This window comes from Rhinolophus sinicus, linkage group LG03, assembly GCF_036562045.2.
Source record: "Rhinolophus sinicus isolate RSC01 linkage group LG03, ASM3656204v1, whole genome shotgun sequence".
NCBI classification, from domain to species: domain Eukaryota; kingdom Metazoa; phylum Chordata; class Mammalia; order Chiroptera; family Rhinolophidae; genus Rhinolophus; species Rhinolophus sinicus.
Genome location: NC_133753.1, coordinates 30,233,480 through 30,521,837, shown reverse-complemented (window position 1 = coordinate 30,521,837; position 288,358 = coordinate 30,233,480).

Here is a 288,358-nt window from a genome sequence, read left to right as displayed (position 1 = left end):
GCAAGGAGGTGGACATCTGCAAGCTGAGGAGAGAAACCTCAGAGGAAACCAGCCCTGCTGACACCTTGGCCTTGGACTTTCAGCTGCCAGAACTACGAGAAAATAAATTTCTGTTGTTTAAGTCAACTAGTCTGTGGAATCTTATTATGGCAGCCCTAACAGACTAATGTAGACTCCATGAGATTTAGAGCAGAAGTCTCCAAAATAATATGTACTTAGATGACCCTCTGAGATGAAGGAAGAAACTACTATACCAAGTTTATTGATTTTCTTCTGATTCTATGTCAAATTTCAATTTTTTTAATATATGTTTTAAAATATACATTATAGATGAGAATCATAGGACATGTATATAATATATAACATACTGGGCTTAAAACATTTTACTGGTGGGATCAAAAAGTTTGGAGACCACTGAGCCAAGATGGTGCCTATCTGTGTATCTCTAAGTCCTAAAGACAAGAATAATTTCTTTTCTCATAATTGTAAGTGCCCTGCAAGAGTTCATCATCCGTTCCCACTCCTTCTCCAGCTTACTACTCCCTTGCCTATAGCAGGGAGATTTATGTTGTCGTCGCTGTAATTGTTATCTATGAGTGCTTGTGCGTAATGACTCATAGAAGTGTATTTTATTGAACAGACTAGAGGCAACAGAAAATCAATCCATTAAAAACCATGCTTTTCTTAAGCTTGTCAATTAATTCCCCTGCCCTCCTTTCCCTTTCTGTTCTTTAGGAGAAACCCAGCATCTTAGGATCCTGAAGTTGCCAAAACTGCTAAGCACTTATCATATTAGGGAAAGGTGTTTGGCGGATCTCTGTAATTTTTCCCTTCCAGTCTCATCTACCGTGTTTCTCCGAAAATAAGACTGGGTCTTATATTAATTTTTGCTCCAAAAGACACATTAGGGCTTATATTCAGGGGATGTCATCCTGAAAAATCATGCTAGGGCTTATTTTCCAGTTAGATCTTATTTTTGGGGAAACATGGTAGCTGCATTCAGACCCAATGCTGGTCTGGTAGGACTTTGAAGAGCCTGGCCAGACTGAGGAAGGTGGGTCTCATCAACCCCTATCTCCAACCCCAGGGATTCTGCTCATGACCCCTTGAAAACTTGTCAATAAATAGCTTAGTGTACATACCTCCAAATTTAAAAGTGTAATTGTGGATCTAAAACCCTGGAACTCAAAGGGAAAGCCAGCCAGGCCTCTTGATCCTCTTGTGCAGGGGGGTGGCAACGGCCCATCTCAGGCCTGACAGCATCTTGGCCAAGTTCACTCTTTGGTTTGTGGTTAAGCAGAAACCATTGCTCTCCATTTCAAGGGAGAAGAGGCCCCACCAGATTCCACAGTGGGCCAGTTTGGCCTGGCTCTGCTAGGCTCACACTCACTCAATGGTCTTGCAGTTGGATAGGTCTTGGAAGTGACTTCCCCTGGCAGACACCACTGAAGTGTAAGAAAGAATATTTCTGATATACATGGTGGCGCTGAATCAATTTATGACAGCAGAATGTTTGAAGTAGAAAAAGTCAATGCTTTGGTTGTGACATTAGAAATGTCTCTCAGGCTGAGTGGTTAATCTCCTTTCATTGTTTAAATGTGCCCGCAGGGCCCAAGAGAGTCACAAATCTACATGAAGGGGAGCCAGCTCTCAGAATTAGCTGGCAGATATATAGCTCTCCTGACTGCTGGCGAGGAGGCCCTGTGGCCTGACTTGAGAGTCACCATGACCCGTGTCCTAAATAAGTGCCCCTCTGACAGGAGCATAAGCGGAATTGGCCCCCAAGGGCAAGGCCTTTTGAGACTGATCAGGCCATCTCTAGTTTGGAATCTCCATGGTGATATAATGAGGCATAATATTATTTCGGGACAATGTTGGTCACACTTAGAGCCATGTAAAAAGCCTTGTAGCTTTGCTTAGACCTCACAGGGTTAGATTTGGTTCTCAGCTTTCTGGAATACATCAAATGTAATCACGCAGTGAAGTAAAGAGGTGCTCCATAGACAGACAAATCTGGTGTGGGATCCTAACTTTTCCTTTTTATGGGTGTGAGACCTTGGAAGAGCAATACAATTTTCTTGCTCTCAGGGTTCTCATCTCTAAAATGGGGATAAGACCTGCTCTATAGGTATTACTGTAGTAAAAGTTGAAGGCAACGATGTATGCCAAGCAGACAGTGCACACTCCATTGTGTTAGCTCCCTCCCTTTTCTTCTCAGCGGGCAGAGAGCTGGAACGCTTGGCCATTTATACAGTCTCTATTTGCAGTCATCAATAAGAAATGCACCTCCCATTGTGTATAGCCCACCATTACTAAGGCTTCCTTTGGCTTTTTCCTCTTAATTGTATTAATTCATTCTTTTCTTGAGCATAAAGATATTTTTTGGGTGCTATGTAGGTGCTGGGGACATAGGTTGAGCCAGTTGCCTGCCGTTGCAGAGCTCCTGGCTCATGGCCAATGTTGACAAAGCCCCACTGGCTTATCTTAGCAGGTGGCCAGGCCTCACCCAGGAAGTGATGTGAGTGAGACCTGCAAGAAATGTGCTAATATGGCCACATTGCCTCCTTCTGTTGACTCATGTTCAATGATAGCTGGAAAGGTGTACTCAAAGCTTAGCAGGTGAGCAAACCTACAGCCAGCCCTGCCTTTATTATTTCTGTTCTCTAACCAACTGAGTTGGCCAGTCACATCCTCAGCCTCAAGTCTGAAGTGAAATTTAAAACTGGGATTGAACAAAGCACAGACTTTAGCAACAGATGACACACAAATTTGGCATTGATATTTTGCACACTGCTTGACTCAGTGCTTGTGTGTGTGTGTGTGTGTGTGCGTGCGTGTGTGTGTGTGTGTGTGTGTTGCATTTTCGGCTCATCAGTCAGAAAGTTCCCAGGGTCCCTGGTAATAGACACTGAGTGATTTGGGTTTGTTCTGCATTATAATGCCTAACTTGACAAAAATGAAAGCAAACCATCTTTTATCCTCTTCCTTCTCAAAATCTAACTGGCCATCTCAGACATAAAACAGGATCAACCCTTAAGGGATCAGTGACAATCCCATGACAGAGGTGCGAGTTATACCCCAAACATGCAGCATACAATTACATAGAAGAATGCATCTCCCCTTCCCTTGAACAACACAAGACTTTTTATTTTTATCGAATATTGTTATGTAAATAAAAAACAAACAACTGAATTTCTTGAGCACACAAGAAGTAAAAGTGCCTCTATATTCTTGAATAAGTAGATGCAGGATTGTGCTCCCCCAGGAAATAAGGAAGAGGAGAAAATAAGCTCTGACAGAGAAAACAAGATGAAACTGGGATGAGAGAAAGGCATTTTGAACTGTGTCTGTTTTCTGACTTCAGCTGATGACACTTGAGTAGCTTTCCATCTTGCTCATTTTTTTATTGCCCTTGGAGAATCATCCTGGCCTGACCAGACCCACTGAATAGGAACCCAACCCAACCCAATCCAACCCAACCAACTGCAACACCAAAACTGGACAAGCCTGTGCTGTTCTCGACCAAGATCTTTCTTCTCAGATTTACCACATGCTGAAGAGTTGATGGAATCAAAAACAATAACCAAGCATATCAGAGAATACTTGGCTTTAGGTCAGTAATTACCTTTGGAGAATGAGATTTCTTATCTGCAAAATAAGGGTGATAATATCTATTTCATAGAAATGTTGTGAATATTAACAAAATAATGCATATAAAAACTTGGCACGTACTAAAGCAATGAAAGATAATGTCCCTAGTTCATGGGCTCTTGTTAGAAAATTGAAATTCTATTTCATTTATGTTCCTTTAAAAAATAATAAAGGAAGAAGAAGGTACAATCTATTTCAACGGATTAGTCTAGTCACATCACTTTGCTTTTAAATAACATTCCTCCTTCCGGTTGTTTTTTGGACCCACTGCTAATGTGCATTAGTTTCCAATTTCCTTTCAGCCACTCTCCAGAAATGCAATGTTGGTTCTTTGTCTTAGGGATATTTCATATTAAATCAAACAAACCTCCCATAGCAGCAAACAGAAAGGAGCAGCACTGGGCCTCTGAACTAATTTGCACTGGCAAAACTGATCAGGCCTTCCTCCAGTGTCTTAATTAGGAATCTTAATCCCTTTGATTTAAAACCAGAAGAAATACAGGACATGGTAGGAAACTCTGAGCATATTTATTTAATACTGACAAATAGGGTTTAGAAAGTTCACTTAATATACCGTGTCAACAGAAATACATGTCCCTTTCTTTCTAATAATTCTTCCGGGATAAAGTATGGCTCATGTCCCGATTGGAAACATCAGTTTTCTTGTTCTCTTTCATTTAGAGAGACAGTTATTCCCAATTCACTCTATGTTTCCAGAGACTTTTGACTGGTCTGCTTTAATTTCTCCTGTGACATAAGGAGAGAGTGACTCAGAGAATATATGCAATATTGTTCACTTTGAATTTTTAAAAATGTGGTGAATGGGCAGTGGTGGATGGGGGTTGAACGTGAGACTATGGAAACAGAATAACAACAATTAGGAATGTCTCTGCAGACTTGGAATAGGTCTTCTCACACTGGGAAGCATTCCCATTGGAATGCTTCTGGGATTTGGTATCAGGTGGGTTCTTCTTGAGCCCTGTTCAAGGTGGTTCATTTCTTCAGGAAACAAAAGGATGGTGTCAGGGTGCAGTGATGTGTCTCCTCCAAAGGCCTGGTGAAGTGTATGTTCAACCTGGGCAAGGGGCTCAGATCAGTAGCCGGTGAGGTCACCCATCAGTTTAGGCTTCCAGGCAGCTTGATTTTTACAGGACCATGAGCATGTGGGCATTTACTAAAACCTAGGTGAGGGTGTGAATGACTGAGGTGAACCCTAGACACTTCCAAAAGGATTAGAAAGAGATTCTATGGTTGAATGGGCCCATGCCCTGCTTAGTCTTCAGGCCATATTCTCTTATAGAAAAATGACCAGATCCTTAGAAACCCCAGTCTCTTAAGAGGCGCACCCATGATTTTGGGTGCTTCTCAGCATTGAACCCATGGTCAGTCATTCATGACATCACCCACAGGATGTCCTAGAAGAGTCTGAATGCCTTTGATCTAATGTACTCCCTGATAACACTTAAGAATCAGTGTAACTGGTATGAGCTACCTGGGCTTGTTCACATAGGGTCCAGTGGTTTTATGTTCCCTTTCATGTAAAAAGACAGTCTTTTTAGAGATAGTTGTTTATGAGTGGGAATAGAGCCAAACTTAGTCTGTGTTGTCTTGAAAGAATTAGTTTGATCATTTTCAAGAACATGGAATAAGCCTAAATAGGCAAAACATTAAAAACAGTAACCACAGGTGTTTAAAATATTCTCTTTAGTGTGTGAAATAATTAACTGATGTAGTATTTTTTTTATACTTAACAGTCACTGTCACATCTTTTATTTCATTTATTTTTACAGCACCCCTGTGAAGTTGACAAGACTTATATATTCCTATTTTACAGAAAAACAAAACAAAACTAAGAAGGAAAGCTAAGTAAACTGTCTAGCGAAATATAGAGCCAGGGTTGGAGTTCAGTGTCTCAAATATTAGGCTCTAGAAGGATTTGGAAAGAATAAATCAGCTGTTTGTGTGTGACTGGGCACTTTTAAAAGACTGACAGGTGATGTTAAGAAAAGTTAATCCTCTGAAATATCTTAAACACTAACCCCTGCAGTTTTGTTTATAACAGTAAGTTGCACTATCCTTTAGGAAAAGACCTGCTTGAGAAATAATCCACAGCCCATCTCAATTTTCGGTTAATTTTGAAACGAGTGAAATGTGAGCTAATAAGATTTGATTGTTTACTGCTTCTCGGCACATAACCAGTACCCACAATCGAAAGCCTGATATGACATGATTATCCTGTAGAATAGGTGGTTTTCTTGGTCTCCCAAAAGTGTTGCTTGGTTCTACATCAGGTGGATAAATGTAAGAAAACAAAGCGCCCCACCTAACACCTAACTTTGGTTAACATCTCCCCTCGAGAAATGGGGTGACCCAAAAGGATTTAGATGTGAGCAGGTTCATTCATTCCCCACTTTCCTCAAAGATGCTATAGATGAATCTGCTGCAGACCCCAATCATGGGAAGAGACAAGCCACATAAGCATATGAAACAATTACAGATCAGCACACCCAGACAGCTGTCAGCCGAGAAAACTCCAAGCCTGCTGGATAATTATGGCTTGAGCTATTGATTGGGACCACGGAAGAGTTTCATCCAAATGCTTTTAATTTGCCAAACAGAGGGAAGTGTGCTGCAGAGAGGTTGCTTCCAATAACGGCATTTCTCCCTCTGGTAATTAAGGGGAGAGCTTAACAAGGTGGAGGGGATTGTTTTTAAATCTTGCCAAGAAAAATCTATGGCCATTTGAAAGGTGGCTGTAGCTTGTCTTAAGGAATAGCTTAAAACAATTGGTCTGGGATACTTTGCATCCTGTGGGAGACCCTAATCTGGCCAAGGACCCTAGAATCTCACTGGTCAGAGGGTTCATGCCATGCTCCAAACCGAGGATAGTACTGAACCCTACGTATATTTTTGTAACAGAGCAAAATGTCCACCTCTCTGACTCCATCAGACAGATGATGGAGTCCATTCTGAGTCCATTTATCCATTCTGAGAGATGATGGACCTAAGGCTGAAATAACAATTGAAGGTCACGGAGGGCTGAGGTCTCTCATGCAGGGTGTCATGCAGGGTCTCAGCTCCTGCTCCCCACATAAGAATGCAGGATATGGTGAGGCCAAAAAGGAACACGCACGGAGCCATAGATAGGGGATTCATACCACTATAGTCTCGCTGGCAGCTGGGTTGGGGACACAGGAAGCAGGAGCCACACGATCCTCAACCTGCTGTCCACCTCTCTGTCAACCAACCTCACTTGCTAACTGCAATCCCCGCTTGTTAAGCCAGCCTCTATCTGCTGCTACCATAGACACAGCAATTAGTGGCCAATGGCTCACGGGTTACAGCTGACGGTCAAATAGCCACAGCTGATGGCCATCCGATCACAGTTGATGGCCATTTACTACCCACGCCAGCACCTTTCCACATGAGGCCGAGAGCCTGGAAACTGCACTCCTGGCTCTGTCCCCACAGGTCTCTCCTTGGTCTCAGGCACTTTTGGTACCCTACTGTGACCTCAGTATATCTCTTTGTCTCAACACTCTGGCCCCCAACAATGATGAGGAATGACAATATTACCTCATTGGAACTGGTGATTAAAAAAAACCATATTATTATTAACTAAAGTCCATAATCTATTCAGATTTCCTTAGCTTTTAACCTAATGTCTTTTTCCTGTTCCAGGATCTATCCAGGATACCACATTACCTTTAGCTGTTGTATCTCCCAGGCTAATCTTGGCTGTGACAGTTTCTTAGACTTTCTTCCCTTTGGATGACCTTGATAGTTTTGAGGAGTAGTGGTCAGGTACATTGTAGGATGCCCCTTTATCAGAATGTCTGATGTTTTTCTCATGATTAGACAAATAAAAGGCACAGGATAAAGTTGGCCTAATCAAGATGAGGAGGCAAAATTAATCATGTATAACAAATGTATGCAATCATTCTCCCTTCTCTAAACATTAACACACATGCACATATATACTTTGTATCTTCCCAAGTGCCTAGCACTGGTTTCCAACATAGTGATAATCTAATATTTGGATGGATGAACAGAGTGATGGCTGGATAAATATTTTCTCAACTGCCACCATCTCTACTATCCTCGTGTAACTCTATGTTAATATCATTTTAAATCTTTGTATCATGACACAATGAAATTCATGTTGACCAAATGCACCTTCATTCTTGTTTTAAGTGCCTCTCATGTAACTCTACTGGCTTAAATTGGCCACAGTTGTTGTGAGACCCCCAGGACAAGTAAGATGTTAAGATTTGCATAAACTCTTTCAAGCCCCCAAGAGAACTCCACCTATTTGTACCCACCAAGAATAGCTCTTGATCTTTAAAAACTGTCAGATAGTCTATAAGATGAGGTGCCCATCATAAAAAAATAAAAATAAATAAATAAGCTGAAGTTGTTTAACCTAGAGAAGAAAAGACTATGGATCACTTAATTACAATCTCCTAGAATTACAGAAGAATACAGAATCACACAGGTTTGGATTCTATTCCTGGCTCTGCCACAAACTAACTGTGTGACCCGGAGCAAGTTGCTTGACCTCTCTGTGCTTCCATTTCCCATCTGTAAAATAATGCATGCTGGGCAGAGCCATGGTAGGTTTACAGGTACATAATGTATGTAATGTGCTTAGCACGGTGCCTGGCATAGACTGGATGTTCAATAAAGTGTAGTTTCTACCTCCCCTCCTACATGGTTTTACATATGACAAAAATAAAACTGCTTTATATTTTTCTGAGTCTTTACACTTAGAAAGCATTTTCTCACAATTTAGGGTGATAAACCATTGTTGTCCTAGCTCTTCAAAGCCCAAATAAGAGAAAATGAATTTTAATTCAAGTAATAATGATTTTGGAGGGACACAGCACATTTTTGGCCATTGAGATAATAAAACTCAGAACAAGTAATCGGGGTGCTGTGGGCTCTGTCCTTAGGAGAACTTCAAAAGAGAAGTTTAAGGCAGCTCACGGCGCATAGCCTCGACCTCACCTCCACCCAACAGTCATCAAAATCTTGGCTGACGGGAATAAGACTGTGGAGTTCTGGGATGCACGGGAGGTGAAGAAACTGCTGGGTATCCTTGGGACACTCTATACCCATTTCCTGCCTTTGGGAGTCTCCCAAGTTCTGCCTCTGGAGCTCAGTTTCCTGGAGCTGAACAAAAAGTGTGGTGGAAGTAAATCTTAGTGTATAATCCCGTGTGCAAGAAATATCTTGTTTCTGCAGTCTTTTAAAAATCAGTTTAAATCCCACACTGATCTTCTCAGCTGGGTTTGTGAGAAACTCAATTTCAGTCATTTAGGGGCTGCTTCCCAAGTGTGGGCCAACATTCTGGGGTCTCCCCAGATGCCAAAGCATTGGAAGTCTCTTTGGTCCTGCTGAGACCTCCAGGCTATGCTGGGGTCCCTGAACTTACTAGTCATAGCACCGACCACCCTCGTTATAGGTGGCCCATCAGGTATCTGTCTCTCCTTCTAAAGAGTCAGCAGCTTGAGGGCAGGACCTGTGTCCTTTGTCACAGTATCCGTAGAACTGGTGCACTGACTGGTACGTAGCACAGGCACGGTGAATATGCGTTAAGGAAGAAACAAATGTTTCTGTTTTATCACGAAGCACATTAGATGACTTTTTTCTCCCCCATGACTTTGAGCCTGATGAGGGAAAGGACAGTACTTTTCCCTCTATTTCCTCAGTGCTGTAGGCCCTGCCAAACGTTCCTTGAGTAAATGATTGAATGGTGCTTCTTTTATTATACATTGCATTGTATTGGTTTGTCTGTCTGTGTACTTGTGCAGTCCCTGTGGGCAGAGCTTTGAATTGGTCACTGTCACAGAGGCTGTCAAATTTTTCCCACATCTGTTTCCCCTTCCTAGAGCCTCCGAGTTATAGCTGAGTACATGACTGCCCCTAACAAAGATGATGTGTTTCAGGCTTTCTTAAGGGGTCACGTGACCAAGTTGTGGCCAAAGAGATAGAAGGGGTACCAGCGCAGTGATGGGCACAGCTCAAGGAGGTGAGCTCTGTACTTCCCATTCCTTCCTCCCACTGTCTGAAGTGGGGACAAGATGGGAAGCCCTGTTAGGCCCTGGGGGTGAGTGGAACACCCTTGGGATGGTGGAGCAACAGGCGAGGACGAGGCTGGGTCCCCAGCACTGTGGGGCCTCCACACTGGCCCCAGACTGCTTCATCCTGGCAGGTGCCACTGAAAATGCCCCCTCTACCTGCCCTGGCTTTGCCAGGATGTGCCTCACAGGATACCTGAAAAGTACTGCTTGCCTAGCCTCTGAGATTCTTGCCAGCTTTCTCAGGCATGCAATGGTCTGCTGGCTCCTAGCCCCAGAAAGGGCTTCTATCTTGTTTAAGCCACTGTCCTTGGCATCTTTGTGGGAGGGGCTGAACCTTTATCCAGCTAATACCCTCATCTCGGTACCCTCACTGCCTGCAGCCCAGTGACTGGTAGGAGTAGGCCACCACCCAAGTGGGCACCCTAGCTGCACTGTCATCCATCTCCATGTTTTCATCCCACCATGTGGAATTCCCAGGGCAGGTCACGCAGAGGCCAGGAGGCAGCACTCCTTAGCAGCGCCAGCCTGAGTCAGCAGCTGTTTTCAGTTTAATGAGATGACACTAACGATTGTGCCTCCTCAGGTTGAGTGAACCTGTCCTCCCTGGACACCTATGGAAGATCTTGGCATTCGCTCCATTGCTGAGCTTGGAGGTCAAGGGAAAGACAGGAGTCTCAGAAAGATCAAGGAACATCATGGACCTACGGGACATGCGTTTGCTGTCCTAGATCTAACTCTGAACTCCAGTAAAAGGGCAGAGAACAGTACTTGGGCCTGCTTCACCCTGGTAGGTGCCACTGAAAATGCGCCATCTATCTGTCCTGGCTTTGCCGGGATGTGCCTCACAGGATACCTGAAAAGTACTGCTTGCTTAGCCTCTGTGATTCTTGCCAGCTTTCTCAGGTGTGCCATGGTCTGCTGCCCCTAGCCCTCATGCAGCCTTTGCAGCCCTGATGCATTTGGTGGCATGGACTGCGGCTCGTTCTGCACTCCTTCCTGCTTTGGGTCCCTATGGGAGGACATGGACCCTGCCCCTTGGACCCCTGCCCCATGGACTCCTGCCTATAGACCCTTCCTTCGCAACCTCTGCCCAGTGAATGTGAACCCCTGCACATCCTCAGCCATGCCACGCTAATTCAATCTATGACTCTCCCTGGAGCTCTGATTCCCTTTTCTAAACCCAGGTGTCTAAGACAGAGAAAGCACCATTATTCTAAACATTTTTGTATTGTATTTTGAGGGCATGGGTGGTAAGCATATATTTCTCACTCAGGAAGATCAGCAGGGCCTTGGGAGCTGCATTTTTTATTTTATCTAACATTTGTTGAATGGTTACTATGGGTCAGGTGCTTTGCTAAGCACTTGCATGGAAACCAGCTCAGTGAATTCTCTCAGCAGTCTCATGAGGCTGGTGCTATTATGATTCCCATTTTGCGAATGAAGAAGCCCAGGCTGGGGAGGCTCTGTAACTCACCATGGTGATTTAGCTCACAGCGCCGGAGCCAGGGTTCATGCCCAGATGCCTGCTCTTCCAGGTGCCTGCAGTGTATTCCTTGTATTCTAAAGCACATGGTCTGGGACACAAATGCAAAATATCGTCAGTGAGGGGAGAAAAGGCCAGGCGCAGATGAGCAGTATCATTGGTCAGATACACTGGACAAGAGCAGAGCCAGATTCAGAAGGTGGGTTCAGCGGTCAGGTGACCAGGCACAAGAGTACAAGGCAGGTGGGCAGAACGGTGCAGGGTGTCGGCTGAGAACAAGGCAGAAGGCCAGGAGCTCCCTGCTATTAGGTGTTGGCCACCTGGCTTGCAGGTGCTGGTAAGGCCCTGGGATAGAGAGGGGTTGGGGGTAAGTTGGGTGTTAGCACCTTTCTCTTATAATGAAAAAAGCTGCTCCGTACTGCTCTTTTCCCTGCTACCCTGTACTACAGGTTCAAGCAAGAAGCAGGAGAGGGTTCCTGGGGTGTAACTTGAGTATCAAACAGTGAGGAGGGAGGAGGCCTGAGGGTACAAGCCGTGACTTCCCTGACACAAAGCTTTTCCTCTGCAACCTTGTCTTTCTCCAGCTGCAGAGCCCTACAGCGACAATACTAATCACCAGGAACAGTCCTTGCCAACCAGACTTCCTCCCTAGCCCAGCAGACTTGAAAAATGCTTACCGGGATGAAAAACCTGAAGGACATTGGCTGCCTGACCTGACTTAGTGCTGTACCCCCTCTCTCACTCCCTTCCCTCTCCCAGAGCACACCTCCAGGCACAGAGACCTCAAAACCTTTCCTCAGTAATACAAATTCCTGAGAAAACTCCGTAAAAAGCTGATATAAAGAAAGAGTCTTAATGGCTTGGCAAAAGCAAACAGACAACCTCCATTTCCATCATCCAAATGCTGAAACAAACAAGGCCCTCAGGGGTTGCATTCACAATGAATTTGGATTCACACTGCATTTTGGAGGTGGGGGAGAGATGAGAATCAGGAGAGAGGCAGGATGGAAGCCCAGCATCCATTTTCAAGGCCTCTCTGCTCCATTCCTTTCTCCCATTGGCCCTAAGAAGCTTCAGAACCCAGGAGAGACTGCGTCAGGGTGTTTATACCAGGGGGAGTTCTCACCACCTGTGACGTCACAGACCGGACTGGCTGCTTTTACTATTCCTGTACCCAACAAGTAATATAGAAGCCGCAGATACTGCGCTACGTTTTGGGCACACAGAAATATATAAAATAAATAAAACATGTTCTCTGCCTTTGAGGAGAGTTAAGAAAACACAAGGTGCTATAGATGCACATAGTAGGGGCACCTAATACTTTTGGAGGTCAAGGAAGACTCTCTGGAGGACATGACCTTGAGGCTGAGACAGAGCAAGAATGCGAGATAGCAGTCAAGTGGCAGCATGATGAGTAGGGAAAGGATGTTCCATGCAGAGGAAAGGACATATGCAGAAGCCCAGAGGCAAGAAAGAGCCAGCCGTGTCTGGGAGACCACAGGTGGTTCAGCATGACTGGAATGGAAAATGCCAAGGGTGGTGGTGGGCACATCCAGGCCAGAAAGCAAGGTGGGCACATACGCTGGGAGCCTTATGAGCAGCTAGCGCTTGAAGAGTTTGGACGTCATGAGAGCAGGCTTTGTTCACTGCTGTATTCCCCGCAGCTAGATGGGTGACACACAGCACTGGTGATGGGCGATGCCCAGTAGGTACTTGGGATTGAATAGTGGTGAGCACTGAAAACATTTAAGCCTGTACAAGATCTGGCCAGTTCTGCATTTCAGAATCAGCACCTGGGCTGTGATGCAGAGAATGGGTTTCAGGGCAATGACGCAGAGGGTGGGAGGCAGGGAAATGACAGAGGTCCTAACCACAGATGGCAGTGGGAGTGGAGATAAGTGGATGGTAGAATCCACAGGACTTGGTGGTTGGTTGAGGGGAATGCGAAGAAAGGGCATCAGGGGTAACTTCCTCTGTGAGCACTGGGCAAGGGGCAGACAGAGGCCCCGAGGCCGGGCAGTCCCCATGCAATATCAGTGTGCTCTCAGCTCTGAGTCTGGGCTCAACTGCAATGTTCAATTCTCTCATCTGCAAAATGGAGCTACTACTACTCACCTTGCAGGGAGAGCGAGAAGAGAGGACGCAAAGTGCCTAGTGCAGTCAGTGCCTGATACATAGCAGATGCTCAGTGTAAGGCCTTCATTACTACCTGAGCTGGGCCCTGAAGGACAGATTCCCTTCCATTAGCAGGAGATGGGGTCAGGAGAGGACATTCCAGGTGGAAGGAATGGAATGAGCAAAACATGTCATTGTAGGAAAGATGAGGCAAATGTATGAGAGAGATGGAGGTTGGAGTGGCAAGTGAGATACTAAGGAGGAAGTTACATGCCCTCTGCTGTGCCCACCCGGCTGTTGCTTCCTCAGTGCACCTCCCACCAGGGCCCACCAGGGCCCTCCCGCATTTCCCCACTGCCAGCCTTTTGCTCTGTGATTCACTCTCCGCATTGCAGTGGGGGGTTGCATACAGTTTGGACTTGACTCAGCCGCCACGAGGAGCCACTAAAGGTGTTGAGCAGGTCGGCACTGTGCGTTCGTTGCGCTGCCCCGAGGGCAAGGCTGTGGAGTGAGGGTCCCGGTGCACTGTCAGCAGCCGGTCCTCCAGGGGCGCTGCACCACCAACAAGCGCAGCTAAACTCACGCGAGAGAGTTCTGTGAAGCTCCTCAGGATGTGCCCTTGATGCCCTCCCCCGGCCCTCCCGTCTGCCGCACACCACACTTGTGCCCCCACTGTGTGCGCACCAGGCTTCTCATCTTTTCCTCCAGAGTCCTCTGAATGACAGATGGTCCCTGTCTGTAGCAGAAGACAGGACCCCACACATGTAATATTTCTTAGAGGGCTAATGCTTCATTTAAAAAATTCATGTCTATTTTGCCTTCTATTTTGAAACATTTGTGCCTATTTTAATTTAAAAATGCCTTTAATCTCTTCTTAGGTAGTTTATTCTACCCACATATTTAAGCAAAATTCACATCGTTGGAAGACGCACCAGACTTATTCTGTGGCTATGAGTGTGCCTTGACCCACAAGAGTGGGTTCCTGAGCACGTGGGCATCCAGTTTGGGAAGCACTGCTTTATACTTTAGCTGTGTCCTTTTGCTCAAGTTTGTTTCTGCTTCGAGTGCCATTCTCTTCTTGAGCTGGAGAACTCCTACTGATACTTCAAGACCCAACTCAAATCTTACCTTTTAATTTTAAATCAATCAAGTTATTAATTAAATAAATAAAGAGTTCATGACAGGTTTTCCCTGCCATGCTGCCCAGCCCCACTCCTCCCAGTACAATGAACACAGCCTTCACTGTATTTCCATATACTTTGTAATACCTCCATCGTAGTGCTTATCCCATCATGTTAAAGCATAGTTTTGACACGTCTGTTTGTCTACCTTACTAGCTTTATGAAGGCAAAAGAGAAAGAGGATTTTTTTAATTATTATTATTGGGGAAAGGGGACAGGACTTTATTGGGGAACAGTGTGTACTTCCAGGCCTTTTTTCCAAGTCAAGTTGTTGTCCTTTCAGTCTTAGTTGTGGAGGGCGCAGCTCAGCTCCAGGTCCAGTTGTCGTTTTCTAGTTGCAGGGGGCGCTGTCCACCATCCCTTGTGGGACTCCAGGGATTGAACTGGCAACCTTGTGGTTGAGAGCCCACTGGCCCATGTGGAAATCGAACCGGCAGCCTTTGGAGTTAGGAGCATGGAGCTCTAACCGCCTGAACCACCGGGCCAGCCCAAGAAAGAGGATCTTAATCATGATTGTACCTTAGAGCCTATTACAGTGCCTGGCACATAGTAGGGGCTCTCGTCAACAGGGAGGGAGAAAACTGCTGAAGGTTTTTGAGTGGTGAAGTTGAATTCTGACAGTGCTCTGGGACCACTGTGGCTCTCTACTGCAGAATCACCAGGATGGCTTGAATGAGGTCCTACTGCTTTCACTCTGCAGGTGGAGTGTGTTCACCTGAAGCAGCAGGACCTTTCCTCTCCTCCTAATTAAACACGCCTTTGCTGCCAACACACACAAAGCCAGAAGCCGGGAGGAAGGAGTGTCTTTAAAATACATTAAGAACAGGGTGGATGGGTGGCTCAGTTGGTTAGAGCATGAGCTCTGGGCAACGGGGCTGCCGGTTCAATTCCCACATAGGTCAGCGAGCTGCACCCTCCACAACTAGAATGCAGTCAATGAGCTGCCGCTCAGCTCCCGGGTGGCCAGATTGGTCAGTTGGTCAGAGCACGGGCTCTCAACCACAAGGTTGCCAGTTGGATTCCTCGACTCCCCCAAGGGATGGTGGGCTGTGCCCCCTGCAACTAACAATGGCAACAGGACCTGGAGCTGAGCTGCACCCTCCACAACTAAGATTGAAAAGGACAGAAAAGGACTTGGAAAAGTCCCGGAAATACCCCAATAAAATCTTTAAAAAAAATACATTATAGACAATATATGATTGAGATGCTGTCCCCATCCCAGGGGCGGGTGGGGGCTGTCTGGAAATTTCACCAGCCTCCATATGGGGATCTTCTCACAGCCTCCAGACCTCCTCTGCCTGGAAGAAGCAGAGAGGTCAGCAGCGCCCCTCTGGAATCAACCTAGAGACCCCCACTCACGTCTGGCCTCCTTTTCCCTTGTCTCACAGGAGTTTCCCAAATCTGGGATCTCAAGGCCTCGGGAAAGCCCACTCCCAGCCTCCCCCACTGAGGAGCCCTCTTGCCAGCAGTTGCGAATAAAGGCCATTTGATTCTGCCACATCTTCAAGGTCCAGATTTTGACCTTGATGGGATTTACTGACTCAGGTTATCTAAACATGGGTTTCTAGAGATTGAGGCATGGTTTTTCTGAGAGTGACACCTCTGCTCCTGCCTCTGACTATTAATACAGTTCCAGCTCCGGTTTCTGATGGCTCCCAACCTGGGGGTGGGCGTGGCAGTCTTCTCTGTACCTTCTATTTTCCTGTCTTTGCAGCTGCAGGAGCCGAACATATTCTCTTCCTACAAGCAGGCTACTGAGACTCAGAGCACAAAGAGCTGTTTTAGCCATAGCGGTTCAAGTATAGGTATCTTTGCCCAGAAAAAAAGAAATAAATCAATGTGTGCTTAAAGAATAAAGACCAAACTATTCTGGAAAAACAAAATGTGATATTTAATGATCAAAGCTGTTTTTTAGCACAGAAGGAACTAAACTCCTTGAAGCTCTTAACTGGGCGCCTGATGGTATCATTTGCCAGGTTAAGTCCCAGGCCACAATTAATTCCTGATGATGCCTGCATGCCTCTCTTCCCCTGAGCTGCATTCTCTTCCTGTCTGACCCCAGCCACTTACCTCCGTCCTCCTCTCCATCCTCTCCTGGATGTTGCATCTGCCACTGTATTATCATTTATATATGGATAAAGTAGAGAGAATAGGAGGAAACAATAAAGCTTCATTTTTAAGACAAATACAATTTCTTGCTCAAACCATTAAAATAGGATCCTAAGCCACTTCCCTGGCTCTAACTTCATCCCTCTTCAGCCCTATACAGCTGCTGTTCCAGTTATCTGTCTAAAATGTATGTTTGACCCTGTGGGTACTGGCAGCTCTAAGTATCCTCATTGTTCCATGCAAAGTCTCCAGGATTTAAACCCGCCTCTTGCTCCTGTGACCTAATCTGCCACCAAAAAAAGTGTGACCTGGGCTTCTGCCGTGGATGCAGTTTCCTAACACGACATCAGTCTCAAAAGCTTCCCTCTGATCAGGCCTTCCAAAAGAGCGAAGATCTAAGTTGAAAAGTAAATAAAGGATAAGGGAAAAGGGAAAAATCTACCAAGAAAGGATGTGTTCTGGGGGGTAATGGAGAGAAAGAAAAGGGTTCTTTCCCTTCTTACTTCCCAAGTTGCGCCACGTTACATGACAGCAATAGCAGAAGCAGCAGAATTAGGAATTTGGTGAAATCTTCTTTTTCTTCTCCTTCTTCTCCTTCTCTCTCTCTCTCTCTCTCTCTCTGTCTCTCTCTCTCTGTCTCTCTGTCTCTCTCTCCTTAAAAATATTCTTACGGAAGTATAAAACGCATTCAGAAACAGGAATAAGTCATGAGTGTACAAGGAACGTTCATAAACTGACGAGCGCACTCATGGGAGCAGCACCCAGAGGAAGAAGCAGAACAGGACCAGAGGCTCCAGGGTCCCCTCCGTCACCACGTTGCAGCAGTGCTCACCATGGTGACTTCTAGCACTCTGGAGTCATTTTGCCCATTTCGAACTTCATATAAACGTAAGCCCCCAGCAGGTACTCTTTTGTGTCTAGCCTCTTTTGTTTCACATTATATTGATAAGATTCGACGGTGTCCTTGCAGTTTGTTCATTTTCATTGCTGTATAATATTCCATTGTGTGACTATATCATTCTTTATCTAGTCTACTGTTGATGGGCATTGGGATAATTTCCAGTTTGGGGCTGTTACAAAAACGCTCTTATGAGCATTCTAGTATGAGTCTTTTGGTGAACACATGTATGGTGGATATATATCTTGGAGTAGCATTGCTGGGTCATGGGAATTGAATATGTTCAGCTTTAGTAAGAGCTATCATATGTTTTTCCAACATATATGAATTGAACCAGTTAATAGAGTGTGAGACTTCTGGGGGCTCCACATTTTCTGGTGTGGTCAGTCTACTTCATTCTAGCCATTCTAATAGATGTATAGTGGCATCTCGGGTGGTCTTCATTAGCATTTCCCTGATATGACCCATACTGAGCACCTACTCACATGCTTATGGATCATTTAGATACTCTGTTTTGTGAAGTACCCATTTAGGTATTCTTCCTGTTTTCCTATGAGTTGTCTCTTTTTCTTATGGATTTGAAGGAGAAGTTGTGTCTTTTTGAGTGATCCCACTCTCTACTTTGTCCCTTTTCTATTCCTTTATGGTAATGCAAATTTGTAAATCTTAACTGAGTCTATAGGCTTGGCTGTGTTTCCCCAAAAATAAGACTGGGTCTTATATTAATTTTTGCTCCAAAAGACCCATTAGGGCTTATGTTCAGGGGCTGTCATCCTGAAAAATCATGCTAGGGCTTATTTTCCAGTTAGGTCTCATTTTAATCTAGTCTCTAGGCCCCTGTGCCAACCAGAATTCTTAGTAGGGCCTTCGTCTCATAGTCTTGCTCCCATCCCATCCACACCAAGGCTTACCCTGTTGAGGCAGGAGTTAGGTTGAATTTCTGCAAGTTCAGTGGTGAACGCTAATGAAGGTTTCTGTAAAAGGAACAGGGAGAGAGGTTGGAAGGATGTGAGGCAGATGAGGCCTTATTGACTCCGTTCAAGTTCACAGATGCTAAGAGCTGCACTGCCGAGCAGTCTGGCTACGGCTCTCCTTTCCCAGGAATGGACAGCAACAGTGTGTAGCAACTAATTGATATTGATGCCGCCTTGCTCCATGCCTTCCAGTAATAGCCATTACTTTGCTTTGGAAAACACAGGCTTTCCAGATGACACCTATTTGGGAACCCTGCTGATATGTCTTAACCAATGGCTTCTGTTTCTGTAGACTCCGAATGTTGCTGGGCACAGACGCATAACAGCCATAGACGTCTGCTAACTGCTGGGAAGAAAATTCTCTGCAGGATCAGTGAGGCCGTGTATTGACCTCATTTTGTTTCCTGATACTCTTCTGAAAGATACTGTGCTACAATGATCAACCAAAGTGCTCAGGAGACCTGTGTCCTGACCACCACCTGCCCAGATTGCTGTGTGACCTTAGGCCAGTTGCTTAATTTCTCTGAGCCTGTCTCACTCTGTTTATCTGTTAAATGGAAACCTTAATCCCTGCCATAGCTACTTTGTGAGATTTCTGGAAAATTAAAATAAGGTGATATATATGAAATAGCATTTTGACAAATTTAAAGTGCTCTTTAAAGGGAAAGTCCTGCTACGTGCCTGATTTTGTTCCGGGTCTCCTTTTAATCATCAGTTTCCATTTTACTTGTGATAGTTGGTTCTCAGACCTGCTAATGACCCTTGGCTTGGAATTCTTTTATGTAAAGGGTACCTCTTTGGTCCAGATAAACTCTTGTACTTTGGCATTTCACCACACAGCTACTTCCTCTGTAACCTTTTTCTTCCTTTGTTTCTTCCCAGGATCTAGCAGACCTTTTGTCACCTGGACAGGACCCGTGTGGGCAGGCTCTGAGCCACATCAAGGGATTTTAATTTCCTCATGGCTTTGTTAGCATTTCACACTGTTACAGGTCAGAACACAAGGTTATTTACTAGGAATGAGAAATGTCACTAATATGAATTATGGGAACCCCATGATTTCCCTCCAGGTATTCAGAACAACACACGCCACCCATCATCCTGGTGAGCTGAGCACAGAGCTCCCTAGGCTCCTGAGCCCAGTGTGTTTGACTAAGGTCTGAAGGCAGGGCAACCATCTCAGGCTGGGAAGTGCATGTTAGATTTGTTCCAGGAGCCTCCCGCTTCACTGGCTGCCATTCTATTGAAGAAAATTCTGGAAGGTTCAAAATCTATTTCCTAACCAATAAGGGAGGGAAGTGAAGATATTCATTCACTCATTCAAAAGTCACCCATTCATCTTTTTTACTCACTCCTTCCACGGTGAGCGCCTACCATGCAAATACTTATGGGAGTGAGGGTACCTAGTTATGTATGTATTTTATCTTTTCCTCATCTTCCTCATCTTTCTATTATCATTAATGTAGCAAAGAGAAGGGGTAAAGGAGACCATGATAAGGAGGGGCCCCATCAGTTCTAAACATTGAGGTGCCTCAGAGATCTGTCCCAGGCCCCTTTCTCTTTTCACCAAGAAGGCCCAAGCTATTCTCATGGCTCTAAATGCCTTCCATAGGCCCCAACCTGCCGCCCCCCATCTTCCATTTCCAGCCTTGACCTCTCTTCTGAGCCACAGACAAGTATGTTTACCTGCTCACTTGATGTGTCCACTTGGAATAATCAGAAGCACATCCAACTTTACATGCGAACAATGGACATATCCATCTTCCTCTCACACCTGCATCACTTCCACTTTCCCTCATCTCGGTTAAACCAGAAACCCAGGAGACAGTTGTGACATGACCTTCCCTCTTAACCCCACTCCCATCCACCACCTGCACATGCTTCTCCAAGCTGTGCAATTCTCACATGCCCTCTACCCAGAACTACTGCAGTGGCCTCCAAATGAAGTCTACCCCTCTTCTTGCCCCTATTCTCTCTGCAGGAAGAAACAGCAAGTGTGCGTGTGTTCCTGAAAATGAGAGTTGAATCGTATTCCCTCCCTGTGAGAAAACCTGCAGGGCTTCCTGCTGCACTCCGAATGAATGGCAACCCAGGACCCACACAGCAAAGCCTGCCCCACAGGGCCCCTGCCCCTCCTTTCTCATGGCTGCCTCCCTCACTGACACTCACTACACCTCAGCCCCTCTCTCAGGTGCCAGCTGGGGTCTTTACTCAGGCACTTCCTCTGCCTGGACTCTTCTCCCCTTTGTGTCTCAGACCAAACGTCACTTGCTAGATGTGCCTTGTCTTCCAGTTTATTTATCTCCTTTGTTATTCTTATCTTCATAGCCCTCCAATTTGTAATTATCTATTTGGTATAACATCTGCCTCCTGTATAAATCCTGTAAGACAGGGATCATGCCTTTTTTTTTTGGTACCATTGTGTATCCCTCTGTGCCTGGCACATACCAGGAAATAGATCAATAAATAGTTATTTAATAAATAAATGTCCAAACTACAAGTTCAGCTATTTAAATTATAAAACATACACTATCTTTGAGAACATAAAAATTGTATTTAAAAAACCACTAGTACCCTTAGACCCAGGAAAGAGTGACTTAGGGCTTGTGCTTTAGAGGCCACACTCTCACCTCCCTCTGGCTGTGTCCCTCCCTGTACAGTGAGGAGTCCACAGGACCAATGGGCTAGTCCTACCCAGAGCCCCCACCCCAGCTAGAGTGGCCAGATTTAGCAAATAAACATACATGACACACAGTTAAATTTGAATTTCAGATAAACAACCACTCATATTTTTAGTATTTGGGACATACTTACACTAAAAAATTATTCACTGCTTATCTGGAATTGAAGTTTGACCGGATGTCCTGTATTTTATTTGGCAACTCTAGCCCCAGTGTCTAGACCAGATGTATGCAAACGATGGCCTGTGGACCAAATCTACTTGGCTGCCATTTTTGTTAATAAAGCTTTATTGGAACACAGCCACACCCGTTCATTTACATATCATCTATGGCTGCTTGCAGGGTGTAATGGCAAAGTTGAATTGTGACAGAGACCATACAGCCCAGAAAGCCTAAATATATATATTATCTGACCCTTTATAGAAAAGTCAGCTGGCATCTGTTCTAGAGCATTCTGTGGGTGCTCAGGGCCTCCAATGCCTGCCCCAAATCCTGAGCCTACCTCCAGAGCATGCCAGGGTGTCTGCTATGGTCTGGTTTCTGAGGGTAGCTCAAGGCCGAGGGGACAGGGGTGTGGATGGAGTTTGGAAGCACACATGCAGGGCCCTCCCAGTGAAAGGTGGAGCTGAAGGAGGGACGCTGAATGCCAACTGTCCCTGAACAACCCTGCTTCTGCCCAGAACTCTGAGGATCTCAGAATTCTAAATTTGCCCTTGGCCTTCCATTTCGTTAGGAAGATACACTTTTCAAGACAGAAAACATTTTATTTACTTTTGTGTATTAGCTTGATTAACTTTTAAATGATTAAACCTGTGACATGAGGACCTCCCTTTGTACTCTTGACCTGGGCCACTCAAATGTTAGGTCTGTTTTAAGCAATCAAGGCAAAGAAATGTCACCAATAGTGCCCTCTTGTGGTGAGATCTACTATTACCACATCCTAGCCGTGGGAGCCCCCAAAATACCTTAGTCATCTACAGGTTCAGGAGCTTAGGAAATCTGGTGACTATAACAAGCAAAATTCAACCCGAACCATTGGGAGTTTCTAAAATGCTTTATGGTTCATTAAAGAGATATCATGATATTTAGCATAGTTTTCCTCAAAATTAGTAATTTACAGTGGCCCATAATAATATATCTGTACAATACTTTACAGTTTACAAAAGCATGTTCACACACAACTTCATAGCTGAACCTCACAACCACACTGTGGGTTCCACTGGAAATGGAGACTCTTAACGTCCATGACTTGCCCCAGCCTGTCTAGCAAGTCAAGTGTTCTTATCATCATAATAGAGCCATCTTGCTACTAACCAAAATGGGGATTAGGCAGAAAATCAATTTCCCTAACTACAAAGAGAACAGAGGGGTAACATTTCAGCAAACTGGAACCTTGACAACGACCTTCTAGGCCAAGATAAGGGAGAGGAGGTTGCTGAAAGGATATTGTAATCCTTCAATATCAGAGATTTGTGATGATTTCTTATTATTCACAACAAGAGCATTTAGCAAGAGTTGACTTTCTGACATTTCATTATTCCTCAAACAACTTTGAAAAGCCCCTTCTCTGCTCTGCAGGCAGCAGCCCACAGGAGTTGCCACAAGACCTTGGCCTTGAGTCAAGGCTCATCAGGCTTAACCTTCACTGCTGCTTCCACTCCAGCAGAGCCCAGGAGATCTGAGCTGCTTGGAAGACTTTTAATTCCAGTCTGTCAGAAATTAACATCTTGTCCAGAGATAGCTGTGAAGACAGCTTTCTCCCAACAAGCCAGCGGTGAGCTAGGGATTTCACCATCACCGGAGCTGACACACACAGTTGAATTTCACATTACAGCTGGAAATACATTGAGGGAATTCAGGGAACAAGACAAGGAGCTGGAAGCAGCATTTTTGTTAAATTATACTTTTCTTAAAGATCAATAGATGCTCCAAAGCAGTGTACTATGGGGGGGGGGGGTGGCTTTCACAGAAATAGTTTTGCTTCTCGCCTCTGGGAGAGCCAGTTTGAACCACCCAAGAGATGCTTTCTGATCTTTTTGATCGTGTGTGATGCGATTTGTGGGAAAGTAAGTTTACTTTGCCTTTCATCGTGAACTTCTGGGTTATGCACTGAGCTGGGGGACCAGGTTTATCAGATCCAGGCTTTCTTATGGAACTCCAGATTCACTTATTTATTTATGCATGCATTCAATATATGTTTATGGAGTCCCATCTATGCCTCAGACACTCTGCTTGGTAAAACATTAATAAGACTTGACCATGCCCATGTGGCATTCATAGGCTCATACTGTTGGGTACTCATGTTGCAGGGGGCCCGGGAAGGCTTTCATCTGTTTTGGTAACCGGCACTGGTCTTTCAAACTCTGACTCAAGCATCTGCCCTGGAAAGCCTTCCCTTGAGCCAGATTTTGAAGGACCAGTGCCAGCGAGTAAGACAGATGAGGGCGAAGGAAGGGAACTCAGGCTGGCTGACTCCAAGGCCTAGGCTCCAAACTGCAGGCTTCAGGTCTCCAGAGACCTGTTTTGACAGAGAATATCTCAAGAAGGAAATTTACCAAGAGATGCTCCATCCTAAGAGATGCTCCATTCCTAAGATATTCTCCATTCCAAAAGCCCCAGCAACAGTAGTAAGACTGTGGCTCACACGAATGGCGAGGGGAGGAAGGCAGGGAGGCAAAACAGAAACAGTTTGTGAAGAAAGCAACCCCCAGAGATTCGGGCTTGTCCTGCTGACCCTGGCCAGCAGGGGGCAGTGCAGGGTTCTTTGAGGAATCCTTAGACTACTCCCTTGCGGTGGGAAGGTCCCTAAAGGTAAAGTGAGCTAAGCCTCCTCCCCAGGAAGGTTACACCCCCTTGTTATCATCTTCAAAGTGCTTATTATTTTCTGAAATGCTATTGCTCATTTGTTTACATTCTCAGTAATTATATTGCCCTCTCCAGGACATAAGTAAGCTGCATGACCAAAGGCTTTCCCTGTCTTATTCTCAGCTATATCCCAAGTGACTATATTAACATCTGGCATGTGCTGATTTCCTCAATAAATATTAAAAAAACAAAAACAAAAAAACACGTTAATGAGTATGTGAATCTGTGTGGTATTGAAAAATGGTCATTGTAGGAAAATTAAGACCCATGTGCTGCTTTTTGACGCTGAAAGAGTAGGTATCTTCACATGGGTCTTTTCCATGCTTGTAAGTCGGGCAGCCAGGACGAGGGGGAACCACAGGAGAGCTTCTTCACTCGCAAAATAGACACACTTTTGTATTCTGGGCTGAGTGTTGCTGGGCCCAAGGTGAGTTGTCAACACCTGGTCAGGAGGCCAAGGTCAAGACCAGTGGGGGGGAGGGGCGGGCAAGGTCCTGAGCCCAGTCCTATGGTATAGAGGGCTTGGAAGGCACAGAGATCATGTGAGTGCGCCAGTCCAAGGAGGCTTTGCCGAGCCCAGCAGCAGGGCAGTCTGAGGTCCACACCAGAGCGAGTGATGGATGAGAAGGTGCTGAAGCCAGACTTGGACTGCAGGCAGCGCAGGGCAACTTCCTGGGGATGTGGATATCTGTACCTGAGAAACCTTTGAAGGCCACGCTCTCCCTTGCAGGCATGCCCAGGTCTGCTTCCTGTGACCAGGGACACAGGGTCAAAAGTGGCAATTTTCAAATTTTAAGTGTATTCAGCCACAAGAGATGCCAGAGTGCATTTCAGGCTCTTCCCCACCTGCTCATGTTATGTCTACCCAGGGCGACCACCATCCAGGTTTGTCCAGGAATGAGAGTGTTCCCAGGATGTGGGACTTTCAGTTTTAGAACTGGGCAAGTCCTAGGCAAACTAGGACAAGTTGGTTACCCTATACCTGCATTGCCAGTGGCAGTTTAACTTTCCCTCGTCCCCTTTGGCAATATTAATGATCTATATGTCTCCTCTAATCCTTCAGTCTCCTTTTCCTATTTTCTTACTTGCAGACCTTTGTCTCTGGTTCATGGGACCACCTGATCTCTCAGGTGTCTCAAGAGCCACTGTTTGATGCCATCTGGGGTGGGGACTGGCGAAGGAAATGCATCTGCTGGATGCTTTGTTACTTCTGAGGATCTTGCCCCTAAGTTAGTTTGGGAGTTGTCAAAACCACGGCCAACTCAGATGAGGTAAAAAAAAAGGCCATTTCATAACCCTCTTCTTATTATGATAGGTGAGGTAGGGGCAGGGAATAGAGTCTCTTAGTGTTTGTGTGGTGCTTAAGTCCAAACCATCATTCACGCATCAGGGTTTTGGAAAAGCAGGTTGTTAACTGATGCACAAGCAGGGCCAGGCAAACGGAGGCCCCACAGAGGATGCTCACGTTCTGCCAGATGTAACCGATGGGCCAGTTCCATCCATTTGCTGACTAAGCAAATTAATGAAATGACAGCAGGCATCCCTGTCTAGATAAATCTTCTCATTGAGATAAGCAGGCATTTAGAAAAGTCATTCAAGGTGCAAGTTGCCAGAGAACATTGCTACCTCTGCCCCAAATGTCACCCTGGAGGGGATGAAATCTATTTACTTTCCTGACTCTGGATGACAGAATCTCTTCCGGTAAAGCCTTTGACCTTGCCCTTCAGGAAAGGGGAATCATGCCTGTTCCCTTACTTACATTTCAGAAATATGAAGAAGGGAGGTGTATTGAGAAGATGTTGGGCAGATCCAATTGTGACTCTGAGTTTGTTTTGGCAAGTCTGGGTTGAAGGTGGCACTTCTGTGGATGAATCTGCTATGATTCCTTAATGAGAACAGAAAAGCTGCAAAATGGTATTCAGCCGTGTAGAGATGGAGGGGGGAACATTTTGAAATTCACTGTAGGTCTTCATTTAACAAATTAATTATGCTCAGAATACCCCATAGTTCTAAAAGCACCTGAATGTAACCTGTCACTTTTTTTGTATCATCTAAGCGTCCCTCCCCTTAAATTTCTGACTTAATTATGTGAATGAGGAGTTGGGGATTTTCATAAATTACAGTCTTGCTATAAATTCTAGTTGAATGCACTCCTCTGATATGTACATATATCCATTCCTAGCCCTCAAGAAACTCCCAATTTAATACCTTCTAAACCAAAGCCATCATGTTCAGTTGATCAAGTTTCTATAGGTGGAACTAATACTTTAAAACAATGTTGATCATTTTCTCTAATAACAAAAACATAGCTACATTTATGAAAAGAGGAATAATGTAGGGACATCTGCTGTTTGTGTCTGTCTTATATTTCCATAAGATTTTGGAAAGATGGTGTATCAGTCACATGGCTCTGCCTGCCCTGCCTCAGGGGTGGTCTGAATCACCCATCACCTTAGAGAGTGATTGCTCCAGGGCTGTATACCTAATCCCAGCTGAACCAATCAAGTCCAGTTATAGTGTTGGGGGCAGGCAGAGATTTCTCCCTTTTACTGGAATTACTGGGGGTTTCTTCGGGTTTTATTTTGGCCACCTAGGAACCTGAATGAAAATGAAGAAAACAAGCTAATGGAGCTAAGAGATTGTACCCAATGAATAGTGATACTCCCAAATGCATGTCTACCTGGAAATAGAGTCACTGTAGATATAAGTAGTGCAGTCACACTGGATTACAGTGGACCCCAGTGACTGGTGTCCTTACAAGAAGAAGAAAAAGAGACATAGAGACACACACACAGAAAAGGAATATGCCATGTGGTGATAGAAGCAGAGATTGAAGTGATGTGTCTACAAACCAAGGAAAGCTGAGGACGGCTGCTAACCACCAAAAGCTGGAAGAGGCAAGGAAAGATTCTCCCTTAGGGCCTCCAGAGAGAGCATGGTTCTTTGGGCACCATGATTTTGGACTTCTAGACTCCAGAACTGTGAGAATAAATTTCCAGGTGTTTTGTTTGTTTGTTTTTAATTGTAGTAAAATATACATAAAACAAAAGTTACCATTCTAAGCATTTAAAAATGGCATTAAGTACATTCACATTGTTCATTCACAAATTTCTGTTGTTTGAAGCCCCCACGTTTGTGGTACTTTACTACAGCAGCCCTAAGAAACTAATACAGAGATATATTGAGAGAAAGAGTCCTGATGATATTGTTTGAACCCCTGGATCCAGCCATACCTGAATTCCCTTGGACTTGAGGCAGTAAATGTCATTTATATGCTTTGACTATTTTTCGAATGGATTTCTGTCAGTTCAATTGAAGGATTCTTGACTAATACAGATGGGGCAGGTTGGTGGCAAATATTTTTATCATTCTATAAATGAAGGCCCTGACACTGCAAGATAAACTGCATTATTCAGAGTTATACCAGCCCTTTACTCCTCCACTTCTCTCATGATTCCAGTTCCCTCACTCTGCTAGTACCCATGTCCGGTTGGGCATTAGCAAATAATAAAATATTTTGGAATATGAGGCAACTCCAAAGACAGAAATTAAAGAACAGCTTGCAAAAATACAGCCCAATTAGAAGAAGCCTCATTAAAATGCTAGGTAGGAGGATGTAGAAGTGAAATGAGAATCGGGGAGTAAGGGAAGAGACGCGATGTCTCAGAGAACCACCCAGAAAGCCCCTCCAAGCACACAGCTGTTCCAAAGCAGCTCTAGGTCTTATTTTCAGGGGATAAAATTGATGATGCATGGCAAACAATTAAATTCTATTAAATACCAGCCAGATAATGAAAAATACTTTCAAGTCCAGGACAATCCCAAGAAGGATGTACTTATAAATGGCACTGATATTTAGCCAACCAACCATGTCTATTCCAACATATAAATTGAATGGGACTGGTTGCTTTATATTAATTAACTTCAGATTGATTGGTGATTATCCAATAGTGGGTGAGTGGTTACAATCTGCGCCATGGTTCCTCTAAGAGCCAAGTGATATTACACAGGGAATGAGCAGCTATGCTAAAAGACAGTCAAATGGAGTAAAGAAAATGTGGAGGCTTGGGGGAGGGTCATTTCTTGCAGCTATGTCGCAGCATTGGTGGCTGGATGGTGAGCGGCCAAAATAGTTTATATCCTGTCTTTGGGGACACTGTAGGCATTCAGGGCTGGGTGGGCCAGGTGAGATCAGAAATAGGGTAATGGCTTATTATTAGGCCACCACCCAGAAAAATGTCATTCAGCCTGTGAACCAAGAGAAATGAATAGTTCCAACTTTCCACATAGATTGAACAGAATGGGTCATAAATACAGCCAAGGCCATAGACTCAAGAAGGGATATGGAGGAAGGAGTATATCATCCAATACCAGACACCACAACTGAAAAGCTGAGTGACCTTGGGTAAGTCTCTTATTTTCATTATCTTCTAGCTGTAAAATGGGGACTAATACTGGGTTTTCATAAGGCTCAGATTTAATAACGTATGTGAACTGCTTTGTGAGTTCAAAGCCCTGAGCTCTGGAAGAATGTTAAGCTTGCTGTTATGGGATAAGAGGGATTGCCCTGGGCCACAGATGCAAACTGCCCCTCTAAGCCTGGCCTGCCTCCTGCAGGCATGCTGGCAGCTGCTCAGTGCCTGTAAGATGCCTCTATAGGGAAAGCCCTTGCAGCTGGGTCAACCGCAATTTGTCAGGTTTGTCAAAGCTTCTCCAGTCTTACATCTCCTGTATGATTTTGTCCCTTCTCATTACTAACTTGGCTTCACCCACAAGGTTTGTTTCTGTCCTTCCGTGGTTCCAAGTTGGGCCCTTCTGGTTTCTAGTCCACTCTACCTAGACTTTGGGTTTCTGGCTGTCTCCTTGGAATGGCTGAAGCATAGCCCTACTCAACTCTGTCCCTTGGATGACCAAATCCAATGCCCAGTCTCCCACTGAAAACCCAGAAGGGCCACAGGCCCTGTTTCTGCCAAGTCCTACCCTATGGATGGGCAGCCTGGAGCACGTGGAATCCTCATCTGGGATTCCTCCTGCTACCGGAGAAGTATCTCCACGTCCTTCTCCTGCTGAGAATCAGAAGCTCCATCTCTAACATACACGTACTCCACAAAGCATACCACACATTCCACAAAGATCCCAAAAGACACCAGAGGGCAGGCCATGGGAAGAGGTGGTGGTGGTGAAAGAGACTGCAACGTGGCGAGGGCAAAGATGGAGGCCCTCGAATCCTGGTGCACCTCCATATCTGAGTTACCTGCAGGACTGCAAATGTGGGAGGATAATCCCCATTTCCTGACCTAGTTCCTGTAACCAAGAGTATCTGTTTATGTGGCCCAGTAAAGCCTCAGAAAATGCCATCTCTCGTGCATGTCTGCGCTCCCTTTCCAAGTTCTCACCTTCCCGAATCAGGTCACGTTGCCCGTGTCCTCGCCTCCTCCCCAGTAATGGGACTCTGCTTCTCCACCCCTGGGGAAATGTGAATTTTCGTCAGACAGGAAGGCTTGAGTCGTCAACTGTGAAATTGTTCCCTAAACACCTCCAATGCCTAGTCATATGCAGTATTTAATTTACTTTTAATATTACAGATTTTTTAAAGTGCCACAAAGCTAAAGCTAAGATAAAGATGAATTTATGTCAACACTGGGTTAGAATGGATTTTGGAAAAATTACCTTGAGTTTCTGAGCAGTTCCTCTCCAGGCAGCTGCAGGCTCCCTTGTTTGATGTTGAGCAGTTTGCTATAAATTAATGCAACATCATTCTCTGCTTGTAGGTGATTCTCTAGTTATTTGATGTTTGTATTCACTTGTGGATTTTAAGATCCCTACAAGGCAGGGGTAGAGAACTCACTTTATGAATACCTGCAAGTTGGGTGCAGCTCTTCATTAATCTTAATCACACCCCACAGAGGGGGTTTTACTGTCCCCATTTTACAGATAAGTAACTGAGGCTCAAAAAGGTTAAGCAAGTTACCCCTGGTCACAGAGGGACACCTAGAGTCAATCCAGGGCTGTTTGACACTTTCCATTATTTTTCTGGTTTTCACCTTCGTGCCTAAAACATATTGTTGGTCAATAAATGTTGGTTAAATGAGTAACTGCAAGATTTACCAGTTCTGTCTAACATCCAGGGAACGCAGAGCTTTCAATCATAAGATTCTGTAGGAGAGGCAGGTTTGCCTCACCCTCCCACAGAACAGTGAAAACGAGGCTTTTAATGGGGGCCCTGGGGGGCAGCAAGATCCCAAAGCACTTCCTACCTCCTCAGAGTGGATGCTTTTCAGTTTGATTTGCCATTTTGAAATCTCTGGAGATTATGAATCCTGTGTAATATATTGGGGAATGCTCTTCTCACTGAATTAAAAAAGGAAAAAGACACACTGTGATCATGGGCCACGTTTGATAATTGAATTTGATCGTGGCCTGTTTCTCACTCTGTTCATGGGAGCTATTATTTGGAGGTAGGGTCAGAGGCTTCGTCTGAAACTTGAAGAAATTAACTAAACCCATGATGGGCAGCGGGATTGATTCAGGGCCAAGGTGAGCTCTGGACCCAGTCCAGGCTATACTCCGTGCCATGCTTTCATGCCACATATCTGTTAGACTAAAAGTATTAATACTGTGTAGTTTTAATTAATGTTTCCGTTTCTATATGTCAACAGTGAACCAAATGTTCATTTGACACTGATCCTCCCCCTAAAAGCACATATTATAGATAAAATATATGGATTAATCGGCACATCTGTATTTGTGAACCTTCATTAGCTTAGACATATATGCAGGGCAGCGTGCTAGAGTGGGAGAGTGGGAGAAAGATAGATGTATAAGATGCAGTGTGTACCCTCAAAGGCCTTAGAGTATTAGCGGGAGATAAGACACTCTGGAGTGGTCTCCACTAATAAACACCAGACTTGCAAATGTCCATGTCCACGTGCCACGCAGACACCCTCAACGTCACTAGACCCTACCGCCCACTCTTTGGAGAATATGGGAGCATGGAAGTGGAGGAAAAGGCAACTGGGGCAAACAGGAAAGGCTTAGGGAAGCTGGGACTGCCTTGGTTCCAATCTTCACAATTTCTCACCTGGGCTATGCAGCAGCCTTCTGCCTGGCCCTCTTTGGCTGCTGCATCCCCAACCCACGCCTCGGTCTGCAACCAGACTGGAATCATCTCAGCATTTCCCTGCCCAAAGCAACCCACTGTCTACAGACTTTATTCTGTAGCCTGTCTGTAATTGTCCTCTCATGTACTCACCGGCAGCTCATCTCAGCTCCCCCAGTCCCTTAGACAGTTACCCTACCACCCAGACTCTTCAGGCAGCACCTCAGGCCTCTCTGTCTGTCAGCCTCCTGCCCGGCCATCTTCCAGTCTTATCACCTGGGTGGCCCTTAACTTACTTTCCCTGTGAAGCCTTAGTATCCACCACTAGTGCAAGGATTCCCTCCCCTGTGCCATTGACTTGCCATCAGATGCTGTAATTAATCTGCTCTCTTGGACTGTAAGCTTCTTGAAGACAGGGCCTAGTCACCATTTCATTTCCAGTGTCTATTCCAGAGCCCAGCCCAGACCAAGTGTTCAAGAAGTGTTTGCTGAGTTGAACATGATGGTTTAAAAATAGCTAGCTTAGGCAACAACAGCACTTATAATGTTTTTGTTTTTTTTCCGTGAACAGAGAATACGCCAAGGAACTTTTAGAACTCACTTAAAAGTTATAAAACTGAAAAACTACATGAATAGGACGTATCACTGCTGTGAAACTTCAGAGAAAGGACAAATTATTGTGACCTAAGGTTCTCAGAAATGGCTTTGTAAAGCAACAGGACAGACTTTACTTACCATTTCCTGAGTGCCTATTGTGTATCAAGCTTTATGGCAGGTGCTTTGTTTAAAAGATGAATAAATGAGGGCTCCTGAAGAAGACTCTACAGTCTGGTGGACCAGAGAGACATCAAGGAGACAGGTGATTAAAATGCAATGTCATAAGTGCTCTCATAGTCGATATTTAAGTTTGAAGAGCTGACATAAAAGGTGGAAAAGCCATTGGGAATGAGGAGTTATAATGTACTTCCTGCTTAGGACAAATTTGATCTACTCTGGTTAACATTTTTTTCCTTGGCTGCCTTAGGATCAGTGATCATTTCAATCCCTGGATGACATTCATTAACCAGAGTGAGCACTGTTGCTTGTAACTGATATGCAGGATATTCGTCAGATCTGTGAGTGCTGAGATGAAGGAGAGTCCAACCAGCACCAGGACGGGGACACCTAGTACAGCCCAGGTCCCTGCAGGCTCCCAGGTGCAGGTGCATAAGCTCCGAGGATGCCAAGCGCTCACCAGGAGAGGACAAAACAAAAAAGAAGGTCCCTGAGTCTATGCCTCATTTGGTATTGTTTCTTCCCCAACCACTCCCTGCAACAAACTGTGCAATAAACCCACTCCCCCACCCCCGCTGTGTCAAAGGTTAAAAATAATTGCAAAAACCCCCATTACTTTTGCACCAACCTAATACTTGCAAATAAGCTTCTAGATTCAGGCTAAAGAATTCAAACTTAACCCTGTCAGTGTGAAAGTCCCAGAAGGTTTTTGAGCAGGTACCTGACATGATACAATTGGTCTTCATGAGAGAGTAATCTGCTCTTTGTGCATAGTTTGGAGACCCTAGGCACAAAGTGGTGAGAAATGACACAGAGGCAATGGCAGCGGAGGTAGAAATGGTATCCATTCTTGGTGCTTATTAAATCCTTGAACACTACCTCCTAGATTGCCTTTGGACATTAATTAGACTGGGTTCTTTTTAGGTTATATTATCTCTCCTCATATTGTAATTGCTCATTTATTTGTCTCTACCATTGGCGTGTAAGTCCCCCAGGGCCACGCACAGGTCTGTCTTGCTTATTACTGGCTCCCCAGAACCTAACACCAATACTGTGCTCAATACATATCTGTGGATGGATCACTAAATACATAGCAACAATGTTAAGAATCATGGAAAACAGCTCTTTTGGAAATCACATCTAAACTGAAAGAGGGACCTAATTTTAGAGATGCTTTCAGTCCGTCACGTCCCCATCTTCATCAATGAGCTTCAAGCTAGGCTGTCATTAAACCAAAGTAAAGGACAAGTCAGGCGAATTTGGCTTTTGCTGTTTTAATTTTCTTTTCAGTGATCTTAGCCTCTCAGTTATTTGCAGATCACAAAGTTTGACAACTTGTCTCCCTGCCTGTTTTGGATGTTAATTACATCTTTGTTTCTAATGACTTTACAATTCCCACAGGGGCATTGGCAGGGTTCTGGCAAAGGGTCCAAGGAGCAGGCTGACAATCAGTGTGATGATCATAATTTATTTCTGCTCAGACTCTCAGAAAGTTCATCAGTTTCCCGAATACACAAAATCGCCTTACTATAAAAAATGAAAGAAAAAAGAGGAAAAAGAAACCATTTGACCTACATTGGTGTCATAGCCAAGTCCTTTCAGAGATCTAAGAAGGCAACCATTTTTAAATCATACCCTGTTTCCCCGAAAATAAGACCTAGCCAGACCATCCACTCTAATGCATCTTTCAGAGCAAAGACTAATATAAGACCCGGTATTATATTATATTACATTACATTATATTATATTATATTATATTATATTATATTATATTATATTACATCATATCATAAAGACCTGGTCTTATAATAAAATAAGAGTGGGTCTTATATTAATTTTTGCTCCACAAGACACTGATTGTTAGAGCTGATTGTCTGGCTAGGTCTTATTTTTGGGGAAACATGGTAGCTTCATCAATTTATATTTTAAGACTGCACTTCAAGGCTTGCTATTCTGAGGTATGGGAAGCAAATGTCGGAGGAATCATGTACTGCCTAATAATAATGGCCAACATTTTTTGGTTCCTTACTACTTGCCTGCTGATTTGTAAGCATCAATCCATTTAATAATCAAGAGAACACTGAGAGATGGGTACTATTATTACCCCATTTTACAGTTGAGGAACGTTGAGGCTTGAAAAGGTTAAGTAATTCACCAACAGTGTCCTAGCTTATAAGAAGTGATTCTGGAATTTGAACTTAGGTAGTTGACTATACGAGTCTCCTCCCTTTCTCATATTTGGAAGTTTTCCCAGGGCTGTGTATTAATTGGTCAAAATGCACAAATTTCCCTGGCAGAGGTTCACTCATTCCTAATTAACTGCTGGAAATACCCACCCTGAGAAGTATACTCTTATTTATTACAAACATCGGCAGATAAGGGGTCTTTCACATATCTCCTCACCAGGGCTGCATGGCACCCTCTGAAATGACTCTGGTGGAAGGCAGAAGCATAATCTACTCTATAACAGTAAGTACTCCAAAGGCCCATGAGTGTAGGCTTCAATTAAACCACTGCTTACTTGGCCTGTGGGTTTCACAAACTAGAATTTTAGCTGTTAAGGCCCAGCTAGGCACTTTAATCCGCGAGGCACTCTGCTTTATGTGATGGATTTGACCAGTTGTGGCCAAAACGCGCAAAGCCTTCAGTGGCTCCATGCTGCCTATTAAAATGACCATGTTCATTGTTTTTTAAAATGTGATATAACACAAGAGATTTACATGTCTAGGTTATAAAATAATTGCAAAGCAACTATCCGCATCATTATTACCCATAATAAGCAAAATAGTATCACACCTAGTGACGATTATTAGCATCTGCTGACATCACAGAAAGAGACCATCAGGCTTTGTGACCCTCCTGATGGAAGGCCCATCCCCACCTATTGAGTATTGCCCGTAACATTGAACCCAAACCTGATGAAGCTCTAGACTGAACCACCAGTTTATATAAATTATAGGGGACAGAGGAACATTAAATATTCTAGAGAGGTAATCAGCAAAATCCAGATTAGGGAAACCGTAGGACATATAGTGTAGTTTCTTCCACAAAAACAAATTGCAAGAAAAGAAGACAGGAAGAAACTACTTAAGAGACATATCAACCTACTTTGTGTCCTGGTTTGAACAAACCAAGTATAAAAAACAAAAAAATTAGAGACAATACGTACTGATTACATATTTGATGATATAAAGAAAATTGTTTTAAGTATAATATCTATATTGTGCTTATATTAAAATAGAGTCTTTATTGAGGTACATTCCTATGAAATGATATGCTTTCTGGGATTCGAGTGGAAATGATCCAGTGGGTGTTGTAGTGGGAAGTGGGTGGGGTTTTACATGAAACCATGTATTGAGGTTCGAGGCTGGCACAGGGGAGTCCATTATCGCATTCTCTCTACTCTTGAATATATTTGAAAACATCTGTAATTTAAAAAAACGTTCTTCTTTATGGTGCAATTCAAATCAAAAGTGATCTTTTTCTCCTCAGTTAACTCACAGGCTTTTTTGTCCTTGAATCCTCCTAATTTGTGTTTCTCCAAGCCTTGCCTTCCACTCCCTCCTTCCCCAGTTTGCCGAGCTTCAGTGCCTCAGGGCAAGACTTTGTCATCTTGTCGTTACCTCTTCCCTGTGCCTAGCAAAGTGCCTGGCTGGCAGGTGTCCAATAACCATACTGAGTTCAATGGAAAGACACTCCAGAAAGCATCAAAAATATCTTTAATAAAACCCACCAGTTGCCCGCACAGCCAGCCACCCATAGAGGAGTAACTTCTGAGGCAGGATGATCTCCTTTTCATAGGTGGGGAGACTGAGGCTGGAGAGGAGAGTCTAGGCCGTGGGCTTGTTATGCTGCCGCAGTAATGTGCTTACATCCACCCCACATTGGAGCCAGCCCATACACTTGAGTCCTTTCAGGGCGGTCTCCCCTGCCGCTAACGACACAGAGCCCTCAGTGAGGTTTGCACCCACTTGTCTTCTCTGGATTTTCTCTCTGAATGCTTGAGACCAGCCAGAAAATCCAAAGTCTTTGAGTAAGATACCATATTTCCCCCCAAATAAGACCAGGTCTTTTTAATTTTTGTTCCAAAAGATGCATTAGGGCTGATTTTCAGGGGATGTCTTATTTTTTCATGTACAACAATCTACATTTATTCATTTATTCATGTACAAAAACCTATATTTATTCAAATACAGTCATGCCATCCTCTTCTGGAACATCGTCATAACTCTCCAAACCCCGAATTCCAGCCTTGAATATCTTGCGACTCCATTTCCTGTAGAGCCATTGGCCCCAATCTCTCAGGTCCAGCAATAGAGCTCTCCTTAAATGAGCACTTCTTGTCCAGTTGCCTGTTCGCAGTGCATTGGCAACACAGCTGTCAGGGATTTTATCCCATGAATTCTTCACCCAAGTCACGGCCTCTTGCAGGCTGGGCTTCACAAAGTTTCCATGCTGGTTTCTCTCCATTCTAATATAGTCATTGATTTCCATGCACAAATGGTCCTTAAATGGCTTGTTTATTGAAATATCAAGAGTCTGGAGATAAGCGGTCATTCCTGTGGAATCATTATTTGATCTATTCTTCTCTCTGCAAGGAAGTTCTTCATGTCTTTGGCGTGGTGAGTGCTGGCTGAATCCCAGCCTAGCAGACCTCTTTGGCCACCTCGCAAAACAAGTGGCAGCATTAAATCGACCCACTTACTTATAACTGCTTGTGTGCACCAGGCTCTTTTGGTTTCAAGACATAAATGCCTGAAACACGTTCAACCTTATCTTTCTTGCCCTTAGTGATGATTAGAGGTGGGGCTTTCTTGCCATCCAGATGAATTGCCAAAATACAGGTAACACGTGCTTTCGTAACAGTGGAGGGAATGTAGATTGACGAGGCACTCCTCTGATCAATTGTCATTTAAGATCCTTGGCCCATAAACACTGCAGTTTCATCCATAACAATCATGTTGGAGAGCTGGTATTTAGAAAAGTCGATGCCATCAACAGAGGACTTGAATGCAAGTGCACATTTAATATCTTCAGTATCTTCCAGCTTGAACAGTGTTGTCGATCTTAGAGACAGTTCATATCTCTGAAGGAAGACATCCAGCCAGTGTTGGGATGCTTTGAATTCTTCTGGGGATATTTCTAACTGTGGTACCATTGCAAGGGCAAATGCTTAAATGTGAGCCCTGCACACAACCAAAGCCTTTGCTCTCCTGTCAGCAATCCATTCACAGATGATGTCTTCTAGCTCAGGAAATAATGGTTGCCGACCTGACCCACACTTGCGAACCTTAGGATTTCCCTCGTCCACATGTTGACTGTGGTTATGGTAATCTGCTCTCCATTTTCAGACCATTTGGAGATCCCACTTCTTCTCTTTGCAGAAGCTGTAAGATTCTTGCCCCAGGATTCCTCCACGTTTCCTTTCTTGTACTTGATGGAATCGCTCTTTCTTTTTGCACTCATCTTGTCTGGGGGTCAAAATATTATTCCCTTTAAATCTACCATTAAATCAAGTGTTAATTGAAGACTTATGAGACAGGAGTGGCAACAAAATGATGACAGTTAAGAATGATGGCCCACACAAAAGCAACGAAAAATTGCAGGCACCAAAATTCAGAAAATGTTTCATTATTTCACAAGAGTGCATTAAGTACGTCTGTTACAGCACACGACATATTGAATTATGAAGATTCATATTAGACACAACCACGTCTGTTTGTTATCAAGTGCGCACGTTATTCATGAGTTGTGTCTGTACTCCGATTGGTCATTTGGCAATAGATCTCGAGTTTATCTGTTTACATAAGTGTTTACCTCTCATCCAAAGGCCCCGCTTGGGTGTTTACAAATACTTAATTATAATTTATATTATCATTTATTTTAAGTATTAATGTCAACTATTTATTTATATTTAATTATATATTACTATTATAATTTTATAATTTAATATGTCCGTCATGTGTTGCAATGGACGTACTAAATGCATCCGTCTGGCTGATGATCTTAACTGGGGCTTATTTTTGGAGTAGAGCTTATATTACGAGCATCCTGAAAAATCATGCTAGGGCTTATTTTCTGGTTATGTCTTATTTTCGGAGAAATACGGTAAGGATGTGTTAATGCTTAACAATAAGCATTAATGCCCCCAGGACATTAGAGATCATTGTGACCAAACAAATTGTCATAGAACAATACTGAGTGGCAATTGCTTGAGACCCTCTCTATAGCTTCCTGGGACTAGAGCAGTCCAGGGGAGGGGATGCTTCTGCAAGCATTAATGCATCCCAAGAATCCATTTACTGCCACCAACACTAGGTCATCATCATTTGTTTTTCCTTTTCATTATGAACATCACAATCATCATTGCCTACTATTTCTCAGTGTCATTATATGCCATTATATATAAATGAGTTGAGCACCATAGAATGGCATTTCCGGGGAGAAAATGATCTAGGAATCACAGTGAAACAGCAGCTAAATTAAGTTAGAAATTGGTGTTATTTAAAAGCAAACATGCAACTTGGGGGCAGGGTAATAGAAAATACACCTATATCTATTGGAGGGGCTGTTACACTTAACCTTAGATCACTGTGTTTTGAAAAGGAGGTACAGTAATTGAAAATGGTGCTGAAAAGAGACATGAACAGTAGGGGGAATGCTTTTAATCCTTGTAATCCTAAGGTAATTTCCTCTTGGAGAAAGAGGAGGCCGCATTAGGAAGGTTGGTTCCTAACCATGGCTAGGGCTTCACCATTAACTCAAAAGATTAAAGAAGGAGAAATGGGCCTCATGAAGAGAGACTTCAATTAAAAGAAAACTGCGCCCATGATCACAAGCCAGAACACACTCTCAAAAGAGGTAATTGAGTCTCCATTGGCTCATACTATCTTTGAAAATAGAATGATTCCCTGTGTCTCCTACAAGATCTAAGGATAGGTGCACTCAGGAACATTTAGCTGAGTCAGACTTCAGCTTTAACACCCTAAATGCTTTAACTACTCCTAAATGCTTCTTCCTGCGTACAGCTTACCTATCGCCCACTTTTAGCCTTCCTCCCCTCCCTCCCCCCACAGGAATGCACCTGGAGTTATTTGGCCAAGGAACAGAGCAATTCACTCACAGGGTCTGGGGTTTGTGGCAATAATCTTCCACCATTTAAGCCGTCATGGACAATTTCTCTTTGAGTGCCGCTAAACTTAGGGTTACTCAAAGCAAGTCCACTGCCTCTCTCCCCACCTAATTTTCATAAAGAATTGTGGGTTGAAAATGGCCTTATACATCTTTGAGTCTTATCCTTTTGTTTTTCAGATGAACAAACAGGCTGGAGATTGACCTGCCCAAGGCCCCAAGACTGGCAGATTCCTGCAGCTGCCTGAGCTACTCCATCTCCTGCTATTTCCGTAGCCAAGGAACGGGAGGTCAACTGTTAGGAAGAGTGGAAATCAGTTCAACCCCAACCACAGGCAAAAAATGAGGGTTTTGCCAAGCTGCAGGTTGTTTTTTAACTTTCCAAAAGTCGTTTGGGCATAAAAGGGTAAAAGAGATAGACTGACCTTGTTGGAATGAAGAACAGAGAGCTGAACTTCTGGCAAAGCCAATGAAGATGGATTAAACTGGTAGAGGAGTAGGAGTTACAGTCACCTCATGACTTTTTCATCACTGTTCATGGACGAGGACCCACCATGTACTGGGAACTGTGCTTAGTGCTGCAATAAATAAAGATAAATACAAATCTCTGACCTCAAGTACCTTACAGAGAGCAAAGACATAGAGCCCCACGATGCAAGTAGGTAGACACCTCAGGAACTAAGGCATCCAGCAGCCCCTAAGGCATTGTGCCCGGGACCACTGGCAAGTCATAGCCTGAAACCAACCACCTGGGCACAGCTCACTCCAGGATTGGGGCAGTCAGGCGCAACCATTTTGGGCCATGGATATTGTATCTTTTCTTACGATTTTATTTAGTTCTTATTCTCCTGAGAATCTCAAGACAGGAACGAACCTTAGAGACCATTGAGCTCAACTGTCCTCATTACATGGATGGCTAAACAGAAAGAGTGTAGTGGAGGTGCTGAATGAATGCCCCATGTCAGGGTGGAAGCTGGGTTGAAACACTCCCCACAGTGAGCAGCTCAGCCACCCTGAGCACGGAACATGAGCCGAGCTGCTTCTCTCCCAGTCCTTCCTGGATCAATGTCAAGAGCCAAGACCCAGTGCAAAGCTGCTTTTTAAACAGAAACCTGCTAAATGTGGACACACTGAATTATTTATATTTGGGATCATAAATAATGTAGTGAGTATTAATATCAGATTTATAAATGCATCCGTAACACTAGGGGTATTAGTCACTGTTACATGCTTCCCAGAGGGAACAGATTACCTGGCCCTAGTGTCCTTGACCAACTCCTATCCTTGGAGACGGCCCCCCTGCAGAGACCTGTGCCCTTTCCTTCTCCATTAGTCTGATGCTAAATAGCAGACGTCTGGGCTAGGAAATAGTACTACAGAGCCCCAGTGTACTTTCAACCACTAACTAACTCTTAACACCACCTGCTTTACTAAGCACTCAGCAGAGGTGTGGGATAGCGCCCCCTGGATCCTCAGGCACGCCCCTCGCCCCCCGCCCCCCCTGCCCCCCCCGCCCCCCACACACTTCTCTCTGCTTCACAGTTTTAGAGACTACCTAGATGGATTCATTTCAGGCTGACAATTTACAGTGAATGCATTCTCTCCAGTCATCTTTTGATACCTATTTTATTGCTATGTAAAGATAATCAGGGAAAGTACAGGCCATTGTTTGAAGGTCAGACATTGAATTGTATAAGGGAGTGATTTGGGGAGATGGTAGTTTCTAAAAGATTGTCCCAGGATTAACTTCCTTCTGTGGAGAAGGAACTACTGTGGAAGATCGTGGTCCAAGAGATGGCAAAAGTAATCTAGTTTCGACTTGGTCCAAGCCAGGAGAAGGGAGGTGGGGCGAAGTGTTACTAATGATCTCTAAAGTGAAAAGATATCAAGAGAAGGGGAGGAGGCTGAGAAAGAGAGGCACACTGAGGCTGAGAAAGGACCTCTGTGTCCATACACAGGTGACAAGGCCCCAGGGAAGGTCACACCAAAGAACGCTTGACTGGTAGCTCTTGCAGGCCCCTGTAGCCCAGACCAAATACAGTGCAAGGGTTTTTCTTTGACTTTTCTCTCTAGGTTTGAAGTCTGATCTTATTCCTCAGTCTTATCCTTGGGGCAAGAAGCAGCCTTGTCCTTCTCTGCTGAAAATGGAGTGAGGGATCCATTGAATTGCCCCGTGGGGCCAGTATGATCCTTAACAGTGTGGAGGAGACCGCAGCTTGTTAACTAGGGTCCTGCCCACTGCTGGCATTTGTCCCCGACTCAGAGAAGGTGAAGGGGTGAGGTCTAAACTCCTAGGGCCTGGTCATGGGAACAGGAACGCCATGCTTGTCAGAAGATCCCCTGCCAGCCACTGGAGAGGGTCCTTGGGGGTAGAAATGCCTCTCCACCCAGGCATCCTGCTAAGCAATGCCCCTGGGCCCCCACGGGGCTCAGCCAGTGAATAGGCATGAGTGTGTGGCAGCTTCTGCAGCCCCTACTTCTCCTAACAGTGGGGTGAAAACAATAACATTATGGCATTGTTGCAAAGGGGCACTGACATTTTGATGCAAATGTTCATTTCCTACAAGACTGAGAAAATGAAATGGCTCAGAAGGGAATGAGAAAGTGTCCAGGGAGTAATATCTGTTATGCTGTCGACGAGCTTCGACAATGGATAACTCTGCTGTGATTTCATCAACTGAAAACCAATTAACCCTCGTGGAGCTATTTACCACACCGAGGCAGGGTAGTGGGAAATGCCTCCACGGATCTCCTACACTCCCCTTTCACCAGCTAAGCATCAGAGCTGAGATAGTTCCAAAGTGAGAAATGTCCACTTATGTGCATTTTACAGGGCCACACAATCTGACAGGTGATGCCCCAGCAGTTGTCCAGTACTCACCAGTAGAGCCCCTCAGAAGACCAGGGTGAGTCAGAAGTCGGCCAGACTGTCTGATACCATCCGGTTTGGGTAACAGGAGTGTTTTGGACAGAGGAACCCACCTAGGATGCCTTTCTTCCAGGGAAACTGCCCCTTCCACAGCTCCTGCTGCTTAGGGGGTCTGCATTTTACCAAGTGGTGCTGTTTCCCTCCCTCTTCAGAGGAAATCAATGAGCAGTGACCCAGGCATAGCCACTCCAGGAGTCTGCTCAGACGGAGGCCCAGCAGGAAAAGATGACCAGAGCCCATCAGATTCCCTTTTGTATTACTTTAAACCTGAGGACATCAGAGCCTGGGCTGTAGGCAGGTGGAGCTGAGGTCATGACGTTGGAAAAGGCCAGGATGAGCCAATGCAGGTGTCATGCGGGGTCTCTGGTCCTGCTCCCCGCACAAGAACGCAAGACATGGCGAGGCAAAAAAGGAACACCCACGGAGCCATAGATAGGGGAATCTTATCACTATATTCTCACTGGAGGTTTGTCGCAACACAAAAGCAGGAGCCACACGATCCTCAATCTGCCATCTGCTTCTCTGCCAACCTACCAGCGCAGCCACGGCAGTTATATCAGTGGCTGATTGGCTAATTGGTTACAGCTGATGACCAACCAGTTACAGATAATGGCCATCTACTACCCAAGCCAGCACCTTTCCACGTGAGGTTGAGAACCTGGAAACTGCTCTCTGGGACTCTGCCTCCACAACAGGACAGGGTGGAGAAGGAGCAGAATCCAGGAGCACAGAGGCAGCTGAAGAGAGAGAGACTGAGAAGAGTCAGGCAACCTTGGAGGGAGGCAGAGAGAGGAAGCTTGCTTCCCTTGCATCCTGTCAGTTCTTGTAGATACACACCCAGCTTCTCTCCATGTGAACCTTTGCCATGACCACTCCCACCTGCCTTTTCTCCAGGTGATGTGACTGAACCTGTTTCTTGCAACCAAAAATACCTCCTGGAAAAATGTGGCCAGGGGAGGAAAGAGTCCTCTGTTTTTCAAACAAAGCTAGAAACCACATTCAAACATCAAGATGAGGCTGGGATTGACGAGAGCAGAGTCCCAGAACAGGCAAGAGGGTTGAGGACAGAACTTTTCAAACAATGCGTGACAATGGTCCACTTTTTCTTCCCCCCCTCCAATCCATTGCAAACTGCTTTTCCAACCTGGAAAATGCAATAAAACTGTGTGTCAATGTCAAATTGCTATAAAAACTTCAAGCTATCTAACTCAGAAATCTCACTGCAGACTGGTAACACATGCATGGACCAGGGTATCACTGTCTAAGTAAGAGATTGTCATAGTAGAGCTGAGGGGTCGAAGGCTTATGGTGATTGGCTGCCAGCTCCATGCTGGTAGTTGAATAGAGTTGGCTCAAAATGGTGGCTCTCATCTACGTATTGCCCCCTGCCCCTGCCAGAGATGTACCAGAAGAAATTGTCCTGCCACAAGGCCAGAAGCACCCCTGTCGAGAAACACTGGTTTGAAGCTTCAAGATCAGGGAGAATCCTGACCTCTGCAGGAGGCCCTTCAGCAACCCCACTGACAGATGGCCTGTTAGCCAGCCTCTCTGCCCAAAACAATGAGGATCCTGGGACCAGGAGAGGACAGACAAAAGGATGCTGGGCAGGGAGCACTGGGCTCAGAGCCAGGCGGAGCCTGACGTGCCCAGAGACACAGGGGTAACGTAACCTTTGACAAATTGCCGTGGCTTAAGAGTTGTCAGCTCAGACAGAACTGCCTACATCCGTTTAATTAGATTTTAATTTCTCGTTACACATTTGGTTTTCAAAGATTCTAAGAAGTAATTATTTTTTGTACCAGTGGACTAGGAAGAACAGACCCAACTTAGAATAAGCAGCTTACGGAGGTTTGTCTCATCCCTGTTCAAACATGAGTACCCTCCAGAAGCCGCTGGGCTGTGTCACAGTCCCACTGAGGCGGGGAGCTGGCAGAGAGATGTGGACACCTGGCAGGGAGATGGTAGGAGCAGAGGTGTGAGGGGGGAGGAATAGAGCTCTCCTGCCTATCACCTGTGAGTCTGAAGAGAATGAAAGAGGGGAAAGAAACTCCAAGTGATGCCACCTGGGCTGGTGGCGGTAGAAATATAAGCAATAGTGCTTTACTCATTATTTGGGGTTCACTAAAAACTGTTTATGCTTGGGTAAAAAGTGAAATTATCCCACCCCCACCCTGTGAATTGCCTTTTGGAAGAGTCAGTCACTTATAATGGAAGCCTTACAAAGTGTTCCACATCAGAAGACACATCCTTCAGTTACCTTCTTTTGAACCCCAAATACTGGAGAAACTGCCTCAACCAACAACATAGAGATCACCTCTGATGGACTCAGTTAAGAAAAAGAAATGAGAGGTAAACAAATTGAATGGAGTTTAAGCTCCATTAATTGCTAAGTGTGTAATCTCACAATTTTAGTGCCATTATTATTTATCAGTTTTAGCTCCATTTATTATTGCTGAGTTTGTAACCTCACAATTGCAAATGTGGCTGTCCTTGGAAATAAACTTTTTTAAGACTCACTTTAAGGGTCTATCCAGGGTCCATTTATAAGGTGTAAAATCAAGAAAATGTCCATAAGAAGAAGTAATATTTGAAATATCTAACAATTGCTCAGAATGAGATACAGATCAATCAGAATGGAGTGAGGGGTAAACCTAGCTTACTAGCTGACTTCCAGCCCTGCCGATAGCACATAGGCAGATATCCAGCTGTCCTGATAGTATGCAAATGAAGTTTCATAGCATGGGATAAAACTTTCAATGACCATGTAGTACCTGTTTTGAAAAACTGGTGTATTTTAATCCGTGAACAGCCATGCAGGTTGTGGGGGCGGAGCCCCAGAGAGTAGTTTCCAGGCTCTCGGCCTCACATAGACAGGTGCTGGCTCAGGTAGTAAATGGCCAACTGTGATTGCATGGCCATCAGCTGTGGCTAGTTGGCCGTCAGCTGTAACCAGTGAGCCATTGGCCACAATATAACTGCTGTGGCTACGGAGAGGAGGAGAGAGAGGGAAAGAATGGGGGCTAGCAAGAAGATGGCGGCTGGGCTGGCAAGCATGGATGGCGGTTTGCGGACAGTGTGTATCCAGCCTCCAGTGAGAGTATAGTGCCGCCAGAGAGAATAAAGTGGTATGACTCCCCTACCTATGGCTCTGTGGGTGTTCCTTTTTGGCCTCACCATATCCTGCGTTCTTGTATGGGGAGCGGGAGCAGAGACCCCGCAGGCTTCCCCGCACGACAAATGGCACAGCGAGCAGGGTATGGTGCCGGCCAAAGCTCTCCGAAGGACAGTGGAGCAGTTTGTGTGTATGAACACCCAGTCTCAGGAAGACCAGGAGGAGCAGCTGCCGGAGAGCTGGACCCCGTGGAGGGGGTGGGAGGACGTGGACGGTTCTCCCACCAGCACAGGAAAAGCCATGCAGCTGCTGGAGAGATGGAGCCCGTGGAGAGGTGGAAAGATGTGGACGGTTCCCCAACCAGCACAGGCCGGAGAAAGCGAAGGTCGTTGCAGCCCTGTGGGCCGGGAAGTTCCTGCTCAGGCAGCCCGGATGCAGGACTTATAGTCCCAGGAGGTAACGCTTGCTGAGTCCTCCGTGGGAGATGAGGGTGAGGTCAAGGTCATCCCTCACCCCAGGACAGCCCTGGTGAATGACTATGGACTATGGGGAATTGCCTTCCATCCCTAATTTAATGGACTGCTTGACTGTTTGTTTGGGAACTGTTGTTAGTGGAACTGGGGGATATTTGCTTTTGTCTCTTGACTGGCCGCCATTGAGAATATGTAAGCACCTTGATTGTGAGTCGCTGTTGTTCCAGCAGGGTACCCTGAGAGGCACAGAGAGAGTGGCAGTGCCCTGAGAGCCCTGGCTGAGTCCAGGAAGTCTGGCTGAGCCCTGAAGATACCCTGGCTGTGCCCAGGAAGTCGGGCTGTTCCCAGAGAGAGTGGCAGTGCCCTGAGAGCCCTGGCTGAGTCCAGGAAGTTTGGCTGAGCCCTGAAGATACCCTGGCTGTGCCCAGGAAGTGTGGCTGTTCCCAGAGAAAGTGGCAGTGCCCTGAGAAATCCTAGCTGTGCCCGGGGAAACAGATGGTACCCTAAGAAGTCCAGGAAGTCTGGCCGTGCCCAGGAGTACTGGTGGTGCCCTGAGAAACCCTGGCTGTGTCCGGGAAGACAGGTGGTACCCTAAGAAGTCCAGGAAGTCTGGCAGTGCCCAGGAGTACTGGTGGTGCCCTGAGAAACCCTGGCTGTGTCCGGGAAGACAGGTGGTACCCTAAGAAGTCCAGGAAGTCTGGCAGTGCCCAGGAGTACTGGTGGTGCCCTGAGAAACCCTGGCTGTGTCCGGGAAGACAGGTGGTACCCTAAGAAGTCCAGGAAGTCTGGCCGTGCCCAGAAGCACTGGTGGTGCCCTGAGAAACCCTGGCTGTGCCCAGAGAGCCTGGCTGTGTCCAGGATATTGCATTCACCCCAGGCTCCTCGCACAGGTCCCTCATGGAAGACGCTTGTCTGTGAGGCGAGAGCCTGTAGGGGTGGAGGGGGCGGAGCCCCAGAGAGTAGTTTCCAGGCTCTCGGCCTCACATAGACAGGTGCTGGCTCAGGTAGTAAATGGCCAACTGTGATTGCATGGCCATCAGCTGTGGCTAGTTGGTCAGCTGTAACCAGTGAGCCATTGGCCACAATATAACTGCTGTGGCTACGAGGAGAGAGAGAAGAATGGGGCTAGCAAGAAGATGGCGGCTGGGCTGGCAATGGATGGCGGTTTACGGACAGTGTGTATCCAGCCTCCAGTGAGAGTATAGTGCCGCCAGAGAGAATAAAGTGGTATGACTCCCCTACCTATGGCTCTGTGGGTGTTCCTTTTTGGCCTCACCATATCCTGCGTTCTTGTATGGGGAGCGGGAGCAGAGACCCCGCAGGCTTCCCCGCACGACACAGGTGATGTGTACCAGAAACCCGTGCAGATGTCACCAGATGTGACTTCAGGGAAGGGAAGACAAGATGTGGTGAATGCATGTGAGTTCAAATAAAGTTATTTTGTGGGATATGAGAATGAATAAAAAAACTTTTCTAAGTTAATTTGCTACTCGATGTCATGCAATGCATGATTTTAAATGTATATGTGTGACTACATTAAGTAAAATATAAGCAGATGTTTTGATCACATTATCGACATTTTTTTTTTTTTTTTTTAAGATTGGGGAAGGGGAACAGGACTTTATTGGGGAACAGTGTGTACTTCCAGGCCTTTTTTCTAAGTCAAGTTTTTGTCCTTTCAATCTTAGTTGTGAGGGCGCAGCTCAGCTCCAGGTCCAGTTGCCATTGCTAGTTGCAGGGGGCACAACCCACCATCCCTTGCGGGAGTCGAACGGGAAACCTTGTGGTTGAGAGCCTGCGCTCCAACCAACTGAGCCATCTGGGAGGCAGCTCAGCTCAAGGTGCTGTGTTCAATCTTAGTTGCAGGGGGCAGAGCCCACCATCCCTTGCGGGACTCGAGGAGTTGAACTGGCAACCTTGTGGTTGAGAGCCCACTTGCCCATGTGGGAATCGAACCGGCAGCCTTCGGAGTTAGGAGCATGGAGCTCTAACTGCCTGAGCCACAGGGCCGGCCCCTTATCGACATTTCTAAAAGCTCATATGTCCAAGTTGGCCAAAACTTGGTGGGACTCCTTTCAGTTGTCTTTTCTTATATGTTGGCACTTACGACATTTGATGACTGGATGGTGGAAAGAATGATTGCACTTGACAGGGATGCCCAAACCTCCCCAAATCCAAGGCGTTAGGATCCATTGTGGGAGCTATAAAAAAAAATGACTTTTAGATACCACTTTAGAACAAAGGAGTCAGAATTTCTGGGGTGGTGCTCAGTCTCTGGTATTTTGGAAAGCTCTTTAACCGATTCTAAAGTGCTCTAAAGGGCTCTAGAGGGTATCACAACTATACCCTTTTTTTGGAGGGCATTCAGTGAAGGCTAGTGATTAAGAGCAAGGGCTCTAGATGAGTTCATATCTTGACTCTTCCACTAACTAGCTGTATGACCTTATAAAAATTACCATATCTTTCTGTGCCTCAGGTTTCTTATATGTAAAATGAGAAAGGAAAAAAAAAAAACATCGACTCAGTGAGCAGTTGTTATGAAGATTAATAAGTTAATACATAAAAAAAGTCCTTAGAACAGTGCCTAGTACAAAATGGGAGCTCGACCCATGCTAGCTTGTATGATCCCAGGGGTGAGTGCAGCAGGCATGCCTCCTACTGCCAACCTACCCAGCCCAGCCATGGCATCTGCACACTCTGCTCTACCATGGTTCATCTTCATGCATGATACTTTTTAAGTAAAGGAGACAAGTAGGAAACTGGAGTGGGTGTGGAGTCAGAGAACTAGGTGTAGGGCTTCTGCACGATGTTACATGCCAGCACTAGTCATGCCTCCTGAGCAGGGTCTGGAAAGAGGAGGGTCAGGTGGTATCTGGGGGAAAGAGAGCCAGCTAAGGCAGCCATCTTAACCTCAAGACATGGTGGGCATGTTTCTTCAGAGCATCTAAGCCCCATATCCTTTACACATTCCTGCTATTATCAATCCTCAGATCAGGGACTGTGGCACCATTTCCATATTTAGAGAGGCCCATGCAGCAGCCCCATGCATGGGGAGTGACCCTCCAGGACTGCTTGGTGTGAAACTTGGCTCCTAGGAGGTTCCAGGGACACTGGTTTATGTGTGGGGGTGACTTCCTAGACAGAACCATGCAAGTTGAAAGGTAGGATGTGTCCTGGGGCTCAGCACAGCTCCAAAGGAGAGAACTCACTTCCTGTCCCTACAGCACAGTGAGAAGCTGGCTGGCTAGATAACGTCGTTCTTACGCGCTTAGGAACACGCATTGGGAAGCGAATCTGCTGGGGTTCAGCTCCACCACCAATTAGTTGCGATCTTGGACAAGATGCTTAACCCTCTTGTGCTGTTTCTTCATCAGTAAAAAGGATTTTCTGAGGATGAAATTAATTGACATATGTGGATCATTTAGAACAATGCCTGGCACATAGTAATACATAAACACTGGCTGTTATTTTTATAATTTTATGCTGTGAAGATGTCGGTCTTCTAAGGGACACACTTTTTTTTTTTCTAATTTCCTTTCAGATATCACTAAGTCTCAAAAGACAGGTCATTGTGACATCTCAGATCCATATGAAGTCCTTCTTCTGTGTTTTCATGAAGAGTTTTTAGGGAATATCATTGTGTCCCAGTGTGTTAGCACTCCTAGAGTTACCATTTAATAAAGTTGTAAAGGAACACACACTGTTCATTCTTGGTACATTCTTCATACATCTGAGAACTTTATCTGTCATGGTGGATAGGACATAGTCCAGCTGTGGGGACAACACAACGATTCAAATGGTACAAATACAATCAAACTCAAGAGAGGTACAAACCAAAAGTAATGGAAGACCAAAGAGGGTGGGGATCCCACCTGGTGAAAGGGCCATGTAAAGGTGGGGCTAGAGGAGTGGGAGAAAAAGCATTCTAGGCTTTTTAAGTAGAAGAAATAACATGAGGAGAAATAAAGATGGAAAACTGCCAGAAGTCATCTAATTTGATTGATGTATAAGGTACAGTAGGGAAGAGTTAGGGGATAAGGTAGATCAGGGCTTTGCCATAAAAGACCTTAGATGCAAAGGTGAGTGCTTTATATTTAAATTTGTCAGTCAGTGGGGAGCCATCAAGGGTTTGGTAAAGTGAATACCTAATCACAGCTGTGCTTGAGGAAGAGTAATTATTCTCATAAGATGACTCAGAAGGGAGAGAGATGGGAGGTATGGAGACTGAAGAGGGGGTTCCCAGAATGTTTCAGATGAGGATTAATGTGTGTTTAAAACAAGGATGATTGTGGAGGGACAAGGTAATGGCAGAATCTAGGGGACATGATGATTGATTGTTACGGGAAAAGGAACAATCAATGATAAAACCAAGGTCACCAGTCTGGGAGAATAGAAGACTGATGGAATAATTAACCAAAATTGTAAACCAAGTGGAGGAACAGTTTGGGAAGGCTGGTGAATAAGGGTTGAGGTGCTAGATAGAGATGTAAGTAATATGGAGCTGGAGAACAGGAAATTGAAGCTAAATATTTCACTAGGCCAACAGCTGTGTTATTTTCTCCTACATCTGTAGCATCTAACTCTATGCTTAACACATAGTAGGTGCTCAACAAGTGAATAATCTCAATTGGACAATGACCTCCATGAGTGTGACAGCTGAAATCTAAGGAGAAGCTTAGCACAAAAAGAGTAAAATTTGAGGGCAGAACAACAAGAAACATACATGCATATTTAGGGATGAGACATGTGAGCCTGAGAGGAGAAAAGAACAGAGCAATGAAGAAGTAACATAATGCTGAGTTGAGGAGGTCAAGACAGAGAAGAGTTTTGAGATAGAGGAGTGGTAAATAGAACAGGTTGAAAATTCAATAAGAGAACTCTAGTAGTTTCCAGGCTGCCATAACGAAGTACCACAAGCTGGGTGACTTAAAACAGAAATTGATACTCTCATAGTTCTGGAAACTAGAAGTCCAAAATCAAGGAGTTGGCAAGGCCATGCTGCCTTCAAAGCCTCTAGGAGAGGATTCTTCCTTGCCTCTTCTTCCTAGTAGCTTCTGGTGGCCCCAGGAGTTCCTTGGCTTGTTAGCAGCATAACTCCAATTTCTCCTTCTGTCATCACATGGAACGTCTTCTCCCTGTGTGTCTCTGTGTCTTCACATGCTGTTCTCTTATAAGGACACCAATCGTATTGGATTAAAGTCCCACCCTATTCCAGAATGACCTCATCCTAACTAATTGTATCTACAAATGAGGACACATTCTGAGGTTCTGGAGGTTAGGACTTCAACATGTCTTTTGGGAGGACATAATTGAACCCATAATAAGGTCTAAGCACAGACTGTTGGTGTTGGTGGTTAGGAGGTGGCTGGTAAGTCTTGTAATACTATTTCCCCTAAAAATTGGGGACAGAGACTAGATGGCATGGGGATAATGAGTAAAGGGTGAAGGGAAAACAAAAAGTGTGGCAATGAGTGGAAAGTGAGCAAAGAGGCATGAGAGGCATCTGTCCAGATGTCTTCTCTGTGTGTGACTTTTCCTTTTCTGCAGGTACAGGGGATGTTTGCGTGCTCTGCAGAAGGTTTGGTTTCATCTCCCCAACAAGCACTCCATGACTTGGTGGTCCACGTGCTGCCTGATGTGTCTTGACTTCAGAGCCTCCTTACTCAGGATTTTAGTGGCCAAAATTGGTTCCCAATTTGGTTCAAGTGACTCCTTTTCTTGTCAAAGGTATTTGTAGTTTGGGTCCCTTCATCTCTGGAGCCCTACCCTGAAATGGCAACAAGGCCATCTGTTTGATTTGGTCCTACTTTCAAGTGGAGAAAGAACTGGGTGATAAGGAGGCACTGGAGAACAGCATGGTAACAACCAGAATGTATCGCTGCATGAGTTAAACAAGTATGAGTCTGTAGATATCTTAATGAATTCAAGATCGGCAATTGAAAATTATAACCTACTCAAGACAACAAAGAGCCCATATTGATAACGCAGTCCTCCCCAAAGTTTCAGGAACTCCGTGTATCCGCTTAGCTCTCTGCATATCCACAGGCACAATCTGAACTTCACCCATGGTCCCGAGTGTGTGTGGCCGCAGCCAGACTCCTGGACTAAGTGGTCTCTTGGACTAAGGTTGCCAGGAAACTCCATAAACTGCTCATTTTAGTTCATAAATATCCAATTTTGGCTTTTTGCAATTTTTAATTTCATGCTGGGTACGTTTATTAAGAACTAGCTTATATCCATACACAAAAATGCACCTGGTATAGTGACAGACACATAACTTGGTCAGCAAATGGTTCTTACTCATATTATCAGATTGACGTGAGTTCAAGTGGGCTGGTTGGGAAATAAAATCACATAGTCAGCTCTAAGATGAACTCAGAGCCTCCTCTGACCACTAAGGTTTTCTTATAGGATTAAGCTAGATGTTCCTGGTTCTTTTATTCCTCAGAATGGATGATCTCTAGATCTCTAAGGACATGTCTTAACAATTTTCTGCTAAGCCATTGAGTTTGACATGGCTTGACCTCACTCAGGCTTTGGATCCAGCTGGGCCTTCTTACCCCAGGTACGCTTCCAATGGATTGAGGATGTTCCAAACAATGGAGATAGGGATAGGGCAGGGGTAAATGGGAAAAGGAGAGCACAGGAGTCTCCCACCTCAGCAAATGCTACTTAATGGACCAGCATCTGAGAATTGTCCCCACCCCTGTTTGTAAGCATAGCTTTCCCAAGAGAAGTTACCGATGGAGTTATCTAAGTGGGTTGGATGTTACCTAAAGACACAACTATTTTTCTAGATAGCCATTCAGTAAAGCACAGGGGAGCCCAGCCTATGAAAATACTCCCCAGTGGAACTTTTGGAAGATGCAGAGATGGCTGAACTCTCAGCCTAAGGAAAAACTGAGTTGCTACCTGGAAGACCACTCCATTTTTCTTCTTTTCCTCTCTATAGCTCCTGGGCCCTTTAATGCCTTCTGAAGCCAAATTTGTTCAGATTATGTGGGCAGCAACCAGCAAGATTTATCCCAGGGCTTGGAAGGAGGACTCCTGCATAACCCATAACACAGGCATGGCAGCCCAGGCTGCGGTGGATCTGCTCCAACCCTCTTTTCCTTCTTCTGCAAACTGGACTCATTCTGAAAGGAGCCCCCCCCCCCCGCCCCGAAACTCACAAAGGCTGCATAGTGCACAGTGCACCCAGGATCTATGGAAGAAATGATGATTCTTCAGCTCAGCTGGGAGCGTGGAGGAATTTCAACCTTATTGCAGAATTTCAGTGAGCCGGCCAGACAGCTAATCCACAGACACATGCTTATGGGTGCAAATGCCTTCTCTGCCTTCAGCTTTGTTTGGTTTGCAACTGGAATCTGTTTTTCTGTATCAGAAAGAGCAATTGAAGCAGCTTATTTTCATCTACTCTTCTGATCCAGTGGACTAGGTAACGTGGAATACAAGAATCGTGAGGTGTGGGTCCAGTTTCAATCCTTAGGGTCTGTGAGCTTCACATAGGATCTTCTTCCCCCTGCCCCTCATCAGGTCTCAACCAAACCATCTGAGGTTTTCTTTTTGCACTGTCAGGAGACCTTTGAGTTTATTTTGCCCTGCTGGTGATGAGTTTTTTGGGGGTCAGTCACGTGCTATGTATTTGTGAGCCATGAGCCATTTCTGGAAGATGGCAGTTCCTTCTTGGAGGTAGTGTGTGTGTGGTCATTGGAAAATCTCTACCTCTGGGTAACTGGGTCATATATGATGTGAGTCTATGTTGTCAGCCTAGAGTCCTAGAGCCAGCACAGCAGAGATAGGCTATTTCACATTGCCTAGCACTTTCGCAGTTACATAGAGCTAACTGGTCACTAGGCTGTAAGTGGAAGTGGTCTCTGTCACACCTGGGCCAGAACATTTAAAAGTTAATGCTTGACTCTCAGTTTTCTCTTGTGCTTGCTGCAAAGACCTTGGAAGCCTTGTTTTCTAGAAGGTACAACCACAAAATGACAGAAATTCTATCAGGATCATGGAAGAGAACTGCTCTGGAGAGCCCTAAGAACAACAGTGGACTTTGCAGAAGTGAGAAGTAAACTTTAAGTTGAAACCACCAAGATTCTCAGTTTATTTGTTACTGCAACACAGCCTAGACTATCCTGGCTCACATATACCCTAAAGGTTTAGAGTTTGCAGAACCTTAGAGATTGGTCTAAACTCACTCATTTATAGATAAGGAAACTAAAGCCCAGAAAAATGAGGTGACTTACATAAAGTCACAGAGAGAGAAAGTGACAAAGCTAAAACCAGAACTACCAATTTAGTTCCCTCCACTATTACAGGGTCTTTTGTGCTGAGTTGCATATAACCCAAATATAATATTTTCAACCTCACTTCTCAGTAAACCCCATATTCTTGATTAACTGAAAAATAGACCCTACTGGGCCAAGTATTTGTCTCTTTGTTTTTTTGATAAAATCACTTTCACCAGTGATCATAGCTATTCTGCCCTATTTCCAGAGAAAATAAGACAGTGCTACCAGATTCTATAAACAAGTAATTTCCTGGTAATGTATAGCCTGGTGGTTAAGATATCTGTTCAGCTTGCATTCTGAATATATCTCAATAGCTCTCTGTTCTTTCTAGCCAGCTATCCATTCCTGAGGGTGTGTGTGTGTGTGTGTGTGTGTGTGTGTGTGTGTGTGTGTGTGTAGTAGTAGTAGTAGTAGTATTGCTTACCTAGAGTCCTCATGTGTAGTAGCAAAAATCAAATTCTGGATGAATTCTGAGGGGGAATACCAGCTCAAGTCAGATGATCATATCCAAAGCAGGTAATAAAATCATGAGCACATAAAATAAAAATTAGAGGCAAAAAAGAGAATGCGATGGACACTGAAAACTCAGGGAGAACTAAAAAGGTTCAGAACAAGTGAGATAAATGAAGGTTTGGAGTTGTCAGGGGAGTGGGAGTTCCCAGGCTTGCTCGGTTTGAGTCTCCTGCCCTCACAAAAGGACGTTGCACCCAGGCTTTTCCATTACCTCCTGTGGGCACAAGGAGAATAGGGAGAGGTGAGGCTTAAAAGCGATCAGCAGTCCAACATTAAAATATTGGCATATTCCTTTGCCCTCATGACATATGCCTTTGCCATAACGATGCCCTCTACATTGGTATGAAATGGCAGCCTGCTTTCTGCCTTTCAAGTGTGACTCCTGTGTTTCTTTACCTGTGCCCCACTGCTCCCAACACATCTTGCCTCCTTGTGGTCTTCTCCCCAAATACAACCTGGCCTTACCCTTCCCTGCCTCCCAGCCTGGGTCCTGCCCTAACTCTCCTCCTAACGCATCACCAGCTTGGTACCCAAAGTGCTGACCTCACTTTGGAGATAAATAATTGGGAAGAACCCTTCCTGTTAATTGTAGGTGTCAGTGATTGATGAAAGTAAGAGGATTTTAGTTTTCGAGGATTCAAAAAAAAAAAATATATCGTAAATAGAAAAGTAGAAAACAAATGAGGAGTGCAGAGGGGTCTAAGAATGGAGTCTAAGAATGGAGACAGAATTAGATTGTGTCCTCTCATTCTAATTGCTCTGGGTAATTAAATGTCTGTGGTGTGCATTGGGCCATTGGAGAATTCGGCTTCCCTGGGGCCATTCTATCTGGCACCCTCACGATGATGCCTGGAAGGAGATGGCAGCGTATAAGCCAGTGGATGTTAAATTCCTTCAGACTCTTTAGGTCTCTCATCCCTATGACTCTGATTTGGCTCCTTGTCTAAAGGAAGCTGGTCTCTGGCCAGGCATTTTTGTTCCTGACAGAAACCAGCTCACAAAACTCCCCCCTACTGAGGGCTTTAATTGGCTTTCTCTTTTGTGTATATGCGTGAAGACATTCTTCTGCTTTCTTTGTAAATACTTTCCTTTACTCGAGTGTAGAGTGATGGCCTCAAGCTTTATAATGGGTTTTACATGCAGAGAAGGGAAAGAAAATAATTTTGCAAAAGTCTTTTCTCTGTTGGCTTGCCACACAAAGAAACATTCTTCTCAGCCCCAGCATCTTACCAAGCTAAAAGTAGCTGCTTCCTCACATGAACGAAACATGAGGTGAAAAGTAGAGAGCAAGAGAGACTAAAGTCATTAGGCACCTAGCGGATTTTCTCAGTTTAAGATTTTCTCTTTTTCTCATGCTTGTCTTTTTCCTGTCACCAGTTTTACTTCTGTGGGATTTACTCTTTCCTTCATGTGCCCTTCAGTTTCACTATACTTATGTCCAAAATAACTGAGGTGAGTTCTCCAGTTTTCAGATTTAATGTTTCTATTTGGATTCTGATAAATTGGTGAGAAGGGTTTAGAAAATAATTCCTTCATTGGTGTAATAACAGCATATCATGGTGCTCTTACACTCACACACACACACACACACACACACTTATTTAAAACTTGACTCTGAAAATATCTCTCTGGGCATCAGGTGATAGTCACGAGGATAGCAGGCATGGATAAGATAGGTCGTCTTAGAAGTCAGAGAGAGGATTGGTATTAAAATGGTATTAAAGATGGAGTTTTGGCCAGAGGACCTAGAAACACTTGAAGACTGCCCACCTTAATTACTTCGCCCTGCAGATGAGGTCTGCAGGAGAGACGTAAGCACAGCACAGTAGCTGACCAAGCAGATACTTCATGACAACTGGGACTGTTACTCTAGGACTTGGGAGCTGGCTTATGTCCTGGGGTACCTCATTTGTCCCCTGCTAGTGAATTAAATGACAGTATTATCCCCCATCATACCTACCAAGCACCGGAGGGCACAGAAATACTCCTTTTGCAGACCTACTGCATTTCTGCAGAGATTGGTAAAGCCACTATGAGAGGTAAACCCCCAAGAGTAGTTTAAAACTATGAACCATCTAGAGTGGTTTTTGTGTATAATGTGAAATAGGGGTCAAGATTCACTATTCTCTGTGAAAATCCAGTTGTTGCAACACCATTTATTAAAGAAGACCTTCTATTCTCATTGAAATGTTTTGACATCTTTGTTAAAAACGAATTGCCCATATAAGTATGGGTCTATTTATGGACTCCTGACTCTGTTCCATTGATGTGTTTATCTATCTTTATGCCAACACCACACTTACTTGATTATTGTAGCTGTATACTGAGTCTTGAAATCAGGGAGTGTAAAATTCTCCAACACTGTTCTTTTTTTGTAAGATTATTTTGTTATTCTAGGCCTTTGCAAGTCCATAGAAATTTTAAAATGCACATATCAATTTCTTTAAAAAAATGCCTGGAATTTTGATTGGAATTACATTAAATCTAGAGATCAATCGGGAAAATTGACTTTTTAACAATATTGCGTTTTCAAAACCATGAACATTGCATCTCTCTCTTTTTATTTCGGTCTTCTTTAATTTCTCTCAGCAATGTTTTGTGTTGTTTTATAGTTGTTTGTGGTGGGAGAGTAAGACTGATACCTGTTGCTCCATCGAGGCCAGAGCCAGAAGCAAAGCATGTATGGATTCTTTTTCTTTAGTTTTAAACTCTACTCTTGGGTTTACCTCTCATAGGGCTTTACCAATTTCTATAGAAATGCAGTTGGTCTGCAAAAGGAGTTTCATTTAGAGAAGCAGGGTTGTCAGGGGCCTTAGCAAACTTTGCTCTACTCAGAAGAAGTGTTAGATGCTATGAGTTCAACTTTAATGTGGGCCATACAGCCTTGCTATAATAAACCCCACAGTGGTCATTTCTGAATGAGAACATTCTGTCTAACCCATGAGCAATGTATTCCATTTGGACAAATATTTTGGTTGGAGTCCTGGTGTTTCCTTGCTATCTCATATTTACTGGCATTTCTCCCCTTTAATCTCCAATGTTTCCCTCTGTGTGTGATCTGCTAGAGTACCTTTTAAAATGTAAATCAGATTATGTGCCTCCCTCTCCTAAAATTCTATGGCTTCTGTTTCAGTTATCTATTGTTGTATAACAAATCATCCCCCAACTTAGTGGTTTAAAACAACTATTTATTATGTATCATAATTCTGTGGGTCAGTAACTTAGGTTGGGCTCAGCTAGGCAGTTCTTCTGTTAGAAGTGTCTGGGCTCACACATGGCTGCAATTTATCTGACACCTTCTCAGGTTTCATGAGTCTAAATTTCCCCTTATTCACACATCTGTGACTTTAGTGTTGGTTATTGGTCAGGCCTTGTTCTCCATATGGTCACTTACCATGTAGTAGTAGCCCAGCCTGGAATTTCTTACATGGTGGCAGAAGCAGCTCAAGAAGGCAAAGGCGGATGTTACAGGTCCTCTTGAGGCTGAGCCTTTGGAATTTTCACATCATTTCTGCCACATTCTGAGATCAAAGCAAGTCACAAGGCCAGCCTCGATTTCAGAGATGGGAACAAAACCTCCAACTCTTAAAGAGAGGAGCTACAAAATATTGTGCCTTTTTTTTTTTAATTTTTCACAGCTTCCTATCACATTTAGTATAAAGTTCAAATTACTGTTTATAGCTCTGCATAATCTGGGCCCTGCCTCTCTCTCTGAAAGAAACTCTTACCAATCTCGCTTTGGCTCACTACAAACAAACAGCTGCTCTCTCTTTAGGGCTTTCATAGTTGCTGTTCCTGCTGCTTGCCTAGAATGCTCTTCTCTCAGATCTTTGCTAGGCTGAATTCCATTTTGTCTTTAAGTTCAAATGTCAGCTCCTCAAAGAGGCTTTTCCTGAGCACTCTCCCAGTCACTCCTTACCACATTGTGGTTTTATCTTCATACGGCACTTAGCAACATCAGAAATTATCGTATTCATTCATTAGGTATTTTCTAACCAGAATGTAAACACCACAAGAGCATAGTCAGTGACTCTCTAATTCTCCTCTGTATCCCTAGTGCCTAGAACAGTGCCTGATATCAAGTAGATGCTGGATCATGATTTGTTGAATCCATTAACCTTGCATTCTTTGTCTTTATAGCTTTGAAAATCCATATCTCCTTAGAAGACAGGCAAGTAGGTGGGAAAAAATGAATAGCCATCCTCAAATTTGGGATTAGAAAAATAAAAACTGTAGGTTCTTTTCCTGCAATTAGCATACATTGCCACCAAGTGGCAGGAAGAGCCTTAATCATTGTGTGCAATCTATTAGGCAAGTACTTTTCCATAGATTCAAATGGTTGTATGCCCAAGTCCATACTAACAGATTTATAATCATTTATTTTTTACTTTTTAATTATTAATTATGTAGTATACTTTTAAAATTTCAACTTGACAGCAACAATAAACAGTAAAGCTGTTTGCTCTGAGAGGATAAACATTTTTCTTAGAGAAACACTTTTTTCTCTGTGTATACATTAGTTATTAATTACCGTTAAATCAAATTCTTCTCCCATAGTCATATTCTGATTAAGCCATTCTTTTTACTTTGACATGAATTCCACATTAGAGTCGTTGTTCTCAAGGCTGATGTGTGGAGCTGGATCTCCAGGCTAGATTTCTATTGCAAAGCTTTGTGGCTTCTCTCAGCTGCTCGCTCTCTTCTCATGTAAAGCCTGCTGCTGACTTAGTTCCTCCTGTGTTTCAACTCCCCTTTTCTCCACACCAGCTCTTTTGCTTCTCTTCCCGATCTCAGAATTAGGAAGCGAGAGAAAAAGCACCCATTCCTTTATCCTGAACACATGATTCTGCCCCAGATTCTTTGTACTACAAAGAAAGTAATTCCTGCTTGTCTTCAAATAAGAGTCAAACATCTCTCCCCTCATTGAGTTTTCTCATTGGGAGTTCTTTAAAGTAGTGATTATGTACAATAGACTTATCTTAGCGAAGCCATAGCAATGGTTCCACAAGGGGCAACTTATACAAACCATTTCTGTGATAAGCATTCCTCAGAAATTATTTTTCTAAAGAAAGAGATAGAGCTCTTAAACAGAAGACACAAAGCAACATTTAGACAAAGCTCCTGATTGGGCATTTAAGCTTTTCTGCACAGCTCCTCTAAAGAGGGCTAGTCCCAAAGGGTGGACCTCATGAGTCAGCAGCAGGGATCCCACTGTGAGTCATGTTAAGATCTCAGAAACCACATCCGCTCCTCTGTTCACATTCCTTCATCAGGCATGCTAGGGATGCAATGAACACTACTGAGTCCTCTACAGGAGGGATCTGGACTTGGGGCATAGCACAGCTCAACTGCTCAAGCCAACCTAAAGGATAACGTTTTTCTTCTTTCTATGGCAATGGCCCATTTATGTAGTTTCACACTGCTAACAAAATCTGATCACCCTGAGATTAAATGTCTTTTAAAATATATGTATATATATAATCCGCACTCATTAAGACAGTATTTGTGTGTGATGAATGTTCATAGAATGAATGAAAGAACACGACCATTCAGAGTTCATGATCTCTAAATGTGTAAATTTACATTAATGTCCTCTGATACTTTTGGATTGCACACCTTATTAAGTAAAAAAAAAAATAGTAAACAACCCCTTAAAATATATATGTATTTATTTATAAATTATTCAAATGTACTATTGCACCAATGTTTTATGTACATGAAAATATACAAAATATGTAAGTTAAAACAAGATAAGATAAAAAGAAACAAAAAATGCTTTTATGTAATTGTTTTATTTTTTAGTGGTAAAATTTTATTCTTACTAAAATCTGTCACATATTATTAATGTTCTTGGTGAGAACAATGCAATTGAATATGCTTCATTATGTTTTAAAATCTTGGTTTAGGACTTTGTGATATAATCATTCAACGGTTTAGTACTAAGTTTGGTTTGTTTTCTTACTTGGTTTTAATGTTGTCAGAGGGAAAGAAAGATACTTCATAGGTCCAACTGGGAAGCAAGCACCACTGGCATCTCTTACGAAATCATGGTATTGATTGTTCAATCATATTCACCAGTTATGCAAAGGTTTTTGTGGGAATTAAGCTAACATCTTTCTATGTTCTTTGATATCAACTTGATTTTCTTACAAATGAATCAGAAGGGACATTGATGGAATATAGCTATTATTTTACATTTTTATAAAATGTGTTCTAAATTGACCATGTGAATGATTTTCAATGCTAGAAAACTCAGTTTCTTAGTGTGAAGAGATGAAAGTTTTTATAGGTGGTACAATATCATTTTCAACAACAAAATCACATAATAGCAAAAAAATCTGTTTTCACAATGTTCTTTCCATAGTACGAGTTTCTTTTGAAGAGCAGTTACTTTCTCACTCATTAGTAAATTACCACTTTTACCTTAAGGAACAGATTAGGTGTGTGTATATATGTATGTATGTATTCCCTGCCAGATAGAATTCTACTAATAGCTATTTGTCATTATGTAAAAGGTCATGTATTTGAAAAATGATATTTTTACAAAAGCACAATCCCAGTATGTCCTCATGCATGACAACTCTTAAGGACTTTGCCACAAGACAGCCAGCAGACCTCTCTGCGTACAAATGATTTTCATGATCTCTCCACATGTCACTAGAAAATAATCTAAAGATGTTACTATCCTGTAAATGACCTTATTTTTATAAAATCAATACCAACCCTAAGTGTATATTTCTTCCAGGTCTCTCTTCTCAGAGTGCAGTTCGTGACCAGCAGCGTCAGCATTACCTGGGAGCTTTCAGAAATGCAGACTCAGGACAGGATAGGCTGAATCAGAATCTGCATTTTAATAAGACCCCTGGTGAGTCCTACACACATTCCTACATACATTGAATAAACAAACATTCAGGTTTGAGAGCACCACCCTCTGAAATTCTAGCTTCCACTTCTTTGCTGCAATAACTTGCTTAGGAAAAACACAGTAAACGAATTTCACACATGGGGCAACTCTGTAGCCTGACTTCCAAATCCTTTTTTGCCTCCAATTAAACCACCTGCTCCATCGTGGTAACATTCATCCAGTTTTCAAGGAGTCATTTTCTGTAGAGAACACGTCTTCTTTAGAGCCGCTTTCCTTTAGTGACTCACTAAAAGATAATTCTTTACACAGTTCATTATTGAAAAAGAACCGAGGAATGCCCTTCACTTAGACAACACTTATACTTTCACCCCAAAACATAACTAACCTCCCACTTGGTGTAATTTGTTCCTTACTCACTTCTTCTAACTTTCAACAATGTTTTCTATGTATCTGTTCATATTATTTACTAATAAAGAAATCCATTTTAGTTTCCAGCCATGTTCTTTTCCACATCTGTTCCATTCATTTTTTTTAACCACAGAAGGAAGAACACAGAAAGAGGTGTGATCTTTTGCTCCTGAAGTAAGAAACCTTAGAAGATGCTTTTTTATTGTTTGTATAGTGACATTTTAAAAAATACTCGACTGGGTATCACTTGGCCTAAGATATTGCTTGAGGCTACTGTAGAAGTTCGTGCCTGTGTTCTAAATGTTTAACTTTTGGATACTCTACTAATCATGATGTCTTCCTACTCACACTCAGCATAATGTCAGGTACAATACACACGTGGGGCAAATTAGTGATAATTTATGATAGTGGATGCAAATATGTAGTATTTTCAATAATCTTCATTTCCATCTATTTGTACTTGGCTGATTCTCATCAGAAGTGATCGGATCACTTGTTCACCACGCAGTATGGCTGACTGAGCTCATACATGGCGGTCAGCTTGGCCATTTCTGCTTTGTTTGCCTGGGGAAAATCTTTCTACTGCTATTTCTTTTCAGGAATCTTTTTTTCTGAGAGTTAGTTTAGTTAAAATTAGACACCATATTCCATCAATGTCTCTAACGGAATACCTCACACCACACTGAAGTGAATGGAGAAGGGGTGCCACGTGGAGACCCCTGATTTATGTTAGCGCAAGATCCACAGAAGATAAGCATGTCACCTGGGCCAGTTATTTACAAAGCTAAGAGCAGCCTGCTTCAGTCCTGCTTCCGAAGCAGAAGGAGAATTGTTCTGCCTGGAAATAGAGGAAGCAAAAGGGCAGGGGACGTTTGAAGCAGATTGGGAGAACGCTCATTATCACAGACTCATGTTCCTGCTCTTTGGACTTCCTTTTCTGTTTGGCCCTTGGAAACGTGACTTCACTGATCCAGAAGCTCATTTCTTGCCTTTCCAGGTATAATATGGATGTAACCCACAGCTATCTTGTCCTCCCTTTTGCAGACACATCTGTCTCCTCACACGCACTTTTAAACTCTTTCATAGTCCAATGCTTAACTCTCATAAAGAAGCTTTGGAGAGAATTTTTTTTTTCTTTTGCCCATGAGCAGCTTCTACCTACTCCGTGAGATGTTGGAGGGCTTTCCTCCTCTCTACAAAAGCCATAAAGCTGACTTTGCTGTTGTTAAGTTTTACAAGGTAATGCTGAACCTATCGTGACATGTTCACCTCCAGACTGCTCTACTCATTAACCGCAGTCAAGTGTTAACCTTTCCAGACATAAATAATGCAGTGGCACCTTGGCCCAAATGGAAGAGGATTGCCAGGGAGTGAATTGCCAGGCCTTTAATTTGTGTTTTTCCCTGGATACTTCTTTTTCTTCCTGTATTTGACAAAATGTCAAAACTGTATTTCTCTTTACCTGTGTTAAGAAATTCTTCATCCTGCCCCGAACCCTTGCTCTCTGCCATTTAACTTTGCAATGTGGGTACGACGACTTGAGATTGGGCATAGTCACGTGACATGCTTTGGCCAAAGGGACATTAGCAGGCATGACAATCAGAGGCTGCAAATGAGTGTGGCCATTGGAGCCTGTTCTCCTGTGTCTCTGCCAACACCATGAGAAGGACAAGATGAACCCAGCCCACTGGTCCCAGATGAGGTTGAGGGTCATGTGGGGCAGAGCCCAGTTACTCCAGTCGCTGGAAAAGAGGCTCATCCAGATCAGACAACAGCAGTGAAGTAAGTCCCAGACAGGGGAGTCCAGACAAGACAAATGGAGCCACTTAGCTGACCCCCCGTTGATTCCAGAAGTGGGAGCATACACACCTACTGGAGTATGCACCTGAGTTTTTGTGGTTGTTTGTTAATCAGTACTATGTCTGTCCTCCTGTCCAAGGCCAGTCCCTCCCACTGCACTCTGGACCCAGGCAAACCTTTCTTCTCAGGGACCTCTCTCTAACCCGAAACCCCCTCTGCCTCTTGTTTCATGAACATTTTCTTCGCTATTGGCTGTTTCTCATCAGCATTTGAATCTCCTCAACTCTGTCCTGTTGTTTAGTTCCCAAATAATTGCCTTCTGTCCTATCACTCTCTTCTTCCACTTATCATCTCATTTCCCCTTCCCCTTCACAGGTAGACTATTGAAAGAGAAAGTTTATCCCTACTCCCAGATTCCACTTTTCTACCTTCCATTCAACTCTGCAACCCACTTTCCCATCACACAACTGAAAGTGCTCTTACCCTGACCACCAATGATCTAATGGATACGTTCCCAACTCCTCCTTCTCTTCTTTCATGGTCCCTTTAGCATCATTCTCCCCTATGTCTCCAACTTCTCTGGTGACCCTCAGGCTGCCTCGTGGGTTTCTCATTCTCATTCCATCACTTTAACATTGGTTGGTTTCCTAGGGCTCGATTCTAAGATCTCTTCTCTTTACCCTCCACCTGGGGTAATCGCATCCAAATCTTATTGCCTCCACTACCAACAATAGGTGACTGACTCCAAAATTTCTAAGTCCTGCCAGTTCCCTGTACTGAGCTCAAGATACATATATCTAAGAGTTTATTGGATGTTCCACAGGCAAACATGAGATAGCTAATATTTAATTCACTGTCTTCCCCTTCAAACTCTTTCCCCGTGTTCATTATCTCAGTGAATGGTACTATCTCTACCACCTAGTAAAAGAAGCCAGAATCCTTGGATTTGTCCTTAGCTTCTCTCTTTCCTCCTTCCACATTCAACCCATTCTCAAGTCCTGTTAATTCTACCTTTCCAATACATCTCCAATCTGTTTACTTCCCTCTATGCCACATCAGCTACCTCAGTTCAGCCACTTTTATCCTTTGACTTGATTATTACTTTACCATGTTTCTAACTTGCCTCCTAAGCCATATCCTAGCTCCAAGCCATTTCTGATACTACTACCAGCACCATCTTTCTAAAATGGAAATTTGATCATGGCATTCCCCTGCTTAGAATATTTTAGTGGTTTCCCGTTGCCGGGAATCAAGGAAGGCTCTTTGCGATCTGTATCCCTGCTTACCTCTCCAGATTTGCCTCTTGATATTCCTACTTTGAACCACCTACAGTTTCTCAAGGACACCCTGTTTTCTCTCTGCTTGCAGCTTTCACACTTCCAGCTCCACCTGCCTGGAACAACCCACCCTGGCAGGTCAGGTGGAAAGCATTCCAGTATTCCCTACATGCATTGGCACATCATACCCTGCCTACTCTACCCCTTATCCCATCGCCTTGCACTCAATAACCTCTTTCCATGTGAGGGGTCTCAAGGCAGGGATTGTGTCTTGTTCATCACTGTATTCTCAGAACTTACTCTATTTGGGAACACAGCAGGTGCCCAAACAACATTGGTTGACTGATCAACTGAGGAAATAAATGAATAAGTTAATATGCATATGAACCACAGAATTTTTATCTGAAAGTTTCTCCATCTTGGATACCGCAGAGCAAAGACCTTTTAATTCCTCGAAGATTTCCTCCTCTCGCCTATCATCTACAAATGGGTCTTGTCCTTATTTTATTGGCACTATGTTCAGGTCCTATAAAAATGTCTTCAATTTCTTTTACTAGCTATCTCAGAGCAATAAACTTCTCAAGTTTCCCTTGTCTCTAATGACTACCAGATGGGGACATGATACGCTAATGCTCGCTTCAATAAGCTGAAGTTATTGTTAAAACAAACTGAACTACCTCCAGCTCACCTCCTATTTTAAAAGGCCCACTAAAACTGATTCTGTGAAATAGGCTTTTTAAAAAATATCCCCCTTAAGGAGAAAATATAAACAGGGGAGGGCTGTCGGCTCAGAAAACACAGGGCTATTTGGAGACACAGTTTGTTTCACTTGACCAAACAGGAGGTAATAATGCCCATCAGCTCAGTGCAGTCTGAACCTGCTTCTGTCCACTCTAATAGACTCAGAGTTCTCAAAGATTCTGAGAGAAAAAAATGACATCAGCTTCAGCTGTGAATGATTTGGGGCGTGACCCAGCTAGGACATGTGCACAATACATGTGTCTGTGCAACGGCGGTAACAGTGCCCATAAGCATTGCAACACAAAGTGTCTTGTTCATTTGTGCCGTGTTTCCTCCACATTAATAAACCAGAGTATCACAATTCTGCATTTAGAAACTTTCCTGTGACTGCACAAAAGCTGTGGATTATACCAATTTACACACACACACACACACACACACACACACACACACACACACACTTATCTAAGCCTTCTGTGCTACTGTCTAAGACTGTTAACAGTAAACAGCCCTAGACCAAGCATTTTCCTACATTCCCATGTGGGGTCATACTGGGAATTGACAGTCCTAGAATTATCATCAGAAATGTACATGAAGGCTGGAATGAAGTTTCAAAATGGGGGAAAAAGCCCAGACTCTCTAACTCATATTTAAAGACTTCTTAAAGTGTGGTCATTTGCCCAGATGGTTCTCTTGAATCACTTGTGTCCACTGCCACAATGAAATGTGTTCTCAGAGGTCTGGAAAACATAACCCGGACAGGGAACTCAGACAGACCAAGCATTACAGAGAGCTGGCAGGGCAGTGGTGACTCCCAGCAAACACAGCCCCAGGCAAGGTACCTGGAGAGAACCCAGGTGAGTTCTGACTAGTGATTTTGGACCATGAGCTGTCAATTTCTTTTGCAGGTGATGATATTTTTTTCACGTCAATTCTATTTTTTTCCCCCTTTAAACACAGAAACGAAACCATTGTGATATCAATAGGGTGATTGAAAAATTGTGGAAAAGCTTATTATGCAATAGATAGAAATATTGAAATGAATAAACATTGATTATAGTGGAGAAGTAGAAATGAGTCTTAGAGAACAGGTCCAGGCAGCTCAGCCACAGTATCCCAGCCTGGGACCTAGCAAGCACATTGCCTCCCCACCCTGGGGTACACGATCTGTTTTCATTACCTATGCCAGACCTTTTACTTTCAGTCTGAAGAAGCAGAGCTCAATGTATACAAATTTCAGGATGTTTTCTCTCCAATCATAGCAATCATAAGCATATAGGCATTAGCTTCTAATGTCTTTAAAAGGTAGTACAATCTTGTGATTACATACCCCTATCAGTTAAAAAAGTATATATTGGTTTAGTAATACACTGTAAACATGTACTACTATACTAATACAATGTGCACATGATAAAGCATATAGAAAAAATAGAAGTTAAGTTAAACATACAAACAGAGCTTCTCACATAGTATTTTCATTCCACACAGTAGGAAGTTGCTGTTCATGCCTCCGGTTCTGGGGGTGGGAGGGTGGGCCCCAGTCAAGGGGAGAGGTTGCTGCAACTACTCACATGGAGGCCTACAGAGAATAAAGTGAAGATAAAGAGAGTGAGAAGCTGCTAAGTTCTTCAGAGAGGGGATTGATAAATATGGAGACGGAGAGTTCTATTTCCAGAAATCCTAGAAACCTTTCCACTCCAAAATAAACAAATAAACAAGCAACAACTTAAAATGCTAAATAAAATGTTTTAAAAATTCAGAACCCTTGGGACAGTGGATAATAGCTAAGAATGTGAAAATAAAGTGGCTGTGGAAGACAGCAACCCTCAAGGGTGTCTCGGCTCCCATCATCTACACCAGTACCTTGGGTTTCTTGGCTATGTCAGGGCAGCTGGAGAGTTGGAATGGCAGCTACAACCTCAGTGAAAGGGCAGATGAGAACTACATTTTGCTTCACAAGAGCACAAACAAGGAAACTGGTCTGTCTCTGCCTTGGCTCTTGGAAGATGAAAAATCTCTTCCAAAGATTTGTAACCACAGGCCTGTTCCCATGTAGGTTTGGGGATTGAACTCACACTATCTATAAACACCAAAAAGTACTGAGAATTAATGAGAAATTAGTTCAAAGCAGCCCAGCGTTGAAAGTATCCCTGACATGTTCAGAAGCAAATGCAAAAATTCTCTGGAGAACATACTTCAATTCCAGTCTCCTGGGATTCCCACAAATAAAGGCCCGAGGAACAGGAGAATGTGGAGGCGAGAGAAGGTCAAACACAGATCTAAGCTCAGTTACCAAGAGACATAATACAGAAAATGGGAGGAGGCAATAGCTGAAGAATAAAGGCTAAGAATTTTCCATGTTTGGAATCTCAACAAATCTCAAGCAGTATAATAAAAAGAAATCCACACTTTGACACATTGTAGTGAAACGGCCTTCATACCAAAGTCAAAAAAAGAAGATCTTAAAAACAGCTAGAGAAGAGACGTAGATCATAGGAATGGCAATTAGAGGACATTAGCATCCTCAGCAACAAGAACAACAGAAGCCAGAAACTAGTTCCAAAAGGCTGAGAATCAGGAATAGTAAACCCTGCAAAAACATCTTTTGTGAATACAGAAAAAGAAAAAATATTTTTCAGATAAATATCAGAAGAGTTCGCCACCAACAGAAATTCCCTAAAAAAATCTCTTTGAGAGATTCCTCCTCATTCTCAAAGAACAGTTTTCAGTCACAACGCTCATCCTGAGAAGTGTCAGGGGTAATTTCTGTGGGAGAAGATGGCCCCCTCATTTCTCCTGCCCTCACACTTCCTGTCTACTGCTACCGTGTTTCCCCGAAAATAAGACCTAGTCGGACCATCAGCTCTAATGCGTCTTTTGGAGCAAAAATTAATATAAGACCCATTATTATTTTAATATAATATGAGACCAGGTATAATGTAATATAATATAATACCCGGTCTTATATAATGTAAGACCGGGTCTTATATTAATTTTTGCTCCAAAAGATGCTTTAGAGCTGATGATCTGGCTAGGTCTTATTTTTGGGGGAACACAGTACTTCCCATGTGCTCAGAACTACCTGGATGAATAGCTTTTATGGCATCGCTGAAATGACATTGAGGAGCTCCTGACAAGCTGCCTTTGACTTTCCTGAATGGACTGTCTTTACAAGATGTTAGAAATTAGATCCTGTCTAGACATCAGTGAATCCCAGATATGAGGCCCCTCCTGGGCTCCCGACAAGAAAAGCCTACTCAGTTGACACACAAAAGAAGAGACTAATGTCCTTTGTTTTCCAACCAGTCTGATATTCATTCCCATTTACAGTAGTCCAATTTGCTTTTCACCTTTTGGTATTTGGTGACACTAATAGCATTGTCAGGTAATGTAAAAACAATGGGGAAACGCCAGGAAGCACAATTACAACAAAGTGCTAATAACCATGCCCATCAGACAGGCCCTTTCACTGTGGCTCTGAGAGCAGTTCATTAAGTGAATATGCCAGCTGGAAAGGAGCAGGCCGAGCGTGTGCCAAGGTGGGACTGCCTCATCCTCGAGGCTGTGGACACAGACCCCACCCCTGCCCTCCACACAGCCCAGCTGCCTAGGTGGCTCCTGGGCCCAGAGTGCCAGCTTGTCAAGCATCTCATGAAGCCTGCACTCTAGGCTGGTCCTCAGAACCCATCTCTGGGGGAGTGGTAGTTCTGAAGGAAATCCACTCCATGATGGGAACCTTCAAGGTACTGGCAGGCTGTGGATGTAGGACTGGCTTTTCTCAAGGGCCTTGACCATCCATGAAGGCGAACACTAATCTAAGGATGGGGGAAGCATGCTGACAGAGGTTCACTTATAAGACAATAAGGCAGGGAAACCCCAAGTGCATGAGTAATTTTATGATTTCCAAATAGTATAGTCATTCCATTGTCCTTCACAGAGAATAAAAGCTCAGGCCTGATGCCTGCCTCATTTGCTTCTTAGAACAAACTTGATGAGGCAGAGAGTATCAGCATCCTTACTTTATAGATGGAAGACACTGAGGGGAGAGAGAAGTCAAAGGACCAAAGTTCTGTGGTTGGTAAGCTCAGGCAGTAGTCCTTTGTATGCAAAGACAGAGCTTTATCCATCAAAGATGGTTTTGTATCCTGATAAGTTATGCGAGTACGTAAAAAATAGTATTTGTATTTACTGAGCTCTTCCTGTGTGTTAGGAGCAGCTGTCAGGGTTTTACATGTGTTAACTTCTTTATTCTCACAGCCACCCTAGAAAATAGATACTATTTTTATTCCCATTCTACAGAACTGGAAAACTAAGACTCAAGGTTATAGAGCCGGCAAAGTGGCTGGCATCAAACCCTTCAGAACCTGGGTTCTTAATCCCTTTTATAGTACATTCTTTTATCCTCCTTTGCCCCTCTATCTCCCTCCTCCCTCCTCTAAATAAGGACCTGGTAAGTACCGAAATATTAAAGCAATATAAAGAAAATGTAAATTGTCTTTTCTTTAATCCCCAGTTTTTCTGAGGCGGGAAGGATCAACACTAAGGCATCTGTGTCCTAAACCAAGGCGCTCTTGAGGCCAACAGCGTAAGACATCGCAGGCGCTTTGTGATTGTGGATGAAAAGAAACCAGGGCTTGGCAGTGTTAGCTGGGGCTGGAACTAATGAGCCACAGCTCTGTGACCCAACCCAGGGCACAGTGTCCCAGCACTGGCATCCACAAATGTAGCTGGGTGCAGAGCCCCTGTGGGCTTCCCCAGAACCAGGTTCTGTCCTGGAAAGGCCAGCAAGGAAGGCCTGCCCATGCTCTCCACACCTCTCCAAAAAGCAGGTGTGCAAGTTGGCCAGCCAGCAGATAAGGTGACTGCCCCCCTGGTGTCACACATAAGGTTTATTCAATTGCAGAGCACCAGAGATTGTTTGTGACTGGCCGGTTCTTGGCAGCTTGCCTTTGTCATCGATGTCACAGGCTGTGTTTCACTGCCACAGCTTCATTAGGATGTGGTGACACCTTGCAATTGCCCCTTTGTTTGGGCCCATTGACTGCACCATATGTCTTAGGAGTCTCCATCAGTACATCTATTTTATATTAATTACCTCTGCTTTGGATTCTGCAAACACTGCCAGGCTAGTCATGGGTAGAAAAAGTGTCTTCAGGGACAAAGATATAAAGGAAGGGACAGGTCCAGGTCTTTTGGGGCCTGAAGTTAATATAACTTTGAGGGCTCTGTTTAAGAAAAAGAATATAATGTTATGAATATGGAATTTCTGGGCCCTTGCAAAGGCCTTGGAGGGACCTATGTGAGTGGGATGGGGTGCTGATGATTAAACTTCATTAGCTTTATGGTTGGAGTGTCTCCTGTACCAGGTGATTGACAGAGATATATGGAAGCAAGGGTGTCACAACTGTGGTTGCCATTTGAATAGACCTCTGCCATGGCTTGTTTTATTCTCTGTGAAGGACAATGAAACAGCTGTACAGATATTGGCCTTCCCCTTTAGCACTCTGCAAAGAAGAAGAAGGCAGGGGAAAGATAGAGCTGCAACTCCCAATTACTTCACAAAGGGAAAAAGTCAAGGTGTCCATGGAGTGCTCCAGCTAACAGAGCACAAGGCAAAGAGACAGAGAAAGGGGAGAAAACAGAAATGTCCGGAGAGTGACATCAGGGTTCTGCTCCTTCTAAAACTCATCAAGAAATGAAACAACACTATTTTGGAGGGAGATGGAAGGCTGACGTAATGAACTAAAGTATCTTTCACTCATCCCACTAACTCGTCTCACGGTTGTCAATAAGTGGGGTAATCTCTATGTTGGCTATTTTCTATTTGTTCTCCACCTACCTCCTTCTGCCACTGCTGGCATCCACTCCCTGCCCTTCTCTACCCTGCTTTTTTCCCAAGGCTATCCCCTAGACCTTATCACCCATTCCCTTGCCTTCTGGCCTGCAGTTTGCCTTGGCCAATCGGAAGTACCAGAAAGAGATCGGATGATGAGAGGAGAGAGGGAAACTGGGGCAAGTCTTCCCTGTTCCCTTCTTGCTTTGGTGTCACAGTTGTGGCAGGAGCTGAGCTGTCATGCCTCATGGCCACAGCTCTCCCTGGGCTCTGATTATAGGCCTAGAGGTGTCAATGGCTTCCCACTGTTAGTAGCTGCTGAGTGCCTCAACATGCAAAAGACTGTAAGGCTGTCCCACAAGACCTCTTAGGAAAGGAAGGCAAGAAGCAAGGAGGAAAGAGAAAGGGACACATAGAAACAGGGAAACAGGTATAGAGCAAGACGGAGAAAAAAGAGAAACATATTTGAGATGATTAAATGAGAGGTCTTTTCCTTTGCTAAATCCCGGCTGCCCATTCCCAGTCAGAATTTCTGAAAGATCTTTGAAACAGAACCTAACGTAAAATGATGGATATTTCAAAAGTGATTCCTGTGTGGAAACAGAGGGGAAGGAGACTACCACATGATCTTGAAAGGAGTCCCATTATTTTGAAGTTGAAGGTTATGCTAAGAGTGACCCTGTGGCAGGAACATCTCTCTGCAGTCTTTCAAAACTGATGAAGGGTAAAGAATAAAGCCAAGGGGTCCGCTTTCCTTTGGCTGCTGGGTCAGAACAATCGGGGTCAGAAGAGCGTGCTGGAGAGCTAAAATCTTGACCGCCCCAACCCTGATTAGTCACGGACCTTGAACAAATTTCTAAACTTACAGTGACTCTATTTCCTTTCCTGTAAGATGGGATTGATAATACCCCTACTACTGATCTCCCCAGAGATGCAGCACGAAGGAAAGATTTAACAAACATCACATTGAACAAAAGCAAAGCACCAGCCAGAGCTAGGTCATTTTATAAGTTGGTGATAGAAGATCTCAGAACAGAGATTAAGTGTTGAACTTATAGGTTTTCCAACATATTGGAGATTATGGCAATGACGATTCTACAAGAAACAAAATTCAGTGAGGACATCTAATAAAGAGGCTTCTTACAAAGGTGTGGACAGGGTTAAGAGAACAGCAAAGGTATGCTGAGGCGCCCGGAGACTGCTAAGAGTGGGAGGCCATCAGCGCCTCCAGGCCTGTGACCAAGGCCCCGGGAGATCTGACGCTGTGGAGAAATGGGCACTCAGGGTCAGTAGGAACGAGGAACTCAGCCTAACTTCAACAAAACCCAAGCGGGCAGAATGTGGAAGACATCACCACAAATCCCTTCTTGTTGTTTTCCCTTCAGTCCTCTTTTGGAAGTAGGTGAGGTTATCTATTAAAAATGAACAAACCTAACAGATAAACATATTTACTGACAAAACAAAACTTATAACTTTTATTCCAGAATAATTTGTCCAGGCTTCTTTAAATAACAACCTTCTAGCTTATTACAGAATATAAACTGACTTAAAGAATTTTCTTCTCTGGCTTTCTTTTTCTTTTTTTGAAACTTAAACATGCCAATGGCTAGATAAATCTATCTGAAGAGAAGCCCTAGCCCTCAGCTCTCACACTGACCAATAGCTCCTGCCTTTGGTGGCGGGTCCATCTGCCCACTGACCACGACCCACTGTCTATTTCTCACCTTAGCTCTTATTCAGCTTTTAAGAAAGGAGACCCAGTGATACAACTGGAGTTTCAAGGTTGCTGATTGAGCTAAGAGGTTGGGAAGAAGTTTGTAGCTCACCTACATGGAAACTTTCTTCTATCCACTTCATAATTTTTGCTCACTACACATGCCCTTGCTACTGTCTAGAGAAAGACTCAACAACTGCGTTTTGCCCAGGAGCTTTTATGCAGGATAAAGCCCTTCTCATAGGCCATAGGGTCCCTTTGTGCACAGAGCTTTTTCCGTAATGAAGAATTGATTCCCAAGAACAGCACCTAAAAAATAACTTGCTATTGATTGTCTTCCTACATCAGGGAAGAGCCAAGAGACATCAAAATCTAATGACCAAGAGAAGTAAAATGAGCAGATGCTCTTTGCTCTGGGTCATTACTTTCTTCCATCCCTCTTAGGGATTCTGTAAATCACCAAAAACAAGAAGAGTAAAAACAAGGCAAAGGGGAGGCAGTGACTCTAACCATAAAAGGGCTACTCAACCCAGCATACTACTGATCTGTCAGGATCTTCATAACTCCATGCCTTGAGCAGGATACCTGACCGAAAATTTTCCCCAGGCTAAAATTCTGTACCTGCTGGGAAGTCAGATGATGAGAACAAAATGGGAAAATAATTGACCCGCGGCTCTATTTGACTTACAAAATTTCAGAGATGGGCTCCCTCGGTCTAACTCAATACGAAGAATACAACTTTATTATGCAGCATCTTTCACTCTATATCCAAAAAAATGCCTTTCAGAGCAAATTTATTTGTGATTTGGACAATTTAAGAGTTCAGGCAGAGGAGACACTAAAGTCTAGTTGATGTTTGAAATGAACTAGGAGTCCAGTGAGGCATAGAAATAGTCCTCTTGAAGGGGCTCTAAGAGAATCCTGCTGCCTCAGCTTCAGCACCTCCTGCATTGGAACCCACCTTGATATTAGATTGGCTTCCCACTCTGCTATGGCTCAGCCTGTCTTCCCTCTGGATCATGCTACTCTTGTCTGAACTGCCCTCTGGTCTCCCAGTTCAGGTCATTCAGACTCCATGAAACTTTTGGATAGTTTAGGAACGGCCTTACTGATGTCTTTCTCAGGGAACAGAAAGCCAGGTCATCTGTTGCAAATGGGAGGACGCAAACTAGGCATAGCGATAGGGTAGAGCAATTGAGAATAGTGGCAAAGGTTTAAAATAGTCATTTGGGAACCAGACCAAAAAGCTACAGGTGCCAAGGGGTTGACATCTATAATACATAAGGATGGTACCATGATGGATTTTCACAGGCTGCACGAAGCATCAGGACTTGAGGAAGTGGGTGGTTGGATTCATCCAGAATTAAGATTGTCAGGTGCTGATTATCAGTGGAGGGACAGCTCAAGGGCAGAGGAGAGTATTGGGAAGAGTATTAGTGGAGTGACTGATGAAAAACATAACGGTAGAAAAGGAAGGAAAGCCAGAAACCACTGATGGACTGGGAAGCCTGGCAGAGCTAGAGAACTGCAGATCTTGAAGGATGGAAGTCTTGTGGGACTGGTTATATGTGGGAAAAATAAGGAAGTAGCCAAAAGTGGGAATTCCAAATTTAAGACTGCTTGGTTCAGCATGTGGCCGTGGCAATTGGTAGACAATGCAGAAGGGAAAGGAGGAGTTGAGGGGTCTGGGCTAGGCTGTCGGATGACCTGTCCTCGTGAACCTTGAGGTCAGTTAGCCTAATAGTAGGAAACAGATACTGCCAGAAAACATGAAGCTGGTGGACAGACGTGCTGTGATTGGAGCCCAGGCCTGGGGGCTACCATCTTTCATGTGTTTTCTGTTAATAATCACTTCCCACCCTTCCTGCTAACTACCATGCTGGAAGCAGCTCACAACAAAGAAAGCTTCATGAAGCCTCACTCAGATCTCTAATCCGAGGTGTCCGGACGACAGCCCCTTCGCTGCTCAGGAAAATCCTGGGGTGCATTTCTCTCTGAGGTTGAGAATCCTGGCTCCCAATAGACCTCTTCATTCTGGGATAAGTCCCTTAAAGTACACATCTACAGTTTACCATGGAAACAATGATGAAAAGGACAAAAATAAAAGGAAGGATGAGGGTCTTGGTTCTTTTCTCCTGGTTTAGATCTTGGCTCCTCCATAACTCTGCGTCTGAACTGGAGATGTCATAAGTGCCAGCCTCTCTGTCGTCAGTTGAACTCTTCTCTTTTGCCTCCCAGTCTTCTCTGTCTAGGCAAAAGAAGAGCTATTACTTGATGAACCAAAACTTATCTCCTTATATAACTGTTTCCCTTGTTCTTGCCTAGTCTCCAAATGTTACTTTGTGAAAATGTGCTTTTTGTATCTTTGCCACGCCATCCCCAAGAAACATGGAATCAGAAACAGCATTCAATTTAGTTTCAAGCTAGAACTTCTGGCATCCAATCATGGTGCTGGTTTTTGGTGCATATTCAAAAGTTAATACCATCATCAAAAACAAAATACAAATATTGGAACATTGTTCCTTCTAAAAATGAAAATTTCCTAAATTTCCTCTTAAAAATGAAAATTTAACTACAAAGAAATACCAAAAAGCCAGAGGAGGGAAAACTGTGATCCTCAATAAGTCACATTACTTCCCTGGGCTTTAGTTTTCTCATCTTTTGAAATATCTGAGGTTCTTCCAGCTCTAAATATCTATATGAATACACTTAAATAGCTAAATAGCTCCTATGGACCCCAAAGAAGTTGGTTCACAGAGAGTCTTGTTTAATTTGATTTTTTTCCCTTAGAGACACTGATAGAAATCCTGCACCAATGCTGTTCCTATTTGCCTCATCCTTTTTTTTTTTTTCTTTTTTTTTTTTTAAATTGCATCTCACGTCTCAGCAGAGAGCTTATCTTTACTCCATTTCCATATTAACCTCATGGTGTCTTTGTAACTCTATTCACTGTATTGAAGTTTGGAATACTGTTTTCTTGAAAGATAACACCCAAAGCCAAATTCTTATTAAAGACTGTGACTTCAGTTTGAAGAGTAGAAATAAGTTGGCAGTAAAGATAAAGCCCTCCTTTCACGTTAAGACCGAAGAATTCTGAAATCTTTAAGAAGCGCAATTCTTAACTGCATACTTCATGAACAATGCTGAAACATATACATTATACTTTACAGTAAAGAATATCACCTTTAGTGAAAGGCAGGGACAAAAATTCCACTTAATCATTGTTTATACAAGAACTTGGAGTCCTGGCATGACTTATCCCTTATCGCTTCAAACATTACGTCATTTATTCCCAGCTCAGTTCAATTCCCTTGTGTTGAATGTCTTCCTTTACTGAAATTGATCTTTGTTAATACCAGGCATAATGTGTTCTCCATCTCTTAAAGGAAACCAATGGACTCTTGCCATGACAGGAGATAACTGGAAATCTATATGCTCCGTACACCAATTCCCCATCAATACACTGAAATGTCTTTTCTTTAAAAATAACAGCCCTGCATGAATTTGATCACTTTCCTAAATTAGTGTAATTGATGCACCCTGAGGCCTTAATGATTCAGAAAGTGCATACTTAAGGGATATTTAAATAGCTATTTTGTAGGGAGTGAAAATATGGACCAATCACTGGATACACATTCCCTAAGTTTAAGTAATGCTCAGAGCTTGGCTGAGTGCTAGCCAATGTGTCAGTAAGGCTGCTCTTAAATAACACAGAGGGCAAATGGCTTCTTACATGCATGGTCTCATCCTTTTCCCAGCCTTCAGTGAAAGATGATAAAGACTGTACATTTGAGGACATGACAATTACTACAGCAGGAATTAGTAAATTAATTGTTTCTAAAACTGAGATAAACCCCAATTTTTGAGCCTACAAATTGGGATGATAATAATAATTTCTACTTCCTAGGCTTGTTTGCTGATGTTGAATCTAAATGAAGTGCCAAAGCATTCTTGGATCTGCAAAATAGCCCCGAGAGTCCCTTGCACTTCTTCCTACAGCACACCCTCACTTTCTCCAATGCAGTAGTGCTGCTTATGGAGGGTATCTTGGAAATGCTTAATAAATAAATACATAGATGAGTAAATTCCTTCACTGACAACGTGTAGGCATGCTCCAGCTGCATATCAGCTAGGAGGAACTGGCTGTACTACTTCTAGCTAAAAGGTAGCCAATACACCTCCACTCTTCATTTCTAAGCTCTTGGTAGACATGAATAATCAGTCATAGCATTCTTCCCAAATGTAGCCTTTAAAATATTTCTCAAGGAGATCCAAGATGGTGGAGTAGATAAACACTCTACCTGTTTCCTTCCATGAACACATTAAAATTACAACTAAATTATAGAACAATCAACCTGGAGAACCATGTGAAGTCTGGCTGAACAGAAGTTTTATAACTAAGGATATAAAGAAGAAGTCACATTGAGACTTGTGGAAGGGGTGGAGACGCAAAATGGGCTGGCCCCAAACCTCCAAGTGGTGGTTGAGAACCAGGAGGACTATCTTGGTCACAGAGGCTCCCTCTGGAGGAGTGAGAGACCCCAGCCCCACACCAGCCTCTCTAGCCCAGAGTACTGGTACCAGGAAGAGAAGCCCCCACAATAACTGACTGTGAAAAACAGTGCAGATCCCAAACATCAAGGTGGGACAGAAGGCTGCAGGAAACCCAGACATTCTTTTAAACAGTCCACACACAGACTCACTCACAGACACACACCTTGGGCTCTGGCAGAGGGACAGTAACTCAAGGAGTGTTGGAGGCATATGGGGGGCAGACTGAGGTGTGTGGCTTTGAAACAAGGCCTGGAGGACATTCATCATTTTCGCTGTGTGAGGTCTACCTCCTATGCAGCTGGCAGGAAGGCACCATCTTTTCCGTGGTGAGCCCTTCCCCTCACAGGCAAATCTGAATCTGATTGGTCTGGTGAGTTCCGCTTGCTCCACCCTGCTGACTCCCTAAGACCCCACCCCACTGAATTTGCCCAACATCAGAGGTACTTTCTCTGAGAATAGCCAGCCCTGCCCACATTGCACTCTTTCTTTTAAAAGCTATAAGAGTCTGCAGGACCCAGGTGGGTGGCAGCTGGCTCCTGTGTGCTCTGAGACTTTTGCTGAGTAGCTCCAGGCTCAGCACTGGCACCAAACTAGAGTCTACATTAAACTATTGACCCCAACTCTTCCCACTCTAGTGACTCCCTGAAATCCTGCCTCACCCAACTCATGTACTGCACAAAGTTTTATCAGGGGCTGAATCTTAAGGGAGCTGGCAGGTGGCAGCAGGCCTCAGGGAGTCCTGGCTTTTTGCAGAGGTACGCCAGGCCTAGTACTGGTGGCAGCCATCCTTGCTTCACAGGCAGTCCTAAGTGCCTCCAACTTCAGCACAGGCAGTGAATAACAGTGGATCACTTTGTAGGTCCTACCAGATAGTCCCTGGCTGGTCATAGGCAGTGGTTGACCTCGGCCTGTACCACAGCCCCTCACAAGAGGCTCCAGAACCAACATACTTGGAGGTTGGCTTCAGACCACAACAGAGCACCACCCAATTAGCCCCACAAGTGGCACACCCAAAGGGCAGTCTCAACAGGCACCAGAGCCCACTGGGGTGAATCCCATTCAGTGGGGTAAGGTCCCCCCCACACACACACAGTAGCCTGTAAGCTGTGGACATGGCCAAAACCCACAGCCAATCAGCCTGAGGTCAATCCCATCCACCGATGTGCCAATAGCAATCAAGGCTCAACTATGACAGAAGGGCATACACAACCCACACAAGGGACACTCCTGGATCACCTGGATCAGGAGACCAGGGAGACTGTGCCAGGGCCCCACAGGGCACCTACTACATAAGGCCACCTGGCCAAGACTGGGAGTCATAGCAGATCTACCTAATACATAGAAACAAACAAAAAGGCAGCCAAAATGAGGAAACAAAGAAATACATCCCAAATAAAAGAACAGGAGAAAACTCCAGAAACAGAACTAAACAAAATGGAGGCAAGCAACCTACCAGATACAGAGTTCAAAGCAATGGTTATAAGGATGGTCAAGAAACTTAGTGAGAACTTCAACAAAGAGATAGCAAGCATAAAAAAAGGACATAGAAACCATAAAAAAGAACCAGTAAGAAGTGAAGGATACAATAACTGAAATGAAGAATGCACTAGAAATAATCACCAACAGACTAGATTAGGCAGAGGATTGAATCAGTGATTTGGAAGATAAGGTAGCAGAAAACACCCAATCAGAACAGCAAAAAGAAAAAAGAAAAAAAAAAAAAGAAAAAGAAAAATAATGAGGATAGTTTAAGAGACTTCTGGAACAACAAGTGTAACAACATTCACACTATAGGAGTACCACAAGGAGAAGAGAGAAAGCAAGGGATTGAGAACCAATTTGAAGAAATAATGACTGAAAACTTTCCTAACCTAGTGAAGGAAATAGACATACAAGTCCAGGAAGCACAGAGTCCCAAACAAGATGAACCTAACAGGCTTACACCAAGACACATTATAATTAGAATGGTAAAAGTTAAAGACAAAGAGAGAATTCTAAAAGCACTAAGAGAAAGGCAACTAGTAACGAATAAAGGAGCTCCCATAAGACTATCAATTGGTTTCTCAACAGAAACTTTGCAGGCCAGAAGGGATTGGCACAAAATATACAATGTGACGAAAAGCGAGGACCTACAACCAAGATTACTCTACCCAGCAAAGCTATCATTTACAATCAAAGGACAGATAAAGAGCTTCCCAGAGCAGAAAAAGCTAAAGGAGTTCATTACTACCAAACCAGTATTGCAACGAATGTTAAAGGGACTTCTTTAAAATGGAAAAAAGAAAAAGAAAAAGATCAACATTATGAATAATAAAATGGCAATAGCTACATATCTATCAACAATTACTTTCAATGTAAATGGATTAAACACTCCACTCAAAAGACATATGAGGGCTGAATGAATAAGAAAACAAAACCCTTACATATGCTGTCTACAAGAGACTCACTTCAGATTGAAAGACACACACAAACTGAAAGTAAAAGAATGGAAAAAGATATTTCATGAAAATGAAACACAAACAAACAAACAAAGCTGGGGTAGCAGTACTTGTACCAGAAAAATAAACTTTAAAATAAAGGCTATAAGAAGAATCAAAGAATTCAGTAATCCCACTTCAGGGTATTTATCTGAAGAAACCCAAGTGCTACTTCGAGGGGACATGTGCATTCATACGTTCATTGCAGCATTGTTTACAATGGCCAAGAGTGGGGGCACTCTGGGTGTCTGTCGATGGAAGAATGGATAAAGAGGAGATGGAACACAATGGAATATTGCCCAGCCATGGAAGGGAATGGGTTCTAGCCACCTGCAGCAGCATGGATGGACCTGGAGAGTACTGAGCTGAGTGGAGTGTAAGTCAGAGAAAGACAAATGCAATATAATTTCACTTATATGTAGAATCTAAAGAACAAAATAAACAAACTCATAGATACAGAGAACATATTGATGGTTGCCAGATGGGAGGGGGGTTGGGAGTGAGTGAAAAGGAGGAAGGGATTAAGAAATACAAATTAGTTGTTGCAAAGTAGTTATGGGGATATAATGTATAACATAAAAAATACAGTCAATGATATTGTAAAGACTATGTATGGTGTCAGATGAGTAATAGATTTGTTGGGGTCATAAATGGAAGGGGGTTGGAAGGGTAGGGTGAAAAAGGTAAAGGTAAGAAGTACAAACTGGTAGTCACAAAATAATCATGGGGATGTAAAGTAAAGCATAGGGAATATAGTCAATAATATGGTAATAACTATGTATAGTGCCAGGTGAGTACTAGATTAGACAGGGGAATTATTTCTTAAATTATATAAATGTCTAACCACTATGCTATACACCTGAAATTAATATAAAATAATATTGAATTTTAACTGTAATTGAAAAATTTTAAAAGAGGGGAACATGTGAAGAGGAATAAGTGGTTCAAATTTCCAGGTATAAAATAAATACGTCATGGGGTTATAATGTACAGCATAGGGAATATAGTCAATAATATTGTGATGGTGTGATACAGTGTCACATGTTTGCTGGACTTATCATGGTGATCACCTCTTTAGGTATTTAAATGTTGAATAACTATGGTATACACCTGAAACTAACATTATATTGTATGTTAGCTATATTTTAATAAAAATCTTAAAGAATATATTTCTTAAGACAATACTGTCCGTGGCCACTATTGATTGTTCAGAGTTGACAATCCATTTGAAATCTCCAAGTTTAGCTAAATCATTGTCAGGGTATTAACTCTCCCCCTGAACTGATGTTTAAATCATTGATTCATCATGGTTGCCATCCTGGATGGTCAGGACTGCCCTCAGCATTAGCTGTGCGCATTGTGAGTGGAGAAAGCTGGGAAACTAAAGCCTATTTAAGTGCAGACAGGCTGTCTGCTGAAGGACCCTGCAGAGGGTCTTCTTATTTGTTTTCCTCTGCTTGGCAGTTCTTGACCCTGCCCACCGCACCTTCCTTCTCCAGCGAAGCATCTTCTACCTACAGCCTCTGGCCTTCCTGGTCTTGGTCCAGAAAACACCCACAACTTAACCAGGTTAATAAGCCCCGTTCTTATTCTTCACTTGTGTGTCTATCACCGCTTCTCTGTGTTTCTTTTTATCTCATTTGGCACTAATCCTTGTCTGAGACCTTGCTGCTTGCTGCTCAGACTCTTGCCTGAATCCTGAACCCCCTGATGTCAGCTTGTCTGCTCCCAGTCACCTCGATACTTTCCTGTAGTTCTGGTGACCCCTGGCAAGCATCAGGCATATCACGCTGGATGCCCCTGAAGGTTGTCAGCCTCTACTTGTTTGCTTTGCTTGGTGCCAGCTTCTTTAAATCCATTACTTACATTAATTTTCAAAACAAACCCAGGATGTTGATATAGCATCATTATAACCTATTTGGGGGGAAGGAGGGTCTAGAGATTTAGACATTAAACAACATGCCTGAGATCACAGAGCTGGTAGATGGCAGAGCTGGGAGTCAAGATCTGAACCCAGAATCGGGACACTGCCCATTCACCATACTGCCTCCTGAATTGATGCATACATGGGGGGCTTTTGGGGGGTTGCACAGTATGGGACAGCTACCTCTTTCCTACTCTACCCTCCTCACCACCACTAGGCCCAGCTCTGCTCATCAATATGACTCAGGTTCATATGACTCTCCTCTCATGTGAAGAGAGGGAAAAATAGCAGCCTTCTCTGGGTACCAGAAACCCAAGGCAGTGATTTGTGGCATGGGGCCTGATAATTAACTAAATAGGATCCTTTGCAATGAGACAGTCTCACTTGATTTTATTGCCACATTAAAATGTGAATCTTAAGCAAAACAAGAATATAAATCTTACTGGAGGGTGCTGAAGTTTAAAACAATATACACCCAACTCAGTTCTCAGTAGAGAGAAGTCTTTATTGAAGGCCATAGACATTTTTTTTTTGCATGCCAAGGGAGAAATATGACCATAAAACCAGCTCCGGTTTAATGATTTGGTAAATGAACGGAATGTCTGTCTGGATCCCAGCAGGATTCTTAGGGGGCAGTCATTAAGACCCCCATATCCAAGAGCAACATTCTGTAGATCAATGTTATCCCAGTGCAGCCTTTCTCCCTGGATGCATTCCTGGCATGTGGGGCAGGATATCTTCATTTTGGGGTCTGGACATTTACATCCCTGAGAATAGACCCCTACCCTTTCCCCAAAAATACTTCAGTGCATTTTCTAACGAGTCCCTAGCAGTGGTACACGCCTCCTTCCTACCACGGAGCAGCAGAACAGGATTCAGCAAGCAGGGTGAGTCTTTACTTCTTCAAGCCCCAGTTCCCTCTGTACATGGAGGAGAGTCATCTGCTTTTGACTTACCTCCAAGACATGTGATTGTTCAGAACCAGAAAGCAGTCAGGAGAGAAAGAATAGGGAGGAGGTTAAGGTTTCCAAAGGATACTTTGAGTTGACCCTTGAACAACACAGATTTGAACTGCACAGGTCCACTTACATGTGACTTTTTTCTTTCTTTTTTTAAAAATTTTTTTCAACAAATACTGTAAATAGAGTTTCTCTTCCTATGGCTTTCTTAATAATATTTTCTTTTCTCTGACTTACTTTATTGTAAGAATACAGTATACAATATCTATAACATACAAAGTATGTGCTTTCAACTATGTATGTTATCGGTAAGGCTTCCGGTCAACAGTAGGATATTAGTAGTTAGGTTTTGGGGGAGTCAAAAGCTATATGTGGATTTTCAATTGTGTGTGGTGGGGGAGGAGGGGTCAGTGTCCCTAATCTCTGGTTGTTCAAGGGTTAACTGTATTTATGAAAGGTAAAGTATTGACTCTTACACAAATTGAAATATGTCAGTATTAATGAGGAAATTAGTAAGATGTTACAACTAGTTCAAAGGAGGATTAAAAACCATATATAGATCATCAATAATGATTAAATAAATACAGATAGTTATAACACTGATCAATTTCTCCAGGGCAACAGTCAACTGCCTCACAGCTGGACACAGTTTGCATTTCTATGGGCAGGAATCACTTGCATTACTACCAGTGTCCCACGTCTTGACAGAGTTGTAAAATAGCTCTTAGATGATGAAAGACGAGTCAGAAGGGTGCGCTAGATAGGACATACAGCAGTCAGTTCTGCCTATGTCCAAAATCTTTCACAATTTTTCCTGACAAGGTGATTCGTTGTGACAGATATCCCTAAGGGGTAACTGCGTCCTGCCTCTGTTCCCAACTAAGCCCAGGGTGGAGCAACATGAACACTGGAAGGTTTGGGGACGGGGAGGAGACAGTGCATATGCCAGTCTCCTCCTAGGTGTCTCTGGAAGGAGGTAGGATGCACACACATTTTCCTATAAGACATGACATGGCAGGAAAGATGCTGAGATGGTATAGAAAGGGCTTCATAGGGTCTCTTTACACTTAGAATAAACAGACCAAACTCATCCCTGTTTCAGAGCCTTTGCACTTCTCTTTCTTCCTATTGGAAATCCATTCCTCCAGATGTTTGTTATTTGCTTACTTCTCATTCTGTTTCAACTCATTACTTTTCATTTATGTTGTTTTTGTGTCTGTGATGTGACTCCCCTCTCTAGAACATAATCTCTGAGGGCAGGGACTCTCAGACTTGGGTACTGCTATCCCCAGTGCCTAGCTTATGGTGTTGTTCCATAAATATTTTCTGGTTGCCTGGTTGCTCAGGCAGCCAAGTGGAGGCAGCCTGCTGTTTTTTTGTGTGGCTGAGAGTAGTACAGGTGTGATACTTGGATCTGGCCTCTTAACTAAGACAAGAAAATGCCCATGATGAATCTAGTCTGAATTCTAGTATGTAATTGCTAAAGACCAAAAAGGAAGGTGAGAATTTTAGGAAATGACAGCTTGGCCAGGTACCTCCATGGCCAAGCTCCTAAAATCTCAGCATTATGTTTGACTCCCAGGTATAGGGCTCATGCCAGGGAAAGTAGGGGCAGGAAATGACCCTGAAATGACTGAATTTATCCTGAATTGGTAAGATTGTATTTTCTCCTATTATGGAGAATGGGACTCAAGATAGTTAAAAAGACATTTTTAAACTTAATGTGTTTTGTACACCTGAAATTTGTGGCCTGGAATGATTTTACCTGCTACATAAACAATTCTGTAGGCTAACCCTGAGAATTTTGTCAGGTTACGAGCACTGCATATTAATGTGTATAAAAGGACGTGAGGTTCAGAAGAGGAGAAGGTTGACACTTTTGTTTTCACTAACCGCCTGGTTGTTCCCCACCATCTTGAACTGAATGTTCTATATCTTACTATGTTTATTTGCTTTGCCATTATAGTGAGGGCCATGGAAGGAAGGACATGAAGATGGGGCGAAAAGGAGTGTCTCTAATTTGCATCACTGTCACAGAAATTCTGAAGATATCCATTCATGCTTTCAACACATGTTAATTGAATGCTTGCACGTGTCAGGCAATATTCTTGGTGCTTGAGACCGCAGAGAACAAAGTAGGCAATCCGCTCTGCCCTTGAGAATCTTATATCCTAGCAGAGGAAGAGAATAATGAGTGATAAATAAATAATAAGCAAGTAAATTACATTGTCAGTTAAAAGGAGAGGAGCGCTTAGAACGAGACAAAAACAGATCAGGATAAATAGGATCAGGAGTGAGTGGTAAGGGGCAGAGCAGGTTGAGGTATTAAATAATGTGGTCTGGAGAGATCTCATTTGAGCAAAGTTGAAGGGACTGAGGAAGGTCCCTGAGCTTCAGGTTAAGGGAACAATTAGAGCAAAGGCCTTGGGTGGTGGAGTGGGACCACGGTTTGTTTAAAGACAAGGACAGGGAGGAGGCCACTGTGTCCAGAGCTGGTGAGGGAGGGGAGAGGGGCAGGAGTGGAGTTAGAGACTTAATACGGGCTGGATTGTGTAGAATTTTGTGTTTTACTCAGAATGAAATGGTCAATATGTTTGTTTCCTATGGCTGCTATAACAAATGCTCACAAACTTGGGGTCTTAAAAGAAATTTATTCTCTCACAGTTTTAGGGGTCAGAAGTCCAAAATCAGTTCTATCGGGCGGAAGTCAAGGTGTCAGCATGGCTGAGCTCCATAGAGGCTCTAGGGGAGAATGTGTTCCTTGCTTCTTTTAGCTTCTGGTGGCTGCTTCATTCCATTCTCTGCCCCTATGGCCACATTGAATTCTCCTCTTTTATTTGTTGGTCTCTCTGCCTCCCTCTTATAAGGTGATTACATTTTAGGGCCCACTGAGATAATCAAAGATAATGTCTCCATCTTAAGATCCTTAACTTAATTATATCAACAAAGGTCCCCCCTGCCTCTTTGCCATATAAAGCAACTGTCACAGGTTCCAGATATTAGGACATGGATATTCTTTGGAGGACCATTTTCAGTCAACCACAAGGACCATTGTGGGGTTTTGAGCAAACCTAATCCGATTTACCTTTTACAATGAGGAAAGGATCCCTTTTGGTAGTGGGGTGGGATGGGGGAAGTATAGAAACAGGAAGGATGTAATAGCAGGAAGGCTATTATAGTAATCCAGGTGAGATGACAGTGGCTTAGATCAGTGTGATAGCAATGTAGATGGTAAGAAATGGTAAGGTTTTGAGTATATTATGAGTAAGATTTGATACAGAGTGTGAGAGAAAGACAGAAATCAAGAGAGGTTCTAAAGTTCTGAGCCTAAGTAATTAGAAAAATGGAGTTGCCATTGACTGAGAAGATCAGAGCTGCCAGCAGAGCAGGTTCAGAGGAGAAGAGTGATGGTCCAGTTTTGGACAAGTTTGAGGAGATGTCAAATACACAGTTGCATACACTAGTCAGGAGTGCGGAAGTAAGGTCTGGGTTGGAGAGCTATAGATGGTATTTAAAGCCAAAGACATGAGGAGATCATCAAAGAAATGAAATCAGACAGATAAGAGAAGATGGGCTCCGTGGGATTCCAATACTGAAAGGTTGGGGAGAAGAGCATAAATCAGGAAAGATTGAAAAGAAGTGTTTATTGAGATAGGAGGAAAATCAGGAGAATGTGGGGGTCCTAAAAGCCAAGTGAAGAAATCAAGGACAGAAAGGGTTCAATCATGTAAAATGATGCTCATGGGTCAAGTAAAGTGAGGACTGTGGATTATCTTTGGATTTAATGTTTACAAGAAGAGTTTGATGGAGTGGGTTTAGGAGAGATGACAGGGGAGGAATTGAAGAGAGCTAGTGCATCTCTTCCAAGGAATTTTTTTGGAAAGAAATGAGACGGTAGCTGGTGAGGAAAAAAGAAATCAACTGCATGCTTGTATACACATGAGAATGACTCAGTAGAAAGGGGAAATTGATGATGTAGGAGAGAGAAAGATGGCTTGCTCGAAGGGTGTCCTTGGAAAGAAGCAGGAAGTGGATATTCATCTGAGCTAACGTACTCAGAGGCGGAGTATATGTGAGATGCTGGTAGGGGTGGTGGGAATCTGTGGAAATTCTTTTCTGATTGCTTCACTTTTCTCAGAGAATTGGAGACACAATCATCTGTTGATAGCAAGGATGGGAAAGGAGGTTTTAAGAGTTTGAGAGAGTCATCTAGAAGAATAAGGGCATGTATGGGGTTGGGGATAGTCTCACTAGTGGGTGTGCTCTATCTGGATCTCTGTTAATGCATCTGGCATCTGGAGTTACCTAATATTACACCAAATTCTCCAGCCACATCTTCATTGAGGATGATGGAACATGAGGCCTAGGAAAGGCCTGGTTTTTAGTTCATTAGACTTGGTGGGGCTGACTTTTGGAGGTCTGCATGAAGCTTCAAGGTCTGGTGGGAATTATGATGCTAGAGAGCTTGGGGCTAGAATGGTATCTGGCATCTTTAAACAAAGGACTGCTCCAATCTCAGAAGTTGTTGATGTTGTTGTTGGTGGTGGTGGTGGTGGGGGGGGATGGACAGTAAAGGAGCAGCCCTAAAAAGAAATGAGGTCACAGACTCACCAGGAGGCCAAAGAGGGTCAGCCCATGCTGTGGCCTTTTTGGGCAGATGACTTACGGTAGGTCAGGTCAGGGTGGCTGCCCAGCCTCAAATGCCCTGTGACCCAGCATTGGGGGCTTCCTTCTAAATTACCTGATGGAAAGCACCATGAACTGAAAGGGCCAAGCAAATGTCTGGGAGTCCAAAAGAGCTGTGAACATTTAGGGGCCAGGACAAATATTCAGCGCCATAGAGGGGAGCAAGAGCAGAATAATGGAACAGAGATCATGGCAATGAGTTACGTGACTCACCTGGGGAGAGGCTGTCCCACAGCTGGAGTCACCAGCCTTCTGAGCAGGAGGGAATTAGCCCAGCCCCTCTCACCCCCCCACTTCAACTTGTGACTTGTTCTTCTTCAGAGAACAGAAGCTCTGCCAAGTGGCCTGGCTGCATGCAGTTTGGCCAGGCCTCTTTGGGAGGTTATCTAACACTTCCTAGCATGAGAGGAAATGGGAGAGACTGAAGAATGTAGACTAAGCACCTCCAGCTGCTGACTTGCTGCTGACAGTGGCAGATAAGAAGGGATGAGTGGCATGTGCTGAATGAAAGCTCCAATAGTCCTTGACTCACTGCATTCAGATGGTTGGTGTTCATGGTACTTGGAATTATTTGTTCAGATCCATCAGCCCTACTTGGGAAGTCTTACTAGTGTCTGCAGACATGTGTGAAGAGCCAAGGGAGTGGCAAAGCAAACGCATCATGGCTCACACTTGCTGAGCCCACACATTGGCATCCCTGGCCCCAGGCACGTAGCCTCTGAAGGGACAGACTGTCTCCTCTTCGTAATTGTGAGAGTTCCAGGGGCCTGTGTCTCAGTGATCTAGGCAACTCTCTGAGTATTCAAAGGGCAGGTTTGCGTGCCATTCACTCCTGCGAGGAAAAGATAACTGTTTACGAGCTCCCCAAATGGAGGTTAGAGAAGAAAAACTGCCGCACTTTGAGGTAGTAGGCCCCACTGAGTAGACATACTAATGACACTGGGAGTTGTGTCCTTAGCCATGTGACCTTGGGCAGGACATGTTACCTCTCTGAGCTTCCATGTTCTCATTAGTAAAATAAGAGAACTAGATCAGATTAAAACAGTGCCTTTTCTTTTGCCTCCTTCCCTCCCTCCCCCCTCCCTTCTACCATCCCACCTTTCCTTCTTCCTTCCTTCTTCCTTCCTTCCTTCCTTCCTTCCTTCCTTCCTTCCTTCCTTCCTTCCTTCCTCTTTCTCTCTTTCTTCTTCCTTTTCTTCCTCCCTCCTCCCCTCCTTCCCTCTTTTCTTTCCTCCCTCCCTTCCTTCCTTCCCTCTCCTTCCTGCGTTCATGTGGAACAATTTTCTCAAATGAAGAAAATAATTTCACTGATCTAACACTTTTGCTTGGTTCTTGTTCTTAGCTTTTTTGGATGAAATTATCATTCACATAATAATTTATGTGTAATCTGTGATACTCCAGGGGTCAGCAACCTTTTCCTATAAAGAGCCAGATAGTAAATATTTTAGGCTTTTAGAGCCATTTGGTCAAGTGACAAAGCAGCAACAGATATTAGTTAAACCAATGGGCATGACTGTGTTCCAATAAAACTTTATTAAAAAACAAACACAAACAGGTGGCAGGCCAAATTTGTCTATGGACTATAATTTGCCCACCCTGGGACAGCTCCATCCGCAGTCTATTCCACTCTTAAACCTGTATGATGATTCCAAAGTTAAACTGGGTGAGGGAAGAATTGAGACCAAGAAACTAGATCACTTCATCTTCCTCTCACTAACTCTAACAGTATTTCTCTCACATTGCAGCCTTATAATAGAAGTTCATAAACATACATGCTCTGAAATGAATATTTATATAGAAATAAATTGCTCCACATTCATTAAAAAAGAAGAGGGAAGAGACAAAGAACACAAACTATTGTTGACTCATCTGATAAACAAATTGGTAAGCACTTACTTCTATCCCATAGGGCCAATGAGGAGTTCAGAGTTGGACCCTGGAATCTACGGGCTCTGTTATCTTTTTCTACCACAACAGAAACCCCAACAGTAACCCACAGAATGTTTCTCTCTGCTTGCATAGCACTTTTGTAGCAATAGCTTCTAAAAAGTCTCAATATCAAATGTCAAGTTGTTAATGACATAATTAATCTGCCTATGTGAGGATAGAGATTCTAATAAAACCCTCATGTGTACAATATTTTACAGTAATAACTGCCTGGGCTATTTGCCCAGTCTTCCTACTATTCCTTCCCACCTCCAGGAATCATATCCTGTATGATAGGAGCCCAAAGAGCAACCAAAGCCCCCTTATCCTGCCTCAGGACCTTTGCACACACTGTTTCCTGGGCCTAGATTTCTCTTCCTCCAGCTCTTACTCTGATTAATTCCTATTTATCTTTCAGGTTTCAATTTACATATAATTTCCTAAGAAATACCTTTCTTAGCACCTCTAATATATATTAGTCCCTACGTGGTTCTCTTTTAGTATCTTATTTCTCACCCTCATCACACTTATTGTAAATGTTGTTATATATTTATTTGCTGCCTCTTAGTTTAATGTCTGTCTTCCCAGAAGAATTTAGGGGAGAATATAGGAACCATATCTATTTTGTACAACACTCCAACATCTCACACTGTGCAGTGAATTGGCACTTAATTAATATTTGTTGAGTAAATGACCCATCAATGTTGATAAAAAAGAAAAAAAAAGATTGACAACTTTCCAGTGGGCATACTCTCCACCCTGCAACTTAGACTGAGGTTCTGTTATGGACTGAATGTTTGTGTTCCTCAAAATTCATATATTGAAATCTTACTCCCCAATGCGGTGGTATTAGGAGGTGGGGCTTTTGAGAGGTGATTAGGCCACAAGGGCGGAGCTCTCCTGAACGGGATTAGTGCCTTTATAAAGGAGATCCCAGAGAGCTCCTTGCCCCCTTCCACTTTGTGAGGACACAGCGAGCACACAGCAGTCTGCAACCTAGAGGAGACCTCTCACCCAACTAAGCTGGCACCCTGATCTCAGACTTCCAGCCTCCTGACTGGGAGAAATCATTTCTGTTGTTTGTTTAGAAGCCACCTAGTTTGTGGTATTTTGTTACAGCAGCCTGAGATGACTAAGACAGGTTTTCAGCAACCACATGCAGGCCTGCTTACAGGATGGATGTAAGTGATACACTCCGGGCTCTCACACCAGCATGAGCAAGGAGATAAAACATGTGGGAGGAGGAGGCACAACGCAGTCAACAGAGCGCAACATCCTACTCTCTCAGGGTTAAAGGAAACATTAGAACTCCAAGCCAGAGGGGACTTGTGCTGCATCTTTTAGCTCCTGGGGTTTTCCTTCTTCTCTGAGGAGAACTGCCTATTCCTTGGCACTTCCCACACTTATGGCAACCCCAGTACTGTCCCCACTCCATCCCACCCCCCAACACATCCAGTTCCTTGGTCCATGCTTGACTGTGACCTTTCCCTGAGAATGCCCAGTGGAAACTGAGAGAGAGTCTCAGTCTTTCCCACATTTGTGGATCAGAAAAGCAGAAGAGATTTGTCTATAGATTAAAAAGATTCAAAGAGATGTGAAAGGAGGGCCTGAGAGGAGAGAGGGAGAGAGGGCCCTGATGGGTTCCAGTCCTTTCCTGAAGTCCAGCTGCAAACCTGCCCTCGGGTGATTTGAGATATCCACCTTTTTGGTTAGGCAAGTTATCTGCTGAAAAATAAATTCTAGGTAAATATAATGATTTGACACAGTTCATCCTGTTTAATCCTCATAAAAATACAGCAGGGGAAGTATTAGTATCTCCATTTTATAGATGCTTTTTGGTTACATGGAAATCAGTCTTAGACTGAGTGTTAGGGAACACTTGAGTTCTAGCCTTAATTCTATCATGACTGCATCACTTTAAGCAAATTAGCTTCTTTCACCTTCAGTCTTTCTTACAAAGCAATTTTAAACTGGTGGAAGGGGTCAAGAACCTTGTTTATAATTTAGGAAATCAAAGACCATAACCTAGAAGATTTTTGAATGGGTAGGAGCTGTCAATAGCCTGGCCTCAGTCTCCTCATTTCTAAGTGCATGAACTGGATTATATAGTATCTAAGACGCTTTCTAGCTCTAACATTCAACAGATTATTTTCTGGCTTCAATTACCAAGAGGTTCACTCTCAATCATAAAAGAGCTGAAAATGGCTAATAAATTTGGTGGAACATTTGGACAAAGCAGTTATAGACCCACTTGTATCTGCAATAATTCTTTCTGGCTCTGAAAACCTTTGAAATTTTTATTTTTTATTATGACTACATGGATCATTACTTGGCAACGAAATTTCCCCTAATATTAATCTATGAACATAAAGAATTATGTGCCAGGACAAAAGGATATAAAAATAAAATCTATTAACTTATTGACAATAAAACTAGGGGCTGAATTTTCATGAAAATTAACCAACAAAAGCGGCCATCAAAGCTGGATGAGCTGAGAAAATACAAGCTTAACTGACCTACCCAAAGTAAGTGGTTTTCAAGTTAATGTTTCCCAGTTCTGGGCCTCCATGATTTTCTTGAAATCATTTAGTGGAGAGAATTGATCCCCAAATTCCCCGCCTATTGTCAGCTCACTGAAAGCTTCCACTTTGATTGCCGTCTCACCAGGCTATTTGGGCACTTGTGGTCACACTCATTAGCATTCCTTGAATGAATGAAATTCCAGAAAACAAAGATCCTGTAACCTCACTGAATTAATGGGGAAACACATAAAGAGAGCCGACTAGCATTGGATCTCAACGAGTTCCTAAACTGAAAACCAATTCACGTAGATTCTGAGGATGATGTTCTACCAAGTATAGGCACTGGCAGGCACTTCCCAAAATGGAAACAAAATTTGGAGTCAAGTTTCATTCAGAATCTACCTATGTTTCAAATATTCAAGATTGAGAGAAAAAAAAGAAAGCAGATTTATTCATAGAATAGTTCCTGGCACATGTCAGGTGGTCAGTAAATGATTTTTAAATGAATAAATTAGCTTTACCTTTTTGTACGACTGTCAAAGTTTTTAAGTGTATATACATAATATGCCTATATTTCATTACACATAAAAGGACAAAATGTTTTTTACTTTGCATTATCTGTGTTAATTCTTCACCTCATTTGGAATATTTCCTCAGCCATTCCAAAATATAGTCCTTCATGTTGCCTTTAGAGTTCCATCTTCTGACTTTTAACGATCTCATCACCTGGTGCTTGAATGACAGTGGGGAAACACGATTAACTGGGGTACATAAGAAGAGTCCTTTGCTTTTCCCCTTGCCACAAAGATATAGATAGATAAACGAACATAGAAATAGAGATATATATTTCAATTCTACTTGCTTTTGTAGACCACAGTACAAATTCTAAATTTACCTCTTTTCCTGCTCCAAGCAGCACTTGATGCGATGGCATCCTTTACCTGTAACTGTTCATCTTCATTAGATCACCAGGTTGCTGGCCTTCATTAGCCTGCCACAGCCTCTCATCTGATTTGCATTGCAGACTCCCTACATAGGTAATGATTCTAATTTTGAAAATTTTCAGAGGTTACAGCAAAGAAGCTGTGCCAGAAAGAAAGGTGGACAGAAAAGACAGGAGTGGTTCAGACTTCCCTCACCCCTGCTTCACGCTGTAACCTCTGGAGAGAGGACAGGCTGCAGGCTGCTTGCGACCATAGAGCTTGCGAGCCTGAGCCTCATTCGATGCTGGTTTTTCCTCAGTAAATGAGCACACACAGTTAATGCCACAGAAAGCTGAGGAAGCCAGAACCATAGCCTGAAATCACCGAAGGCTTTTAAAAGGCACCAGCTCCTCTTGTGTCCTTTATATCTCACACAAATGCCACAGCAACTTGCTTCCACCCTTCTCACTTCAGGACCTTTGCCCATGGTGTTCCTTAGGCCTGGAACTCCCTTCTCCCCAGCTCTTCCTTGATAAAATTCTGACTTATCTTTTAGATCTCAGATTATGTATAGTTTCCTAAGAAATACCTCCCTTGGCCCTTGGATCTAATTAGTTTCCTCTTTTATTCTCTTTTACTGTACTAGTCTCCTCCTTCATAACACTTATCATAAGTATTGTTATATACTTATTTGTTGTCTTTGGGCTATATAAAACAACAACAAAAAGAAAGACATTAAATTTATATTCACGAATAGATTCCTATGTAGTAATTACCTATAAAAAGTTATTTACTGAGTACTTAACAATGACCCAGGAACAGTGGCTAAGTATAAGACGAAATATAGTCCCTCTCCTTGAGTAACTAAATATGGATAAGAATCATTCTAGGTTCAAGTACATGGAACAGGAAATGGGTCTAGAGACAACCCTTTCTTGTGGTCAGGGTGAGTTTCTGGAGGATGTGACACTTAAAGAGAGACGTGAAGGACAAGTAGAATTAACCAGAAGATGCCTGGAATGGGGACTAGGTGATGGGGTGAGGTAAGGATGAAGAAGTGTTCCAGGCAGAGGAAGCAGCTGTTAGAAAACTTGGAGGTAAGAGAGCCCAGGCAAACTTTGAAAATAAATATAATTCAGTATGGCAGGAGCAGAGTGATTGCTGGTATGAGAAGAGAGATAAGCTGGAGTTACATCATGGATTTAGATTCTATTTCAAAAACAATGGGGAGTAACATAATCAGATTTGCATGTTAGAAATCTAGCTGCAGGGTGGAAAATGGATTAGAGAGGGCCAGTGGTAGATTACATTATCAGTCCCATCGCTCACTGCTCCCTCCATTCACACCCGCACCATGGCCTGACAGTGAGCCGAGTGTGTTTCTTCAGCTTTTTGGCTTTGGACCAGGCCATGGGACTTGTTTTGGCCTGTCACATGTGGGTAGAAGTGGCCATGAGCCATTTCTAAACCTCGGTCTTAAGAGGCCTTGGGTGTTTCCACTTGCCCTCTTGTACCTCTGCCTTTGCCATGAGAAGAACATGGCCTGGCCAGCCCACTGGGCCCAGGAGGGAGATGGAAGACAAATGGAGCAGAGCCACTCCTGCTGTTGCAGCCTGAAGCATGTCAGCCCAGCTGGCCCACAAACCAGTAAGAGACAAATAGATTTTTTTAAAGGAGATGTTGGGGGTCTTTGTATGCAGCATTACTGTGACCGTTGCTAACTAAGTGAGGACATACACTAGAAATACGTGCTGCATTAGGAGACTATTGTAGCTGTCAGGCAAAAGCTTATGATAATGAAGGTGGAGATGAAGAAAACAGAGAGATTCAAAAGATACTTAGAAAATAGAATTGCCATGACATAGTGGCTTATAGAGGAATTTGTTAAAAATGTCTCCTGAGGTTCTTCCTTGGGTAATTATCTGTTGAGAGGGGGAGCACAGCAGGAAGATAATGTGTTTAGTTATGATGAATTTGAGGCACTATGAGATGTCCAAGGGGACAGGTCCAGTAGACATGGGTCTAAAACTTGGGAGAAACCTCAATTGGACTATAAATGAGCATCTAGATGGGTCTGGATAGGGACCCTCAAAGGAGAGAGTGTAAAGCAAGAACATGGAGGGTAGAACTCTAGAGAGGGCAGCATTCAAGGACAAACTAACATGAGTCCTCTAAGAAGACCAAAGAAGAGTAGCCAAGAGTAGGAGATATGCCCAGGGAAGGTAGTGTCCTGGGAGCAAAGGAAGAGAGGGCCCTAAAAAGGAGGGTGTGGTCAGGACTTCTAGTTAAGATGGTGGAGTAGGTAAACATTGTGCTTACCTTCGCCCATGAACACATCAAAATTACAACCAAATTATAAAACAACCACCCTTGAGACCACCTGAAGACTAGCTGAACAGAACTCCTATAACTAAGGATATAAAGAAGAAGCCACATTGGGATTGGTAGGAGGGCCAGAGATGTGAAATGGGCTGGTTCCACACCCATGTGTGGCAGTTAAGAATCTGGAAGGTTATCTTGGCTGTGGAGGTCGCCCCTCAGAAGTGTGGGGGGTCTAATCCCACACCAGCGAACCCGCCTGGAGCACCAATGATAGGAAGAGGAGCCCCTACAACATCTGGCTGGGAAAATCAGTGGTGATTCTGTCTGGTTGAGATGGATGGCTGCTGGAATCCCACGAGTTCCTCTTAAAGGGCCTGATTTACTCATTGACAGAGACACTAGCTTTGAGTTACAGTCCTGGGGCAGCAGCTCAAAAAGTGTCAGAAACATACAAACAAGCAGTGACTGGCCTCAGTGTGCCCTGTACTTCTTACTAAGTGCCCCCATGCCAGGCACTAGTGGCAGCTGGCCTTAGTATGAAGCACAGCATCTCCCAGTCACCTCCAGACCTAGCACAGGCAGATATCAAGCACGGATCATTTTGCAGCTTTTACCAGGTGGCTGCCAGCTGACCTGGGCCTGCACTGGAGCCCCTCCCAAGAAGCCCCAGAATCAACATACTTGGTGGCTGTCTTCAGACCACAACAGAACACCACCCATCCACCTCCACAAATGACACACCCAAGGAGCAGACTGGGCAGGCACCAGAGCCCTGCTAAAGTGAATTCTGCTCCATAGGGTCAGCCCCTGAACAACAGCTCCTCCACTGTAGTCATGGACAGTCCTCACAACCAATCAGCCTAAGGGTCAATCCCTCCCATTGACATACAAAAATGAAAAAAATTAAAAAGAGGGTGTGGTCAATTGTGCGGAAAACTCATGAGGAAAGAGGCAAAGAATGTATAAGAAACCACAAAGAATTTACCTAATTTGCAAAGAAAGAAAGTAATTTTTGCCAAGAAATTACAGACAATCCCACAGTAGTTGAGTCAATAAATCCTTAACCGCAAGATTAGACGCTGAGATTTACTGGATATTCTGAAAGCGAGCAAGAACAAGATTCCAAGTTATGTTGAGTCATTCCTTTCCAGGTCTCTCCGGATGAGCTGTGCCTCGGAACAGAACTTTGTCTTTCCTGTAGCAGGTTACTATGTCATCCAGGTCACTCTACCCAGAGGCTTTGGCAACTCTGACAAGTCCATAAGAAGCAGTCTGTCAGGAGCCAAAGCTGGCTTCGATCCCTCTGACTCATTTACCATTGATCCAGATGAACTGTCTGAATGCCCTGGAAGCCTCGGATCGAACCAGCCTGTCTTCTGAGGGGACCCATGGTGGCTTCTGCTTTCAGCAGCACAGTAGGTTTTTTCCCCTCCCTTTCTGGTGTCTGAGTTCTGCAGATCAGCTGTGGGCTCAAATATCAATACCCCTTTCATGGCAGGCAGGAGGGGTTGCTGGAGAGGAGGTGAGAACATGAGTGTGTTGGGAAGTGAAACGCTTGCTCTGCCCGCACACAAACACACAGGGCCACTGAGCCCAGCACAGGACTTGCTGGAACTCTCAAACAATTACCACATTGATGACCTCAGTGATTGCTTAGGTTGGGGAATGCAAGACACTTGAAGTTTGTTTTCCTCTTCAATTGGAACTGACATTTCCCCACGATTGGATTACTTTGAAATCAAGGAATTGCAGCTCTGATAATTCATAAATTTATTTGTTCCACGTTGTAGCATTTATTACAAAGGCTGATCAGCCAAAGAATATAGACTTTTTGGGTTTTATTTCCTATTTTATTGTAGTCACCTTTTAAGATAGGGTGGTGTGATTAGCAGGGTGGCGGTGGCTCACAGGCAGCGGGTAAGTGTGTAACTGAGTAGAGAGAAGCATCCATTCGGTCTCATGGACTCCATGCATTCATTGCCACTTCACCCAGTCCTCTGGAGGAAGGGTCCGGAAAAAGATATTAAGTGTTCTGGGGAAGGAAGGTGTGGAAGGGGATGGATTCAGAGGCACCAGAAACCATACACAATGATTGAAACAAACCCGGAATTAGAGTGGGCAGCACTAATTCTCGCCCACCTCTGCCCTCTGCATCTTTGGGGGCAGGTGTAGCAAGGACTGTTGGTCAGAAGGAAGAGATTATAAACTCTGGAATTCTGGAGAGACATTCTGGGACTTTGGGTGGCTGAAGGTCATGAGTCCTTGTGTGTGTATGTTGGATCTGTGTGTGAGAGAAAAAGAGAGACTTATCTGTTATACAAAATTGTACCTACTAGTGGCAGACCCTGGGTAAGAGCCTGGGAACCCAACAATGAATTGCCCCTGTCCTCCAGAAGCTCTCAGCCATGTGGGGTTACTGAGCTGAGAGCCAGGTAGAGTGGGCCCAGGGTGCAACGAGTGTGCTGTGGAGAGCTTCCTGGAGGAAGTGGAGGCTTCTGCTTAGAAGGACCCTTTGACATGGAACAATTGCCTTCTAAATTAGACCCACATTATGGAGACAGGAAAGGGGGCAGGGGTGCAGGGCAGAGGCCCACTCCAAGAATGAAAACTGTGCAGTTAATGGCTTAGCAGGTAGAGAAGAAACTTTCTGGGTTGATATCTGGCTCTGTCATTTCTTAGCTCTGTGGTCTTAACTGCTGGTGTCTCCATTTCTTTGTTTGTGAAAAGGGGGCAAAAGTGATGTACCTGAGAGGACTGAATGAGAAAATCCACGTGATGTCTGAAGAGGGCACTTGTACAGCAGGAGCTCTCAGCTAGTGTAGCTCTGCTCATGCGGCAGGACCTGACTTTGTATGTGAATTTCAGAGGGGACCAGGTGGGTGGGAACCACCCATCCCTGTACCTTTGTTCCTCGGGCCCTGTTCACACAGGATAGATGGTGGGCACAATCATAATCAGCCTGAGAGTTAATGGACAACTTATTTTAAATGTGAAAAAAAGAGCAAAGGTTTTCTTCACTTATCCTATGTCTTATTTGGGGTTTAAACACCAGATGTAATGCTTAGTCGTTGCCTCGCAAAGTAAACGGCAAGAAGCACAGTCTACCTCTCCTAACTGGGAGAATGAAATCTCAAATTGGCTAAATAACTCGTCTTAAATCCCACATTGAGATTACTGAAGAGTAGGGGCCTGACCTCTGATCTTCTGAGCTAGAGGCCCAGGCCTCCTAATAAATCATATTGCTCCCTGTCACTACCGCCCAGCAGGATCTGCCCTCCACCGTGGCTGAGCTGGCTGAGAAAGGTGGGATGATTTCATCGAGGAAGCCATGCTCAGAAACAGAAAACGTCACCTCAGGTGTTTTCTTAGACATTTGGTTTTAATACAAAAGCTAGTTCTGACCTTGATGAGCAAATACTGAGCAATTGTTTCTCTCAGGTTTCTCTGACAGCAGAGAATGGAGGCTGAGAAGCAAGTCAGCTTTGAAGGGTCAGCAGAAGGGGACAAGACGCCAGGTGGTTTTTATTGGTGAGAGTAGGAACTTGACCTTGCCTTGCAAGTCTGCTCAGCTGCTCATCCAAAGGATAACTGTGGTTTACAATTACAGAAAATCAGTAGCTAGAATTATTAATAATAGCAAAAGAAGCTGTTTGCACAGCAGGTAATTTGTGGTAATGTTTTGTAATTGATAGTTCTTTTTATTATTTAAACACTAATTAATTCATGTACTAAGCAATGTATTGACTTTACTTACGGTGTTATGACAGCCCTCCTAGCTTAAAATCATTCCTTATTGTTTTCTTTAGATAATTAAAATGTACTGTTTGTTTGTTCTGTTTGTGGGTGTTCACAGGACTGCACCTTCTGAGAGAGCCTTATGGGCACTATATACAAAAGCGACCACATGTAAGCACTGGTCTTTCCAAGGGGCTAGCCTGATGTTTTTCTTATCAATAGAATTCCCAGAACATCCGTTGGTAATTTGTCCACACAGAACTCCCTGTTGTTGGCTTTCATTTAACCGATCTGTAAAATGGAAAGAGTGAAACCTGTGAATGCAGCTGCCATCCTGCCGCAGGGACCTGACAGATCTGACTTTTTGGCAGACAAGCTGCATGGTCAAGGCCCTTCATCTCTCCAGACCTCTAGGCCTGTAAAATAAGGGAGATGGACATGATCATCCTTAAAAGTTCTCAGAGCTCTAAATTTGACTGTGTTAATGGAATCAGTGAATATTCTTTATTGCAGGTGCATTGAAGGTTCTGACTGCTAAAAAGAGAAAAAACACAAAAAGATTAATGGGCCAGTGTCACTAGAGGATTCACTGTCAACAGACAAGAACTGCCTGTTCCTATTTAGTATCGCTCCATCTTCCTGAAGGCTGAGTTTTACTATTTGACTCCTTCTATCTCTTTGAACAATAAGCTGCACATAAAATCTACTGAATCTCAGCTGAGGCTCTAGGCTGCTATTTTACATGAGATATTCCAGAATATTTTTCTAAGTTTATTTACAAGATGGGAGGCTTTACATTCCATTTATTGGGCATATTAATTTTGTTTTTGTTTTTGTCTCAAGACAAGAGAAGGCATTTATAAGCATCAGCCCTTACCTCCCAAGGTCAGAGCTGAAAGCCCCATGCAAAAAAAATCAACTCCAGAATGCAAATGTTTTATTGCTACTGGCAATTTGTGGTTATGCAAGTCAGCTAGTTTTAGCAACCATGGGAGATCAAGACCATGGATTAGCATTCCTTGTAATTCCATTAACTCTGTTCTGTTCCATGGCTTCATATCACAGTCCTAGCTCCACCCGGCTACTTTGCAAATGTGTGTTATCGGTTGTAAGAAGCATTTGCTCTGAACTGAAACTTGGTGCTGGGTGTTTGTTACCCATGGATGGACCTTCTTCTCCATCTTGGACCTATCAACTCTGAGCCTTTCCTGACCCATAGCTGGAAAGGTTAAGTCTCTTGGCACAAGAAGTCTTGTCTGCTTGGTTGAATCCCGACTTTCAGAGGGTCTCCCATCATCCTATGAGCAAGTCTAATGTCAGGCCCTAAAGCTACCCCCCAAATAATTTGCCCAGCCTACAATAAGCTGTCAAAAGCCTTGCCAACTGCTCCTGAGATACAATCACACATAGCATCTCCTGAGATGTTACACAACATTTGAAAGGGGTCAAACAAGCAGACATGGTTACATTTTTAAAAAGAAAATTGATAGAAAACCAAAGGACTACCCCAAAAATTGACTTAGTGTTTTTATTCTGTTTGAATTCATTAAGAAATAATGTGGGTGAGAACAAACTTTTTTTAAAAAAGAATAATAGTGAGGAGGAAAATGCCATAGACATTAGCATATACTATTAAGTTGAAATAAATGAACAAACATTTTTGTATAAATACAAAATTAGACAGAAATATCAAGAAGAGATAACCCAGACATAGATCTTGATTTTTATAATTTGCCTATAATAAAGGAAGATCTTGATTTTTATAATTTGCCTATAATAAAGGAAGTTTAATAAATGGACTAGGGAAGTTTAGTGTTTGAGAAAAAAATAATTAACTTATTTTAAAGTTAATAATTAACTTATATTCCTCCTACAGCACTTTACAAAATAATTTTCAAATGGATGAGATGAATAAAAGAGGTATGTGTAAAATAAAATTTTAAATATAAAAAACTGTAAAAAGATTTTTATCTAACATGAAGTTGACAAAGGATTTGTTAAACATAAAAACAATGGGGTAAGTTCAAATAGTTTGACTAAATAAAATTTCAAAGATCTTTATATATATACATATATATAAAGATCAGTATTCATATTCAAAGACAAACTGAAAAAAATGGTTATCTGGGAGGGATTCTGGGAAGATAGCAGTGACAGAGTCATGATTTTAAAATCTCTGAGAATTCCCACATAAAAACGGACAGAGCATCTAAATAGCAAAAAATTTTAAATTGATGGACATGACAACAATGTTAAATGATGAGGAATCTCCATGAACCCCAAAACACAGGCAGGGCAAACCACTAATAGCTTCAAGATCTGCAGGTATCAGCCTGTGTAGCAGAGAAAGCTGGGAGGAAGGGGGATTCTGACAAAGCACACAGGCAACTTGAGAACAGTAGTTGAACCTGGAGGAGTTTTGTCCAAGCCAATATGCGGTGAGTGCAAGAGCGGCTGTGATGGGGTGTTAAGGGGCCCCAGAGTGGTCTTTACCCTGCTAAATCTTGAAAGTGACCAGTCAGGGCTGCCCTCTGGAAGAGTGCTCAGTAATTATATAGGTTGTGGTAGTTTTTGTATTGTTATTCTGTTGTGTGTATAAGATAGAATAAAGCAAATGCGTAATTTTGGAATATTCTATTGTTTTCTATATCTTTGAGAACCAGGATTTGGGGTGTGGAAAAAAGGAGATACAGATGTACTATAAATTAGGTTAAGTAATAATTGTACAGTCCCCCATTGAATTGGAAGCATCAGTATGAACTCATGAGGTGTGTGCGTATGTGTGTTTTGTGTTTCTAAAAATCTCCATAGTGAGCAAAATCATGCAATAAAAACCACTGGGCTTATGGTAAAAATGGGGGTAAGGGCACAACACTCAAAAACTTCATCAGTGACAACATTTTAAAAAAGATAGAAACTGGGGAAGAAATACACAAATACAATAAACATGGCACTTTGCCTTCAAAAAGACCTGAAGTTTGCATGTGGAAGTGGGCCTTGGAAGGGTTGTGGCTTGTTAGGTGTTGTGAAGCCGTGGAAGGAGGCTTACCTGAAATTGGGTGGAAAGGTGTAACACTTGATCTGTGGGCGCTGGCTCATAGTCTTCTGTTGGGCAGTGGCACTGAACGACAAGGTTATGAAATCTTTTATAGCCTTAAATCTTGGGTCATGTTTTTCTGCCTTTGAGATGGAGGCCCTTTGATGCATTTATAGTAGATACCTGATGCATTACAATTGAAAATGTTACCCATTGTATAGCTGCCTTCTGTATCATTGCTGGAAATTCTTTTGCTGCTTTCTCATCTGTACTTGTAACTTCACCTGACAGCTGAAAACTCTGGAAACTGTAGTGTTGTTTAAAACCACCAAACCAGCTGTTCCTAGCAGTTTAAAAGGTGCCACTTCTGCAGTATTTGGCAATTTCAGTGTAAGGTCTTTGCAGATAGATTGTGCTGTTTGATTGTGGGAAAGATTATTTCAGATTTTTTTTTTGCTGTTTTACGTATGTTTACACAGCTTGGTTGAGCTTCACCTAATGTTTCTCCTGTATAATACCACCCATAGCCAATGCAAAGGGTGTGTTAGGCTCAAATTGTTCCTTAATATACCAATTGTGTTTCAACAAATTTGCGTTTTAAAAATAAGTGTTATAGCAGAACTGGCTGTATGTAGATGTTTTTCCCTATTAACTCCTTAGCTCTGTCCACTGCAAGGACTACAAACAATGGCTAACATTGTAATAAATTAGCAATGAGCATCCCTTGCATCGCATTCCACTAAATCAGAGCTTTTTGGAGGAAGAGCCAGTTACAGGTCTGGGGCAGGAGATATACAAGATGAGCCTGGAGTATCTTATCATTCCAGACAGCAGGGAAGGAAGGTATCTAAGACGACCAGGGTCATATCAGCAGGACTCATGAGCCAATCGAAGAAGCTCCCACGGCCAAAGACAGGACAATTGGTATTTCAATAAGGATAATAAGTGTATAAATGTTTTTAAATCCATCAAACGTGTTTAAATCCAGGGGTTCCTACTGATATTTGAAAAAAAACTAATTGGTTGCTGTTGGAAGATGAAAGGCACGCATTCATTACGTTGAAATCTGATGAATAAAGACAAAGCATCAAGTATTTGTCCTCCCTTTCCTTTGTGGACTGTACCACTGGGTAACCAACTCGTAGATGAGAGGAAATATCTCTTTATGGAAGTATTCCAACTAACAAATGAAAAAGAAATGATAGAACGTTACCATTTTGCAACCCCCAGTGAATTAATGGATCCAGGCATTGAACATCAACAGCTGCTAACATCACAAAAAGGGAGACATGCAGACATTTTATGCCTCCTGGTGAAAAACACACCACCAGCCACCATCAATAATCTTGCCAAAGGGATCAAACTTAAGTCTAATCAAGCCTTTGGATCCAACTACCAATTTGCAGGAAATACAGAGCTCAGAGGAATGTATTAAGCTGTTCCTTGAATATGCAATCAGCAAAATTCAGGCTTGTGGAGAACTTTGCAGGTTAAAAGGTTCAGGTTGTTAAACAGAAAATTTGAAAAATAAAATGGAGTCTAGGTGGAATTTATAGGTTAAAAATGATTTAAAAGACATACCAAATTTTTAAAAATTGGTGAGGCTAAATTATAGTTTTAGGGATGAACCTTTAGTGATAAAGCTATAAAGAAACACAAGGAATAGTTGCTATAAGAATCAGAATTGTCAGTAATTAAGTTAAACTAGAGAAAATAACAGAAACTGTGTATGTTCCCTGGACAACTTAGTGTGTGGATTGATACTCATGCCCAGTACATGCCTTTCTGGCTGCACTTTTCCTAATCCTTTTCTCACGATTATGCAAACATTTGCGTCTCTAGCCAGATTTGTATGCCCCCCAGTAGTAGCCATGGGACCTCACTTCTCCAGGCTGACCCTTTACCATCCTCTGGTGGGCTGAGGCAGGTCTCTAGAAGGAACAGAGCCTTTACTTTATTCCCAGATCTTCTTGGTATTTGCTTTTTGCCTCCATCCATCCAGGAAAACAAAAACAAAAAACCAGTGCTGGGCCTGTCTGAGTCATTTTCCTTAACATCCTTGCAAGAGCCCAGGAGTCCTATTTGGCTGCTTCATGACAAGCCAATTAGATAAAGATTGTTAATCAGAGTAATGAAGGGAGAATGAACCTGAGGAAAGGGAAGGAGGGGAGGAATGTGGCAGAAGTCATAATGGAAGACAGAGAGCACTGCCCCTCCCTCCCTGCTCTGATGTTTTATTCAGACTATTTGCAAATGAGCCAGTGGAAACAGCATTAACAATAAATGAGATGCATTAGACTGCGGAGAGGAGGGGGAGGGAGACTGGAGTCTTGCTGTCCCTTGCCAGCCAGGCTCACAGGGCTCCCTACCTTCTCAACCAAAGTGATCCCTTCTCAGGTGGCTTCACCTGCTTGCCCACTGGTTCCCAGGCCTTCTGAAAAGGCTCATTCATATCACATTTAGCAAATAATATAAGAAATGCACAAACTTCTCTAGCACACGAGACCCAACCTAAAAGACAAAACCAATACATTAAAACCCAAGGGCTGGAAACTTTCACTTCAGTCTTAGCATTGAAGTTGTCACAACCCAAAGGATCTGTTAGGTAATTGCTTTACTTTATTAAGGTAGCTAATACTTGATTTGTGCTTTACAGTTAACCAAGCACTTTCTCATGCACTGTCAAATGTTTCTTATAATAACCCTGCAAAGTAGTGGTAATGACCGATTTTATAAATTAAAAAACTGAGCAAGTTTACTCAGGGCCTGAAAACCTCAATTTCAAGAATTGAGGTGTTTCCTGAAGCTGAAGCTGAACAATAATGAATGTCAACTACAATTTTATAGATATATACATATATATATGTATACATTATATATATATATATATATATACATATATATATATGGTTACAAGAAGCATAGTACAGCATTAGGAATAGAGGCAGTGGAAATGTAATGGCTGTGTGTTATGTCAGTGGGATAGTAGATAGGGGGAGGGAGGTTATCACTGTGTGAGGGATATAAATGATAAATATCTAACTAGTATATTGTTTTGCACACATGAAACTAATAATTTAAAAAAAGTTAAAGAAAAAAGAATTCAGGTGTTTATATATTCTTTCCCTTTGGACAATTTCCACAAGCTCAAATCCCCCTATCTGCTAATTTACCCAGACTTGTACAGTTTTTGCCTCCCGTTTAACAAATATGTACTATGAGTCTCCATGGGCCAGGCACTGAGCTCCGCGAAGAACAGGAATCCCAACGGATAGACAGTCTTACTGTTTTATTCTATAGGCTATCAAGCTGCCCATGTTCCTCTTGATATGAATTCTGATTCTACTATAATCAGCATTTCCTATTAAAAAAAATAACAATCGCTGTCATTCATTAAGCACTCACTAAGTGACAAGCACTGTGGTTACAAATGCTATTTTATTTAAAGCTTTGAGTGCACACCTAAGCCCAGAGCTCACACTTACAAACAATGTGCTATAACACAGACTTCTTTCATAAAGAGGAAAGCTTTACTTTTTCACACTGACTCCCCACCCTTTTACAGCCGCAGTGAGACCTGACTCCCAGTAGAGAGACATTTTGTACATGTCTGACCTGGCAGCATGATTCTGCCAGTAGAGCTCTTCCACTGTATTTCCTCTATACACCTATCAGCATTCTGGATAAGGGTCTTTTCAGCAAAAGGGGATAAAGGAAGGCCAGGTTTCCTTCTGAAGCTGAGACAAAAGCTGCCCCTGGCATACAGACATTGGATTCCTGCTGGCCAGGCCAAGAAAACCTTGGAAAACTTAGGTTAGAGTGATACTCCCTGGCACCCACCTCTTAGTCATCCAGAATGACCTTAGCTATCCCAGGTCATTCCCAGGAAAGGATAAAGGAAGAGGCAGACTTCCATCCGAGAGGACCAGGGCTCAAGATGGTGATGGCTTACCTGAGCCTTACTTCTGAGCATGTGGTCCTCACTTCAGGGGCATGGATACTAAACTCCCCTCCACTCCAATCAGTCTGCGCTTCAACAAGATCCCGGGTGATTGGAATACATATTAAATTATGAGTTTTTGGGGAGGGAGTACAATGTAACGCAGTGGTCCTCAAAGTGTGGTCCCCCAAGGCCAGCAGCACCCTGTCACCTGGGAACTTGTTAGATATGCAAATTCTTGGGCACCACCGTAGACCAACTGAATCAGAAATGTTGGGAACAGACCCAGCCATCTGTGTTTAAGAAGCCTTCCAAGTGACCTCGATGCATACTAAAGTTTGAGAGCTATTGGTTTAGACAGTTGTCTCTCCAAGCCCTGGCTCACTTATACCTTATGCATCACATAGGCTGCAATCTTGGAGGACACTTGGGGGAAAGGAGGGCAGGTCTTGTGAGCTGGGTTTTCCCTTTTCCATTTCATTACCTTGGGAATACTTCTGAAAACTCAAGTTTATGAACAAAACCTCTGTTGTTTGTAATTTAATCTTGTATTTGCATTGCCAATAATTGTGGGGAAAAAGAAGTTCCAGAAGACCAAGTGGCTTTTAAGTGCTTTATTGTATCTGGTCAGAATCACCTGAAAATGGAAGGCCCATGTTTCTCAGCCCAAGAATAAACAAGGGTACAGAGCCACAAGGCAGAGGGGCTTTTATAGTCACAGATGGGGGTGGAGGAGTGTGTGGGCCTGGACCCAACAACACTGGCACAAGATAGAGACAGATAGAGAGTATCTACACAGACTGAAGACGCAAGAGGATATTGAATAGCCCCTAAATCAAAGAATCACTGGCTGTCATAAAACAAAGTAGTCTAACTCCCCAACTCTGATCGGTATCACACCTACCTCTCTCCAGACCCCGGACACCATTTCTTCAGTCTGGGGAAGAGCCAACACCACTTACTGATATTAAAGGAAAGCACATGGTTGTGTCCGTTAATTCCTCCAGCAAGTTTTTTTGAGATTGTCCTATATGCCAGATACAATGCCAGGTGCACAAAGACCGACACTACTCCCGACCTCACGGAGCATGGATCCCAGTGGATGAGACGGGCATCACTCTCTCAATTACGGGTATAGTTACAGCCTATGAGCACGCAGGGAAGTAGGTAACGGGGAGACTGACCTGGTCTCAGGTCAGAAAGGCTCCTTGGGAATGGAGTTGTTTGAGTTGCGGTCTACAGGAATTAACTAGGCAAAGGTGGGTATAGATTTTGGTGAGAACACTACAAGCAAAGGAAAAGGCCATAACCCAAGATGGAGCACTGCAAGTTTAAGGATCAGAAAGAAGACCCAAGGGAGGGACCCAGACCATGGCAGAGGGAGGCATGGCATCAGATAACGCAGGAGTCATGGGCAGGGTCCAGGCCGTACACGTTTATAAAGCTCTAGGTCTTTATCCTAAAAGCAAGGGGGAGCCTTCGAAGGGTTTTAAGCAGAATAGTATCGGGGACAAATTCACATGTTGTAAAGCTCACTCTGGCTGTGCCATGGAGAGGGGAGGGGAGTGCTGGTGGCAGAGGATAAGCCAGCTATGGAGCTAGTAGAGTGGTCGATGGGATTCTGACTGAGTGCTGGTGGTAGAGTTGGGGAGAAGAACATGGACTAGAGACAGAGATTTACATGAAATCCACAGACTTTGGGTAGGTTGGATATGAGTGAAGTATGAGGAACAAAACCCATCACTAGACAAGGGCTGAAAAGAGTGAGAGCTGGATTGGGAAAGAGGTAGAGTAGATTAGCTACATGTGTAGAAGTGGGACACCCAGAAAGAATAAGTGACAGTCTGCAGTGAATAAGACTCAGTTAGTGTTAATTAACAATGGTATCCAGACGCTCTCCGTTATTCCTGGTGCTCTAATGTGTTGATTAGGGCCCTGTTCCTCCTATTGCAAGGTCTGGGCTTTGTCCATTCACACCTTTACTAGCAGATGGAAGAAAAGGGGAGGGATGGGGTGGAGGACAGGTCACTTAGTATGCACATCTTGTGGATAAGTGGAACCTACCTGGAGTGGCAGCTCATTGTGACTATTTAGCTGACAGGACAGCAATCTGCTTCCTGAAGGGAAGGACTGCATAGAAATGCAATTTACATCTTCAGTAACTTTCTACAACCAGACCTTATGAATTAGTCAAACCATCAAGGCATCCAAATGGGTTCCTGCCATCCTGTCGTCTCTATTTGTTTGCCTTTGAAGCGAAGAATGGAATTCAACAGTATGTATAGCAATAAACAGAAGAGAATCACAGAAAAGAAACCCAGTTAGCAGGGTTTTTAGGCAGGTTTGCAATGACTTATTGGTCTGTCTCTCGGAAAGGTGGGTGGGCAGCAGCCACCACTGGAGTTGGAGATTATTTGTATGGAAAAGGGAATTAAAAACGACAATAAAAGTTTAATTGTACACTCAATCTATTTCAGGACGGAGACTCCTGATAGATTGAGGTTTCTGTATTAGTCAGGGTCAGGGCAAGAATGAAACAGTATACTCAGAAGAGGTGATTGGAGATAAATTAATCAAGGAATTATTTCTAAGGATATGAACAGGGATGGAGGAAGCCAATACAGGATAGTGAAGCACCTGGGCCACGTGGAAAGCTCTAACACCCCAAGATGTGAAAGGGGAAGAGAAGAGAGTACCTACTTATTCCTGTAGCTGTAGGGCTACCCGAATCTACAGAGGAATGAAGCCACTGCCAACTACAGCCCAGCAGGGAGGGAGCCTGGGACTAGTCAAACCTCTCTTCTTGCAAGTGCTTCTCCTTGATCCATCCAAACCACAAACCAACCAGCAAGGGAGCCTACTGACTCAGTTCACACAGGCAGCCAACCTTCCCGGGGCACAAAGCAGGGTGGGAAAAGATGGATAGTCCATGAGCAGAGCTAAGCAGAGAGAACCCAGCACATGAGCCGAGAGACTGATTCAGGTTTGCACATTTATGTAGATCAATAGATTTATGTGGATCTATGTATTTCATTGCCAATATCTTCTGGTTCATACTAATATAGTTCATCCCACACTGATAGTATTAAACAAAGCAACAACAGAAAACAGACCTGCTTGCCCAGGAGGCGCCTGGGGTGCGGTGGAGAGGGAACTAGACTGAACAACACTGCCTGTCTATTGTCACTTGGTTTCCCCCTCGGAAGTCGGCGGTGCCTCTGGCCGCTGGCTATTTATTTATTTATTTACTTACTTATTTCAAAAAGAGACAGGGTTTGGGTTATTGATGAAATAAAAAAGATAAGTTTGGGGATTGCATGTTTCCATCCTGCCTGTTGTTTGTCCAGTAAATAACATTTCCTCTGTAAAACTTTAGCTTTCATCTCAAGTGTGTGGACCGGACTTAAGCAGACAGCCAAGCTCCCCTTGAGGAAACTCTCTGTGATCCTGGCTAACTTTGATCTTCTTTCTCCCAATATGCAGTCATAAGCCAAAGTCCATCAGGACACTTTCCCCTTGGCCTTGTTTTATTTCCCACTGTGCAGCACATTCAGCAACAGACTTTGCTTCTGGTCTTTTCCCTGAGTAGACATATTCTCCCCTCACTGGAATTTGCTAATTTTAGAGCAGATAAAACGTTCCCTTTGGTGGGTCATGGAACCCCTGAGCGCCCCGGCAGAGGGAGGCAGTCCTGCGCAGACACTGCCCTCTGCTGGAAACTGTTGGGACTGCTCAAGTCTTCAGCGAGGGCTGTGTGCCACTTTTTTTAAGCCGGCAGGGCCTCACTCTCCTATCTCAGCTATAGATACATACACCTGCAAGGTAGGTAAGCCACTACCTACTTAGAAAACCTCTCTCATTAAAACCTGGATGTGAAGAAATACTAGAATACGGCGCAGGAAGTTTTTTTCAAGACTTGGTATCAAAAAGGATTTCTAAACAAGGTACAGAAAACAAAACATATGAAAGACTGATAAATTTAAAATCAAAAACAGGAAATTCTGTATGGCAGAAGACATCATAAACAAAGTGAAAGGACAAGAGGTGAAAATATTGGCAACAAAGGATTGGTATCTAGAATATATAAAGAACTTCCACAGATCAAAAAGAAAATGCAAAACAACCCAATAGAAAAATATTATAAAGATATAAAATGCTAATTCACAGAAATATAAATGTAAAAATTATATCAAGTAAATTTGTAAAATATTAATAAAAAGGAACTATAAACATAAATTTGGCCCAAAGATGCTGTTTTGCTAGTAATCAGAAGAGTGGAAATTCAAACACAATGGAGTTTTGTTTTTATTTTTGCTTTTTACTGATAAAACTGGAAAAAAAGGGTATAGGAGAAAAGATATTTCCATACACTATAGATAAGATTGCAAACTGGTATGATCACTTTGCAGAGTAATTTGGCAGTATTAATTAAAGTGTAAAATGTTTATATACTATGACCCAGTGATTCCACTTCTCCATTTTTACCCCAGAGAAATATTAATTCATGTGCTCAGAAGGCAGGTTTAGGGATATTTGTGGCAGTTTTGTTTGCAATAGCAACAAGTCAGAAACAACTTAAATGGCCATCAAAATGGGATTGGCTAAATAAAGTGTGGTTCATCCATAACACACACACACTCACACACACATACACACACAGCAATTTTTTTTTAAGTGTACTATATGTATTTATTTGGAAAGATCTTCAAGACCTATTGTTGAGTAAACAAAACTCAAACTGCAGAATGACACACAATATGATAACATAAAGACACCCTCACACACTAAACAATATTATATTTTTTTCTATGGGTCTTTTAATGCGTGATAAAATGTTTAGAAGACACATCTAATTGACGTGACAGTTATCTCTGGGGTGAAGACAAGCATTGGAGATAGTGCTCAAAGGGGACTTCAGCCATATCTGTAATGTTTCATTTTTTATAGAGAATATATCCATGTATTACTTGTATAATAAAAATTAATTAAAAATATTATCTAAAAGGAAGAAACCCTTTCCTATTCTTTATTCATAAAGCACCGGGAAGGACCTTTAAGGGAATCATTGAGCTATAAGCAAAATGGTGCCTTGGGTGATTTGTCAGGGGACCTGCTAAGTGGAGGGCACTGTGGTTGTCATGGAGATGGCTGCCTTCAATACAATCCATCCTGCACATCTGTCTACATGTCAGACCATCTCGCATTCAGTGTTATGCTTTTAAATTTTGGTTCACAAACTCAATAGTAATCATACCATCCCTAACACTTATTGAAGGTGTTTGACGTTAAAATGTAATTATCATATTTAATCCTTTATTCCCTCCCTCTTTCTCTGTGTGTGTGTGTGTCTCTCACACAACAATAGGTCTTGAAGACCCTCTTTTATCTCTCTGTCTCTGTTTTTCTGTCTTTCTTGGTTACTTAGATATGGTTGCTTAGCTTTAGATATATTAAATAACCCGTCCAGGATCAGTTGACCAATATGTGGTAGAGTTTGTCCTAACTCCAGCAGCCATACTCTCAACTGTTTCAACCGTATTACAAAATCATAAACATCTTTGTAGTTTTGTTAACTTCAAAATATCAGTGTCCTGTTAGGAGCTTTCCTGAGTCTCTCTGCCACTCAGGCCATGTTCACTTGCCACATTTCTCTGAATCAAAATGCAGCTGGTTCATTCTGGGAGAAAAATCTACCATAGGGTGAGATGTTATTCAAGCCAGTACAACCAAGAAGCTCAAAGACAAATACACATAAAGGGAATAACTAAGAGGTTAGGAATAATCCTCAACCAGAAGACTACTTCAAATATTTTAAAAGTTAATTTTAGGAACAAAATTAATCAAGAATAGCCAAGGGTAAAGTCTGACAATAATGTAAGCCCTGCAAAATTCTCATGGGATACAATGTGTTCCATCTTCCAAATTCTGAACATTTCTTACACCAACACAAAATGTGTTCCAATGATGCAGGCCTGCTCTCACTGATCAACCATTCCTATCAGGCAAAGAGAACACACCTGAGCTACATCAGGGATTACAGAGATGTGTCTAGGGGCAGACGCCTCCACCAGCAGGGACCTTGAGGTCCTCTTTGGAGAGAAGGTGGGCCTCCTCTTGCTGTGGAGAAAAAAGCTTTCAAGGGATGTTAACAGAATAAGTTATGAGTGTGTATGTGTGGAGGGGGTGTATGTGCGCAGGTTTACAAATCAGAGCTGTGATTCCTTCTCTCTCAATTAAAAAAAAATTAATCTCTTTGGTTTCTTACTTGAGAACAGGTGTACCTATGAATAATACATAGACAGGCAGGTCACACATGGATCTGAAGGCTCAGAAATCAAAAAGCAAATGAGACCCAGAGTGTTAAGATTCCACAGTAGATTTTAAGTAGCATCATGTAGGCAAGGAAAAACCCGGGAGAGCACAAAAAACACTCTGCAAATAATAAGCACATCTAAGCCTCTGGCTATGTACACAAACATATCTCCTCTCAGATAATGGTAATTGAAAGTCACTAGGTTTCCATTTAAGGAGGGTGAAGAAAAATCAAGAAATGCAATCTAAAAAAGAGATTAAAACATTAGGGTTTTAATGAACCCAATGTTTCAGGGCAGAGAATTAAAGACATTTAAATTTTGTTTCTGGGTTGAACTCCAAATCCTTAAAACCCACCAGGAACAGTGATAGGACAGCAGATATGGGGTGGGGTGGGTGGCTGCGGATCCTAGATCCATTCCAGGAATGTGTTTTTCTACTTGTTAAATATGAGATAATATCATGACATAAGGATTAAGGAGATTAAATGTCAGCAAAAGCCTTTCGATGGAGGATTGCCAACCGGCAGGGTCTTAGCTTATACCTTTTTGGAGAAACAGGAAAAAGACGTTGAAAAATGTGCCACTGGCCAGCCTCAAGAACCTGGGCAAAGATCTCTTAGTGCTTGATTTGGTCCTTCGAAGACCTGCGGTGTCTCCAGATTAAAAGGAAGCCATGGGGGCCGGCCCGGTGGCTCAGGTGGTTAGAGCTCCATGCTCCTAACTCCAAAGGCTGCCGGTTGGATTCCCACATGGGCCAATGGGCTCTCAACTACAAGGTTGCCAGTTCAATTCCTCGACTACCACAAGGGATGGTGGGCTGCGCCCCCTGCAACTAACAGCGGCAACTGGACCTGGAGCTGAGCTGCGCCCTCCACAACTAAGACTGAAAGGACAACAACTTGAAGCTGAACGGCACCCTCCACAACTAAGACTGAAAGGACAACAGCTTGACTTGGAAAAAAGTCCTGGATGTACACACTGTTCCCCAATAAAGTCCTGTTTCCCTTCCCCAATAAAAATCTTTAAAAAAAAAAAAAAAAAAAAAAAAGGAAGCCCTGATGTCATGCAGGGTCTCAGCTCCCACTCTCCGCAAAAAACGCAGGATATGGTGAGGCCAAAAAGGAACCACAACAGAGCCATAGACAGGGGAGTCATACCACTATATTCTCAATGGCGCTGGTCAAGACACAAAAGCAAACATCCACCAGTACCTCAACAGGGGGTCTTCCTGCACCCCAGTCTCGCTGGCAGCCGGACAAGACACAGGAAGTAGGATCTGCACCATCTGCAACCCACCATCCGTGCTTGATAACCCCACTTGCTAGCCGCAATCTGCCACCCGCTTCTCTGCCGACCAACCAACCCCTTTCTAACTGCAATCTGCGCTTGCTAACTCAGCCACAGCAGTTATATCAGTGGCTGATTGGCTAATTGGTTACAACTGATGACCAACCAGTTACAGATAATGGCCATCTACTACCTGAGCCAGCACCTTTCCACGTGAGGCCAAGAGCCTGGAAACTGCTCTCTGGGACTCTGTCCCCACACATGAGCATCACTGAGATGGCTTATCTCTCCAGTAAGGTAGTACTGCTGTCTCAAGGAGGTGTATGTAGCTTGAGATCCCTACAACTTTAATGTGCACGCCTGTGCGTGGGCACGCGCACGCGCAAGCGCACACACACGCTTCTTATCAGCTCTGTTGAGCAAAGGATTTTCACGGATAAAAAATTTGGATTTTTATCTTGTCCAAATCCCTTCAGGTATTGTCTTGAGATGAGACAAGTCCCTTTAACCTTACTCCACTTGAAAATGTAACAAGTGAAACACTCTCTTCCCTCTACCCACCCTACCTCCTTAAGTAAAATGGCCCACATTTAGGGAACAGAAAAATGTATTTGGAGCTGTGGCAGGCATGAAAATGTGTGAACTGAAAACAGATCCCTTAAAAGTCTGCAGAATTGGAAATAGACGAACCTCTTATTACAGCAACAATATCACAAGACAGGATTTGTTTGCAAGAAAATGAATTGGCAAACAAGCTGGGACACGAAGGTGGCTCCCACCTCACTCTGCAACATAAGCAGGGCTGAAGAGAGGAGAAACGCAAGGCAGTGTCAGGCTGCCAGGGACGGAAGGCATGGGGCTGCACAGGACATCCGCCACCCCAACATCGCTCTCCTGAAGACCAGCCTTATAGATGGTAGTCCCCGCTCTAATCTCATGCTTGGAGCCACGTAAGGTTGGGTTGGGTCAGCAGGTAGCTTGTCTTTTAATCTCCCCCTGATGGGACCATTCCTTACAGTGGCGAGATACAAGGTACAGACTGCTATTTGCCACCTGATCTGGTATTCTGGCTCCACTATATATGAACTATGGGATCTTAGACAAGGCGGAATAACACATGCCCAGAAGGTGGATGTGGGGGCAGAGCCCCAGAAAGTAGTTTCCAGGCTCTTGGCCTCACATAGACAGGTGCTGGCTCAGGTAGTAAATGGCCAACTGTGATTGCATGGCCATCAGCTGTGGCTAGTTGGCCGTCAGCTGTAACCAGTGAGCCATTGGCCACTAATATAACTGCTGTGGCTACGCTAGAGAGGGAGAAGGAGGGAGAGAGGAGAAGGATGGGGGCTAGCAAGAAGATGGCGGCTGGGCTGGCAAGCGTGGATGGCGGTTTGCGGACAGTGTGGATCCAGCCTCCAGTGAGAGTATAGTGCCGCCAGAGAGAATATAGTGGTATGACTCCCCTACCTATGGCTCCGTGGGTGTTCCTTTTTGGCCTCACCATATCCTGCGTTCTTGTATGGGGAGCGGGAGCAGAGACCCCGCAGGCCTCCCTGCATGACAAATGGCGCAGCGAGCAGGGTCTCCCGCATGACAAATGGCGCAGCGAGCAGGGTATGGTGCCGGCCAAAGCTCTCCAAAAGACGGTGGAGCAGTTTGTGCATGTGAACACCCAGTCTGAGGAAGACCAGGAGGAGCAGCTGCCGGAGAGCTGGACCCGCGTGGAGGGGTGGGAGGACGTGGACGGTTCTCCCACTAGCACAGGAAAAGCCATGCAGCTGCTGGAGAGATGGAGCCCCGTGGAGAGGTGGAAAGATGTGGACAGTTCCCCAACCAGCACAAGCCGGAGAAAGCAAAGGTCGTTGCAGCCCTGTGGGCCGGGGAAGTTCCTGCTGAGGCAGCCTGGATCCAGGACTTGTAGTCCCAGGAGGTAACGCTTGCTGAGTCCTCCGTGGGAGATGAGGGTGAGGTCAAGGTCGTCCCTCACCCCCAGGACAGCCCTGGCGAATGACTATGGACTATGGGGAATTGCCTTCCATCCCTAATTTAATGGACCGCTTGACTGTTTGTTTGGGAACTGTTGTTAGTGGAACTGGGGGATATTTGCTTTTGTCTCTTGACTGGCCGCCATTGAGAATATGTAAGCACCTTGATTGTGAGTCGCTGTTGTTCCAGCAGGGTACCCTGAGAGGCACAGAGAGAGTGGCAGTGCCCTGAGAGCCCTGGCTGAGTCCAGGAAGTCTGGCTGAGCCCTGAAGATGCCCTGGCGGTGCCCAGGAAGTCGGGCTATTCCCAGAGAGAGTAGTAGTGCCCTGAGAGCCCTGGCTGTGTCCAGGAAGTGTGGCTGTGCCCACAGAGAGTGGTAGTGCCCTGAGAAATCCTAGCTGTGCCCGGGGAAACTAGTGGTACCCTAAGAAGTCCAGGAAGTCTGGCTGTGCCCAGAAGCACTGGTGGTGCCCTGAGAAACCCTGGCTGTGCCCGGAGAGACTGGCTATGTCCAGGATATTGCATTCACCCCCAGGCTCCTCGCACAGGGCCCCTCACGGAAGACGCTTGTCGCGTAGATTGTGAGGCGAGAGCCTGTAGGGGTGGAGTGTGGGGGCAGAGCCCCAGAAAGTAGTTTCCAGGCTCTTGGCCTCACATAGACAGGTGCTGGCTCAGGTAGTAAATGGCCAACTGTGATTGCATGGCCATCAGCTGTGGCTAGTTGGCCGTCAGCTGTAACCAGTGAGCCATTGGCCACTAATATAACTGCTGTGGCTACGCTAGAGAGGGAGAAGGAGGGAGAGAGGAGAAAGAATGGGGGCTAGCAAGAAGATGGCGGCTGGGCTGGCAAGCGTGGATGGCGGTTTGCGGACAGTGTGGATCCAGCCTCCAGTGAGAGTCTAGTGCCGCCAGAGAGAGTATAGTGGTATGACTCCCCTGTCTATGGCTCCATGGGTGTTCCTTTTTGGCCTCACCGTATCCTGCGTTCTTGTATGGGGAGCGGGAGCAGAGACCCCGCAGGCCGCCCCGCACGACAAATGGCGCAGCGAGCAGGGTCTCCCGCATGACAAATGGCGCAGCGAGCAGGGTCTCCCGCATGACAGTGGACTTGAGTAAGTGAGTGGTAGAAAGGAGGCTTGCAAAGAACTGCAGAACTTATATGCCAGAGATGGGGTGGCACCTTTATTCTGGGGCACATACTGTGGGTCCTTACTCAGAAACCCTCACTCTGGCTCCCACACCCGCCCTGCAGGTCTGTGCTCCCTTTGGCTGTGAGTCAGGTTCTAACATCTCTCTGCTGACACTTGTCCAGGCCTCCCTTATACCCAGTTAGCACCGCCTGAGGCGTGCCACCCGGTCACACAGGCCTTTAATAGTTAGTGAAGCAGTAGCAGGTGTCAGAGCTGAGAGGGAGGAAAAAAAATCTCAATCCCCACTGGAGGGCGAAGATCATTTTCTGCATTTCCATTTAAAGGGAGAAGTGAAAAAGCATGAAATCACAAGCCAGGGAGAAAGAGTTTAAACAAGAATAACCTTGACAGGAGCAGATACCAACAGCTTCCAGGTCATAGGTCCCCAAACTGAACTCCTGGGGAGAAACGGGACTTGTAAGCAGGGACACACAGGTAGAAGTCACCTAGCCTTCTACCCTGAGCAGCAACCCATCACCTAATGGCCTAGGACAGTGCCTGATGCACAAGTTTGAACAAAACGTCCATGGAAAGTGCCTGGAGAGATTGTGGGCAACTCTGGGTCTGTGGTAGATACTGCCACTCCTCAGGGACCTGGAATCCTGCCGGGGACAAATCCTGGGCCTCCAGGTCACAAGTACAAATCAAGCACAGACGCTGAAATTCAGCAAATAACAGATGAAATACAAAAAATATAACTGTCTGACCTGATGAGGTCATGATAGAGAAATTTCTGTCTTTTCCTGTGATTAGAGAGAGAAAGGCCAATCCCGCCTTTTGTCCTTTTCTGGAGGAATATCCCAAACTGCACGCAGGCCCACTGGGCTTCAGGATCTGTAAGAGCCAAGCTATAAGGACATCAGAAACATCACTGTACAAAAATTAAAAAAAAATTTTCGTAATTATGTATGGTGATGGATATTAACTAGACTTATGGTGATCATTTCACAGTATATACAAATATTGAATCATTATGTTGTACACCTGAAACTAATATGTTATATGTCAATTATATATCAATTAAAAAAAAAAAATGAAAAAAAAATCACTGCTTTCCCAGGGAGATCTATATGCATAGGAAGCTTAAAGCTGACTTCGTTCACTTTTTTTTATTGAGGTAAAATTCACAAAACATAAAATTCACCATTTTAACCATTTTTAAAATGTTCAATTTAGTGGGTTTTAGTACATTCACAATGTTTTGTAACCATCACCACCACGTGATTCCAGGACATGTTCATCACCCCAGAGGAAACCCTGTACCCATTAAGCAATTACTCCCCATTCACCCCTCATCCCAACCCCTGGCAGCTGCTAATCTACTTACTGTCTACAGATTTTCCTACTCTATTTCATATAAATGGAATCACATAATATGTGGTCTTTTGTGTCTGGCTTCAACATGATGTTTTCAAGATTTATCCATGTTTTAGCATGTATCTCTACCTCATTCCTTTTACTGGCTGAAAAATATTTCACTGTGTGAATATCTCACATTTATTTATCCATTCATCAGTTGAAGAATATTTAGGTTGTTTCCAGTTTTTGGTTATTATGAATATTTGGCTGCTATGAATATTTGTGTACAAGTCTTTGTGTGAACATATGTTTTCATTTATCTTGGGTATATAGTGAGGAGAGAAATTACTTTGTCAAATGTTCAACATTTTTTGAGGAACTGCCAATATGCTTTCCTCAACAGCTGTACCATTTTACATTCCCACCAGCAATGTATAAGGATTTCAATTTACTTACTTTTTAAAGATCTCAGATGTCTAATTCCTAATATTGGGGCCTTTCCTATAGACCCAGCAAAAATACAACCAATTGGATAGCAACAGAGTCGGAATCTAAAATCCAAGATGGGGAAGCAGCTTCCGGCTGAAACAGAGCTGATCATGCATTTCCCAAGATGTGGCCTCAGTCATGCATCTCCCAAGATGTGCTCCCGGAAGCTGTCGCTCAAGGCAGGGGTTTCATGTAGCTCAGAATCGCAAGGCCATCATATGCCATGTCTCCTAGATCTATTAGGTAAGATGCCCACGTGTGGCATTTCCACTGTCACCCACTTACAAATCAGATGAGGAAAAGAAGTGAGTCTAGATCTCATTGGCAAGTAGGAAGGAGAGGCCTATTCCAGGGAACCATTTTATTGGTCAGAAATTAGATTTTTTTCTGTGGAACCCAGAAGACTGGGGAACCCTCTGGGGAAGGGCAGGCGGACCAGCAGCAGGGTGCAGGATGGCTGCTGCCAGGCAGGCAAAGAGCAACTCTGGCCCAGCCTGGGGTTAGGTGATATGCAGACGTCTAGGCAGGTGGGGTCTGAAAGCACCAATCACAGCACAGCTTCAGGAATGAGTCTGAGGAGCTGGCCCAGGCCCTTGGGTGACAGGCGAGAACAAGGCAGGGGACTGGCAGGCCCCAAAGGCAGGCCCACAGGCCTTCGTGCTCAACCTTCCCTGCTGAGCCTGCCTCTTGTGTGCCACTGCCCCTCCTCAAACTCTAGGTCTCTGCCAACGCTTATCTCTAGGTCCCTGAACACAGGATACCCTCTCATCTCACCTGTAGTCATTAACGTCATTTACATGTGCAGTTTTCAGCTCCCTGAAAATTTACACCCTGCCCCATCTCTAGAAAATGACTTATTCGTCAGGTCTCAGCTAAAGCATATCCTTTCTATGAAACCATCCCTGGATGCTCTCTGAGGGCCTGGGGGCTCCCTCCCCCACACCCTCTGCCTTGTGGCATTGTACCAGGATGGTCTTTCTCTTACTATTCTGGTTCATGGCTGTTACCCGCATCCCCCAGGGGTGAGCAGGGCTGGGGCAGCCCTAGCACACAAGCGCCCAGTGCCTAGGACATGAAAGGCTATTTTGCTGTAAGTTTGCCCCGGGGTTACTGAACAGGAAATGACCAGAGCTGGTGACAGAGAACCAGGCTAGGGGTTCAGGGCTTGACCACAGGAAGCACCAGTAAAATAAAACTAAGACTGGGCAAGGGAAAATGACTAGAGAAAAGAGAGTGGAGACAAGGCCAGGGGAACATAGAACTCCCAGGCATCCATTGAGGCTGACTCTGTGTGGCCCCATAGGAAAATAGGCAAGTCCTGTTTTGTACCGTCCTCTGCACTATAGGTGTGCATGACCAGTGGATAGGAATTCATTTCCTGTCTTCCTCCTCCTGCCCAGCCCTTCTTCTTTTCCTCTCTCTCTCCTTTCTTCCCTTCCTTCCATGCTTTCTCTTCTTTCCTTTCTTGCTGGTAATGGGCTATGTACCTCCCTTTCCAGGGATATAGTATGAGAAATAAGAGTAAATAAGTAAACAGAGACGCTGAGCTGAATGCGGTAGAACACATACATGTATACACACACCCCTCGCTCGAAGGACCTACGCATAGAGCTGGGATTTTGTGTCAGTTATAATTGCTTTGGCTGCAGATAACAAAAATCAGACTTAGAGGAGCTTCACCTGAAAGAGGAAAATTTTTCTCCTTCCCAGAAGGGTCATACATGAGCCCTGCAGGACTGCCGGGTGGATTTATAATGCTATCAACATCCCAGGCTCCCTCTGTCTTTCTGCTGCTCTGTCCTTGGCATGTGGCTTTCACCCTTTTGCTCACAAGAAGGCCCCTGAACTTCCAGGCATCACCACTGCAATCACAAAGTAAAAGGGGGGCGGGGAAAAGATGGGAAGGTGAGTGAGGCTGAGTCTGTCCCTTTGGCTTACATCTCATTGGCCAGAACTGTGTCACATATCCACCTATCTGTAAGGGAGTCTGAGGAGGTGTTTAGTTTTAATTGGGCATATGACCACCCTATAAAAATTATTGGGGTTCAAATATTATGGAAGAAAGGCCGAACAGATATTGAGGAGGCATCTAGCAGTGTCTCCCATGGATTTTAAAGGCAGCCTTCATTCCATTATAGAATATTTTTTTCCTGAGAGCCAGTAGGGATGGAGATACAAACCGTGGAGAAAAGTGGCTAACCCTGAACCCTGGGTCCTTCCCTTTATTATCTGTGTGGCGTTAGACCAATTGTTTGATCTTTTTGTGCCTCATTTTTCTCATTTATAAACTTGGGGGGAAAATGACCCCTAATTCACATTATTGTCACAGAGATAAATCAGTTAGCACATGTCAAATACTTAAAGTAGTGCCAGGTGCATTATTAGCCCTCAATAAACATTAGGTATTTTTGACTATTATTTACTGAATACCTACTATATGCCAAATGCTCTACATTATCTTCTCTCATCCTCACAACAAATGTATGAGGGAAATAAATGAGTTCAGGAGGGGGTCCCAGGCTCCACTGCCTGTCATTTTGCCACTTCATTGAAGACTTCTAATCCTTAAGAATTTCTTTAATGAAAACACCTCTAAGAAAGGTCTCTATGTCCTTTTCAGCAAGCAGTTTAGCAGTTGACACCAGAGATTAGTAGTAACAGCACACCAGGCTGTCAGACAAAACCTCTCCCTGGCACTTTCTAGTAGGTCTTGCCCTGGGTTCAGTTCCAAGTTTTGAGTAAAGATTTAACCTAATTTCTATTCTTTCTTGCTCAATCTGCAAATTGGCTCGCCCATCCCAGATACTTAAAGAAATGTGTTCCTGGCACTCAGGGGATAAAGCTGATACACTCAGAGCTTTCAGTGGGCAATTAGGACAGGGCGGAATCAATAGAAATGCTAGGGTGGAAGAAAATGGGGGAGGAGCCAGACCTAGGCTTACAGGAGATTCCAGCAGTTGGCCCCTGGGTCAGGTCAGACTAGTCAGAGAAGGCATTGACCGCTGGGGGGTTGGGGGTGGGGGCAGCAAAAACAGACGAGCACTCCCCTTCATTACCTCCCACTCTCATAACCCCCTGTGCTCACCAACCCTAAATAGACCATCAGATTGGGGTTGACTCCTGCAAGTCCAGTCTAAATGAAATGATGTATTCCTGGAAGTGCTTTGAAAAATTTAAAGACTCCTACCTCCATAGGATAAATTCCACTTCTAGGAATGTTTTCTACAATGTGTAGAAAGATGTGGCATTTTGTGTAATAGTGACAAAATTGGGAACAACCAAAGCATTTGTGAGTAGGGGCTAGTTAATTTATGGACTACATTTTTTTAAAAACCAAGATATACATCAGAATTTACTAACTTGAAAAGATATTGCTGACATATAGTTAATTAGGGAAAAAAGCACATTATGAAGCAGCATGTAAGATATGTACCACTTATGTGAAAATCAAGAAACATACACATATATATGTATATAGTTAGAAACATATTAGTAGAAAGGCAAAAATATGGACAGAGACAAAGACAGAGATGTTTGAAAAAACTTCACCAAAATGTTAACATTGGTTTATCTGCATAAAAATGTTCCTGCAGAACCAGGATTCTCACTGAAACTGGAAATTTACAGATAAGCAAGGGGAGGAGGTAGAATAATCCACAATGGATTAGAGTTGGAGGCATCAGTATGAACTCATGTTTAGCTTAAGACAGACTGAGATGGTTACACATAGAATATTTATAGATATGTATGTATACACACAGGTTAGTATACACACATATATTTCTTTGCTCTGTCAGCTGAGAGGGCCTAGAAGAAATTTCACTCCAGTAGCAAGAAGCACACCTACTATCCAGATCTTTATTTTTAATAGTATTCTCCAATAAAAGGAACCAGGGCTCCTTGAAGAAATGGCCGATTCTAGGACTAGGGCAAGAAATATACAAGATGAGCCTATAGCATCTTCTAATGCTATAAAGTAAGAAACTGCCAAAAAAAAAAATTTAAATAAAATAACCCACATTGATGGGTGTATCAAAAGAACACAGAATTTCCAATGGCCAATACTGGAACAATTTGAGCAACAAAATAAATAAAGTGGTATTGGATTATAATCCAAATATAAAATAAACATCTATGAGTCCATATTAATATATACAAATGATTGAATAAATTAGTAAACTGGAGGAAGAGGAGACAAGATAAATCTCTCAGACAGAAGAATTCTCAATAATCTATGTAGATACTCTGCGCTCCAAGAGTGGGAACATAACTTCCCACTCCTTAAGTGTGGCTATACATAGTGACTTCCTTGTGAAGAGGACAGTCTGGAAAGAGAGGGAAAAAAGGAATAGCTTTACAGTGGAGAAGACTGACAAACTCATCTCAGTCTGGTGACCAAGGTCAATATCAACAGTCATAAATCATGTTGATAGTATGTAACCTTCATATGATGTGATAAAAATGACACTTTGCCTCTATGATCTTCCTCCTCAAAATTCACAGCTCCTGTCTTATGATGAGGAAAGCACGAGATGAATTCCAGCAGAGGGACACCCTGCAAAATGCCTGTCTAGTACTCCTCAAAAATGCCAAGGTCTTCAAAAACAAGGAGAGGTTGACAACTGTCAAAGCCAAGAGAAGCCTAAGGAGACAGGTAAATCTAAAACTGTTTTAAAAAATAAAGCTTTTTTTTTTTTTCAGATTTCCCACAGAATGCTTTTACAATAGAATCAAAGTGAATTTTGATCTCAACCTTTAATAATACAGAAAAGCAGTAAAAGCTTTGAAAATAAAGCTTTTCTTTAAAGGTTCTCCAATATCCTGGATCAAGTTCTTACATGGGGCTTAAGGTTAAGATTCTTGGGCTTTCTCTAGGAAACTGAAAGATTTCCCCCAAACATATCAGAGGCAGGCACAGCTCTGACTGAGAGGAGGCAATGAAGAAGGGTGAGTCTTCCTTTTCTGGGTTCTTGATGTTCTCATTACACAAACTGTAGGTTAACCATGTGTATCTCAGCACAGCCTTCGAGATAATAAAGCTGACTGTTTCCAAGTACACTGTTTCCAGGTGACTGTTTCTAGAGCATTAGGCCCTAATCCATCTCAGTAGTAGACCACTGTCTGCTCATGGAACAGACCCAGAGGAGCTTTACAGAAAGCCCTGGAGTCACCAGCTAGGCATGCACAGGTGGTGGCCAAATACTGGGGGACACATTCCCTCAGGCCTCCAATTCACTGGGAATGGCCTGACACTTCGCCATGAGCACACCTGGATGACAGACTGGTTTATGAGACATTCCAAAGATTCCCCTGGCCCCCACCTTAAGTCAGAAAGAAGAGTCTTGAGAGGCTGCCACTTCTGTGAATCAAGCTGAAGGAAGCAAGCCATGGAATTGTTTTATTTCTTCCTATCGATTATATATATATACATATATATATATATATATATATCGATTATATATATATCTCGACTAAGTAGAATTATAACAAGTTAAATTTCTGAAGACCCAGGAAATACGCTACAGAATTCTTCTGAACAGTCAGAGAAGTCCCTAAGTTAGCACTAGGATTTAGGAACAAAGTCAATAAAGGACATCTTCGAAAACTGAAAATGACAAAAATCAGTATGTAATGAATGGGATTTGTCCCCCAGAGTTATTCATCCCTTCTAAGACATCTACCCTCACAGATGTTTGACAAGCACATTACAGATAAGACTAGAGTGTCTCCCAAATCCCATCAAGGACCCCAGGAATCTTCTGTATTTCCACAGGAAACTACTAATCTCAAATAGACTAGCTTATGGAGATAAGCTATAGTTTTAAAAATGGTAACATGCTAATGACAAATGCAATGGAAAGCTCTACATGGACTCAAAGACAGGAGATAAGTAGAAAAGACATGATCAGGTTTTTAAAAATAGGTCTAACCAAGAGTCTGACCAATTTAGGGTTCCTGGTTGCTAGAAAAATATCTTTTCCTGGGACAACTGGGACAGCCCTTCACATTCTAGCAGAGCTGGTTCTCGCTGAGACTAGGTAACTATTTCTCTGATTGTCATTTCTCCAAGGAACCTTATGATCTTTAGGAAGACAGTGAGAAGGAGGTGGTCCAGATAAATAGATGTATCGGATTATTAAAAGTGCTGCATTAATGTGTTTATAAATCAGTGGCTTATGAGTTTGGAAACGTCCTTCCATACTCCACAGCTTGAGCACACCTGCCTACACTGCAGCGAGTGAGTTCCCAAACCCCGAGGCTGAGGACTCAAGTGTCGGATGACGATGTGCCCTCCAAGGGTGACTCCATGAAGCCTGCTTGGGCTACCAGGTGGCCTCATTAATGCTTCCTCACAGTAATCCTGGACCGTGGTTTTAAAAGTAATGCCCTACACCCTAGATTCTACAAGACTGTCTGTTACTTAAGATACTTACAGTTGTCTCCTTTTGGGACTGCCTAATGTTACAGTCAGTGAAGATGGATTCGTCTGACTTACCCAAATCTTTCTCTAATTGTATTTGAGTTTTCAAATTCATCCAAGAGCAAGAGGGTTGGGTTCTTTCTTAAATGCACTGACCACTTGGTGGCCCCTTGGACACCCAATGGTTGAGGATCAATGAAGTAATCACGATAAGAGATGTGTGGACAGTGAAGCCCAAAGCCTGAGTGCAAATCCTTTGCTCGTGCTGCACACACAGACTTTTACCATCCATTTGTACTGAAACCATCTCCTATGGCCTGCAAACAGTATTATTTAACGAATTCCCAATTTTTTTCAGGTAGAATTAAAAAAGCAACACTCACAAGAGGTGAATTTGTGCTAGTCACCCATATTCAGACAGCAGGTCTCAGTTTCCTTGAAGACATTCATCCATGGGTAAGGAAGAAGAATATTTATTTTAAAATATTTGTCTAGTGTATGTATAAGCAAAAACAATCTCATTCTCTAGCATACTCTTTTTTAAAACAATTATTTGGACTCTTTTCTGCCTGCTAAGATAAAAACCATCAGTTCTCTTTCCCCACTTTGCTATCTCCTTCCTGTCAAATGCTTTTTATAACAAAGAAATTGCAAGGCTTCTGGTCATACTCAGCATTTCCCTTGGTTTCTGCAGGGCTCCTTGGTGAACACACCCCCTGTTATGATTAAAAACATTTGCCAGCTGTAAAATGTCTTCTCCAAGCCCCTCTATAAAAGAATATTAAAATCAAGGCTCGTGCTGTTATGAGTTTCTGGAACAACAGGCCTGGAGGCAACAGCTGCTCTTTCTGATTGTTGTAACACCAGCTCTCCTGGCAGCACTGAGATCGGCTCTTATAACTTCGCTGGAGGGAACCTACTAAAGTTCAAGAGCAGATTCCCACCAATGCTTGACCTTTGCATGATCTAGAAGAACCCCCTGCCAGCCACCAGCTAGCTATGTGGAAATAAAATGAGAAAGAGAGAGAGAAAGAGCTCTCCAAGACCCTGTACAATATTCCAATTTATCCAATGGCCCTACTCCGAAGCACTGCCTGGGCCGGACATTTTGCTGCCTCCTTTGGGCATGACTTCCCCTCTGGAGTATTAGGAGGCCTTAGGGCAGGTGTCAGCACGTTGCACAACAGATACACATGGGTTTTAATCTCCAAAGGAACACGGCAAGGATCCTCTTTGCAGAACAGACTCTAAAGGAGAACAGAAAAGGAGCTTTTTGGCAAGAAGCCTGACCTGAAAGGTCAGGTCAGAAGCATGGCTCCCAGGTAAGAACACAGAGAGAGAAGGTGACTCCTGCAGCTTCCATGTCTCAGACACCAAAACACAATCAGAGTATTTGAGGGAGCGCAGCATCAGAGCCATGCTTTCCAGCTCAGTTCTAAGTGGCAAGATGATCACAGTTCACCTCTTGAATGAGCACAAGACTATTTGCTTTCCTACTATTTGCTTCTGTCACCCTTGGGAACCCAACAGCTAAACCATTTTAATAGACTATAGTAATCATATTAGGTTCCATTAATATTACAATATCAAATACTCACAATGAACCAATGAAGTGAGTATTATTATATCTATTTTGTATGTGAATAACTTAAAGATATTAAGAGATAAAGAACACCCCGCAAGCCAGAGGCTGAGGGGATATTTGAACCAAGATCGCCTGGTTCCAAAGCCTGTGTTCCTCATGCTGTTATCTTCCCTCTCCACTTTTTACTCCCTCCCTGCCAAGAGTGTTTGCACCTCAGGTCAGATGAGTCAGTGTATGTGAAACCTGCAGAAGAAAATGACCTCTCCAACACACCTTGAGGTTTATCGCCTGAATATTTTAGGCACTATTTGCTGAAATGAAAACCTACATTTGTGTATATCACAACTGGAGGGTCCTTTTAAATACCAGTGTCTCCCGCTTGCAAGGATCCCAAAAAGGCACCTAATCTGCATACACATCTCAGGAATTCTGAAAGTTATAGTGTCAACCAAATCCATTTTGCATGAGGATCAGATAGACCAGCTCAGAGAAAAGACACAAAATACTTTGAGGACTTCCAGTAAGGCCTGGAATTGAAAGCATGCATTTATCTTTGCCTCCCATAGAAATGTCTCTAAGATGACAGCACATAAATTTAAAGGGATAATGCATATGGACAAAGAGAATGGGAGGGGAGATGGCAGAATGCAAGATGATGGGAAGTGTATGGATCAGTAATAACGGCAGACCAGAAGAAGTCGAAAACCAACTATGTTCAGAGAGATGGCGGATGAGAAGCAAGCTGATTTGTGCCATGGGGCTCCTAAAAGGCTTTGGGTTTGAGGGCGCCAGGTACCACTACAGGCAAGGATTAGGAGTAGGCAAAGTCTTCCTGAGAAGAGTTTATACCACAGCCCTGTCCTTTCTTCTACCACATGCAATCAGATGGCCAGTCCTTCTCCACCTACTACCAGAGACAAGAGGCATATCCCCTGGAGAAACTGAGCCAAAAAGTTTTCACACCTAGAGAAACAAGGCTCAATAAAAGCTATAGAACTAAATGAAAAGGGGAGAATCAAATGAAAGTCCACACACTGGACAGTGAGACTCTAAGCCCTGTCTCAACCCCCTCCCACAAGGCTGACAGGGGCTTTGGAGAAAATGAACACCACCGGAGACTTATCTGGGATGATGTTTCAGGGCTGCTTAACAGGAAGGCACAGCCACTGACTTATTTTATTAAAATTGTTTTTAAGCTTTTCATTTTAAAACTATTTCACTACCAAAAAAGCTGCAAATATGGTACATAGTTACCATGGACCCTTTGCCCACCTTTCCCATCTGTTAATGTTTTACATAACTATAGTACAGTGATCAAAATCAGAAAATTAACATTGATAACACACTAATTAATGTATAGGCCTTATTCAAACTTTACCCATTTTTCTTCACTGCTCTGGGACTTAATCCGGGATCACACATTGTACTTAGTTTTCCTGTCTCCTTAGATTCCTACAGTGTAGGACAGATGCCAATTATTTCTTTGTCTTGAATGACTTTGACACTTTTAGAGAGTACTGGTCAGCTTCCTTGTGGAATGCTCCTTCTCAGTGTATCATATCAGGAAGCATATGTTGCCATGTCTCATTACTAGAGACGTTAGCTTCGATCACTTGGTTAATGTGGTCTGCCAGTCTTTCCTACTCCGATGTTATTTTTGTAATTAATAACTACATTGTGGGAAGTAAAATGTTCTACTTCCCAACACACTTTGACCTGCTAATTTTAGCACGCATTGATACTCTTGCCTAGAACAATTATTACCATGGTATTTGCCAAAGGTGATTTAAAAAAAAAAATTTCCATCATTCCTTCTACATTTTAAATTGAAATTCTACCATTAGAGCTGTCTATTCTTTTCTAGTTATTTATTTAGTAGAGTGTCTCTTTATATCAGTATAGACTCATGGATATTTATTATTCTATCCTATCTTATTCGATGCTCATTTTTTTTTTTTTTTTTTGCTTAAATTGTCCCAGATTTGGCCAGTGAAAGCTTTTTAAAGTTGGATCCTGTCCTTTTGACATCTCCCCATCATATTTAGAGTACTTTCTTACTTCCTGGCACCATAAAATATTGCAGGCTGATTCTGTATTTTCTTCTAACCTAGCCTGGAATGAGCCATTTTTCCAAAGAGCACTGGTTCCTTTTAGAAAATGATATTTAAAAACCAGGATTAGCGCTAGGCATGCTTGCTGCTATTAAGTACATTTCTTCTAAAGACTCTCAGCGGACAGAGCTAGAAAATGAATTTATGGACACACATATACATATACACATCTATATCCTATAGTTGTTTTAAAAATAAAGGGAGAATCAAATTTTAGCTTCAGATTGACATTTACTAAAATCTGCTTACAAAAGAAAGAAATGGAGATACACAATACCGCAATGGCTCCGCTCCTCAGCCTTCTCAACTCCATGAAGTTATAAGCACTCTTTTATGTACCTTTACATGGAATAAATACACAGAAATAGATTAGTAACTTGAGCAAGCTGTAAAGTCATGGCATTGTCATGTTCACAATTTGCTTTCAAAGAGTTTAGAAGAAAAGTTCTTTCTACTGTATCTGCAGCTTTTCGTTAAGTTTGGATTTGCTTTACATTTTTAAAAATTAATTAACCAAGAAAGAGAAATCATGAGAGAAAATTTTTTTTTTAAGTTAGAGGTTTAGTCCAGGAAATCCAATAGCTGAATACTCTGAGCTCCAGAAAAATAAAACAGAGTAAACAGAGGGAGATACTATCATCACAGAAGTGTAATAGACAAAAATGTTGCATTTTCCACACAGGACACATTTTCTCAGATTAAATGCCTCATTTAGTGCTCATCACAATAAATGGAGAAGACGGAGCATATCATCATGACCTTTTAGGGCACTTGGGGAGAAAAGAGGATACAAAGAAATTCTGGAAAGAAAAAAAAGAAAAGCTCAAGCAGGTCACATACTCTTTATGAGGCAATTTTTGACTGAAGAGTAGATCATTTCTCTTTGCCAAAACTCAGATCAATAAAATTCTCTTTATAAGACAGTGACTGAAATGTTCAAACCAGAAGAGACACACATCAGTCAAAAGGGTTTTTTTTTTTCCAACAAAGTCCTGCCATTTTTCTACTCAAGATAATGTTACATTACAATCAGAAAATGCTGAAATGAGTTTCTCAGCTTTTTTCTTTAACGAGATTGCTTCCTGAACAGTGTCAAAAGTCAGAGCAGAGATTTGAGACCTATGTGCCCTTGTCCTGGGAAGGCTGAATGGAGGAGGATAGGATAAGGCTATCCTTACATAGGATAGAAGAGGATATAGAGGATAAAGGTTCAAGGATACATGTGTAGATACTAGCTGCTCATTGCTTCTCTCCTGGAGGTGAACTGCTTCATTCATTTATACCCAAAGATGTTTAACAGGGATGCCATCCAATTACAACTTTTTCCTTGTAACGTGGTCCTCAAGAGGTGGATGACTTCTATTTTTGAATGGAGATTCTATAGCATGCCAATCATGCAAAAGTTCTCATGACATAATATAAAGCATAAAGGATAAAGCCCCCCAACCCAACCCCACTCCAGCTTGGTTCTATCCCGCATTTATCTAGGTTTTCTCCTGGGGATAAAGCACCATAAGGCTTGCTGTCCTATGGTCTCCTAGAATCAGTTCTCCAAATCTATACATTCCCAGATAAAGGAAGCTACCAAGTCTATGTTACACACATAAAAGAAGACGATCAGAAAGTATCAAATATTCCAACAAAGTCACCAGTTCCTCTATGGGAAGGCCAAGATCAGCCCCATGGCAAAAGCATCAGTTGTGTGTTAACACTAGAGTTTGAAAGAAAAGGAAAGAGAAAGCTGTGCTTCTGAACTGCCAAACCCCCAACAATACATGCTGTGGGATTCTAAGGGCTATCAGTATCACACTGGGCACCTCCAAAATTTAGCTGTACTCTGCTATCCATAGAAAGGACTTTGCAGGGCAACTTCTGTAACACCTTCGTGCAGATTAGAGAAAAGAGGCCCCTCTGGGCAGAAAACCCCTGGTCCACAGTTTTGAGATGGCCCTTCTTCTGGGCAGAGTCAGCCCAATGAAATGTACTGGATTCCAGACCCCACTTTTTGCTCCCTCAGCCCAGTACCTTTGTGCCCTGAAAGCACAAAATGCCCAACATGTGTGGTAGTCCTGGCTGTTTGACCTAACCTGGTCCTTATCTGGTGAGCTTGGCTAAAAGCAGGTTAAGTGGCTCTGCTGGCTTTTCTCCAAACTTACATTTTGATTGAGGCCTTGAATTCTGACTGCTCTGTTGGTAGAAGAAGCACAGAGAGAGACACACAGGAAAAGAGGGCATTTCTCTCTCAGGCCTCCAACAGCTAGTCCAAACCTGTCCCACCATGCTTTCCCCTCGTCTTCTGCTCTACTTTCATCCCTGCTTGCAGCACACGAGCAAGGGCCTCCTTCCAAGCAAGAGGCAGTCCCAGGACCATCTTAGCTAAGCACAGCTTCTGGTAAGAAAGTCGTATGGACTTTCTCTTAAATTAATCCAATGAAGAAGAGGAAGATGACAGCAGCAAAGAGGAAACCCAAAAGTGTGACTAAGAAGAAGATCACAAAAGAAGGCTATTCTCTTAGGAAGCAAGAATTTTTAACTTCTTTCCTCTTCCTCCCCCAAATCCTATTCTCTCTTTAAGCCAAATCAGTGGTCCTCAAATCAGTCAAACCCAGAGTTTGGAATTGGCAGTGAAGACTTTGCCTTCTCTAGAGGCTGGAACGTGACCCCCATAGCCAACGAGAGCCGAGCTATGCATTGGTGGCTGCAGAATTTGAATGGTGTCAAGTAGAACACAGGAGCCATTAGGGACTGGGCCAGGGAAGAGAGAAACTTGGGGTCCCAGTCCACGGTCTGAGACCTCACTGTCAAACATGGTTTCTGTTATCATTCTAATTGTTACAGTCTTTCAATGTCCTTCTTAATGTTAGTGTGGCCTGGGGAAGCATGGGATACAATACGGAAGGATCCAGTAGATCCTCAGGGCCATAGGAACTACATAAGATTTGTCAACAGTGTGTCACTCCCTTTGCACAGCTCCAGGGTCTTCTCCTCAGCAATGTGATGCAAACATCCATTAAAGTTGTCTGTACACCAAGAGAATTTAGACTCAGCATTCATGTTGCCTCTGCTCTTTCTATCTGCCCTCAAGGAATCAGCATCATTAAAAGAAAGAGAAATCTTTCCCAGTTTCAGCCTGTGGATTTTAAAAATCTCCATCCATCCTCAATTACTCTTACTCCTCTCATTATTTCTCTGTGACCTGACTGAGAATAGCCTTGAGACCCATGCCCCCACACAACCCATCAGCAATCGAGGATATTAAATTTTGTCTTGACCTAATTCCACTCCAAATTTGGGAGACTTTTGGTACCTTAGGAAGTTCTGAATTACCTATGAGGAGTCTCAAAGTTAGATTCCCATCGTAGAGAAATTATTCCTTTCTTAGGGTAAAACTCTTCCAATGGGCCAATGTCTAATGAGGCACTAATTAGAGTGAATTCTCACCTACCAAATACAGGAATCAATCAAATCTCCTTCCTTTCCTATGTCTATGAGCTGTGGAGCCAGACTGCCTGTTTAGATTTTGTCTTTGTTACTTACTAGCTGTCACCTTGAGCAAACCTCTCTATGCCTCAGCTTCCACATCTATAAAATGTAAATAATAATGATTTATAATTTATGGGGTAATTGTGAGGAGTAAATGAGCTAATATATGCAAAATACTTAGCACAATATGTGGCACCATTAAGTACTCAAAAAATAATAGCTGTTATTATTACGTAACTTTGGACAAGTTTGGTAAACAATTTTCATCTTAAAGTGTTTAAGAGTGCTTGTACCATCCTTAAAAGGCAATTGAAAAATCACATCATCTCCACACCAAAACAATAGCTTGCCTTCCAATATGGAGACTTGTAGCCAAGATATTTCAATAGTAATCAGCCCAATGAATCTTCTCGAGTTAATAATGGCATTCAGAAATTAAGAAACTCTTTCCTTTCTTTGATCCTGTTTCTCCAATTCTGTCCCCTCTCTGATACCTCCATCTGAATTCAGCCTCCAGGGAAATGAGCTCTGTTTGACCTGGCCAAGTGCTGACAGCAGGAAGAAGCCCTCGTGTGCAGGAAGAGTCACGTGAGGTTTTAGTTGTGGCGTCTCTCCCTAGCACGCCAAGCTAAATGCCATGTAAGCTCTGCTCAGCGCTGCTGGGTGTTTGCAGCTCTTGCAAAGAGATAGTTGGCCACAAAGGCGCTTCTGACTCAGTGTAAGGCTCTTTGTGGCTTTGGCTTCCTGGGGTGTGGAAGCGTGTGGTGAGAAGCTGCACTGGACCTTATTCTCAAATAAAAGATCAACTTCATTCAAATTCACCTTTAGCACTAGTTCCAGAAAGGGGTGGCTTCCCTGTCCTGCCAAACTCGGAAGAAGAAAGATGAAGAAAATGGTGCTTTAGGAAAGCTAATCTGCTGTTTAGGTGACAGACATACTGGAAAAGAGTAGCTCTGAAGACAGAGAGATGGTCCAGAAGTGAGCCAAACGGGCCTAACCCAGGTGGTACCAACAACGAAAAGGAAAAGGAAAGAATTGTTGTCGTCCTCCACTCAGGCTGTTATAACAAAATACCACCGACTGGGTGGCTCATAAACAACAGATGTTTATTGCTCACAGTTCTGGACGGTGGAAGTCTGGGACCAGGGTGCCAGCAGGGTCAAATTCTAGTGAGGGCCCTGTTCCAGGATACAATCTTCTCATTGTGTCCTCACATAGCAAAAGGGGCTCGGGAGCTCTGTGGGATCGACTCTCATGCATGAGGACCCGCCCTCGTGACCTAATCACCAAAGGCCGCACTTACTAATACCATCACCTTTGGGGGTTGAAATTTTAACATACGAACTTTGTGGGGACACAAACATTCACACCATAGCAAGATGAAATATGGTCCCAAGGAAAAGCAATTTGAAACACTGGCTGGCTGTCTGGCTAGAGGGCAGGGGAAATAGAAGCAATAAGAAAACTCCAGGGATTTAAATCTGGTGGCTAAAAGAATCCATGACTAGGAGGGGGGCTGGTGCTGTGGGAGTTAAATGATAAGCTGCTGAGTTTGATGATATCCTCCTGTAAAGATCCAGTCTGCAACAAACTTGGGGAAAAGAAAGCAGTCAGGGCTGGAAAGTCAGATTTTAGAGTAATTCGCATCTATTGTGAAGTTGTGAGAATGGGTGTGTGCTCTGAGGGAAAGAACATAAAGAGAGAGAGATTTATTCTAAGGAATTGACTCACATGATTATGGAGTCTGACAAGTCCAAAATCTGCCAGGTAAACCAGCAGGCTGGAGACCTAGCAAAGAGCCAATGTTGCAGTTCAAGTTCAAAGGCTGTCTGCTGGCAGAATTCCTTTTTGCTCAGGGAACCTCACTCTTTGTTCTAGTAAGGCCTTGACTAACTGGATAAGGCCCACCTACATTATGGCGGGCAATCTGCTTTACTCAAAGTTCATCAATTTAAATGTTAAACTAATTCAAAAAAGACCCTTATAGAAACATCCAGAGTAATGTTTGACCAAATATCTGGGCACTATGGCCCAGCCAAGGTGATATATAAAATTAATGAACACAGAAGATGAGGATACAAAGGATGGACAATTAAGTTCGCGAACTTTCTACTATGCATTTACACAGTGCTAAGTTCGCAAACTTAATTGTCTGACCTTTTCATATATCTTCACGGAGACCTAGGATAGGGTTTTAAGATAGATAATGATGATCAAACATGAGCCCTACCTGAGAGTCCAAGGACTAGCATTGGGGATCATTGCTAATCACCTTTCTCCTACTTTCAAGTTTAAGATTTTGACTAAGAGTATGAGCTTTGGGTTAAAAAAAATTCTAGGAGCCCATAGTGACTCAGCCATTACTTGCTGTGACCCTGCACAAATCACTTTCCATCTCTGGTCCTCAGTTTTCCCATCTCTAAAATAGGGATAATTGTATCTATTTCTTAATATTATTTTGAGCAGTAAATGAAATAATATTTTTGAGTGTCTAGTACATACTCAGTGCTTGATAAAGAGTAGCTCATACTCTTTAATCACATTAAATTAATTAATTACATTATTAATAGGTTTGTAACAGATAATATATAATTAATTATATACTAGATCATTTATCATAGATAATAGATTATTATCATCTTGATCATTATTATCTTCATCTATCCCATATGCTGAGGACACAATTTAGAGTAGAAGGATTAAAGAGGGAACAAATTAAAGATTATAGGAGGCATTAAAGAGGGAAATGAGGAATAAGGGAAAATGTGTGCCTGCACTGGATTGAAGACCCAGCATTCTACACTGCAACCCATCCTGAGATCTGGACACTTTTCATTTGTTCCTTCCCCTTTACAAGCAAGGAAACGTTTTCAATATGAATATACTGACTTCTCCCAATCCTTAGTTCAGTAACAGAGTCAGAACTAGAGAGCAAGCCTTTTTTCCTCCACTTTGTGCTTTTGTCACGAGATCAGCATGTCCCCACTCCCATGACTTAGCCCTTGATTTTGATGCTGCATTTCCTAGAAACATCCAGTGAGAATGAGGGTCATAGTGGACCACATCACTCACTTCCTTCAGCAGTGCTGAGGCAAATTAGGGAGTAGGTGTGGCACTCACACCACATAAGGCAGCCATGGATTCTGATTCTTACATTTTACTTAGGTTTTTCTGACAGTCAAAATCACCTTTCTTTTTTTCTTTCAGCCCAGTGGAACAGGGGTTAATGACTTTGTCCAGTCAAAATCACCTTTCTTTTTTTCTTTCAGCCAGTAGAACAGGGGTTAATGACTTTGTCCAGAGAAACAAAAGACTCAAATCCAATTAAAAAGATCTCAGAAACAAGTCAGGCATGAAGAGTCTTCCAGAAACCCTACAATTGAATTTTTTTTTCATTGACAAATGACCCTGCCATCATTGTAGATAGGGTAACATATCTAATTCCTATAAATCTATATCTTGAACTGAAGCCTGCAGGAGAAGCTTTGATGGAAAGAAAGATCAATGGGACTGAAAAGAACATATTCCACTTCATTCCCTCTCTCTGAATTCAATTTCTCAGCAGGTACTCTGGTAGCTTCCCTTTTCCACCCCTGTCTGAAGCCAATTCTCATTTATCCCACCTTAATGAAGAACATGAAACCAACGGATTCACCAAACACCTAACCTAGTTAAGACCTCAGCCCTCTTCCCCAAGCAAACTTCTTCCTCTTGATAATGTCATCTTATGTTCTCCACCCAGAAGAGAAAGAAATAGACTGGGAAAAATAACCAGAAAGAGAAGAGGTGGAGAGAGGATTAAAAGGCCCAGAGTTTAGAAACAATAGAACTTGCTTCAGTGTTATAAAGTGTCAACCATACTTGCTTTATGCTTAAATCAGACTTAATTTGGCTTTTCTGAGGAGGCACCAGCATCCAAATCATTCACTAACTGGCCTGCTATGTCACACACAACATTACACCTTGTTAGTATGAAGGTAAGACATACACGTTCTGACAATTAAGTTCGCGAACTTGTTGCAATGACGTTGCTAACATTTTTTTATATCAGAGGGATTATTCATTATGAATTTGTTCCAACTGGACAAACAGTTAATCAAGTTTACTATTTGGAAGTGCTGAAAATGTTGTGAGAAAAAGTTAGACGATCTGAACTTTTCGCCAACAATTCATGGCTCTTGCATAATGACAATGCACCAGCTCATACGGCACTGTCTGTGAGGGAGTTTTTAGCCAGTAAACAAATAACTGTATTGGAACACCCTCCCTGCTCACCCAATCTGGCCCCCCAATGACTTCTTTCTTTACCTGAAGATAAAGAAAATATTGAAAGGAAGACATTTTGATGGCATTCAGGACATCAAGGGTAATACGATAGGTCTGATGGCCATTTCAGAAAAAGAGTTCCCAAATTGCTTTGAAGGGTGGACTAGGCACTGGTGTCAGCTTCCCAAGGGGAGTGCTTTGAAGGTGACTATAGTGATAATCAGCAATGAGGTATGTAGCACTTTTTCTAGAATGAGTTCACAAACTTAATTGTCAGACGTCTTAGTCCTGGAACTAACATTACTCACTTTGTGATCTGGGACAAGTTCTTTAATCTCCCTGTGACTCAATTTTATCATCTGTAAAATGGGTATAGTAACAAACTCAGCCTCATAGGCAGTGATGAGAATTAAATGCGTTATTATGTATAAAGCACTTAAGTGCTATTGTAGAAACATCATCAAAGGGCATAGGATACCTGAGAATAATTCCACTAGGACCTTCACAAAAGAAATATTACTTGGTCTGGGCCTTCAGAAAATTGAGTAAAGGTTTAATGAAAATGGAGAAGGGTTGGAGAGGCCATCCTAGAAGAGAAGCCAGCCTAACAATGGCACAGAAGTGAAAATATGCACGAGTCACTGGCTGATCAGAGAGGGAGTGGGAGAGAACTGTCGGAGCCTCAGGCCTCCTCTCCCAGGCTCTGCTGGGCCTGTGCCTGCAGGGGTGAAGGCTGTGCAAATGATCTACGAAGTGCCCGCTGCAGGGAGGAAGCGGTCCTTGACTGAGGACAGGAACAGGACGGGGAGCATCTCCCATCTGCTCCCTTCCATTCCCTCAGCATCTGTTCCCATTACTCCCCCACGAGGGGGTGCAGGTTGGAGGCTGGGGGGATGGAAGTGATGTTTGGCCCTGGGATGGGACATCCTTCCAGTTAAATTCAAGCAATGCTAATCCTTGGCAAGTTTCTGAGTGGAGCCTTCTGTTCTAGAATTTTCCCTCCTTCTGAGCTCTGCCTTCATAAGCAGACACTGCCCACAGGATTCCCTCTGCCCCTCACTTTCCAGAGTCCCCCAGCACTCTGAGGAAGGAGCAGACCAGGTGAGACAGACCTGAGGAGACCATGGGGTGCAGAGGTAACCTCAGCAGCCACAGCATCTGTCCTCTGACAGGGAGCCCAGACTTTTAGGGGATGGAGAGAGGCAGAGAGCAGGGAAAAAAACAGAGACAGACAGAGAGAGGGAGGACGAGATGGAGGGAGAGAGTCCAAATGTACTGAATACTTTTAGTGCTCCATCTTACAATGTCTTGGCATTCAGCTTTTCCAAGGTATAACCTGGGTGGAAGTAGGAGTGGTTCCCTCCTCACCATCATTCTCAGTGGTCCCCTGTGGAATTGGTGCTCCTGTCTCATGACCTTAGGCTCTGATGGATTAGAGGCCTCAGGTCCCCCAAGCTGGCGACAGAGTTGGAGTTCCATTAGAAGCCATGACTGTCATCTGTTCATTTTAGGCTACTCGTGCCAGTGGACGAGCAAGGAAGGACAGGAGTTACGATGTTTGCAGAGATAACTGGTCCTGATGACCACAAGGAACTGGGCTGCTGCGCTCCAGAGGGAGGCAGGAAGGAGTATGTCTGGAACCTAGGGGATCCCCTGGGGCAGTGCCCAGTGATGACTATAAAGAGGCATTTGTACAACCATGGCCTGGAAAGTCCTTGGAGAAAAAGTTCCAGGTCATCCCACCAGGCTAGCAGCCTTGACCCACCGAAGTGCTCGCTGAGGTGGGGGGAACATAAAAGGTGTATTGGGGGAAGTGGAGGATGAATTTCAGTTGACGCCTTGGGACCAGTTGTAAGATCACAGACCATGGCATGTTCCACTAACCGTCCTCTCCTAAGTCTCGTAGCGATGCCGTCAGCCTACACCTTTAAGTCTTTGCGACAACTTGGACTTCTAGGAGACATCACTAGATTTGCACAGTGCAAGGGAGGACTGGGTCTGGTGTCCTGCCTTACTTTTCTTCCTGGCCCGCTTTCCATTTGCTGCTGCTGTGATACCCAGCTCTGCACAGGTATAGTTCACAGTGTCCTGCCTCAGTTGTACCATGCCTCAAGGTTTCTTGGACTCAGTAGCATGGAGCCCTGCCCAGATGTGCAAGAACGTTAACACCCAAGGTCCGTCCTGAAGCCTCTTGATGAGTGTTCCTCCCTTCCATTGCTCAGACGGACAATTCTGGGCACGCTCTGCAGGACTCCTCACAGCATCCAGTGGAGTTGAGCCCCAGTGGCCTACAGTAGTGACTCGTCAGTGACAGCCCCTGTAGTGGCTTTCCTGCCTTGTCTGTCATATGCTTTCCAGTCCCCACGACTGTTCCCCAGGAATCGCTTTCCTAAGTCAGCTGCCTACTCTCAAGCTTTTGTCTCAGCTCTCCTCTGAGGGACACATTTAGGGTAGGGGGAGGAGGAGATGGAGAAGAGAGTCACAAAGGGGATACAGAGGTAAACAGAACGAGCAAAATTCACAAAGGAGAAAGGTCAGAGGAGAGGAGACATGTTCCATATTCTCTGACAAGTCAAATTCCCTGATCAGTTTCTGGGTCATGAAGGTAGCACTGAGTTTAAAGTGGGAATGAGAGGCCAGCGAGAGATGCGAGTGGGGAGGAAAGACTGTGTAGAAAACATGTTACAATCCAGACCTCTCACCGGCCCCACCTTCCCCCACCCAGATTCTACAGCCACATCTCAGAGCATCTACCTCAGAAGGGACCAGATGGGACAGAGCTGAGGACTCCTCTAGGGTAAGGCATCCTCCTAGAGGAGGCAGTATGAAGTGTCAGGGCATAGATGTGGGAGGGTTGAGACACTTTGTTCAGGGACATCTACAACTGAGAGCCAAGCTTGGGGGACCCAGCCAGTTCTGAGGGGCAAGACCAGAGTCATAAACAGAAGACCAAGTCAGGGATTGCAAGGCAGGCAGAAGTAGGAGTGGAACGGGAACAGGAGGGACACACCCTTGCACAGGCAGGGACAAATTCCCCTGTCTGTGGTTCTTCTTTACCTGCATGTGGGCCCCCTCAAGGATACCCACATGCAGGGCAGGGGGGTGGCCCTGTGTCAGTGGCACAAGGAAAAGGCAGTTACCTCTGCCAGGGTGGTAAGGACCGATAACCGCTCAGTGCACTACCCAAAGATATTTTAACGTGGTGTCCCTTGAAGAATATTTATCCAACCAATATTTACAGAACACCTACCATGTGTTGGGTGCTGTTCTAAGTGCTGCAGTGGACAGATTCCCTGCCTCAGTGGAGCACATAGTCTTGTAGGAGAGACACAATGTCTTGGTGTAAATAAATGACTCTGAGAGAATTCCAAGCAGAGGCAGGGACATGGGGAGCTTCACTGCTGCCCCTCAAATCATACCTCATCAATCACTTAGCTGCTGGTAAAACTGGTCTAACTTTCAGCCCTGTAAATAGAAAATAATCCTACAGTGAAGTTAACATCACTGCATCACCGTGGTGAAAAGTGAAGCATCTCAGAAATAGCGCCAAGGGGTGGGGGCTGGGTCCCGAGAAAGGATGAGTATGGTGAGACCAAAGTAGGCCGAAGCCGCCGAGGCGTGAGCGACCAGAGTAGGTGCTGTTCAGAGTCCATGGACCCACTGCCCCCGCCCCTTCCCTGTAGCTGGAGGGGAACTCCTTTGATGTGCATAAGCTAGGATTCACAGAAAACAAGACCATGGTGAGTCTTACACACTCCAGCTCAGCTCCGCTCCCTACATCACGAGAGGATGAAGAGGAGAAGTAGGTGCAGGCTCGGGGTCCCCTCAGGACTCCTCTGAGGCACCAGCCCAGTCCCTACCTAGGATGGCTCAGTCCTGGCCTTGCCTGCGTCTGCTCAGCTCTGGCACCAACACCAGCCCTGAAGATGTCATCCAGTCACTCCTGAGTCACACAGTACACGGGCTCAGTGGGGAGCTCCATGCCTACCCTGCTCTCGGGGCTGGATTGCTGGCTGTCCTAAGCCTGTGTCTCAGGGATGAGTCACAGGTGTCCCCTGAGTTGCAGCCCTGCCCCCTCTCCCCCAAACTCCTCCATGTTTACCTGCTCCATAGTCAGGGCTTGTTCGTAGCTGTTCTGCTGGAGCCAGAGCCTGAGCTCCAGTTCCCTAGCTGCATGGGGAAGTTCGTGTCCATGCATGGTGGAAAGTTCTCAAATTTAGTTGTTCAACCTCATACATGTCCCCTGCTCTTCAGTAACCCCAGCTGCCATCTGGAGTCATGTTTCAAAGAGAGGAAACATTCAGAACCACTGTGCTGCCACTGCAGACCCCGAGTACTACCCCAGGTACCTGGGTACTCCTGATGCCACACCTCACCCCTGAGAGTCACTCTGAGTGACTAGGCTGAGTGGCAAGGCTGGTGTGAATGGTCTCATTTCAGGGACCTTTTCCTGGCTCTTCCCTCCATCTGCTCAAACTCACTCCCAGCCTGACTCATGGCTCAGCATGCATGGATTTGCATAACAACAACACTTCGGACCAGGAAGCAGATATACACGTACACACAAGACATAGATACAGATATAGATACACACAGTGAAACCTTTTCCTAATATAAAAATCCAAGGCTTTGTAATGGTTTTAAATTACTCCATTTTCTATAGCGAACTCCTCTCTCTCTCTCTCTCTCTCTCTCTCTCTCACACACACACACACACACACACACACACGCCACATCATAAACATAAGTTGACAGGCTGTGAAACTGTATCTCATTTACTATATAATGAAACGCCATAATGATACTTTTAGAAATAATGCCTTTTCTCTGAACTACTTTTCATTTTAGTATTTAATACATGTTATTACCACAATTTTCATCTGTTTTTCAGAAATACTCTGCAAAATCCATTTTCCTTGTTGTGAAACTAAACCCAAAGTTGGGCATACAGACCTATAAGGTACTGAAAAGATGTCACATCTGTAAGGATACCTTCTGAGCTAAGCTTAAATTAACACTATGGGTTATGGGTTAAATTAACACTACCTTCAGAAGGCTTTGTTGGTTTTCTGGGACCAAAAAAGTTATAAAAGTGAAGTCAATAATAAAGCAAATGACAAAAAAGTCATTTATATTAGTCGGGACTTGCTTTTCAGTTGAAGTGACCAGAACACAACTCAAAATAACTCAAGCAAAACAAACAAACAAATAAAAAATAACCAACCAACTGAACAAACAAACAAAAATATGGGGAGAGTGGACAGTGGGGGAGCAGGTTCCAACATACCCAGGTCCAGGAACTCAAAAGGAAGTTATCAGATCTCTACCTCTCAGCTCTGCTTCTTTCTGTGTGGTATCCTCATTCTCTCTCACTGAAGAAAGATTTTGGATGCAGAAAATTCTAACCATCATCCCAGCAGATCCAGAAAATTCCAAAGGACTATAATTGGCCCCGCTTCAGTCACATGCCCACACAATTCCAATCACTGTGACCTGAAGGATAGGGCACTATGATTAGCCAGACTCTGGTCCCATGTCCACACCTGTGGCTCCGTGGAGCAGAGCTCTGTGAGTGACAGCCCCACCAGAGCTACACGGTATCCAAAAATGGGCATTTTCCTAAAGAAAGGGAGTACCAGAAGAGAAGGGTGGAAGGAAAAGCAGACAGATAAAACAATAGGTACCTACCTCATAATTCAGTGTTCTGGTTTTCCTTGACGTACACTTAACCTCTTAACAGTATCTCCTGGTCCCATAAAAGTGGAAAAGAGGATTTATCGATATTCACACATATGAGTGAGTACACACAGACAGAAGAATGAAGAAAGACCCAGACAAACGCTCCAAAATCTACCAGTCAGCATTACCACATAGAGAAATCTCTGCTTTCAGAGGAGTCGAGCTCAAACCAGAGGTGATGAATGCGAGCAAGAAAGCTCACTTCTTCCAGGGACATTCAGGGCAAGTGGAAGAAAGGCTTATAAACACTACAAAACCATGGCGGACTCAGGGCGAAAGCTGCTGTTACCACCTCGCCCTAACCAAACACCTGCCTCGTGCAGCCTAGCATGACTACATCTACCTGGGTGGTCTCACCCACCTCAGCGGAGCACTTTGAGCCCGGTATAGACTATAGGTAGGCCCACTGTCCCATCTTCTTCCCTTCACCTGCTAACCAGGATTTAACTATGCTTTGGGTTCTGCTTGTTGCTTCTGCTTCACCAGGCTGTGGGAGATTAGGTTTCATAACTTGGCCAAGACTTGCAAATACAGTTATAAGGAAAACTATTCTCACCCTAATAAAGCAATCACATGATGCTGGCTCCCTAAACTACCAAAGTCCTAATCCTTGTTCTAAAAACATTGATCTTAATCACCCTTTCTGATTTTATCCTCCCTACTTTTCATCATAAATACTTCCTTCAAAACACTATACTTTAAATTACGGTCCTTCTACTAGTTTTTTACATCTCAGCTTTTGGGCTTTTGCTGTGCTAGTCCCATCACTTGGGTGGTTCTTTCTCCCATCAAAATTTCAGTCGTTTTTCAAATATTATCTCAAAAAACAGCCTTTTTTCAAGGAGACTCCTATGGCCATCTCCGTGGGAAACAATCGCCATCATTGGTATTAGAATTTGATGTTTGAATCAAGCTAATTTAAATAGCTTTAAATGCAAGATTTCTCTACTTGCCTCTCCGATTTTCTGCCGCCACTTTTAGAAAGTGATTTCACCCAACTGCAGCCAGAAAAATTCAGACATGCTCTGGGTCTAAAGAAAGTATTGCTTTTTGGATTTTTAGAACAATTTAGGATTGAGAGAGAACTGTGAATGTGTCTCGCAAAATATGAAACTTAGTCTGAAGAGCTCAGGAAAGCAACTTTATATGAATCTATGAATCTCAGAACAACATATAAACTGTGAGGATCTGATATTATAAGGATTACTCATTCGAAATTTGGATATTTTGCTACCAGGCATCCATAAACTACAGACCCTCTGACAAACACATCCGTTAGAAGTTTAGCCTACAGAAATATATAAACTATATTTTCAGGGAATCCAGTGTACAAATAAGTTCTTAGAAATTATAGTAGAGCACTCTAGTGGTTGGAACTTATGAAACATGTAAACAGCTTCTAAAATATTCTTTTCCTTTACAAAATTGCCCTAATTTAATATAGGTTCATTTTTGGAATTGTCGCTACCCAAGAGTTTCCCACTAAAAGAATACTGTTAGCATTCTGTTCTTTATCACAAGTTGTTCCAGAGATTTCCCTGTTGGGCACTTTAGATTTACAGATACCTTTTAAAAACATGTTTCAAGAAACGGTCATTTCTCTTTACAATCAGACTTTTAAAAAGTGTTCTTGCCTTGTCTTCTTGTCACCCACTGCAATCTGGCTGCTGGTCTCATCTAACTATCTCTCACCTGCTGACAATCCTACTGAGAATCTTTGGGGCTCTATATCACTTGACTTCTTTGTACCATTGACACTGGGGGCCACTTTCTTACTTTTGAGATGTGTCTCCTTGAATTCAGTCTTTGCCGCTCCTCTACGTTCCCCTGAGAAATCTTGACTGCCAATGGGTTCAACTCATCACTGGATAGCTTCATCTTAACACGCACTTCACTCACCTTCACACTCAAGATCTGCTCCTCCTCGAATGTCCCCATCTCAGGAAGGACACATGCCCATCTACCCTGTTGTTGGGAGTCATCCAAGATTCCTTTTCTCTCAACCCTCACATCTCATCAGGCACTAGTTCCTACTCGTTCTGCCTCCCCACATCCCTAGGATAGGCTGCCCCTCTCCTTGCTTTTGCCAGTGTGTTAATTAGTACACATCATTTCCTGCTAGTGCCTTATAGCCTTCCGGCTGCCTCTCTACTGTCATTTCTATCCTTCTCATCTGTCCTCCCACTGCTGCCAGGGTGATCTGAAAATGCTATCACATCTCAACTCTGATCAGAATCGTTCAATGACTTTAAATTCCTTATAGGACATATCCCAACCGCCCCCCCTCCCCCATCATAGCCTATGAATTGGTCCCTGCTTAGCTGCTCTGTCTCCTCTCTGGCCTCTCCCCCACCATACTCTGTGATCAAGACATCCAAACTACAAATGGTTCCCTAAATACTCCAGCTTCCTCAGCCCCTTTGCTCTCACATATGTTGTCTTTTCTGCCTGGAATGCCCTTCCCCTGCTGGTCTTCTTGGCAATCCACCGCTCACTCTTCAAGTCTCAGCCCACATGCTAACTTCTGGCCTCCTGGACAGTCTTAGGTTCTATTACGTGATACTCAATACATGATAATAGCTAACCTAATTCAATAATCAATCAATGATAACTAACCTTTATTGAGCACTTACGATGTGCCAGGCACCATTTAAGCACTTTTACAATTTAAATCATCACAACTCTACGAAGTAGGTGCTATTATTATCATTCCTATTTTCTAATGAGCGAATGGAGGTACACAGTGATTAAATAACTTGCCCAAGTTCACATAGCTAGTTAGTGACAGTGTTGAGATTTGAAGTCCGTAGCCTGTGCTCAAAAATCTCTCTACTCTGCAGGCTTCATTAGAGCAATCACATTCATATATGGCAACCATTTCTGGGCATGTTCATGCTTCCTGCTGATGCCTTTTTTATCTTTGTTTTCTCAGGGACTACACAGGACTCACTGCATGTTTGGTCAAGGAATGTATAAGTGAATAAGTGGATGAATGAATGAATGAACGAACGAATGAATGAGACAAGTGTCCACAAAACCTCTTGTAGGCATTTCTTTTTTTTTTAATTAAAGTTTATTGGGGTGACAATTGTTAGTAACGTTACATAGATTTCAGGTGTATAATTCTGTATTACATCATCTATAAATCCTACTGTATGTTCGCCATCCAGAGTCACTTCTCCTTCCATCACCATATATTTGATCCCCTTTACCCTCATCTACCACCCCTCCCCCCTTACCCTCTGGTAACCACTAAACTATTGTATGTGTCTATGAGTTTTTGTTTCTCATTTGTTTGTCTTGTTCTTTTGCTGTTTTTGGTTTATATACCACATATCAGTGAAATCATATAGTTCTCTGCTTTTTCTGTCTGACTTATTTCACTTAGCATTATAATCTCAAAATCCATCCATGTTGTCACAAGTGGTCCTATTTCATCTTTTCTTAACACCGAATAGTTCCATTGTGTATATATACTGCAACTTCTTTATCCATTCATCTATCGGAGGACATTTTCGTTGTTTCCATGTCTTGGCCACCGTAAATAAAGCTGCAATGAACATTGGAGCACACGTGTCTTTATGGATAAATGTTTTCAGATTTTTTCGGTAGATACCTAGGAGTGGGATTGCTGGGTCATACGGTAATTCTATTCTAAATTTTTGGAGGAACCGCCACACTACGTTCCATTGCAGCTGCACCAGTCTGCATTTCCACTAACAGTGTATGAGGGTTCCTTTTTCTCCACAGCATCTCCAACACTTGTTACTTGTTGATGATAGCCATTCTGACTGGGGTGAGGTGATATCTCATTGTGGTTTTTATTTGCATTTCTCTGATGATTAGTGATGTTGAGCATTTTTTCATATGTCTATTTGCCATTGGTATGTCCTCTTTGCAGAAATGTCTCTTCAGGTCCTCTGCCCATTTTTCAATTGGGTTGTTTGTTTCTTTGTTGTTGAGTTGCATGAGTTCCTTGTATATTTTGGATATTAGCCCCTTATCGGAGGCACTGTTTGCAAAAATCTTCTCACATTAAGTTGGTTGCCTCTATATTTTGTTGATTATTTCTTTTGCTGTGCAGAAGCTTTTAAGTTTCATATGGTCCCATTCATTTATTTTAGTTTTTACTTCCCTTGCCTTTGGAGTCAAATTCATAGAATGCTCTTTGAACCCAAGGTCCATAAGTTTAGTACCTACGTTTTCTTCTATGTAGTTTATTGTTTCAGGTCTTATGCTTAAACCTTTGGTCCATTTTGAATTAATTTTGGTACATGGTGACAGATAGCAATCCAGTTTTATTCTTTTGCATGTGGCTTTCCAGTTCTCCCAGCACCATTTGTTGAAGAGGCTGTCTTTTCTCCATTGTATGTTTTCTGTTTCTTTGTCAAAAATTATCTGTCCATATTTATGTGGTTTTATTTTTGGGTTCTCAATTCTATTCCATTGGTCTACATGTCTGTTTTTCTGCCAATACCATGCTGTTTTGATTATTGTTGCCCTGTAGTACAAGCTAAAGTCAGGGAGTGTGATACCTCCAGCACTGTTCTTTTTTCTTAAGATAGCTTTGGCTATTCGGGGTCTTTTGTGGTTCCAAACAAATCTGATGATTTTTTGCTCTACTTCTTTAAAAAATGCCATTGGGATTTAGATGGGGATTGCATTAAATCTGTATATGGCTTTGGATAATATGGCCATTTTAACTATACTGATTCTTCCAATCCATGAGCATGGAATGTCTTTCCATTTCTTTGTGTCTTCTTTAATTTCTTTTAAAAACGTCTTGTAGTTTTCAGCATATAGGTCTTTCACATCCTTGGTTAAATTTATTCCTAGGTAGTTTATTCTTTTTGCTGCAATTGCAAAAGGAATTGTTTTTTGTATTTCTTTTTCTGAGATTTCATTGTTAGTATATAGGAATGAAATGGAACTTTGTACGCTGATCTTGTAGCCGGCAACTTTACTGTATTTGTTGATTGTTTCTAATAGTTTCTTGGTGGAGTCTTTAGGGTTTTCTATATATAGCATCATGTCATCTGCAAAGAGTGATAATTTAACTTCTTCATTCCTAATTTGGATGCCTTTTATTTCTTTCTCTTGCCTGATTGCTCTGGCGAGCAACACTATGTTGAAAAGCAGAGGTGACAGGGAACAGCCCTGTCCTGTTCCTGAACGTAGAGCAAAGGGCTTGAGATTTCCACCGTTAATTATGAGATTAGCTGAGGGTTTGTCATATGTGGCCTTTTTTATGTTAAGGTATTTTCCTGCTATACCTATTTTATTAAGTGTTTTAATCATAAATGGATGTTGTATCTTGTCAAATGCTTTTACTGCATCAATTGATATAATTATATAGTTTCTGTCCTTTATTTTGTTTATGTGATTTATCACATTGATGGATTTGTGGATGTTGAACCATCCTTGTGCCCCGGGGATGGACCCCACTTGGTCGTGATGAATAATCTTTTTAATGCATTGTTGTATTTGATTTGCTAGAATTTTGTTCAGCATTTTTGCATCTGTATTCATCAGAGATATTGGTCTGTAGTTCTCTTTTTTTTGTGTTGTCCTTACCAGGTTTTGATATCAGGGTAATGTTGGCCTCATAAAATGAGTTAGGGAGTATTGTCTCTTCTTCAATTTTTTGGAAGAGTTTGAGCAGGATTGGTATTAGATCCTCTTTGAAGGTTTGGTAGAATTCACTAGTGAAGCCATCTGGTCCCAGACTTTTGCTTTTGGGAAGGTTTTGGATGACTGATTCAATTTCGTTACTGGTGATCGGTCTGTTTAGATTTTCCAGTTCTTCATGGTTCAGCCTTGGAAGGCTATATGTTTCTAAGAACTTGTCCATTTCTTCTAGGTTATTGAATTTGGTGGCATATAGTCCTTCATAGTATTCTTGGATGATCCTTTGTATTTCTGTGGCATCTGTGATAACTTCCCCTCTTTCATTTCTGATTTTGTTAATTAGTGTCTTCTCTCTTTTTATCTTAGTGAGTCTAGCCAAGGGTTTGTCAATTTTGTTAATCTTTTCAAAGAACCAGCTCTTTGTCACATTAATTTTTTCTATTGTCTTTTTGTTCTCTATTTCATTTAGTTCTGCTCTGATTTTTGTTATTTCCTTTCTTCTGCTGACCTTGGGTTTCACTTGTTCTTCTTTTTCTAGTTCTTTAAGGTGTAACATGAGGTTATTTATTTGGGATTTTTCTTGTTTCTTGAGATAGGCCTGTAATGATATAAATTTCCCTCTTAAAACTGCTTTCGCTATATCCCAAAAATTTTGGTAGGATATATTTTCATCCTCATTTGTTTCTATGTGTCTTTTGATCTCTCCTCTAATTTCTTCTTTGACCTGATCGTTCTTTAAGAGTATGTTGTTTAATCTCCATGTATTTGTGGTTTTTCCTGCTTTCTTTTTTCAGTTGATATCCAATTTCAAAGCCTTGTGATCCGAGAATATGCCCGGTATGATTTCAATCTTCTTAAATTTGCTGAGGTTAGTTTTATGTCCCAATATGTAGTCTATCCTTGAGAATGTTCCATGTACACTAGAAAAAAATGTACTGTTTGATGTTTTAGGTTGAAGTGCTCTATAAATGTCAATTATGTCCATTTCATCTAATGTGTCATTTAGGGCTGCTATTTCATTATTTATTTTCTGTTTGGATGATCTATCCATAGCTGTCAATGATGTATTTAGGTCCCCTACTATAATTGTGCTTTGGTCAATTTCTCCCTTTAGTTCTGTTAGTAGTTGTTTGGTATATTTCGGTGCTCCCTGTTGGGGGCAGAAATATTGATGACTGTTATGTCTTCTTGTTGTATAATCCCCTTTATCATTACAAAATTTCCATCTTTGTGTCTTGTTACCTTTTTCACCCTGGAGTCTGTTACATCTGATATCAGTATAGCTACACCTGATTTTCTATGGATACCTTTTGCTTGGAGTGTCAATTTCCACCCTTTCATTGTGAGTGTATGCTTGTCCTTGTAGCTGAGATGAGTTTCTTGGAGACAGCACATGGTTGGGTTTAGTTTTTTGATCCAATCTGCTACTCTGTGCATTTTTATTGGTGAGTTCAGTCAATTTACATTTAGGGTGATTATTGATATGTGAGGATTTACTGTCATTCTATCTTTAGTTTTCTGGTAAGACTGTGTCTCCATTGTTTCTTTGCCTTTTTGTTGTTGTCTATTATTTCTGTGTGGTGGTATTCTATGATGTTTCCCTCTGTTTCCTCTTTTATTACAGTATATATTTCAGTTCTGGATTTTTTTTGAGTGGTTACCCTTAAGTTTATGTAAAAGAAAGTTTGATATTTAGAGTATTCAATTTTCTTCAGCACGCTGACTTTCTCCATTCCAATATTCCAGTTCAGGCCTTTACTCTCCCCCTTTTTATGTTTTCTTGCCACAAATTGTCCCTGTTGATGGTGGTCGAATAGCCTCCTTTAGTATTTTTGTAGTGCAGGTCGTGTATTAGAAAATTCCCTCAGCTTCTGTATGTCTGGAAAGGTCTTTATTCCTCCTTCATATCTAAAGGATGTCTTTGCTGGATATATTATTCTTGGCTCATAATTTCTCTCTTTCAATCGTTTGACTATTTGGTTCCACTCCCTCCTGGTTTGTAGAGTTTCTGCTGAGAAATCTGATGATAATCTAATGGACTTTTCTTTGTAGGTTACCCTCTTTTTTCCCTGGCTGCCTTGAGGATTCTTTCTTGGTTGTTGATTTTTGACAGCTTCAACAATGTGCCTTGGAGAAGGCCAGTTGGGGTTGAGGTAATTAGGTGTTCTATTTGCTTCTTGGATTCGAGGATCCAGTTCTTTCCACAAGTTTGGGCAGTTCTCGTCGACTATTTGTCTGAATATACTCTTTGTTCCCTTCTCTCTTTCTTCTCTTTCTGGTATACCAATTATTCTTATATTGCTCTTTCTGATGGAGTCAGAAAGTTCTTGTAGAGTTCTTTCATTTCTTTCAAGTCTCAAGTCTCTTTCTTCTTCCATCCATGTCATTTCCAGATTTCTATCTTTGATGTCACTGATTCTTTCCTCCATCTGGTGAACTCTACTACCTAAGCTGGCTATTTCATTCTTAATTTCTTCTATTGAATCTCCAGAAATTCTATTTGGTTCTTTTTTTAAAATTTCAATCTCTTTCGTAAAATGTTCATGTTGTTCTTTGATTGTGTTTCTGAGTTCATTAAACTGCCTTTCTGTGATTTCTTGCATCTTGTTGAGTTTTTTCAGAACTGCAATCTTGAATTCTCTGTCATTTGAGTCACATATTTCCATATCTTTAAGTTCATATTCTGGAGACTTGTCACTTTCTTTCTGAGCTGTCTTGTTGCCTTGGTTATTCATGGCAATTAATGATTTATTATTTCTCTTCCTAGACATCTACAGGAGTGGGTTCTGCAACAGGTTGATATGAAGAGGTCTTTCTTTGGTTTTCCAGTACGTGTTGGTAGAATGTTTTATTTTCTCTCCTACTGCAGCCTTTTTTTTTGTCTCTCACACTGTAGTTTTATGTTTTCTCTGCACTATTCCAGCTTCTCACACAATGGGGGGATTCCCTGGAAGGTGGGCTTCTCCTCTGTTAACCTGGGTCATAGGGCGCCGCGTCCCTGTGGGGATGTGGAGAGCTTTTGAAGTTCCAATGCTCTTCCTGCACCAGATTCAGAGCCCCCATGTGTTTCAGCAGTTCTGTTTACTTCTGCAGGGATACACCCAGATAGGTGGGGACAGGGGCGGGGTGAGTTGTGAGAGGTGGCCCAGAGCAATGGCAGCGACCACCACCACAGCCAGTCCTGGTTCCACAGCTCCCTCCCCTTTGCTGGAATTAGTTGGGCTACGAATCTGTGTCTGCAGACTACAGTTCTCAGAACTGAAAATATTCTTTTTTTTTGATCTGACACTGCTACTGTTGCACTTCTAGCACCAGGCAGGTGGGGGCAGGGCGAGCTCTGGAGGGTAGGGAGGGGGCGGCTAGTCTCAGTGCCTAAGGCTTCCATTCTCTGCAGCAGTGAGGGCTTAAACCACCGTTTTCAGCCTTCTTCCCTCAGTCTTTTCTCCGAGGTCACTGCCATGAGCGTTGGGTTCAGCCATGTTATATGCTGCCCCCTCAGCCCTGTGGGCCATAAGCAGAGCCCTAGCTGTCCACAGCTGTGGTAGTTCTGGGATGCAGCAAGCTTGGAGCACTGAGCTAGGTCTGCGTCCTGCGCTTGCACGGCTCCGTCTCCATACTTCTCCCTTCCCCCTCCCCTACTCACGCAGTTTGCCCACCTTTAGGGGAATTCAGTAGTCAGCCTCTTTGTCTTGCCTGTCTGCTGTGCAGAGAGTCCTTTGTGAAGTTATAGTTGTTCAATTTGTTGTAAATTCCGGGTGAGATTTCCAGAGGCTCTCCTCACGCCGCCATTTTGATCAATGCCGCCAGCATTTCTAAGTAGTGCCTTTCAAGTTTCTACTCTGTTCTTTCTTCATCATGAGGGCATCCTTCAAGTTGGTAAATCCTGCAAAACCTGACAGTAAATTCAGTGTAAATAGTCTTTAATGAATAGCAAGAGGCAGAAATCATTAATTAAGCACTACCTGCACAAGAACCAGCCAGGGAGAGTTCTGCTGGAATGTCATGGCCACTGAAGCTCAAGTGTACAGAAAACTGACTACGCAGGCAGCAGGTGCCTGCAGACCCACCTTCCAGGGACATGAGTGGACTGAGCTAAAAGACAAGTAGACTGAGCTGAAACACTCATGGTATTGGCACTTGGCCTGGGGTTTTGTTGCTTTCTCCTTTGCCTTTTTTTTTTTTCCCACCTTAGAGAAGAGTGGAGAAAACGGGTATCCAGGAAAGAGTTTACATGTTACCACTGCATTTCCCATGTTCTTCCTTGTTTCCAACAAAGTTTCTGGCTTTGCTGATTTTACTTCAGATTCTTTCCATAGGAGATCTACACCCTTTATCCCTGTCTGCTTCACTCTTGCCCCGCAGAAAACCCCAAAGCACACTAGAAATGAGGTCACAGGGAATTGCCCCTTTTTCTCCTCTACAGGGTTTGCAAGCTGACTATAGTCTTGAAGGCTGTCCAAGCATGTGAAATCATGTGACTAAATAGTTACACTCCCAGACTCCAGAGCTAGGCTGCCTAGCTAGGAATCTGAATGCTGCTACTCACTAATTCTGACTGTGTGCAAGCTTTTTAAACTCCTGATATCTTAATTCCCAAATCTGTAAAATGGGGATAGTCACAATGCACATCTTCATATGATAGTTGAGGGATTGATTATAACAATATAATAAATATAAAATGCTTAGGAAATTGCTTGACCCACATGAGCTCAATAAATTCTTATTTTTATGATTATTATTACTAAGTACTGAGTCCCGATGGAGTACAAAGGCATGTATCCAGTGTTGTGTGGAGATACAAAAAGAATCAAAGTCCTAATTTTTGTCCCTATAAGAGTTCATGAACAACAACAAAAAAAGACAAAACATAAAAGCACAAAGTTTCCCAAGGCTATAGAAGCAAATGGCACTTCTGCCAAGAGGAACATTCTGATCTTCTCAGCAGCTTAGAACATGCTCAGAATACAACCCTGCAGGGGAAATCAGAGAACTTGGGAGACATTTCTCATTCATCTTTGACAAAGTTCTATTTGGGTCTATTGCAGTGTTTTGCACCTTTGGTACTTTTGACACTTTGGTGGGATAATTCTTTGTTATGGGGGCAGTCCTGTGCATTATAGGGGGTTAGAAGCACCGCTGACCTCTACCTACTAGATGCCAGGAGCATTTCCCCCTGCAGTTGTGTCAACCACAAATATCTCTGGGTATTGTCAATTTTTCCTAGGGGGAAAAATCACCCCAGTTGAGACCCACTAGGCTATCAGAATTTCAGGAACAGCACCTAACAGGAGCTTCCTGTGACATTAAGGAAAGAATAAAAGAACACTGGGCTCCTCTCCATAAAACCTGGGACATGGCCCTATTTCACTACCTAGACAGGAGACCTTGGTCTTATCTCTTCACCTCGCCCAGGCTACCTTTCCTTGTAGAGTCAGGTTACTGTGTGCCGCCTCTCAGGATTGTGGTGGGGAGTAACCAAGTTGGGTTTGTCAACCCACTTTAACTGTAACCCACCATCTCCACATAAGGAAGTATCATTTTAAATACCAAGAGGACTATTACTCCACTGTGATTTTGCCTCTGTGTGGACAAGTAACTTTAAATTGAAACATTGTCACATTAGAGTTTAAAATATCAAACTCAGATGATTCTGAACTTAATTCATAAACAGTCACCGAGGACACCCTCATGTTAGGCACCAAGCTGTGCTCTCTGGAGACCTAGGGATGGGTCAGGGGCAGCCTCTTCCTCAGGGTGCTGTGGTTGGCTGGTGTGCTCTCCACTCTGTTGTCATCCATGGCTAGGACTGGACAAATCAGCCCTTGATGTTCACAACACTCAAGAAATACAAAAATTGAGCTGCAAGGTCCTATCTAGCTATATCCCCCTGTGTGGTTATTTGGAGTTGGAATTTCACACAGACTCTAACTTCACCTTTAAAATCCCTCAGAGGGCAGGAAATCAGCATTTATTAAGTGTGCACCATGTGCCAGCTTCTGCTAAGGTTCATTCAGGACTGTGAGGAAGGTATTATTATCCTGTTTTTACTGATGGAGACAGTGAAGCTCATAAAGAAAAAAGTAATTTTCCCAATGTCACAGGGTAAGTGGCAAAACTGAGATCCAAATCCACATTGGTTTTAATCCAAAGTCTTTTGATGCCACACCAGGCCAATGAAGGTGTATTTGGAAATGATGCTCTGGATGATAGAAAGTTGAACGCACTACTCAGATCATCCATCCCAGCGATGTGGGTGTCAGAGGAAGACACTCTGCTCTCCTGCGTGAATCCCTCATTTGGGGAATGGCAGGTAAATGGTTATCACAGTGGCCTGCAATCCTTCTGTTCAAGAGATATCATCTAGGCTGAGCTGTAGAATCTAGACACAGAGTACAGAGGGGGACTCCTGACCAAAAGAAGCAAAAACAATGGACATTCTAGTCTGTGGTTTCTTGGAGCCCAGCTGACCCCATAGTCCTACAGAATAGAGCATCTCTCTGAAGCCAGTTTCTCCAGGAGTCAAATGGGTGAGAGCAACTGGCCAAATCAGCAGAGCCAACACAGCCGCATGTAGTGGAAGACATGTCGCTCCCAAGACCAGATCCATAGAAATAAAGCTCAAGGTCATCCTTGACAAGTAACAATAGTGTTATGATTTTGGAACCCTGTAATTTCCATTACGATATATGACTATGCTTGGGGGCCAGAGAAAGGCAGATTGATAACTTCATTTAGAGCAAATCAATTATATTTCGCTGATAGATTCATGAATCATCCAGAAGACATTCACAGGGTGTCAGGGAACACTGAGTCCCTCCCTCTGTGATTTTTACAAGATTCATCAATTTCTGTCCAACAAAACACTTCCATTTGGTTATTAATATAAAAGTTCCAGGATTCATGAAGTTAAATCCTTTCTATAATTCGAGCACCTTGGCCAGCAAAACTTTGCCATCACACCTTTAATTTAATTAACATGAGTAAAGGAAAAGTATGCCAATCAAGTGCAGGCTGATCAGCCATGACACTTACAAAAAACACCATAAAGCCAACCATTGGCAGTGTCCACAAAAGCAGTGTACTGGAAAAAGAGAGACTGAAATGGTCCAGATGCCCTTGTCAAAAGATCATTAGCCATCTTAGCCTCACATCATTACATACTTAATGAAATATTCCTTGTTCTGATCTCATATGTATTGACTGAGTTGGAGCTGGGGGAGTTAGGTTGTGCCTCCCTCCCCCCACCCAATATATCCATTTGTATTCCATGACTTACATAAAGGCCGATAAGTCACTGGGATAAAGTCTAAAATCCTGAGGTTCAGTTATAAACAACATAGCTGGTGGCCTTAGCAGAAAATGGGGCTTGGTACAGTGGCAAGAAGAGGGTACAAGATGCCCAGTGACACTGCCATATTGTTTTTCATAGTGGTTGGACCATTTTACATTTCACAATAGATCTACCACATAATGTAGCAGTTCCACTTCTGGATATACACCCAGAGGAAATGAAAACAAGATTCCAAAGAGATATACTTGTATATACTCCATGTTTATTGCAGCATTATTCACAATAGCCATTATATGGAAATAATCTAAATGCCCATCAATAGCATGAACGGATAAAAAAGATGTGGTATATATACACAATGAAATATTATTCAGTCATGTAAAAGGAGGGTATCCTGCCATTTGGGACAAATGGACGGACCTTGAGCACATTATGCTAAATGAAATAAGTCAGCCATAAAAACAAGTACTGAATGATATCACTTACATGTGGAACCTAAAAAAGTCAAAATCTTAAAAAACAGAAAGTCAAATGGGGGGATAAGATTAATGTTTAAGGGTACAAACTTGCAACAAGTAGTAAATAAGCCATAGATATATAACACACAGTATAATGAATATCGACAACAATGTTATACTATAATTATGTAATGTGATAAATATCACTAAAATGGTTATCATATTATATTATAATATATAAATGTATCAAAGTAATACATTGTACACCTTAAATTTACACAATGTTATATGTCAAATTTATTCAGTGGAAGGAAGGAAGGAAGGAAGGAGAAAGAAAGACAAAAAGAAAGGAAGGAAGGAAGGAAGGAAGGAAGGAAGGAAGGAAGGAAGGAAGGAAGGAAGGAAGGAAGGAAGGAAGGAAGAAAGAAAGAAAGAAAGAAAGAAAGAAAGAAAGAAAGAAAGAAAGAAAGAAAGAAAGAAAGAAAGAGAAAGAAAGAAAGAGAAAGAAAGCCTTTTCTACCTGTGGCAAAAACAAAATAAATTTAAAAAAAAGATGCCCAGGGAGAGTGTAACGTGCTTGTGCCCTCCCTCCCTATACTCTGCTGCCACAGCACTGAGGTTTACAGTGAGTGAGTTTCTGGTGCCCACAGAGGCTGGTGCCTGGAGATATAGGCCTTCCTTTGCCTCTTGCCACTTTTTTGCCATTTACAGGGGAGCACGGAAACTTAGGAAAAGTTTCCAGCTAAAGGAAGTGATAGCAGGGTTGTTGAGAGCTAACTCACCCCAAGGGAAGACGACTTGGGCTATAATAAGCCATACCCAGGGCAAGAGCCTGGTGTCAGAAGGGGTTAGTGATTCTTGGTGATGTGCTCCACCGGACACTAGCGTCGGTCCTGGATCACGTGCATGCTTTGTGAGAAAGAGGTAGCACACGCAACCCTGCTCTGGTGACTTTGCATAACTAAGAAAAAATATTTCTTCAGAGCAGGGATAAAGGATCTTTGACCTTGAGTCCTATAACACTGTCAGAGTTTGAGTGTGTGATATTTAAGTCGGTCTAGCTGTGATAGCATCAGGCACCCTAGGCTCAGACTTGAGCTTTGATACTTAGCAGTTATTTGACCTTCAACAAATTATATGAACTCATTGTGCCTCAGTTTGCTTAGCTGTAAAATGGGAATAACAATGCAATCTATGTACATTTACTTAGATAGACTTGAATCCTAGAACCACCATTTCCTTTTAAAGTTACTTTGAGCATATGGCACATCTACTCTCCTCCTTAGATTCCTCATTTTAAAGTAATAATTTCACGTAACTCATCGGGTTGCCATGAGGATTAAATTAATACAGCAAATAAAACATTGTTGACATTCAAACCAACCTGGGTAACCCTGAGGTTTCCATGAGAAATGAACTCCCTTTTCTGGCAGCATTACCTTGATCTGTATATGCAAGTACTTAGAAATGAAAAAGAAAAAAAAAAAAAAAAAACTTCTCACTTAGTACGCAGCCAGCCCTGTCCGTGTTCCATGGAGGTCGCTGAGTCCTACACCAGGGTCACACTGTCAGAGGGGGTGGGACTCAGTAAATTTTATGAGCTGTAATAACAATCGAGGGATGCAACTGAGATAGAAGCGCTAATCAAATTTCATGCTTCAAGGCATGAGCTGATTGCTGCTGGGCCGAGAGGGGATTTATTCCTGGTGGTTCTGACAGGAACAGGGGGCTAGGTGCACTCTGTGAGGTTTCTCTCACTACTGGCCACTTCCCAAAAGGAGGATCCAAGAGCTGGGCAGCCTGACGCTCACTAGCTGGGCTTCTGTGGCTTGTCACATCCAAGGCAGAGGGATGCCATAAGAGAAGCTTGACAGGCAAAGGATTTGCAGAGAAAGAATGACAGGGACTGTGTGGAATATATTTGGAAAAGCCCTAGAGATCTTATGTGCCAGGTTCTGGTCCAACCTAGAGAAGAAGGAGAATCCTTATGACCTCTGCTCCTTTCCATTCGGTGTGTTAACTTCTGTAGGAATCAGTTTCACGGTCTGCGAAACTGTGATAATAATAGGACCCACTTCTTGAGGTGATTGTGAAGATGAAAGTAAGCCAGATTGGATCATGGGATACAACTATAGATAGCGCCCCCCATCTGTTTAGCTGACAACCCAGGAAACATCCAGCATAGGCCCTTGGCTGGCAGATAGCAATTCTTATGCTTAATTGCTCTGTGTAGTCGAGATCTTTGGCTCTGGATCAGAAGCACAGATAGAGAGCAAAAGTCTAAAATCTTTCTAAGGTAACGTTAAAGCCAAAGAAACCATAAACCTAATAATTATTCACCCTCTGACACAAGTCACAGACCCCAGAACTTGCACCACCAAGAAATAGGCTGCCAATACTTTCTGACATCCAAAAACTTTGTTCTCCTTGTGCTCACCTAGAATATGGCCATGGAGGACAGCAAACTCAGAAGATGCTTCTGGGAGCACTCTGGGCATGGGGATAACAGTCATGCCTCTAACCTATCCTTAGTACTTCTCCAGCCCTGAGGTGCCGCTCAGTTACACGGAGATGGAACTAAGCTACACCTCCATGTATACCCCTCAAGTCCACTCCAGGATACTGGGGCTAAGCCAGTCCCCTGCAGGTAGGCTGCACCCTCTTTTCTTTCCAACTCATCCTCCTCATTCTTCAGATCTTAGATCAAATCAGTCCACCTCTGTCCAAAGTCTTGTCTAACCACCCCAGGCCACAGACCACATTGCTTCTTCAGAATTCCTTATAACTCCTTTTACTATGCAGCAATATTGTGCATGACGATAATCTCTGTCTTTGTTAAAATGAACAAAAATAAACGTAATACATTTGAGAGAAAAGACTTCTGGCTTTGAAGACAGACCCTGGCACCACCACTTGTCAACTGAGTGAGCTGTGGAAAGTCTCTTACTCTCTCTAAGACTCAGGACTCTCATCTGTTAGCTGCAGCTAATCATACTTTACAGAGTAATTTTGAGGATTAAAATAATGTATGTAAATCACCTGGCACACAGTAGGCATTTAATACACTGAAGCTAGCAATACTTGTATCATTTAATTTTTCATATGCTCTAGTTTTTATATGTAATGAAAATTTAAGTTATTTAAGGATAAAGTTGAGCCTTGTACATGTTCGTATTCTTCATAGGTTAATGCACACAACCAGTGCCATGTAATATTTGTTACTAAGGAAACTAAAGTAATGTTTGGGGTAAGGCCATTTTCTTCCTTTTGGTGTTTCCAAAATTCTGGCCCGAGGAGATCGAGCCTAAGTTTGTGTTCATAGCAAAAGTGCCCTTTTCCTAATAGTTCTGAAGCAGATGGTCAGTGGAGCAGATTCCAGTTGAGGATCTGGACCCAGATGTTGAGAATCCAGGGATGAAGTCTACATGGCAAGAATAAAAAGATAGCAAAAGTAGAAATATGGAAAAGAAATATTTCTACTTCCCCATGGGAATGAGAAGCGAGTGGGTAAAAGATCCCAAAAAGGAATCTGGACAAATGGTTCAAGAATCAGATGCGAGTGGTAAGAAGGACTTTATAACAGAATCAGGTCTTCTGACTCAGGCTTTGAGTTTTTGTTTTTTGTTTTTTTTTAAAGGAGGGCATAGCTCACAGTGGCCCATGTGGGGATTGAACCGGCAACTTTGGTGCTACCAGCACCATGCTCTAATCAACTGAGCTAACTGGCCACCCCAGGCTTCAAGTTTTTATGTGGCATCTGTAGAGTCAGGCTTCAATTCTGGTCTGATCCCAGGTTAAGCAGAAACATGGAGGCACCTGACTGAGGCATGTTCTCAAAGGTACCTTCAGGCAGATATTGACACATGTTCTCTCTTAAAAACTGGTCAAGAGAAAAAAAAGAAAACACCTGATTTCTGATCTTCTCCAAGGGTCCAAGAGTAACCATGTTCTCTTTCTATATTCCTAAAAGAGGCAGAGAAAAGTACCGAGCTTCCAAAACATAAACATAGAGGGAAAAGACTGATGCTGGTGGGTGGTGTCTAGAAATCCAGTCCACTTGATCATTCCACATTTGCGTCCCAGAAAAAAAAAAAAATTGTTTTGCATTCACCCATCAACATCTGAGTGATCCTTGGGCCGTTTCCTTTTTTCTCTCATTAGTTTAATGATCTTTCTTGAAAGACTTCTATGTGCACCAGAGGAAAACATGCCTTCCCAAGCCAAGCCCAGCTCTCCATGTCCGGGGTGTTCCCCCTGATTTACCATTGGAGCTCTTCACATTTCCCCACCTTGTTGTCCTCTTCTACCATCAGGCATTGCACACCATCAGCCGTGAAAAGCCTCATAACTCAGGATGACAATATCAAGACCATTAAGCCTACATACATCAGCAAAACTGCCTCACTGCTGTCTCCACTGCACGTTATAAAGATATGTCACAGCACACACAGGCCCCTCAAGAACTGGACTTGATAGGCTGTGCTTAGAAGGCCACTTCTAAAACCAAAGCCGTTTTTCACTCGAGGACCCTGTCAACAGGGGCTTCAAAATGCTGCACAGTAATGCTGATGGTGATCACACTAGGGCATTGCCCAGGAAAGGCCCCTGGCTCAGATCTCAAAACTGGCAATCAGATCTAGTTTGGCATATTTTAAAACATGCTCATTCACACACATACATTGAAACATAAATATAAATTCCCCTTACTTGTGATTGGAGTAAGTCCACAGCTTACAGTGCAAGAATCCGTGTACTAGGTTTATGAATGAACCAATCAGGATGGTGTAAAGTCAAGATCCCCAAATCAAGCCTAATTATACCCCCAAGTTCCATATAACCAGAAAAATTTCTGGATCCTGGTGAGGAAGACATTTTTCCTGGAGCCCATAAAATTTGAGCTCTATTGAAACTACTAATTTCAATGGACTTTGGCATATGGGCTGCCTCCTGAGACCCCTCAAATTCCTCATCTCAGCCCCACATCCGAACTCCTACCTCTAGGCAGATTAGCAAAAGTTGATGGATACCAGTGTCAAAAACACAGGGGACAATTTAAAAGCAAACGACAACGTTGAGAGTACACATATCAAAATTTGCAAATGTACATGACATTTGCCAAGAAATCTGTCCATTTTTGTGGTGCTATAGCCAAAGGCTACAAGTTGATACAACCTCATCTCTTGTCCCTTTCTAGGGTTTGACGATGACATCTCAATTGTGAAATGTTGTGTAGCCTGTACCAAGTAAACTTCAAGATCTCAATGTAATACACATTGGCATTTATTTTGAATTAGGGCTCTCCTTCATTTTCATATCAGATCCCTACCAGTTTAAACTTCTCATGGCAAGGTCCATACAAAGCATTACTGACTAATACAGTTTTTGCAGTTATGGAAATGCTTTGTCCAATAAAGAAGGCACTAGTCACATGTGGCTATTGAGCCCTTGAAATGTGGCTAGTGCAACCAAGGAACTAAATTTCATTTACTTCTCATTTAAATTTAAATTTAGCCACATGAGCATAGTGGCTACCATTTTGGACAACACAAATTCTAAGTGCTCATGATGTGGGGCTGTGTTTCCTTCCCCAGCATTTAGCAAGCCCTAGAATGACAACCTAGCCCAGAATGACACATGGATGAAGAAGAATTTAAACAGGTCTCAGACATATCAAATACCAAGGTGAATCTGGGACAGCCTCCTAGGTGCAGAGTTTACAAAGGAAATGATCAGTTGAACTGGTTCCATAACTCTTGGACCCTTTCAGCAAGATAAAGGCTATAAAAAGGAATCAAAGTGTGAAGAGGAGAAAGGGTGTGATAAAGAGATTTTTTTGGACAAAGTGGCTGCTATTGCTACTTTGTGACCTGCCTGAAATCCTCCCAGAGTTTGGTAGGACAAAATATGGTAAGGATTACCTACAGACACAGATGAAAGAGAACTGGGCTAGCGCTGGTTAAATCTCACCCAAGAAGACTTCCTGGGAGAGCAAGCAGACTCCAACAGCATGGGCCAGGCCAAGGTAGATGCTGATTCATGTTTAAGAGCCAACTTTCTGGAAACAAACAAATAAGCTCTGATTTTTCCCTTACCAATTTCCTGAGTGTAAATGCTCCCACCATGGACAATTTCCAGCTACCAGTCTGAAGTTCCTGAACATCCAGTCAGGAATGGACGTGCGCAATCAGCTTTAGTGAAGTGGTGTGGGCAGCCCAGCGCACCACTGGGTGGACCACCAGTGAGCCAGGGGCTACTGGGAAGCATCTTGCCTACGATTGGAGGGAGCTCCCCACAGTGCAAGACTTGCATATGAGAGGTCCTCAGTGATAAGTGTGTCTATAGAACCCAGGAGTTTGACAACTTTCCAGACCAAGGGCAAAAGTTACCTAGTCAAGTCAGAGCTCTCCTCTCCTCTTACATCGGTTTCATCCTCTGTCCTTTTAGCCCTTGCAGAATATATAAAAGAACAGTTTGGGAGTCTGTGAGACGGTGAGTGGGAGAAAGAGCAAAGGCCAATCACAGACGCTTCCTTAAAGGCAGGCAGCTGCCAACTACCTGCCTTAGCCAGGAAAGATGAGGAGACATCTCACCTCTGAATGAAGAAGACTAAGGCACTGATTCATATCATGGACTAGGTTTAATCTAGTTACTGAATTGAGATTGAGTGTTGGGACTTAAAATGACTAGAGAGCCATCTATTTGCCAGTTTTTTTCTGAGAGCAGGGGACAGTGGGAGTCAAAAACTAATAATGATAATGTTGAGCTTTTATTACATCATGAGTTATACATACTCAGCTTTAAAAAATAGAGCCAGATTTGTATATACCAATAATAAAATATCAGAAGGAGAAATTAAGAAAGCAATCCCATTTACAATTCTCCAAAAACTATAAAATACCTGGGAATAAATTTAACCAAAGAAGTAAAAGATCTGTACTCAGAAAATTATAAGATACTGAAGAGAGAATTGAAAGAAGACACAAATAGATGGAAACACATACCATGCTCATGGATTGGAAGAATTAATATTGTTAAAATGTCCATACTGCCTAAGGCAATACACAGATTCAATGCAATTCCTATCAAACTATCAAGGACATTTTCACCGAAATAGGACATATAATCCTAAAATTTATATGGAACCATAAAAGACCCCAGATAGCCTCAGCAGTCTTGAGAAATAAGAACAAAGTGGGAGGTATAATGATACCTGACATCAAATTATACTACAAGGCCACAGTAATCAAAACAGCATGGTACTTTCTCCTTCTGATGTTTTATTATTGGTATATACAAACACAACTGATTTCTGAATATTAATTTTGTATCCTGCTACTTTACTAAAGTCATCTATCAGCTCTAATAGTTTCTTGGTGGAGTCTTTAGGGTTTTCTATATATAGTATCATGTCATCTGCATATAATGACAATTTTACTTCCTCCTTACCAATTTGGATGCCTTTTATTTCTTTTTCTTGTCTGATTGCTGTGGCTAGAACTTCCAGCACTATGTTGAATAGAAGTGGAGAAAGTGGACAACCTTGCCTTGTTCCTGATATTAAGGGGAATGGTTTTAGCTTTTCCCCATTGAATATGATGTTAGCTGTGGGTTTATCATATGTGGCCTTTATTATGTTGAGATATGATCCCTCTATTCCCACTTTCTTAAGGGTTTTTATCATAAATGGCTGCTGGATTTTATCAAATGCTTTTTCTGCATCTATTGATATGATCACGTGATTTTTATTTTTCATTTTGTTAATGTGGTGTATCACATTAATTGATTTGCGGATGTTGAACCACCCTTGCATACCAGGGATGAATCCCACTTGATCATGGTGTATGATCTTTTTAATGTATTGCTGAATTCTGTTCGCTAATATTTTGTTGAGGATTTTTGCATCTATGTTCATTAGAGATATCGGCCTGTAGTTTTCTTTTTTTGTGGTGTCTTTGTCTGATTTGGGGATCAGGGTGGTAGTGGCATCATAAAAAGTGTTTGGGAGCCTTCCCTCCTTCTGTATTTTTTGGAAGAGCTTGAGGAGAACAGGTGATAATTCTTTTTGAACGTTCTGTAAAATTCACCTGTAAAGCCAATCCCATTTACAATTGCTTCAAAGACTATAAAATACCTGGGAATAAATTTAACCAAAGAAGTAAAAGATCTGTACTCAGAAAATTATGACACTGAAGAAAGAAATGAAAGAAGATACAAATAGATGGAAACATGTACCATGTTCATGGATAGGAAGAATTAATATAGTTAATATGTCCATACTGCCTAAGGCAATATACATATTCAACGCAATTCCTATCAAACTACCAACGACATTTTTCACCGAAATAGGACATATAATCCTAAAATTTATATGGGACCATAAAAGACCCTGGATAGCCTCAGCAATCTTGCAAAATAAGAACAAAGTGGGAGGTATAACGATACCTGACATCGAATTATACTACAAGGCTACAATAATCAAAACGGCATGGTACTGGCATAAAAACAGACACATAGATCAATGGTACAGAATAGAGAGTCCAGAAATAAATCCATGCTAATATGGCCATTTAATCGACGACAATGGAAGCAAGAATATGCAGTGGGGTAAAGACAGTCTATTCAATAAATGGTGCTGGGAAACCTGGACAGACACATGCAAAAAAATGAAGCTGGAACACCTCCTTACACCATATACAAAAATAAATTCAAAATGGCTTAAAGACTTAACTGTAAGATCTGAAACCACAAAATTCCTAGAAGAAAATATAGGCAGAAACTTCACAGACATTACCCGGAGTAAGATTTTTACTGATATATCCCCTCGGGCAAGGGAAGTAAGAGAAAAAATAAACATGTAGGATTACATCAAACTAGAAAGTTTTTTCACAGCAGAGGAAACCATCAATAAAACAAAAAGGTATCCTACTGAATGGGAAAAGATATTTGCCAATGATATATCTGATAAGGGGTTAATATCACAAATTTATAAAAAACTCACTCAACTCCAAAAACATAAACAACCCAATGAAAAAATGGGCAGAGGACATGAAGAGACATTTTTCTAAAAAGTACATACAGATGGCAAACAGACATGTGAAAAAATGCTCAACCTCACTAACCATCAGAGAAATGCAAATGAAAACCACAATGAGATACCACCTCACCCCAGTCAAAATGGCTATCATCAATAAATCAACAAACAACAAGTGCTGGCGAGGATGTGGAGAAAAGGGAACCCTTGTGCACTGTTGGTGGGATTGCAGATTGGTGCAGCCACTATGGAAAACAGTATGGAGGTATCTCAAAATCTGAAAATGGAACTACCTTATGATCCAGCAATTCCACTCCTAGGTATCCGAGAAATCCAAAACTCTAATTTGAAAAAATTTATGCACCCCTATGTTTATTGCACACTATACACAATAGCCAAGACATGGAAACAACCGAAATGCCCATCAGTAGATGACTGGATTAAGAAACTGTGGTACATTTACACAATGGAGTATTACGCAGCCATAAAGAAGAAAGAAATCTTACCATTTGCAACAACATGGATGGACCTAGAGAACATTATGTTAAGTGAAATAAGTCAGACAGAGAAAGACAAATACCATATGATCTCACTTATATGTGAAATCTAAAGAAAAGAATAAGCGAATGAACTAATCAGAAACAGTTTTGGAGACAGAGGAAAAACTGAGGGTTGCTAGATGGGGGTGGTGGTGAGGATAAGGGGGAATGTGAGAGGATTAGAAACTAGTCCGTAACCACAAGATGGCCATGAGGTTTTGAAAATTAATTTGGGGAATGTAATCAATAATGTTTTAAAGATTTTGTAGGGTATCCGATGGACACCTGTCTCATTAGGGAGACCACCTCAGGGATGATGTAGATGCCTGATCACTGCATTGTACACCTGAAGCTGAAGCTGAACAATAATGAATGTCAACTACAAGTTTATATACATATATATGCATATATATATATATATATATATGCATATACATATATACATATATATATATATATATATATATATATATATATATTTACAAGAAGCGAAATACAACATTAGGAATAGAGACAGTGGAAATGTAATGGCTCTGTGCAATGTCAGAGGGATAGTGGATGGGGGGACAGGGGTTCACACAATGTGAGGGATATAAATGATAAACATCTAAGTATTACTTTGTCTTGTGCACTTGAAACTAATAAAAAAAAAAACACAGCATGGTACTGGCATAAAAACAGACACATAGATCAATGAAACAAAATAGAGAACCCAGAAATAAATCCATGCCTATATGGTAATTTGATCTACAACAATGGAAGCAAGAATTTATGGTGGGGTAAAGATAGTCTATTCAATAAATGGTGCTGGGAAACCTGGACAGACACATGCAAAGAAATGAAGCTGGACCACCTCCTTACACCATATACAAGAATAAATTCAAAATGGATTAAAGACTTAAATGTAAGATCTGAAACCATAAAACTCCTAGAAGAAAATATAGGAAGAGACTTCTTACAGACATTAGCTGGAGTAAGATATTTACTGACATATCCCCTCGGGCAAGAGAAGTAAGAGAAAAAATAAACATGTGGGATTATATCAAACTGAAAAGCTTTTTCACAGCAAAGGAAACCATCAATAAAACAAAAAGGGATCCTATTGAATGGGAAAAGTTATTTGCCAGTGATATATCCAATAAGGGGTTAATAACACAAATTTATGAAAAACTCATTCAACTCAACTCCAAAAAACAAACAACCCAATTAAAAAATGGGGAGAGGACATGAAGAGACATTTTTCTAAAGAGGACATACAGATGGCAAACAGACATATGAAAAAATGCTCAACCTCACTAACCATCAGAGAAATGCAAATAAAAACCACAATGAGATACCACCTCACCCCAGTCAAAATGGCTATCATCAATAAATCAACAAACAACAAGTGCTGGCGAGGATGTGGAGAAAAGGGAACCTCTGAGCACTGTTGGTGGGATTGCAGATTGGTGCAGCCACTATGGAAAACAGTATAGAGGTATCTCAAAAATCTGAAAATGGAACTACCTTATGATCCAGCAATTCCACTCCTAGGTATCTATCTGGAGAAATCCAAAACTCTAATTCAAAAAAATTTGTGCACCCCTATGTTTATTGCAGCACTATACACAATAGCCAAGACATGGAAACAACCGAAATGCCCATCAGTAGATGACTGAATTAAGAAACTGTGGCACATTTATACAATGGAGTATTACGCAGCCATAAAGAAGAATGAAATCTTATCATTTGCAGCAACATGGATGGACCTAGAGAATATTATGTTAAGTGAAATAAGTCAGACAGAGAAAGACAAATACCATATGATCTCACCTATATGTGGAATCTAAAGAAAAGAGTAAATCAGAAACAGTCTCAGAGACATAAAGGAAAAACTAAGGGTTGTTAGATGGGAGGGGGAGTGGGGATGAGGGAGAAGGTGAGGGGATTAGAAAGCACAATCGGTAACCACAAGATTGCCACGGGGATACGAAAGTCAATTTGGGGAATGTAATTAATAATGTTTAAAGATTTTGTAGGGTATCCAATGGACACTTGTCTCATTAGGGAGACCACCTCAGGGATGATGTAGATGCCTGATCAATGCACTGTACACCTGAGGCTGAAGCTGAACAACAATGAATGTCAACTACAATTTTATATATATATATATATATATATATATATATATATATATATATATATATAATATAATATAATTTATATAATATATGATTTATATATATATATATATATATATATATATATATATATACATACACACAAGAAGTGGAGTACAGCATTAGGAATAGACGCAGTGGAAATGTAATGGCTGTATGTGATGTCAGAGGGGTAGTAGATGGGGGGAGGGGGGTTGACACAGTGTGAGGGATATGAATGATAAATGCATAAGTATTACATTGTTTTGTACACCTGAAACTAAAAAAAAGAAAAAAAAAAAAAAAAAAAAAAAAAGAAAAAGAGATCGCCATCTTCAAAAATAAAAATAATAAAAAAAAGTAGAGCCAGGTCTGAGTGTCCCTTCTTCCCATGTCTTCATCTTCACAGCACACCTCGTTATTGTTAAGATAAGAAGTCAACACCACCAGAGATCATTTGAATCATATTTTCTATTGAGAGACAAGGTGTGATATCTGGAGCAGGATAGCAGCAAACAGGTTACACACTCTCAAGGCCCTGACCACAATAATATGACCACTTGGACAGTGGGGTGGCATTTAACAAAATGGGAATTAGCATGACTGTAGGATGCTTGGTCCCATTAAATCCCCAGTCTTTCATGTCTGACAGTTTTATTTTTCTTTTTAAAAGGTGACTTTTAGAAAGTGTTAGTGAACAAAACAAAAATAGACTCTGAGATACGGAGAAAAAAACTGATGGTTGCTAGATGGGAGGGGGTTTGGGGGATGGGGGAGAAGGTGAAGGGATTCGAAAGTACAAATTGATAGTCACGAAATAGTCACGGAGATGCGAAATACAGTGTAGGGAATATAATCAATAATGTTGTAAAGATTATGTAGGGTGTCAGATGGGTGCTGGACTTATCGGAGGGATCGCTTCATACATTGTGTAGATGCCTGACCACTGTGCTAAACCCCTGAAGCTGATGTAGAATAATACTGAACATCAACTATAATTAAAGATATATATAGTCACGGGATGTAAAGTACAGCATAGGGAATGTAGTCAATGCAATGGTATTGTAATAGCTATGTACAGTGTCAGAGGGGTAGTAGACTTAGGGGTGTTATCACTTGTGAGGGATGTAAATGTCTAATCATTATGTTGTTTTGTACATCTGAGACTAATAAAAAAATAAAATAAATAAATAAAATTGACCAAAAAAAAAAAAAAAAAAAGAGTTAGCATAAAGGAAAATAGTTATTTCAAGGAGGATTCCAAAGCTCTAAAGTCAAATGAGTGCTTGTTCATTTTCAATGTCAGAGTAAGTACCTACCTTTCTGTACTTCAGGGCACAACATGGTAACCTTAAATGGACAGTGACAGAAGTGGCAGGTCATGGAAGCTGAACACCCCTAGCCCCTTGCTGGACTCCCATCTTGCTGGACTGCTACATCAACAAACCACAGATTCTAAGAAAACACCAAAAGGATGAGTCTGTAGAACGTAAAGGGCCATAGTTAAGACTCAACCTAAAGGAGCTTATTCTGTAAGGAATATTTTTCTATTTATGGCTTAAATTTAAAGTTGAATGGTATTTGTCAGCTCTAAAGTGACTGCTTCATCACCATCAACATCCAGCCAGATGACCAGGGGAGACTTTCATAACTCTCACATCAAAGACAGCAGCTGTTCATCCTGAAGACCCCTTCCTAAAATTCAATATCTTTGCATGAAGCTTTCCCTCTCAGCTCTCCTATGGTGAAACAACTAAAGGAAAGAAGAATGTAGGCATCTCCCACTGTGACATAAGATAAACCTGAACAAGTATCCATTCTTTTCCTCTAGTTCCAGATGCTAATTCTGGACATTCTTCCTTGTCTTCCAGTCAGGTGCCTGTAGGGAATGGATGTGCCTGGTCTAAATCCTGCTCAGAAGCCAGGCATTGAGTTGATGACTCAGAAAGAATAACAAAACTTGCTAATGTTTGGCGAGCATCCAAAGGTGCCAAGCTGGAGAGAATGGCACAGTTTGGTCTGAAAAATAGCCTTTTACTCCCTACCCAAGGGGCAGAAGTGATGGGAGGTGTCACACAGAATGCTGCTGTTTCCTCTCCACATTCATGGCAGGTGCCATCCTGAACCTTGCTTCTTCTCCTCTACCATCTTAATTTTAAGCAGAAATTCAAATGATATTTAACCCTGTCTGGGTCTTGGAACTATCTGGAAATTGCCAAACGTACTGAGATCCCAGAAGAATGCATGTATATGCTCATACTCAGATATTCCCCAAATCCTGCATATAATTTTAAGGGTGGTCCACAGACAACTCTCACTCAGAGTCTGTGGACCCAGATTCTGAGATCTGAGGTTCGAAACTCTGTCTCAAAGCAGGGGCTCTGATGCGAATGCCTGTGGATGATTACTTTCCCCTCCCCACTCCTTCACCTACCTCACTGGCCTGGTCTCAGCACAAGATTGCTTGCTAGTTGAACTGGCACCATGAACTGCTCTGCAGTTATTTCCCAGGTCCAGGAGAAACAGCCCAATTCCCTTAAGCAAATCATCTCTTAGTTATTGATTTTCTCCACTTGAAGGTTTTGAGAATCCCTGATTAAATCATAGACCTCTGTATCCGTCATCTACTGCTTTAGTCTCTTGAACCTAACTTCAATTTCCTTGGCGCACTTCAACTAAAACACAGCAACTTCTGGATCTATACATGTTATTCATTCACTCGTTTAAGCACTAACATTTATGGATCATATATTAAGTGCCAGGCACTATTCTAGGCATTAGGGATATAGTAATGAACAAAACAGACCTCTTAATTGATTCTTTCTGAAAATGGCAATTGTAACTATTGTTGCTTTAAAAGCAATAATAACTTTTATAAAAACTATACAGAGTGTGCCTAAAAACAATGTATACACATTTTAAGAAACAAAAAAAACTGTATTAAAATTACATGGATGGCAACCACTTTGAGCCCCTCTTGTAATTGCAGAAGTCAAATGTGGCTTGTATTCATCTTTTGTTATCAGTATATATTGAGTATTACAATTTTAATACAGTTTTTTCCTTTCTTAAAATGTATATACATTTTTTGGCACCCTCTGTAAAAGTTATAGGCTCCATGCTAAATATTTTGTATTATCTTACTATTGCTCAGAAAAATTGGTGAGGTAGGTATTCCTATTCCCATTTTACAGATGTGAAAACTGAGCCAAAAAAAAGACCTATGTAATTTACCTAAGCTACACAGGGGCAAAGACAAGATGTAACACCAAGCAGTTTGCCTAAACTACTACTAGATTCAACAGCCTGGGTTGTGCTTACAAAGCAAAGTTAGACCATGCAGCACCACTGAAATGGGAATAGATGTCTTACAAAAATGAGTCTGGCAATGTGCATATGTTTAAGTAGATCTGGGGGTTATCTGTGATTGCCAAGAGGCTCAAAGTCAGTAGGAATATAATAAAGAGGCTGTAACAACTTTGTTAACCAGAGACAGTCTGGTGATCCTAGAAAAAGGTAGGCTGCAGATGGCTGGGAAAGTGAGGATAAGGATTACTGGAATTGGACGGGCCGCTGAAAAAACAGACAAGCCAGTCTGGGTGGTGAGCACACAATGTGATACATAGATGATGTATTATAGAATTGTACACTTGAAACATATGCAATGTTACTATCCATTGTTACCCCTATAAATTTAATTTAAAAAATAATAAAAACATGTTTACAATTATATATTTTATAAAAATTATGATGGACAGAAGAGATAATTATAATCCTAAGGCAATAAGTAGAGAAAATACAGGGTAGGTACTAAAAGGACTGACTAGTCTGAAACAAATATTTTAAAATAGCATTTTCCTATATCCATGGCTTCTAAGATTCCACTTAGTGCTAACAGACTAGAAATAATTGAGAGCAGTAGCTCCTAGGAAGGGGTGAGTCCATACTTTACAGAGTCTGAAGGTGATACAATTTGGGTGACTCTTCATAAAAAAAATTGCTAATACCAAATTAGGTCCAGGGCCTTGGAAGGGACCCGGAAGCTACAGTCACATTAACTTCACAGCAAATCCATTTCTGTCTAAGTGGGTATAAGACTCAGAAAGGAGGTTGCTAAGAAACACATATCTCATTAGTATTACGATAACAGTGGCTGAGATAAGACTAAAAGCCCAATTTGGAGAACTTTGTGATCCAGACAACAATTATTTGAAGGCACTTTGATAAGAAGATGGAAGACAATAGTGGAGGTGGTTTGAAGGGAGACTTTTGGCAATCCAAACCATTGAAAGAGACATCCAAGTGTAAATTTGAATGAGATACCAATATTTCTATGTCAATTTCTCAATTTTTAGACATCATGTGGTAAAGTCAGCCTCTAGATAGCCCGTACAATACCCATGTAAGATTTACAAAAAGGCACCTACGTAGACAGACAAGTGAAAAAACAAGTCCCCTCTGAGCAGGTACAGAGCTTTGGGGCAAGGTAAGAAGCATTCCTTTCTCTCTATGCGGGGCCCTATTTGCAGGCTGCAAGGCTGGGCAAGGGACATGCCGAGTGGATTTCAGCACCAGTTCGTCCTCTCAACTCAGCACCTTTGTGCAGTGTTCAAACTGCACAACCAAACAGGGCGGTCCTGTATCTTACAGTCATAGTGACTTTAACAGTATACTGAAAAGAACTTGAAAATGTTTAATTCTCTGGCTCCAAAAATCCATTTCTTGGAATCAATCCTAAGAAATGAAGAGGACAAAGATTTATGTAAAATAAAGCACGTAGAAGTAATATTTATATAGTAAAAAACTGAAAACAACCTGTATATTTCCAATAATAGAAAACTGGTTAATTAACTCATGACTCAGCCCTGCAATAGACTACTGACCATCCATTAAATGGCTTTCCAATGACAAAAAAAAAAAAAAAAAATCTGTGTCTGTTAAAAAGACTAGAAAGTTTCCCAAACACTAAGAGAAGTTACCTACTGGTTGTGGAATTACAGGTGATTTTCATTTTTTCTTCATATTTTTCCATGTTAATATTTTTTAATTTTGTAAATGTTATACTATTACCCTCATTGAAAGTACACATTTCTAAATAGTATGCAGACTCGCTGGACAGAGAAAAAGTGGGAGCAGAGAATAAAACGTCACCTTGAACTCATGGCTATATGGTTTGCACCTCACTGATTTCCACTTCTCTTCAAGTTCCAGTCTTTGGATGCCCGGCTGCACTTCATTGCCCTCTCTGACTTACAGTGATGGATGGTCATCAGAGGAACATGATGTCCCCCTCTCACTGTCACTGCTGTGCAAAGCCTTAGCAGTGTCTCTGTGTGCTGGAGCACGATGACAGAACAGCTTTGGGTCACTAAAGATACTGACCCAGAAGCCTCCACAGAAGGTGAAGATAACGTGAGCCAGGCTAGAGCAGCTAACTGGCTTAGCTATTTATTTCCAGATTTACAGAACACCACTGCTGAGTAATTAAATTTACTGAGTTATTTCCACAAGATATTAACTTTATGTAATCCTCACTAAATATACATTGAGAGCTAGGTTTGGGTTTTGTTTTGCTGTTTTTCATTTTGGAATCAGTAATTAAAGATTATTCAATTATGATAATGTGTTTCTATTAAAATGGTCTCTGTAGCGGAAGCCTGATGAACACTATGGAGCTTGCATGATAATAACGATTTTAAAACACTCTCATACAAGTTCCAATGGAGGAAATGTGCCTTTTCAGTTTTTCTATGGCTAGTTGTTCCAGAACCATCTTTAATTCAAGGCAGATTTTCTTCCCAGGGTTAGAGATGGACAGTTAGGCAGCGTGTATGATACTCAGTGACTTGGATTGGAGCCCAGGGACACCTGGCACCGTGGAGACGACTTTACTATATGGTGGGTGAAAATTGGAAAGTCCTTCAGGTGTAATAATCATGGTAAGTGGTTGCATAAAATGGTCAGAGAGAGACTAGCTCAGGACCCCAGGCCTGCGAATCTTCTCCGAGGAATGAACAGAGAGCCCCCATCTGATCCCTGCTGGCAGGTAGGGCTGCACAGCCTGGCCTGGCCTCTTCTCTTTAAAACCACTCTTGCCTCAGGCGTCCCCAGCAAACATTCACCGAGTGCTGGATGCTGATGCACAGACCATCCCTGGTGAGCATGTAATCAGCACTCCCCCTGGCGAGCACTTCGCAGTCACTGGAGCAGAAGGCAAATCCAGGTACAAACAACTAATAGGCAGGCAAATTACAGCTCCCGGCTTAGCAGGAATCAAACCTCCCTCCTTGGTCTGCGCTCTCTCTCGGGGTTGCTGCACAGAAACAGCAGAGAGAACGCAGGCTTCTGAATAAGGCTGGACCTAGGTTTTAAGTCTCCCTATCGTGGGCAAATTTGTTTTGCTAAACCTCAGTTTCCTGTCTGTAAAGTAGAGATGGTACCATGTAACTCATAGAGGGTGTTGTGAAGTCAGCAAGATACCAGATACAAGTGTGTAGCTCAGTTACTGACACACGGAACCCATTCTCTCCACTGCTCCCGGTCAGCTCCTGTGGTCCTCTTCTCTCATTCATTCCTGATGCCAGCGGCTACACTTGAGAATCACCTGGGAAACTTATAAAAAGGACAGTCGCTTGATCCCTGTGTTAGTTATCTATTGCTGTGTGACTAATCATGCCACAGCTTAGTGGCTTAAAAAACATACATTTATTATCTCACAGTTTCTGTGGGTTAGGAATCAAAGCAGCTTAGCCAGGTAGTTCTGATTTAGAGTTTTAATCAAGCTGTCAGCTGGGGCTGCAGTTACCTTAGGTTTGACTCGGGCGGGAGGATAAACCTCCAAATTCACTCACGTGGCTTTTGGCCAGAGTTCCTCATCATGTGGGCCTTTCCATGGGCCTGCTCCCGACATGACATTGGCTGTCTCCAAAGCAGGTGATCTGAGAGAGCAGGAAAGCAATGCCACATGCCTTTATGACCTAGTCTCCGAGTCACATATCTTCACTTTCACCTTATTCTATTCATTAGAAGCAAGTCACAAAGTCCTGCCCACAGTTAATGGGAGGAAATTAGAAAAGGACATGAATACCCAGGGGAAATATCACTGGGGACTATCCTGGAGGCTGGCCTCCACAGGCCCCATCCAAAAGATTTCAATTTCACTGGCTTGGGGGCCAAGCACTTTTTTTTTCAAACTCTCTAGGTAACTCCAAGGTGCCACCAAGGTCAAAAACAGCACTACACAGTTTCTTCTAAGTAACCTTCCCTTCAGCCCAACTTTGTCTGATCCCTTCCCTTAGCATGTCCCTAATTTGCTCATCACCTCCTGCTGCTAAATTCTCTTAGGTCCTAAGCAGTCTGGCCAGACGCAGGAGGCAGCAGGTCCCTTGGGAAACAGAGCGCTTCAGAATGCAGGGATAAAAGCAGCAGTAGGGTTGAAGCCCAGATAAGCAAACAGCACCCAGTGTCAAGATGACACAAGCACTGGAAGAGCCTGGAGCTCCTGGAGCAACTGGGTAAGCAAGGGGCCAGGCCAAGTCAGAAATCAGGAATGCTGAAGTGGCTGGGCCTGCGTGGCCAGCAGGCCAGGGAACAGTGACAAATGACCAACAGCAAGAAAGGCCCCAAAGCTGAAGCAGTCGCCAGCTCAGCCCTGGCTGCCTTACTGCTCTTCACCCTCATGACAGCCAATCCCAAAACACCTCCCTAAAGCACCCGAGGTGATGCCAGCCAAAGGCAGCCTGAAGTGTGAATTCAGAGAAGGAAAACAGACAGTCCCAGCTTCCTGGCAGAGGCAGTTCTCCTCACACAAGCTGCCCTCAACCTCTCTTCCAGTAAGCAAGCTTTCCTGGCTCATTTTAATGTTGGCAATGTCATCTACAAGATGAAAGTTGCCTACAACAAAAATAAACATAAAATGATGATGACATACACACCACTGGGGAGCGAGGTGTCCATCCCCACAGATGGCTTATTCATCTTTGTGTAATGACACTCAAACTGTAATCGTGTATATTTCCAGCCTGTTCGCACTCTCTGCTCACTAAAGAGGTATCTGGCTTTGTCTATCTGATCAATTGCTGCCTGTTTGGGCCCTCTGGTCCTTTGCCTTACGCAGCACAGAATCTAGAGAAGAGGGAGGAACAGGAGGACGTGAAGAGTGATCAAGGCAAGGACCCAGGGAGGACTAAGCAGGGGGGGTTCTGAAGACAGAGGTGGGGAGTATTTGCAAGATGCAAGAAAAATGGGTGGAGGAGAAAGGGGTTGTGAAAAGAAAAATGTTTTCCAAGATCGAGTCCCTTTAAAATGTCCAAGAATAGCCATTTAAAAAACCGAGTTGTTTGTAAATTTCTTTCTGGTTGATGGACTATGTTCTTTTGATCATGATCACGCTTTGAGACTGGATCATGGGGGCATCTGCTTTAATGACATCATATTAGTATCCACATCCGTGTACATATAAAGGTATGGAGAATTCATGGCACTCCCGCTAGGCCTCATGACTGAACTAGTGCTTAGGCAGGAGGCCACATCAGAAACAACTTTCTCTGCCTTTGAACTGTACCCCGTAAACAGTGGGGAGCCAGTGAAGAATTTTAAACAAAGAAGTCACAGGATTCAATGTGGCAATGTGGGCAATGGGAAGCTTATAAAACTGGAGGTAATAAATGAAGTTAGTAGGTGTTAGTCCAGGTGAGAGAGGATAAGGGCCTGTGCTAAGACAGTAGCGACTGGAAGCAAAGAAAGGGACTAGATATAAAGAACATTCAGGTGATAAAATCTAGGACTTAGCAAGTTTCTAGATCTGTCATGGGGCAGCTGAGTAAGAGGGAAGAGTCGAGGCTGACTCTAGGGATCCAGCCTTGTGTCTGGGGTAGGAGGTCATGACAGACTTCACGGAATTCAGAAGGGGAGCAAGTACTGAACTCTGGTTATAGGCAAGACTGATCAGAAAGCACCTGATCACACACAGTGATGATGTATTGTCCTCTGGTTCTCGTTTCCATTATATTAGGTTGGTGCAAAAGTATTTGCAGTTTTTGCAATTATTTTTAATCTTTTAAACCGCAGTTACTGTTGCACCAACCTAATATTTACAACAGGCCTTTACAACAGGTCTCTCTGGAACTTTATCAAGATACAATATTTATTTAACAATTTTTTTCCCAACAATTGCTATTCTAGGCACTGTGGATACCATCTCTCCCACAGCTCCCAGATTGAATCCTGTCACTCAAATTCTTCACTGGTTCATCCCTGTTTACAGGACACAGTTTAAAGGCATAAACGGTTATTTCTGATGGGGCCTCCCGTCTAACCACCAGCGCAGTCATGGTGCCTATTTGGAGTGCCATGAAGCCTCCGTAATTTACACTTCTATGCCCTTCCTCAGGCTCTTCTACCCACTGGATTGCCATCCCATCACCATCACCTGCACCCCTAAGCCCCGTCTGCAGGGCACCTACTGAGTCTGTACTGCATCTGTTCAGTTATTACCCATCATAGATACAATTAATTCCCTCTTTATTTTCCCTACTACACCCCCATTGATAATTCTATCACAGCATTTGTTTATATCCTTGCTGCACCTATTATTTTGAATGTCTGTCTCACCCAATGAGGTTGAAAGCTTCTTAAGGGCCTGACCTTATCCTGATAGTATATAATAATAATAACAATAGTTTTATTGTTATAAATATTGTTCATTACCATTTGTTGAGCATGTGGCAGAGCCAATATTTCTTCCAACACCATGCTGCCTTTTCCTTTTTTGTCATATTTATTGCCTCTGCCTAGCAGTATCTAGTATATAGTAAGCATTCAGTAAAGATTTTTAAACAAGTAAATGGGTATCTATTTGTTGAGAAGAAGCAACAGGGAGTTTGAATTTGACTCATGTTACTTCTCTTTGCCACACGAGACCTGTAAGCTGATCTCCTACTTCTGACCTCCAAAAGTGGGTTTTTAGAAATAAATGAAGCAACTGTAACAAAATCTTTTTAAAGTATACATATATATGCTTGGTTTTATAGGAAAATTTCTAGAGCAATAAACAGATGATTGGGGAATTACTTTCAACCATTTTTCAATGAAAGGAAGGAAATGCAAATGTGAATATGACCTTTTAATCAAATATAATCCATAGTATAAGATTATGGATTAGTAATTATGTCTTCACTTTTTTATTTAATCTCTAAAGTTTTGGGCATTATTGTAAGTTTTTCATGGTGCAATAATATAATAATCGTTGAATCTGATTTATGGGCATATGAAGTTTCATTTGACTATTTTCTCTACTTTTGTGTGTGTTTGAAAGTTATTGTCATAAAAAGGTGAAAACTTTTTCAAATGCAGCATTGTTTTATGATCTCTCCTTGCCATGGACTCAATAGTAATTGCATCGTGGTTCCCTACTTCTCTCCCATGCCCTTCCTTTTCCTAATAAGCAACCAGACAAGGTCGCTTTGGTGGCTGCTAGATCAAATGTGACACATTATGTATTTTATCTGGTGAAATCACTCTTCGACATGTGCATGAATTCACTCTTGGCTTGATCTGATTTGCCTGGGTGATGTATGCAACAGTGATTCAGGCTTAACAAGTCACCTGGGGAGGCAATTCTTTTTCAGGGGACAGCCCAGGGCATGTGAGATGTGGTCGGTGACAGGCATGACGACGGTAAGATTTATCTGCCAGATGGGGACACGGTTAGGGATGTTTTTCCGCTCCAGGACAGGCCCCATATTCAGCAGCAAAGCTGCTCAATGTCTGCAGCTTGGAGCAAATAGGATTTTCCTTAGTCTCTGAAAAACCTCAGCCAGACCTCTGAGTCCAGGAGAGTTACAGCTCGATGCCCAGCAAGGCATTAACCACTCCTGGGGGCCAGAGATGTAATGAGAAGAGCAGATGTACAAATAAATCTGATAAGGCATCAAACTTTCCAAATTCTTGAGGGGGTAAAATTAAGTTTAGATTACTTTAAGTTTTTGAGGGGAGGTAGAAAATCAGCATGGAAAGAAAAATAAGTTGTAGAGTCAGTCTGATACAGATTCTGATACCAGAAAAGCCACTGCCTTGGGTATTATTTAAGCAGCCTGGGCTTCCATTGTCTTGGGTACAACACAGTGATAATCTTATAAAAATAATATATGTAAAGAACCAGCATAATGCCTGGAACATAGTAAGTTTTCAATAAATGGCAGAGGTATTGTTCTAGGATATTTTTGACTGACTTTGCAATGTTCCAAAAGGCACACAAGAAAGAAAATAAGTGTTGGCTTTATAGATTAGAAAGAAAATATTGAGAAAAGCTAGGAAATCATAAATTATGTGAAGATAGGTGAAGAAGAGATCAGAGAAATTAATAGGCAGTTAATAGGAATAGAGAAAAATAGGGACAACTAAGTTTCTCTTAGGTAGATTTCAGGTTTTCAGGACTTACTCCTGGTTTTACAAGACATTAAATGATTAATGTTGAATCAAAGTCTCCTGAACATTCAAAATCTCACTGTGTTGGTTTGGAAGCTTGTAGCACTGACATGAGCAATACCCACAGATGCTTAAGTGCTGGGACAGTGTAGGCCTGAATGACCTCAGCACCCACTGGCCATAAAAAGCAGAACAGACAGTAGATGAAGGGTTGCTAAACCAAGCCATTTTCCTAAGTTATACTTCTTCCATTTCCCCCATCTCTGTAACAACTTTACAATTCATTAATTTTGTGGGATTTTAGGATCCCGAGCCTGTAATTCTTGGTTAGTGCACTCCCATATGCTCTGGCAGGAAACACAAGCATAAATGGTTCCCGGGCACACATCCGTGCCAGCCCAGAGACTCTGGGCTCAGACCTAGAGATACAGCTTCGACTCAGATGTTTAGCATCTGCCTGATTTATGACTTTCTCGCTTTATGAAGAGAGCTGGTAAAAGCTGTGGAGCAGCATTTTGATGCCACTTGTGTTCATTTTCAGCAATAAATTATAATGGTGTTGCAAGAGCAAATGTATCAGACAGTGAGAGTCTATTATGGTGTAAGGCCTACAGCATCCTGGGAAAATCACAATATACATGGGTTGCGAAAAGCTACCTCTAAGTATCATTTAGGGCATATTTTTAAATACACAGAGAATTAGGAATATAGACATTAGGGTTCCCAGAGTCACACTAATTGGGCTACATGATGATCTAACCATAGGTTGTGTGTGGCACTGAGCAGGGCAGACGAGTGTCACCAATAGACCCTAAAGTCAATCAGCCATCTGCAGTACGGAACTGTCAACCCTAATGGTCTGGTAATACTTGGTGTTTTGTTCTACGACATTTTACATTTTACATGGCTTATGCATGTTATCTGCTAACTTGTTAATTAGCGTTACAGTCACTTATATCTCTCCCCTGCTCTCCTTTGCCCAGTTCTTCCCTAGGTCAGAAACCCTCACTGCTCTTCACCCCACCACTTCACACAGCACTTCCTGGCATGAGACACTCCCCCAACCAGTCTCTCCTACAACCGAAGACCAAATTAATCATCCTAAAGCCCTCCTCTACTCATATCAGCCACTGCTCAATAACCACCAATGGACTGTCACATCTCTTCAAACAGCAACAACACATTTCACAGCTAATTGGCTACATGCGTATGGTCTTCTGGGGTATCTTCCCCAGCCCCCCAGTTTTTATGTCTTCTAATTTGACATTAAACTCTCTGCCAGCTGAGCTAGTGCTGGCATATACTAGGTGTTCATTAAATATTTGCTGAATGACTAAATGAATGAGCCTGCTCATACAATAGTGGCTGGCAATATGAACTAGTAAAAATTCTTTTGGAAAGTAATTTGCAAATATCAATATTCATCAAAATATTCATAATGTTTGACCCTAAAATAATATTTCTGAGAACATATTCTAAGGCAATCATTCAATGAGGAAATGATATTTGTGAGGTATTGCCTATAATAATGAAATGTCAGAATGAATTTAAAGCAATAATAAGAGAATGGTTAGTTAAGTAAATTAACATAAATCCCCTCAAATGAGTATTATAAAGTCAAAAAAAAATTAAGAAGACTAGTTAGTGACATGGAATATTCTTATGACCTATTTCTTTTTAGACAGTATTGAAAAATTAAAATTATATCCTTTTTTATCTACTTTTTGAGCAAGGGTAGTAAAAAAAGATTAAACGTGAAAAGGATGGTATTATAAAAATTTTTTCCTTTTATTTGGATTTCTGTTAGTGTTATAGTACAAGTAAAAAGATCACTTTCCTGCTAAAATATGAGCCCTTCAATGGCTCTCTACCTTACAGAATAAAATCCAGATCCAACCTAGCATTCCAGATGCTGAACAGTCTCTTCTAAACCTATATTTCTAGGCTTATTTCTTGTTCCTTTATGGTTGTGAACTATATCTAATACGTAAAAATGCACAGAAATCAAAACTGAGTAGCTTAATGATTTTCCACAAAGTGCAGCCTTGTGTGACCACCGACCAAATCAAGAAGAGAACATTCAGAAACCCTCCCAACCCCTGCTGTGCCCCACCCTCCACAAAGGAAACCACCATCTTCACTTTTTTTTGAAATAATTCCTTTTGTTTCTTTATCTTTTTTCTTTTTTAACATAAACTTTATCCCTGACTATCACAGGTATAATTTGTTTCAAACTGACGTAAATGGAATCATATACTTCAAATGTCGGGCCTCTTTTATTTAACACTACATTGTTTAGATTTATCCGTGTTGCTGTGTGTGCTATATTTTGTTCATTTTCTTGATTGTTTAGCATTTCATCATGTGACTATGCAGCATTCATTCATCCATTGTACTGTGGAGATACTAGGTTTTCTTCCAACGTGAGGTCATCATGAATAAAGCTGCTCTTATACAGTTTTCTTGGTGCTCATGTGTGTGGATTCCTGTAGGATATATACCTAGGAGTGAAATTGCTAGGTCATAAGGTAGATGTATTTTTAATATTAGTAGATAATGTCTAATTATTTTCTAAATTGTTTGTGCTAATTTCCATTCCCACCAGCAATGTATGAGGAAACAGACTGCTCCGTATTTCTGCCAAAACATGGTATTATCAGGCTTAGGTTTTAGACTGTTCTAGTAAGTACAAGGTGTTATTGTGGTTTTAATTCGCATCTCCCATGACTAATTAAATTTTTATATGTTTATTGCTTATTTGAATATTCTCTTGTATGAAGTACTTATTCAAATCTCTTGCCCACTTTTCCATTGGGTTGCCTGTTATCTTCTTATGGGTTTATAGAATCTATTGAGATATTCTGGATGTAAGTTCCTTGTTATACATATTCGCACTATTCTCCCACTGTGTTGCTCGCCTTTTACCTCTCTTAACATCATCTGCTGATGAACAGGGGTTTCCAATTCTAGTGAAGTTCAATTTATCACTTTTCCTTTATGATAATATTTTTTATTGTCTTATTTAAAAACCCTTTTCCTATCCAGAGGCTCTATATTATCTTGTAGACGTTTTATTTTTGGCTACTGACATTTAGATCTACAGTCTATGGCCTGGAATTGATTGGGGGGAGCATGTCTGATGGGGCTGCATCTTTTTCTTTTTTTGCCCTGTAATGCTCCACTACTCCCTGCTGCTCTCTACGTACAGCCTTGTGATCATTTTACACATGTGTGCTCATACCTTTTCCCCAACTTCGTCTGCCTTTTATATCAGCAGCTGTCCAGACTCTACCCATCCCACCAAGATCTAGCTGGGATTTCATAATCCCAGCTCCAGAGCCCAGCCCCCAGAATTGATTTCTATGCCCATGTACCCCCAAAGCATGTTTTCACTATCTCTCATTTGTCACTTAACACAGTTGTACATTAAAGACATGTAAAAATGATGTATAATTAATACATCAAATCCAATTTACTAAACAGTAAGTGCCCTGAGGAAAGGATCTATTTCATTTTTGAATGACCCATGAATAACAAGGGCTTGATATTTCCTACCAGCCAGGAGCATGAGGCCTCAAAACCAATTCAACTTAATCAGGGAAAATAAAGGAATGTGACATTTCTTTCATCAGAGGTGTGTGGTAAAAGTCACACACCCTATCTTGCTCTTAGAATGTTTCAAGAGTCTACTAAACATTGAAAGTTCCTCAAATCCAAGGTGCATCCTAGCCTAGGGGATACCCAGAACAGGGCGAGGTTTGTAAAAGGTGTTTTTCAGTACCTGTGGCTAATAATTGGTCAACTGCTAGAGAGGTATTTTAAGAAACAGAGAACTAATTAATTGTTTAAGATAGCCAATCTGGATTATTGAGGAGGGGAAGTGTCATTCATTTCTTTCCATTTACTCAACAAGCTCTTACTGAACACCTACTATGTTCTAGGCACAATTCTAGGCGCTGTGCATACAGCAGTAAATAAAACAAAGTCCCAGTTATCATATAGCTGACAATCTAGTGAAGAGAAACCGATAATAAACTAACCAAATATCAGCATTGATAAGTGCTATGAGGAAAAGCAAGCAGGGAGAGGAATTAGAGAGAGAAGGCAGAATGGGATGACGAGGCACTGTTTAGATTAGGGAGCCAGAGACTTAGGTGACATTGGCCAAATGGCTAAAGTGAGAGAGAATTTTCATCCCCACGATCTCTGTCCCTTGGTGTCACTCTTGTAAATATATTACTATGTTGCATTACATGGCAAAAGGGACTAAAAGGTTACTACTCAATTGACATTAAATTAGGGAGATTATCCAGGAATATGGGAGTGGGCCCAATGTGATCAGATGAGTCCTTCAAAGCAGAAAACAGGAGCAGAAGAGGAAGTCAGTGTGATTCAAATATGAGGACTCAACACACACTGTTGCTGTCTTGAAGATGGAAGGGCCACATGAGAACTGTGGACTGCCTCTGAAAGCTGAGACGCAGCAAAATGGGGACCTCAGCCCCACAAGCAACTGAATTCTGCCACCAACCTGAATGAGCATGGAAGCAGATTCTTTCCCAGAGCCTCCTGATAAAATCCTGGCAGCTGACACCTTGACTTCAACTTTGGGGTACCCTGAGCAGAGAACCCAACCCCATTGTGCCAGTTTACTGACCCACAGAACTGTGATAAAATGAGTGAGGTTGTTTAAAGCTACTAAATTTGTGGTGATTTGCTACTACTGCAACAATAGAGAACTATTACAATGGGTAATCTACTGTCTGAGAGAAGGGGTTCTAGCTCAGGGAACAACAAGGAAGCACACTTGGCATATTCTAAGAACAGCAAGTTGGCCAGGGGGATTGGAGCAGAGTGATGGAGGGGGAGAGTGGTCAGAGAAAAGGTCAAATCTGCAGTTAGAGGTCGATCGTGTCGGGCCTCAAAGGTCTGAAAATATCACCTGAGCTATTGGAGAGTTTTGAGCAGGAGAATGATGTAATAAGAATTACATTTTTAAAGGATTTTAAAAGGGTAACTCTTGCTGTCACATAGTAATCACTAACTATAGGAAGGCAAGTGTAGATGCAAGAGTAGTTAGGAATCGACTGTAGTAGTCAAGGAGAGAGGTCATTATGGCTGGCAGGTAAGCAGAAGTTGAAGACTAAATATGTTTTGGAGATACAGCCAACAGGATTTGCTGATGGAGTGGATGTGGAGTAAGAGAAGGTAAGATGGGGAGATGTTAAGTAGTTGGATACACAAGTGTGGAGACTTAATACAAGGAACTGACAGTAGATCAATGGTATTTAAAGCCCTGAGACTGGAGGAGATTTCCTGAGGAGTGATTGTAATGAGAAAAGACGACTGCACTCCGAGGCAGACAATATTTAGAGATCTGTAAGAGGCAGAGTGAGTAAATCAGGTACGAGGAAAACCAGAAGGGTGGAGTTCAGAAGCCAAAGGTTTCAAGATGCAGCAAGTGATTAGCGCCAGCCTCTGCCGGAGGCTGAGGAGAGGACTGGCCCTGAACAGCTGGATTTACAGCATGGAGGGCACTGGTGACCTTGACAAGACTGGTTTTGTGGATAAAAGCCTGTTTGGGTGATCTCAAGAGGAAATGGAAGAAGTGAAGACAATGAGTACAGACACTTTGAATCATTTTACTGCAAAGAGAAGCAGAGAAATGAAGCTGTAGCAGGAAAGAAAGGCAAGGTCAAGAAAGGGTAACTTTCTTCTAGGCTGAACGCTATTAGACTATGTGTTTGAGGTGGATGGGAATGACCCAGCAAAGAGTAGGGATTCCTACAAAATAGAGATGCAAGACCCAGGAGAGGAGGCAGCGAGGGTGAATGCAGAGGTCAGGAAGTTAGAACACGTCAGGCGGGAAATAACAGTAACCGCTGGTATCATATCCAGCACTGGACACTTGACAGAGAGACATCCCTTCATTGCCTCATTGGAGTCTCAGTGAGATGGATCTTATTTCACAAAGACCATGGTACCTCAAGGAGATTAAGTAACTTGTCTCTGGTCACCCGTCAGTAGGGTCAGAGTCAGATGGCTGGTCTTTGAACCAGCTTCAGAGACCAGCTTCTCACTCCGCCTCTGCCAGATCTCTGTCACCTGCCTCTTTTCTCATTACATCCACTCTCCAGGAAATCTCTTCCAGTCTTAGGGCTTTAAATAGCACCTCTCCCCTGTCTGCCCCTTGTACAAAACAGAGAACCATTCATGGAGGTTTTGATGAATTGATTTTCTCAGTCCAGGGGATGATTTCTGCTTAGATGAACCAGAGAGTACCTGGAATAAGCCAGGCCTGCATGGTGCGTAGAGCTGAGAAAAATCAGAAAAAAAGATCTTGCTGCTTTGTGAACAGAAGAGGTAAGAGACAACGTATTTAAACTAGATGAGAGGTATGTAGAAAAAAAATAGATAAAACGAGGAAGAAAACAGTAGAAAATTCTAATAGGGGCAAGATTTTATACCTGAACATTATCTCCTTGTATAAAGTTTGTGCCCAGACAGCTCACATCCCATGACAAAGCCTCTTGGTGTACCTACCCTCCAATGTCACCTGGATGACGTCACAATGATTCCAAGGCCTCCACCCATGCTGAAACTTGACTAGCATCACCATTTTACTATGGGATATACACAGATGCCCCCAGAGCCATCTGTCAGCTTCAGAATCCCTGGCTTCTGCCTTGTTCTTGTCAGGCTCCTGTCCCCACCTGTTCATAGCCACAACTGTGCCGTATGCCTGCCTGTGTTCATCACAGGATGCCCTATCTGGGCCAGGGACTGACTTACCTTCCTGGCCTGGGGTAGCCTGTTGGTACAGAGTCAGGGAGAATGTCTTCCTCCCCAACCTGGGCCACATTTGTTTTCTGGAGCCCAAGCAGCACTGTGGGGCCACAGCCTCAGCATTTCATAACCCTCCTGTGAGCCCCTGGCCTCACCCCTAGCCCAGTCTGCCACAAAGACATTTAGTCCATGTTCTATCTTAGAGGAGTCAACTCCAGTGCAAAGGAATGGACAAGGAGAGGACACTACACCACTTCCACCTCTTCTCCCTCTTTCCTTCTTCTCACCTGCTCCCAGCCCTAACCTGTCCTTTCTCTCCATTTAAGTCAAGGTTACCGACACCCCAGATCAGCCCCAAACTGCTTCCTCCATCCTCTCCCTGGTTAACAAAGGGCAGACTGGCCTCAGGTACCTGACCAGAGTGAGCGAATGAGGAAAAGAAAAGGGGAAAAGATGATGGTTGGTGAAGAACATCTCACCATCCTCTTCAAGCCCTGTTACGTGTCAGGGTCTCTGGGAGTGTGTTTACTTAGAGCTAATGAGCAAAGAAAAGCGGGCTCAAATGGGCTTTTCTGCACCTAATATGGGAGCAAAGTGCTGACACCAACTTTCTTTTAGGCTGTAAGCTTTTTAGGACAAGGATTATGTTTCTGCTTGACCAGCAGGATGCCACATAAAGACACTTAACTGTATGCTACTTGAGGGCAAGGCCTATGTCTGATACTTTTCTTGTTACTTATTCAGGGCCTGAAGAGCCCTCACACTAAAAGCTCATCATATGCCTACTGACTAGTTGCCATTGAGACGCAGGGAGTGGGAAACAGAAGAGCTGGCTTCCAGTTCCAGCTCTGAGCAAATCCCTCCACCTCTCTGAGCCCATTTTTCACATTTGTAAATAAAGAACACCACCACTCTGCAGGGCGTTAGATGAAATAATGTACATGAAAGTCCTGAATACACTAAACTTGAAGCACTGAACAACAGAAAGTTACTTCAACTCTACCTTTCCCTCTTTCCTACCACAGGGCACAAAAGGCACATTTTAGAAAACCCTGGAATTGACGAGCCAGTACCTTCCAACCAGAATGGACGGGTCTACAGTTTCAAGGCTGTTAGCAAACAACTGAACGAAACACAGAAAGAGAAAACCAGTTCCACTCACTCTGGAAGACAGGCAGGAAGGCACTTAGAAGAGGAACTCAGGAGCCCAGAATGAAAACCTATCCCCAAGTCCAAGGTTACCTGGTTCCTTCTACAGAGGCCGAGAGTCAGGATTATGCGGGTAGCAATTAATGGCAACAAGAGGCATTTGCAGGTTTTCACTTTCCCTATTACCAGGTACATTAGAAATAAAACCTCATCTGGGGTCTCCCTAAAGTTAATGAGACTAAGCTGATAGTCCATTGACCTGCTTCGCAGAATTTATTTTACAAGTGCCTCTGATCCACATGGCTCCTCTTCGCATTGGGACTCCCCCAAGGGAAACTCTAGAAACCCCACCACCTTATTTATCCTTACCATGTTACCTCAGACACAGTGTGCATTCAATCTACATAATTGTTATTCTAGTCCTAGAAAGAAAACACTATTTTAGAAACAATGTCAACTCACATGAGCATACACATACATGGACACACATACTCACGTGTGTGTACATGTGTATGAATGTTCAAGTTCCAGTTCCAGATTTCCCACAGGTACTGGGTTTCCTGTCCAGCCTGTCATCCAGATGAATTTTGCAGGAGAAGGTTCTCTCCAAGTGAAAATCAAAGATTTCTCAACTGGTCCAGGAGAGGAAGCAAAAGAGCTTGGACCACTAACTTTTTCCAAGACAATGCTCTCAGGCGACAGTCAGACCTCAGAGGGGATGGCCATATGCCACACTCAGAGGAAAGGTCCCTAGCCCTGGATTTCTGGCCACAGTGAAGATTCTGATGCCCTAAACATGGCATGGGAGGTGCAGTGACGGGCCTGAAGGGACCATGGAGGTTTCCAAATTGACTGCTCACGTGCATCAATGACAAGTGCCATCCCCTGCACTCTACCCCCACCTGGCACATAAAGCTTCAAGAATGAGGTTAAATTTCTTCCCAATTCAATGAAATGGTAACTCGGGGTCAAATTAGATAAATTGGCAATTTTAAAGATAACATTTATGCACTCTGAGTTTATGGATAGGATTCATATTTATTCCAATGGGGAAATGATTTATTACCTAAATGAATATCTTTGGTGTGCTAGATTAAATCTTTTCAAGACCTAGTGTCCATGGAGAAAAATCAAAATGGTTGTGGGGAGAGGGGATACCGGGGGGAGGAGGGCAGAGGGTCCTTGGTTGTGAAGACATTAGACATCGAGCTTCTGCCATAATCCCCAAGCACGCAGCACTTTCCCTCACGGTCCTTCCCAGCCACTTCCTGGACGGCCATGAAAGACCCTGCCTCGTGTACTACTCTCAGGCTTTAGGGGACAATGCTGACTTGCTGTTTCAGAGAGTTTTTTCATTGTCTCAGTTACTTCATTACCTCCCCAGGAAAGCAATCTCAAAAGAGCTGGTCCATCCCTGTGCACTATTTGTAGGGCTGAAAACTAGGGCATCCCCTATGGAGATTCCTCAAAAAACTAAAAACAGATATATTCATATGACCCAGCAATCCCACTTCTGTGTATTTATCCAAAGAAAATGAAAACACTAATTCAAAAGATAGGTGCACCCCTATGTTCATTGCAGCATTATTTACAATAGCCAAGATGTGAAAGCAACTTGGCCGTCCATCAATAACAACTTAGCTATCCATGCATGGATAAAGAAGAGGTGATACATATACACAATGGAATATTATGCAGCAATAAAAATAATTAAATCTTGCCATTTGTGACAACATGGATGGATATAGAGGGTATTATGCTAAGTGAAATAAGTCAGTCAGAGAAAGACAAATAAATATTGTATGGTTTCACTTATATGTAGAATCTAAACAAAACAAACAAACAAACAAAACAAAAACAGACTCAGAAACAGAGACCAAGGGGATGGTTACCAGAAGAGAAGGGGGGATAGATGAAAAAGGGAAGGGGAATATAGTCAATATTGTGATAAGTTTACATTGTGACAGATGAATTATTAGAATTAGTGGGGTGATCACATTGTAAGGTATAAAAATGTCTAATCACTATATTATACATCTGAAACTAATACAACCAATATAATATAAGATTGTATACCAACTATACTGAAATAAAAAAATAAATTGAAAAAAATAAAAAAGAGCTTTTCCAGCTAGAAAGGCAGGATGAATGGGTTGGCATGTTTAACCAGCACCTTTGGGTTACAGACAACAGAGACCCATTCAGGTTAGTTCACATTCACATTATGTCACAAGGACATGCGTGAAAGCAAGGGGGTGCCATGAAGCCCGGAAACAGGTGCATACCAGGCCTCGAGGGACTGCAGGGGCCTCGTCCAGATACTTACTCTCAGTCGTAGAATTTCATTAATCACTACTCTGAACTCCACCATTCACACTGATGTGAGTTCTCTCCATCTCTGCTCATGCTGCTCCGCTCTCCACAACCCAAGTTAGCCTCTACTCTTGAGACTTTTCTCTACCTCATACCTGTGTGCTCGCGACTCCTGGATTCTATGACATGATATCGTGTCCCACCTTCTCTCAGTGTGCTGTCCCATTTCTGCTCCTCCTTCAAATTAATCATCCCTCTGTCCCTAATTCCAGTCCAGATTTCTGAGGCAGACTCATGATGTCCCTGTTTGACGGAGCTTTCACGCCATGGGACATCACAGGCCACCATTGCCAGCCTGTGGATTTCCTAATCCATATGTCACACACCTGCTGCTGGTCTAATAGGCTTAAGTTATGGCAGTGAGGGTCTATTGCATAGAACTTAGCCACTACTTCCATAATTAGAGAGCAGTGCACAGGAAACCCTTAGCATGAGGCTGTGGTCATGACAGACTTTTCAAAGCCTAGACTATTTGGAATAATTAGGACATCAGAGACCCATTGTCAATTAGCTGAATATGCTTTTTCGTATCTCTTGGGTTATATTAAATAAATGTTATTTTTAAAAACCCTCTTTTATGGAAACGTACTCTTTCCATTTTAAGAACAGCAATAACTATAAATGATTTGACTCAATTTCCACTTTACAGTGGAAGATATCACCGAGCAGAAAAATGGGCTTAGATGCCTGACAAAAGGCCCCAGTTTTAGGGGCCTCCGACTGAGGATGTCAGGCTTAGTGGAGTTTCTCAATATCAGCAGGAGTTTCTTCCTGGATGAGGAAACATCTCTTTCCTCGTTATGAGAAGCTCATGTTTCTAGGACAGTTCAGAAGAGACCTGCCCAAGAAGGACTGTATTTGCCACTCATTTAGTTCCACTATCTTATTGGTCAGCAAGCAGAGCGCTGACATGGGTCTGAAATTGTTATGTGCCTTATGCACGACATCTGCCCCAAGCAAACATCTCTGGCATCCGAATCTAAAGGGATGGCTCAGCAGGAGGGCCGTCTTGGTCACTGGAGGCCTAGAGGTTGTTTCTGTGGCCTCCCGGGGTCTGTGGATGGGAGCTGCTACCTCCACCCCATGTCCCCAGCAAGTGCCACTTGAGTTGAGCATGAGGAAGCTGCCACAATCAAACAGACTGGCAGAATGAGCACACTTGTGCTCAGTGGTGCATCTGGAAATTGGCCTTCTTTGGCTTTTAACACAATATTTCTCCAGCAGTTTTATGATCATCAAAGACAATCAGGGCAGTTGGAAACCTGGAATATTTGTGCCCTTTATTCTCTTTAGGCCTCAGACACCAACAACATTAAGTCAGTGCCCTAGAGGGCCCCTCCCCTTTAGAGAAAATGCTTAGTAATTAAAAGGTACTGTATTTCTGTGCTTGTTAATTTAAAAATATTCCCCAGTCAATATTTCTAGTAATTAACATGGTTATTTACTGCTCAGTGATGAGGATCTGACAACAGTCTTTCGTCTATCACTTCTGTTTTCTATCAGGAATAAACAGTAGCACTCACAATATCTACCAGCAGCCAGGGTAATTTTAAATGATATACGTGAAAACCTATGTTTTTGTTTCATCGACTTTTAGAAGTATTTCTTGACTATCACCTACCACTTACCATCTTGCTGTCCCCAACTTACTGTCCCTACTTCTCTTCTTATCCATACTTCTATCATGTTTTCTTATACATAGTTGATGATAATAATATTTAAATACTATTTCATAACCTTAATTAAGCCTTCCACATTTTGTTTATAGGTTGAGTCTAAAAACTAACAAGCCAATAAATACCTTTTTATCGCTGTAATTACTATGTAAATATTATTCATCACAGAGCCAAATGGTATCATATAATTACTTTTCCTCTCTACAGAGAAAATGTCATAACCCCTGGGACATTTGGAGAACATTGTTAGTGTCAAGGTCAAATAGATTACCTGTCCTGACAACCAATGCTCCAATCATGTCACAATATAATAAACTTTCTATGTGACCCATGATTATGTTATAAAACAATTCGTTTTTACCTGAGATTTATGATTGCCTTTTGTTTTCCTTGTTGAGAGGAGATTAATAAACTGTTAAGAGTGTCCTCAAGTTTTTCTGCTTCTCAATGATAGTGTTGCATGGAAACCCCATTTTACCCAGAGAAAACCTCCAAGAGCCTTCTCTCCTGTGAATCAGTTGATCTCCAGGCCTGATTCACAGCTGCCATGATCAACTTTCCTTCACAACATTATTGGGTTAGAACCACTCTCCTTAATCGTGGCTTTCTTCCCCACTGTTTTGCTAACATGACTCCCTTATTTTACCAAGTAAATATTCTGAGGTCCTGTATGTGTAAAAATGTATTTTAGTCTCCCACTCGATTAACAGTGAGGCAGGATACAGAATTCTAGGTCAAATAAAATCCAGGTCAAAATAATTTTCCCTTAGAACTTCATGGCCTTGCTCCATTAAGTTTTAGCATCCGATGTTGCTGATGCCAGCTGATTTTTGTTAACAATGAAGGATGGATGATTCGCTAATATGTTTCACCCTGAAAACTTTTAGGGTCCTCCCTTTATTCTGACCTTTCTGAGTTTGATGAGATTATTGTTATGTGTGGATCTTTTCCTTTCATACTGCTCAGCACCTAATGAGCCCTGTAAAGGTGATGTCTTACACTTTCTTCAACTCTTGGAAATTTTCTTCACAATGAAAAAAAAAATTCTACCCTACATTATGTACTCTAAATTCTGGAACTACTACTGGTCATATGTTGAACCCTGGATTGAAGTTATCTTTCACATATTTTTTTCTCATGTTTTCTGTCTATCTTTTTGCTGTACAGTTTGGAATATTGCTTAGACTTTATTATCAACACTTGCTACTAATTTTTAAGATTTTTAACATTTTTTTTATTACAAGAGTGAATTCTTTGACTATTCATTTACTATATTTTTCTATTCTTGTCTTGAGTACAATGTCTTCTGAATTCTCTGTAAAGGCATAATCAGATTTTTAAGTTATCTCCTGTTTCCTGAAATAGCTCCTCTAGGTTCAGTTATATTTCTTTTACGTATTGCTCTTCTTCCTCATATGTCGTTCACTCACATTCAAGAATAAGGGACAAGGTTGATTATTCTAGGCAGCTGGCATGGTTTCCTTCTGCTACTTTGTAGGAGTGTATGATTATTTCCCCCAACAGACCTCTGACCTGACTGTCATTTTGGTGTATCTGGATGGGATATATTTCATGGCAGCCTTTGCTTTAGGGTGATCAGTGAACAACAAGCTGCCCAAATTCCAGAAGGAAAATGCTTTATTCTGGGGCAGCAGTACCCATCAAACGTCTTAGCTCTCTATAGATTGTCTGCTCTCTTTATTTAGAGAAAGAGAACATTTCTCAGTTTTGGCTTGTTTTGCTTTTGTTTTTTGTATATTAGTTTCTTTAGTCTTGGAGTAAACCCAAGCTACTTGTTGTTCTATAAAAGGAAGCCATGGAGAAGAGGAGAATGAGGCTGACTTCTGCAGCTCTTCCGTCAATTCTTCTCTTTTCAGCTCCCTCTCACTGCTACCCTCTACACCTACTGACTCAGAGTGCAGAACCTCTCAGAAAGTTGCATAGATAACAGCAGCTTCCACCTCTCATGCAAGCCTCACTGTGGCTTCCTCTGCTTTTTCACTAACCAAATACATTTCAATTCTCCCTCTTCTGGGAATTTCTTGAAACAATTTATTCACCAAGGATCTCTTTTCCAAACTTTTTGTCATTATACGCTTATTGCTTTTTGTGTTTTCTCTAAGTCCTGAATTTTCAACTGGGTCTTAGGAGGCAAGGGGAGTCCATGAGTGAGCAGTTTTTACATCTTGAATCAGAAACCCCCAACACTTGTTTTGGGATGTTTAGATGAGAGAAATGGTATTTACCCTCCTCCAGGGCCAAAGAGGAAACATCAACGGTGGTCCCCTGGGGAGGACAGCTGTACCTAGCAAAATGGCTCCCATTAGAGTCATGAGCCACAAAGGCTGAGTGGCAGCAAAGCCAAGAGGCCGAAGACCTTAAGAGACAATTGTGAGTCAATTGTCTGAGTCAGACAATTGAGAGCTGGTGAGTCAATTGTCTGCAGAGCTCTCCTAAGTAACAGGAGCTCACTTTTAACTCATTTGCTGAGACATTTGGATACATCCGAAAGAATATTTCCATCCGCTGACTGCAGCATTTGAGTTTACCCCACAAGCTCAAAAAAACTTTTCCCTCTACTGCAGAGTTTGAGTATAGATGCATAAAATAGTCAAAATATCAACTTTTTTATTTTTTGTGGAATTTTGACACATTTTGAAAAAAAAAGTTAAAATCAATTAAAGCAGTGAAAGGGTTAAAGACGGTAGAAAAGAGGGGATTAAGTTCTGAAAATGGCCATTACCTCCTTACTTTTTCTGAAAGTGCTGGATAGCCCCCCTTTTTTTTCAAATAATTTTTTTTAGACAGACAGCCTGGGGTTAGGCAATCAACTACTCTAATAATTATTCTATGGTCCATTCCTTACTTATCTATCCTCCACCCAGTTCCTATGCTGCCTTCTTCCTTTTATACATGAATCCCCTTCCCCCAGGATTCTCTTTAGCTTTTTACCCACTTGAGGTACTGTTATTATGACTATAAGCCTTCACTATCATGATCTAAAGACTTGAAGCCTCTTCCCTTATAAGATAAATATGTTGGGCAAGGTAACCTAACCATTGTAACCACCTATCCCCAAATTGGAGTGGATTAACCCAATAAATGCTATTTCTCCCTCGTATTACAGCCCAATGCAGGTTGACAGAATGTATGGGGGAACCCTATGTTTCATACAGTGATTCAGGCCCTAGGCTCCTTCTGTCTTGAGGCTTCATACTCTTCTGGCTCTGTGGAGTTCTCTCTATTCAGACAATAGATGGAGAAAGAGAGAGAAGGTTCACACATGGCTGGGCTTCCTGGACCAGTTCTAAAGTGACATATATCACTTCTGCCCACATGTGATTAGCCAAACTCTAATCACTTGGACACACCTAATTAATTACAAGGGTGTCTGGGAAAAGAGTCGCCAAGAAGAAAAGAAAAATATTTGGTAAGTTGCCAGTTTACACAGCAACAAACATTACATTATGTTGTATAATATATAATATATAAGAGAGGATATCATCTGATGGTATTGATGATTTAACAATTGTATATCATCCATAATTCTGGCTGGATTTTGAAATCTTTTAGGACAAGGATTTTGTATTGCTTTTTCTCGAACAGTATCTAACACTTTGCAGTTGTTGTCCAATAAATGTTTGATGAATGAATTGTGGTGTATTGAAGCTAAAAGAGTCCTTGGAGATTTTCTAATCTAAATTCCTGCATTTTAAATGTGAAGAATCAGAAATTTATAGACGCTAAACACTTTGCCCAGGTTCACTGGCAGGGCTGGAACCCATTTATCTCATATCCCAGATCAAATGAGACAATCTTTTTAAATGAACTTATCTCATTTCCCCAACCAAATGAGACTCTCTTTTTAACCAACTTATCAGAACTTGTACATCTAAACAAGTAGTATTTGTTCCAAAGAAGTCTCCTTGGGAATCTCTATTCTAGTCAAATATTACTGCCATTTAAAAAATTCATGGAGCTTCATTTTAGTAATTGCTTTCATAGCCTATGGCATTTTCTTTAGAATCCCATTAATAATGGCTGATAAGCATTCTTTGAGAGATTTGATTTTGAGAAACTAAAGTTGTACGGAGCCCATTTTGATAGATAGAGGTGAATGGAAGTGGTCCAGCTATGCAATACTGGGGGGAAAGTTCTGCTTTTGATTTTTAAAAATGAGACTGTGCATCATTTTGAGACAGGCCATATGATTTGCCAACTAGCTTGGGAGACAACTCCAGAAGATGAGATGTGTGGGCATTTTGAACAATGGCATCCTTGTTACAATAAGTTCATGGAATTTGAAGGTGGCTAGTTTGAAGAGAAGTAACAGTCATCTAAAATGTGTGCATTCTAGTTTGTGTAACCCCCATGTCAGAAATACCTGTGTTGCTAAATGCCAATCTTAATTTCCAGTGCCTTAAGATGCTACTAAGAAACTTAGATGATTTTTAGGCCCATACTAGCTCTTTATTTAGAAACCAGCCACAAGATGGGAGAAGGAATTGTTATTAGAAGAATGCATGAAAGATTTCTGGATAAAATACTAAAGAGTTGGTACTCTGTCCAACCTTTTCTTGGGAAATAGGACAAAATGAAATCAAAAGATTGCAAAATGCTAGGAACTTGACTATACACCCCAACCAACCCTCCAGTTCAGGAGCTGAGAGAATTCTAAGATCAACCATGTGCCCAGTGAGGCTCTGAGAAGAAAACTTCTGCTCTATCCCTCAACAAGCCCCAGATCAAAAGAGAACTTTCCTCCTTAGAGATGATAAACAAATAAAGAAGCAATAGGGAGCTTAGATGAGAATTTGCATAAAGTAGAGCAGTGTTCTACAAAAAGTGTCCAGGTTTCGGCCTTAATCACCCTAAGTTAAGCTGGGGTAGAGGGAAGTCAGAGTTCAGAATTACTGCTTTTGTTTTATACATGATATAAAATTTTAAACATCAGCCTCATTACTTTAGATTCACACCTGGCCTATTTGGAGAAGCTCAACAATATTTCCCAGACAATCCAATTTAAAGACTTTTCAATGGCATAATTTTTTTAGTAAATTACCACCTGAGCAAAGGCCTATGTGGAAAGAAAAGGACGCGGTCATGCATTTCCTGGGAAAGTGCTGTTACAGTGTAATAGGGATCTTTTTTGAAGTAAACATTCATTTTGGGAACTAGAAAGATGTGAACCTGAGGCCACAAAACAATTATTCAAGGATTCAACAAAGACCCCAGCCTAAAAAGCCTTTAGTTGGCCTCCTCAGTCCACACAATCACAGGTACCAAGAAATCACCATGATTCCACCATATCTAAACTATCTTTTGTCAGGCTGAGCTCTAATGCCTCTTGGAAGTGGTGCTTCCAAGACAGGTGGAGACATAAATGGTAGACTGGTAGATGAATTGTGCACCCACAATGACCTGTTGTATCTGCCTCACCCCAACAACTGAGCTTCTTGAAACCTTTTTTCTCCTTGGCCTTTTAGATCACACTTAACTGAGGAAGTGCTGGACCCTGATGTGGACTCCTGAAAGGGCAGTTATTCACAGACACCGACATCAGGATGTTTCCAATTGGATCTCACATTCACCTCCAGACTAAATTGTCCTCCATTAACAGTCAAAAGCTGACTCCTCTATCTGCCGGTCCTGCAAACTCCACCTGGGATGAGGGACCCAGCTGTGCTCTTTTCTGACTCTCACATCTTCAAAAGTAATAAAGCCCCATCAATTGGAATTGAACTGTCAATTTTGCTGAGGAGGCAGCAGGAAAATTAGAAACTTTCCAAGTCTATAGCTGTGTTGGACTTCACAAAGGCTAACTGGAGCAAAATGCTTTAACTGCACACTTAAGTCAGCAGCCAGGACCAAGGCTTGGGGAGCCAACATATTGAGAGAGAAAGGAGCATTTTAAATTGTCATCTTGCTGCCCCTAACTCCCACTTTACAGGCGGCTTCTCTGATAATTGAGGGTTGTTTAAAATCTGATCTCCTCTGTTGAAAGCAAAACAAACAACTTAGAAATGCATCAAGCAGGTTCCCTGAAGACCAATAAAACCCAGAAAAATGTAATAATGCAAAGCCCAGGCAGCTGAGTTTTTATTTGTGCCTAACTTCAAAAAGCCAAACCCCTAAGGGATCTAAACCCAAGGTTCATTTATTCTTAATAAGCTCAGTTCCAGGGGCGCTGTCAGTCTCTAGCTAGTAATGACAACCCCACCAGCAGCTGGGGTAGATGGATTCCAAAGAAGAGTGAGGATCTAATTGAGATAAGAAATGTAAGTGTGGACTCATGTCAGCATTCATTAACATCCAGACCCCACATGTTATGGTTTTAACAGCTCATTCAGTGTGGATTCTCTAGCCCCCTAAGAGAGAGCACTACTTGACACTAATCAAGATGGCACTGGAGACAGAGATAGAACAGGCCCCTTCACTCCACCATCCACAGACCTGGTGCCTTAGCCACTCAGAGAAGCTGGACCTGGCCTACAAGGTACAGAGGAGGCCTGCCCAAAGGCATGCTCCAAACTGGCTGTCTCCTGGTCATGGGAGTCTTTAACCCAGACAATAAGTTATGAACTCACATTTCACACCCTTCCCAGGGAATTAGGTATTTCCACCCTGAGAAATCCAAGACTAATAGATAGAGTCTGTATAAAGTGAAGTATCTGGGGCAGAATCTTAGCTGCAGTTCTGGTCAATTTGGTCTTGTAAAGCAAGCATCCTAATGCAGGCGTCCCTCAAATCACTTTCCCTGGGCTCCCAGACTTAGCAATTCAAGGGATCCTCCCTCTGTCTTTGTCAGTTCCATCTATAACAAAAGCAAAGCATTTGTAAAATCCTGTAGCAAAGGAACAGATTAATGTTCACTGGCCCATAAGGGTCAGTTTTTGTTCAGATGGGCCTGGCATGTGTTTCCCTAACAGAAGATCAAGAGTGGCTTCCCAGCTTGAGGGCACATCACATGCAGAAAGAGGGAAATTCTGGTAGAAAGAGCAGGGTAGAAACACTAAATCTAGTAGGCTTTTCTGATTTCTGGTTCCCACCTGTCTTCAGTCTAGGTCAAGTACAGAGGTTTTGCTTTCCTCTAAGCTCAGGATTCTGCAGCCTGACTCACAGAATCAAACCTCTGGTTTGGACCTCTCCTTGGGTCTGGATCTGCAGAACCACTGTCGACTCAGCATCTCCACTTAAACATTTCAAATGATTATTGAATTCAACCCATCCCACATTAAATTTATGATAGTCTCTCCAAACTTGGTTCTCTTCCTATGACATCTCCACGGACGTCCCCATCATCACTTTAGCCAGAAACTAGGAGTTGTCTTTGACATATTCCTCTCCTTCATCCCCATATCCAATTGATTTGTCCTGTATTTGTTATCTTTCAAATGTCTCTGAAATATACCCTTCTCCATCTCTACAGACATTCACTCTCTAGTTCCAGCAACCTTCAGGTCTCTCCCAGCCTATGCAGTCAATTACTCTTTTGTCTTCCTATTTTCACCCTTGCTCCTCTGCATTTAATGTTCCACACAGGATCCAGAGTGTCCTCTTTGTAATACAGACCTGATATGTTACACCCATATTTTGCCATTCAACTGCTTCCTATGGCTCTCAGGACAAAAGCCAAATCCTTAGCTTGGCTTATACGGCTTTACATAGACTGGCTCCCTACTTCTCCAGCTCCACTGGCTGCTCTCCAGACAGCGACTTTTGCTCAGGTACAAAGCTTACCTCCTACCACAGGAATTTTCACATACAAATCGCTCTCCTTGAGTGCTTTTCTCCTGCTCCTTCACAGTCACTTCTTCAGGGGCTCGTCTCTGACCTCCTGTCCAAGTCAATTTTCCCATTACATGCTCTCATAAGCATCAGTTACCTCCCTTTTAAAGCCCTTACCACAGTTTTGGGGGTTTCTTTTGTTTGTTTCCTATGATTACTTGATTACTGTCTATGATCCAGTTTGCTTAAGCTCCATGAAGTCCATTTTTTCTCATGAAGATATTCCCCTTTACAATGATGAATAGTTGGCATTCAAAAATTGTTGAAGAAATTTATTGAATTAACTGCCAGAGGTAATAAAACAATGTCTACAGATTCTTGAAGGAAAAATGTTATGAACCAAGAGGTTACTTTAAGTTTTAATTTTACTTAGAATACTTCACACCCTCCTTGCTTTAAAAAATTAAAATCTAGGGTGGCCGGTTAGCTCTGTTGGTTAGAGCACAATGCTCATAACACCAGTGTTGCCGGTTCGATCCCCACATGGGCCAGTGTGAGCTGCGCCCTCCACAACTAAATTGAAACAACTACTTGACTTGGAGCTGATGGGTCCTGGAAAAACACACTTAAAATAAATAAAAATTGAAAAAACAATTAAAATCCTACAGTTCACAGGGTCTTTGACCACTACCCACCCCCAATATTACACACACACACACACACACACACACTCACTCAATCACATATACGTACACACACAATACCTGTTCTTTACATAGCAGAGATAACCACTGTTGAAAATTTGTTATGTATCCTTTCAGAATTTTCTTTGTACCTTTATATATATACATAGGGCTTCAAGAATTTTCAACCTGGATAGGTTGTCTTTCACTTGGGAAGACAACAAAAACACATTTCCAGATATACAAGCACTAAAAAAAATACACCACCCATGTATCCTTGAAAAACAGCTTCTGAAAAATTATTTCTTCCAGGGGAAGGTAAAAATTGTGATATCAAAGGACTCATAGCTTATCTCCACACAATTTAGACACCAGGATGTACTGTATGTTTTCAGATGAGGTCTGTGGTCAGAGGACCAGCTTTCTTTACAATGTTTCAAGTTATTTTTCCCTTTTTGTTTTCACACCTTGTAGTGCCAGGAAACTGGGTCTTGAGCCATATATCTCCATCCCCAGTGATTGCTAATTTTGTCCAATAACATCATAAAATAATAATAATGCTGTTCTAGTCCTTGCTAATAACGACCAGACTCCAAGTGACTAGGATAATGTCCCAGGAGAAGAGCTACAAAAATGTCTTTTTTTCCCTCCACAAAAGCCTAGCTTTAGGAAGAACATATTATTCATTTCATTGCCAAGGAAATTGAGATAAGATCAGCTGCTTTAAAACTCATACAGCTTTTTTTTAAAGTGGTGAAGAATGACAAGCCAGATGCTGTCTGTCATTACACTTTAATATTTTTATCATTTTTAATCTGTCGTGTTTCCCTGAAAATAAGACCTAACGTGTCTTTTGGATCAAAAATTAATATAAGACCCGGTCTTATTTTGGGGGAAATATGTTCAGGGGAAATATATCTATAAAAGTATCTATGTTATTGGTACTTAAATATCAATATACAAATGAACTATGTTTTATAAAATATATGTGTGTATATATATATATATATATATATATAAATTATATATATACATATATATAAATACATCAAAATGTTAACAATTGCTATATGTGAATTTAATTATTAATTCAAATAAATATTTGTGGAGACCCTATTGTATGACAGGAACAAGGGATGGTGCAATGGACAAGATGGATAAGAAAGGGTAGTAGAATTTTGGCTGCTTTATCTCTGTTTTATACTCTATAATAATTTACACTTTACAAATCTGAGCATTTCTCATACTTTGGGGTGCACTGACATTAAGCTATTCATCATATTATTTTGTAACATTCTTAACTTTGTTTGCATCGGTAGATTTGTCCTCTGTCTCATTCTTGATATTACATTTTTGTGGCTTTTGACTTTTTTCCTTAAGTAATCTGCCAGAGATTTGTCAAATTCATAAAACTTTTCAAACAACAACTTCCAGTTTTGTTGATCCCTTTATTGTAACTTCCTTTCCTTAGATCACTATTTTCTGTCTTTTGTTGATTATTTTCTTTCTTCTGTGTATTTGTAAGTTTATTCTATTCTTTCAAACTTCATAATTTGGATGCTAAGCATATTTATTTTCAGCTTTCTTTTCCAATATGAGCATAATAGGCTATAAATTTTCCTTGAAGCACCACACATATTTAAGACTATAAATTTCCCTCTGAGTACCACTAACTACCACACATTTTCGTATGTAGTATTTCTTTGTTGTTTAACTCTAAATGCTGAAGAATCCTGTAAATATTACCTACAACCTGTACGTGCTTAGAATTTATAACCACCACAATCTGTCAGTCTCTACCTGATCTAAATGTTTCAGCAATTTCCAAACAAGAAGCCATGGAGTACTAATTAGCACTCATAGTATTATGAATACGTACTGATCTGAGCATAAATGCTGTCTTTAAGATCTGCATGCAAAGGCTGACCTAACAGGCTAAGACTACAAAGCATTCATTCTCCGTGAAGTTGCCAACCCATTCATTTGGTAAACAATCTAATCTTACTTTCTCTCATCCTGAATAAATTTCTTCCCCAAGTATCCTTGGGAAGTCATTTTTCTGACTGTATCTCATGTATACGTTTATACATCTGTCGATACATACGAGTCTTTAATAACAACTTCGCTAGTGCTCAATCCAGTACTGCTTTTTGCTTTAACACATTTTTTCAGTACCCGTAATTTCTGACATACGGATTATTTAGAAGTAAGTGTTAAAGTTTACAAATGTGCATCTTCTTATCCCTTTGGTGATTGATTTCTAGTTGGTTAGCATTGCAATCATTAAACATGATCTGAATAATAGTAAATCTTTAAAATTTGTAAAGACTTGATTAATTACTTAGCATCAATTTTTATAAATGTTCCATAAGAACTTAATACAAATATAGAGGGTGCCAAAAAAAATGTATACACATTTTAAGAAAGAAAAGAACTGTATTAATATATACAGATAACAAAAGATGAATAAAGTCACATTTGACTTCTGCAATTTTAAGAGGTGCTTAAAGTGGTTACCCTCAGCATCCAGACACTTCTCATTATGGCGAACTATTGCTTGAGCAACGCTGACCAAAGTGTTAGCATCTCTTAAAATGTATATACTTTTTTTGGCACATTCTGTGTATACAGGTTTCCCCTTCTACCTAAAAGTAGAGTGCGGCTATGAGAACTTTTGTAAGCCAAAATGGTGTAAAGATTACCCCCTGTTTTCTGAAAGACTTATATTATTGGTACGGTAGCACTTCTTTTGTAAAAGTGAAAATCTTCGGATATCTTTTGGTTAGTGAAAACATATACTAATGTACTAATGTCAGTCTTTCATAAAAGCAAAGTAGCTTAACATGAACTTTGGAAAGTGGGGATACCTGTACTCCATATTTATTGGGTGAAGTGCTCTATATGCCCATTACAACAGGCTTGCTATTATTTGCTAATACAAATTAATATTTGTATTATTCAAATCCTCTAAGTTTTATTGATTTATTTTTTATCTGCTTGATCTGTCAATTATTGAGAGATGTGTATTAAAATATTCCACTTTGATTATAGCTTTGTCTATTTCTCCTTGGATTTTCATCAATTTAGAACTATGTAATCAGGTACATCCAAGATTTAATTTGTTATATCTTCCTATTGAATTGAAACTTGAAGTAATAGATACCTTCTTCATCTCTAATAAAGCTGTTTGCGTTGAACCCTACTTTATCTGATGATAGTATACATACGAGTATATACATAGCTATGCCAATTTTTTTTGGGGGGTGACTATTTGCCTGCATATATTTGTTTCATGCTTTTACCCTCAACATTTCTGTGTTCTGATGTTTTAGGTGTGTTTCAGGTAAACAGCCATTGGATGAATTTTTTTTTTTAATTTGGTGAGACAATCTTTACTTTTTACTCCAAAATTTAAAATTTTAAAAGTTTATTGTGATTACCAAAAAATGTATTCATTTCTATCATCTTATTTTCTACTCTCTATTTGTTCTTCTTATTCTATTTTTTTCTCTTTGGTTGAATTTTACCCCACTTCCATTTCATGTTTACTTTCTGCTAGTTTGGAAGTTATACATTCTATTCTTTTCTTTTAGTGCTTACCCTATACACATTAACATGAATTTTAAACATAAAGTTTAAAATTAATTTCTTTATCGTTTTCCTAAACAATACAAAAATATTAGAACACTAATCTCTCTCTCTCTCTCTCGCTCTCTCTCTCTCCTCTCTCGCTCTCGCTCTCGCTCTCTCTGTCTCAGGCACTCACAGTGAATTATATGCAATTCTTATCTAGAATTTGAGTTCTTTGTCTTTTGATATTTCAGTTTCTCAAATTAGACATTATTACTTTACCAATGTTTGTGTATATTTATAGACATGCTTACCATGGCAACTAGGTTTATTTCTGTTTTGCCTCCACCCTACATATGTTGTCTTTTAGGGAGTCAGCTTCACTGAGGGGAAATGCTCTCTGACCTTCCATCTATTTATGCCACGATCTTACCTCTGCACCGGTAGGGGTTTTTCCTAACATCCACTTTGCCATATTGCCAGAATCTGAACCTTTTTGTACTTCTTCTATACTTTCATATTTTCTACAAAGTACATGTTTACTTTTATAATTTGAATGCCAGATATTTTCCCCAAAGAGGTATATACCATTTTGAATACGACATATGATCACAGCAACACTGAATAAGATACATCCAAAAAAGATGAAAAGGAAACTTGCCAAAGTGTATTCTATGTAGGAGAATTATAGAGACTTTTTCTTCCACTTTTCTGGGTTTTTATCCAAAATTTTTATAATAAACAAATATTTATTTAAGAGTAGAAGAAAATAAAACAATTTTTTAAGAAAAAGAATGTATTAAAAGAAAGAAAATGATATTATGTCAAGAAACCACACATGTGGTCCTCTAGAAAATTATTAAACTGTATTTTATATAGGAAAATCCATTTCTCACAGTATTAACTCAAAAAGCTGCTTCAACTTGACCTTAGCTATGATCTCAGTATATCTTTCCACCAGATCCAAATCATTCTGAAATCAAAACAGTTTTTTCCTAATGCGTTTATATTGACACATACTGAAACCAAGGAATATCTACTCCATGAGGAAGATGTCAATGAAGATAAAAAGCCCCAAATTTTAATTCTCTACAGAAATATTATGCTTATATCATGGGATAAGTGAGTGTTCCTATGAAATCTTTTGTATGCCAAAAGTCTCCTGTTCTTCTGATTGCACATCTCTGGGGAATCCTAATAGTCAGACTAGCGAGGTTTTGAACTGTCAGGATTACACTGAGCCCTGTCTTTTGTGTTCTTTTTGAATGCAAGTTTCATGTTTCAATTTATATGAAGTATTTATTTGTAAATTAAACAACACGCTCCTGAATTACCAACGGATCAAAGAAGAAATCCAAAGGGAAGTTTAAAAATATCTAGAGACAAACAAAAATGGAAGCATAACACCAAAACTTATAGGATGCAGTGAAAGCAGTTCTAAGTGGTAAGTTTATAGTTATAAATACCTATATTAAGAAAAAACAAAGATTGCAAGTAAACAATCTAACATTGCACCTCAAGGAACCAGTAAAAGAACTAACTGAGCCCAAAATTAGCAGAAGAAAGGAAATTAAAAGCAGAAATAAATGAAATAGAGAATAGGAAATAATAGAAAAGAGTAACAAAACTAAGGTGGTTCTCTTAAAAGATAAACAAAATTGACAAATTTTTAGCTAGACTGACCAAGGAAAAAGAGAGAGAGGACTCAAATAAAATTATAGATGAACACAGACACATTACAACAGATAACATAGAAATACAAAGAATCATAAGGGATTACTATGAACGATTGTATGCTAACTAATTGGACAACCTAGAAGAAATGAATAAATTCCTAGAAACATAAAATCTTCCAAGACTGAATCATGAACAAATAGAAAATCTAAACGGACTAATAATGAGTTAGAAAATTGAAGCAGTAATCAAGAATCTCCCAACAAAGAAAAGTCCAGGACACAGAGTGTTTCAGTGGTGAATTCTACCAAATATTTAAAGGAGAATTAACAGTAATCCTTCTCAAACTATTCCAAAACATTGAAGAGGAGGGACTACTCCCAAACTCATTTTACGAGGTGAGGATTACATTGATACCAAGCCAGAAAAGGACACTAGAAGGAAAAGTATAGGCCATATCCCTGAAGAACATAGATGCAAAAATTCTAAACAAAATACTAGCAAACCAAATTCAATAGTACATTAAAAGTATCATGAACCATGATCAAGTAGGATTTATCCCTGAGATGCAAGAATGATTCAATATATGCAAATCAATATATGTGTCACATCACATTAATAGAATGAAAAATCATATGATCATCTCACTAGATGCAGAAAATGCATATGACAAAATTCAACATCCATTCATGAGTTTTAAAAAATCTCAAAAATTGGGTATAGAAGGAACATATCTCAATATAATAAAGGCCAGAAAAAACAAGCCTACAACTAACATCATACTCAACAGCGGAAAAAATGAAAGCTTTTTCTCCAAGGTTAGGAATAAGACAAGGGTGCCTACTCTTATTATTCCTGTTCAACATAGTACTGGAGTCCTATCACGAGGAATTAGGCAAGAAAAAGAAATAAAAGGCATCCAAATTGGAAAGGAAAAAGTAAAATTGTCTCTGTTTGCAAATTACATGATTCTCTCTCTCTCGCTCTTTCTCTCTCTCTCTCTCTCTCTCTCTCTCTCTCTATCTATCTATCTATATATCCACCAAAAAATAATAATAATAATAACCTGTTAGAACTAATAAACAAATTCAGAAAACTTGCAGGATATATAATCACTATACAAGAATCAGTTGTGTTTCCATACACTGACAATAAACTATCTAAAAAAAAAAATAAACAATCCCATTTATAATAGAATCAAAAACAATAAAATACTTAGGAATAAATCTCTACACCAAAAACTATAAGACATTGATGAAAGAAAATGAAGATACAAATAAATGGAAAGATATCCCATGTTCATGTATCAGAATATTTAATATTGTTAAAATGTTCATACTATCCAAAGCCATCTACTGATTCAGAGCAATTCTTATCAAAATTCCAAAGGCACTTTTCAGAGAACAACAAATAATCCTAAAATGCATATAGAACCACACAAGACTTAATTGCCAAAGCAATCTTGAGAAAGAAAAAAAGCTTGAGCATCACACTTCCTGATTTCAGGCTATACGACCAAGCTATAGTAATCAACAGTCTACACTGGCATAAAAAGAAAGAAAAAAAAAACATGAAGCACTGGAATAGAATCAAAAGCCCAGAAATAAACCCACACATGTATGGTCAACTACTATTTGACAAGGAAGCCAAGAATACTCAATGGAGAAAAGATAGTCTCTTAAATAAATAGTGCTGGGAAAGCAGAATATTCAGATGCAAAAGAATGAAACTGGACTCCTATCTTATACCAGTCACAAAAATTAACTGGAAATTAGTTAAAGGCTTAAATGTAAGACATGAAACCATAAAACTCCTAAAAGAAAACATAGGGGGTAAAGTCTTGGACATTGGTCTTGGCAATGATTTTTTTGGAGATGATACCAAAGTACAAGTAATAAAAGCAAAAATCAACAAGTGTGACTACATCAAACTAAAAAGCTTCTGCACAGCAAAAGAAATCATAAACAAAATGAAAAGATAACTTATAGAACGGGAGAAAATATTTTCAATCCTTATAGCTGATAAGGGGTTAATATCCAAAATTTATAAGGAACTCATACAATTCAATAGCAAAAAAAAACACACAAAAAACAAATAATGCAATTTAAAACTGTACAAAGGACCTTGACAGACATTTTTACAAAGATGATACTCAAATATCCAATGGGTGCATGTAAAAGTGTTCAACATCACTAATCATCAGGGAAATGTAAATCAAAACCACAGTGAGATATCACCTTACACCTGTTAGAATGGCTATTATGAAAAAGGCAAGAGATAACAAGTGCTGGTGAATAGGGAACCTTTGTGCACTATTGGTGGGAATGTAAGTTGGTACAGCTATTATGGAAAACAATATGGAGGTTCTTCAAAAAAATTAAAAATAGAACTACCATATGATCCGTTAATCTACTTTGGGTACATAGCAGAAGGAAACTATCTGAAGAGATAACTGCACTCCCATGTTCATCGCAACAGTACAATAGTCAAAACATGGAAACAACCTACGTGTCCATAATGGATGAAGGGATAAAGAAAACGTGATACACACACACACACACACACACACACACACGTGTGCGGGAATATTATTCAGTCATACAAAAGGAAATCCTGACATTTGCAACAACATGGATGAAACTTCAGGCCATAATCCTAAGTGAAATAAGTCAAAAAAAAAAAAAAAAAGACAAATACTGTATGATCTCACATACATGTGGAATCTTAAAAAAAAAAAAAAAAGCCTAAACTCATAAAAACTAAGTTGAGTGGTAGTTGTATGAATAAAGGTAACCAAAGGGTACAAACTGCCAGTTATAAAATGTATAAGTTCTGGGAACCTAATGTACAGCATGGTGACTGTAGTTAACAACTGTTGTGTATACCTGAAATCTCCCTAGAGAGCAAATCTGAAAAGCTCTCAAAACACACATATACAAAAATGGTAACTGTGTGAAGTGATGGATGTGTTAACTAACCTTATTGTGGTAATCATTTTGAAATATATACATATATCCCATTATCACATTGCACACCTTAACCTCATATCTCAATACAGCTGGCGGTGGGGGGAGTTCTCTCCATGTTGCTCCATATTGACATAGGACTGGCTGTAGCTTTATTATTTTTCCTTAACCATTCTACCCATATAGTTATATATTTCTGGGCATTGGAAAGGTCTAATTCCTGTATATTTACCATTTTTCTCTTTGTGTGACTCCTTCCTCACTTGCTCCCCTACAACCAGGTTCTCTGTTTTGTTTTGTTTTTAAATACAATGGTTTTATTTTTTTAAGCTTTAACAGTTTGTTTTTGTTTTTGTTTTTATTAGGAAAGGGGAACAGGATTTTATTGGGGAACAGTGTGTACTTCCAGGACTTTTTTCCAAGTCAAGTTGTGGAGGGCGCAGCTCAGCTCCAGGTCCAGTTGCCGTCACTAGTTGCAGGGGGTGCAGCCCAGCATCCCTTGCAGGAGTCGAACCGGCAACCTTGTGGTTGAGAGGATGCACTCCAACCAACTGAGTCATTCGGGAGCTCAGCAGCAGGTCAGCTCAAGGTGCCATGTTCAATCTTAGTTGCAGGGGGCAGAGTCCACCATCCCTTGTGGGACTCAAGGAATTGAACTGGCAACCTTGTGGTTGAGAGCCCACTGGCCCATGTGGGAATCGAACCGGCAGCCTTCGGAGTTAGGAGCATGGAGCTCTAACCGCCTGAGCCACTGGGCCAGCCCGCTGGTTCTCTTTTAATCTTTTTCTTAAATCTTTCCCATCTCGCAGGCTCAGCACTGGGTATCTATATCTTTGTCTTAACACAGTGGCTGAGGTGTAAAAGCCTCCAGTAAATGTCTGGTGGAAGGCAGATGGGCAGTTCCATGGTTATATGAACGATAGACTTGGTGATACAATAGGAGATTGTTTTCCCCTCACATACACATAAAACTTTCCCACTGCAACAAGACACAAAGCCTCAAATGCCACCAATGAAGAAAACATGCTTAAAAAAAAAAAGCTGTTGTTTGAGATCTTTATTAAAAATAAAATGCAAGAAGGCCAGTACTCCTGACAAGAACAAATCAACATGTTTTCACTCATGGCTGCCTTACCTCTAACGATTTAAACTAATTAGACAGACAACTGGGAGAGAACTATGAGCCTGGATTCAATTCACAACAATCCAAACAAATGCTTGAGATTGTATTCGCTGGGTGCCAGGAAAAGTAGAAATAGGCCAGCTGCAGTCTAAAGGCAGGTCCAGGTGGGGTAACAGGCTGGAGGGGAGTAGCCTCAATGTGTATGTCTGTAGGTGCCTGCCTAGAAAGCTGTTTGGTTCAAATGACACAAAAGATGTAAAAGTCTAGGTGAACTACAAAGCTCCAACCAAGTCTTGGCGGTATTATTATTATTGTAGAAGGAAAAGTCTCGTGAACTGCCAGAAAGACTCACCCACTCAGGATGCCAAATAGAGCTGACCCTGTTCAGCTATAGGTGGAGGGAAAGAAAGGGCCCCAGGTTGTCTTTGAGAGACTTCAGACTTTGTGCTTGTTTAAGCTGCCACCCTCTTGGTTGACAATAGGCAGAAATATTCTTAGGTAATGCACGTCATGGGGAGTGACTGCAGTAAATCCCACAAGAGCTCTCAGGGATCTTGAGTCAATTGGGTTGTGCTTCCTTCACCCTGTATAGTTTCCTCTCAGGGTGAAGCACCGAGCAGGTGACTCCCTGGCAATCCACCCCTTTGCTCCTCCTTCTTTTGAAAGACATCTTAAGGAGCCATACACCAGAATTCAGCCCTTCAAGACCCAAGGAGAGCACTGCTCCCAAATGTTTAACCAGCACACCAGGGTGAGGAGAAAACGTAAGGCATGAAAGCCCAGAGCTGCTCTGGGAATCCTCTCAGCCTCACAGTGCCTCTCCCTTGCAATGCTTAGCTCATTTTTTAAGGACAAAGACAGAATGAACAGACAATTCCGTAACTTCCAATGCTTTATTTGTTCAACATGAATATAGTTTAGCATAGATTGAGGAAATTTAAACTAAGAGGCTTGCATTTGTATCATCTATTCAATATATCCAATTTGAGTTCAAAAGCGGTGGGGGAGATGTACCACAAGGATAAAAAGAATGAGAGGTCCAACCCCTCAAATAATGGGTCTTTGCCCAGAGATATGTACTCAGGCTATACTAAACAGGAATTTTAAATATTGGATACTGACACATTTATAAAAAGTCCTTATTTCCTCACTGCTAAAACAGTCCCTTCCAAATGGAGAAAACCATGGAAACATCGTTGAAACTCTCAATTTCTAAGAAATGGGGACTATGTTTTGATGGAATCATAAACAAGGACCTAGGAATGCCCAAGCCCTACCCAGGAAATCATTCTAGACCGTTCTCCCTGCCTTGTCCAGCCCCTTCAGAGGGAGCTCTGCACAACCACACAGTGTGAAACGGAAAAATAGGACAATGGGATTAGAAATGTAGGTTGGATGGGAATTGTAATAAAAATCTCATCCTCGTGTTGTTTCCTATCTGGGTTACAATTAAACAAATATAATGAATTTTCTGCTTTAGCCTGAAACACTTGCAGATTTAGCTTTCTGGAACAGACTCTAATTGCATTAGTAAGGAAGATGGGAATGTAATTTGGAGAAGGAAAAAAGATTTGCACTCAAGAGGAAAAAATAAACCATTCACAAACTGAAAATGGGGGTTGGGAGGAGACAGTGACTACACAAATGCACCCAGAGGCTACCTCCACTTACAAAGGGCACCTCACAAGCTTAGTACATTTCTTCTGGAACCCTGGGGAAGATTTCATCTAGAACCCCAGCATTTCCACTGGGAAATGCTGTACTAGCACTTACAGCAGCAATGGCAGCAATTGTGCTGAGTGAGGTCATACCATCCTGACAAGAACTAAGGACGACAGAGCAAAGCAGTTGAGACCATGACTTCTGAAGTCAGATAAGACACAGATGAATGACCCTCCTAGATCAGACACCACACTTCACGTATTCCATTGCTACAAATTCAACCTACAGATGTGGATGCAAATCCTGACGCCTTGACTTACTCACTTTGAGAACTTGAGCAAATAATTTCTCTGAGCCTTGGTGTCTTCATTTACAATAACATTACCTAACTGGTAGGGCAGTTGTGAAAGTCCAGTAGGAAAGCACTTAAACACTATATCTGGCCACACTCAATAAATCTTAGCTAGCAATTATAATTATTTTTGTTAGTGTTATTAGGAACTGCAGCACTATTTGAGTCAAAGGAAGTAAACTTTTGCTTGCCTTGCAGGTTAATGCCATATTTTCATCTAGTCTCTGCCTCAACAAATCCACAAACATAATGTCAAGGTGTTCCTTACTCTCGTTTTGTTCACTGACTTTTCCCTAAACTGGCCTACAACATGGGGGTGTCTACTCTTGATGGTCCAAGATATTTGTTTCAGCCATGTGTCTGCTGAGAGATGAGCTTCTGCTTTTTTGTTGTTTTTTTGTTTGTTTGTTTGTTTTTAGTAAAAGATAGAAGATAGATAAAGCCCTAATGCTTGGGTGCACTGAGGAATGGGAATCAGTGACCCCAAAGTGTGTGGAGGACACCCACTCCAAGGTTGATCTCCATCTCATCCACCTGTGCGACCATCTCTTCCAATATGATTTAAAAATGTTCTTGTAATAACCACCTTTGCTTTGCAAAAACAAAATTATTTTGAATTTTCTGTTCTGAAGTTGTTTAAACTCTTTGAATCCATCACTCCAAGGACACGTAAGAAACAGTATGGGATGTTCTAGTCTAACTTAATAATAAAGAACTTTTCTGGGACCAGCTACAAGCACTACTACTTCTTAATGTAACGCTTGCACTGAATGTTCAATGCCTATTCTGTTCCAGGGATGTCAAAACTGCAGCCTGCGGGCCAACTGTGGTCCACAATCCATTGTTAATTGGCCCGCAGCAAATTCCAAAAATATATTTAGTTTACTTAAATAACCCAGGTGAGGCAATACGTACTTCACCTCAAGTGAGTGGCCCGGCTGTTTGTGTATTTTACCGCATAGGGCCCTTGGTAAAAAACGTTGAAAAAAGTTTGGACACCCCTGTGTTAAACACACGTTATGAGCACCAGTCTTAAAAAGAATATCCTTTCTCCTCAGTGGGATTCTGTTGGTATAGTTCACTGAGAATAGAAAACTCTGAGATACCATGTTTCCCCGAAAATAAGACCTAGCCGGACCATCAGTTCTAATGCGTCTTTTAGAGCAAAAATTAATGTAAGACTCGGTCTTATTTTAATGTAACATAAGACTGTCTTATATAATATAAGACCCGGTCTTATGTAATATAAGACCGGGTCTTATTTTAATATAAGACCCAGTATAATATAACATAACATAACATAACATAACATAACATAACATAACATAACATAACATAATATAATACCGGGTCTTATATCAATTTTTGCTCCAAAAGACGCATTAGAGCTGATGGTCCGGCTAGGTCTTATTTTCGGAGAAAAACGGTATTAAAGAACTGTATTTAGAGCTGGAAATAATCCTGGAGATTGTAGATTTAACAATTTTAAAAAGTAAGGCCCAGAGAGGTCATGGAAAGCAAGAACCACACATCTTATACAGAGGCAAAGCCAAGATTAGAACCAAATCTCTGCTTTTGGGGTTCATGACTCTTTCTACTGTCCACAATCAGAGAGAGAATGGTCAGGATTTCCTATTCTCACCAAACCCTCATTTATTCCCAGTTCATTTCTGGGTCTCTGGAAGGCAACCCTTGGCTGTAACTATCCACAATAGCTCTGTGGTGCTGAGGGGCCCAGTGACTTCTCCAAGCAGCAACTCCTCTTTTCCCGTTGTTACCTGGGCACTGACATTTTTCAGAAAGTCAACAGTTCTCCAGCGCTACACTATCCATCAAAATGTAATGGACAGTTGGGGTTGGGACCCCCACAAGAAAGGTTCAAAGCCCTGAGGTGTAGTTTTCCCTGGTCAATTTAGGGTGCTAATCAGGAGACAGCCTGTAGGCCTCTGCCACCAGCTGTGGCTATAGATGTTTTGAACTAAATAAAGCTTCCTGACTTTGTGTCTAAAAAGCTGGAATTCCCAGAAATGGTGCATCTAGTTCCTAAGGAGGCTGTCCTCCTGGTTGCATTCTGAGAGGAAATGAAGCCAAAAAAAATCAGAAAGGGGCTTAATTAAAAAAATAAAAATAAATAAAAAACTGAAAAATTGATACTAAGTCAAGAAAAGGCACAAGAGATAAGAGAGGAAGAAAACAGCCACATAAAAACAAAAGGAAATGAGAAAGCTGAAAAGTAGAACTGAGAGATGAAATTCACATAGCAGAAAGAGCATCGACAAACATGACAGCTGTTCCACAGAAAAGACCATCCGTAACATCTGGGTTTGGGGTATAGCAGAATATGCCACCCCTAAATATACCACTTTGGCATAAGGATTATCTTGAGTGAAGGCAACTGAGAAGAAGCAGATAGAAGAAAAGCTCTCTGCCATTCCCCTATTTGCCCAAAAGCAGGACATGAATTTGTAAAGGTGACCCCCTTCCCCTGTCTACCATCCTAGACAGAAGTAAATCACCAGAGACGCCTCCATACTCTCATCAGCCCACAAATGACACCGGAGGAATCTACACAACCAAATTTACTAGCTAGCCCTTATTGTCTGTTAGTTTGCCTTCTCACAATTTGTCACCCTAAAAACTCAGTTCTTTTCCTTTGTTTCATCACTTTTCTAAAACTTACTGTTCTTTTGTGAAGATGCTATATAAACCCAAGTTCTAAACACTCCTTTGAATAAATTTATTGCTAAGCGTTCTTGTGTGTATTAGATCAATGCAGATGCTAATAAACTCCTGTTTGTTTTTCCCTTGTTAATCTCTCTTTTGGCAGTCGAATTTACAAGGAGCTAGCCAATGAACCTGACATGGTGCTGTAGATTGAACGTTTGTGTCCCCACAAAATTCATATGTTGAAACCCAGTTCCCAAAGTGATGGCATTAGGAGATGGGGACTTTGGAGGTGATTGGGACATGAGGGCGAGCTCTCAGGAATGGGATTAATGCCTCATAAAAGAGACCTCAGAAAGTCCCCTAACTCCTTCTGTCATGTGAGGACACAGAAAAATACAGCCATCATCAGACACTGAATCTTCTGGTGCCCTGATATTTTGGACTTTCCAGCCTCCAGAACTGTGAGAAATAAATTTCTGTTGTTTATAAGCCACCCAGTCTGTGGTATTCTGTTATAGCAACCTGAATGGACTGAGACAAATGGGTAGAGAGAAAAAGAATTTTTTTCTCCTATAGGTCACACCAGCCATAGTGTGGTCTAGCTTTCAAAAAAGAAAGGAGTCACACATCTAGACTTGCATGGTTTAAACATTCTTACCCCTTCCTGAGTGAGGTGAGATGAATGGTGCAAGACATGTAGGATTGCTTCTAGATATCTAAGTAATAATACTCAGTAAATCATAATTAAAATACCATCCAAATGTCAAATGTCTTTTGAGACATTTTTTTTGGGGGGAGTTGAGGGAGAGGACACTAGGCTAATGCTACCGAAACCAGTTCCCAAGGAGGAGCTATCTAACTATACACCTGACCCACTCATAGAAAGCAGAGGCAAGAATTACTGAATAGAATTTGGATATAGAAGGCTGCAGTTCTAGAGGTTCAGCATGAACCACCCCAAGATGTTCCTCTGTGATATGTGAATTGTTTTGAGCTAAAAGCAATCGAGACCCTGCACATTCAAGTGAAACGTCTGTGTCCACCTCCCCCCACCCCTCTTAACTACATAGGAGAAATTAAGATAGGGGCTTTGCTCATAATAAGAGATGACCAGAGATAACCATTTTTGACCAATCTATGTGGCAGGGCAAACTACTAATTACTGAATGGCCCTGCAGTGATCTTCCTCCCCTCTGAAGCCCCAAGGTGCCTTACCTTATTCTTAGCTAAGAATGTCATATATACCTCATTTTAACTTTGTGTCCCTGAAATTCTCATGTATGTGGAGTCTCTGGCTCATGTATGTGGGTTCCCACAACTATACATATAATTAAATTTGGTTATTTTATTAATCTTCTTCATGTAGATTTAATTATTAGACCAACCGAAAGAAACTTGAAGGATAGAGGAAAGTTTCTTTTCCCCCAAACAGTGACACGTATCAATGGGATTGAGTTCTTATGTTCCCAAAGTGGGGAGCAAAGTACTCCAGATAACAGGTAAGGCTTACCTAGAGACATGTGGTTCACGTGTCCCTGTCAAAAAGAAAAGAAAATCTAAGAGAAAAAGCACAAATGAACAACCCTCCTGGATCAAACACAACACTTCAAATATTCCATTGCTACAAATTCCACCTACATCACAAAAGCATCTAGCTGATAAATTTTTTAATTCAATTTTCACTTCTAAAAAGAATGAAGGAAAAAAATTCCTTCTGTGTAGCAGTTTATTTTCTTGGACCTTTTCTCCCAAACAATTCTGCATGCCTGAGGAATTTTCTGAACTTGGAGCCTCAGTTCATAATCCTGCCAGTAGCAGGTTGGGTTTTTATATTGAAGCTCAATATTTTATAGCCTCACCATTAGCTGCATACACCTAATCTACATGTCTTCAAAATCTTAAACATAAATTTATCTATAGTAGTAAATGAAGAAACTTACGATCTGCATTTGAAACTATTAATAAGAGATTAAGTATAGCATGGCAGATACAGACTGCTGCCTCCATACCACGGAGTGCCCCCTTTTGCCTTGTTTTCCTCTGCTGAAGAGTGAAAAAAGCCAGAGTACTCACCTTCCCAGTCTCCCTTACAGCTACGGTTAGCCATATGATCCCTGAGGAGGTTTTCCCTTCCCAAATATGAAGAGAAAAATCTCAAAAGGAGAAAGATTAGGGCTTTTCTCCCTTCTTCCTGCCTGGAATTCAGAAAGAGCTGCCTGGAGGCACAGCAGCCATCTTGAAACCATAGGGATGAACCTAAGAATGGAAAGCAGAAGACAGAAGGAGACTGGGTCTAATGCCCCTATAAACCACTGCACCATCCTAGGCCTGCTTACCTCCAGGCTTCTCGGTACCAGAGAAAAATAAATGCTTTCCTGGTTTAAGCCACTGTAAGGTAAAGGGAAGAAAAATGGAAAGACTTGAAAATGGAACCAATTATCTTCAAAGGAAAATTAGGCATTAGCTAGTGCATTCTTCCAGATTATCTGATTCTATGGGGTCTCTGCATGTCTCAGTATTGTTGAGCTATTTTACAACTCTGTAAATTATAGGGAACTGCCAACAATGCAAATCATTCTTGTCCATAAACATGCAAATGAATTTTGTTGGCAGAGCTGCAACTGATCTCCCACAGTTTTGCTCTACTAAGCAAGTTCGTTTTGGTATTCCTCATTGCCTATATATGTCTCTGTTCTCTGGATTTTCCTTTGAATTGTTCGTAATACTTTATTGGTTCCCTCTGTAATCAATGAGTTAAATAAAATCATTGATATGTGTTCATTCTATATTTGTATGAAAGTATAACTTGACTATTTAAAAACAAAGATATATCCCGTAACACAGTTTTCTATTACTTGCAGCCTTACTAAACTAATCTTAACTGATGCATATACCTAGCATGACTATATCCAAGTAAACTGATACCCAGGCAGGAACAGAAGTTACCACCACTGCCACCATAGAAAAGTACAGAGGAGAAACAAAAACGTATAGCAGACTCTGATCAAACCAGTGTCATATGGACTTACCACACATGGCCATCTCCTATTCATCATCCCTCATAACAGAATGAGCAGGAGCAGTTGCTCAAAAAGAGTTCCTTTCCTTACAAACTCCCAAGCTATTTTGGCAGGAGAGAAAATGAGCTATAATAAAGTCTGGAAGAGCCTGTGTGGCTTTTATTTATCTTGTTGGTGCTGATTTCTAGGTGAGCTTGCGCACACTAAAAGAAAGAAAGCATCACTCCTGTTCCATTCACTCTCTTTCTCTACCCACAGCAAGACTCCGTAGAGGAGAAGAAAGGTTAATCAGGGTTCAGTCTCTTTAGTCTCTGACTTAGGGAAAAAAGTTCAAGCGCCCTTCTCCTTGTCCTTTATATAATTTGTCTAGCCCTCTATGGACCCAGAATGTGTCATATCTTTCCTGGATAGAAATCCCTTGAGAGCTGGGGGCATGGTCTTCGTGATGGATCCCATAAAGCATCCAGCACACTGGGGGCATTTCATTTTAATTAAAGAGCATACTGGTAATTGAAATAAAAAATTAGCATTTTTCTTTCTCCCAGGGATTTCTTTGCAACAGTCCTTAGAGATGGCCTAAGTTATATTCTAATAAGCATGGGGACAATTTGCATGAGACTATTAGACTAGGTCATATGCCATCTGTCCCCTACCACCGCCTGACTTTCAGGAGGCTCTGTGGGGAATTGAATTCTATTGTGTATGTTTGAAGGTGTACTCTCTTGTGTATTAACATGTTAAATGTTGGTGGCAGCCCAGAAAGCACTTTCTAGAGACTGGTAAACAAGGGATCAGAATTTGAAAGGGAATATCATAACATTTGAGAGACTATTTTAACAGTGATGCTATCTAAACCAAGGCATATTTGATCTAAATGACAATCAAAAAACTCCCCTGTGAGAAAGAATGCTTTAAAAACTATCCTTCTCCCAAAGAGGTGAATTCTAAAATAACCCTCTACAGGCTGGGTCTGAAGTACTTTTCTTGGAAAGTAAATTAGCCTTTTAAGATGCTAGTATTTGAGTGATGGTAAATGGTCCAGGACAGGGCTTTGGGGTCAGACAGACCCGGGTTGTTGTCACATTAAATCGGGTGCACAGGAGCTTGACTGGATGCCTGGCACATAATAACACCAGTAAATGGTCATCATTGATGAGGTCAGCAAAGTGTATCTTGCTTGTCTGACGTCACCTTTGAGGGCTGATGGCCTAAACTTAGCCAGTGATGCTAATTTGATGAACGAGGACCTTTTAAAGAGAAACTGTTAAGACAAAGGACACTGGAAACAATTTGAGATAAATAAAATGAGGGCAAAGACTTTCTTATTTACCCTGTGTCTCCAGAGTCCAGACAGGACCTGGAACACAGAAGTCATTTAGTAGATATTTGTTGAATCCATGAAAGAATGAACAGCATGAGGTCCAGCTCCCTTCTCTGTGTTTCTGAGCACTCCAGAGGGGATGAATGCTTCTATTTTCAAGGAGTTTGTCTCTCTCTCTCTCTCTCTGAACTCCAGCTCCTCTCTGGCCTTTGAGTCTTGTTCACTATGTATGGACACATGGATGCTGGCCCCGCTATCTTTTACTTCCCCTAACATCTCTAATATAGGCCGACCTTTTCTCAACAGAAGACCAGGATTACAGCATTGTTCAGGAAAACGCACCCCATGGAAATTAGACATCACTGCTCCTAGAACCTCTGCATCATTCCCACCACAGGCGACCCATTTTACACCAGCTCCCTCCTGAGCTCTGACTTCCCTTTGGGTGCTTGGGGCTGCTTCTCTCATCTCCCCTCTCCCTGGAAAGACTCCTTGTGTTGGCTCCCATGCTGACAGATTAGGGGGGGACAGAGGTACATGGGCTGGGTGTGAGGGGGCTCAATCATTCTGCTTGGACAGAGCAGGTCATGATCTTTCTCTTTCAAACCACACCAAAACCTTGCATTCCAGAACCAAAAAGGCCATTAACCTGTCCCTTTTTCTCCTCTAATACACCCTCTTATCCCCATCCCTACCCCCGGATGCAGAGGCAAACACTTTCAACTCTTTCACTGTCTTTTTGTTCTTATATTTACTTCCATATTTTTAGCATGATGCTTACATGGCTATTTCTTGATTTATCCACTTTAGACATTATTAATTGACTTTGGTACCAGTCAGCCTCCGTACACCTAGGCCAGATAATCCAATAGAGGGAAATTTAATCTGCGATATTAGAAAGTTTAAAAATTGCTGAAAGAGCAAACTGAGATCAGTAACTCTGGTTCCTGACTCCCCAGAGCTGGGGGGAAAAGGGGAAGGAGGTGTTCCTCACACCCCCCTGACAAGAGGGGGAACCACTGTGGCCCCCTGGCAGATTGTATAACTATTATTCACTGTTGAGTCAGGACTGTGATTACATTTCCTTTCTCAAACAATTTTTGCTGCTTTCCCTGAAATAATTGCATTTTTTTTGGTGATTTGCTTACTTTACCATATAACCAGTGCTAAGGGTTCCCAAGCACTCACCAGTTTATGAATCTCTCTCAATGTTCTCCTCTGCTTGGTCCAACACAGAGATGAAGAGGTTTGGAACATGCCCCCCCTCAAAAAAAAAAAAATGCAGCTTTGCCATATTGGTGAGTTTGAGCTGAAACACTTGAGAAACAGCAGATTCAGAAAGGGCTTTCTCAGTTCCCCCTTTCTACCGAAAAGCAGGTCATAAAATTCCCCCTGAGAAAGGTGCCCTTCCTGTACCAGGAAGAGAAGAACAATATTATCACCAGAGTCTGGGAGATGATGCCAGAATGGACCTATCCAAATTAACTCAAATAACCCTTATCTTTCATCCGTTCCCCACCTCATATTTACTAGTCACTGGCCCACAATTTATTGCCCCAAGCCCAAGCCCAAGCTCCTTCATCTTGTCTTAGTCCCATAATTTATTATTTTTTGTATAATAAGGTTTATCAGCTTTTGAGCCTAAGGGCTTCCTTGGGTCTTCATTTTCCTTTTGAAGACTAACGCGTACACCTGAAAATATTAAATAAATTTGTATGTTTTTCTCCTGTTAATGTCTTATGTCAGTTTCATTCTTAGGCCAGCCACAGAATCTGAGAGGGCAGAGGAAGTTTCCTTCCCCTGTACAGACAAGTCATCAATTCCATGGGCTTTCCCTGGAGACCCTCCCACCACCCCCCTGCTCCTGCCTGGACTGGTCGCTGTCTGGGCCTGGAACACAGCTGTCATCCCAGGATTTCTCCTCCCCATCCTGCATCCTCTTTCTTGGTTTACTCACTGATTGTGCTGAAGCATATCCCCCACAGAAAACTAAAAGTATAAAATTTGAGTCATGGCTGTCTGAAAACACCTTTATCCTATCCTTACACTGGATTGGATTCCAGATTAAAAGTTGTTTCTCCTCTAGTATTTTTAAGTCATCACTACTTTCTTGTAACCTCCAATGTTGCTTTTGAGCAGTTCAATCCCATTCTGATTTTTGATCCTTTGTGCGTAACCTTCTTTTCTTTCTGGAATCTCTTAGGATTTTCTCTTTATCCCTGGTGGTCTGAAAACTCACAGTAATGTCCTTAGTCTGGGTCTTTCTTTGTTTTTTGCATTGTGTTGGCCGATGTCAGGATCTTTTCATCCATACAAGGAGTCAGCCAACTTTTTTCTGCTGAGGAAAAGATAGTAAATATTACAGGCTTTGTGGGCCATACAGTCTCTGTCACAACTTCTTTTTTTTTAATTTTTATTAAATTTATTGGTCTGACATTGGTTAGGAAAATTATATCAGTTTCAAGTGTACATTTCTATCACACATCATCTAAATATTGCATTGTGTGTTCACCACCCAGAGTCAGTTCGCCTACCAGCACCATATTTTTGATCCCCTTTACCCTCTTCTACACACCTCCCCTCTCCTCTACCCTCTGGTAAGCGCTAAACTGTTGTCTTTGTCTATGAGTTTTTCTTTCTTTGTTTCTCTTGTTTCTTTGTTGCTTTCAGTTTTATATCCCACATATCAGGGAAGTCATACGGTTCTCAACTTTTTCAGTCGAACTTATTTCACTTAGCATGATAATCTCAAGATCTATCGATGTGGTAGTGAATGGCAGTATTTCATCTTTTCTTATGGCCAAGTAATATTCTGTTGTCTGTTACAACTTCTCAACTTCATCATTGTAGCAAAGCAGACAAAGACAACAAGTGAACAAAGGAGCATGACTATTCCAATAAAACTTCATTTACAAAACAAGTAGCAAGGTGAATTTGGCCCATGGACTCTTGTTTGCTAAATCCTGATCTAAACTCATAACCCTCAGTTCAAGGACATTTTCTTGTGTTATTTCTTTGATAATATCTTCCTCACCATCTTCTCTACACTCGCTTTCAAGATCTTCGATTTGTCAGATGGTGGCCCTCTTAGATTGATTCTCTAACATTCTTGTATTTTTATTTCTTATTGTCCACATCTGTAATTTTGTTTTACTTTATGAGAGATTTCTCCTACTACTGTGTTTCTCCAAAAATAAGACCTAGCCAGACCATCAGCTCTAATGTGTCTTTTAGAGCAAAAATTAATATAAGACCAGTATTATATTATATTACATTACATTACATTATATTATATAAGATCAGGTCTCGTATTATGTTAAAATAAGAATGGGTCTTATGTTAATTTTTGCTCCAAAAGACGCATTAGAGCTGATGGTCTGGCTAGGTTTTATTTTCGGGGAAACATGGTATTGAATATTTCTGTAATTCTATTTTTAAATTTCTAAGATCTTTCTTGTTTTCTGATTTTTTTTCCAAATAGTAGCTGACTTTTGTTTTGCACATTAAATATTTTTGTCTTTCTAAGAATATTATTATAGAGGGTTTATTTTTAAGTTTTGTTCTACTCTGAGCAATATCTCTTGTTTATTCTGAGCAGCCCCCTTCCCAACCTTTCCCCCATTTTTTTATGATTCATTCTGTTTCTCCATCTTTTATGTTAGATGCTCTCCTCAACCTTCTGTTGATCCTTAGCTGTTCATTTACATTTAAAAGTAAGGTGGAGAAAAGTGATGGGAGAATAAAAGTTACTAAAAAGTAATGACTACGAAAATGTAGTTCCTATTAGCTCTTATCAGACCAATCCTCCCCCAGAAAAGGAGGTTTTGTTCCCTGTAAACCCTGAACAAAATATAAAAAACAACTATCTGAAGGCACTGAAGAGTGACCAAAAGCAGCCAGATATTGGAGAAAAGTTGACATTTAGAAGCAATAGGTCATTTCTCATTCTGTTACAGCCTTTATCTTGAGAACAAGTCCCATTCTGTACCAACCAGAGGGTAAAAATTCTAATGGAAACCCCCAGGCTTACTGGCTTGAATAATCAGTCCTGGGCAACAACAAAGTGAGGGGCAATCTGGAAAGCAGAGACTCAGACAGAGGGAGCCCCAAATTCTGCATATAAACTCCCACCTTATCTCTGCTGTCTCCTGAACCACAATATTCGGGCAGATTTTACACCACTCGGCCAAGGCTAAATTATGGAACCGACCGAGATTTCAGCTGCTGTCCACTATAGGGGGATGGGGTTTTCAGTTTGAGTCCAAACAAATTAACATCCTGGTAATTAAAAAAAAAAAATTAAAAAACTAAGTAAAAAGAAATAAATAAAAATGCAAGTGATGCGAAGTTCCCAGGGCCAGGCTTATCAACTTCTATGGTTTAAATGGGCCCTCGGACATCAAGATCTGTAAGCATGTCCTGGTCAGATTTTCCAGAGATGCCACCTCTCCCATGGGGGGTTAGGCCCTGGCTGTCAACATTTAGAGGGCAAAGCAGGGCAAGGTAGCTGGAAGGCTCCCTCATTCAGAATGTAGACATACAACTAATTGATCCCAATATTCAACCTGTGTTACCCCCACCATTTGTAGTGTGTAATGCCCTTGTAGCCTGAGCTGCACCAGGATCAATTGCTCAAAGGAGAGTTGGAAGGGACGAGTTTGGTTATCACCTCTCTGCAAAGACTGGGGAGGGACCTGGGGCTCTAACTGAACCTAGACAGATTTCCTATCAACCGCTTGGTTCAGCCCATGAGCCAGGGCCCGTGTTGTACTTCTGGGGTCATCGGCATGATTCTCCTCAGTGCGCTTCTCTGTGGGCACTGAAGCCATAGCTTTCCCCTCTCTGGTGAGTCAGTCACCATTCATTCCTCCATCTGCTTTCCATCCTCCAAGAATGAATTGACATCTTCCAGAGCGTCTCACATTTCCTCTATCTTGTGATTCACATTTTATGCTTTGGCAGTCATTTTGGTGAGGTTTCAGGAGGAAAAAGAGCTGACTGCATGGGTTAAACTGCCATGTTTAACTGGAAGGTACTATGACTTTGGAATATGCTTAGTTCCTAGAGCCCCACAATCATGGCATCAGGCAGCCCAGAAGAAAAGGTGACAAGAGTGCTGACCAGCTTAGCAATGCCTGTCCTGGAAAGGCAGACACGGGCAGAGACGTGTTTAAAGAGCCACCTTTGGGTGTTCAGAAATGGCCTTTATTTCTGTTCAAAGAGGGTAGCCGCAGGGCCTAGAGTTTTCAGCTCTACAGTGTTGATTTGTAGGAAAAGGAAAAAGAAGCACAACCCAGTTTCCTGGCAGGTCGTTGATGGATAAATGTCATCAGTGCCCTAATGTTCTAGTTGAAACTGCCCTCCTTTCCTGGCATCCACGTGATTTATACCAGGGCTTCTCTCAAGTGACAGCTGCCACTCTGTTCTCTTAGACAGAGCTTCTGGCTGCTTCCAGATTCTTTTTGACGAAAGACAAAATAGCATTTTTCACAGAACATGAGGGGCCAACGTGGGCCCAAGTTTCTTTCCCAATTAAACTGCTAGAGAGGAAAGCCAGGCAGATTCCTTCCCATCTGTACCTTTGGCAGTTTTCACAAACCCAGAATACAAAGGGAGCCAAACCTGCCTCACAGGTGTGTGAAGATGCAGAGATTCCCCGGGAACTGAGGCTGGCATTCATTGGGCAGCAACCCCAGACTGTGGTACAGTGTTGGTTGGGTTTTATAGCTGGGGTGAACTGTTATCCCCACCCCTTCTCCCTAGGCCCTAGCATAGTGTCTGGTACATGCAGTAGGAACTCAGGAAAATTCTTGTGACTACGAAAGTGAATGAGAAGAGGTTAAGTACCTGATCAAGTCCACACAGCCAGTACCTGAGGAAAGGGGAACTAGAAGCCAGGGCTGTCCGACTCTCGTGCTGAGGTTGGAACCATTGCTGTATGGACAGAGGCAAGGCCAGAGGAGAAGAGAAGCCCCTTATTTGAGCTACTGAAGGCCTGCAGGCTCCACCCACATCTGACCCATCTCAACTTGAGTCTGCCTGGCTGAGCCTCCTTACTCCTTCCTTAGCCAGCCAGTGGTGCGGAGTTTTTCTGCAACTGGAGACTGACTGCAGCAAATCGATACTCTTGGATCAAAAACTGCCACCTTCCATCTGCAGAAAGACTGTTTTTCAGCAATAAAAGAAATCAGTCCCTGCTGTAGTTACTTTAGCCAGCCTCTGGGATGATAAGGCAGCGGCTCCTGTCCAGACACAGACTCTTCACCCAGCAGGAGATGGGAGTGGTATCTGCCCAGGAGCCTCAGGTGGGCTCTCTGGGGCACTTTCTGGAAGAAACAGACAACTGAACGGGAGGTTACTGAAGGATGGACGACCCCTCCAGGCAGGAGCTGTGCCTGCTCCAGCCTCTATGCCCACAGCTCTGTCGTGTATCTTTCCATGCTGATCAACAAACCACTCCAGTGGTCCACGCTTCTGCGTCAGGGATGTCTCTCATTCCGTCCTCACTTAGGAGCCAGACAGAACCTTCCTTCCCTCAGCAACCCATCTATGTTCCCTGAAAACAAGGAAAAAACTAGCCAGCCCCAAGCAGCTCAGCAGCTCTAGGAAGCTTCTAGAAGTAGGGAGAAAAGCACCAATCAACATCCCTTTCAAAAGAAAAGTCTGGAAATTGGCTTCTCCTCAGCATCAAGAAAGATTCAATCTACCTTTCTCCCCTCTCCCCTTCCCACACTTTCTCCTGCTTACAGGCCAGATCTGTCTGCTCCCAGAAAAAAACTTCTCTTGATTGTTAATCCCTCACAGCAGGGGGACCGTCCCTCTGCCATTCCAGTTACCTAGAAAGCCTGAACCTCATTTTGAAAAGGATCCCTATTGCCAAGGAGCGAAAGGAATCATGCGGTATAGATATAAAATAGGATTTATAGGGGGGAACCTATAAGTAGAGAAGCAGATGAACTTCTCACCATCCCACAGCTCAGGCCAAGTGTAGCTAATCCACATGTTCCACCCAGAGTTCTCATCCAAAGCGTCCATCCCTGGGATGCTCTACACATCTAGAGGGGCAGGGAATAGCTTTGTGACTGCAGAACAAGCAAAGCTCCTTGGTGGCCTTGTGAGTGGCCAATTGATCTGCTGAGCTTACTCATAACTGCCGAGCCAGCACTCTGGAGTGGGGGGAAATGAGCGGCTGGGGCATCCATATTTGTCTCTCAAACCAGAGAGAAAAAAGACTGCAGAGGTGTGCTGTTCCTTCAACAGGACACAGGGGTTCAGGCAATAAATACCCAGTCTCTAAACAAACAGTTATGCAAAAAAATGAAAATGTTCGTCTCTTTCAAACCCAAAGGGCAGCAAATCCCTCTCAGTTATAATTGGGGAACAAAGTCTTCAGCTTCCCTCGCTCCCCATCTCCGTGCTCTTCTCCTGCTTTCATCATCACCTCCCATCTGCATCCTATCCCACCTCCTCTGTGGAAATGAGCTTGATAAGTCATTAAAATCTTATAATCAGCTATGATAGCTAACTTTTGTGCAGCACTTTCATACGTATGGGATACCTTTTTGTCCATTCTCATTTCATACGCACCCTAGCTGTGTAATATATACCTAGCAAGTACCAAGCACTGCACTAAATGAGGGGAGTCCCAGTAGAATAGAATTTCAATGTCACCCAAATGTTTTCTACCTGTGTGTCCCAAATTACCAAGCTTTCCCAGGTCACCCTTCCTTCAATGTGGAAGATTAAATAAACCCCAAGGTGTCCGTGTGGTTTTGAAAGGGCTCATGTCCTCATGGTCATCTCACTATCTGGTTTCCTCTCTCCACTAAACTCTCAAATAATCTCCTTTGAGAGCTTCCTGCAGACGCCCCTACCCAAGTCAGTACTCCCAGCCCCACTCTCTCAAGATTTTTGGCAATAGTTTCCCACCAGAACAAAGTTTAAGAGATTATCCATATTGTTATTTAGGACAAAGTTTCCTGTCACTGAATACTGCCTGATATAAATAGGCCATTGGGAATCAGTGGGATGTAGAGATTCTCATTGCAGTGGTATTTGCTATATGGGGTTGTACCCATGTATAAAATTTTCCATTGGCTTCAAATTGAATTCCTTTCACTGACCTTCCAGAAAGTGAGATGCAATTGCTCCAAAACATTATCACAATTTTGAATGGTATGGAGTTATCTGTCTCCTCCCCTAAAAGAAACAACCTCTCTTAAGGTTCCAGAAAAATCTGGTGAAGACAGAAATATATCAGCATGTGTGATATCAGGAAAATTTACTGACCTCGTGAGACACATTAGCATCTTAGAAGTAGCCAATACAATGTTTCAAGCCTATCTCAAAGGAGTAAATTTCAGCCCCAAATACATACAGGTCAGGTTCTTCCCTACATTATATTGTTCATAATAGTGACACAGTTCAACGTCCTGCTGGCTTCCAAAACAACATTCTATAAAAAGCAGCAACCGTGTTATAAAAAACAAGAGAGAAGGTCAAGTCGTCAGATGCAGTTTGTGCCTTTATTCAGTGTTTGTCTTCAGGTCTAGTATCTGATGTTATTATTTGAGGAGTTTTTGGTCTCTTCTGACAGCCTGTTGCCCACAGGAAAGGTCCTCAGTTGCTCACAAGCATTCTCAACATGTTGGATATCAAGGCTATTGCTATACGAGGTCAGACAGTTAAGTTCGTGAACTCATCCTAGAAAAAGTGCTCCATACCTCATTGCTGAATATCACTAAGGTCACCTTTGAAGTACTCCCCTTGGGAAGCTATGCACCAACGCCAGCACCTGGCCCACCCTTCAAAGCAATTTTGGAACTCTTTCTGGAATGGCCATCAGAGCTGCTGTCATATTACCCTTGACGTCCTGAATGTCATCAAAATGTCTTCCTTTCAATATTCCCTTTATCTTCGGGTAAAGAAAGAAGTTACTGGGGGCCAGATCAGGTGAGCAGGGAGGGTGTTCCAATACAGTTATTTGTTTACTGGCTCAAAACTCCCTCACAGACAGTGCCGGAGCTGGTGCATTGTCGTGATGCAAGAGCCATGAATTGGTGAAAAGTTCAGGTCGTCTAATTTTTTCACGCAACCTTTTCAACACTTCCAAATAGTCAACTTGGTTAACTGTTTGTCCAGTTGGTACAAATTCGTAATGAATAATCCCTCTGATACCAAAAAAGGTTAGCAACGTCATTCCAACAAGTTTGCGAACTTCATTGTCATACTTCATATATCCTTCTCACCATACACACACACACACACACACACACACACACACACACACACACACAACCTCCTGTCAAAATTATTGTCCAGCAAATGCCAATTTCATATACATCCCAAGAATCATAGTTCAGATAATCTACTATACTCCAGTCACAAAATGAGTCTATAAAATTCTCTAAGTTGCCTACAGGGCATTGTAGAAAGTCATGGGGCAGGGCACTGCCTACCCCAAAAGCACTTACACAAAGGAAATAAAAGGAAAGAGAATTATAGGTTAAAGCATTGTGAAATGCCTACTCAATGCAGGACGTGCCCCTTAAGCTTGCTACTTAGTACACTTTACTTCAATTAAGTATGAGCATGTCACCTTTTAAGACTCTACAGCTCATATCACCCATCTTTGAGATTGCCAACTATCCCTTGGTTCAGTCACTGTCAAGAACCTGGTTATAAGAATGCAGCTTGTGCTGGCTGATGGCGTGTGAGCAACTGTCAGTGCATGAGTCCGTGTGCGTGGGGTGCCTTCGAATCCATTTCATTTGGGCAGCTGCTCATCAAGACTTCTCCCCAGAAACCGATTTAGCCTAATGATTGTGAGTAGCAATGACTTCTGCTTAATTAGTACAGTAATCAGTGCAAATTCCCCCTAAATGGTTGAGACCCATTGGGCAGGTGCCAAGTGACGCTTAACCAGGTGCTAAATAGATGTGAAAACCTCAGTTCTGGTCTTTCCCAGCTAGTTGCCAAATCTGTAAAGATGAAATGAGGTTGTGAGTATGCCTGGCTGGATGAGTTGTTTGAAACTTCCCGCTAATTGCTGTAAGAGCTACCTTCTCCTCACAATGAGTCATTGTGAAGGCAGAGATGGCACTGGGAGTGGAACAGAGCGAAAGGAAAGTCAGTAACATTTTGGTGTCTTTGCTGCTGATTCCCAAGTCCTGGTCCCCAATCAGTATGCCTTTCCTGGTCATATGTCCTAATTTCTGCCTTTATACTTAAAAATGATGCTGCTTTTCATGCACAAATAAGCTCAGGGCTACCATCCCAATTTATGCATGCCGTGTAATCCCCTCTGATGGGAAGCGAGACAGTGCTCCTGGACTAAAGGAGGGAGTGAAGGCACATATTAGAGAGAAAGGACTCTCCCCATATAGTCAGGCATGCATATGTAATTGACCCAAATAATACTCTCTTCATTATTAGGAAAAGTAATTAACATTTACTGTGTGCTAGCTATGGGCCAGAAATGCCCCTGGGTTACACTATTTAGTCCTTCCCAACACCCAGTCCACCCCATGCTAAGCCAATCCTTGCATGGCGTTTTGCTGCTATTGGTCCACGGGTACACATGGGGCCGAAGGGGGTCCAAACAGATGGAACAGAAGTACATATATTCAGCTATTGGGGAAGAGATTTTCCTCTCTCCTGCACTAGACATGAAGGAGAAAGCGTACTGCCTTAGTTACAATTGATGTCTCTTTTGCAAATGCAAAGGGAGCTAGCCTGACACTAAAACTGAAAATCAGAAAAGGGCAGAGACAAGAAAACTGGAGAAAACTTAAACTCGGCCTTAATTTCATTCTGCCTGGAGCCCTCTTTACCTCTGGACTTCTCCCTATGTGACCAAATAAATCTCCACATTGTTTAAGTCCACTTGAGCAGGCTTTTCTGTTATTTGCTGCTGGAAGCATCTTAATTAAAACTACACCATTCTAGGGAAGGAACTGTAATATCCATTTTATAGCTGATGGACCTGAGATGCAGTGGGATTAAATAACTTGGCTGAGAAACTGGCTGAGTCAGGATTCAAACCTGGGACGGACTGGCATCTGGGTAATCCAAGCGATCTCCCTAGGAGTGAGAAGAGCCTGAGAATCCCCTTAAGAGTGGCAAAGCTTCATCCCTTTGATAGTTCATTTTATGTGTCAACTTGACTAGGTCATGGGGTGCCTAGATATTGCCTAAACTTAGTTTCTGGGTGTGTCTGTGAAGGTGTTCCAGCTGAAATCAGCATTTGAATTGGGGAACTCAGTAAAGCAGATTGTCCTCCTCCAATGTGGGTGGTCATTGCCCAAGCCACTGAGGGAAGGCAAAGAACAAAAGGCTGAGGAAAGGAGAATTTGTCCCTGTCTGCGTGTCTGCACAAGATGGGACATTGGTCTTCTCCTGTCCTCAGACTGGGATTTACACCATCAGCTCCACTGGTCCTCAGGCCTTTAGATTCAGGCTAAATACACTATTGGCTTTCCTGGGATACATTTTGGAGAATCCTGAATAATATAATCCCTTACAGTTATTATTTTTAAAGTAAGTGATTTGGAGCCAAGTTTGGAAAATCAGGTGGGTAGTCGGACAGAGAAAAGACATGCTTGGCTAGTTAGGAGAGCTTTTCCTGTGTGGCTGAAGGCAGTCCGGAAGGAAGAGTTCCCAATATTTTTTAGCAATGGCAGCCTTGTCAGAACAAGGCCAGAATTTGCCAAGATAACTACTTTGAAGAAGTGGTTGTGTTTTGATGCACATACTCTAGTATGTTTAAGAAATCTTGATTGTCATAATCACATCGCACACTCATGCAAGTCCCAGGCTTGAATCTCTGGAAACATCTCTGCATCTCCCCTCTCCATCTCTACTCAGACACAAAGTCCTGAATATTCCTATTCCTTCATTGTGTCTTTGGCATTCATCTTTTCCTTTCCATTCACCCTAACTTTCACCACAGACCCCTTTCTCATTTTTCTCCTCACATCACAGTCACCACTTCACTGTTTGAACAATTGTAGCGGTTGCCCTGCTTCCAGACTCTCTGCTCTGACAACCTCACCTCCCCAAACAACTCCCATTATTCCTGCCTCTAAAAAGACTCAGAAACTCGCAATGCAGCATTGTACAAAAAAATGCTGGCTTTGTCAGACAGACATAGGGCCAAATCTTAATTCTGCTATTAATTAGCTGTGCAATTTTGCCTAAGTTACTTAGCCTGACTGAGCCTTAGGTTTTTATCTTAAAATGGAAGTAATAACAAATACCTTATTAGATTGCTTTGAAGATTACAGTGAGCAATACATACTTACTGATTTAAAGAGTGATTAAGTGAGATAGCACATTAAATATTTACTGCAGGACCAGGTAGACATTTAATAATATTGGCACCAATCATCATTACTACTGTATTTACCATATTAATTATAAAATAGTATATGGTTGTTGTCACCAGTGATCTAACTTCGCGGTTTAGCATTTAAGCTTTACCTGGATTCCTAGGCTTATGTTTTTGCCCTCTCTTACATTAACACTTAACTCTAGTCATACTCTTCTGCTCATTGTCTTCTAAATATGACTCATGCATCCCCAGCTGTAAATATTACTTCTCTCTGCTATCCCTGCCTGGAACATTCTTCCAATGCCTTTTCATTTATCAAACATTTTGTTTCATTTAAAGTCTTTAAATCATTTTATCTCCTCTCTTAAGTCAGAGCAATTTCCCCTTCCAGTAAGACCAGAGCAATTTTTCCATTCAATAAGGTTTGTTGTTTTTTTTCTATACCAGGCATCCACCACTTAACCTAAGTGGGTCTTCCCAACTTCAGTATAACCTACTCGAGGGCATGAACATAACCCTATACCTCTTGGATCCACAGTGCTTAGCAAAGTTGCCAGCATGTAACAGGAACTCAATAAATTTTAACCATTATCATTATAATTTCGTTAGGCCACAACAATTTTTTTAAATCGTTATTTTATACTACCAAGTATCTATTAAGCAAAAATTTTCTATTCGTGATTTTTGAGGTTCTAGGTATGGATTCACATTTCTGAAGTTAGAAATATGATTCCACAGGAAGTTCATTCAAGTAGACCTTGAGAGAATTGGTATCCATAGAAGCTGTTTTGGCCTTTACTGATTCCAATTTCTGTCTGAAGATATACGTAAAAATGATAGATAAATTAGATAGATAGATAGATAGATAGATAGATAGATAGATAGATAGATAGATAGATAGATGATTGCTTTTTTTTGTTTTCTTTTTCATAACTTGAGGTTTGGGTCATCCACAGGTGACCGCCCTGAAACCTTCAATAAGGTCAGTAATAGCAGAGCAAGCTTCTCTGTTTATTGATGACAAATCAGTATGGAGCAAACATACTGAGTTTCCACGCCAGGGAAAGGACCACAGGAAGAATGAGTTAATAAGGTGAAAATACTATATCGACTGTAAAACAGCAGCTCGATAAGTATTACAATCGTCGTCACCATTGTTATTATCCTTGGTAACAATTAAATCACAGGGATTCTCTTAAGGGCAGGAGACGGTCTTATACTTCTTGGAATCCCCTTAACCACCTAAACTAACACCTTTCTCTTTATAGTGACCAACTAGAAAAAAAACTTTGAAAAGTTTTGCTTATTAATAACGTTCCCCCAAAGAAAGAACATGAGAGATTAGGTATGAGTGAATAAATGTCTATGTGTGTGATAAATGGCCCAAATTTCTCTAGAAATACCTGGAAAGGAACCCTGCATTCTGACAGTGTCATTAACAAGCTGTGTGCCTTCGTGGTTTCCATCCGCAGAGCTCCCCACCACGAGCCAGAATCTGTGATCTGGGACCAGCTGTTCCGCCAAGCACGGTTTTAATGAGGGACTCTGCAATGGGAAGCCGTAGCTGCCATCACTTTTTACATGACTGGAGGCTACTGATTGGTACGAAGGAGGCTTGCCAAGGTCTTGGGGCATGTGAAAGGGAGCAGTGAGCTCTCTGCAGATAGACTATTTACATGTTGTTGACAGCCAGTGAGAGCAAGCTACACAAACACGGCTAGCTCCTAGTCACACAAGGCTTGCAAAATTAAACTTATCTGGATAGAAAATACTAAATTAAACTTAATTTCATTCAGCTGCATGCCATTGCATTTCAGGCAGAAAAGAGTTCGTTTTGTCATGCAAACCTGTCTTCCTCCAAACAAAAATTCTTTGAAATAAATTAACCAGATCCAAGATTTGGAGTCAGAAGTTCTAGATTTAAATCCCAGCTCCACACCTTATTTATTAGTTGGCAATCACTTAAATTCTAGGGATCCGTTTCTTCATTTATAAATGAGAATTATAAAAGTAAATTTTTAAAATTTAATGCTCACAGAGTGGTTGTGATAATTCAATGAGCTAATACTGTCTTGGGTCAGGTTTCCCAGAAGCAGAGCCTGAGATGCGGATTCCCAGGCAAGTGATTGAGTAGGAAACGCTCCCAGGAGGGACAGGTAAGCAGGGTGGGAAGAGAAAGAAACTAAGCCTGGGTGCAATTTCAGGCAAAGCCCCATGGGGCAGTACTTCCACCTGAACCCTAGAGCATAAATTATGCCTGAGTTTTTCTCAACCCAAGGCAAAGGAGCTGGCCTTTCATATCCCACACCTGTCAATCACTGGGCTCCCCAGGGACTGTATACTCCAGACCCTGACTACTCTGTGTGGGGACAGAGGGCTCTGGTGGTTGGGGGCAGTCTTCAGGGAAGGAAAGCAGGGGCAGGCTGATGGAAACAAAAGCATAACCAAAGCTGGGAGCAAAGTATATAGTTATAGTAAAAACGAGTCAGGAGTGGACTGGTGCCTGACTCACACTAGGGGCTGGGCCTGAATCTGTCAGTGGGCAAAAGGTGAGTCATTGATTTCAGGTCACAAGGTGGAAGATTCTATGCAACTAAATATCCAGAACCTGAAGAATTTTCTAAACTATTGGCCCTGCCCAACTCTGTGTGTTCAATGCCCTGGAGTCTTGAAGCAGCTTCCTGGGAAACGATCAATATTTTCCTCCTCATTGCTAGTCAGGTTGCGAATGAGAAATCAAGATGAGGTTGACATTAAAATAATGATCAAGAAGCAATTCAGGGGAAATGAACTCAATTCTTTTTGAACCTGTGGAGATTTGGGGCAGAAGATGGAAGGGGCTCAGGAAATGGTTCCAGCCTTGTTAACAGACAAATTCTCAGAGTTGACAAATATCATAAACAAATATCATAAAACAAATATCATAAATCTTCAATAAAGATGTCTCTAACCACACGTCTGAGGCCAAACCAGCTTGGACCAATACCTACAAAGGGGTCATCAGGCAGCCACCAGTGGACGTCTCATTATATAGTTAGTGGCTTTGTGGAGGGCGTTTAACCTTTAAGAGACAGGAGGAGCCAAAACTCAAAAACTGAGAGACACGTAAGTGTAACTTTTGATTTCATCAGTATCTGAAGTCAGGATGCCCCAATACCCCTGGATCCTTGCACTTTATCTCCCATGAGGCACTAAATTTGGAGATTTAGTAAGTTGATGAAAATCTGGCTTCTACTATGTGAATCAACGACTCTCCAAGCATGTTAGTTGTTTCTTCTTGCAGGTGAAGCGATGACAATGCCCAAAATACTGTCTTCCTGGGTAAGAATGAAGAAGGCAGTTTTCTACAAACAGAACCCTGAAGTTCCACTTACAGCCCCATATTTGCATTCCAATGAACAGATATTTATTGAGCTGTCACTGCGGGGGTGGGCGGTGGGAGAGGGGGACTGTCTGCCACATGCCAGAGGCAAACAAAGATGAAGGCAGTGAAACCTGCATTCACACACGGGGAAGGGTGCACTGCGCTGCACAGGTCCTCCCCAGAGAGTGGACTGACGCTGGAAGCAAAGACGAGCATTTCAAGAGAGGAGAAGAGGGAAGATGAAGAAAGTCAGAGGGATTTTTGAATAGGGGTAGAAGCTAAGAGGCAAGAATGAGTGAATAGTGAAAAGCAGAAGCAAAGATTACTTATAGCAAAACTATTGTTCTCTGTCTCAGCATTCTTACCTTGAACTTCTTACTCGGCATTTTTAGCAGATAAATGTCTGCCTTTTGGGGAGCTTTGGGGGAAAGAGCTGCCTTTCATTCCTCCCCACTCATTCTTTCTCAAGGCAGGAGATAAGTCTTACCTAAGGGGCAAACCACACCCCAAAACCCTAAAGATGATCACAGAGACAGTTCACAATAAATAGGGGATTTGGTTTCTAAGCAGATGGAAAGGAGAGATTGAAAAAATAACTGGAACAAGAGCTATATTAAGAATCGAGGTTTAAAGGTACGGAGGGGGCTGCAGAAATGGTGATAACAATACGTCCGAGTTTTTGCAGGACAATCCTGCTTTTGCCTATTGTCCTGGCTTTGTTATTAATAATTCTCCCCTTTGTTTTCAGTAGTGTCCCAGTTGGACAATAAATTATATGATTACAATAAATACAATTGGATCAACACTTTAGGGGGAGAATTGTCTTTATAGGAGAACATCTACTCCTCAGACAAAAGAATAAAGAAAAGATGGAAATTTACGGGTGAGAAGTCAATTCAAGTGGCCAAAAGTGGAGATTATTGCACCAACCCAAGAAACTGGATTAAATTATTTCAAAGGGCTCTTCCAGCTCCTAAAATTCTATGATTTTTCCCATTAATAGAGAAATAGGGCAATGTTGAGAGTTTTAATACAGGGTTGCTTGGCAAAGAGTTACCAAGAGATACTTATCTTCTGATTTTTCTCTACCTGGTATCTCACTTGCAGGCCCCTAACTCCTGTCCCACTCCCTAAGAAAACCCTAACTGGAAAAGTTTGAATCTCCAAGAAATTACTTGGAAACTAATTAAGTGTACAGAAAGTTGTGTGAAAATAGAAGGAGAAGAAGTGGTCTTCAAGAAGTCTAGACAGATAGAGGACAAACAACAAGAATTTGCTGGTATACATTCAGCAATGTCTGGAAGATAATGTGTGCTTTGTATGGGGTTGTACTTTACAAACAACTTTTAAAATTGTAACTTGTGGATTTGCCTATAGAGAAAGAAGGACCCAAGTAGCAAATTCAATACTTACGCAGACACAAATACACACTCACCCCTGCCCCACCTCAATAATTAAACGTAGGAGGGCTGACAATTAAGTTCACAAACTCATTGCAATGATGTTGCTAACCTGTTTTGATATCAGAGGGATTATTCATTATGCATTTGTAACAACTGGATAAACAGTTAGCCAAGCTGACTATTTGGAACTCCTGAAAAGGCTGTGTGAAAAAGTCAGACAACCTGAACTTTTCGCCAACAATTCATGGCTCTTGCATCACAACTATGCACCAGCTCACACAGCACTGTCTGTGAAGGAGTTTTGAGCCAGTAAACAAATAACTGTATTGGAACACCCTGCCTGTTCACCTGATCTAACTCCCAATGACTTCTTTCTTTACCCAAAGATAAAGGAAATATTGAAAGAAAGACATTTTGATGACATTCAGGGCATCAAGCGTAATATGACAACAGCTCTGATGGCCATTCCAGAAAAAGTTTCAAAATTGCTTTGAAGGGTGGACTAGGCGCTGGCATCAGTGCATAGCTTCCCAAGGGGAGTACTTCGAAGGTGACCATAGTGATATTCAGCAATGAGGTATGGAGCACTTTTTCTAGGATGAGTTCATTAACTGAATTGTCCAACCTCCTCATTATAAATAAGTGGGGTTTTCTACTTATACATCAAGGTTACATGAGTTTGGTGAGTGTGAGTCAGTTCCCCTGGCCTGGCTTCTCAGAGCAAACAGACAAACTCATGTTTCTGAAACCACAAAACCACAAAGCTGAAATGCTGACCCCTGGCTGGGCAAATCCCATGGGGCCCACACTGAGCTGCCAGCTCCCTTCTCTTTCTGGTAACCCTGTCTGCTCTTTCCTCAACACTAATAACCACGAACTCTGAACAGCTCCAGAGCCTGTGGGGCCCCTCCTGTGGGGAAGGAGGATTTGTGGTAGGACTGGAGCTCTGATTCCTCTTCTCTGCATCCTCTGAGCACCCCTGGACCTATCATCCTGAAGTAACCATCGCAGCCGTCTAAGTCCCTACCCAATTCCCTCCTCCCTGGAACTGGCCTCCCAGAATAGATAGAGTGGCAACTCTTGCCCTCCCGGATACTTTCTCTCTTTGAGGAGCCTCCTCAGGCCAATAGAAGTTTTCACTAAAACAGTATGAATTTCTTTCTTAATTTCTGTCTTTGCCAACCCACCTGACTCAGCAAATGTTATCTCCTGCTACTCTCGGACCCCAGCCAGGCAGAGAGGGCCAATCCCCTGTTCCCGCCAGTACTCAGATCCCTCTCCTGCAGTATTGTCTCCCCACATTCCAGGCCCAGCCTCAGCACCCCTAACTCAGACAGCCTTCTTCATGGACTGGTTCACTCTTCTCTCCTCCAAAAGTTGTCACTACTTGCCAAGCTAAATGTCTAACACTTGCTCAAACCCCAGCAGCAAGAGAGAAGCTAGAATAAGGAAACTGTGCATGGTCAGAGAAGCCGGGAGCTGTGTCACTTAAAGTCACCCAACAGCCAGTGGCCATTTTAGACTTTTAGGCATCCTGAAAGTGATGAAAAAAAAAAAAAAAGAAAGAAATTTATAAAGAACGTTTTATGAAGAGAAAAAAAACATTTGCAATTATACCCTGGCATAGGATGCTATTAGTGCAAAACGCAGGCTGGAAATGCCTACTCGTTAGTATGCCTCTGTGTGGCTGCATCTTTCAAGCCTGATTAATACTTAATGTGATTGTCTTTAAAATCTGTCACTATTTGGCAGTGATCAGACGAGTGCCAGTGACAGAAGCACAAATATTTGTACTAAGGCTATGCTGTCTGGTAGGGTTATATGATTAATAAGTTTTGCCTGATCACTCACAGACATTTTGTTTTCTAATTTATCCAGCGGTAGTGTTAACTAAAAATGCTGGAACCAGTGTGAAAAAAAAAAAAAAAAAAGAGAGGAAGGGCAGGTTGTTAGTAGCTTTGGGGTTTTTCCTTTAATTATTAAAGGGTAGCACATTGCTTAAAGGGACCAGCTGACAAATTTAAAAGTCCTCGAAATCCTGCTGGAACCAGAGCTGACGCTCTTGAAACCTGAATTTCACCAAGGCTGACACAGTCTGAAAAGAAGAGACTGTGCCAAAGAAATGTTTTAAAATGTAAAGGGGGGACGGTGGGCACACACAGAGAGAGAAGGTAGAACAATAAGGTATATATGTATGTATTTTTTCCCAGAGGGTGCCAAAAAAATGTATACACATTTTAAGAAAGGAAAAAACTGTATTAACATTGTAATTCTCAGTATATACCAATAACAAAAGATGAATATAAGTCATGTTTGACTTTTGCAATTACAAGAGGTGCTCAAAGTGGTTATCATCAGCATAATTTTAATACAGTTTTTTCCTTTCTTAAAATGTGTATACTTTTTTTTTTGGCACCCTCTGTATATATTTCAGAGGCCATGAACACAAAATACCAGATGCTGTAACTTCGTCAGTTCAAATATAGGCACACTACATACTTCTGAGCCAGAAAGAACATTCTGAATGGAGACCAAAGAAAGGAGTGTCCGGATGCAGCTACCCCTTGAACAGATGTGAAGTGATTTCTGAAGGCTCTGCCTACTCCAGACAAATCCTGAAATCTGCCTTTACTTCCTCACTGGTCACAAGGTGGTCACATGGGGCACCTGATTTCAGGTGGGAAGAAAGGCCTGCAGGTATCTCTCTAAGGCTTCCTGACTATGTGATCAAGGCAACTATTTAGCTTACTGTGTCCTGGATTGTGGGCTCAGAGCATGGGGTTTCAGTCTCTCTGACCTGGATTTGAATCCTAGCTCTGTCACTTACTAACTATGTGATCTTGGACAAGTTACTTAACCTCTCTGGCCTCCAGTTATCTCATCTGTGATATGAAGACAACACTTATGGGGGCTGAGAGAAGGATGTTTTGAGATGTAAATGACTTGTAAAGTGAAAAACAGTAGCAATTATTCTGGGATAACCATACCTTCCAAATCTCTCATTTCCTACCTCTTTCCTTTCCCGTCTCTTTCTCTTTCTCCTACCTTCTCATGAAGCATTAATTTCCAGCCATCCTACGAATATCAGCCCATCAGATTTGCTGGCTTACTGGATATTCATCTCTACAACACACACAATCATCTTTCAAGTACTAGTACAAAGACATTGATCCAAACAAAGGAAGACAGCAGTCCCTACAGGATACACAACACTAACAGAAGGTGTCTAGTCCAATCATCACTATATGATTACTATCATCATCATTAATTAGGTGTCTGCTATGTGCTAGTTTTCTAAATGATGACTAGCCACCTGTGTCCTATAAGAGAAAATCAATAAATTGCTAGCAAGGCCAAATTGCTCTGTGCCAAAAGCCAAATAGTGTACTGGATGGTGTGCGTGTAGAAAGGAGAAACCAACAAAGAAGAAGGGTTTGGATTCAATGGCCAACTCTGAAAGCTGACAATTGCATGAAAGGAGCTAACGAGGAATAAGGGGATAAACCTACAGGCTTCTTTACCCCCAGCTTTATTGAGATATAATTGAGATATAACATTGTGTAAGTTTAAGGTGTACAACATGATGATTTGATACACGTATATATCGTGAAATGATTCTAATAAAGTTGGTGAACACATTCATCACCTCACATAGTTAACTTTGTGTATGTGTGTGTTTGTGTGTGTGTGTGTGTGTGGTGAGAGCGTTTCAGATCTACTCTCTTAGCATGTTTCCAACATACACTACAGTATTGCGAACTACAGTCACCATGCTGTACATTACATCTCCAGAACTCATTCGTCTTATGAGGAAGTTTATACCCTTGACCACCTTCACCTATTTCTCCCACTTCCTCACCCTTGATAACCACTATTTACTCTGTTTCCATGAGCTCGATTGTTTTAGATTCTACATATAAATGAGATCATACAGTATTTGTCTTCTCAGTCTGATTTAATTCACTTAGCATAATGCCCTCAAGTTTCATCCATGTTGTTGCAAATGGCAGGATTTCCATCTTTTTTATGGATGAATAATATTCCTGTGTGTGTATATTTGTGTGTTTGTGTCACAAACCCATACATCACATTTTTTATGGCTGAGTAATATTCGTGTGTGTGTGTGTGTGTGTGTGTGTGTGTGTGTGTCACACATGAACAGACACTTAGGTTGCTTCCATGTCTTGGCTATTATGAATAATGCTGCAAAGAACATGGGATACAGATATCTCTTCAAGATAACGATTTCATTTTCTTCGAATAAGTATCCAAAAACAAGATTAGTGGATCGTTCTGAAGCCTTGAAATAGTCAATGACAGACCCACAAAGGAATCACACACACAACCTACACTTACATGCAAAATTTAAATTTTGAATATGAAGCTCCAACATATATAAGTGTAAATACAATTACACATGCACACATAAATATTTATTATCTCTATACAATAATCTATTATAAAACATACTCAAAAATAGGAATGAAGGGATGAATAATAATTATATTCTTAAACAGAAAATCTAATATTTCTTTAATCCCTGTGGATCATCCTTTGCAACTTCTGAGATGTATGCACCCCACTGTGGAGATGGTTGTTCTAACCAGCTAAGCCCAAGCCCCTTCAACAAGCAGTGTCTGTTTCAACCATTCTGCTAAGTTGTGAAAATCCTAAAGGTAATCATCTTCTATGAGGCCCTGTCATAGTGCTGAAGATTCAAAGACAAACAAGTCAGACCCAGTCCTGGCCCTCAAGGTGATCACAGGCTAGTGGGAGAGAACCATAGGAAACTGATCTTGGCAGCAGAATGCTGGGAGTTTGCCCGTGGGCACTAGGCCAGCCTAGGGAGGAAGTGCGAGCAACGCTTCCAGGAGCACACCTGAACCTGGTTGTGCAGCATGACGAGGAGTTAGGAGTTGAAAGATGGTGATCAGTTGATTGAAAATCTGACTTTCCATGTACCCTTCCAAAAACCCCATTGGTACAAAAGAGATGGGCTAATTGAACCAGAGAATAAATTGAAGATTAAAACCAGAAAAGAATATTTTTTTTTAAAAAAAAAAGAGCATGTGTAACATGCCTTGACCTCTGAATAATTAATTTGGAATTACACTAAGTCTAAAGGCCAAAATTTTGGCATCCCATTCCTAGCTTGTCAGCCAAATCCCTGAGAAGCAGAAAATAAAGCATTTAGAATGTCTTGGACCCTATGACCCCATCTATAAAGTGGAAGGTCAACAGATCATTCACTAACAGTAGAAAACACTTTAATCACTAAACATAAAGAAATCCTTTGTAAATGAAAAAATGCACTATTTTGAAGCTTCTTAGTGGAATCTAAGCCCTTGCCTAACTATCGATGAATAGAGCTTTACTATCCCAGTAAGACAGGACCAATTTTCCAGGGGAGAAATTGAGTCACAAGAGGGGCAATCGCCCATCTATACTGGCATTGTGGAAGCCCATGCTTATGATCAAATCCTCTCCCATCCATACTCTTGCTGTCCCTGCAGGTTCTGCCTTGGGCCCTCTTCTCCACTCTGCCCTCTTCCTGCTGAGCTTTCCACTCCCGTAATGGTGTTGAGAGCCCCCACATCTCTATCTGTAGCCTCTTTTATGAGTTCCCTGCCCATTCATCCAACTGCCTCCTGGCCATTTCTTCACTGGAGCTCCCAAGGGAAGTATCTGAACTGAAATTATTTTTCCTCAACAAACCTGACCCTTTTCCTGGGTTTTTTAGTGTGGGGAATGGTAGCCACATCTACCAGATTCCCCTTGCCAGAATTAGGGAATTGTTCATTCCTCCCTTTTCTTACTCATCAATCACCCAGGACAATAGACTTTATCTCCTAACTAGCTCTCAAACCTCAAATCTCCTACATCTCTCTATTCCAATGGCCACTACCCCTTTCCCCTTTCCTGAAATGGTCTTCCTCCCTCCATTCCATTTTAAAATGCTTCAAACCCTTCATGGTTTTCCATTGCCCTTAGTAAAGTCCAGTGCCTCAATATGCTTATATGGCCCTGCGGGACCAGACCCTGTGTACATCTCCAGCTTCATGTCTCACCTCTTCCCTCCCCAAACTCCATGTCCCAGCCATGTTGAATTCTTTCTGTTCCATTAATGTACTGTACTCTCTTACTACTAGCATGTATATATATATATATATATATATATATATATATATATATATAATTATATATATATAATTTCCTCTGCTTGGAATACTCCTTCACTTGGCTAATTCCTATTTATTTTTCAAACCATCTCCCTCTAGAAACCCTTCACTCATCCACTAAATTAATTTGTTAACCTGCAATGTATCCCCAATTCCATCTATACTAGTCAAGAAAGTAGGGGCTATGCTGCAGCAATAATTAACCCCAACACCTGAGTGAATTAATCACATCTGATTTTTTCACATTCAATTTGGAAACAACTTCAAACTTACAAAAAGTTGCAAAACTAAAAATAGCACAAGGAACATCCATATACCTTTTACCCAGATTTACCTATTGTTAACATTTTATTCCCATTTCATCAGTACTTGAGGGCTAAGGCACATCAATTATGGCCCTTTATACTTCAGTATGTATTTCCTAAGACTAGAGAGGTCTCTCATATAACCATAGTACAATTTTTGTCTTTCCAGGTTTACATTAATACAAAACTTTAAAAAATCTAATCTAACATTTGTATCCTAATTTTGTCAATAGATCTAACGATGTCCTTTGTAGCATTTTCCCCCTTCCAAGACATAATCCATTCTAAGGGCTCATGTTGTACTTAGGCGCCTCCTTTAATCTGGAACATTGTCACAGTCTTTCTTTGTCTTTTCTGACACTGACATTAAAAGTTTCTCATTCACGTAACAATCTGAAGCAGACTGGGCCGCCCCCCTCCCCCATCTTGTAGATATGTTCTCTGGAATGTGTGGCCTCCAAAGTCATCAAGGAAAGGAAAGAATGGGCATGGGGAAAGTATGTCCTGGATGAAAGTGACCCCTCACTTCTACTCACATGCCTTTGGTGAAAGTTAATCACATAACCCTACAAGGGGCTGCAAAATGTAGAAACGTGGGTAGATGAGCTGAGACACCTAACAACCTCTGCCATGCTTCCTACACTTCTGTCATGCAACTGATCTTGTCCTATTGTATATGCATATGGAACAAGTTGTCACCCATGTGGATTTTTGACTGTGTTATGGCAGGGTTTGCCTTGGTCACTGCCATCTCCCCAGCACCTAGTGTAGTGCCTGGAACATAGTCAGGGCTCACTAAATATTTGTTGAATGAATAAATGACCATGTTTGCTCAGTTTACATATCATTTCGAACATCATACACGCTCAAGAATCGTAACAAATTTCACTCACCCTCGAAAATGATAACGACATTTAGAATACTCAGAATAGAGTCTACACATTGAGTTTAGTCAAAGAATTTTTCAAAAACTCCCAGGTAGATAATCAATCCTAGAAACAAGATGCAAGCATTACTAGTGACCATAAATAAAATCAGGAAATAGTTAATAACCACCTAATATACTTTGAAAATTGTTTCTGGAATAGCCACAAATTACAAGATGCCCATCCACTGCTGGGTAGAATATGTTAAATTCTTTAACAATTTGTTAGAGAAGATTCTATGTCTCTTCCTTAATCCCTTGGGTGGAACTCAATGCATATGTGGAGGTTAATAAGAAAAATATTACAACCTACAGCCCACAGCTGTAGAGAGACACCCAATATGACCAAACTGGTGAATGACAATGCCAACATTAGAACTGAGATGTCTGATTCTACTGCTCAAGCTATCCTCCCCTTTTACCCAGTAACCTGGTCAAGTCCCAGCCTTACTGTGCTGTTGACACCTCTGTTTACCTGTTTCTATCTCACCAACCTAATTCATCTCTCAATTAATGTTGTCTTCCCACAGTGCTCTATCTCCAGGCTTACGTTTAGAAATCCCTAATTGTATTAGGTTGGTGCAAAAGTAATTGTGGTTTTGCAATTTTTAATCTTTTAAACCACAATTACTTTTGCACCAACCTAATATTTGGGATTGGGTACTTCAGAGTCTGTTTTTCACATATAGCTCTGGGAAATGGATCCCTGTTTTCTTCACTTATATTTTCCCCCAAGTTGGCCAGAGTTAGTTAATTGGACAGAGTTGTTACAGATCTGATAGCATAAGGCTATTAGGTTTCCTAATCAGAAACCTCAGCTTTGAACTTCCTCTGAAATTGGGGCTGGGGCATCTAAGCGGATGTGATATGCCAGGGAAAGTCTCAGGAAACACAGGCATCATCCTGGCTCAGGTAATGGTGGCTTTCATCATGTTTTTTCCCTTCAACATCGCCCAGTTAGCTCTTTTGTAAAGGCTTTACCTTGAATGTCTCTTACTAATTAAGCCCCTTCCTTCCTTCCTGGCAATCTCTTTGTACTGCAAATGAGATTCAGCACTGGCTGCTCTGTAATTTGTAGCCAGGGAGTTCCGAAGGTGCAGAGTGCCCAGAGAGCACTCTAAAAGGGGTGGGAAAGGAGAAGGGGGCAAAAGGTATGATAAATGGTTTATTTGTTCTAAGTGAAAATTACATATCCCCTCCTAGACTTTTCTTACTAAGCACTGAAATGTTTTATTACCAAGCCCTGAAAAGAACCGGAAAAATGAATATTAGGCATGTGGAAAACCCACTTTAAAGGATTAGATCATTAGGCAAATGACATGAAACAGTGCTTTTCTTCAGCCTTGCATTTCCTTAATAGCCAATATACATATAGTGATTACTTTGTTCCCAGGCACCTTTTAAGTACTTAATGTATACTAAGTCTTTGAATCTTATATCAACCTTATGAAGTAGCTGACATTACTATGGCCAATGTACAAATGGGGAAACTGAGGTATAGGGACATTGAGTATAGCCAAGTCTTATAATGCTAAGTGGCAGAGCTAGGACTTGAATTTGGTCGTTTGATTTCAAAGTTGATGCCCTTAACAATGATACTAAACCCTCACAGAAAACAGAAAACTGTCACTAAACTTCCTCATTTAGTAAGTCTTGTACTTTGAGCATTGCTTAATCTCAGTCTCTGTGTCCTCATCGGGACAATGAGACTAATAGTATTCACACCGACAGTTGGATAGAAGAATTAGTGGCAATGTCTACAAAGTGCCTACTGTGGGAACCCACCACATGTACTCTGTAACAGTAATTATTATTATTATCCTTGCCATCCTTTATATTATCAAGAGGGATTCCACAACAGTTTCTTATGTAAACAGAATCACCAAGCAAAGATGTATTCATTTAAACCCAAGCCCAAAGGCAACAAATAAATAATATTTACAGTTTTCAGTATTGAATACCTAACTTCAAATATACAACTGTCATGGATCCAAATACCTACATAGGAGAAATTTCCTGAAATGTTTACCTCTCTCCCTGTGGCTCATTGGGTTTCGGTCAGTTCCCAGGGCCAGTCTCATCGTGAAAGAATCTTGGGCAGCCAGGTCAAGTTCAGGCCCTCTGAGGTGAGGGCCTCCCCAGAGTACACCTCATTCCTGAGTTCAGCCCCAGAACCCCAGATTGGGTGTGGCCTGGGCTAACCACCTGGAGAAGGCCCAGATTGAAGCGAGGTAGGGGGTGGAGTGGGGATGGGGAGGTGGGGGGGGGAAGGAGGAGGCTGTGAAAAGAAAACATTTCCAGGCTCTCAGAGTTTCCTGGGTCCAGATTAAGCCTGGCACCAAGCAGAAGACTAGTCGAGCTCTGAAGTGTTTTTCAGCCCTCATGAAACTTCCTTCATGGAGGGAAAAAAGCCATAAAACACACAGCTTCCTGCTGGGCCCTTGTGACCACAGCAGGCTTCTAGTGGGAGGATGGAAGCCCAGAGGAAAGGCAGCACAGGTGGAGAGAAGGGAGAGGAAACAAAGTGGACGCCCCTTGGAAGCTCCGCCCCATGGAGGAGGCCCCTGGAGAATGAACAGTGGAGGAGGGTCAGACGAAGGTGTCTGTCCTGCCTGGGGTCCCCTGAGGCAGAGGGAGACCCTCAGAAGTTTTCAAGGTGTCAGGTCAATATCTGAGTGGATGGTATCCCTGGGGGTAAGGTGTCTGAGTCTCAGGGAGCCAGAAGAAGATGCGTGGAACAGAAGGCAAAGCAAACATACTTTATTCACAGGCCTCCGGAGATACAGCCAGGAGTTTTTACTGCTGTATACAGCTGGACGTTCTCGGGTTACAACCTGTAGCTGGCAGCAGCCTCATAACTACAGCAGCCTGCTTCTCAGCAGCCCACAGCAGCGGCCTTTGGGCACAGGCCCTATAGGCCGATGCTGGTCACTGTCAGCAACACAACACAGCCCACGGTCTCCGCGGTGTCTCTGTTCCAGCCTCTTTATCTCTGCGCCAGTCTGGTCTCCATCCCTGGTCCCCTAACATAGCCGGGCCCTTTATACCCCACAGAGACAAAGGTGGCGTACAGCCAAAGGTGCTTCCATAGGATATATACAAACAACATCTTCAGGATGGACGGCGCTTGCGCAACCTTCTATCTTCTTGGACTAGCAGCCCCGCCAGTCAAGGTCACCAGCCGGCGAGGGGGGGGGCCTAACTAACTCTATTCTCCCCAGATAAGGGCCTCTAGTTCTTTCAACATGGGGTGGGGGAAGGATGACCGACACTGAAGCTGGCTCTTTGAGAATGAAGTTGAAAGGGATAATCCTGATGTGTGGTTTTGTCAGAATAGGATAAAACTGTCACTAGAAAAGAAAATTGCTCATGAAAGGGCATGAGCCTTTTTCATCTACTCAGAAGAGTGAAAGAAAATGCATCTGCTGCTTGAAAAGCAAAGAAAAATATATGAACCAGAAGAACTAACAATATCTCTGCTCAGGGCAAGGATTCGTGGTCAAATTAAAACCTCAGTTTGAAGAAATTGTTGTTAAAATCCCCAGACATGAAATTAATATAATTAGGTAATAGCTCCTGAATTTAGATTCCCTCAGCAAGCTGAGGGAGATTGGTGTGTGTGTGGGGGGGGGGGGGAGTGGGAGGAGGGGAAGGGAAATAGACTGAACCTCATTAAAACTAAATGAATAAATGCCAGCTTGCAAATGATCACCAACAAAACAAAACAAAAGCACGCAGTGAGTGTAAGCTCAGGAAAGGGCAGAATCAGAGCAATGAAGCAGAACGACCTCTTAACTGGGGGTCCGGAAACCTGGGTTTGAGTCCTGCTGACAGCTGCATGACTTTGGACAAAGGGCTCAAGCCAGTGTTTCTTTCTTTCTTTTTTCAATTCAATGTATTCAATATATTAGTTTCACATTCAATATATTAGTTTCAGGTGTACAGCATAGTTGTTAGGCATTTGTATAACTTACGAAGTGATCCCCCTGGTAAGTCTAGTACACGCCTGACACCATACATAGTTATTACAATATTATTAACTATATTCCTGATGCTGTACTTTACATCCCTGAGACTGTTAAGCCAGTGTTTCTTAAACTATTGCAAGAATCAATCCTCTGGAGGGCTGGTTAAAATAAAGATTGCTGGGCTCCACCTCCCAAGTTTCAGATTCCACAGGTGTGGCGTGGGGCCTCAAATTTGCGTTTCCAAAAAGTTCCCACAGGAGGCTGATGTGCTGGTCCCAGAACCACACTTTGGGACTCACTAGGCCTACTTGGGCCTCAGTTTCCAAATCCATAAAATGAAAAAGCAAACCAGGTGATCTCTAAGCTCTCTCCTGTTCTAAAATTCTATGAGACGAACACCCAGGGACAAACAGGGACAGCAGCAAGAGAATTACTGTGCAACAGCTTGCAGGCAGCTGGAGTTCCAGGAAGTGGCTATGCAACCATGCTGCTGGGGGAAGAACTTACTTGAGTTGTTCAGCTGGTTTAAGAAAGACCAGACAGCAGGACAGGGCTGTGAGGAATGCATCCTGGGCGGCAGCAGCACCAGCCAGACACAAGCACTTCCTCCCCACCTGTTAAAAAAGGAAAAACAGAAACATAGACGAGACATCAGAAATATCACCAGTCAAAATGACGTTCATTTGGTAAGAATCCCAGTCAATTTGTGAAGAAGAGATAGCCACAAGTGACTGAAGACAGATACTCGATTTTATGATCGAGGGATAGGAGAACAATTTCAGAAAAAATATATTATCCTGTTTGGACTTTAAACGCCAAGTCAACGGTTAGGTTTTATACCCTTGACCACTTTCATATGCTTCCCTATGAACATATTGGCTATGCTTGGCTTTTTGTAAGAAAAATAAAACTATTTTAAAAATTACGTATAAACACCAGAGCCCATTCAAGGGTCTAAGAGCCCCATGTTCACTTCATACTTGTTAGTTTACATAAAAATAAACAAATCAACTCTGAGTCTTTGATATTCCTTGACTCTTGGGCCTGGTTCCCCCTTCATTTATTAATAAATATATACCTCTCGTAACCATAACGTATATGTGAGAGTGTAAAACTGATACAGCTAAGGACAGGTTGAGAAAAATTGATAGAATTATGTATTTTTATCATATTTATAATTAGTTGAGTTTATATATATGAATATATGTATGTATAATTAAACCAATGTAAGTTTCTTAGGTAAACTTATATAACTTCTCATATAATATTCATGCACTGTCTCTTCCACAATGTCTCCCCTGATCCCTCACAATCAGTTTCATATAGTAAAAAGTGTTCCTTTTAGATGAGAGCCTTACTTAATATGTATGGATATATATATAGTCAATTACTTTTGTGGTTAAAAATATGACTTTGGAGTGAAGCCATCCTAAGTTTGAATTTGCGGTCTACCATTTGGTAGCTAAGAGACTCTGGGCAAGTCACTTAACTCCCTTGAACCTCTGTTTCCCCCCAGGGAACATAGGGGTAAAAAAAAATTATGGGATTATTGTGAGGACTACATGGTAATGTATCATAGAGCACCACATTTATAAAATGGTAGCTATTACTATAAAACAATGCAACATATTGTTTCATTAAAATATTTAATAAATTATGTATGGAAGCTTTAATAAATATTAAATTAACATAATCACTTCCTAACTTAAAAAAATTAGGTCTCAATTTCCAAGGTTAACTTCAAAGATATTGTAGATCCTGTCAGATGGATCCCAGGAGGGAAATATTGATAAATGTGGTAATTTAACCAGGAATGACCAAGACCTAAGGGAAACAGGCTCATTTTATGAATTTGATAGTTGGTCTTTTCTGTTAGCTCTTTAGCCATGAGTTATAGCCAATGATTCATGTTTGAAGTGGTCCTTTTTGCCCTTATCTCTGACCTTAACTACTGGCTCTTTTGATTCTCCCACCGCCACTTTCTTCTGCATGACGTTCAGCTGACTTCTTACTATTTCCACACACATCCTTGTTCCATATTATCATGTCTATCATCATCACATTTACAGACAGCTCAAGGCATTGGATTCACCTACTGTGTGCAAAGTACACAAAAAGACCCAGGCTTTGCCTCAAACTGCTGTTCTTGTCTAAGGTCTTCAATTTTGTGTTTGGTCTGTAATTAATTATGTTTATTAAATCAGCAAGCATTTAGAGAACCACACCCTGGACAGAGCTCTGAGCTGAGCACTCTGGGGGACTGTATGGAGAGGAGGGGGAACAAGGTTTTAGAAACTAACAGGAGAAATAACGTCTAGATGCGTGTAACTATTGTAGATAGAAAGTAGAATGCAATGAATATCTCTAAGGAGAGCTCCAAACTAAGACGTGCCATTCAGAAGACAAAATCTCTCCCTACTAGGAGAGGTCTCGGAAGGCTGGCTGGAGGAAAGGACACTGAGTTCTGAAGTTGTGTATTTCTCTAGAATAGCATAAATTGAGAGAGGAAATTCCAGGATGAGGGGATGACATTTATAAAGATATTGACATATAATCCTTCCTTTGGCCACCAGTAACATAGAGAGCGTAAAGGAGTGAAAAATTATTGTTAATATCGACTAATATTTGCTGAACACCTGCTGGATGTTTTATGTGCTTTCCTCCATTCTTTTATTTAATCTTCATAACAATCTTATGTGGTAACTATTAACTGAAACCAACATACTTTTGTATCCCTGGAAACAATACTAAGACCAGGCAAAAATAGTTTAGCTACTTGTTCCTAAAATACTTACTCCTAGAAGATAAGGCTGGGAAGCCCCTAAAATAGCTCACTTCAATCCCCTGCCTCAGTGCCCACCAATCCAAAGCTATTGTCATAAACTGCCAATCCCAACCTCTCCTGCTTTTCAAGACCCGCCTTAAAGTCGCACCGCTCAGGCCCTAAAATAACCCCTCTTGTCTCCCCCCTTCTGAGACAATATGCTCTTTGCCAAGTGGTTATCTCTCCTTTACTGCAGTAAGTCTAACAAAGTTAGCTGTGTTTGATTAACAGGTTTTCTAAGTTGTCTTGGAGGAGTCAACTGCTGACATACTAACATTGTATCCATTCCCATTTTACAGATAAAGAAACCGAGGCACATAAAGTTGAACTAACTTGTTCAATGTTTCAAAATCAAGCAGTAGAGCTGAGACTAAAACCCAGATATTCTGATGCTAAAGTCCAAGCTCTTAACCAGACAGTGGAGGCTATAAATGGCAAGTTGAGAGTTTGCATATTTTGGTGCCCAAACAGATGTTCAAAGGCTCCTCCTCCTAAAGTTTTCCTGCCCCTGCACTGCTCAGGACCTCCCTCTATAACATCACTAGCAAGGGACCACGTAGCTTCTGTTTCAATAGTTCCAGATATGGGTCCTTGCTGACTCAGAAAACAGCCCCTTGCATGACTAAAATGAATTAAGCACTTGTTAGTGTTGGGCATTTATAAAAGAAAAGTAGTCCATCTATTAGATTCATGGCCACCCAATATTCCTTCACCCCTGGCCCACGAGTAGAAGAGATTCCAGAGTTCTTCTCAGGATGGAGTTGGCTTATGTTGTCATGATTTTAATCACTCCATCTAAACCATGGTTCAGCTCAGCAGGCCCCATGATTTTCATTCTGGAGACCCAGAAGGGTAGAGTTGGGCCTTCAGACATCTCCTGATCCTGCCAGCCATAGCACTTCCATTTAGTGCCCAAGGTTCTATGCTGAATTCACACTTCTGTTCATCAGAGCACAGTCAGCTTCTCACCGATCCTTTTCCCCAAAGCTGTTACGTTAGAAGTAGGGAGCAGGATCGGGATTGGGGAGGTGTGGAGGAAGATTTAGCTCATTGACTCATTTCCTCCTGAAACTCAGGCAGAGGATTCAGGGTCTAACTTCGATTTGACCACTTTTTTTCCTAAATTTAATAAGCAAGGACATCCTTCTGGCTGAGTCGTGCTGACTGGTACAAAGTTAGTTTTTAATACGTGATCACTTCTGAGCCAAAATACATTAGAAATTCCTTGGCTTCTATCTTTTCCAAAGAGGATAAATGTGTATAGAGGAAAATTATCATACATAAGACAACATCTCATTTGTCTTTCTTCATTCCAACCTCAAGTTTAGAAAATTACCCAGAGAATTTTAAGAAGAATTCACTACTTCAAAAATATTACTTTAGCTCCCAAATTCATATCAATATTAACTTGAACATCAAGTCTTCCACCAAAATCATTAATTTTTTTGAAGTGGGGGGTGGTGGTGTGGGAGTAATGACAGGTTCCTGGAACATACCTTTATAAACTTTCCTCCAAGTTTTATTAATTCATTTAACAACCTAAATCCGCCAACCATACCCACCATTCAAGCCACATTGTTCCAACTTCTTCATAAAAATTTCATTTAAATTGATCAGAATTCTAGTTGAAATTCAGATAGACTGAATCTCTATCTCCCATTGATCTTTAACTCTAATGCTCCTAAGAAAATGGAGAAAACAAGACAAATCTGAGATGATTTGTTCATAGTGAGCTAGGTTCGTCCCATGTACTTATTAATAAGTTCTATAATTTTTCTAAATATGGATATCAAGCTTACTAAACTATAGAATATAGACTCTCATGTACATGTGCGTTTGTGTGTGTGTGTATGTGTGTGTGTTTAACGCAGACATCTACTTCTCTTTATTCCTTAGGACCTTTCCAAATCACCACCATGCCCTAAAGGCTACCAAATTACCCAGCAGTTTCAATTGTACCTCTCTCAGCTCCCTGAAATGAAATTCTCCTAAGTCCAGGAATTTGAGCTCAGTTTCAGAAACTAAGTACGCCCAGCTTACCCACTCCCAAGTCTTGTGCTTCAGTTTCCTTAATAATTCATAACTAGAATTGCTTTTCCCTTCTGAGAAATCAGTATCTCCCTTCTCTATATACATACAGCAATTTATTGATACTTCTATCCTAGCACTTGCTCCCTGTCCTCGTCCATCATTCACTGTAAGCAGCTGATGTAGGGAGCAGGTATTATTCATGTATGTCCCTTCAGGACCTATACTGTGTGGATAGGAGCCTCATCACTGTTTGTTAAGTTGTTGCTGAATGGAGCCAGTGAAAATGACATTTTGAAAGAGTAGTTCAGGATGCTTAATCTGGCTGTGGCATGTGGGAGACACGGAAAATTGTGGAGAATAGAAGCAAGGATCTTCTTAAGGAGCTATGATAGTATCTCAGTGTGAGACTAGAAGAACCTAAACTAGGGTGGTGGCAATGGGAATAGAAGGAGAACATCAATATGAGAGAAAATTTGGAGACAGACCAGGCATGGTTGGCAAGTGATTGAATGTGGGGTGAATAACTGTGGCCAAGATGACCAGCTAATGACCCAAAATGTCATGCTTTCCTAGAGTATTGTCAAAAAGTGACTACACAGCCAGGGACTATATTTTTCCACCCCTTTTGCTAAGTGGGGCTGCACAACTAGATTTTGCTATTGAAATGAGAAAGGAAGTGTTGTGTGTCCCTTTGAGTTCAAAACGGTTTAAAAGTGTATAGAAAATATCCATGATCTTTTGCTTCACCTACCACCCACAAGAAGAGGATTCCAAGGCCCTGGGGAAGGATGGAGACACTGTGGAAGAAGCCTGAGTCCTTGGAAGGCCACCTCCCAACTGAGGACTGAGAACACAGATACTGTACTTTACATGAGTGAGGCATAAATTGCTATTGTGATAAGCCACTGAAATTTTTAGTGTATCTCTCGTAGCAGCTAGTGTTATTTTAATTAAAATAGAAAGAGGCAGAAAAAGTCATGGATACTTTTGGGTCCCTGGTGGCATCCTGTACTTTGGGGAATGGTGGCACTGTCTTAATATAACGAGAAGTATCCTGAGGAGGACCATTTACAGGGGACTATTAATACCCAGCTGAATGGCATCATCATGTGAGGAAAGTACCAAAAACTGGGAATCAGAAGGCTGAGCTCTAGACTCAGTTGCTCCCCTTAAGAGAGTATATCTTTCAACAAGTCCCTTACTTTTTAGCCTCAATTTCCTCAACTGGAAGACAAGGTAGGGACATAAGTTTTATAAGCAATAAATAACTATTCTAATGTAAAATGGCATTGTTATAATCTTATCACTCCCTTTTAAAACTACAGGGGACCTGGTATTGACGTCATCAAAATGGCGGCATGAGGTGAGCCTCTGTAAAGCTTTCCTGGAATTTACGACTAATCAAACAACAATAACTCCACAAAGGACTCCCTGCACAGCAGACAGGCAAGACGAAGAGGCCCACTACTGAATTCACCTAAAGGTGGGCGAATCGCGTGAGCTGGGGAGGAGGGAAGGGAAAAATGCCATGACGGGTGACAGAGCCGCGCAGGCGCAGGACGCAGATCTAGCTCAGTGCTCCGAGCTTGCTGCATCCCGGAACTACCACAGCTGTGGGAGAGGGAAGAACTCGGATTGCTAGGGCTCTGTTTACGGCCCACAGGGCTGAGGGGGCAGCATATAACACGGCTGAACCCAACGCTCGCGGCAGAGACCTCAGAGAAAAGACTGGGGGAAGAAGGCTGAAAACGGTGGTTTAAGCCCTCACTGCCGAGCAGAGAGCGGAAGCCTTAGGCACTGAGACTAGCCGCCCCCTCCCTACCCTCCCAGAGCTCGACCCGCCCCCACCTGCCCAGTGCTAGAAGCAGAACAGTAGCAGTGTCAGATCAAAGGAACAGAATATCTGCTCTTCTGAGAACTGTGGACTGCAGACACAGATTCGCAGCCCAACTAATTCCGGCAAAGGGTAGGGAGCTGTGGAACCAGGACTGGCTGTGGTGGTGGTAGCTGCCATTGCTCTGGGCCACCTCTCACAACTCACCCCACCCCTGTCCCCACCTATCTGGGTGGATCCCTGCAGGAGTAAACAGAACTGCTGAAACATATGTGCTCTGAATCTGGTGCAGGAAGAGCTTTGGAACTTCAAAAGCTCTCCGCATACCCACACTGACACTGCGCCCTGTGACCCAGGCGAACTATTAACAGAGGAGAAGCCCGTCTCCCAGGGAATCCCCCCGTTGTGTGAGAAGCTGGAATAGTGCAGAGAAAACATAGCACTACCATGTGAGAGAGAGAAAAAAGGCTGCAGTCAGAGAGAAAATAAAACATTCTACCAACAAGTACTGGAAAACAAAAGAAAGACCTCTTCCTATCAACCTGTTGCAGAAGCCACTCCTGTAGATGTCTAGGAAGAGAAATAATAAATCAGTAATTGCCATGAATAACCAAGGCAACAAGACAGCTCAGAAAGAAAGTGAAAAGTCTCCAGAAAAGGAACTTAAAGATATGGAAATATGTGACTTAAATGACAGAGAATTCAAGATTGCAGTTCTGAAAAAACTCAACGAGATGCAAGAAAACACAGAAAGGCAGTTTAATGAACTCAGAAACATAATCAAAGAACAACATGAGCATTTTACGAAAGAGATTGAAATTTTAAAAAAGAACCAAATAGAATTTCTGGAGATTAAGAACTCAATAGAAGAAATTAAGAATGAAATAACCAACTTAGGTAGTAGAGTTGACAAGATGGAGGAAAGAATCAGAGACATCGAAGATAGAGAAATTACACAGATGGAAGAAGAAAGACCCTTGAGACTGAAAAGAAATGAAAGAACTCTACAAGAACTTTCTGACTCCATCAGAGAGGGCAATATAAGAATAATGGGCATACCAAAAGGAGAAGAAAGAGAGAAGGGAACAGAATATATTCAAACAAATTGTTGATGAGAACTTCCCAAACTTGTGGACAGAACTGGATCCTTGAGTCCAAGAAGCAAATAAAACACCCAATTACCTCAATCCCAACAGACCTTCTCCAAGGCACACTGTATTGAAGCTGTCAAAAATCAACGACTGAAAAAGAATCCTCAAGGCAGCCAGGGAAAAGAAGACAGTAACCTACAAAGGAAAGCCATTAGATTATCATCAGATTTTTCAGCAGAAACTCTACAAGCCAGGAGGGAGTGGAACCAAATATTCAAGCTATTGAAAGAGAGAAATTATGAGGCAAGAATAACATATCCAGCAAAGATATCCTTTAGACATGAAGGAGAAATAAAGACCTTTCCAGACATACAGAAGCTGAGGGAATTCTCTAATACACGACCTGTACTACAAGAAATACTAAAGGAGGCTATTCGATGACCATCAACAGGGACAATTTGTGGCAACCAAAACATAAAAAGGGGGAGAGTAAAGGCCTGAACCGGAATATGGGAATGGAGAAAGTAAGCGTGCTGAAGAAAATGGAATACTCTAAATATCAAACTTTCTTTTACATAAACTTAAGGGTAACCACTCAAAAAAAATCCAGAACTGAAATATATACTGTAATAAAAGAAGAAACAGAGGGAAACATCATAGAATACCACCACACAGAAATAATAGACAACAACAAAAGGCAAAGAAACAATGGAGACACAGTCTTACCAGAAAACTAAAGATAGAATGACAGTAAATCCTCACATATCAATAATCACCCTAAATGTAAATGGACTGAACTCACCAATAAAAAGGGACAGAGTAGCAGATTGGATCCAAAAATTAAACCCAACCATATGCTGTCTCCAAGAGACACATCTCAGCTACAAGGACAAGCATAGACTCACAATGAAAGGGTGGAAATTGACACTCCAAGCAAATGGTACCCAGAGAAAATCAGGTGTAGCCATAATGATATCAGATGAAACAGACTTAGGGTGAAAAACAGACTTCAGGGAGATAACAAGAGACAAAGATGGACATTTCATAATGGTAAAGGGACTATACAACAAGAAGACTTAACAGTCATCAATATTTATGCCCCCAATCAGGGAGCACCGAAATATACCAAAAAACTACTAACAGAACTAAAGGGAGAAATTGACCAAAAAAGAATTATACTAGGGGAATTAAATACATAATTGACAGCTATGGATAGATCATCCAAACAGAAAATAAATAACGAAATAGCAGCCCTAAATGACACATTAGATGAAATGGACATAATTGACATTTATAGAGCACTTCATCCTAAAACATCAGACTATACATTCTTTTCTAGTGTACATGGAACATTCTCAAGGATAGACCATATATTGGGACATAAAATCAGCCTCAGCAAATTTAAGAAGATTGAAATCATACCAAGCATATTCTCTGATCACAAGGCTTTGAAATTGGATATCAACTGCAAAAGGAAAGCAGGAAAAAACACAAATACATGAATATTAAACAACATACTCTTAAAGAACAACTGGGTCAAAGAAGAAATTAGAGGAGAGATCAAAAGATACATAGAAACAAATGACAATGAAAATACATCCTACCAAAATTTTGGGGATGCAGCGAAAGCAGTTTTAAGAGGGAAATTTATATCATTACAGGCCTATCTCAAAAAATAAGAAAAATCCCAAATAAACAACCTCACGTTACACCTTAAAGAACTAGAAAAAGAAGAACAAGTGAAACCCAAGGTCAGCAGAAGAAAGAAATTAAAAAATCAGAGCAGAACTAAATGAAATAGAGAACAAAAAGACAATAGAAAAAATTAATGTGACAAAGAGCTGGTTCTTTGAAAAGATTAACAAAATTGACAAACCCTTGGCTAGACTCACTAAGATAAAAAGAGAGAAGACACTAATTAACAAAATCAGAAATGAAAAAAGGGAAGTTATCACGGACACCACAGAAATACAAAGGATCATCCAAGAATACTATGAAGGACTATATGCCACCAAATTCAATAACCTAGAAGAAATGGACAAGTTCTTAGAAACATATAGCCTTCCAAGGCTGAACCATGAAGAACTGGAAAATCTAAACAGACCGATCACCAGTAACGAAATTGAATCAGTCATCCAAAACCTTCCCAAAAGCAAAAGTCCGGGACCAGATGGCTTCACTAGTGAATTCTACCAAACCTTCAAAGAGGATCTAATACCAATCCTGCTCAAACTCTTCCAAAAAATTGAAGAAGAGACAGTACTCCCTAACTCATTTTATGAGGCCAACATTACCCTGATACCAAAACCTGGTAAGGACAACACAAAAAAAGAAAACTACAGACCAATATCTCTGATGAATACAGATGCAAAAATCCTAAACAAAATTCTAGCAAATCGAATACAACAATGCATTAAAAGATTATTCATCACGACCAAGTGGGGTTCATCCCCAGGGCACAAGGATGGTTCAACATCCGCAAATCCATCAATGTGATACATCACATAAACAAAATAAAGGACAAAAATCATATGATTATATCAATTGATGCAGAAAAAGCATTTGACAAGATACAACATCCATTTATGATTAAAACACTTAATAAAATAGGTATAGAAGGAAAATACCTTAACATAATAAAGGCCATATATGACAAGCCCTCAGCTAATCTCATAATTAATGGTGAAAAACTGAAGCCCTTTGCTCTATGTTCAGGAACACGACAGGGCTGTCCCCTATCACCTCTGCTTTTCAACATAGTGTTGGAAGTCCTTGCCAGAGCAATCAGGCAAGAGAAAGAAATAAAAGGCATCCAAATTGGGAATGAAGAAGTTAAATTATCACTCTTTGCAGATGACATGATGCTATATATAGAAAACCCTAAAGACTCCACCAAAAAGCTATTAGAAACAATCAACGAATACAGTAAAGTTGCTGGCTACAAAATCAACATACAAAAATCCATTGCATTCCTATATACTAACAATGAAATCTCAGAAAAAGAAATACAAAAACAATTCCTTTGCAATTGCAGCAAAAAGAATAAAATATCTAGGAATAAACTTAACCAAGGATGTGAAGGACCTATATGCTGAAAACTATAAGACATTTTTGAAAGAAATTGAAGAAGACACAAAGAAATGGAAAGACATTCTGTGCTCATGGATTGGAAGAATCAACATAGTTAAAAAGGCCATATTACCCAAAGCCATATACAGATTTAATGCAATCCCCATCAAAATCCCAATGGCATTTTTTAAAGAAGTAGAACAAAAAATCATCAGATTTGTTTGGAACCACAAAAGACCCTGAATAGCCATAGCAATCTTAAGAAAAAAGAACAATACTGGAAGTATCACACTCCCTGACTTTAGCTTGTACTACAGGGCTACAATAATCAAAACAGCATGGTATTGGCAGAAAAACAGACACATACCCCAATGGAATAGAATTGAGAACCCAGAAATAAAACCACGTAAATATGAACAGATAATTTTATTTTTTAAATTTATTTTGTAAATTTATTGGGGTGACAATTGTTAATAAAATTACCTGAACAGATAATTTTTGACAAAGAAGCTAAAAACATACAATGGAGGAAAGACAGCCTCTTCAATAAATGGTGCTGGGAGAATTGGATATCCACGTACAAAAGAATGAATCTGGACTGCTATCTGTCACCATGTACCAAAATTAATTCAAAATGGATCAAAGACTTAAGCGTAAGACCTGACACAATAAACTGCATAAAAGAAAACATAGGTACTAAACTTACGGACCTTGGGTTCAAAGAGCATTTTATGAATTTGACTTCAAAGGCAAAGGAAGTGAAAGCTAAAATAAATGAATGGGACTATATCAAATTCAAAAGCTTCTGCACAACAAAAGAAACCATCGACAAAATAAAGAGGCAACGAACTGAATGGGAGAAGATTTTTGCAAACAGTGCCTCTGATAAGGGGCTAATATCCAAAATATACAAGAAACTCATGCAACTCAACAACAAAAAAACAAACAACCCAATTGAAAAATGGGCAGAGGACCTGAAGAGACATTTCTCCAAAGAGGACATACAAATGGCAAATAGACATATGAAAAAATGCTCAACATCACTAATCATCAGAGAAATGCAAATAAAAACCACAATGAGATATCACCTCACCCCAGTCAGAATGGCTATCATCAACAAGACAAATAGTAACAAGTGTTGGAGGCTGTGGAGAAAAGGAACCCTCATACACTGTTGGTGGGAATGCAGACTGGTGCAGCCGTTTGGAAGGCAGTGTGGAGGTTCCTCAAAAATTACGAACAGAATTACCATATGACCCAGCAATCCCTCTCCTGGGTATCTACCCAAAAAATCTGAAAACATTTATCCATAAAGACACGTGTGCTCCAATGTTCATTGCAGCTTTGTTTACGGTGGCCAAGACATGGAAACAACCAAAATGTCCTTCGATAGATGAATGGATAAAGAAGTTGTGGTATATATACACAATGGAATACTATTCGGTGGTAAGAAAAGATGATATAGGAACATTTGTGACAACATGGATGGATCTTGAGAGTATAATGCTAAGCGAAATAAGTCAGACAGAAAAAGCAGAGAACCATATGATTTCACCGATATGTGGTAGAGAAACCAAAAGCAACAAAGAACAAGACAAACAAATGAGAAAAAAACAACAACTCATAGACACAGACAATAGTGTAGTGGTTACCAGATTATAAGTGGGGGTGGGGGTGGGAGATGAGGGTAAGGGGGATCAAATATATGGTGATGGAAGGACAACTGACTCTGAGTGGTGAACACACAATGGGATTTATAGATGATGTAATACAGAATTGTACACCTGAAATCTATGTAATTTTACTAACAATTGTCACCCCAATGAATTAAAAAAAAGAAAAAAAAACTACAGGGGACCTTATAGATCATCTAAGTGAGAAAAACACTAAGTCTCATATGGCAGTTAGTATAACCAGGAATTTCATTAACTCATATCATTTTCATGACACATACTACTATCACCATCACCAATTTGTAGATAAAAAAATTGAAACACAGATGAATCAAGTAATTTTCTCAAGGTCACACCACTACCAGTAAGTGGAAAACTAGGGATCAAACCCAACCAAGGCAGCCTGGCTCCCAGATGGGTGCTATTTACCACCACGAAAAATGTCTGTTCCAGGTACAGCATCTTCATGTTAGACGTGGAAACTCAGGTCATGTCACACAGGTGATTATGCACTAAATATAGACTACAGTGACAGAGAAAGCAATTTTCTCCCTGGGAAAATTCTAGTTTCTTATAAAAGGCTGGTTCTGCAGAAAATTACTGAGCTGAGAATGCATAAATTACTAAAAAATACTGAACAAGATATTTGAGCAGAATTTGTTGATGGGAGAAAAACAAAATGAACCTTATCATTGCCATATCTTTCAAATATGAAAAAGATGGTATAAGAAGATGGATTTATTTAAATGTTTTCCAGGAAAACATTTCCTGTGGTTCTAACACATATCACCATCTTTAGAGAAGTGAACTCCAGTGCCTTGAACTCTTCCAATCTGGAGCAGAGAAATGGGCCCAGGGTGACCATGAGGCCAACTTTCCTCATGGTGACCAAGCTCAACTTTCCTCCTGAAAGCACTTAGCCAAGATAACCCAAGCATGAGAAGCTGCCAGGAGAGCCCACAATACGTCCCCTCCTTCTTGGGTCTCCTGAGATACTCATCCCTGAGGAACCTGATCATCTAAGCAGAGCCCCTGACAGATGGTTGATGTCAACTGAAGCCCCCTGTGGAAAAAGCCACCCATGAACAAGACTCTGCCCTCCAGATGATGTCTAAAGCCATCACATGAAAGAGAGGCTTCTCCTGGTATGAGAGCATTCACACTTGCTTACATTCAGATCAGAGAAAATCTCATATTTCTGAAAGCCCCAGGGGCAACGTGGTTCTCCCCTGGAGCCCACTGATGGCACAATCCATGTATCTTACTCATTCCTACTGATTCTGTTTGTAGAACATCTTCATTCTCTGAAGACACACATGGAACAGATGAATTTCCAGATGGTAGACTGACCCTAGTCATTTCCCATGCTGAGAGAGATGCAGGTCTATTGGTGGCTACAGACCGGCAAGACACTTTTGAATATGTTTATCATCCTTACATGGACTGTATGTCTAACCATTGACTTTGAATAATTTAAGACTCAAAAACCAAATCACATTGACAAAGATCTTTGTTATGAAATGTGAATAAATGATAAGACGAAATTAAGAAGAAAAAAACAAATCATGAAAAAAAAGAGGAGAGATTAAAGTAGGGGGATTTGGAGTGTCTGATGAAGAGAAAGACACCAATTACTTGCACAGACTTTTCCCCTTCCTGCCCCACAGCCAGGGCTTTAGACATAGAACCCTGCATACAGGCTAGTGCAGAAAGGCAGGGAAAACAGTTATTCTTTACCTTTGGACTTCACCACTTGCAAAACCTCTCCTAATTGGTCTTCACAAAAGCCCATTTTATAGGAAACTGAGGTCAAACTATTTAAGTAACTTGTTCAAGGTCACTGAGTTTTAAGCAGAACACGTCCACAAATTCCTGCCCCCAGCTGTTTGCCCCGCATCCCACTTTCTCTCGCATCATCGTGTGAATTTGTAAAAAAACACAGTTCCTGCCATCAACCAGCTGTAGGATCAAGGATGAATTACAACATCTTTAGAGCTCAGTGTACTCACTTGGAAAATGAGGTTATACTGGAAACATGATCTACGGTTCTGAAAGTCTATGAATCCAGAAGTCTGTACATCCACGAAGTTTAACAAAACACTGTATTTTAAATTGCCAGTTATGATTTATTAGTGGATCATGAAATTAATTTAGTGGGTAGCCATTATTCCCTCTTTTTTTTCTTAAAGTGAAATAGAATAGAAAATGTTTGAATAGAGTAACGTAGGGTACGGTAGGAAAAAATGGTGTGGGATAAGGTAGTAAAAACGTCAGCATGCATCCCATTGAAGTAAGCGTGAACATTGTTTTGCAAAACTGTGTACTGAGTCATAATGTAAAATTTATTTCTTACTATGGGACACAGTAAAAAATGATGGAAACTCAGATTTAAATTATACACTCACAAGACACATAATAGCAGAGGTTTACTATATTCCCCAAATATACACACTTGCTGTTTTTTGTGATTTATTTTCACTCAGGTTTGACTTTGTCTCTCTCCTCTGCCATCTTTTCCCCTAGACCAGGAGTTTTCATCCCCTCCTTCCCTTTCTCACTTGCTCAGCTCACCCTCCTCAGGAAGGCTTCTGGCTGCTGCCAGACAGGGAAGTTTTGAAGGAAGGGAAGGTGTCAAGGTATTGGATGGAATTGCATGTTCTGCTAAGATCATGACATCCAGTTTCCTGAAACAAGGAAACACAAAAGATGAGGAATGTCTAGTTAGGATGATAGTAAATGCCCTGGAGATTCTGGATAATAGAGTCACTGTCTGGGAGGGTAGAGGCTACAATTAACTACTTCTGTGGCTCTTCCACCTTCTCCGTGCAGGAGAGTGATTAAATTAAATGTGTCCCTAGTCTTCAAATAAAGGTCTTTCAGAAGGAGCCTATGCTGAGGGAAGTGGGGCTTGTATCTGCTTTCCCAAGTCTGGCTGCCCAGAAGACATTGTCTACATTCATATAAGAAATGGATGTTTGGGGAGGGTCTGCCCCCTCTAGTTCAAGTTTAAGCAGGTAAGACAGGAGCTCCATGGGGCTGAACAGGAGTTCCATGACCCTGTAGTGTTCCACAAAAGGTGTCCAATTGTGACCCTCTCCTGTAGCCTCTTGGGTACAAACATTCTGATTTTCTATGTAATTCAATGCTTGAAATCCAAGTCAGTGACTAGAAAATAACACTCCACCCCCCACCCGACCCCCACATGCTATCAGTCATTCGATGTCTGAGATGAAGGTCGCTAAAAATATTTGACAGAGACCTTTAATTCTAAATCGTCTGGGTGGAAACTAGAGATGTGGCATCCTAATTCTTCCGATCAGACTGGTCTCAGGACAATTTAGTTTGGAATAATGTCCAGGAAATTATTAACAATGAGAAAATATCATTCCTAGCAGCCACAATCTATTAAAAGGATGTGAAATGTAACTGTGATCTCATAGGTTCTGCACAAATTATTTTTGGTCTCTCAATGATAATATCAATGTTTCCTTCAAGGGGCTGCAGGTGGAAGTGAGATGAGAGTGACACCCAGGTTCTAATTGGCTCTCTGTGCTGAGCTGTTTGCACAGGTCACAGTGTCCACTTCAGATCTGCCTGGCAAAGAAGCCTTGTCAAGTGCTACTGCGTTAAGCAACCTATGCTGCTTTTGAGAACAGTGGACCTGCTATTGACCTGTCTGTGTCACTGGAGCTCAGGAGAAGTCTCTCTGGCTAAATACTTATGGGCCCCGTGGTAGATTACAATAAAGATTATAAAGCCACAACCAAGCCTAACGGCTCCCTAATGCCCCACCGTACAAGGAGCAATTCTTGTTAGAGGAGCACAGGTGAGCCCTTCAGGGAGGTCAGGTCAGTAGCAATGACTCCTGAGCTGCTCAGTGACAATCCCCTCCTGACTCCTATCTCCGACAAAAGCCAAATGGTCCATCAGGGTCAGATCCACATTTTCCCAGAAAACAAACCTTTCCTTAATTTATTCCCAGATCCAAAAATGTAGCTGCAACAACTTTCCACAGGTACAATCTCATCTTTATCATCAAAAACGACTTCCAGGAATTATCCTTCTAGGCTCATGACTGGACAAGGGATGTTAAGCATTGTTTGTGTCCTGACCATAGTCAAATGAGTTAGGCACTTGGAAATAAGAGAACCAAAGAGATACTTAGATTAGATAAAACCAATATTGACATCATGTGTAAGACGGGAAGTTCACCAATGACAAGAGAGGCTTATTGGCAGGCAGGGCAAGTTTGGGCAGGGTAGGCTGCTAAGATTTTTGAGTACCTACTATGTATCATACACTGTTATTACATGTCTTATCTCATTTCACCTTTATCATACTCTTAAGGGGGAAGGTATTATTACTTTCTTTTAGTAAGTGAGAAAGCTGATGCTTAGTGAGTGTTTTGCTTTGAATTTTTTTGTTGTGGTTGTCTTTGTTTCTCCAGTTTTTTAAGGTAAAACTGACAATTTTTAAAATGTGTGCATTCGATGTGTACAACTTGATGATTTGATATACATAGGTGAAATATTCAATGCAATCAAGCTAATTGGCATACCGATCATCTCACATAGTTATTATTTTCTTATATGGTGTTAGTGCATTTTAAGTAACTTGCTCTAGTATCAATCTCCTGTTGGCACCTGAAGATTAAATGAGATGATGTAAGTAAGTTATTTGAACTCTTGGTATAATGCCCAATACATGTTATTTGGTGATTAGATTTTTCCCCACCTTAAAACTTGTGATTGTTATTGTTAGCTTAATGGACATTTGTCCTTGGAAGAAACCTAAAAGGGCAGTTCAGTAGAGATGGCAGTCTGGGTCCAGGAACTAAACTCTGCAGTCCATTGCTCTCTCTAGCATGGTTTTGTTTATCTGTTTGTCTGCTTATTTGTTTATTCCAGTCCTCATCCTTTGATATATTATGAGATGGCTCACAGGGAACAGATGCATGTTTAAATTGAAGATCAAGAAAAATAAGATTATGTGAAGACCAGGCCCAAAACCCAGACATGGAGACCATCAGGAGCTAAGCAGCCACTATAGCTAAACCTCAGTTTACTGAGAACTGAGTTTCCTGGGCACCAACACAGAGGAAGCTTGAGGAGGTACCCAGCTTTCTTTGTTCAAGAGGAAGGATGTATGCCAATTCCTCAGATAAAGTAAATTGTGTCCTTAAATTTTCCCCCCAAATAAATTTCTCACATAATATGAAGCTTCTCATTAGATGCACTACAAGGATGATGTCCTCAACAACAGAAAGTACAGCCACAGTTTCAATAGGGCTTTTGTCATTTCTCTCAATGAAAGTCAGCAGAATAAGAAAGCATAGCTCATGAAAGCAATCTGCTGGAGGTCAAGCAAGGTGTCCTGACCACATCTTTCTTATGGCTGGCTTGATCAAAGAATGAAGAACAGAATATCTTCATTCTTTGAAATGGTTGGACCTTTCAATAGTCCTCCATAAAGAGTACTTTCTTGATGGAAAATACTAGAGCAGTCAATCATGGCCTGCCCCACCCTCCAACTCTGCCTTTTCTAAGGAATCTACTCCAACACCCCACCATAACACATCTGCACTGGACATAGGTGGTTAGAACAGGACAGGCACTTCATCAGATGGCCAGAGACCTCTGAAGCCTGGCTTGAAAGATGAGCAGAACTAATTGGATGGTTCCCCAGGAATTTGAATCCAAAGCCCCAGTTGGAATCAGAAATGGTTCTAAGGGCAGGGGTGGGAAAGGCTGAGGTTGGGGGAGAGGGAACAGCCAGCTGGTAAAAAGTAAGAACAGAGCATATCTACACAGAAAGAAAGAGTGCGAGTGAGAGACTATGCAGCTCCTGAGAGAGAGATTGTGATCATGTACTTACCCCAAAAGCTGCCTTGGATCCTAAACTACCTCCCATTTCTAGACCTGGCTATGATGAGAATCTTATTTTTGGATTCCTGGGTGAGCCCCTGGATTCTTATAATAAACTCCCATTTTCTTGGGTGCGATTGAGTGGGTCTGTATTCCTTGAAAATAAATGAGCCTGCCTAGAACACAGGCTTTGATTAAAAGCTGAACAACAGGCAGTAGAATGTCCCAGTCTCTACATTGCAGGCATTGTGTTGTTGAGTGTTGCTGAGTGAGGACAGACCCAATGCATGAAGGATGACAAGCGGGTGGTATAGTTAGTACACGACAGTGTGGACGAACCTCACAGGCACTGTGCTGAGTGAAAGAAGCCAGTCTCCAACGGTTACACACTGTGTGGCGCCATCTATATGTCATTCTTGGAAAGACAAAATCATAGCGATGAAGAACAAATCAGTGATTCCCAGGGGCAGGAGTCAGGGTAGAGCATGACTGTAAAGGTTTGCACAGAGGAGGTTTGGGGGTGATGGAATTGGCCTATACTTTGATTGTAGTGGTGGTTACACTAATCTGTACCTGTGTTTAAAGACAAAGAATTGTAAAAGAAAAGAAAAAAGGAAGGAAGGAAGGAAGGAAGGAAGGAAGGAAGGAAGGAAGGAAGGAAGGAAGGAAGGAAGGAAGGGAAAGAGGGAGGGAGGGAGGGAGGGAGGGAGGGAGGGGCAGAGGGATGACCTCTGAGTCAGCAGGGTCACTAAATGAACCCTCAGCCAGACCAGAAGGAGGGCAAACTTTCAGCAAAATTGTCTTGGCATAGAGTTCTGTTTGGTGCTCTTAGCCTTATCTTTTCGTCCCTCAGTGCCTCCTTCTCTTCTTTCTGACTCGCTCTGCCTTCATAACACAATCAAGCCAAGGAAATGCGCAATGTAGGTGGAGTTTCATGTATTAGCCAAGAGGTGAAGGAAGTTTGATAGCTCAGATCAGGTCCTGTCATCCTTCCTAAGCTCACACCGTAAATACAGATAATCCTCTTCTTCCCAGGAATGATCTTAGTATGGAAGACACACGATAACCTAGAAGCAGTACTAAAACTTCTCAGAAATGAAGAAAGAGAAATCCCTAAGCAGGGAACAGACTGATAGGAGAATTAAGGCAAAAGCAGCTTTCAGTCTAATCAGGATGATTATGTCCCAGAACTGGGGTTGGAGTTGTGAGTGGCAAGCAAAGCCTTCGCTGTTCTGGCTTTAGCTACTTGGGCCTTCCCATGAGGCAACAAGGGGCCCTCCATACCATCCAGCCTAGCTTCCAGGTACTGGCTGATGGTGACACCTTGCTTTTCATCACACCCTTCTACATACAGATATTTCCTTCCAGAATCTTGCAGGGTAGTGTGGCTGGGGCAGCACAGGAAATGGACATTTCTGTGTTTCTGACCAAATGTCCCCATAATACTGTCACACTCTTACCCCAATGTGTTATTTCTAACAACAGTGTCCTACTGCTCTTCATAGTCTGGTGAACAGCACAGTGGTATGGCATGTAGCATGCAGCAAGTAACAAACATTTATTAAATAAGTGAGTGGAAAGAGGCAAATAGAGACAGGGAGGGAGCACAGGGGGGAGGAGGAGAGAACCGTGCAGCCTAAGGCTCGCTCCCTGAGGGAACGTGCTGTGTGAACATGGTAGGCACTCATTCCGCAGATCCTTACTGAGTGCTGTGCTGGGTATCTGCCTTCCTCCTCTGCGTATCGACTTGCCACCTGTGTCTACTCTGCTCTGAGCCCCAGGAGACCCAGCCATATAGACTGCACCCACAGGGTGCGCTTGCCCGTGGCACCCAGCTGGATTCAGTCCGCGAGGAGCACCGACAGGAGAGAAAAGAGGGAAGAGAGTAAGATCAGAGAATTGCTTCCCTTGCTGCTTCTCTAAGGGGTTGCCATGGACAGCTTGTCATGGGTAGGCCCTGTTCGCACAGCTCTCTGGGTCTCTGGGTTCCAGCAACCCCTTCCCTTCTCACCCCTTCAGACTGGGGTAGTGAGGGCTCCCCACGGTTACTAACTCAGGGTGCTGCACTCCACCTTTTGGTTACCTTCATTCCACCCACACCTTTGTAAATAATCATTTTAGTAAACTGAGTTGTCTCTAGCCGAGTGCACCAATTGCTTTCTGTTGGGGCCCTGGCTGATACAAGTGCCACCCAAGTGCCAGGCACTATACTAATCTCTGGGGCTACAAATACAGTTAGTCACAGCTCCTTCACTAGCTCACCGTGTAGGAGGACACAGGCACATGACGCCAACTTTCAGTGCAGACTGGAGCGTGCAGTGAGGGAGCGATGCATAAGGCGGTGTGTTCCCATGCCAGGTTCTGAAAATTGAGCTGGGATCTGCCTCTCCACAAAGCAGTGGAGAGCTCCCACTGTGCCCTGAAAAAAAAATCTAGACATAGTTCCTGCAGAGCTCATCTTGACCAGTTTTTTACTGGACACTGGAGGAGTCAGGAATGATTTATTTGAGACTTCTAATTTGTAGTTGCAGAAACAAAAGCAAGTTCGACACGAAATCTAGCTATTCAATTGATTGAATTCTTTAGATTCTCCCACTAGGTCACCATAGCCTTTTAAATCAGGTTTTAGCTTCTGATTACGCTGAAGTAATTTTTACTAATTTCTAAACTTTTTGACAGTACTTTTTTGTAAACAATTAAGGTTCTATTTTTCTCCTCTGACAAGAAAGTTAGAGTTAGACATAGGCTGTTGGTAGTATTTCAACAGCTCAGCAGTGTTGTAGAGGACCTAGATTGTTTCAGTTTCTGCTCCTCCCACTACAGCATGTTAGCTTTTCCTCTGCGTGCTTCCTGCTTTCACAGTCACAAGATGACAGCCACACCTGAAGCAGCATGGGCAAGTTCAAGGAGAGAAGGTGGCGATAGGTAAGTTCTCCTATCCTGCCTGTACCTTTTATTAGGAAAGCAAAGACGTTTCCAGGAACCCCAAGCAGATTTTCCCTTACATGTTATTAATGTGATCACCTTCAGCTGTAAGGGATGCTGGGAAATGGAGCATCTAGCGTTCATTTTTGTGCCTGGTCCTTTTCTTTTAGAGTCATTATCAAGTTCACGTTTCCCTTCTTCTTTGCAGCTAGCAAATCTCTTTTTACCTGTTCAGGAATTCATTCTTGTAGCTCGTTAAAGAGATACTTCATGATATTTTCCCTAAACATAGAACCCAGAGGAAAAGTGTGGACTGCTGACTCTCAGATCTCCCAACTTTCCTCTTAATTGGGAGACACTGGTGTGTCCTGACTGACAGCAAACTTGCACTATAATAATCCTGTGTGAAATAAAAGAAAACCTGTGTTAGTGTATAAAATACTAGCAATACACATCCTGAAGGATCTAAACTATAACTTGAGCAGGATCCTCAGATAAGTAGCAACAAAAGAGTGTGACAACTTTTTAAAGAGGGGTAGAAGATAACTCTGCAGGTCAGCCGGAAACAATCTCAAAGGAGAGTGGGAAGACCACCTAGCCATCCATTAGCCATCTGGCACCTTATATGGTCATTATCGTCCCAGCCACTGGACCGCATAGGAGGCAGTGTGGCAGAAGGGTCAAAAGTAGGGGAGCTGGGGCCACACCCTGGCACAACCACTTCCTAGCACCATGATCTCTGGCAAATTCCTTGGGCAAGTTTCCTCAGCCTCCTCATCTATAAATGGAGATAATAAGAGTACTTACTTCATATAATTATGAAGATTAAATGAAATCTAAATAGAAAGCACTTTAAACAGTGTCTGGTTGATGGTAAACAATGTGACTAATAATAACCATTGTTGGTTTGTTATTATTATTGGAACTTTACTCCTTGGAGTAGCTTTGGCATTAGTGGTAATAACTATAAGAGACTGAGAGTCAGTGACCAAGTTATAGCCCTTCTACTCCCACTGACTACCTGGGTAAATCTGAGGAAGTTATTGTCCCTTCCCAAGCCTCAGCTATCCATGATGATGACATTACACCAGGTTCCTTGTAGCTTTAAAATTCTGTGATTCTATCCCTGAAGTTTAGCTGTTAATGCTTATTTTGAACCATCATGCAGTGCAAGGCATCCAGCTCATACCACCCAGATCCTATTGACTAAAGAATAAGGACAAGTCACGGTACATGAGGAACCTCAGAATGCAGAATATACGCCAGGAGGTAAACTGGGCGCCCACCTTAGTGACAGGGTTCAGGTTGATTCCTTGTAACATAAACATCCAACTTTAATTTTCACTCCGCCCATTTCACTCCCAGGAAAATTACCCTCTCTCTGTCCCTGACCATTCATAACATTCACATATATACCATACCTGAAATGTGCCAAGAACTTTGTATGCATTATTGGTAATATTATCAAAAAAATTACAAAATAGCTATCATTGTCCCCTTTTACTAATTGCTAAACGATGGATGAAAAAACGAAAAGTGAACATTGGATAAGATCACACAGCAAAAGTCATCGAGCTGGTTTTTAAATGTAAGGTCTGTTTTGAGTCTAAAGCCCAGGTTCTGTCTCAGTCTCTGGGTGTCAGTCAGAACTGCTCTCCCTAGAGAGACCCCCAGAAATAACACATGCCTCCTTCTCATCCCTGTCCTGCCAGCTGCCTTATGCAAGCTCTCACCTGCAGTTTCAGCCCTACCTTAGGCTGCAAAATTAGTGCTGTGCCTGGATTTGGTGAATTCAAGAAAGCTTAATAAAGACAAGTGCTTAATGGCCCAACATCAAACCAATGCAATCTTTGGCCCTTTTCTGATTGTATATCCTAATTTTACCACCTTGTCACTAATCTTGTTACCAATACCTGCCTGGTACCCCAGGCTTGGGGACTGGGCCTCTGCCAAGCCCAAGTATAATATTGCTCATAAATCCCATTTTCTTCCTCTCTCCACAAATGGCTGTCAGTGTCCAGATGTCTGCCCTTGACTCATCCAGGCCCTCCTGCTTCTTTTTCTCAGTGTTCACATAATATTTATTGACCCCTGATTTAAACCAGCCCAATGTTTCCTTTGTTCTTCTCCAGGATCCAAACACATTCTATTCAAACATCCCTTTCTGCCACCTAACCACAACTAAACTGTCTCCAATGATTGATGTTTCAATACAAATTAACAAGAAAAATCTTTGCCATTAAATATTTTTAACATCCCAAATTGGCTTATAATTTTCAATTTCAAAATGTATTTAACTCCTTTTCTAGCTCAAGATGAAGTATGGCTTATTAGATCCTATATACCAGCATAGACTATCCATCCTAAAAGGTGCCAGATGACTTGACTCCTTCAAGATGTATGTTTCCTAAAAGACAGAGCATCGCCCCAGAGAAGAGCTCAGCCAGTAAGTAGAAGACAACGATGAACCAGAAGGATGTTCAGAAACAGGATAGACTAGGATTCAGGCAGGCCAGGTGTGAATCCTGTCTTCACCTCTTACTAGCTTACAGGATGGCAGTTTAAAAATATGGTCCCAAAGTTCTTTGACCCTCTTCCCATCAAGAGGCGGAGACCTATAGATATATTCTGGATTCTGTGACTGCTTGATAGATAGAATACAGCAGAAGTGAGGCTATGCCAGTTTCTAGGCCCAGGCTTGAGAGACTGTCATCTTCACTTTCTCTCTCTTAAGATACTTGATCTTAGAGCCCAGCTACCATGCTGTGAGGAAGACAAAGCCACCCCACAGAGAGGCCTACATGGACAGAAACCACAATCTTGCATCCTTTCCAGCTGTGTGAGTGAGCCTTGAAGGAAGAGAGTCACTCAGTCCCAGTGAAGAGGCCCCAGCTGGCACTGCATAGAGCTGAAAGAGCTGGTCCCACCAAGCCCTTCCCAAATTGCAGGTTCATGAGCAAAATAAATAATTGTTTCAAGCCACTCAGTTTGAGGCTAGTTTTTTTATACACCAATAACTGGAACACTGGTGGCCAAGTCTCTTAACCTTCTTTGAACTTCATATCCTCATCTATAAAATGAGGGTGATAATAATACTTAACTCACAGGGTTTATTGTGAGGATTCAATGAGATGGTGGATTTGAAGTGCCTGCTTATATCTAGCACTCACAGCGTCTTAGATCTGGTCCCCCAGAAGCTGACCCTGAGACAAGGATTCATGAATACATGTTTTATTAAGGAACTGCTCCCAGGATTATGGATGTGAGGAACAGAGATAGCAAATAGGAAGAAGCCAAGCAAAGGTGCAATTTTGGGCCAAGTTTGTAAAAGAGTGGCTTCCATTTGGTCTTGCTGGAGATCTCTGGCCTACGAATTATCCTGCATTAAAGGAACCAGGCTTTTATGCCCCTAAACCCATCAGTTATTGGATAAGGGCTGCCCCTATGGAACGTAAATGCCTAGGCACTTCTGTGTGGCCCCAGTAGCTTGAGGGGCCCCAGGAACCTGAGGGCAGGCTCCTGAAAAACAGCCGCAGATGCTGGCTATTGGAAGCGAAAGGACACCAAAGCCCAGTTTGCTGCACTTCCCCTCCCAACACACACACACACACACACACACACACACACACCACCCTTACAGTTATTCAATAAGATCTGAGCAGAGCATCAACAGTGTCCCAGGCACAGGTGCACTCAAAAATGCTTGTTCTCATGAGAATGTACCTTACAAAGAGCCACTGCGTTCCCCATGAGGAGTCAAACTGAATGAATTAGGAGACATTCTCCATGGGAAGATTTACGCCAGTAAGACGGGGAGTAGTAAATAAAAGCAACAGGTTAATGCAATATTACTAAATCCCATCATTTAGGTTCCCGCCTGACAGATTTAATAAATGAGATCTATCTCTTCTTGGTGGATGCACTAGCATAAGTATCATCTAAATCAAGTGTACAGAGAATCAACTGACCTGATGGATAGCTATCTTTTAGCTGAATATCAGCAATGCATGGAGGATTTAGAGGGATTTGTGCCAGGATTCAGAGAATGTAATGTTTGTCTTGAATTAACTAATTTTTATAATCAATGTACTGTGAGTGATATACTCCTGCCAAAGCAGATTTGCGACCTGCCTGAAGTACCAATTATGTTCCAATTTATACAGTAAAATCTATTTGGTAATATGAGGTGTTGCAGCAATTTTAACACATCAGTAAAGATGGAAATCAATTTATTTTCCTTAGTATTTGGCAACATGCTTTGTAAATAAAAAAGAAAAGATGGGGTTTCTAGAGCCAGGCCAGACTATTGCTTTAACCTTTTCTCCTTCATGGCTTCTGGCAGGGTTTGTGCCCCTTGGGTTCCACTCTGAAACAAGACCAACCTAGTTCCCTCCGGGCTCCTAACTTTTTGGGTTGCTAACAGGCCTGTTGCTGGACTGATGGGCTGGAACTTAGTTTTAAAAGTGTGTCAGATATTGCCACACAAATTATTTCATCTGGCAAAGGAAGGTGGGCAGATATTGGCATTCCTACTTTAGAAATAAGGAAACCAAGTTTCAAATACAACAAGGGATTTGCCAAGAATAAAGGTGAGGCTCAAATTCTAGGTCTTCTGGCAATATATCCTGATTTTTGTCTGTGAAAGTCATTGAATAGTTTAATCACCATGTAAGCCTGTCCCTGTCTTCTGAGAAGATGAGAACATGAGGTCACTGAGACAAGTCGGAGGTTGCCAGGTAGAGGAAAGGAGAGGGACATCACGGGCAGAGCAAACATGTGTAAGAGCAGGAGGCTCACGAGTGCATGGTGAGACTTCCAGTTTCTGCTTGAGATGGAGAAATCTGGAAAGGTCGTCACTCGACACTTACCAAAAAAATATGTTTTAAAGGGCCAGACAAACAGCACATCCAAAACTTTTCTTGAAACCATCAGAGAGTTGAGGTGACAGTACAACCAACTAACCCAAAGCCTAAGGAAAGACAGGCTTTTGCGAGGAGAGATGAGTCATGCAGTCTTGCTTACCTGGGAAAGATGCTGTTGGACATTAAAAAATTCAGCTGAAATTGTTAGTGAACTGGTAAAGGCCGAGCATGAGCTAGCGAGACTATTTAGAAGGGGCGGGGGCAGTGTGGGAACTGGATATACAAGAAATCCACACCCATTTGTAGTTTTGCCTTCATGGACCTCACTCGGCACTCACAGAAAAGTCTGGCAAGAGTCCTGAGAAACCGTCCCTCATACTACAGTATTATAGGAAGGAAACAGCAGCTGCTGCAGGAAACACAAGAAACCTAACCCAGATCCTACTGCTCTATTTCCCCAACAGAACAAAAGTTTTAAACAGGTGGGGGAAGAGCAACACACACTGTCACCCTTAGTGCACAAAATAAAACCTATTGCAGCTGAGGAAAGAAAATAGAAAAGAACCCTCTACTCCTGGGAGTGGAGGAGGAACACCTTCTGAGACAGAACCATCTCTGGGAGGGGACAGAAGCACTAAGAGGACCAGAACCTGAGACCCAGAGACAGAGCACCTGTCTGCGACTGTCTAAATAGAATGACGGAAGACAACGCTCCACTCCCCACCACTTCCCATGACCAGGCTAACAAGAAGCAAGTAACAAATAACAATCAAATATTGCTGAGAGACTAACAAGAGTATTAAGAGAGACTCTTGGAGGAACACCTCAAAGAGAATATTGAAACCTGAGGATAGAGAAGACATTAAGAAAAACCTTCTAAAAAAAAAAAAAAGAAAGAAAAACCTTCTGACAAATCAGCCCCATCCTAAACACAGGCAATGCCCGAGGAATTTTAAGCCTGCAGTGCTCTGAGGCTAACCATGGCAACCTCTAAGCCCAGGTCATTTAAAGCCCAGCAGAAGGAAAGCTATGCTTACTCCAAGCACAAAAACTATTTATAGTCTCTACTATGTCCAGCTTTTTAAAAAATTACTAGGCATATGAAAAAGATAGAAAAAAAAACCAATACTGTCAATATATAAATTACAAAAAAAAGAGGCATATCATATTAAAACTGCTGAAAACACAAGACAATGTTTAAAATCTTTAAGAGAGCCAGGGGGAAAAGATACATTACGTACAAGGGAACAAAGATAAGAATTACAGGAGGCTTCTTGTAAGAACACAAGCAAGCTAGAAGACAATGGAGTGACATATTTAAAGTGCTGAAAGCAAAAACAAAAAAAGCTTTTTAACCAGAGTTCTATATGCAGTAAAAATATTTTCCAAAAATAAAAGAGAAATATTTTCTCAAATAAACAAAAATTGAGAAAATTCACTACCAGCAGACATGCACTATAAAAAATATTAAAGGACAAATTTCAGGCAAAAGCAATACAATACCAGATAGAAAGTTGGATCCACTCAAAGATATGACAAGCACTGAAATTGAATAAATAAAGGTAAAAATAATTTTTTTTCTTATGTTCAAAGGCCCTAAAAAATAGCTGATTGTTTTAAGGCAAAAATAGTAGCAATGTATTGTATTTATAGCATGTGTAAAAGTAAAACATATAACAATCATAGCACAAAGGATGAAAGGGAAGAATTGGGAATATACTGTTGTGAGGTCCTGACATTACACACAAAGAGGTATAATATTGTCTGAAGATGGACTCTGATTAGTTGCAGATGTACAAAGTTGTACATTGCAAACCTATTGGCAATCACTAAAAACTTCAAAAGAAAAAGTATAACTAATAAGCCAATGTTAGCAATAAAATGATGTCATAAAGCATATCTAATTAATCCAACAAGGTGAAAAAAGAGGAAAAAAATTTTAAACAGATGGAAAAAATAGAAAACTACTATCTAGATGGTAAATTTTAAAGTAACCATATCAATAGTCACTCTAATTATAAATGGTCTAAACTCACCAATTAACATGCAGAGATTGTCCAATCGTATAAAAAAGCAAACCAACTAAAAGAAAAACTAGTCAATCTGAAAGGAGAAATGGACAAATCCACAATTATAATTGGAGGCTTCAACACTCTTGTATCAACAATTAATAGAACAAGAAGATACAAATTCAGTAAGGAAGAGCATTATCAACCAACTTAAGCTAATTGACAGGATACTTCCCCCAACAAAAGTATGAAACACATTCTTTTCAAATGAACATTAGGTCATTCACTAGACAGACCATGTGCTAGACCACAAAACAAATGTTAACAAATTTAAAGAAATAGAAGTCATATGAAGTATGTTCTCTAACCACAGCGGAATTAAACGAAACTTTGTAAAAGAGGAATCCCAGACAGAGTTTAACTAGAAACCTTAGGACACCAGGTTGAGAAGACAGCTCAGTGTCCTTCTAGGACTATGCAGTTCTCATAGCGTGTGTTGCACTTACAGATAAAGACAGGAAAAAGCTTTAGAATTCATTCTGAAGTTAACACACATAGTAAGGTAACTATTTTGGGGCTGTCATATTCCTTCCCATGCAGTTGGAAATACCTATGCTTTGCTTTGACTTGAGATGTACATACAGAGAAAGGTAGTGAAATATAGACTGATGTCTGGGACCCCACCAGGGCCTCCTGCTGATCTTGTCCTGCTCCTTCCTTTCCTCTATCAGGTCACACAGTGCAAGCCATACAGTGTGATGATTCAGCCCTCAGGGGTTAAGGACAGAGAGAGAGCCAGGCCCAATCCTTGCTCCACGGCTCACGAGCGTTGTGGTTATGGGTCTATTATTTAACCTTTCTAAACGACATTTGCTCACCCATCAAATGGAGCTAGCAATTGTATCTATCGCAAATGGTTTTTGTGAGAATTAAATGAAGATGATGTTATGAAAATACTTAGTACAGGGTGTATAGATCATAGTAAGTGCTCAATAGAGCTAGTTATCACCATTATCATTCATTACTATTACTCCTAGGGAATCAATACTCTAGGGAATCTCTCCATATGGCTAAATACATGTGCTGTTTAGAGACTATTTATTTAAATTTGGAACTCATCAAGAGACATAAAATCTATAGGTAGGAAAAAAATTAAATCTGCTGTGGTTTCCCATCTCCTCTCTGGGAAGGTTGGGGAGCATAAAATGGAGCCAAAATACAGGGCTGCCTGTATACAAACTCTCTTACAGGAAGAGCCTGTCCCATCCCAAACCCCCTAAGTTGTTTTCGCTACCTGATTGCTGGTGCTTGGAATTTCTTTAACTGGAAACAAACATTGTCATTCCACACCAGAAATATGACTTGAAACATACATAGTGCTGGGATTGGTGTTTAGAGTATTCCAATTCTGTTAAGGTAGAAAAGCAGGTTTTACAGCAGGAGTAAGAAGGCCTTTTTTACATGAAGAGTGAGGAATTAGGAGGTTCTCATTGAAAGGGGAGACAGTGCATCCTAAAAGACCCCAGAACGCACCCCCTCCCCAAAAAAGGCAAACGAATAAAACCAGACAGATCCTGGAGGACACACAGACCAGAGATCTCCAAACACCAGGCCTCAGACCAGTTTGCTAGAATCACCTAAAGACCTAAACATACAGACTCGTGGACCTACTGAATCTAAACAGGGGGGAAAGGGATGATAGGATTTTAACACACAGGAGGAGCAAGTGTGGGAATCATGCTGCAAAACCAACTGTTCACTTTACAGAATACAAAACTGAGCCCAGGATAACAGGGTAATTTTGTTGAGGGTCATTTCACAGGTGTTTTCAACAAACTTGGCTCAGTTGTAATTGTGGGAGTGAGAAAGCAGCTTGAGTGGGCAACTCTAGTCACTATCCCACCTGCCCCTAGTGGGCCACCCAAGCGTTTAACGCATGTGGACAGTCACCTTCCTGTGATCCCAGTCTCTCCGTGCTACCTATGGTGACACCCCTCTCGGGATGGTTGGGCTAAGTCCAAACTCCTCTGTAAGTTCAACTTCTTGATTGCACCCTCAACTTTTCTCCAAACAATAAAACTATCAGAGGTGGAAATGTCATATTTGGTCAATAGCTGTCAGTCATGATTAGAGCAGCACACAGTAACAAGAGGAAATAACAAGAGGCCAAAAAACGAATCTAAAGGGAACAAAGTGACTTCTAACCAACAACAAAACACAGGTCAATAAACCAAGAAAATCAATGAGGTGAAAATGGTCTGCTCAGGAAAATCAATTGGGTGCAAATCAGCTGTATTCAGGCCTGTGGCCTCACACAGAGGCTCAGACCCCAAAGATGAACCTATCACTCCTGCTTTCCAAAGCCAGCTCCTCACTTTCACCTCAAATTCCTCCCCCCAGCACTTGCCATTTACCCAAATGCATATTTCTCCCCGTAATACCTGAAATCTTGTCACCACATGAAAATGTCCTTTCTCCATCTTTTTTATACTTTATCATTTTACATCTAGATTATTTTCAGAACCTACCCTCTCTGCCTTCATCCTGACCCCTGATATACAAAGCTCAGAATAACCTGCCCCCTTTGTCTCCCATTACTCCTTTATATGACTCCCTGCCAACTGGGCAGGTCCTCACTTTATCCCTGCTGGAAACACAAAGCTTTTGTTCAGACTAGACCTTAGAATACCTGTTCTCTTTTCTCCCTGAATATTCAGGTCTTCTACCCACTTGAGGTTGAGCTAAATCACCCCCTTCTCTACCAGACCTTCCTGAAACATCAGCAGTGCCCCCGAAGAGCTCCTTTGTCTCAGCACTTATGGAACTTTTCATCTGCATCCCTCATTTCTATAATAAGCACATGCCCACTTTCACTGTTACAATGCTGGGGGCTATGGGTGAGGGGTGGTATGTCTACAATATTCTCAATTCTTGGAGGAAGGCAGCCTACGAGTATAGTGGAAAGCACACTAGCAGGAAAGTTGGGAGTTGTTGGTTCTGTCCAGCCCCTGATTCTAATTTTTGTGGATCCTTGGGCAAGTGACTGAACCTCTCAGGGCTCGTTTAGATAGTTGTGTGGGAGTTCCTTAAGGTTCCTTCTCATTCTAACATTCTAGACTTTTAAGGCAAGAATTGTCTCTCTTTAACACCCCCCATAGTTCTTTGCCCTTACTTTTCCTTAACCTGTTAAGATTCTCTTTCCTTATTTATTAAATGAGATTGATAGTAATACCCTCTTCATAGAATTTTTGAGAGGCTCAAATAAGATACTGCTTATAAGATATGTAGCACAGTCGTGGCACAAAACAAGCGCTTTATGAATTTTTGATATTATTATTGAAGAAATAGGTGCATATTAAATATCTGTTAAATGAATGCATAAAAAGGATGCAAAACAAAAAAAAAACTATTGTTTGAGGCACACACATAAAAAGAAATCTCAAAAACATTTAATTGCTATTCAAATAATAAAGCACGTTATCTTTCCTTTTAAAACAGAAAGTAGTTTTCTTTTCCTGAGCTAGAAATTCCCATTTATAAAAGCCCTTCTGCATTCACATTGAAAACAGAAGCTCAGAGCAATTTCAGCAGCCCACCATGCTAGACACTGAATCCCAGGGAGATCAGGGAAAGAGATCCTTGCCCACCCAAGATGGCACTCATCTGAAAGTCAAAACCACTGTCCCTCCTGAATAGGAAGATCAAACATCCCATTTAGAGAATCTACAGTTGCTTTAACCTGAGACTCAAAGATGGTGTTCCTTGAGAATACAATGGAGAGACGTCTGCAGTTCAGAGGCCCGTGGTGCCTGGCTGACAAGTTGTTAAAATGTCCATGAGCTCACTGAGTGAATCCTTGTCTTTCTGAAAGCACATCCACTTGATGATGTTTCTCTCAGAGTCAGAAGACAGAGAAATCTCACCCACTGGTGCTCATGTGCTCAGCCAGCCAACTCCAGAGCCAAGGAAGCACTCCCCGAGGCAGGCCTCCAGGGATAAGATCATAGTTTCAGCTAGTCAGATGGGAGGAAGAGTCTCCCTCAACTGATAGGAGAGTTTCTGGAGAAACCACGACAAGGCCAGCTGCCCCAGGGACTACAGGACAAGAGAGTGTACCATAAAATAGTACTCACGGAAATGGAGTCAGGCTGCCTGGAGCAGATTAGGCAGCCACGATACATGGCATTCAGAACTCAAACAACCCGAACTAGATTTAGAGAAAGTGACAACATCCTCTTCAGAAATAATACAACTTTTTAACTTCATAGAAGAAAAAGATTTACACAATTTTAAAAAATGTGCTCCTGCTTATGATTCGAAACTTTTAAAGTATTGCTTCAAGTGCCACCAAAAATAATTTAGAAATAAAAAACTGACATGCTTCCTCTCCTTTGATGGAATTCCCCTGGGCCTGGGAGGCAGGTATGAGTGAAAGATGTACAAGGTGATTAAAAAAGAAATAAACACTTTCAAAAATGCATCACTCAGTAACTAGGTTATAGATGAACAAGGAGTCAAAACTAATTTGTAAAGGAACTGTCACAGTATTTCTGTAATCTTACAAATGCCCAGTATGCACTCCACTCCACATTTCATAGGACATACATCAATCCTGAAGTCTAATCAATTCTAGATCCTTTGTAAGTTGATGGTTGAAATGGCAACCACAATGCCTACCTTCATTTATATTCAGGGTCATGGGGAAGGTGGAACAAACACAAGCTTCTTGCATTCTCTCTGCCAGAAGTCAAATGGTGTGATATCTGGAAATAAGGTCAACCACTGTTGAATTGTTTTCTAATCACTTTGTGTTTTTATAGGGTATGTGTGTGATATCAAACATATCAGGTACATATGAAAATTTGACCAAAATTATTTGTTGACAAGACAGGGGATGCTGAAAGTGTGTGTTGTCTACCATGGCACAGTCTATAGGAGAACACGGGGGAAAGAGAAGAAAATGTTACAAAGGAAGTCACATAGCAGAAAGTATTACATTTAGAGTCTAAAGAATAGAAACGTGTCATTGCTATGCTTCTCACCAATTTTAAGACCTTGCATAAACCCCTCATATTCTCCAAACCTCAGCTTTGTCATCCATAAAATTGAGAAAATAGTAATTGTCCCTTGTCAAATCAAAATAGTGTGTGTGTGTGTGTGTGTGTGTGTGTGTGTGTGTGTGTGTTTTCATGCAGGATCCCAGGAAGCAAAGCATAAAGACCCATCAGTGATATACCCAGAATCTTGATATTTAACAGATTTCTGAATCCGTTTTGAAGATCTCTTGTTTGTGTTAGTATTTTCTAATCTCAGAGTGACCTGCATGGTTCTGGGCATGAAATAACGAGTCAGTCCCTGAGGCCTTGAGTCTCCGAGTGTCTGAGTCAGGCAGGCCATGCAATACAGTGAGAATCCAACATCTCTTGTGCCATGGAAGCTGGGACTGAACACATGGTACTTATATCTTTTCACTTGCTCTGACTATTAAGGGACAAAGGCCAAAATTCATTTGTATTTTCCTACAAAAAGTCTCATTGCCTGGTCTCCTGAATACTGACTTTTCACATCCTCAAAGGAGGAAGATGAACTAAAGAGGTTAGTCCTGCTTCTATAACAGACACCCTCAACTCTGTACCATATTATGTTTCTCGCGCACACACACATGAGTCTGCGTGTATGCATGTGTGTGTGTGCATGTACCAGTCAACCACAAAAGAAGTGCCCTGGCTCCAGAAGGAATACAAGCCAACCTGACAAGCTCAAGTGCCTATGGTAATCTCACTCCTGACCAACAGTAACAGTCTCCCTAGAAAGTGGTTTCCACAAGCGTGGTAGCCCTGCCCTCCCCTCAGTGTCCAGTCCCTCTGTTGGCTGAGGCTGCTAGCCAAGGGACCAATTAGTGTCAACTGTGATGTCAACACTTGCCTGGTGAGTCCCGCATCCAGCCACATCTTCCTAATGAAGCTCTGAACTATTTAATTAGGAGCTGCTCTGACAATTCTGTCCTTGTCACATCAGCAATAGATTGGAACACAAGGGAGAAAATTTCTATTGAACCCGTGCCATGGCATTTGCTCTGTAAATTGAGATGAGTGGAATGCAGTCACCTTGCTAATGCATGGAAATAAGAGGTAATGCAATTTCTCACCAAATCAAATGGGAAGGTACAAAGACACAGCCATGAATAAAACAAAGGACATTTATTTTTCTCCCCAACCAAGTGGGTGTTTGCTTACCACCTCCTTTTTGAGACATATGTGCACTGTCTTTGAGAACATGGACTTAAGAGTAAGAAGGACCTGAGTTTGAATTCTGCTCTGACCTTTAGTAACTGTCTGATTTTGGGCTACATTCTTAACTTCTCTGAGCCTCAGTTTTCTTACCTGTTAAACGGAAATAAAAATGGGGTTGTTATAATGATTAAAACATATAAAAATATAAAGTGCTAAGCATAAGTACTACACATTCAATAAAGGATTCTTATTATTACTGTCACAGCTCAACGTCCTGTGTTCTAAATTCAGATATGAATTCCACACCGTGTTAAGTATAGCATTGTCTTTTATTTGCTTCTCCTGTTTCCTACTCCAGACACTTTTCTTTTCTAACCTATTTACTTCGCCAGTCTTTACATAATATAGGATTCAGCCACCTCACTACCCCAACTGTCCTCCTCTATTAATTCCAGATTTTCAAAAAGTGTGGCTCCCAAATCTGAACTCCAAAGTCACTATCACAAAGTACAATGGGACTTTTATTTCTGTTGAACTGGATAACTTGCTCACTAATTCAGTCTCGGATCCCATTAACTTTTTAGCAGCCATTCCACACAGGGATGGGAAAGGGCCCGTCTAGCCCAAGGGCCAAGACAAGGTAATTTATTTGGAAGAAACCACCTAACTCCACCCATTTAAGTTTTTATTAAATGGAGAGGAGAGGAGATCTTGAGTTATATCATTCATCTGTGGTTATTACATTCTTTGAAAAGGTTAAGGTGCTTACCACAAAATATAAAATAGTAATCTGCTTCTTTACTGCTGAAATTTCAGGAAGGGGATTTGGAAATTTGGAAAGCAATCATTCCACTAAAGTCTTGGGAGACAGAGTCTTAGGATGAAGTCTGAGAATCAAGGAAAATGAAGATAAAGAGTAAAATTGATGAAGAGTAAAATTTCACTGGTTTCTCCCTCCCAGTTCAAAAGAAAACAAAAACAACAAAAAAAATGTAGGTCTTTTCAAAAGCTAAAATGGCCTTTTAAAAAAAAAAAAAAAATGCCATGGGATTTTTTTCTTTTCCTGAGGATGATTTCTTTAAACACTGTCCTTTCACCCTTGAAACCACCACTTCTTTTCCCAGAAGATAACAAACCCAGGACACGCTATCCATCAGCAGAAAAGGGAACGTTCCAATAAAGAGACGTACAATTACCATGTGATCACAGCACAAGAGAAGATTAACTGGGAGCAAGATCCATTTCCCACCTTTTATTCCTCTTTCAATTCATATTCAGGTCAATAACAATTTTTTATTTTTTTTTAATAACATTAAAAAAAGTATCTATCAGGGGTTTCCACGTTACATGTCATCCCAATTCAGCTGGCACGTCTGCAAAGCCCTTACTTCCCTATGGAGCCAGGCAGAGAAAGAAGAAAGAATGGCTTCACCAGGCTGAGTTTTGGGAGAGTGAGAGCAACCTGTGGCAAAACAGAACCTGACGATGACAAGGATGGGAAGTCAAAACCCTTACATACTGACAAAGGAGCATTTTCATGAACAACTAAGAGGTAAGTAAAAGTTCCTTACCTCTCCCATCAAAATGCAGAACCAATAGAGAAGGTAAAATCATCTGTCCCCTCACCCCGTACGTGGAACCAGAAATACAGAGGTCCATGTGCTCTAAGCCAGGGACTCTCTTTGGGAGATGGAACAGGCAGACAGAGAATGAATGATACAAAGAAACAAAGATCCTGAGGGAGCCCAGAGAGAGAAATGAGACAGAGAAGTTAGGATTCAAGAAAGATGCAGGAGAGGAAGAGGTGGGGAGAAAGAAATGCAAGAGGCCCAGAGTGAGAGAAAGAGAAAAGTAGCAAAAGGAAATCAAAAGCAGAATGAAAGTTAGAGAAAAGGCATTTGATGGGCAAAGAAAAGGAAACCCAAAGGAAAGGAAACATAGTAGGACTCCAAATTAAAGGGGAAAGTGGAATGGATGAATGAATGCTGGGCTGCAGATACACTGAGAACCATGCACAAGGCTGCGTCCTTCATGCATTTCTTCAGGGGACCTGGCAACTGCAAAGCATACTCTAAGGCTATTAACGTTTGCTTTCTAAGAGCATGGCTTTGGGGGTCAGGCAGATCCTGTTTCAGATCTTTGGATAAGACACTTTTTACAAGACAAAAGTTTTAGTTTGCATCCCTGCAAAATGGGACTAATAACCTACTGCACTGGATTATTGTGAAAATTAAATACAGTAAAGTATATAAAACCCCACCATAATATCTGACACATAATATTGATGAGTATTGGTTTCCCTTCTTTTCCCATATTAGGCATTCTACCTTGGACTTTTTAATAATTACTAATTCTCTGTACTGCCTCCCCACAACATTGTGGAGCCTGGCTTTCGATCGTGTTATTTAAGAGCAGAACCTGTGTCTGGTTCCACAGAGAAGGCTCAGTGCCTTGCACAGTGCTCGGCACAAGGCTAATATTCAATAACTGAATGGACAAAAATTTGTTGACTTCATGAATAAACAAACATACAAGCAAATGAGAATATGAGCAACAATCTTCCTTTGGGGGGAGTTTAGTTACTATATAATCAGGGTTGAGTGCAGAAAACAGGAACTACTCCACATAATTAAAGCAGAGAGCTTAATATTCCTAGCTATTGGGGGCTTACGAAGACATTGGCAGGACTGGAGAGCATCAATCAGAGAGCTGCCACTCAACTGTAGATTTCAAGGTCACTCCACCATGATAAGCCCAGATCAGAAAGCTGCTGTTTGGGCCATGGTCGTGACTATCCTTCACACCCACAAATCTGGTGACACAACAGGGATCTTGGTCCCATCACCCCAACTCTTCCACAACTTACATGTTAGGACTCAGCTTGCCGGCAACAACAGCTGTAGGAAAACGACATCTGCCTCCTTTCTTCCAAATCTCAGCCCAAGTATACCTAATTAGAACAACAATATTTGCATCCGTATCAAACTAGTAAGAGGGTGGAGTGAAGACTGAAGGAACCAATCCATGTTAAAAAGTTCTTTCAATTTAATGAGAACAGGTCCTTACAAAGGACAAAGCAAGAGAAGAAACAGGAAGGGCTAAGAGAAAAACATAACTACTCAATGGCCTTGATTTTCTACTATTGTTCCAATTCAAATACTTGGATCTGTCATCAGACCTCATGTACCTTTTTAGGATTGTAAAATTGCTCACATCGGATACAAAAGAACAAATTTCACCCAATCCTCAAATATCATTCCTTCTCTGACTTCATCCACATAGAAAACAGCCAGCATTCTGAAAAGAAATTACAGTAATTTGAGACAGGGATCTGTCCTACCAAATGTTTCCTCAGAATCTTGAAAACATTCCCATCTGTTGCATAGAGGAAGCATGTTTTCCAAACCAACTTCTGAATAAATCACAAGCTGTGGCAGCCATGAGAATGGGCCTCACAGTCTTCGAACTGCAGGGAGCATAACTGACCAAGGGCCCCAAGCTGCTGCTGGCTCTGACACCCACTGAAATCCATCACTGCTATGTCATCAAGGCCACTCGTCCCACAAGCTGCTCCCAGGCAATGATGAAGCACAGAAAAGGCATGTTCTTCCCTAGGAGATATGGGACCCATTTGAAGGGTGACTTTGGCTCAAGGACTTCCCCAGAGCCTCGCCAAACTTTCCTTAGAACTTTCCTTCGCCTCCTCTGTAGTCGAGCGTGCTTCCATTCAACCTTTCTTTTCTCTGTCCTCTATGACTCAAAGTCAGACTTGCCTCCTGATCTGACATGCTCTCTCAACCTCTCCCAAGCTTCCTCCCATTTTCTCCAACATTTTCCCAGGCATCGTTCTTAATAAAATCCTGTCTTGGCATCTGCTTTCTGGTGAATCTGGGCTATCACACGCGTCATGCTGGGGGAAGCCTTATAGCTACTCTTTAGTGTCCCAGACCCAAGCATGTCAGTGAGATGGGGAAGGAGATGCGAAGGAGGTGGGGTAAGAGGATCACTGAGATTCAGATTCATTGAGGCCACATACCCAGGGATCTCTTGGCTCATAGGTTTCAACTCTAAATAAAACAAGCACTTGGAGTCTGGCCATAACATTCCCATAACCTAAATATTAGCATCTTTCTAGGGTAACTTTGATTATGTTGGCCAGGAATGACAATTTTTAGTGGCCTAAAATTTGATTTTAAAAAGAACAAATCATTTTGAATAACAAAGATAAGACTATTGATGTGATGAGTTTGGTTTTTGTTGTGATTTTTTTTCTTAACCACTCCTACCATTTTTTTCTGTCACTCTGGATCCCGCTCCCACCCAACCAAGCACATCCAGAATAAGCCTCTTACGTAGGCAATGGAACCATGTTTTACATATATGCCTATCTAAGGGAGGAGAAAGTCAGAGAAGAACTGGAAGGACTAAGAAATAAACATGACTACTCTGTAACCTTGAGTTTCCAAGATTGTTCTAGTTCAAATATTGTGGCCCATCACCAGATCTCATGTACCTGTTACGGTTTGTAAAAACATGCTCACATTAGATACAGATACAGAACAAAATCTATCTTATTCCCTAAATACCATGTATACACATATCTGTGTGTGTGTGTGCGCGTGTGTGTGTGTGTGTGTGTGTGCGTGTCTGTATGTCTGTGTATGTTTTTATACACGAGCAATAACTACCAAAAGAAGGACATTTTATATTGTTAATACTTGTCAGGAAAAATAATCTCCATTATGAATAATTAAAATATTTTAAAGCTTTCTTCACCTGCCTGTATTTAGGCAAAATTTCCTTTTGATGAGTTTTTACTGTTAAGAGTTTAATACTTTTGCTTACACTGTCATTGAGTGAGTTTCTCTTGATTATTCCATTTCTGAGTATTCTCCTTGTTAGATAGATAGGTAGGTAGGTATAGATAGATAGATAGATAGATAGATAGATAGATAGATGATAGATAGATAGATAGATAGATAGATAGATAGATAGATAGATAGATAAACAGATCTATCTCACAGTTTTAGAACTCTAATCAGTAAACTCCATGTCAGTCTATTTCAACACTGTAACCCCTAGCACAATGCTGGGCATATGGTCACCACATTAAAAAAAATTTTTTTTATTACTGCTCAACCTTGACCCTCATGAGGGCTGGCTCGATAACAAAATAACTCACAGGAGATTGTCTTTGCATTTCTTTTCTAATATTTGCTAACCCCTTAAAAAAGGACATATCTGGAAGGAACTGAATTTGGAGCTAAATTTCATGGTCCAGATCATGTGAAGTTGAGAAAAGAATTGCCACCTGCCCACAGGGGAACTTAAGTGTTATCAGTTAACTATAGAAACAGTCTCTCCAAACACAGAGGTGAGAACCTCAGTTTAATCACCCTTCAGATCATTATGACGTGAAATGTTCAGGATACACAGAACTCTCTGAGCAGGCTGAGTGGTTCTGGGATTGCTTCTGCACACTGTTTCAGCTCTAGAAGATAAACCTAAAAGCGGAAACTGCTTCCTGTCTCACTGAGATTCAGATTCATTGAGGCCACATACCCAGGGATCTCTTGGCTCATAGGTTTCAACTCTAAATAAAACAAGCACTTGGAGTCTGGCCATAACATTCCCATAACCTAAATATTAGCATCTTTCTAGGGTAACTTTGATTATGTTGGCCAGGAATGACAATTTTTAGTGGCCTAAAATTTGATTTTAAAAAGAACAAATCATTTTGAATAACAAAGATAAGACTATTGATGTGATGAGTTTGGTTTTTGTTGTGATTTTTTTTCTTAACCACTCCTACCATTTTTTTCTGTCACTCTGGATCCCGCTCCCACCCAACCAAGCACAATTATGAAGTAGAAAAATCCTGACCCTCATGAATTCATTTAAAAATCATTTATTGAGCATATACTATATTCCAGGCCTGACATTAGGTTCTATGGAGACCACGATGAGCAAATTTGACACACGTTCTGCTATCATTAACGCTTTAAATCTGAGAGGCAGTAATAAAATAATCCCACAAATCAATATTCAGTTATAAACTAAGAAATGTCCTATGAAGAGCAGGATGCGGGGAAGCATCCCAGAGGAAGTAACAGGTGGAGCTGAGTTGTGAAGCATGAATAACAGTTAATTAGGAAGAAGGGGGTAGATAAGAATTGGGGTAGGGGAGTAGCAGGTAAATCAGCATGTGAAAAAGCAGCAAGAAACATAAAATATTTCAAAAACTGGAAGAAGGCCTCAATGGCTGAGCCCCAAGCATGAGAGGGACTGAGTGCAGTGAGATGAGACCACAGAAGGAGGCCACAGCCAGATCACCAGGACCTCGTACACATGCCAGGGCCCTGAGCATTTTCTCTTTTGCCTTTTCTTTATCCCATCACCTCCGAGCACAGAATCCTCAGAATCTGACTCAGCTTGCATCTCACTCAGCTTAGTACTCTCCTTATTACTTAGTACTGCATCTTAAAGTCCTCTCTCACCCTCCTTCCTCCACAGGAAAACACCAGGACTCTCATCCCAGGCTAGCCTGCAACAACAGAGCCCTTATTCTTTCCTCCTATCAGCTCTGCCGCCTTGGCCCTGCTGCTTTCTCAATGCAAAGTGTCTTGCTACTTTTTTCTCTCTCTCTTAGTTCAAATTTATTCTCAGATCCTCCCTTTGTTGATGTTTAAATACCTGGTTAGAACTGACTATGTAACCCCTCCCAAGGATATTGGACATTAAAAGGGAAAGCAAGGCCTCTCTGCTTTAACTCACAAGAAATCCCTAGTAGAGGTCACCAGGAAAATACCTTTCAGAAAAGGGAGACACCCATTCCTGGTGTTCCTTAAACCTCTCATGTAAGCAACTGCCATTTCCCCCAACTATTCTTGTCTAGCTCCTGGTAGAAATACACAAGAGGGAAGATCATCCACAACTGATCATTCATTCAATAAGCCAGTGGCTCTCAAATGGGGTCATTCTGCCCCCCAGGGGACTTCCGGAAATATTGATTTTCATGCTGGGGTTGAGTGGTGATACTACTGGTGGAGAGTAAGTAGAAGCCAGGAAAGCTGCTAATGTCCTAAACATCCTACAGTGCACAGGTCAGTTCCTATGACAAAGACTTATCTGGCCCCAAATGTTAATAATGCTGAGATTTTTAAAAACCTTCAATAAACCCCTGCAACTTTGACATAGCAGTTCAAGGTTTGTACAGTTCATCCCTGATTAATATCATCAATTTATCATAATTAGTATATTTGATTGATAACCACCTCCACAATGCACTCATATAATCACTGCCTGTCTTTGTATGTATTTTTGTTGATTACAGTTTCATCCTTCTTGTCTCTCCAACTTAGATATTTAAGGTCTTCGAGAAGCTGATGCTTCATACACACTTCATAATCCAATAAGACCTGGTTGAGCAGTTGGCACACTTAGATGCCAAAACAGTCTTACTCTGTGTTTACAGAGAAGATTAGATTGTTGAGAAAAACTAGGTCTCCCTTTTGCTTTGCCCATTCTCTTTATATGGGGAATGGGACTGCTGTAATGGACTCCAGGGTTCCCCTGTGTAGGGGGAGATAAGGGTCTTTAACAGTCAAGATAGAATTGAACATGCTACAGTGACAACCTCAAAATCTCAGTGGCTAAAAGATTTTATTGCTCACTCACACTACATATCCACTGCAGGCTAGTTGGGGTCCCAGGTTGATATGCTGGAGCATCATGCCTCAGCCCAGAATTGACTCAAGTCACTTCTGTTCATGGCTCATCAGCCAGAAACAACCATACAGCCCATGTAGACTAGAAATAATAGCAAAAGACTAGAAAATATAGGAGGGCAAATAGGATATTTGCTGAATTTGAATTCCAACTTCACCACTTACAATCTGGGATAAGTTATTTAATTTCTTTAAGCCTCAGTTGCTTTATGTGTAAATAGCAATGATAATAGTTGCTTCATAGAGTGGTTGTGAAGATTAAATGAGATTTTTATCTATAACTGTGAATAATAGAAGATACATA